The sequence below is a fragment of the Sitophilus oryzae genome, unplaced genomic scaffold (assembly GCF_002938485.1).
Source record: "Sitophilus oryzae breed Bouriz unplaced genomic scaffold, Soryzae_2.0 scaffold_1869_pilon_pilon, whole genome shotgun sequence".
In the NCBI taxonomy this organism is placed as follows: domain Eukaryota; kingdom Metazoa; phylum Arthropoda; class Insecta; order Coleoptera; family Curculionidae; genus Sitophilus; species Sitophilus oryzae.
The window spans coordinates 856,144-1,116,507 of record NW_022146578.1 but is presented as its reverse complement, the minus strand read 5'-3'; the positions used below and the strand labels follow the sequence as shown (position 1 = coordinate 1,116,507).

General features: G+C 32.2%; 10 protein-coding genes across 15 annotated transcripts; 5 read left to right on the top strand and 5 right to left on the bottom strand.

Moving 5' to 3' along the window:
• Positions 1-32,423: 32,423 nt before the first annotated feature.
• Positions 32,424-46,361, top strand: LOC115883301 (nose resistant to fluoxetine protein 6-like). Of its 3 annotated transcripts, none has more exons than XM_030901642.1 (13): positions 32,424-32,836; positions 33,917-34,083; positions 35,831-36,063; positions 37,756-37,832; positions 38,916-39,106; positions 39,497-39,657; positions 40,748-40,916; positions 40,970-41,160; positions 41,221-41,359; positions 44,886-45,072; positions 45,413-45,555; positions 46,010-46,135; positions 46,195-46,361. In XM_030901642.1, the coding sequence occupies exons 1-13, from the start codon at positions 32,620-32,622 to the stop codon at positions 46,249-46,251; spliced, it is 2,058 nt and encodes a 685-aa protein (XP_030757502.1). In that variant the 5' UTR covers positions 32,424-32,619; the 3' UTR covers positions 46,252-46,361. The 3 variants fall into 3 exon arrangements, with proteins under 3 accessions (XP_030757502.1, XP_030757503.1, XP_030757504.1); XM_030901643.1 differs by having other exon boundaries at positions 46,010-46,139; XM_030901644.1 differs by having other exon boundaries at positions 32,738-32,836; positions 33,903-34,083.
• Positions 46,362-48,235: 1,874 nt separating this feature from the next.
• Positions 48,236-63,951, top strand: LOC115883288 (nose resistant to fluoxetine protein 6-like). Its single transcript, XM_030901618.1, has 13 exons — positions 48,236-48,512; positions 50,921-51,087; positions 53,308-53,543; positions 53,972-54,048; positions 55,313-55,503; positions 56,660-56,820; positions 57,920-58,088; positions 58,152-58,342; positions 58,398-58,536; positions 60,256-60,442; positions 62,144-62,286; positions 63,660-63,785; positions 63,845-63,951. The coding sequence occupies exons 1-13, from the start codon at positions 48,296-48,298 to the stop codon at positions 63,881-63,883; spliced, it is 2,043 nt and encodes a 680-aa protein (XP_030757478.1). The 5' UTR covers positions 48,236-48,295; the 3' UTR covers positions 63,884-63,951.
• Positions 63,897-76,948, bottom strand: LOC115883286 (peroxisome biogenesis factor 1). 2 transcript variants are annotated; one of them, XM_030901616.1, is made up of 14 exons: positions 76,738-76,948; positions 76,317-76,647; positions 76,165-76,254; positions 75,265-76,110; positions 74,944-75,202; positions 72,451-72,613; positions 72,247-72,394; positions 71,229-71,413; positions 68,777-68,976; positions 68,641-68,700; positions 67,622-67,808; positions 66,776-66,937; positions 64,176-64,285; positions 63,897-64,121 (listed from the first exon to the last, which is right to left on the bottom strand). In XM_030901616.1, the coding sequence occupies exons 1-14, from the start codon at positions 76,825-76,827 to the stop codon at positions 64,055-64,057; spliced, it is 2,898 nt and encodes a 965-aa protein (XP_030757476.1). In that variant the 5' UTR covers positions 76,828-76,948; the 3' UTR covers positions 63,897-64,054. The 2 variants fall into 2 exon arrangements, with proteins under 2 accessions (XP_030757476.1, XP_030757477.1); XM_030901617.1 differs by having other exon boundaries at positions 76,317-76,658; positions 76,738-76,919.
• A 1,335-nt stretch (positions 76,949-78,283) lies between these two features.
• On the top strand, positions 78,284-86,499 carry LOC115883298 (G2/mitotic-specific cyclin-B3). Of its 2 annotated transcripts, none has more exons than XM_030901636.1 (7): positions 78,284-78,429; positions 79,033-79,293; positions 79,351-79,649; positions 79,713-79,971; positions 80,035-80,421; positions 83,918-84,092; positions 85,674-86,499. In XM_030901636.1, exons 2-7 carry the CDS (start codon positions 79,039-79,041, stop codon positions 85,838-85,840), a joined length of 1,542 nt encoding a protein of 513 aa, XP_030757496.1. In that variant the 5' UTR covers positions 78,284-78,429; positions 79,033-79,038; the 3' UTR covers positions 85,841-86,499. The 2 variants fall into 2 exon arrangements, with proteins under 2 accessions (XP_030757496.1, XP_030757497.1); XM_030901637.1 differs by lacking the exon at positions 78,284-78,429 and adding an exon at positions 78,622-78,908 and having other exon boundaries at positions 85,674-86,053.
• A 4,764-nt stretch (positions 86,500-91,263) lies between these two features.
• LOC115883294 (run domain Beclin-1-interacting and cysteine-rich domain-containing protein) lies at positions 91,264-103,439 on the bottom strand. Its single transcript, XM_030901627.1, has 10 exons — positions 102,941-103,439; positions 101,831-102,758; positions 100,393-100,779; positions 97,969-98,082; positions 96,362-96,509; positions 95,222-95,392; positions 94,981-95,163; positions 94,417-94,599; positions 94,210-94,366; positions 91,264-91,697 (listed from the first exon to the last, which is right to left on the bottom strand). Exons 1-10 carry the CDS (start codon positions 103,106-103,108, stop codon positions 91,500-91,502), a joined length of 2,637 nt encoding a protein of 878 aa, XP_030757487.1. The 5' UTR covers positions 103,109-103,439; the 3' UTR covers positions 91,264-91,499.
• Positions 103,440-104,570: 1,131 nt separating this feature from the next.
• Positions 104,571-105,497, top strand: LOC115883307 (coiled-coil domain-containing protein 28A). 2 transcript variants are annotated; one of them, XM_030901653.1, is made up of 3 exons: positions 104,571-104,782; positions 104,838-104,991; positions 105,153-105,497. In XM_030901653.1, the coding sequence occupies exons 1-3, from the start codon at positions 104,645-104,647 to the stop codon at positions 105,440-105,442; spliced, it is 582 nt and encodes a 193-aa protein (XP_030757513.1). In that variant the 5' UTR covers positions 104,571-104,644; the 3' UTR covers positions 105,443-105,497. The 2 variants fall into 2 exon arrangements, with proteins under 2 accessions (XP_030757513.1, XP_030757512.1); XM_030901652.1 differs by having other exon boundaries at positions 105,105-105,478.
• LOC115883308 (partner of xrn-2 protein 1-like) lies at positions 105,449-106,157 on the bottom strand. The gene is made up of 3 exons (XM_030901654.1): positions 105,849-106,157; positions 105,657-105,787; positions 105,449-105,599 (listed from the first exon to the last, which is right to left on the bottom strand). Exons 1-3 carry the CDS (start codon positions 106,022-106,024, stop codon positions 105,553-105,555), a joined length of 354 nt encoding a protein of 117 aa, XP_030757514.1. The 5' UTR covers positions 106,025-106,157; the 3' UTR covers positions 105,449-105,552.
• Positions 106,158-107,555: 1,398 nt separating this feature from the next.
• On the bottom strand, positions 107,556-109,396 carry LOC115883304 (tRNA-dihydrouridine(20) synthase [NAD(P)+]-like). Its single transcript, XM_030901649.1, has 6 exons — positions 109,093-109,396; positions 108,863-109,001; positions 108,473-108,805; positions 108,131-108,418; positions 107,739-108,071; positions 107,556-107,680 (listed from the first exon to the last, which is right to left on the bottom strand). The coding sequence occupies exons 1-6, from the start codon at positions 109,262-109,264 to the stop codon at positions 107,572-107,574; spliced, it is 1,374 nt and encodes a 457-aa protein (XP_030757509.1). The 5' UTR covers positions 109,265-109,396; the 3' UTR covers positions 107,556-107,571.
• A 5,656-nt stretch (positions 109,397-115,052) lies between these two features.
• LOC115883311 lies at positions 115,053-126,923 on the bottom strand. Its single transcript, XM_030901657.1, has 5 exons — positions 126,616-126,923; positions 124,698-124,838; positions 121,079-121,232; positions 120,873-121,018; positions 115,053-115,471 (listed from the first exon to the last, which is right to left on the bottom strand). The coding sequence occupies exons 1-5, from the start codon at positions 126,815-126,817 to the stop codon at positions 115,422-115,424; spliced, it is 693 nt and encodes a 230-aa protein (XP_030757517.1). The 5' UTR covers positions 126,818-126,923; the 3' UTR covers positions 115,053-115,421.
• Positions 126,924-136,320: 9,397 nt separating this feature from the next.
• LOC115883292 (protein big brother) lies at positions 136,321-240,763 on the top strand. Its single transcript, XM_030901625.1, has 5 exons — positions 136,321-136,594; positions 148,173-148,361; positions 203,790-204,008; positions 230,360-230,451; positions 239,204-240,763. The coding sequence occupies exons 1-5, from the start codon at positions 136,418-136,420 to the stop codon at positions 239,223-239,225; spliced, it is 699 nt and encodes a 232-aa protein (XP_030757485.1). The 5' UTR covers positions 136,321-136,417; the 3' UTR covers positions 239,226-240,763.
• The last annotated feature ends 19,601 nt before the right edge of the window (positions 240,764-260,364 follow it).

Here is a 260,364-nt window from a genome sequence, read left to right as displayed (position 1 = left end):
CTTTACAATTGCACCAGACGCGCGTTTCGCTAACTATATTAGCATCATCAGCATATGATTAAAACTAGTTAGCGTGTACAAAAGTAAAGTGTTTTGGTGTATGGTGGTAAATTAGTGTTTTATTTTACAGCTCCATTTTGTCAATTACATAATAAACTTGTTTTTTTGACTGAACACATAGCTTCCTTAATTATATACCTACAATTTATCTGCATAAGATTTTTTTTATTAAGAAATTACCAGTAGAAAGTTTAAAGAATACGTTAGAATGAAGAATTTTAAATTTTGCAAGGTAATAACCATGCAATTAAGTTATACTTTCAGTCTAGTATAACTATCAAATTAATCTAAATAACTATCCAAATCAAACACCTTTGTCTTTTAACTTTTAAATGATTCTATGTCTATTTTATAGAATATTATGTTTTGAATAGTGCCCAGTATCTTTGTTATTAGAAAAATTTGTTTGTAAGTTAACGTCTACTCAGAAGCTGTTTTCAATGGCAAAGTATGTAGCAATTTACAACATGGCAAAATTTCTGCAAAGTATAGAGTTTGTCATGCATCTCCATCACAAGTACCATGAGAACATGCCCAACGGCAGCAATGGAGATCATTCTGGATCTAAAATCACTGCACATTGTCGTCGGTAGATATGCCAATGCGATAATGATTAGAATGGTCATTGACGGAAACAGTACTAGGAGAATTGTCAGGTCAGGGGCTTGGAACACCCTCAACATGAAAATTCCACTCCTCAAACCCCAGTGGTATGATAAAACTACCATAATGCTTTCAAAACCAAAGCAAAACTAAATACTCCGAACTAATAGGCACCGAAAGATGCGTACAATTTACCTTAGATAGGAACTACCAAAAACACAAAATAGCCATCTTATCAGTTAAGCAGCACTAAAAGCGATCAACTTAGTAACCATCAATTCGAAGTAGATCAAAGAATGCCTAAAGAAGCTGAACAAATTAGGCAAAGAAAGAAGTCCCTCTACTCTGGTTTCCAGCTCACCAAAGTATAGAAAGCAATGAAAAAGCTAACGATCTAGCTAGAAATGGAGCGAATACTCCACTAACTAGAACTGAACATTTCTGCTTTCCAAGATGAAACCAACTTAAAGCGGAACTCAAGTACCTGGAAGACTCCATCCGTAACCTGGACCGTCTCCTAGGCACTGTCTCCACAATAGATTAAAGCTAAAGAAACAACGGTGAATGGAGATTCAGTGGGAAAAACGGGAAGACACCAAAACACCTCATCACTGAGTGCATCGAATTCGTGCCATAATCTTTGGTACGGCTAATATCGGATATGGTAAACTAGCCTCTGTGATACTGGCTTTTGTCAAAGATACTGGCTTTTGTCAAAGCCGTGAGACTGTATGAGTTATAACTGAAGAAAGTGGGACACACAATAGGTCTGTAAGGTCACGGTGATTAACCCCCTCCCAAACATTCTACATTATACCAGGTAGAAATTTTCCAGAAATACCAGTTAAATAGTAAAAAACAATACTTTGAGCATTATTAAAATTCATGATACTTTTAGAAGAAGTAAATTATTCAATAACATTCATCTAAAAACCGGTTTTATAGGGAAAGCGTAGAGTTAATTTCGCCAATTATCTAGTTAATATCTCATCAGGGAAAATAGGAACGGGGAAAACAGAAACGAAAAAAGCCCGTTAAACAAGGTTTGCGGCAAATTTCCGCGGCACCGGAAAAATTGGATAAATTCCAAGTGGAAATAATGATAATGCAATATGGGGTCTCGGCGTCAGCGCTCGCTCGACTGTGAGAAATTACAATCACGGTCGAAAAATAGAAAAAATAAACGTGCCACAACGCCATCAGAATTAGCGAAAATTGCCGGAAAATATACGGAACTTTACTCTTATTTTACAGAGATTGTAATGTATATTTTTCCGTTCAATCTGATACGAAATTGATCAATTTTCGCGATATAGCGTGAAATAGAAAATTTAATAACTATTTATATTCGTAATAGATTAAATAAAGTCTATAAGAAAAGATAAAGATTTTTTTCTGTTCGTGAGATTATTGCACAAGTGACTTTTTATCGATATCGATTCTAGAGTTATTATCCAATAAAACAAAAACACAAATTGACATCCAGGATCCAGGACAGCAGTAAGTGTAGAACAGTTAACAGTAGTAAGTAAATTTAAAGCTACTTTTATAGCGAACAATAATAACATGTTTAGTAATCGAAGTATAGAAATTTCCACAGTATGCAGGTGCATAAAGGCCGCCTATCCGAATACAGGCCGCCTACCCAACTTCCACTCCAGAGTAGACTACCAACAGGTGGAGGTTGTCTACAGGGAGGAGTGTTACCTCTTCTACTTTGGGCAACCTTGGTAGATGACCTCCTCGACAAACTTTCCACACAAGATTTTTATGTCTAGGCTATGCAGACGATATTGTAATACTGGTCAGGGGTAAGCTTGCTGGGATAATATCAGGAAGAATGCAGACAGCCCTAAACAAAATAAACAAGTGGTGTAATCAAGAGAAACTAACAAACAGTGCTCGGAAAAAAAAATATCAACTTTACAAAAAATTTAAAAAAAGATAGCAAAAAAAAATCAACGAACCACTGGTGCCAGGTGAAACAGAGGTTTTATTTTCCAAATAAACAAATCTTGGTGTATTTTTTGATCAAAAGTTTACATGGAATGTGAAGGCAACACAGAAGGCTCAGAAGACTGCCATCTCTTTAGGTAGGTGCAGAAGGATGTGTGAAAAAAACTGGAAACTTAACCTTAAAATGACTCTATAGTTAAATACAAGGGTTGTAAGACATATGATAACCTACGGGTCGGGGATGGGGTGGACAAAGACATTCAAGTGGAAGCGATAGAGCTTTAAAGTTCCACACAAAGGCTTCCTTGCCTGTGTGTAATGGGGGCTATGAAAACCACTCCCACAAATGCGATGGAAGCTTTATTGAACTTACCACTACTTACATCTTCATACAGGGCGAAGCCAGATGGCATGAGCCAGACGCATAGTACTGAATCCAGGAGCTAATCGAGCTTACCGCTAGATGCAACAGCTACAAGGTATAGCTTTAACAACAAATTTAGCATAAATATACCCGAAAGGGAAGACTGTATAAAAGGTGTGCCCAATCTGGTATACAGACAGCTCAAGAACGTCGGAAGGCACAGGTGCTGGTATAATGTAGGGCCAAAACAATGAATATCTTTCCACGGAAGCCTATCTAAGGATGCCACAATTTTCCAGGTGGAAATAACGGTAATCCACTAATGTGTAGAAGAAATAATAAGGCAACACATCATACGGTATTAAGCCAATAATCAACACCATCTTTACAGAAAACCAAGCGGCGCTAAAGGCACGATAATCACAATATTGTATAAAGCAGATGCAATAGTCAAACAAGGTGCACCAATGCCATTCACAGGCACTAAACCCTTCGGCGGCCGGCGTTGCAAAAGTAGTCCCCCCGCAAATGCATGGACATAACCCACCTGCCATAAATTGATCCAAAGTATCAGTTCTGTAGAGGAAACATTGCTAGCCAAAGAGGAAGTTTAATAAATACGTTAGTATGAATGAATTTTAAATTTTGCAAGGTAGCAACCATGCAATTAAGTTGTACCTTCAGTCTAGTATAACTTTCAGATTAGATGAAAACACCTATGTCTTTTAACTTTTAAATGACTCTGTGTCTATTTTATGGAATATTATGTTTTAAATAATGCCCAGTGTCTTTTTTGTTAGGAAAATTTGTTTGTAAGTTAACGTCTACTTAGAAGATGGTTTCAATGACAAAGTATATAGTAATTAAAGCAAGGAAAAATATGTACAAAGTACAGAGACTGTCATGCATCTGCATCACAAGTGGCATGAGAACATGCCCAACAGCACCCCCAAGCGAGCTGCAGGGGTGTCAAAACCTGCTGCCTTAGACAATATGTTTAGTTGTGTTTGGTTTTATGCCAGCCCGTATATATTCTGCACGTCTCATTCAGAAACACATCGAAACAAGCATATTCACCAGCTGAGAAACATAAGGCTTGTGCTGTTATCATTAGAATTATCGGATTGGTTCCCCATCCTAGTTGGATATTAAAGGTTGTTTATACATAGATATTAGCTTTAAAGTTAATGGGACTAGTAGACAAAGCACATTTGGGACTAGTAGACAAAGCACAGTGCGACAGCTTTACAAATATGCTGTCCTTTGTACCTGATCAGTCTTACAGTAAGGCAGTTCAGTTAGACTTTTTAAAGGAGATACGATTGAGGAATGTAATCTAAAGATATCGAGAGGGCTAAAATAAATATGTCAAGTTGGAATAGGCCAGTAGTCCTCTCATAAAATCTAATCTAAAATTGGATATTAACAGTCGTAATAAAGCTGAAAGACGGATTTCAGATCCAAATGTGTAATCTATTAGTTCTCTCATTCATCCACACATCATTTATTTTCAGGACTATTTCACCTCGTTGAAACCTCCATTCACAAATCCAAAATCGAATTAGTCCGATAGAAAAGATCGAAAATCCGTTTATTGAAAAAGAAAAATTAGCAAAAAATCTTGTTAGAGCTCGATTGGACGAGTACAAAGGGCGTGGTCGTTAGGGAATTCGACCGCCGCGAGATCTAAAACTTCTTCAGAAGTAACGAACGTTCGCGTTTAGCGACATCCTCCCAAACTCAATTAACAATCAGGCGCGATTGTGCCGAGACAAAGACGGCAGCCAAGGAGCCGGCCCCAAACACAAAGAGTGGCAAAAACCCCGCACCGATAACATTGTGGCGGCATTGTGAGCGGAGCGACGTAGCGTGGCACGGCGGTGGCGGCGGAGGCGTCGTTATCGGCCAGATTCGTTCATTTCCGGTTGCCGAGCGCTGCGGCGACACTGATAACCAGATATCGCGCGTATTTCGCCACTTTATCTGCAGAAAGAATAAGAAAACGGCGCAGAATGGACCATTATGTTACGTATAGTAAATCCTATTATGCCAGAGGGCGTTATCGCGCGCGGCAAGGCCGTATACTTCATCGCTATCGCTCGCACGTGCGCCGTCGCCATAAATTCGCGCCTCCAGTCGAGATGCTACCGAAATTAGTACCTGCATTCCGGGTGGTCCCGTTTAAACTCTATTCTCCTATATATTGCATTATTTCCCATTTTCTAACTTGTCATGTTTTAATATAGTTCAATGCTATAAAAATCCGGATCAGGGAAAAACGGAATGTCCACTGGAGAAACACACGTCTGACTGTCTTGACAGGCGCACATGCATAGCAAGGTCTTGAATACCTAATTCTAAAACCACAAAGGAACTGCTAATGCTTAGCAGGAATAAAGTACAGATTACAACAGGGTCTTGACAGGACATCTAACTGTCAAGTGCTACCTGAACAAGCTCAACCTGTATCAAGGTACTCAAGGTAGTCTGCTGCAGACTCTGTGTTAAAGATCATGAAACAGCGGAGCACATAATATGTCACTGAGAGGCTCTGGATCGCAAGAGATACATTTTGTTTAGAAAACCAAGGCTAGAACCGGAGCAACTACGCTCCCATCCTATCAAGGACATGCACAAGTTGGCGCAGGGTACAGGGATAAGAGAATGGGTGCAGATATAGAATGGGGACAACCACAATAAGGCGCAGTGCTTTCGACAGAGGACGACGCCTTATAATTGAAAATATTTACCGTAAATTCAAATAAGAAACTATACTTTAGTACTACAAGAGTCAGGATGGTTCTAAAGTTTCACTTCTCAATGCTACCAAAACATGGCAAACCACTAACATCATGTAAACCAATATTTGTTTCCCATCATGATAAGTATATTTGAAAAACTTCTGTTACTTCGCTTAAAGCTACTCCTGCTGCGAAAGTATCTAATTTCAATTTATCAGTTTGGCTTCTGTATTCATCGATCAAGTCTCTAAACTCACTTCGACTTAGTAGAACTTCGACTTAGTAGAGAAGATATGTTGGATAACAAGCCGTAGATACTTAACTGTTATGCAAAATTTTCTCAATGTAGTGCAGGCTTTTGACAAAAAAATAATCATCATCATCATCATTTAGCTTATCCCGTCCACTGCTGATCAAAAGAGTCCCTTAACTCTAGGCTTTCTACTATGTGTAACTTGAATCCAATTTTCAGCCATCGACTAGAAGGTCGTCCTCTGCTTCTATACGCCTCGTGTTCTGGGTAAAAATAAAGTCCTCCTACTCTGGGTGCCTGCTCACCAAGGGATAGAAGGCAACGAAAAACAAATGATTTAGCTAGAAAAGGAGCAAATACTCTACTAACTGGACCAGAACCGTTCTGTTTTCCAAGAGGGAACCTACTGAAAGCGGAACTGAAGAACATGGAAGAATCCATCCCGAATCTGGAATGGGTGTCCAAGACACTCGAAAAAGTTCCTCAGAACTTACGACCGAGAAAAATCAAAGATTTTCCTTGATTTAAGTAAAAAAGAATCTTCGGATTGTCACGGGATTCCTAACAGGACACTGTCTCCTCAACGAACACCTCAGTAGGCTGAAGCTGAGAAATAACGGCGAATGCAGATTCTGTGGGGAAAATGGGCTTACAGCAGAACACCTTATCACTGAGTGCGCCGACACGACGACTGTTCGTGCCGTGAAATTTGGTACGTCTGATGTCGAGGATGGAGAGCTGGTCTCTATGGAGAGCCGTGTGAGATACTGTTTTTTTTAAAGCTGAGAATGTATGATGAATTATAACTCTAGAAAGGGGAACACACAATAGATCAGTAAGGTCGCGGTGATTAACTCCCCTCCTAAACATTCTACATTTTACATAGGCCTCGTGTCTTGGTTTCCATTCCACAAGTCTCTTTGTCCACCGTCCATCTGTCATCCTAACCACAGGATCTGACAGTTTCACTAAGATTTAAGATAGATATCGACACATCCCTTGCTCCTGTTTGATTTCTTACGTCTTCTTATTATTGGGTATTTTATCCCTAAGAGTAGGTCCCAACATGGGCATTTCCATTTTCTGTTGCATGACATGTATTCTATTTATGTTCTTTTTGTCAAAATAAGTATCTCAGTTCCATACGTGACGAAAAGCAAGACACGCTGGTTAAAGACCTTTCTTTTTAAACATATTGGAAGATGAGATCTCATTATATGCTTTTTTTTAGTTTACCGAATGTCGCCCACGACAAAGTTCCTAAAATTCTTAATTCTTCTTTAAGGTTCTTCGTTGAATTTCGTGCACAACCGTTTTGTTCTCGCACCAATAATTGATATATGAACTAAAATAGGTACTACCTATTCAATTTGCTAACTTCTTGAACATACTGAAGTGGTAGAGGAGAATTTCAAAGAAGTTAAAACAGGGATTACTCAAATGTGTGTTATAGTGTCTGTCAAAGTGTATTAGAACCAGTTTTATGTCTACTCAATACTAGAGTGAGTTACTCAAATTCTCCACGTTTTCAATTTGTACACAAGAAAGAAAATACACTTCATTGTTTGCGTACATATTTTTTTGCGACGAAGCCACCCTGTTTGTAGTAAAATTCTCCGCTTTCTTTATAGCTGCCCTAATACAGTAAGTGTCGCCCAATGGGCGTTCTCACTTTATATTTTAAATTTACGGTGACAGTGCTTTTCCTTTTCTTTTCATGTGCGGGGTGGTGCGGCGGTGTCATTTCGCCAAAACAGCGTCGCAGAAAATGGCAATTTGAGAAACGCCGTTACCTTTTGTGACGGGCTTTGTCCCTGGATGACGCTTTATGGGCAATGAAATAAATCTGCCTATGATTTTTTTGTTACTTTATTCTTTAGCATTTTATGGTGTAATGTAAAATAGACATAATTATAAATTGCGGGTAGGAATAAAGAAAATAAAAAATTCTAAGCAGCAAAAACTCTACATCTGGATGGAAATATAGAGATAGGGACATGCAGTAAATACATCTACTTGGATAGATTATACCTGGCGAACAGAGAGCGAGATCGAGGAAAGAATACTAAAAGATAAAAGAGTAATACTGGGGGTGCCTAAATCCAGTATTATGGTCCAAACACATCTCATATGAGAAAAAAAACATGATAATAATACCTCCCGTATGTAGCGGTTAGCGCCTTGGGAGTAGCAAGGTACAGCTTGCCATGCTAGAGCCGTTCGGTATACAAGGAAGGTAATGTGGCTAGCACTACGCTTCAACCGCCTATTATTACCTCAGGATTGTGAATCCCAAGTACTCATTTAAGGCTGAGTCGACCTAGGTACCCAAACAATTTTTATTTTTAATAATATTAAATATATTATATAAAAATCATAATTATAAAAAAATCATTAATAAAGTTTTGTATGGATGTGAAACATAGCCAGCTCGCTAATAGAATGAAATAACGACTATAAGCACTCGAGGTGGACTTCTGGCGAAGATCTGTGGGGATTTCAAGAATGGAAAGAGTACCGAACAAAAAGACAAGGAAGAGTAGCTGGTATGGTATGGGCATGTAGAAAGAATGAGTGAGGACCGAATACCCAAGAAAGTAGATAAAATCATTAGATATGTTTCTGAACATCTGAAATGGAATTATAAGGATATCGTTAGGGTGTCTATTTTTTTATAACGAGAAAACGTCACTAATCGCGATAATTTAAAAACTCAACTTTTTAACACACAACACGCGATAGTCAAGAACACATTTAGATATAGAAACTTTTTTGGAGCTTTTACAAGATGTTTAAATAAGAAAAATTCTTGTTCCTTTTTTCATTCAAAATTAAAAAAAAACATCCATTTACTTTTGGTGCATTGCAATTTTCAGCAATCGTGTAACTTTTTATTTATAAAGATTTTCACATACTGTCTGCGTAGAAAATATAGCAGAAGTAGGTATTAAAAAAGTTTTTGAAAAAAAACTACAATTAATTATTACTAATGGACTTCAAGATATCGGTTTTTGAATTCAGAGTTCTAGTAACGCGACCACTGTCGAACACCAACTCAATTCTACTTTTTTTTACCAAAAGTGCAAGTGTTTCTAACTTGCACTTAAAAATTTACAAGCAATAGAGAAAATTACAACGACTCGTTAATAAATAAACAAATAAAGTATCACAAGACGTAATTAAATCGTGAAGCTTAACGCATGATGTATATTCTTCCCTAGAATTTTAAGTACTGATTGGGTAGACCGGTCGATCGCGACGAATCTGCTATATCCCCTTCCACGTCTCTTAGCAATGTGCACAGTTTCTCGGTTTATTTCATACGTTTGGCAACGTTTTTACTGTTCTCTCTTTGTTCAGAACATTATAAACACATTGTACTCTTCTTACATACGGAAATCTCGACCCAAGACTATCATTTGCCAGCCCTTAGTATAATTTATCCATTTAGTAGACTTTCTTAGACTTCTTTACATTTATAAAACACTGATTTTTAGAATGAACCCCTCGTGACGGTTTAGGATGACACACTTGCCCCATGGATGTCTCACCCCCGCCCCCAACACCTCGGACTTGGGCGCAGGCGAGGGGAACGGTGGCGGATCACGTGCAAATTCGCCTCTTTGTCGCCTGATTGGACCGGCACGTGACCCGAATTGTCGCCGGGTCTACGGCTTTGTACACACAACACTTCCCCATTGATATCATATCTCCTATGTAAATACGGTCTATTCGAGACGAGTCGCCGGGGTGCGCGACAATGGCTCGCTTTATTCCCTCGATTGTGCGTCGCGAGCTGCAGATTTGTTCGGAAAATTGGGTTAGGATTATGCCTTTTTGGCAACATTGCTGATTGGATCGGATGGAACGAACGACGGCGAAGAAAAACGAAGGGGCCGCGGTGGAGAACCGGTGTCATTCAAATGACGCTCTGGAGGTCACCAGGAAGAAATAAATGATATAGCTGATATTATGTAAACATCAAAGTAGTTATTGCATCAAAGTTGTTATTGTAATTAATATTAAGCTTCATTTAGAACCTCGCAATTAGTGGACTAAATTAGTGATTTCAATTAAACTTTATACTACTACTACTACGATCATTCACAATCACAATGTTTAAAAAACAGAATTAAAATTAATTTAATATCCCAGCAACAGCTTGCGTTAGTCAGTTGTATTCATAGAGAAAACCTAATATTTAGCTTATACAGGGTGTCCCAGAAATAAGTGCAAATATTTTAAGGGGTGGTATTTCTCGATAAAAGAAACATATTTTCTGTCTATCGTTTTTCACATAAGTCCAAAATAAAGAGGTTATTTTACTTTGAAAATTTCTAAAAAAAAATGATTTTTTGCAAAAATTTTGAGAACCACTGGATCTTTTCTGGATTTTTTTTCTTGTAAATTTAATCTACTACCTATGTTGCCATATTATAAAGAAATTATGTTTTTTAACTAAAAATTTAAAACATTTCCAAAAAAAAATTCAAAAAATTCGTAATTATCAAAATTTTTTTTTCGCGAAAAAAAACTCATAGGCGTGTTTCTGGGGTTGAACTATACTACCAGTTAAAATATTTGCACTTATTTCTGGGACACCCGTATAATGATTTTTCTGTCGTATTTACCGTTGAAAGAGCCATATAATAATAATAATACCGCGAGTATCTGCGTAACCGTTAAAAATTTTGAAATACTCCAAATACAAAAAAAAAAATTTTAATTCCCAATCTAATAGAAAAATAATATACAGGGTGGGCCATTTAAAAAAAACAAAGAAAAATTATTTTATATTTTACAAAGTTTGGCGTAGAATTTTGAACACCCTATAGGATTTAAGATTACTATACTAATAGCAAAAGTGTAAGTATAGACTGTCTAAAGTAAAGAGCTATAAGATATACTTTTTTATATATGTATGCCCATATGTAGCATGTAGTTAAATATGCACCCCCCTGTAGAATTATTTCTTCTCGAAAAGCATAATAAGCACTTGGGTTGCTCAGATACTTTTTATTTAATTACAGGTTCAGATTTAAACGCCTCAACAAAGACGATCAGCCTGGTTATATGTGGGTCTTACAGACCTAATATAGTTTTGATTTCAGTACAGTTCTAGTATTTGTAATATTTCTTTAAGAAAGGCTGGAAAACATATATTTTTTATTTATTTATTAATATATATGACACTATCGAAATATATTTACTCATATCTTAGGATTATGTAAAGTGATCTGAAAGGAAGCCAAAAATGCAATAATATGCAGGGTGTTTTATTTAAAAAAAATCATCGCGATCCACTCACACTTTTTTGGGCCGCCCTGGAGAAGTTATAATATTTTCATGAATTATGTCCTAGTTCATACTTTAGGTTTGCACTTAAACAAAATTGCCAAAAAAATATTAATTATTAAATTATTACTATTAATTAATTAAAGAGTTTTATTCTATGCGCTATAGATGCCCGACACATTATTGTCGGACCCTGTATGTACAGTATACAGAACTGGGATAAATTAAACAAATGGCAAATATCAATAAAAAACAAACATTAGATACAATACTAAAAGGTAATCTATAAACCAAACAAACCTAAGAGAACCAAAATTAAATTGGAAATGTTCTGATCACAACATCAGATAAAACTACAGCCGATGAACAAAATTACTATACAAACAGTTGAGGAGATCTATGGCCCAAAGATGAACTGAAGAGGGCTAGATACACTAAATATGAACATGTATGTACGTAATTGAATATAGAGAATGAATTTTAATCATGGTTTTAAAAAGCTGTTTTGGATCTGCTCCACGTTGGGCTCCACCAAGACCAGTGAAGGCTCCACCATTCTAGTGAAGGTTCTGAAAAACCTTACACAAAAATTAAGACTTGATATAGTTCTCTTACAAGAATATTACAAAATAATGAATTCATAATTCTAATCGCCCTTTACCCAATATTCTTGTGATCCTGCTTTCTTCGTAGGGAGCCTGCGGGCCGCCTCCGGCCGCTCGCCTGCAAAATGCCGGCTTAAATTTCTATCAACGTCGACAATTTCCAACGTAACCGCGTTACGCCACGGTCGGGCGCGTCCTAATCGTCCCGCCAAAACAATTTCAGCCCCAACGGTCTTGTTTCCTCCGACCGACAGCGCCCAAACCTTTGACGGTGTTAAACATAGACACCAAACATTTCATCGCTAACGTATAATCTGCGTAAATCCGGCGTAATTACGAACTGAAATAAAAAGTCGACGGCAATGAATATGATTTGGTAGTAGCCCGATTTAATTTGGGACTGAAAGGTTGTCAGTCGATAGAAAAAAAGGCAACGTAACTCTTTATAAGCGTTGAGTGACCATAATCGTTGGCTTAGAATTACACAGTTGTATGAACACTAGTTTTATATGTAACATACAAGTCTGTAATTCTAGCCAACAAAATTCTGTTTTTGGCAGAAAAAAATAGTATCCAGGATATGGTGGATATTTTAGAGAACTAAATATATGTTGTAATTTGGTAATGGTCTTGCAAAAGACATCAAAAACTACAATAAAAACCTTAAAAAACTGCAATCAAAAACAGAAAAAGATGAACATTAACACGCAACATCAGAATAACAAACAAAAACAAAATAATAAGCCTGGTAACAAGGTGCAACTTCGACCTATTACCAGAAATCAACAGAAGAATTAAGTTAGCATGGAGTACTTATATAAGAAACTCAATCATATTCAAATCTAGAATGCCACTCTATCTAAAGAAGAAAACATTCAACCAATGTGTACTACCAGTCATGAGCTATGCATACAAAACCTGGACACTTAAAACGGACATCATAAGGAAACTGCAGATCGCACAACGTTCAATGGAACGAAATATGCCGGAAATAACCAAGAGAGACCGTAAAAGAATAGAGTGGATACGACAAAAGACCTAGGTAATAGATCATCCACAGAGTCAAATCCCTCAAATGGCAATGGGCAGGACACCTGGCAAGAAGAACGTATAACAGATGGACCACAAAAATTACAACAAAGTACCCACTAGAGGAATTACGAGACCTAGAAGACTGAACCTGAGATGGGACCATGATATAAGGAAATTAGCAAGGATAAATTGGGCCCGAATAGCCAACAATAGACAACAATGGGCCCAACTACAATGAGACTATGTAAGAGAATCTACACCATAATTGGGAATGGTTGAAAAAGCCGAGAATGAAGATGACATGGTCTAGAAAACTAGCTTCTCATACAAATAGGACTTAATTTAAACACCGTCAGGGTTGAAATTAAAGTTTAAATTAATTACAACTGTTGGTATAAAAATTTGCTTTCTTGAGGGGTAAATTTGAGACAAACGCAAAGGCAATAATGAGATAAAGGTAGAGTCAAAATGATAGGGGTAAATATGAGACCACTTAATAGCATGTATTTTTTTTAATTTTTGTCACAACTAAAAAAATAACAAAAAATAATAATAAAGAAACCAAACAAGTATACAGAAACAGATCTTAAAAAGAAAAAAAAAGTTTCAAAGTTAGTCAGAAGCGCAGCGTCTTTTCATTATTGATAAATCAAAACTATAGTTGCTAAGATAATGTCTCTGTTCTGTATAGAAGGTATCTAGTTAGATTATAATATATGATCCGAATTCATCGTTGTACCACCGCCGGCTCAACGTATCAAACATGGCCCGAAGCAACCCAAAGTGACAATTAAATAGAAAATCTACTATTATGTATTATTATATTTCCTTTTATTTATTAATTTGGGCAATATTCTTTGGTGTTAATTCAAATGGATCCTTATTTTAATGTATTAACTACAAGACACACACTAAGGAATGAATGCAACCACTCTGTCACTTTTGATTAGTACAAAAATGTGATATAAAATTACAGAAATGTTTATCTGGAATGTGATTTTTTTTTACCGAAGCCGGAGCCGGAGCCGGAGCCGAAGCCAAATCCGAAGATATTTTTATGTGAAATGGTAAATTTAAATTAAAAAAAAAATATGTTAAGACAAGATAAAAGAATTTGAAAACTTAAAGCATCCTGCTTTAAATATTATGTATTATATAAAGCAAGATATTTTAAATTATAATAATAAACTTTAGAACTATGCTAAACTGTTTTATTACATAAACTTTCATTTTTAAATATAAAAAATATGATATATTTTTTTAATAACAGCCTAATATTATAATTCAGAAAAAGTAGCTTATCTATATTCCCTCCTAATAAATTAGCTCATCGATCAACACAAAGTTGACCAGCAGAGCTAAATAATTGTTCGCTAGCCACACTCGTTGGTGGAGACGATAAAAACTTATAGGCCTTTAAAGAAATATACGGACTGGAATTCCAATAGTAAAAATGCCACCACTATTTAAAAGAAAATTCATTCTTTTCTCATTTGAGGAGAGTTAGACCTAAAATGAACTTATAATGGGTCAATGAGCGTTTGTTGGAGATGGGAAATATCAATTATTCAATTTTGTTAAGCGCATGAATCTATCTCGCTAAATCTACGAAATATCAATTGCATCTATAGCAGTCATGTAATAAGATGCGTATCAAAACCACATGAGTTATGAGTATTAACATTAAATATTATATCAATATTAATTTAACCTTCAAATGACTTTAATTACTCTTTATTGTTATTCATTGGTTATTCCAAAGTTAAACGTTCTAAAGTAATTTATAAACAAACATATAATGTCTCTTGAAATCTCTCAAACTACGATGTTCACATGGTCTCTTCGTAAACAAGACGCAGTTCCATGATAGGAAGCGAAGAATCGGCAACTTTACGAGTATTTAAGCCGATGTCTTTCCCACGAGCAACAACTCGTACCACAGTTATCATACGTAGTCGTATCGTAGTTCATAATAATTTACTTTTATATTTTGTTAATTTTTTTAGCCGACCATACCAACAAGTATGGTAGGGTATTAAAACTAAAAAACCGCTAAACCGATTTTAACCAAATTTGGCACAAAAATACTTTGGCACCCGAGAATCTGGCCATTAGTTTTTGGTGGGGGTGGGGGTTGGTAAAGGGGGTATGGGAGGGGTTAAAAATTTTAAAATATCGTAACTCCAAAATTACAGTAGCTAGCGAAACGCGGTTTTCAATTTAAGATTAGGAATAATATTTGCAACAAAATTTGTAATAACATCAAAACCAAAGTCGCAGTTTTTGAGATAAAAAAAATATGAAATATTGTTTAACAAATTATAACTCAGAAACAAAACAGCTAGCAAAACGCGGTTTTCACTTTTATGTACGGAAATATATTTTAAACAAAACTTATATTTTAGTATGGGCGGCTATACATGCCTCACGGCGCCAATTTTTAAACTTAATAAAGGGTTTAAAGCATTTTTTAATGTTTTTTTAACGGTAAAAGTGATTAGTAAATTATAACATATATCATAGATACAAACTGTACAGTTCTAAAATCGTTTCGATATTATAAAATACAGTTTTAACGTATTTATTTTTTTTATTTCTACCGCCTATGAAACTATCCCACCATATTCAAAGGAAGAAAAAATAATTTCTAAACACGCCCTTTACAAAACATCACTTCTCTTCAGCGGAAGCACTTTCTCGTTATTAACTCATTATTATTCGACGTCTTAGTTAAGGTTCATTCATCGTTCGCGATTTAAAGTTTTTAAATCGTATCGCATAATAAAGGGCCATTTTTTCGCAAGAAAGAGGCGCGAATTGGTTGCCGAATTAGCCTGCATTGAAAAACCGAGCGGTTTCTCCGGCAACTCCATAAACGTGTAGCTTATAAATTTCCCTAAGAAAAATACTTAGCTTAATTGTTAATTCCGAATCGGCAGTTCTCAAACTGTCTGTGTTGGTTTTGTACGTTACAGGTGTCACAAATAAAGTACGCGTTATATAGAATTTTTTATTGATATACAGTGTCTCAGAGCTAAAATGATGTAGTCGCTATGACAAAACCAAACTGATCTAAAGCTTCATTCATAACCTCGCAATTAGTAGAATAAATTAGTGGTTTCATTTACACTTTATACTTTTTAGTTTAAGGTCATTCGCAATGTAACACAATTAAAATTAATAGAATTTCCTAGCAACAGCTTGCAGTAGTCAGTTGTATCCATAGAGAAAGTCTAACATTTAGCTTATAAAACAATTAACTTTTGATTTTTAACCACAATTTCTCTTGACGGATGATAATTATAATCAAAGGGGAAAATGACATTCCTCACAAATTTTTAAGTATAATTAGTGGAAATGTTAAAAGCGTTTTAACTTTTTCTACTAGTTGTAAATGACTACCACTAATGGCGTTCTGAATACTTACATTGAAATTAAAGGAACAAACTTCTACCGCTAATTGAAACTACTAATTTTGATGCTTTTTAACGGACAAAAAAATGCTTAACGTTTCGGGAAGTATATATCTTCCCGTCGCGTCGTCGAAAGTAAAAGACCACAAAGAAACTATTTAAAATATCTAAATACTATTCACGAACACTTTAGTTTTTTTCAGCAGATACGTCTATAAAAACAGTTGACGTCCCAGTCCCGAAAGACATCCCCAGAAAAACAGTAAAAAGGCATTATATCAAGTTAAACTTCAAATTATTATTATTAATTATTAACAATTACCACGTGATAAAAATTACTTAATGAGGTAAAACCAAAAAGCCGCAAACTTTCTCTATGATTATTTTTTTAATTTGTTTTTTTTATTTTTACTTTTCTTATGTTTATTTATTTTATGTCCATTAAAATTAAAGAAACGGTAGCCATACATACTAACGTTACTTTGAGTGTGGTAGACTATGATTCAGTATTTAAACTAAAAGAGTTTCGGACTTCCATTGTCTTTCTTTATTTTGCTTACACAGAGTTTCGGTCAGACGAATCACTCCCCGGTATCAAGTCTGAACTAAAGTAAATCCTAAAACTACTGAGCTTATATACTAGAGCCGAGTATTCACACGTGAATTTGTTGGATGCAGTCAAGCATGAAGTTTTCCACTAAGAAAACCTGTATCGGAGTGTTTTATGAGTTGTTGCCATATTGTTGAAATTTCTATACTTGGATTGCTAAAGATTTTATTATTGTTAAAAATGAATACGGCCTCTTTAAATTTGTGCTTTTTTCAATGGGGTTTATTTATCTATAAGTTACATTATTTTTTAAATCTATACCGCTATGTCAGCAATATCCGCCATTTTAACTGTAATTGGAACCAGATTAAATAAATCAATTAAATATTAACCAATCGTATTGCAAGTAATTTTTCTCTACAATATGATATAATATCTCCCTATATTCTTTATAATCTAAACAGTCTGCTACTTTCTGCCATGAACTTCAATGTAAACAAATTTAGTTTAAAATTAAAACCTGCGATTCTTCATCAGAAAAATAGCATTTTTGTTGCGTAGACGTTTTAATTCACTGGCTATTTAGTAAAGTCAAATCGTTAAGTCCGTTTTGTGTGAGATTAAAGTATAGTTAGTTGTACTTGAGATTAAAGTACAACTTAGACATGCTTCTTATTTTAGACTTATATAGATAACATTAGAGATTTTTTAGTTTACGCAATTTATTACTTAATAAGAATTCTACAAAATATCAAGATGAGATGTCTGTGGGGTCAGCTAGTTAGCAATATTTAATTATATAAAACTATACTTAATTTTACTAGATTATTTACTAGACCACCAACAGATCTTAATGACACATAAACTGAAAAATTAGAAGATGTCTATGAAGCGTGTCGAACATTAATAAGTATATTATAAGTTGGTCCGAACTGTAATCAGAAAAAAAAATAAGAAAAAAAGTTCTATACAATCATGTCTTAACATGCTTCGTTTTAGAGATATAGTTTGTATTTCGTTTTTTACTAAATAATTTCTGAATTAAAGTTCATGGATGAGAATTGGTATCAGGATGATTTTTGACATGGGAAATTCGTTTACGCAAAAATCTCTAGGAGTAATGGTTCTCAAGATATTTGGAATAGAAATAATCAATACCTGTCATCATTGACAAAAATTAACCGTATTGACTAGATAGTTATTAGAATGAAATAATAAATTTGGAAATGTTTTTGTGCCAAAGGTTCAACATAAACTGTTTTATCATAATTTTTCGAAGAAAAATTTATGATTAATTTAAAAAAATAAAAAGTTCCAAAATTTATCATTTCAATCAAATAACTATCTACTCAATATGTATATTTATTTTTTGTCAATAATACAAAGTAAAAAAAATATACAATATATTTTTTATGTATTGGTTGTCCTTAGTGATTTTTACCAAGAGACATTTTTTACGTAAATAATCACGGAAATATATCCTTTTTCACTCCGTAGTTTTATACAAGTACGGACAAAAAGTTATTACTCTTCAAAACAGGTAAAGACATATAGGTAGGAAGCCCTACGAGTAAGAGTCATATTGAGATCGAAATAAAATTTCTCATATCAAAAAACACTCAGCCACCAATTTTCATCCAGGAATTCAGGAACTATTCGGAAAAAATCAAAACAAAAATGAAATTTTTACACCCTGTATCTCCGAAACAAAGCATTTTGGGACATAAAAAAAGTATATGAACATTTTTATATATATGGCATATTTTTATCTGTAGAATATGCTACCGAAGTTTTCCCAATACACTTCGGACCACCCCGTATATATTACTCTGCCACTTCTCTACACATTTTGAGAACTGCCGAGAGGCTTCGTATTAAAATTTCCGTTCTGAAAAGACATTTTTCTCGAAGCACAAAACTTTTTTGTTAATTTTCCGTCTAATTTTCTCAGCCGCTTGCTTTTTTGCCTAATCGAATTTACCGAGAGAAGAAAGTTTGTAAGCGCTGATGCTCTCGCTATTCCAAAAAAGTGCCATTTGCATTCATTTCGTATCTTTTTTGTCATTTGGTTGCTTGTTAACGTTTGTTGTTCGATGAAAAGCGGCAAAATATTTATAAAGCGATGGAACGTGTACTTACGCACAAAAATGTACTTGGAAATTAGCCGAAAAGAAAATTAGTCTTAGAATTTGCAAACCACTGATTCTTTTGGGTCCTTTAGTTTCTTTGTTTTATACAGGGCATATTCTGCTGATAAAAATTAGTAAAAAAGTTTGTATAAATGTATATCATAAAATGCTTAGTTTCGGAGATACAGGGTGTAGAAGTTTCATTTTTATTTCGGTTTTTTTCCAATAATTTCTGAAGTAACATCAATATTTGGATCAAAATTGGTGTCTGGGAGTTTTTTGATGTCAATATGATTCCTATTTGTACGTGGCGTTACCTACATGTGTTTTAACTGTTTTGAAGAATAATAACTTTTCTCTCTCGTTCATGCCTGTATAAAACTACTGGGTGAAAAAATATACATTTCCGTGACTTTTTACGTAAAAAATGTCTTTCGATAAAATTGCTACGAGCAACCGTTCTCAAGATATTTAGAATGGAAATAGTCAATACATGCCATTATTGACAAAAAATAAACACGTTGAGTAGATACTTATTTGACTGAAATAATAAATTTGTGAAATTGTTATTTTTTCAAGTTAATCATAATTTTTCTACGAAAAATGATGATAAAACAGTTTCTGTTCGCACATGTCTTTATAGCGCAGTGCGTAGAGTTTCCGACCACGAACCGAAGATTCAGAGTTCAAATCCGGGTCAGGTCAAAGACTTTTTTATTTTATTTTCGTTTATATTCTGATAGTAAAGTATTAAATAATTCTGGTAATTAAAAAAAACAAATATTTAATACTTTACTATTAAAATATAAACGAAAATAAAAATAAAAAAGTCTTGGACCTGACCCGGATTTGAACTCTGAATATTCGGTTCGTGGTCGGAAACTCTACGCACTGCGCTATGGAGACATGATCGATTTATATTCAATACTAGAATTTAAAGGACTAATAAAAATATAGGATCTTCTTTCAATGCGCAGAAGGGAACGCAACGTTTACCGGCAGCCAGACGGGCCGCATGCTGTTCTAGAGAGCATAGTAAAAGATGTATCAAAGAGCCAGACGTCTTAAAATACTTGTTTTTCCGACGTTGCTAGCTCTCGTACTATTAGTCAACATGTTTAATTTATGTCAATGATAACAAGTATTGATAATTTCGATTCCAAATATCTTAAAAGACATTTTTAACGTAAAGAACGTCGTATATGTGTATTTCTTACTCAGTAATTTTATACAGATTGGGACGAAAAGTTATTTCTCTTCAAACCAGTTAAAAAGTATGTAGGTGGCGCCCTCTACAAGTAGGAGTAATATTCAATCAAAATCAAATTTCTCGTGTCAAAAAACTCCCTGGCACCAATTTTCATCCAAATATTGACGTTACTTCAAAAATTATTTCGAAAAAATGGAAATAAAAGTGAAAACTTATATCTCTGAAACTAAGCATTTTAGGACATACATTTATACGAACTTTTTTACTTATTTTTTACTTATTTCAGTTCGGACCACCCTGTATAATATAATTATATCAAACAAGAAATAATATAGAATATTCTCAGGAATACGCTCACGATTACTTTTTATTTATCAAGAGAAAAACTACACAGAACTAGGAGAGAGAGGGTCTCAAAATGGTTGTAATAGAATGCCATATTAACTGAATATGTGAGTATAAAAATAGTATTTGAATCCTTCCTTATTGTTTTTATTAAATGGTTAAGATGGAACTTAACCTACTTTAGTTAAGAATCAAGTTCAAGAGGGATCCAAGTGTCATTACACGTCTAGTCACGTTTTTACATCTCATCACACGTTCTCAAGAAGTTTATCAAGAATTGGGAGATACCGAAAATAAAAGTACGTAATAATTGTGATTCAACAAAAACCAAATAAAAGCGTCGTCATGTTTTAAAAAACAGTCTGATCACCTAGAATGATTGAATATATTTATATTTCGTCTTGTCAAGTGTTAAGTCATATTAAAATAAATTCCGTATTTTTGAGATTTTTTTTATTGTTTTACAATTTTAATATAAAATTGCTAATAATTTATCTTAACTAGAAATAAAATAGTTATCTTCATAAGTGAAACTGTTTCAACTAGATTGAATTGGTTTTGTTAGATTCGTCATTTACTTACTAAAAATCAAATTTAATTTTTGTACTAATTTTCTTTTGGAATAAAGATATAGTCCACGAGACAGTGACTTTTTTTGTACTTATTTTCTCGGTGTGTGAATATTGTTTGTTCGGATGGTAACATTAAATGTCCATTTATGATTCTGGCTAAAATTTTCGGATGGGTTCACTATATAAAAAAAATTATGTGTGCACTATGTGCGCATATTTGCAGTAAAACTTCTTCTCACTATCATCTGTCTGTCTATCCGTCTGCCCGTCTGTCCGTCTGAGGACTCCATTCGGGTACCTCTATCCACGTGCCGAGTTTGGTTCCAATCGACCCATAATTAAGAAAAATCCCGATGATTTCGTCCATTTAGAGGCATCGATTCGAAACGTCGAGGGCGTCATCCTATAGTCCGTCCCCAATTATACCAAAATTGACCCACATTTTTCTTAAATATCAAATCGTTAGTCCCACACTGAGGAAAATGTAAACGAAATGTCGTATCAAACTTTGCAGGACCTTGTGCACCGTCGCGTCGCTCACATAGCCTGCCCTCCAAATTTGTTCGCGATCTTGGTCAAGTAGGCTTTGGTCCAATTTATCGACATACCAAATTCCATTTAAATCGTACTCTAACGTACAAATAATTATTTTTGAAATGTTCTTTGAAATGAAATTTATTGCTTTTTTATTAGTTTTAAAAAACTTACAAAAAACTCAACCATACCGGGTACGTTTCAAAAGTGGCTCACCCCTATAACTTTTTTATTTTTTCAGATAAAAAACGATATTTGGTACGTTAGTATGTAACATAATTTAGGGTTGATTGACGTATTCAATTGTTTTTGGTCACTTCCTGTTTCACAAGGAATAACTACAACTTTTGAGTTTTAACCCCTCGGCACCCTCGGTATTGTTTACTTTATTCGATAGAAAATGTCACTCTGAATAGAATGACATATAATATGTCAACTTTTGACATTTTCGCATATGCTTTATTTGAAATTATCACATGCGGTTCATAACGAAAATTTGACTCAAAATACTGTGTAATAAGTGTGTGGTATGAAATTATTCGTAAAAAAATGCCTTTTCCAAATATGCTAATGAGCCACCCTCGTTCCATTTGAAAAAATTGAGATATGATCAAAAATACGAATTTGGCATCTTTTAACCGGCCAGGGCAAGACACTAAAAATATTAGACGATCAAATCTATTTTTCCAAGACGCCTTGATTAAAAATTAGTGTTTTTAACATAGCCATGGCACTGTAAATTGACATTTAAAATAAGATTTTTTATTAAGCGAGAATGTCAAACGTTGACATACGATATGTCATTCTATTCAGATTATCATTTTCTATCGAATAAAGTAAAAAATACCGAGGGTGCCATTTAAAAATCAAAAGTTGTAGTCATTTCCGGTGAAACAGGAAGTGACCAAAAACAATTGAATACGTCAATCAATCCTAATTTAGTAATTACCATACCAAGTCTCGTTTTTATCTGAAAAAATAAAAATGTTATAGGGGTGAGCCACTTTTGAGATGCACCCGGTATATCGTGAGATACGAAAGATAGTGGAAAAAAGTATTTGATTTTTGCCGTTTATCCAAATCTTCGCAACGCTATATGGGACAAACGTAAGGAAAATGTAAAGAAAATGAGCAGGAAATTAAAACAATACACCAAAAAAATATTATAATAAATACCTATATAAAAATATCATAAACGGATCAAGAGATTTTTTAATAATAACCATCCAAAATGTTGTTTTAAAAATAATACCCTCCAGAGAAAATGGAAAGAAATGGACCAATAGCTCTATCTAATTTCCGGTCTGTTCAATGTTATGAAAAGAATCGTTCTTTTGACAAGTCAATACGAGAACGGCTCACAACTAACCGGATCGGGAATGAAGTGTTTGTTTCGAAAATATACCTTTGTAATGAAAAGAAAGCATCTGAAAAAGAATGTTTCGATTAGATATCGTTCGGGAAAAGTCAATAGTGAAGTAAATACTTACTTTAGGTTTGTGAGGTGATAAAAATACAGTGTGATAGTTGCGGATAATAGAATAGATAAAAATTGAAATATATGTATTTTTAAAATATTTTTATACCTCTCCTTTAACATACACGATGGTAATAAAAATACCTTTAAATTGAAAATATATTAGTGTTTACTATTAAAAATTCAATAAAGGTAAGAACACAATTAGATTGAAAAAAGGTGCTTTATTTTTTTATTACAACAACAGTCCTACAACAATATGCTATAACAGTCTCTCTATCATATACGAAAATATATAAGGTGATTCACACACGGCGATGCCGATGGTAGATTAAACGGTTATAGAGGACCGTTGATAGGATTTTTTTGAAAATCTGAATTTGCACTTAAAGGCACCTGCTCCATCTATCTAATTTTAGCATTACAGTGTTACAGGTTCATTTAAAAAGGAGTAACATATTTATTATTTTAAATGAAGCACCCGGTATATTATTATATTGTTACTTTGAATATGGTAAACAATGATTCATTATTGAAACTAAAAAAAATTGGACTTCCATTGTCTTTATTTATTTTGCTTACACAACGTTTCGGTCAGAAGTATATCACTGACCGTTATCCACCATATACCGGATGCGTCTCAAAAGTGGCTCACCCCTATAACTTTTTTATTTTTTTCAGATAAATAAACGAGATTTGGTATGATAGTGACATAAATATGTATGTCTCCAAATACCAAGTGTGTAGTATCAAATTATTCGTAAAAAATGCTTTTTCCAAATATGCTAATGATCCACCCTCGTTCCATTTGAAAAAATTGAGATATGATTAAAAATACGATTTGAGCATTTTCTAACTAGTCAGGACAAGACACTAAAAACATTAGACGATCAAATCTATTTTTTCAAGGCTCCTTGATTAAGAATTAGTGTTTTTAACATAGCTATGGCGCTCTAGATTGAATTTTAAAATACGATTTTTTATTAATCGAGAATGTCAAAAGTTGACATATGATATGTCATTCTATTCAGAATTAGATTTTCTATTGAATAGAGTAAAAAAATACCGAGGGTGCCACTTAAAAATCAAAAGTTGTAGTCATTTCCGGTGAAACAGGAAGTGCCCAAAACAATTGAATACGTCAATCAATCCTAATTTATGTCATACCACTAACATACAAAATCTCGTTTTTTTTTATCTGAAAAAATAAAAAAGTTATAGGCGGTGAGCCACTTTTGAGGGGCACCCGGTATATCCATATGAAATGGTTCAAAACCAATGCCATTAGTACTGTAGTTGTCAAACCCAAAATCTGGCTTCGATATGTTCAAGATACCTTTATAATCTGTAATGGAACCGATAGACAGTAGGATTCTTTTCTCAATCATCTCAATTCACGAAGTAATTCAATCAGATTAAAAAAAAGAAAAACTTCTGTCTACCGTTTCTGGATTTTTTTTATCAGCAGAACGGATGGATCCATTAGCACTGCCGTATATAGAAAACCCACATATACGGGCAATATGTAAATTCTGAGACGAACCATTCCTGAAGCAACCAAAACAAGTATAGTTAAACCATTATGTCATTGAGCAACCACTATAGGCGGTGACCAAGAATCTCTGAATTCTAAACAAAGTAATATTAAAACCGATTTGCTTCAGAATGCAATGCCTCGAATTGCAAGTCTGACACATTGGTGCTCCAGCCTGAGGAGGATGCTCTCCTTCTCCCTTGGCGATTCCATATGTGAAAAGAACATCGGAGGAGACCAGGCGAATAGCCAAGCAGTATAAAATTAAAACTATTTTTGACACCATGCTTTCGTGTTGGTACTGGTAAATTGCTAGAAACTGTTTAGCGGCAGTATTGCGCCCAGTATTGGGAAACCAACCGGAATGGCATGTTGAATAGAATGTCAGTAGCGAGGAGGCGGAGTTAATTATTTTAATTTAATTATTTTTTATTATTTTTTAGAATTATTACAATAATGATACCCTACATTAATAGAATAAATAATATTTTCTCCAAGTTATTTTCTTACTGTTAAAATTGCCTTATATCTATCAAAAATAATAAATAAAATAGTACTTTAACCGCAAGGGTAGATTAAATGATACTTTAACAGCGAGGATAGGTTTGGGATAGGTTAAAAACTTTTTTTCTCCTCGCACGTTTTTAATTGCTTCCATTTTTGAAAATTGTTGTATTCCTTTTCATAAGTTATTCGGGATTTAAATGGAAGTAGTTTGGATATGGCGTTTGTCGCCTCAGCCTCAATATCTATTGATAATTTACTTATTTCGTTTTGAGCCATTTCTGGCTCCAATTCAATCAGCAATCGACACGAAAGAGACTTAAAAAATATTGACTGAAAACTGAAAACTAAAGAGACAGCTTTATTTATTTGTCAAATTACATAGAAACCAACGTCAACCCAGCACAATATTTTTTCTAATTGAATTAATTATAATTAATTATAAGAGTCGTAATAAATTCCTTGAAATAATTTCTGAATATTTTTTTAAAACGTAACTCGCTATGGAAAAAAATATTGTTTTATACACGACGATAAAATTACATTATCGTCTCCCGAAATCTTTTCGGTCGGCGATAAAATGACATTTTATCGTCTTGTATAAAAAATATCTATTAGTCTTTCTATAAATTATAACCCTTATTATAATTTCCAAACCGTCTTCTATTAGAATGTAATTTTGTTTTGATATTAGAAGGTGTCTAACACTAAAAATTAAATAAAGTTTTTAACTGCTAAAATTTACCTTCTAGATGTATTTACAACAAACATTGCAAACCTCGCTTTACCGAACGAATTCTTACAATTAAGTCAACTAACGACAAAGCAATGTAAAATCGCACAACATAATATTGACTAGAACAACGGCAGGAGACTTGTAAGGGGCGACAAAAGCAAAATTTAATTTATTTCACAAAGTATTACTTAAAAGGATTCTTAAAATGGAAACACATCTCAAAGCGATGGTTTTTAAAAGCGCACCTGAATTAGCGGGTTTTAAGAAAAAGGCTTTAATTAACCCACAAACGATATTTGGAGCACAGGACCGGTCTAAAGGAATCGCAGGATTTATACTAAAATTGTTAAAATAAATGGTATGGTAGAATAGATAAGCACATGGTAGTCCAATTTTTAACTACTTGTACTTATAGTGAAACACGCTTGTTTGAATATGGTAGGGAAAGATTCTGTATTGATACTAATAAAATATCTGATTAATTGATACTAATAACCTCGTAATTCTACTGTTTTTATTTATTTTAACATACCTATATATGTATTACTACTAACTACTACCTACTATTTTAATATACCTACAATAGTTTGCCCAACATATTTCTGATTACAATCATTACATGAAATGTGATAAATACCCGACCTTTCTAGTGGAGGTGTTTTATCTTTAGTGTTATTTGATAGTTGTTGTAATGTATTATTAGCACTATATACAAGTTTATAATTGACATTCATAATTTTTTTAGACCACGTGATAACTTTCTATGAAACGGTATTGAAATATATTTAGTATATTTTGAAGTATCTTTCTCCACTTAAAAAGTCGAATTTGCAAAACTCTCAAACTTATACCTACGTTTTATATATATACAGGATGTCCCAGAAATAAGTGCAAGTATTTTCACTGGGAGTATAGTTCAACCCCAGAAACCCGCCTATGAGGTTTCTTTCGTAAAAAAAATTGAAAGTTCGGAATTCTTTGAAATTTTCAGAATCTTTTGAAATTTTTTGTTTTTTTTTAAGATTTTAATTAAAAAACATAATTTCTTGATAATATGGCAATATAGGTAGTAGATTAAATTTACAAGAAAGAAAATCCAGAAAGAATCCAGTGGTTCTCAAAAATTTAGCATTTTTTTTTTAATTTTCAAAGTAAAATAACACAGTTATTTTGGACTTGTTTGAAAAACGATAAAGGGAAAATATGTTTCTTTTATCGAGATCTATCAACCATTAAAATACTTGCACTTATTTCTGGGACATCCTGTATAAGTTTGCGATTTCTGCAAATTCGACTTTTTAAGTTTAAATGGGGAGAGATACGTCAAATATATATTTCAATACCATTTGATAGAGTTAACCCGCGGTTAGAGAAGAAATTTTATCTGTATAGTGCTAATAATAAATTATAAATTAGGTAATCCTAGAGATACAACACCTCCGCTGGAAAGGTCGAGTATTTGTGAGATTTCATGTAAAGATTGTAATCAGAAATATGTTGTGAAACTAGAAGATCAATATCAACTAGATTTAAAGAACATATAGCTCAGATAAGATATGGTAGACCGGACAAAACTTGCGTTGCTCAATATATTGTTTGATAAAGATCATTTTATATGCTAATAATTTTAAATTAATTAAACAAGTCTCAAATTACAGGCAATTAGATGCATGAGAGCATCAAAATTAATAAATGTAAAGATCATATGTATAGAGATAATAGTCCAATTCGTTCCAGTTCCCTGTTCCTATTACTTTAGCTTCGGTAATTAATTAAGCTCGGTTGATTTTGACTCAATTGGTTGGTTTCGCCACGCCTAGTCAGTGCTAACTGAGCGCCTATATTAGTTTAGTTGTAATCATCTGCTGATGATGCCAACATGATTAACTAAACGCTCGTTCAGTGCAAAAGTAAAATGTTTTGGTGTATTGTGGTGAATTAGTGTTTTATTTTGCTGTTGTAACACTAAAGGTTCCAATCCTTAAATGTTTAATGTGTTAGTAATGCATAATAATAATAATAAAGAACTTTATTCACATCTGACAGAAACATTATGTAAATTAAAATAAATAATGATACTGGAAGTCCAGAATTATTTTAGTGTATCAATAATAAACAACTATATCAAAAAAATTATCTAAAACTTAACAACACGTAGTCCAACTCTGTTACATTTAGTAATACTAATTAAATTCTCTCATTCAAAAGAAAATATCACCATTCATTTTCCATAGAACATTTTCAAATTAATTATATCAAAAGGTATTTGAGCCGAAATTGTTCATTTGAAACCAAATAATAAAATTATTCTTGAGAAATTTTAGATCAAAAGCAACCTGGCACATGTATATCACGCTTATTCGATTTAGACTCTCGACAATTAGGAAAATCATTAATTATAACCGTAAATTAAATAGCGACAGGCCAATGACACGATAAAATCAGTAGTTTTGTTCAAATGTTAATTAAATGGATATTTACCATTTTAGATTGTAAGAGAATGGGGAAGTTAATCACCATGACCTTATAGATCTATTGTTTCCCTCTTTCTTGAGTTATAACTCATCATATAGTCTCTGGACTTTGACAAAAGTCAATATCTGAGACGGTTTTACAGAGGTTAGTTCTCCATCTATTCTGGTGTTTCCCCATTTTTCTCACTGAATCTGCATTTGTTGTTGTTTCTTAGCTTCAATCTACTGACTTTGCTGCTGAAGGGTTCATTGAGGAGAGTGTCCTGTTAAAATCTCCGTGATAATCTGAAGATTGTTCTTAGAACAGAATAGCAACCACAAACATTAAAATAGATATTTTATATCAAATAATTCAAAATTAAAAAAGTTAAAGATGGATGTGAAACAGTTATAGCTGGTATAATTGCTGGAGACGGTTGATTTGTTTAACACTTGGCACATAACTGCAGCAAATGCATTATTTGTTAAAATATTTTTATATAATTTTTTATCCTTGATGACCTGTGGGTATAATTGATGGAATAACCTTTTTGTGTAAGTATCGATTGATTTGATGGTTCATAGGTTAATTGAGAATAGAATGCAAACCTATACAAGGTAAAATATAATTAAGATTGATTTACTTAATTCTAATTTACATATATAAATTAAATTAAATTAAATTTCATTATTATATTAACTACAACAAATAGTTTGGCTCCTCTCATCTAAATCTGAATTTTCCCACTTTCTTTAGAAATAGTTTTAAGTACCCCTCATGATATATGAGAAATTTGAGATGGATAAATGCTGGCCATGGTAATTGTAATTTATTTGTTATAAAGCTCAGCTTGGCATTCTGTAACATTTCTTTGTACAAATAATTGGGATAATTTTAACTTTTATGACTTGTACCCGTATTTTATTGTTTTGTTACTTGACTTTGTTTGTTTGACAAATATGTTTCACTTACTTTGATTGTTTTTTTATTTATAATATTTTTAGCTTCCGGGCCTGAAGATGGGATTGTGATTCTCGAAACATGTTGCTTAAATTGTTTAAATAGTAAAAATTTAAAAGACTGTGTTAAAAGACTGTTTTAAAAGACTGAGTTTGAGTCTACTGTCCCTCAGTAGAGGATTTTAACTAATAATTTCTATTAACAAATGAATTTGGAGATGAAGTAAATCAAGTAGGACTTCTTTAGCATTAGACGATGTAAAGTGAGTAGAATCCGCACACATCCAAGCATATTGTACTTGCAATTTCGACCATACGTTTGGACAACTTGTCTCTAAGAAGAATGAAGGTACGATAGCCCTGTTACGTTTATATATTCCTAGGGTTTACATCAAGTGTCTACCACAAATTCTGTGGCATGCCCATAAATACTCATACCCGTAAATTTTCTTCAAGTAAGAATTATAGATAAGATAATAATTATTTTCTCTCGTTTCATCTTAACAATCGTAACATGCAACAGACGAATCATTAATTGAATTCCTTTATTTGTTTATTTTAATATCGTCATTTACTATAGAAGGTATATAGGGACCAACTCCAACACTTCGTTTTATGAATAAACTTCTACTAAACTTGTTTATTTTACTTTATAAATAAGTCTACTCATTTATGGAATAGACGCTCTAAAGTGTAAACATCTTATTATTGTCGATATAGTATCGTTCCTAGAAATTCTATGCATAGTGAATAAATAAATACTTAAAGTGGTTTGAAGAAATTGCATTGAATCATAAAATAGAAGAAATAGCATCAGCAGAATTCTGTAAATTCATTATATTAAATAAGATAAATTTGCTGGTTTTCGTTTTCCTATATGATATTAAGAGGAATGACAAGGTTATGAAACCATTAAAAATAAAGTCCTCCTACTCTGGGTGCCAGATCACCAAGAGATTATAGGTAATGAAAAAGCAAACGATCTAGCTGGAAAAGGAGCAAACACTCCACTAACTGGACCACTATCCGTTCTGCTTCCCAAGTGGATACCAACTTAAAGCGGAACTCAAGAACCTGGAAGACTCCATCCATAACCTGCAGTAGGAATCGTCCAACGGTCTAAGACACTCGAAAAAATTTCTCAGAACTTACGACCGTAGAAAATCAAAGATTTTCATTGAATTAAATAAGAACAATCTTCAGATTATCACGGAGATTTTAACAGGCCACTGTCTCCTCAATGAAACCCTCAGTAGCAAAGTCAGTAGATTGAAGCTAAGAAACAACGACGAATGGAAGTTCTGTGGGGAAATGCGGGGAAACACCAGAACATCTCATGGGTATTTTAAAGGCACTTTACGTAAAAGATATCAGCGTTTACTTAGTTAGAATAATTCGAGCTTATTTATCTAAAAGATTCGTATAAATAGACAAATATGGAAAAATGTTCCGTAAGGTTCTATTTTTGGTCTCGCCTGGCCGTGAACCTGTTCTACGATAATATTCTTCATCTTCACATGGATTATGGATGTTAGCATCTCTTACGCTGACGATCTGAGTAACTACGAGTCAAAGCCAAAGCATTCTAGTAAACAAAAATCATGGTTGGGGCAATGGTAAAGAATCAGCTGCAAGATGGGACTAGAACTGGCAATTAAAAATCAAAAGCTCTAATACTGACTGGCCGTAAGAAAATATCGTAAATAGAAACAGAAATAGATGTACATAGAATAGAAAGCATGCGAGCAATAAAATTTGATAATTATTACACAAGTTAATAAATCACATGAGAGAGATAATCTATATTAATATATATTCTCTGCACAGATAATATTGGAAAAGAATGTTGTGTCGCAGAAGTTGTAAAATACCTAGTAGAAAGTGAACAAGAGTGGCAGAATGCAGTAGGACTTATGAAATATATCATAACGACAAAGATTTCTGAAAGAGATACATAATCTCTACGAACGCTTACTACAATGAAGTAATGCAAAAGCGGACTCCGTTGCAGATGGTTTTTTTGGTGAGGATTTTCTCTATTCTTCTTCTTTCCTAGATGTCTTATGTAAGATTTTTCCTCAGCACCACACAAAAAAAGCTTCAGATTTGAAGTAATACCTTTAGATGGTTCTAAAATTGAAGGCTGTTCTATAAACAGATGGGTTAGAGTTGATAGGAATACTACCTTGATCGTCCAAGACTATCGATTCGAAGTTGGTCAAAGAATGCCTAAAAAAGCTCAACAAATTAGACAAATAAAATAAAGTCCTCCTACTCTGGGTGCCTGCTCACCAAGGGATAGAAGGCAATGAAAAAGCAAATGATCTAGCTAGAAAAGGAGCGAACACTCCAGTAACTAGACTAGAACAGTTCTGTTTTCCAAGCGGGAACCAAGTGAAAGCGGAACTGAGGAATCTGCAAGACTCCATCAGTAACGTGGAATGGGTGTCCTACAACGGTCTAACACACTTGAAAAAGTTCTTCAGAACTTACGACAGAGAAAAATAAAAAAGGTTTTCCTTAATTTGAGTAAAAACAATCTTCGGATTGTCTAACAGGACACTGTCTCCTCAACGAACACCTCAGTAGGCTGAAGCTGAGAAACAACGGCGAATGCAGATTCTTTGGGGAAAATAGAGAACATCAGAACACCTTATCACTGAGTGCGCCGAGACGACGACCATTCGAGCCATGAACTTTTGTACGGCTGATGTCGAGGATGGAGAGCTGGCCTCTGTGGAGCCCTCTCAGTTATTGGCTTTTGTTAAAGCCCTGAGACTCTATGACGAGTTATAACTCGTTATAACTCAAGAAAGGGGAGCACACAATAGAGATCTGTAAGATCGCGGTGATTAACTCCCCTCCTAAACATTCTACATTCTACATAAACAGATGAGTTTTAGTTGATAGGCCTACTAACTTGATTGTCCAACACTATTTTTCCTAGAATATAGAAAATCGCATGTTAAATTTACAAGCAGTGAATAATTCCAGTAATTGATAGTGCCAATCGTTTGTAGTTTGTTAAGTGGTCCCGCACATGCGTGCAATCATGTTGTTTTGGAGTATTTGTCATCAATAACACCTTATCGCTTTTGATTTCATGTTCATTGCTCCTGCTACATATAGTATACTACAAAATAACTATTTACTAGATAATCTATTTAAGATATAACTTTTGAGAACCCCTTAAAAACGTCTGATCAGCTAGATATATAAAACACGGGCTTGATAAATATATCAGTAATTCATATCGAATCTTTGTATTGTTAAATCAATTGCCTAAAGTTAAAATGCTGCTGTTGTCATTAGTTCTATCATTTTTATTGATGTACCAGGGCAATTGTATTTTTTTAGAAAAGTATACCTCAGATCCCGCGAATTTTGTCAAAAGTGTATTAAATAAAGTTAATAGAAGTGAAATAAGTTTAGAATCCGAATGTCTTTCACAGCTCGGCCAATTCGTGGATAACTTACAAAAATTCGATGATGGACTTTGGGCGTTACGAAGTAAGAATTCAAGTTTGCAGAGTTGTATTTCGGTAAATACACAGAGTTGTATTTTGGTTATTATTAAGGGAGTGTTTATTTATTACTGTATAGTATAGAGAGAACATTAAAATTTGTGCAATTTTAGAGTTCTGAAAAAAAATCATCACAGCCTCTATATTTTACATGCTACAGAGTGATATTGAAAATAGTGCAAATTCAGACCTTAATCATGTATCATACGTCTGACAACATCACAATGTGGCAAAAACTTCATGTTTATAAAACTGTTTTAGCACTTTTAATATTTCCTTTTTTAAAATACTACTTTTTTACGACATTCGCAATTATATTGCTACTTATTATAATATAGTATAAAAGCAAAAATCACCAATTTTTATAGTAGACATCTAAAATTTAATAGTAGGCAATGCAAAACAGTAATTTGGATGTAACCGACAATATCCAAACTTGGATATTGTCTATGTAATACGAGTATAACTTTATTCTTTGAGCTTCGTTCAGAACCTTGCAATTAGTGGTTTCAATTAGGGTAGAAGTTTGTTCCTCTAATTTTAATGCAAATTTTGATTTCGAACCACCCTCTTGACGGAATATAATCAAAGGGCAAAATTATATTTCTCGCAAATTTTTAAGTATAATTAGTGGAGAAGTTAAAAGCTTGGTAACTTTTTCTACTAATTGAAAATGTCTACCACAAATTTTGACGTTCTGAATGCATACATTGAAATTAAAGAATTTGCTGACAAATATACAACCTGTTCTACTTAAAGAAACCAGCCATTGTTCAATATTTTCCAAACGAAATATCAAAAAAAAATAACAAAGCCACTGAATAGCACATAAAAAATTCCAAAAGAATCTGTCATTACCTTTTTAAAACATTTAGACCACTGAAATACTAGGACTACCTGAAAATGCTGAACATTTCTATATCATCGTGTACCATGATAGTCACATTAAACTAAATAAAGGAACTGCAATTTCTATTTTTCTATCTTAAATAATACTTAAACTAAGAACATTTGATAGGATAGGAGATATTAAATAATGTTTTTGGTTAAAGCACGAGTGTTTTAGTGATTGACGCCACCGCAAAATGGCCAGCTGGGATAGCTAAAATAAATTGGGCATGGCTTGGAAGCTTTGACGAATGTTTGGAAATCGAAAGTAAAGCAAAAGATGTTCGAGGAAGCTACTGCCTTATATCAATCAGTCTGGAAAAATTAACCACGATGACATTAAGGGTAAAAATTAATCATTTCTTATAACAATCATTAAATGTAAGATTACGAAATGTATGTACTATACTCTCACGGCAACAAACTAGTAAGTGCAAGTAGTGGATTATAAATTTAAGATTATCAATCAGCTTTTGAATCTTTCAGGAATATATTAAAAAAGTTGTACTATAGTTTCAGTATTATATAGAACATAATATGTACTTTCCAGATTTTTTGTTATACTGACACTATAGTATGACTAATATTATGATCACCTTAAGGGAATCATCCAAAGTAACAAGTCGATTTGTTTAAAGTTTAGTTTACTTCACAATCACCAATCGAAATTTGAACAAATAAAGTAATTTGAGTAAATAAACGTAAAAATCATATTTATTTTTCATACCAACATGGGTCCGATTCTGCTTAGTTTCGTAGCTAGAGAATTCGAATGAAATTTTAAGGGTAAAACAGTTACCATACGTGCACCATATTTTAATGCTATAAAAGTGTCGATATATTCACCAGGGACGTACATATAGGTTATCACTGCAATATTTTTCTAAAAAAGACATGTGCGCCTCTGACTTTCTTTTTCCTTGTTGGCAAAATTGTGCAGGCTGTTTAAGGACAATTAAAAGTATCTTGATATTTTGTCGATTTCGATCTCCTTAATGAGATAAACGCAATTTTATTAATTTGCCTTAATCCAAATGATTTTATTAACTAAACAAAGTATTAAATAAGTACTAAGATTCCTCATCAAAAAATATGAAAAAAGTTCCTATAAACATGGGTACGAAAATGCAGAACTTTAAAGTCACAGTTATGTTATAACTTTAAAAAAAAATAGGGTTTTTGTAATTATCTTAAATATCGTACGTTTTCCCTTCTTCGTCGATTTATTAAAGCAATGGCAACAACGGCTTGTGAAAATTGTGAAAGCAGTCAGTCGGACCTTAAAAAAACACGGGGACGAACAGCGCAGACGGTCCACTCCATGTGAAACAGCAATTAACGTGAACAACACTTACCTAAAAAAATTCTAAATCAGTATGAATTACTAAAATAAACTTGATAATTGACTCATTATTATCTAATCTAATTTTGATCCAGTTATGTGATAAAGTATATAGTAATTGTTTAAATGGTTAGATAATGTATGGCATTAAGCAAAGAAAATATCCACTTTCGATTATCTGTTTGTTGACAAACTCTAGAATGAATAAATAAATATTGCACAAAAGTTTAAAAAATTATACAATAATCTATTAATAAAAAGAATATGTTCATGTGTGGACTTTATAAATATGGTTGCAGAGATCTCTGTGTATCTTTCCGTTCTTTCTAACTTAACTGTATAGAGAATTTATTTGATACTATTAATTTGCAAATAAACAAGCATCAAATATTTTCAGATTATCAATAAAACAAACAGTTATTAGATATATTACTCCAACTGATATAATTTTCACACCCAAAAATTGTTTAGAAAGTAATTACCTAAGTCTGTACTGTATATTTTATAAATTTATTTATTTATCATATTTTATCATTAACCTTTGTATGTTTATTATTATGTATCAAAAACAATCACTGTGAGTCATACGATATCATGAGGATCGTTTGTTTTTCAGAGTTGGCTTGGATCGGTGACATCTTATATATCACGATCCAATTCTATGCTGATTGTCATTGATCGTTGTTTCCAAGCCATCTCAGACATTTTTATCATATTTAGGTATATTTATTTAGTAAATGGATATTTTAGGGTGTCGAACGACAACGACTGATCGCTGATCACAAGAGAAAAGGTCGCGAATTTTCCAATACATCAGTAGTTTCCTTTTTGCCTTCCTTTGGTATTTGTGTTCCAAATAAATGTACTAGTGACATAGAGTCAATTATTGATGCGTTTGATGATTTCACTTCCATGCCATTTGATGTGATGTGTCAAACAAAAGATGACAATGTAGAAATAGATATAGGAGCCATAATTACAATGTAAGCTATATATAGTGTAATTAAGTTAGACATAATTGAAACAAAAAAAATATATTATAAAAACCGGTTGATCAAAAAAAATGTGTCAAAGACAGCTGGAAATGACAAACGATACTAATTTTGGCGAGGTCAATCTCTAGACGTCATTTACTAAAAATTGACATCAAACTTAAAAATTAACACTAATATAGAAATATTAAAAAAATAGGACATTTCTAGACACACAAATATATTTCCGAAAAATTATTGTTTTCTCGAACTTTAGACTACATTACAGACCATTTAAAAATATTTTTTACTAAAATAAAAATAAAGTACAACATTCAGGCCAACTGGCTGTAAGAGCCGTTAAAAAATAAAGAAGAGAACGAGCAATAGAAATTACGTCTAGGGCTTGACCTCGCCAAAATTATAACTGATTGTCATTCCCCAGCCGTTTTTAACGCCGTTTTTTATGTATATGTCAAACTCCTACTTACAATTCAGCTATTAGGGCAGACATTATTAGGTTATTTGAGTTTATCTATTATATTATACTTATAGTAGGAGAAATATACAGGTTGATCGATTTTTTGAATATTTTGAAATTTTACACTGTATAATTTAATCTTTATCTAATTTTCTAACCCTTTCTGCCTTGTTGATTTTCGTAAAGCAAAAATTAATAGTTTAATTAAATTATAATTATACCGGGTGCGTCTCAAAAGTGGCTCCCACCTATAACTTTTTTTATTTTTTCAGATAAATAAACTAAAATTGGTATGTTAGTATATGACTAGGATTGATTGACGTATTCGGTTGTTTTCGGTCACTTCCCGTTTCACCGGAAATGAATACAACTTTTGATTTTTAAATGGCGCCTTCGATATTTTTTTACTTTATTCGATAGAAATTCGATTAAAAAATACAAAAAAATCTGAATAGACATATCATATGTCAACTTTTGACATTTTCGCTTAAAGCAAAAATCGTATTTTAAATTTCAATCTGGAGTTTCATGGCTGCGTTAAAAATACTAATTTTTAATCAAGGACCCTTGGAAAAATAGATTTGATCATTTAATGTTTTTAGTGTCTTATCCTGGCCGGTTAAAAGATGCCCAAATCGTATTTTAATAATATCTCAATTTTTTCAAATAGAACGATGATGGCTCATTAGTATATTTGAAAAAAGCATTTTTTTACGAATAATTTGGTACCACACACTTGGTATTTCGAGTCAAATTATCGTTACGAATCGCATATTGCAATTTCAAATAAACGATATTCGAAAATTTCAAAAGTTGACATATCATTCTATTCAGAGTGTCATTTTCTATCGAATACAGTAAAAAAAATACCAAGAGTGCCATTTAAAAATCAAAAGTTGTAGTCATTTCCGGTGAAACAGGAAGTGACCGAAAATAATTGAATATGTCAATCAATCCTAATTTATGTCATATACTAACATACGAAATTTCGATTTTTGATCTGAAAAAATAAAAAAGTTTTAGAGGTGAGCCACTTTTAAAACGCACCCAGAATATAAAAGTGTAAATGAGAAGTATCTTTAAGCATATTGATTTCCTTATTCAGTTAATGATCTTTATTTCTCTGCCATATCTCTCAATTATGACCAATATATGTTTTTTGATTTATGAGCATATAATGAATTTATATATGAATGTAAATAACATTAACGAATATTTTTCAGAGGATTCTTTGGAGCATTTATCGCTCTAATGTTATTATCTACAGCATATGACACATATTACCAATTTCAAAAACAAGGTAAGTTGATGCTTAACATATACTCAAATATCAGAATTATTATAATGAAACAATTAATTAAGAAATAATGTTAAGGTACAATGTAGCCAAGAATAATTATTATGATTGATTAAAACAAAAATTTCTTTTAAGATAAATTTGAAGATAATAAGACCAAGGACAGTCATTGGTCAATCATATTGTAATTATTTTTAAATTGAACCACTCAATTTTTGAGTAGATATTTAGGTCTAGTATAACTATAAGTTTGCCATAATGCCATCTTGAAAATGTTCTTAGCCGACTGGCTACCATCATAATTATTATACTGTAAATGTTTAGAGTTCCAAAGTACGTTTTACTAAGAATTTTCATGTTATTAATACGGACTCGTGTACTTGGCAAACATTTGTTATTGGCAAACAGGGTTCGGCAAAAGTGCTTTGGTCATCTGTAGCTCCTATAATAAACAACTTTTCTACGAGAAATTTTCTATAAGTACAAACCTGAAGTATGTATTAGATACATCCTAATGATATCATGAAAATATTTTAACTTCTACAGGGTGACTCAAAAATGTGTGAGTGGATCGGAATGTTTTTTTTAAATGGAATACATTCTATATTATTATTATTACATTGTTGGCATCCCTCCTGATCACTTTACATGATCCTAAGATATTATTAAATATGTTTTTGTAGTTTCAGAGGTATTAATAAATAAATAAAAAAATATATATTTTTTAGCCATTTTTAAGAAAAATATTAAAAATACAATAAATGCCCTGAAATAAAAACTATATATTACGTACTATACGTTACATACTTTAGATTTGCACTTAATACACATACAAAATTTCTGAGTTGTTTATTACAGTAGCTATATAGGTTAGCTACAGATGTCTAACACACTATCGCCTGACCCTGTATGCCATTAACAAATGTTTGCCAAGTACAGAAGTTGTCAGAGCCTGGTTTGAAGTTGAATACCTGAATAATATTTTTCGACGGAACCACAGTAATTTTAATGCCATCAATGAGAAAAAAATTACATTTATTTTATACCTAGAAGATGCAATAAATAATAAAATTTTTGAAATTTTAGTTAAACCACATCCAATTCTGGCCTCATTTTCTGTATATAGTAACGGAAAAAGCCTTTTCCACATAGCAAAGAAAACAGAATTATCTTGTTTAAACGGAATCAGATTTCTCAGCATGATGTGGGTTGTACAAGGACATGTAGCATCCATGGCGATAGTTAGTCCCTTAGATAATCTGTATGACATTTTTGAGGTAGGTATAATGAAAAAAAATTCATGCATACATGTGGCGGATTCATCTCTCCAAAAAATCCTATATCGGTATTTCGCCACTGCAAGAAAATCTACAAAATAAAATAGTTACTTTTTTTTGTTACTTTTTACTTTGTTTCTGCTGCGTTAATCCAACGGAGACTACTTGTCAGCAGTTAGGTTTACTGAAAAACAAATTTGCCTAACGAACAAAAAAATGCTTAACGTTTCGGAAAGTTTATCTCTTTCCATCGTTGGAAGCAAAAAATACAAAGGATAAAGAAAAAAAACTATTTAAAATATTTAAATGCAACTATTCGAAAAAAAAGGTTTAATTATAATTTAGTTGAAATCACCTCAATTACAAAATAATATTTTGTTTTTTTTTCAGTATCTGCAACAAACCAGAAGTTTATTTTACGTAAGTGGGACCTTGTCGGTTGATTCCTTTTTCTTTTTATCAGGATTTCTTCTAGTGTATGTTTTCATGAAATCGATGAAAGCTGGTACTAAATTCAATATAATATATTTTTATGTTCACCGTTACCTTAGGTTAGTATCCTTACAGTAGTTATTTGAATATAGATCTATTTTAAATAACTTCAAATAGCACACTTAAATATAAAGGACTTAAACATATAATAGGTATCTGTTCTAAACTTAAATTTAGTAAAACTTAATTTTATAATAATGCCTATACAGTAGTAGAAGTGAAATATTTTTGAATTTATCAATATTTAAATTTACATGGTAGACACTTACACCTTTCTTATTTGCGGTTAGACTATCATTAAAAATCTCCCACAAAACAATCTACATTACTTTGACTCTTAAACACGCTCTACACTATTCGGAGAATAGAACGAAATAGGCCACGATCGCGTTTTGTCACCTAACTTCGTCGCGTTTCTGCTTATCTCCGGTTGTCTTGACCAAAACTACTATCTGTACCCGAGGCAAAGGATTTTTTTCATAAATCTCAGTGAAATAAGTAAATCTAGACGTTTCTAAAATATCTGTTGTTACGATGATATTTCGTTAATTACATCTCGTTTTTTGTTGATATATATTCCAAAAGATTAATATTTGAACACGCGTTTATAATATGTAGAGTAGATATTTAAGAACGTTTGTTTACGCGGCCTTAATTGATTAATACAACAGTAGTATTATTTGATGAGTAATACGGGCAACATCATCAGTATATCGAACTGATTGGGAAAATTATTGATTAACCCGATGTTAATAAAAAACACTTTTATATATAATAATAACATGGTTTGATATAAATCCATTCAAAAATAAGAAATAATTAGACGATTTTTTTAAATACCGTGAATTATAACCTATAAAAGACGGACCGCCAGAATAGTTAGTCACTGCCTATAGTGCCTTTTGCCCAGCAGTTTTACAATTTTAAGTTTTGGAATTATATTTTTTTACTATATTGTGTGTTTTTGCAAAATGTTCTACGAAATATTTCCAGAAATATTTCGTAAAACATATCGGGGATAGTGTAGAGGCTGTTTAAGGAAATCTACAAAATAAAATAGTATTTTTTTGTAAACACCAAACATTTAAAATGAAATTTAGTAAACTAAATGTTAATATTCTGATAATTATCTTTAAATGTTAATTTTAGACTGACGATACCTTTTATACCAGTAATACTAGTGTTTACTTTTCTTGCCAAATACTTTGGTTCTGGACCTCTATATCCACAAATAGATGCATCTTTAGGGAACGTTTGCAGGAAAAACTGGTGGAAAAGTATATTGTATATACAAAACTTCTTCGGAGAGTACGTTGCGGTACGAATGCAGAAAAACATAATATTTTTTTAGTACAATTTCAATGGTTTTAGTGTAACGAACAAACCTGGTATTTAAATGTCGACTGGCAACTCTACCTTGTCTCTCCTATAATATTGCTCCTTCTATACAAAATACCATTAATTGGAGTACCTCTCATAGGCATAATTTCGCTGGCTTCGATGATCGGAAATTATATCATAACGACACATTATCAGTTGCCTGCCTTATTAAGCAATTTTAGGTATGCCAATTCATTTCACGCTAACTTTCTTATTCTAAAGAGTTAATATCTAACTTCTAGAAACTTCGAGGACTACTTTTTGAAATTCTACGTGCAACCCTATACGAGAGCACCTCCATATTTGATTGGAACACTAGTAGGATATTATGTAGCACAAATCAAGATTTATAAAACGGTTGATTTCAGAAAAACACCTAGAGTAAGTATGATCCCAATAAAAGTGTTTAATAAGAAATAGTTAAATTTACAAAGGTTGTTCTACAGAAGAAATAGAGAAATGCATTGGTATAGCAAAGAAAGAATGAAAAAGGTTATATTGCTAGATAAACACACACTAGATAATAGAAAGAAACAAAATAATTCATTCTTAATAAATTCTAGCTCTAATCCTAACCTAACCTAACCAAATCATCAAATTACCAATGAAAAATCTGCAATTTGGCTAGCAAGTGTTAAGTATGGTATGTGGAGCAGTTTTTGTTTCTTGCTCGACAGTATAAATATATTTGAAAGTAGTTCCAAAAGAAATTTATTCTTATTTCTTAATTTTATAACATAAAGGAAATAATTATTCACAATTCATTTATCATACAATAAATTTATTAACATGTATTCACATAAATATCTTCTTGGACTTATTGTCTTTAATTTGGTTACTCTGATAAGTCTACTCAGCAAAATTATATAAAATTGTAAAACAGATTTATAGTACACCAGCCTGAGGGAAATGTTATCTTTCTTAATTATTCCATATGTAAAAAAATTAAAAAAAATTTGGGGAGTAGCCAAACAAATATTAGGCGTTTAATTAAAAAAACAAATCTGGAACTACTCTAAGAAGCGTCTTGACAAAAATAAAACCGGAAATATCTAAAAAAAAAGTGCAACCATCAAATATCTTCTAAAGACAGCTAGCCGTTAATTGGAGAAACAAATCGTCGTCTACAACTTATATATACAGGGTGAGTTTTCTACGATGTTCTCTATGGGTATCTCGGAAACTACTACGGAAACTACTGGTCGGAAGAGAGAGAATCGGTTAAATGGGGAAAGAATTGCAGTTTTGTGGGATCATAAATATGCGCCTTTTAGATTTTTTAAAAATTTCATCATGGCTTACTAGATATTTCGAAAAAAAACAAATTTTGGCTATTTTAATAATGGTCCCTAAATCCATTATAATACATTTTAGACAAAAAAATTTCAGGTAAAAGTTGTAGATGATCACATCCTTAATGAGATTCTGTTCTTCGTCTTTTTTTAAAGCCTGTCATTTTTGACATATGACACTAACTTATGTTTTTTTAAATGGAAACCATAGTTGGCCATGACTTCATAAAAAGCGCCATTTTTTAAGCTTTATTTATCGATATAAGCTATAATATGGGTTTTTTCAAAAATTACTGAGTTATAGCCAATTCTTATCATTTTTAAACAATTTCACTTAATAAATTGTACTGAAGCTGTGGTTGGTTCCTTGTGAAACATCGTTGAAATATTAGTATTTTAATAAAGCACGCTTTTAGATGTTTCAAAAAACTTTTAATAAGAGTAACTTTAACTCAACATATATGTTTCGGCTTGTTAGGCCTTTTTCAAGAGTTATATATAACAATATTTTTCAAGAGTTATATATATATACATAACTCTTGAAAAAGGCCTAACAAGCCGAAACATATATGTTGAGTTAAAGTTACTCTTATTAAAAGTTTTTTGAAACATCTAAAAGCGTGCTTTATTAAAATACTAAAATTTCACTTAGTTAGCCATGGAAACAAGTCCAATTGTCTTTGCTCTCAGAAATATCAAACTGTCACATCCAAACTTTGTAAATTAAAATAACCAAAAATTGTATATATAAATTTTTCAAATAAGTAGTAAAGCGGGTAGGATTGGTTCAACTTTTCTTGGCCATACATTTTCGAGGATACGTTACATACGCTTTTTAGAGAACGGTTTTCAAGACATGTTAGAAAAGTTAAATTTAGAGACTCGCGCATCAATGGAGTCGAGGTTCCAACATGTCTTTCATTATAACACTCCGCCCCCCCCCCATAATGAGAAAAATGTTAAAGGTTATTTATATCATAATATCATAATTATTCAAACTCAGGGATAGGAAGAGGTGGACTAATTGCATGGGCCTCCTCGATCAACTGACCTATCCATTTTAGATTTTATGCGGTATATTTTTTGAACATTTTCTAAAATAAATTAAAGTGTAGGTATGTAGTGATATTATTTTCTTAAGTTTTAGTTTGTGTAATGTAAATCATAAAGAACCGTTTAATAAAATATTCTGTCTTTTTGTAAGTTATAAATTATAATAATTAAATAAATAACAGAATAAGAATACCATACAAACTAAGTCAAGAAAAATAAGATTGGCTATAACACAGTAATTTTTCGAAAAAAACATATTATAGCTTATATCGCTAAAAAGCTTAAAAAATGGCGCTTTTTATGAAGCTATGACCAACTATAGTTTCCATTTAAAAAAACATAAGTTTGTGTAATATGTCAAAAATGACAGGCTTTAGAAAAAAACGGAGAGCAAAGTCATATTAAGGATGTGATTATCTACAACTTTTATCTGAAAACTTTTTGTCTAAAATAGATTACAATGGAATTAGGGACCATTCTTAAAATAGCCGAAATTTGTTTTTTTCGAAATATCTAGTAAGCCATGAACTTTTTCAAAAATCTGAAAAGCGCATATTTATGACCCCACAAAACTGCAATTCTTTCCCCATTTAACCGACTCTCTATCTTCAGTAGTTTCCGAGATACCCATAGAGAACATCGTAGAAAACTCACCCTGTATAAAGGGGATCTAGTTTAAGTATTTAATACTCATTTCCAAATACAGCCTATTGCTGCCTTCCCGTTACCCTACGCCACACAACTCGATTTAGAGCGTCATCAGCTTCTAGAATTCCATTGCGTCCTTAACCGTTCCGTTCCAGGATTTTCTAAAAATAAAATAGAAATCAATGATTTCTATTTTATTTTATTTTATATATTCTGAATCAGTACCACATATTCAGTACTATGTAGATTGATCACTCGCTGAAGTATATTAGCTCACTAGCTGTAGGATTTAGATGAATTAAAACTAGTTTTACGAAAATTTAGGACAATACCAGTTCATCCGTTTCTACCACTTTCCAAGAAACATTTATTCACTATTTAACTTTTATATCATTTTTGAAACTTTCAAGTCAAATAATGTACACATCCATAAAAGGTGATACGAACAATGTTACTTTCATCTATTTTTAACAGGTACACGGTAGTTTCTTTGTACTAAATATGAAAATTCTTAATCAATTAAAACTGATTGATTTTTAATTAAAAATTGTTTTTGTCACTTTTCAAAGCTTTCAAATATACGAATTATTGAATTGAAAAAAATACTCTCAAATAGATTTTTAGTAAATGTTATGCTCCACAAGAATCCGCGATGTAATTTTTTTTATCGTAAACCGTTTCAAAGTTATGGTACTTTTAATGGAAAAATATTTTTTTTTACGTGTTATTTAAATGAAAAAGTTTGAATGGTTCACCGACACCCTTTAAAAGTGAGCTAAAAATCCTGTCTTCCGGGGATATTTTTTCTCGGTTATTAGGTTCATTTTAACCCATAAATTCCATAGGTTAGTTTTTAGCTCACCCTAATCTACAACAATATTGATAGCAATAATATTAAAAGACTAATTTTTTAGATCGTCATATATGGCCTTTGGGTTACAATTTTGGCAGTCATGCCCATTTGTGTATTTGCTGGGATGGAACAATTAAATAATGCTGATTACAATGCCGTTGCCAATTCACTACACAATGCCTTGGTAAAACCAACCTGGGCTCTCTGTTTAGGATGGATAGTTATAGCTTGCGCCAACGGATATGGAGGTTAGTAGATTTGAATTCGGTAGAGGCATATACAATAGTAAAAATTATATATTAAATATTTAACTCTCATTAAATGTATAATTAGTGTTTCTATGTCTTAAAATATTTTTGTGAAGCTTCCAGAGTCGTTATGATGGATTTCAAAGATATCCAATTTCCTATATTGAGCTACCCTGTAGAAGTTAAAATATTTTCTTGAAATGCATCCTAATACGTACTTTAGGTTTGCACTTAAACAAATTTCCCAAGTTTTTATTCTAGAAGCTACAGATGCACGACGCACTATTGCCGGATCCTGTATAAAGTTTCTTTCATACCTAATAGTTTTTATTCTTTTTAGGTATAATTGATGGTTTCTTATCACTACCAATTTTCCAAGTTCTTAGTAAATTCACATATGCTATATATCTGCTGCATTACGGATTGGCGAATATTATTATGGCAAATGCAAAAGGTCCAATACATTTTTCGGAGTTCAATTTAGTAAGTTTTTTCTTCCCTATTGTTCTCATGTTCTAGTTTTCAGATTTAAACTTATTACAATAATTATTGTGTTATTAATATATCAATAAATAGATTTTTTTTTCTTAACCATATCCTTATAAGGACATAAGGACACAACGGCATAGACATTTAAATTGTATTATATTAGCAAAATAAAAACATTAATTCTCCATCTCTTTCGCTAACTATATTATCATTATTAGTAGATAATAAAAACTGATGATGCTAACATGGTTAGCGATCTGCTCATCCAGTGTTAGGAGTAAGGTTTTGAGATTTGTGGTGAATTAGTGTTTTTATTTTGCTGTTGTAACATTAAAGGTTTCAACTCCCAAATGAAATCTTTTACTTTACCTAAATATTTTTTCATATTTCAATAACAACAATCATATAACACAATCAAACAATATCTTAATTTTTTATATATTTTCAGCTATATTCCTTTTGGTCTCTGTTTATGCTGTCATTTGGTTTGTCCGTTTTTTGGGTCCTTGCATTTGAATCTCCAATAGTTATATTAGATAAATATTTATCAGGACGTGGTAGATCGAAATCTCATGTAAGTAAACTGTTCAATCAAAATAATAGAAATATACTAAGAAATTTTATTTGTTCTAGAATACCAATAAGGTCGGAGAAGGAAACTTAGGAGAAGTTGAAGTTGGAAAGAATTAAAAATAGGCATAGTTTTTTTTTATTTCCACGTTTCAAACATTTATTAGATCTACTTATTTCATATTTATTTTTATGCAATAAAAAATACACTTTTGTATATTATGTGATAATTAATGTGTATGACTTTTTACCTATTAATTACCATGTCCAATTATACGTTATAAACTCTTTATAACTCAATAGTAGTAATAATAATAAGTCAATTCACACACAAATATCATCCACCACCCATAGTCAAAAATAATAATTTCAAGATATACTGGGATAAAACAATCTTAACAAATAACACCGTTAGAAGTAACAGACTATATGACTATAAATAAGATTTAAAAATCCGTTTGCCAAAAATAAGCTTTTTACGTCAAGCAGTTTAAGCAGAATCGTGGTTAAGAAATTACCCAACTTTTGGGAACACCCTGTATAATTTTTTAAAACATTTCAAAATATGTAAAAAAACCAAATAAATTATGCTTGTCCAAGCGTTTTCCCGAAAGACTAACCGTTTTTTAAATAACAAATATTGTAATATTTGAGGGGCGTTTTACCCGCTTGAAATTTGAGATTCGAGAAACCCCTCCTTATCGAACCTCTACACCCCACAGTCAATCCGTTTGCCAAAAATTAGCTTTAAACGTCAAGCAGTTTAAGCAGAGAATCGTGATTACTCAATGGTCATATTTTATGAAACACCTGTATACATTTATAAAAATCTTAAAATATGTAAAACAACAAAATAAAATATACGTGTTTAGAGTTTTTCCGAAAAACTCACCGGTTTTTAAATGAAAAATATTTTAATATTTGAGGGATAGTTTCACCCCCTTAGAATTCGAGTTTCAAAAAATCTCTTCTTATCGAACCTCTATACCCAAGTCAACCTGTTTTCCAAAAATCAGGTTTATACGTCAAGAGATACATTTTTAAAAATCTTAAAATATGTAAAAAAACAAAATAAAATATACGTGTTTAAGCGTTTTTTCGGAAACTTGACCGTTTTTTAAATAAAAAAATATTGTAATATTTGAGGGGTGGTTTCACCCTCTTGGAACTGGAATTTCGAAAAATCCCTTCTTATCGACCCTCTACACCCTAGAATCAACCTGTATGCCAAAATTGAGCTTCTTCCGTTGAGAGGTTTGAGCAGGATCGTGATTAATCAGTATGTCAGTCACTTAAGGATTTTATATATTAGTATAGATTTATATGGGAAATGTCATTGATGTCAGCCAACTGGACGCCATTTTTTTCGATCATGCGGTATTTTTAATCGTATTGTATTTCAGTTAGATTAATAAAATCCGTATATAAAATCTCACTTTTGTATTTATCTTCCACTTGCTATTCAAGAGACAATACAAATCAAAGGTTATTTAAATTGGGTTTAAACAAATATGTAGGTACATTTCAGTGCAATATTATGAAATTTAATTATTTTTGAATTGTTGCGTGAAAAAATGGAATTTACGCAAGGTATTCAAGACAAATTTTATATTACAGAGTAGCCCACTGTTCTGAAAAATATCTGTTTCGATTTGACATTTTAAACTTTATTTCTTACAGAAAATAAATTAAATTTTAGAGATTTTAACTATCATTACTATATAATAGTGATGGAATGAATTATTAGAACGCTTAGAATTCTTTTTATCTGAAAAAATAAAAACGTTATATGAACCACTTTTGAGACGCACCCAATATAACTACTTACGGTCACAATGTACTGATTTATTATTCTTCAATACGTTTCTAGACATAAAAGAGACTAATATGATCTAATCTACCTCAAAATATCCATTCCGATAAATAAGAACACACGATAGGCATGCTACTGTACTAAAAAAATGTAAGGAGATAAAACAATTGAATAGTAATTGTCTTAAGATAGGACATATTTTAAATGCTCTTGAAACTGATTATTCAGTCATCTGAATATAAAATAAGTAACAAATTAAATCGCTTGGTATTAACACATTTTTTTTATCAATTTACTAACATCTTCTCTTTAAATTCTCCAGTCAAGTTTATACATTTTTGTCCATATAGAATGAAATTTTTACCATTATTTATATTTTTTGTGGTAATATGTTCCGGTAACTGCAGTTTGCTTCAAAATTACACAGCTAATCCTGAACAACTGATCAAAAGTGTGTTAGACAAAGTTAATAGTAATGAATTGGAACTCAGCTTGGACTGTGTTGCTCAACTTTTGGAATTTCTGGGAAATCTCGCAAGTTTCAGCGATGGATTGTGGGCATTGAGAAGTAAGAACCTAATTATTTTATATAAATATAGTAAATGAGTGGAATGACAAATACAGGGTGAGTTTTCTACGATGTTCTCTATAGGTATCTCGGAAACTACGAGAGATAGAGAGTCGGTTAAATGGGGAAAGAATTACAGTTTTGTGGGGTCATAAATATGCGCCTTTCAGATTTTTAAAAAAGTTTATGGCTTACTAGATATTTCGAAAAAAACAAATTTTGGCTATTTTAAAAATCGTCCCTAATTCCAGTATACTCTATTTTAGACAAAAAAATTTCAGATAAAAGTTGTAGATAATCACATTCCTAATGAGTCTGTGTTCTCCGATTTTTTCTAAAGCCTGTCATTTTGGACATATGACACAAACATATGTTTTTTTTTTAAATGGAAACCATAGTGGTAGCTGAAAATAAATTTGGCTAAAAACAAAACCATTACAGTATTTATGAACACATATTTAATTATTTTCTTAGACGAAAAAAAAAGCAATTATATGTATCAATTAATTAGAAAGACAATCCAGTAACTTTTTACATAAAAACCGATATTTTGATTTTAATATGCCGGGTGCGTCTCAAAAGTGGCTCACTCCTATAACTTTTTTATTTTTTTAGATAAAAAAGCGAGATTTGGTATGTTAGTATATGACATAAATTAGGATTGATTGACATATTCAATTGTTTTCGATCCCTTCCGGTTTCACCAGAAATGAAGCAAGTTTTAAATGGCACCCTCGGTATTTTTTAGAATGACATATCATATGTCAACTTTTGACGTTTTCGCATATGGTTTATTTGAAATTGTAACCTGTGGTTCATAACGAATATTTGACTCCAAACCAAGTGTGTGGTATCAAATTGTTCATAAAAAATGTTTTTTTCCAAATATGCTAATGAGCCACCCTCGTTCCATTTGAAAAAATTGAGATATGATTAAAAATACGATTTGGGCATCTTTTAACCGACCAGAACAAGGCATTAAAAACATTAGACGATCAAAACTATTTTTCCAAGGCTCCTTGATTAAAAATGAGTGTCACTGCCATGTTTAACACAGCCATGGCACTCTAGATTGAAATTTAAAATAAAATTTGTTTTTGAGCGAATATGTGAAAAGTTGACATATGATATGTCATTCGATTCAGAGTGTCATTTTCTAACGAATAAAGTAAATAAAAAAACCGAGGGTGCCATTTAAAAATCAAAACTTGTAGTCATTTCAGGTCAAACAGGAAGTGACGGAAAACAATTAAATACGTCAATCAATCCTAATTTATGTCATATACTAACATACCGAATCTCGCTTTTTTATCTGAAAAAATAAAAAAGTTATAGGGGGTGAGCCACTTTTGAGACGCACCCTGTATATTTATTTATTTGCGACAAATAATAAATAGACAAAAAATACTTGTATATAATTTTTTTTATTCTTCTTATTTTTTATGTTTATATTATCGCAATATTCCTTTATTAGAAATAATTTAAATATATTATAAAATATTTAAAATTACAGAATGTCAAGTACTGTTTAATTAAAAATTCTCAGGCATTTATTAAAATACGGTATTTTTATAGTACATAGATTTTATACTATATATATCTATAATTACACATATGCCCCGCACTAAAGATATCAGTTCATATTAAGTTTAAATAAACAAAACAGTACATAAAAGCTACTTATTTCAATGAAAATGGTTTGGTTTGGTGTTAACTTGTTTCTTTGAACTACTTGAAACCATTTTGTGTATTTTATCAAATCGGTGTGAGAAACTATGAAGCTATAAAATGTTTCGGGAGAGTTGAATATCCGGGAAAATTGAGTTATTGAATGTTATTGCACCCAACAACGCTCTAATTACGCTCTCCTTTACGCGTTAACATTTTTTCAGCAATTTTATTAACATTTGAAATTGTCACAACACAACACGACGCCTACTTCGGGTTCTTGTTCATTTATTTTTTACTACCCGAAACAGCGTTACATCACACAAACTCGTATGAGTGTTTTATAGTTTGAATGACTGCACTAGCATAAAACTAAAATACTTAAGTATTGTTACAAAGGCACGATTTCAATATTATTTTAATGCGATCAACATGAACTGTAACCGGGACGGCGTAAAATGCATAGCAAAAATTTCTGATTTCTGCCGTATGGAGCGCTGCGGTCGGAATTTTTTAAAATCAACTGATATGCACCAAACCTATAGTGTTACGTTAAAAACTAATCAAGTAATACCAACTAAAGATACAACACCTGCTAAGGCCTAAAATTTAAGCCAAACATAAAATTTTTAATTAAAAGGTACAGTAAAACTCTAAAGATATTCAGGGAAAAAAGTATTTTAGGATAAAACTTTATTTTAAGGGTGGTAACGAAATAAACTAAATAGAAAATATTTTAGTGATTGATGCTACAGCAAAAGTGCCTGCTGGGATTGCAAAAATAAACTGGGCATGGTTGGGAAACTATGACGAATGTTTGGAAATAAGTAACGGCAATCGGGATGTTCTAGGAAGTTACTGCCTCATATCAATAAATATAGAAGGATATACCACAATGGAAATGAAAGTAAGAATAGAATAAATCAAAACAATCGTTATAATAAAATAAATAAAATTTAATAAAAAGTCTCTCCAACCAGATGTATAAAGACTTTACCCTACTTTACAGTGCTCCGAACTGCAAGGTTCCACTTTTACTTTTTTTATTATCGTATTATTAGGTATTATACAGGGTCCGGAAATAGTGCGTCAGGCATCTGTAGATTGATCCAAGTTCAAAAAGACATTTTAGTATTTTAGTTTTAGATTTAGATGTTTTATGAGTTTAATAGTTAAGTAAAGTAAGTAAATAAATGTAAAATTTGCACATATATTATCGATAATAAACAGAGTCATAATATCACATTCATTATTATCTGCCTTATTATTTATAAGTAATTAACAATAATATCATGTAGTAATTTGTAGATATTTTCCTGAGGAAATGATTTTGACTATAATCCGGTTTATCAGTTCCTTTCTAAAGTAGGTTTTTGTTTATAGATAACAGGTAATTCTATATTACGTAGTTATTTCCTAATCTGATATGGCTATTGAATTTTTTATAGACACAACAAATTTAATCATATCTAGAAAAAAGAATATTTTTTAATTGACTTAATCTTAAGTACTTATTAGTCTTTATATACTCTATAAGAAATATTTAGACATATAATATCATTTAAATGATCTCATTTTTTTTAATGATATAAATAATTCTCGCGTCTATCTCAAGTGTTGTTATAGGAGATACCCAAGAACAGGATATTCAGAAGAAATCAGTACCTACTAGATACCGATACATATTTAAATACTGATAATTTTTTCAAACAACGTACAGGGCATATTGCATGACATGTACGAGTATACAGGGTGCTACAAATTCGAGATACGAGCATTGGTATCTCGGTAGCCGTAATAGATACGAACATGGTTAAATTGGAACAAAGCTGCCCGCTTTGGGATGTTCACCAAGATTCCATCAAAAAAGTTTTTAAAATTTAAAGGATTGCTGAGTTTTTGGAAAGAACGGATTTTTTTGACAATCAATTTTATTTTTTCCTGTCGTTACTTTTTAGAAAATCAAAAAACTAATTGCACAGTCTCATAACCACTTTATTAGGGCTATCTGATAGTAGTTTTATATTTTCAAATTAGATGCTAATTTGTGAGATACGGAGGCCAACTTAATTTTTTTAAATACGGATCTGCATTTTTAATTTCAGGTTTTGAAAGAACTCGGTCTCCTGAGTATAGTGATATGCCACATTTAATACATATTCACTAAAACTTGGGTTAAAAACACTATATCCGAAAAGTGGTTAAAAACTGTAGTGAATTTAATTTTAATTAATACTTAGCTATATTTTCCTAAACACCAAGGATAACAGAATAAAACCGGCTAAAAATATTACATTTTCTTATACAGAGTATTTTTATGGTATCGCCAACATAGAATATTTCAAATGTTATATTACTTTTTTAAATACAACACTCTGTATATTATTTTTCTTTTAGATCAGAATTAAAAAGTGGACATTTTTTATTTACAGTGTTCCTAATTTTTTAACGGTTTGGCAGATATTTGCGATATTATATTACATATGGCATTTCCAACAGTAAATTTTTATCAAAGCCACGTAATAAGATGATCTTTGTCTTGTATTTTACCGTTAAAACCCCCTATGCATTATAATACAGCAATTATCTGTCGATGTCGGTAAAAATTTGGGAAAACTTTAAATGCAAAAAATCATCATTATTTAAGTCTGCATCTAAACGATATACAGGGTGGTCCGAACTGTATTCCGGAAACTTCGACAGCATATTACTATATATAAGTGTTTTTAACCCAAGTTTTAGTAAATAACAAATAGAATGGTAACACCGCATAGTGCTTCAAATAAAAATAGTGAACTACATGCAGAATTTTATGCTGAATTCAATTATCTGCAGAAAAAAATGGGGGCGCAATTTAAAAAATATCACTTTAAAAAAAATACTTTATAACTTAAAAATTATACTTTATCATAAATTATTTTTGTAACACCCTGTATATAACAAAATATTTTTAGGATATGCACCATTATAAATCATGCAACATCATTATAAAACTGTTTTGAATATTTTCGGCAACAACGACGATATTGGATTTCTCGCACTAATGGGCCACATTGTATATTAAGTATTTCAATTTTTTTAAACAAGAATCATATTTGCTTATGCATGATTTTAAATTTTCTTCCAGGCTATGGAACGGCATCGTCTGATTGCTGAGCATAAAAGACTAGGCAAAGAGTTTTCCAATGTGACAGTCGCATCATTTTTACCTGCCTATGGTGTGTGTATTCCAAACAAATGTGCTGGAGAAAATCTACAAGCAATAATAAATATCTTTGACGGATTAACATCAATTCCATTCGACATCATGTGTCAATCAAAGGAAGACAAAGTGGAATTAGATCAAGGTGGAATAATTACAATGTAAGAAAATAGTGTTTTAGTAAAATACCGTATGATCGAAAAAACAGCGTCAAAGACAGCCTGGGAATGACAATCGATGATAATTTGGGCGAGGTCAAGCCCTAGATGTTATTTACTAAAAATTGACATAAAACTTCGTTAAAAATTAGCATTAATTATAGAAAGATTGAAAAAGTATAGAATAACACACAAAAAGCTATTTCCAATTTTTTTTTTAATTTTAAACTACGCCATTTAAAAATCATTTTTACTCAATATAAACATAAATTTCAGCTTTCTTAAGTCCAGCACCAAGTAAATATCGCCTAGGGCTTGGTCTCGCCAAAATCATCATAAATAGTCATTCCTCAGCCGTCTTTGACGCCGTTTTTTTTCTATCGTATGGTACATTAATAAGCATTAAAATAACACCAACTTATAAATTTCAGCGCGTTCTTTGGAGCAATAATTGCTATAATGGTATTATCCACATTATATGATACATATTGCCAATTTCACAAACAAGGTAAGGAAAAATCTGTAAATATTAAATAACTATATATTATATTAATGCACTTTTAATTGACGAACTTGCATGCAAATCTTGCTTCAAAATGGAATAGATGATGATATAAAATATATTCCTAATAAATGTAATAATTAAATTAAATGTTAATCAATATACAATTTTAACCAAGGTAGTAATAAGAGACTTAGAGCCGTATGTAAATTCAGATCTCTTTTGGAAATAACACTTGTGTACTCAAAGAAATAACATCATTTTTCTTTTAAATTGCAAAGGAATCTACAGTGTAGCTCAATCAGAAAACCATCACTAGTAGGCTTAGAAATAGCATTTAAGCTCCAAATTTACGACGAAAACTGTCATTATCACTATGAAAAACTTCAGCGACAGAGATTAGATTATATTGCTAGAGGGCCTGATCCACTGCGACCTTCTCAGATCTATTGTGGTCCTCTTCTGACCATTAGGTTACATTCTCCAGTCCTATCCTTTTCACAAACTTTAGCAACTTGGAGACTGAACCCTCCATGTAGTTCAGTAGTTCACGGCAGAACCTACACATGGCTTGGTCCGTCAACCCCATTAGCTTTAGATGCCTATTTAGCTTACAATGCCCTGTTAGTAGACACACTACAGATTTGACTGTCTTACTGCCCTTGCTTATCAGGACTTCCGTGATTTTTGGTTCTATTATGAACTTTCTCGCCTGTCTCTGCCCTGGTAAATTTCTCCACCATTCTAGAGACTTGTTAGCCACCTATCGTTCCGTGGCCATTCTCGTGACTGCTTTTGCAACGCCGCAGAAGGGTTCTGGGCCTATGAATAGCATTGATAAGCCTTGCTTGGCCCTTTCATCTGCCTTTTCATTAACCTTGTGACCCTCGTGCCCTAGTACCCAGGCCAACGTAACAATGTTCATCTAAAGTATTTAGAACACGCACACCTTCCCACACTAATCTAGAGTTGACCTCCGTGGAACCGAGTGCTTTTAGCGCCGCTTAGCTGTCTATGAAGATGACCACCAAACGATGTGTTCTTTGCTGCCTTACTATTTCTTCTACACAATAGATAGAGATGGTAAAGAAAAATAAAATGGTATTTCTATTCCTACTCTGTAGTTAAATCTCCACTAAAACTGTCATGATCTCTATGAAAACCTTCAGCGATATAGAGTAAAGCAAAATTAAATGGTACTTCTATTCCTACTCTGTCCAACTCCTTATAATATATATTATGAGAATACAGAAAGACTATTGCATTCTAGCTAAACCACATCCAATTCTGGCCTCATTCTCTGTATATACGAATGGTAAAAAGTTGTTCCACGCAACAGAAAAAACCGATTTGTCTTGTTTAAACGGCATAAGGTTTCTCAGCATAATGTGGGTTGTTCTTGGACATATGATGTCACTTACTGCTTCATCTGCACTAGATAACGTATACGACTTGTACGAGGTAATATATTCTTTTTAGTTTTTATATAAGACTTATAAATAAACTCTAAACCCAAAATTAAAATGGATAAAGATATGTAACATGCTAGGACAAAAATCATGCTGTTAACCGACGCATGCAGCAAATGTCAACTCAAAAAGAGCTGACATTACTGCATATATCGGTTTCCATCAAGAAGCACCATCGGAGAAACACCATCGGAGTAGAACATCTAGTAAACAACTAGTAGATATATACAAATACATGGGTTTAAATTGCGATTATACGAAAATTTATTATATACTTATTCTAAAGGTGTTGGAAGTATCATTTGTGAAAATTCTAAAAATAAAAATAAAAAAGTCAATATAATGTATTATTCCAGCTAAAAAAACTTTTTCGATCAGTTCAACTACGGTAGCGAGCATAGTTTTAATCACCGGTTTTACTAGTGGGGTCATAACTGGGGCTATTTCGGCTATAACGAAATTTTTTAAAGGTACATAATTATAATTTTGGAAGATGTTCATAAAACATTTTAATCACTATTGGATTAAAAAAAATTATACCATTAATATTGCCAAATTATATTTTATTCTCTCATAATATAGGGTGTCCCAGAAATAAGTGCACGTATTTTAAGGGGTGGTAGATCTCGATAATAAAAACATATTTTCTCTTTATCGTTTTTTAAATAAGTATAAAATAACTTAGTTGTAACTTAGAGTTATTTTACTTTGAAAATTTCCAAAAAAAATATTTTTTGCTAAAATTTTGAGAACCAACCACTAGACTTTTCTTTCTTGTAAATTTAATCTACTACTTATGTTGCCACATAATTTCTTGATAATAAATTATGTTTTTTAACTAAAAAGTAAAAAAAAATCCAAAATTTTTTTCAAAAAATTTCGAATTTTCAATTTTAATGCGATTAACATGAACTGTAACCGGGACGCGGACGGTGTGAAATACATAGCGAAAATTTCTGATTTCTGCCGTATACAGCGCCGCGGTCGGAATTTTTTGAAATCAACTACACAAAGCCTATAGAATAACAAATTATGCCAAAGTCCAGATAATGTAAAAATATATAGAAAATAACTTGAGATTGACAATTATGTCTCCACATACAACTCAACCCGACAAATTCTAATTAATTTTAGTTCTTTCTTTTTAGTTTGTACAAGGAACGAGAAGTCTATTTTATGTTAACGGAACTCTGTCAGTCGATTCGTTCTTCTTCCTGTCGGGTTTTCTACTAGTATTTGTTTTCATGAAAGCTATGAAATCTGGAACTAAATTTAATATAATTTATTTCTATGTCCACCGCTATATCAGGTAAGTTACAACAAATATTAATGTTTCATAATTTTTAAAATGATGAAAAGTCGAAAATCAGTAACATCCCAGTACTATATCAAATAAATAAAAAAAATGAACTAAATATCATCACTAATGACAAGAATATTGTTTTGCTTATACCATGCTGGCAACTCATAATTTTGGGTCGGTATTTATATGTGTGGAAGTAAATCGCATAGGGATCTTATTAAGTCGGAGTGAGAGAAATGCGACGATGTGCTGTTGCGGCGTTGTCACATTTCTCCGGTACTCCTGTCCCTATTAAGTAAAGTAAAATCACGATTGCAAACCACTTATTTTTATTTTTTTTTCGAAAAGATAACTAGATAAAATCATTACTTAGATATTTTTGAGCATCTGAAATGAAATTATAGAGATCTCGTTAGGGTGTCCATATTTTTTATAACGAGAAAACGTCAGTAATCGCGATAATTTAAAAACGCAACTTTTTAACACATAACACGCGATAACTCAAGAACCACTTTAGATATTGAAACTTTTATTTTATTTCGAAGTTCGGATCTTTTACAAGATCTTTAAATAAGAAAAAATCGATAGGCTTGTTTTTTTCATTCAAAAATTAAAAAAAAACTGTCCATTTACTTTTAGTGCATAGCAATTTTCAGCAATCGTGTAACTTTTTTATTTGTAAAGATTTTCACATACTGTCTGCAAAGAAAATATAGCAGAAATATTACGAAAGATTTTGAAAAAAAAATACAATCAATTATTTTTAATGGATTTCGAGATATGGATTTTTGAGTTCTAATAGCGCGACCACTGTCGAACACCAACTCAATTCCACTTATTTTTACCAAAAGTGCTAAGGTGCTATTGTTTCTAACTTGCACTTAAAAATTTACAAGCAATAGGGAAAATAACAACGACTCGTTAATAAATAAACAAATAAAGTATCACGAGGCGTAATTAAATCGTGAAGCTGAACGCATGATGTACATTCTTCCCTAGAATTTTAAGTACTGATTGGGTCGACGAATCTGCTATGAATGCTCGACCCAAAACTAATCTTTGCCAGCTTTTAGTATTTATATTACGTTAGATTTTCCAATTTCAGGCTCACTGTACCTTTTATACCTGTAATTCTATTTTTTGCTTTTCTGGTAAAATATCTTGGTTCTGGACCTTTGTACCCAGAACTAGACGCATCTTTAGGACACCTATGCAGAAAAAACTGGTGGAAAAGTTTATTGTATATTCAAAATTATTTTGTGCCTTATGAATTGGTAAGAATAAATAATATAATATATATAATAGACGTTACATTTTAATAATATTTCATAATCTAGTGTAATCAACAAACATGGTATTTAAATGTCGACTGGCAACTTTACCTAGTATCCCCTATAATGCTATATTTCCTCTACAAGTTGCCCCTAATTGGGATTCATTTAGTATGCATAACTTCACTGGCTTCGATGGCCGCTTCTTTCTTTATAACTAGACATTACCAGCTACCTGCTTTGCTCTCCAATTTAAGGTATTAATTAAAAAGTAATATTATTTCTACTTGATCCTCTATCAATATCTTTTAGAAACTTGGTGGACTACAATACCAAATACTACATGCAGACATATACCAGAGCAGCTCCATATCTAATTGGTGCAATAGTAGGATACTACATATCAAAAGTCAAAATTTATAAAGAAATTGATTTTAATAAAACTCCAAGAGTAAGTATAATCGTTATTATTTATTTTTATTTCATATTAACTTAGAAAAAAATATTTATTAAGACTGCGACAGTGGTTTATTTTTTTTTCATAAATAAATAATGAAATAAATCAAATGCAACACAGTATCTTTTTTGTCGTTCATCACTTGTTACAAAATTTCTGTAACACAAGGCATTACAACATTAATACCAGGGACGTGCCTTATAGTGCCTCTCCTATTCCACATATTCATGGCAGCGCTCTCCATTATAGTGGACAGCAAACTGCAGGAAAGAGGATTGGGTATTAGATACAGATACGACGAGGCGGCGGCCTGTTCAACATAAAAAGACTCAGGCCAAAAACACGTACAAAATTCATCACAGAACTTCAATACGCTGACGACTGCGCTCTAGTTGCAAACACGATACAACAATTACAAGAAATGTTGGAACACATATACCTGGGCATACGAGGCTTTGGGCTTTAAGCTAAAAAAATCGTGTGTACTCCCCCGGAAGATCACAATGCTTTAAAAATCGGAGAACTATTGCAATATGTAGCGGAATTCAATTACCTCGGCAATTTGATTTCGGAAAAGGCCAATATCGACTATCAAATTCAGCACAGAATTAGCAGCGCCTTAAGAGCATTCTGGAAATTAAAAAACAGGGTTTTCTACAATCATAACTTGAGCACAAAAACGAAACTTGCAGTGTACTGAGCAATAATAATCCCCACCATGTTATATGGTAGCGAAACCTGGGTGCCGTACCGCCGACACATAAACGCATTAAACAAGTTGCAACAGAGACACCTTAGACAAGTCTTAAGAATGAAATGATTCCACCACTTCTCAAACGTATCGGTCCTTGAAAAAGCTACCTGCGAGAGCGTTGACGTCATGATTACAAAATCCCGCTTAAGATAGACTGATGCAGAATGCAAGAAAACCGCCTACAAAAATCTCTGCTTTACGGTGAGCTTGTAGACGGTAAGAAAAAACCGGGTGGGGGCAACTCAAAAAGTACAAGGATATTTTCCACAAAAACTTAAAGGGGATAAACATGCAGAATGAGTTGGAAGAAGCAGCGCACGATAGAACGCAATTCGCGCAAGAATCAACAAACTCAGTTAACAGCGACAAACAAAAAGTAAAGAGAGAACAAAGCAATGAGATTTTTGAATGTCCGGAGTGTGGAAGAGAGATAACATCGTTCAGAAACGCTCATGAAAGAAAACGCCTTGCGTAACCATCTTCTGATGCGTGTCAAATACTCGTCAGCAAGTAATGGCAATATGTATGTATGTACAACATTAATAGGCCAATGCGTTTTATACCATCTATAACTATAAAAATATCTAATTTTATAGCGGTGTGCTCTGGAATGAGAAATCGCATACTATGTTTATTCACTACCATCTAGAGACATTCTTGTATCTCTGACTACACGCTTTGCTACACGTAAACGGTGAAGTAGATGTGAATAAAATCTAGCTTTCTATTAGAATAAGCATAACAGGTGACAAGTGCTCTCTCGAAAATATGCTGAAATATCCAACTGTGTATTGAATAAAACAACTGTTGTTAATTGTTATGCATTTCAACAGAAAACATACCTTCATTGCCAAGAAAAAAAATATATATATTTTAAGTTTTTTTTACCAATAAATTAACTTAATTTAAATATCTCCATAATCATGCAACTCATTACACTTGTCTTTTATGCATTTTAGATCATCATATACAGTATCTGGGTTATAGTCCTTACAGTTATGCCGGTTTGTGTATTTGGTGGAGTAGATCAGTTGAATAATCTTGACTACGATGTCGTCGCCAATTCTCTTTATAACACATTTGTAAGACCGACTTGGGCTGTATGTTTGGGATGGATAGTCATCGCTTGCAGCAACGGATATGGAGGTACGTTTTAAGCTTGATTTTCAATCATCCGTTGTCCGACGATACGATGATACGATATTAATTTTATTGGTTGAATTTAAAGACTTCGGTTGGTTAGAAACGGTTAACCAATCGAAGCCTTTAAATACAGCCAATGAAATTAATATCGTATCAACGTATCGTCGGACAACGGATGCATGAAAATCAAGCTTTTTATTTGTAAATTTGACTATAACACGACCATATCAACTGTGGTTTTTGAAATCTTCTTATACTTGCCTAATCATCTCGAATGCAAAGTAAAATCAAACTGGATATATGTTGGTTAATGTAGATTATAAACAGCAAAACAAAACATACGAGTCTGACAGACGACAGATGACGATGACGTCAAATTATTTTTATTTAGAACAGATCTGCAAATCCGATATACTAGAGTCGGCATTTCTGACCTTGGGTGCCGATTTGCGTGTGTGTGAATAGTACGGTCAATGCGCTCAGTAAAATAAAAAGAAAGAGGGGCAAATATTTTCCCAAGCACATGAAATCTAGCTGGTTAAACTTAAATAGTTATGTAATAAAAAACTTTGCATTTTTGCTCTCTCCGGCTTACTAGATCGCCATAGCGATTTAGTCCTAGACATATAAACACCCACCCAAGGTTTTGCTTGCCAGTATGGTATAGATCGAGTGAAAGAACTTTCTAATACTGTCTTACAACCGGAGATGGCTCAATCTCTAGGCCAGACAATGATATACGAATATTTCTTTTTTGTCGGGTTTTATTCACAATGTTGTCTAGCGACACGGGTACGAAGTCATGCAGTGTCAGATCTACTCAAGACTCAAACAATGTCAAAACTATATTAGACTATAAATAGCTCTGAAAAACAGTAGCTACTGCTACTAGACATCTAAAATAAAGTCTAATATGAATTGCGGATGCGAATAAAGCTAAAAAATATACTGTGACATTTTTTGAAAACGCAACACCCAGTATAACTTATCGCATTTTTATAAAAACTTTAAACATATTTTTTGTTATTACATACGTATCTTTACGCCAACAAAATTTCTGAGATATTCCGAACAGTATTTTCCACCAAGGGCCATATCAATGAGGACCGTTTTTTCGTCAAATAAGATCTTTCTACCGGTGACTCCAGAGCATCAGCGGCAACTATTGGAAAGGAGAATGGAATATGGAATGGAACGAAAATCGTTGTATTCAACAGTGAATCGACGAAATGTGAAAATGTGTTGAAAGACGGAATATCCAATTTTCAATTGAAGGGCACCGTTCAGCGCACTGTAGGTGTTATGGTATGAAGTACCACTGATTACGGCAACAGCTGACGTTTAGTATTCATTCAAGGTAGCATAACCACCCAGCGATACATCAACGAGGTATTCCGTCCACGTTTGCTTCACTTTCTGCAAACGCTCAAAAATTAAGATTTGTTTAAGCTTCCCGTATAAATCTTCTTCAGTAGCCCCTTCTATCTGCATTATCCAAAATTATCCTAGATTCTAATTAAATTGTATTATTAAAAGCTGACCAAAAACCAAGAATAAGTTATTAACCATAATTATACAAAAGAGGGTCAAAGAAGTAAACAACAAATAAATCATAGATCTTATATATAGCTCCATAAAGAAAAAACAGATTACACCATATTACTCTGCTTCTAGTTAATGAACTTATAACTGTTTTTGTTTCAGGCATTATAAACAGTATCTTATCACTACCAATTCTCCAAATTCTTAGTAGATTTACTTATTCAATATATATGCTGCATTTAGGAATAGCTTACATCGTCAATCTAAATGTCAGATCGCCTATTCACTTTACGGAATTTAATATGGTAAGTTTTGGCACTTTTATCAGCACTATACGAAATCATGCAGGGCCACCTAATAAAAAAACTTCAAAAATTTTTATGTTATAGTGTAATAAGTACTCTGTCTTTTTACTATGAAAGCATATATTGCTGCAAATTAATTGGCAGTTAATTAAAAGAATACTAATTGTACACCGAATGCGTCTCAAAAGTGGCTCGCCCCTGTAACTTTTTTATTTGTTCAGGTAAAAAAAAACGAGATTTGGTATGTTAGTATATGACATAAATTAGGATTGATTGACGTATTTAATTGTTTTTGGTCACTTCCTGTTTCACCGAAAATGACTACAACTTTTGATTTATAAATGGCGCCCTCAGTATATTTTTAATCTATTCCATAGAAAATGGCACTCTGAATAGAATGACATACCATATGTCAACTTTTGTCGTTTTGGCATATGATTTATTTGAAATTGTAACATGTTCATTCGGTAACAGTTCATAACGACAATTTGACTCGAAATATCAAGTGTATGGTACCAAATTATTCATAAAAAATGCTTTTTCCAAATATGCTAATGCAAAATCCAGTTTCATTTGAAAAAATTAAGATATGATTAAAATTACAATTTAGGCATCTTTTAACCGACCAGGACAAGACACGAAAAACATTAGACGATCAAATCTATTTTTCCAAGGGTCCTTGATTAAGAAAGTGTTTCTAACAAGCCATGGTACTATAGACTGAAATTTAAAATACGATTTTTTTTAAGCGAAAATGCCAGAGTGTCATTTTCTATCAAATAAAGTAAAAATATACCGAGAGGACAATTTATTGATTATATTAATCAAATGTTATAGTAATTTCCGGTGAAACAGGAAGTGACGAAAAACAATTGAATATACCAATCAATCTTAATTTAGGTCGTATACTAACATACCAAATCTCGTTTTTTTTAATCTGAAAAAATAAAAAGTTGTAGGGGTGAACCACTTTTGAGACGCAACCGGTATTGCTTTTCAAAGAACAGACAAAAATACTGCCACCATAAAATACTTAAAATCTATCTACAAAAATATATTATGTTACCGATATTACATTAATGTTTTTCAAAAATTTAACCAAACTAAAAGTAAAAATGTTTTATTAATATAAAATAAAAATTCTGAATAAATAAAACAGCTTAAAATTAATAACACCTCAACACCTTAGTTGCCCGTGTACAAAAAAAATGTTGAACAATAAATTAACGTATTTTTTTCTTTAATACTAATTACATACCGCAGACATTTTGAAAAATATTCCTAGAGACAAAAACTAAAAAAAAACTAAAAACTAAATTAAAAAAATTATTGAAAAATATGAGTAATAATTGAATTATTATATTTATTTCTAGCTCTACTCGTTTTGGCCTTTATTCATGTTAACTTTTGGACTGTCCATCTTCTGGGTGCTCGCCTTCGAATCTCCTATAGTTGTATTAGATAAATATTTGTCAGGACGCGGTAGATCGAAATCAAACGTAAGTAGTCGCCATAACTTGAATCAAAATTAATAAATCTTTGATTGCTTTTTTTTCAGGATCAACATTTAAAACAAGTTAAAGTTGGAAACAGTTAGAAAAAACATTATATGGTTATAGTTGTTAGTTGATTTCATGACATTATTTATTTATAATCATCCTCAAAATTAAATCTCATTATGTATTTAGATAACTCTAAGAGTCATATTAAAGTATGTATTAAAAACTGATATATTTATTTATAAACAAAAATAAATTATAAAAATTATTTACGCTAAAGTAACCTTTAACCCTTTTATATCTTCCTCTGTACTACCTCCTTGGAATCTTTCATAACTGCAAGGAAAAAAAACATTTAAAGTTCAAAGATATATAAAATTTAAAACGTACATTCTGTTATACTTCTCTCTTTCGCTTTTAATCAAAGACGGTCTAGTTTTAGATAAAGCGTCCAACAAAATGTTTTGAGATATTATCGACTTATCTGCAATTATTTCTTCCTGAAAATATATCAATTAAAGTTGAACCGTTATAAGTTAAGTAGGAGATGAAGTAGCAGTATCGAGAATCGAAAAATAAAATATAAATAATGTATACATTTATTAGTAAGGAATATTAATTAGACACTCTACTAATTATATTAATCAAAGAGCGAATGAGTAAAAATAAAATCAAGCCCAAATTGTGATACAGTGTTGGATGATCTCTCTAGTCAAGACAGTCAATACAAGTGATATACAGACCTGGTCATTCTGTATCTTAGAATTCTAACCTAACTTTACTTTAAAAAAAAATAATTTTAATCCATTATTTGAATAAAGTAGTAAACTAATTCTACTTTGCAGAAAGTTTATGACTTAATATATCTACAAAATACTAAAAATTACCTGTTTGATCTCTTCTAATTTTTGAGAAAAACACACAAATACAAAAAGCTTACAGTTTGTCACAGCAATTGACAGTGACAGTATTTTGCTTTGTTTGGAACTTTGAACTAATTCGTAACAAAAATGGCTGCCCTGACATCACACTTCCGTGGTCCATTCGATGGTCTGTATTTAATGAGTAAGACAAAGGTAAAGGGTGGAATTACGTTACTTATTGGAATATAATGCAAAATATTAAGCAAGGTAATAGAAATGTAGCTAAATTATTAATTAATTATTGACCAATTAATCGCCTAATCCTTCAAGACTATTCAAAACGTCTTCTTGTTTAGTTTTACATTTTTATTGGAAAATCCGCCCATTGAAGAAATGCATAAGCTCACTCTCATCATTATCTTTGACATTAAAATCCCGACCATCAATGATGACCAGGTTTGTATATTTGATTTAATATTATAATCAGAAACACATATGATCGCAATCAATTATATAAAATTGTTATAATTTAATGTTTCACGATAAATATAAAAATACTATATACAGGATGGTCCGAACTGTATTCCGGAAACTTCGGCAGCAAATTCTGCAGATAAAACTAGGTAAAAAAGTTCCTATAAATGTATGCCCTAAAATGCTTAGTTTCGGAGATACAGGGCGTAGAAATTTCATTTTTATTTCGATTTTTTTCAAATAATTTCTGAAGTAACGTCAATATTTAGATGAAAATTGGTGTCTGGGAGGTTTTTGACATGAGAAATTTGATTTTGATGTCAATATGGCTCCTACTGATAGAGGGCGCCACCTACATCTGTTCTAACTGTTTTGAAGCGTAATAACTTTTTGTCCGTACCTGTATAAAACTACCGACGGAAAAAATATACATCTCTGTGATTTTTAACGTAAATAATATATCTTTGTTAAAATCGCTACGAGCAACCGTTCTCAAGATATTTAGAATGGAAATAGTCAATACATACCATTATTGACGAAAAATAAACACGTTTAGTAGATAGTTATTTCACTGAAATAATAAATTTGGGAAATTTTTATTTTTTTTCTGCAAAAAATGATGATAAAACAGTTTTTGTTGAACATTTGGTGCAAAAACATTTCAAATTTATCTCAGTCTAATAACTATTTAGTCAACATGTTTAATTTATGTCAGTAATGAGAGGTATTGATAAATTCGATTCCAAATATCTCGAAAACCATTACTCGTAGCGATTTTTACCAAGAGACCTTTTTTACGTAAAAGGCGTCGCAAATGTATATTTTCTTACTCAGTAGTTTTATACAGGTACGGACGAAAAGTTATTACTCTTCATACCAGTTAAAAAATATGTAGGTGGCGCCCTCTACTAGTAGGAGTCATATTGACATCAAAATCAATTTTCTCACGTCAAAAAACTCCCAGACACCAATTTTAATCCAAATATTGACGTTACTTCAGAAATTATTTGAAAAAAATCGAAATAAAAATGAAACTTCTACACCCTGTATCTCCGAAACTAAGCGTTTTTGGACATATATCTATATGGACATTTTTACTTATTTTTATCTGCAGAATATGCTGCCGAAGTTTCCGGAATACAGTTCGGACCACCCTGTATTTTGTATAGGGAATGTCAAATAAATTTCAAGACGCAAAATTGGAATCTGTTATACATATATGTAGCAGAATAATAAAATATTTTATTTGTTTAAATAAATTTATATCATTGTAAAAATCCTGTACGGTGAAGTTATTTGTATTGCCAAATTTAATTAAGTATAAATATATAAGAGTGTCTCTTAAATAATAAGAGACGCGCATGTTATACGTGCCAAAATTACAATATAAAAAATTGATACCGTCCGATAAAAAAAATTGTTTGATCATGTCAGCTCTGAACACTATAAATATTAAAATCTAAATTCCTACAGAGTGGTCAAATTCCTCTAAGATTCTTCGCATTGAATCCCTTAATGATTTTATTTTTCATAATACGATATGATATGAGATGCACTTCTTTGTATTTCTCGGTCGATTAACGATAATTAAACATTTAAACATAACACTGTGTCTCTGGGCAGGAATATGTAGAGAGACCGCCTCATACTTACATTATTAACAATTTTCAAAGATGATATATGGGCCGTATATAAAAGCGACTGCAAATCAGCTCCCGAGTAACCTTCCGTCTTTATAGCTATCTGAGCTAAATCAGCATCTGGTGCTAGTTCAAGTCTCCTAGACAGGATCCTTAAGATATCCTGACGTTCGTCCTAAAAAATACATCATTGAAGCCCTATTTGTACCTAATGACCCACTTAAAATTATATAAATGCGTTATCACTGATGATTTAATTGTTATGAAAATACTATGTTAACGGTATTGTATGTATGACTATAAACTATGTATGTTAAACGGTAAAGTATAAAATTAAGGCATACTATATAAAACCTAGGTATTCTATAAAATGACTAACGATTTCAGGCAATGTATGAAATTTAAATGTTATTATATTATACTTTATCTAGATATTTTGTGAAATACCTAGGCATTTTATAGAATATTGTTTAATATATATTTCCCAAATTTACTAGCGGTTAAAGCCTGCTATCCTACTCAGATATTCGTACCAGATCTAGTTGTTCCAGTAAAGAAACAAAGAATCACGAAAAAAAGGTTGAGACTAAAACAATGAAAACTGATTCGTGCAACTAATTGTTTTCTCTCGGCTTCTTCCGTTCATTCTTAGCGCGCATCATGAAATTTTGTCGCTATTTTAGTTATTACTATTTACTTTGGTTTCAACCCCTTTTTCGTGATTCTTTGTGTTTTCTCAAAATACGATTTTGCTTTCACGTGAAATGCGCGAGCATTTAATGAGCAATTGTGAAGGAGTACTTGCTCTGAGTAAAACGGTAGACTTCATCCGATATGCTTACATTTCTATCCATATTACCTTATCAGGCATCGGACACATCATTTGTCTGTCCAATCTTCCTGGTCTTAGTAAAGCAGGATCTAGTAAATCAGGTCGTGACGTGGCAGCTAAAACGCACACTCCCGTTAACGACTCTACCCCATCAAGTTGAGTAAGAAGTTGGTTTACCACCCTATCTGTAACTCCTGTATTATCGTGACCGCGTCTAAAAATGAATTAAGAAAAATAAAAAATTATGTTACTTCTTACTAACAGCTATTAAGTTGAAGAATTTGAAGAATATGTATATTTTTATGAATGCTTTTTATAAACTTCGAAAAAAAATAGAGTTAATATAAAACATATTAATTTTTTATTATTTAATTTATATGTTTTTTAATTTTTATTAAAAACCGGTAATTCTCTAGATCTATATCTCTGACTACTACTAACTGCTACTAACCAACAATTTGTTTTGTGTGGTCTGTGGTCCGTTTTTTCAAAGGTTTTTGTTTAAAAGTTTTGTTCGTTGATCATGTTGGGGATTTATTTTTAAATTAATGTTAATAGTTAAGAAACCAGTAAACTAAGGAATGTGTATTTCTTTTGCATATTCAAATTTTCGCTCTAAATTTCACATAACCAAACTGTCACTCTAAATCGCTGACTTTTTTAGACAGATGTCACTTGTCTTGTCATTATTCAATTCATTATTCTAATTCTCAGAATGTTGTTAACAAAAGTTTCATTTTTAAATAAAATTTTAATCAATCACAATTATTTATCTCCATCATTTACCGAATTAATAATACAGAAATTACAGCTCAATTACAAATAATTCATTATTTATAGTGATTTACAGTAATTTTATTAAGTTATACGAATATTCTCGTTGATTATTGGTTTGAAATAAATATGACAATGTGTCCTCCAATGAAAATGCGTCAAAAACGCGCGTAAAGAAGTCTCACTTCAATTATAGGTATATTATATTGTTAGGATAGACCTTTGGGATAGACCTTAAAAAAATATAATCAAAAAAAGCTTCATAGACTTACCTAGGTGCTAAACTGTCAAACTCGTCAAAAAATAAAATGCAAGGTTTAGCACTCTGAGCTCTAAAAATAATTGAAATATAGTAAAAAATATATTTTCGCTCAGATTTATTCAGATATTCTAAGAAAAGTTGTTTACTTTTCAAAAACATCTCTAACTGCTTGTTCACTTGCTCCAATGTATTTGCTGAGTAATTCCGGCCCTTTTACTGATATCAGCCGCAAGCCACATTGCTTAGCTGCAGCCCCTGCTAATAAAGTTTTTCCAGTGCCTGGTGGACCATATAAAAGTAAACCTGTTTGCAATCTAATAGGGGCGTTTTGAAATATACTGGAATACTAAAAAATCTGTAATAATCGTAGACACATTTTCATTGAATAGACTAAGGAAAGGATGTTTCAGCAAAATTAGCGGCATGAAGGGATGCCAATGTGGTTAACTAGAATTCCAGTTTGTCAATGGTGTAAGGTTTTTTAACATGTTAGCATATAACATAAGGTAAATAACTAATTGGCTGGTTTGTTTACACTTGTTGAAAAAATATGAAGAAACAAAAAAATTCTTAGTTATTTAATCCATTATACCCTAAAAAAATATTTTAAAATTAGGCGTCAGATTAAACATTATAGTGCAATATTGCAAGTGAAGTAGCTGTGTAAACACCCTATATATGACATGCCCAAATACAAATTCCACTTCAAAAAATGGAGTTTATTAATGCCATCCATACACGAAATTTCAATTTTCAAATAAATAAGTGATTTTTTGGAAATTCTTCGATAATAATATAATTTTGTGTTACCCTATATAACTAAATAAGTATATCGTAAAATGGCACATCGAAAAATTTTATACAAAAACTTTCCATTATTTTTAACGAGGAAACACCAAATTTTTTTTAGCATGTATTCATTTACACCCTGTATAATAACTGAATTATTTATGAAGCCTCGTTCCAAGATTCAAAATAACCTCACTACAACTCAAGTAAATTCGAGTTTTGTCAAAATGCCTTTCCGGGTATACAGGGTGTCCCAGGTTGAGCGTGCATAAGAAGTTTAAGAGAACTACAATATCTAAACCGGAGATTCTTTGCACATCATTGTTTCACAATGAGATCTATCGATTAAAAATATTTTAAATATGGCTGCACTTCCGGAAATACCGGAAGTGGATAGCAACATTCTTATTTTAAATGGGTACATCCATTTTTTATTATACATATATTTAAATTCTTTACTTAAAATTTTATTTTATTTTTTTTTATTTTTTTTATTCTTTATTTTTTATTTAATTTTTTTTTATTTTTTTTATTTCTCTAATTCTACCACTGACGATTGTCAGCAATGGTTTACTAATTGTAATTGTATAAACGGAGACCAATTAATCTCCGTTGAATTAACGCAGCAGTGTTTAGAAAAAATAACTATTTTATTTTGTAGATTTTCTTACAGTGGCGAAATACCCATAGAACTTTTTTGGAGAGTATTTATAATATACGAAATTCAAATAATTACTTTTTTGACAGAAGGAAATAAACTATCTGATGGTTTGACACTTAATGTCGAAGGAGGCTAGATAAAATCAAGAAAAATTTACACTTTAAAACTAACTCTTAAATAACTTAAAAACAATTTATTTTAGCTATAGGAACATGTATAATCAATAGATAACGAATTGAAAAACCTTTTCTCTAGTGAAATAAAAAAAATGGGTTTCTATTAGAAAAAAACTATTTATGATAATTTTTTAATCTTTCAATTACAGCTACGGCCAAAATACTTTTATGTGACATTCAAACAATTTAATTTTAGAAATACATAGATAGCCACATGTCCTTTCTTTATGTCACAGTGGCTGTGGTAATCACTAAATTTGACGTTTAGACTATACAAATTTTTTTGACAGACAGTTTTTTTTCTCCAAGAATTTTAAATATTTTTTTCCTAACCGGTTAATCAAAATTCATAAAATTTTACAGAGAATTTATATATATAATAAAAAATGGGGGTATCCATTTAAAATAAGAAAGTTGCTATCAACTTCCGGTATTTCCGGAAATGCCGCCATATTGAAAATATTTTTATATTTGATATATCTCATTGTGAAACAATAATGTGCAAAAAATCTCCGAATTAGATCTTGTAGTTAGTTCTCTAGAAACTTCTAATACACGCTCAGCCTGGAACACCCTGTATACATTTTGCATATAAAGCCAATTTATAAAATAAACGATAAATATTTTAAAATAAGCATAGAAAACTACTCCAAACTGATTCAAATATATCAAAAGCTATCCAGAAAAAAATCAGTCAAAACTGACAAAAAAAGTGTAAAATTGTAGTGTTAAAAAGACGGAAGCTACGTCTTTAACGAATTAATATAATATAACTAATAATACTACCGTATGATCGAAAAAAAACGGCGTCTAGTTGGCTAGAGAATGACGATCGATGACATTTCCCGTATAAATTTACATATAAAATGACAACGATCTTCATCGCTGACGCCGTTTTTTTTTGATCATACGGTATATGACCCCTTCCTTAGTCTTTTTATTCAATAATTGAAACATTATATTTCTAGATACCTTGACAGGCCACAAAAAACTTTGTGTTAGAATATTCTTTACTTCAGAAAGGCCGCCGATGTCCTCAAAGCTCTTATCCCCAGCAGAATGAAACTTAACATTTTGCAACGATAAGGAACAAGTTTTCTTTAAGGCAATATCACAATGATTTTGTTCAATTAATGGTTTCTCTTCAATGGGGAATTCTAAAGCAAAAATAAATGTCTGGCTAGTGTAACAAAAAATAACAGTAAAAGAAAAACAGTAAAAGAAAAACAAATAAACGTAAACAAATAAAATACAGCCAGATAAATTTAAGAGTCCATTTCACTAGTCTGAAAAAATAGCAAAATTAGCGTTCAGCACTTAACGTTTTATGTAAAACTGGCTAGGTATTTTTACACAAATGAAGAAGGAAATTAAAGATAAAGGATTAGACTATATCCGTATTGTAGCACATTTGTTGACAACTTCTTTATTTTTAAGATTTTGATGGTCAAACACCAACAAAATATTCCTTATGTTTAGACTAAATTTTCTCGAAAATAAAGACATAATTTAAAATTCCGTTACAATACGGAAATAGATTAAAGTTTTGTGATTACAGTGATATATAAATTATATGGTTTTGTAACAAATTACTCGCTATTTTATGGTAAATGCTGAAGCTCTGCAAACCTTAATCAAAGCACGTGTGTTTGGAATTTTGGGTGTGGCTTAACACAACAGGATCGGGCTAAGCCATAGGCAGATTTCTGAAATATAATATATATTTCTTTCGGCCATACACCCGCTTTACCTGACCCCTGAGAGCAACCCAAACAGTACAGTGTAACAGACTCTTAATGCCATGTGGTCTTGAAAGACATGAATATTTTTAATTAATAGCTAATAGGTAAATCTGTTTTTTTTTCACTTATAACTGAAATTAACATCTATTTTACATTAATATAAAAATGATCTTCTATTTTTAAGATAGACTTTCAGAAATTGCACTTGACTGTGATCCTAAGGTTATAAGATATATCTATAAGATTACCTTTAAAGGATTCAAATAAAGCCTTTTCATAAAAATCTTTAATATCTTGTATCACAAATCCATCACTCTTGTTTGCTAAACTACTATAATCTAAATCTTTGGTCGGTGACTTTTCAAAAAAATACTTCAGTAATGCCACTCTATCAGCCTGGAAATGTTATATCTCAAAATATAAATTTTATAAACAAACAAGTATTTATATACCTTTGTTAAATTATCAATAGAAACAATATTCTTAAACAAATGATTCCCTCTAGATTTATAGATGTGTCTGTTAAGTTTTGCAACTGAGTCAGTACTTGCTACAATAGATATGCCATTTTCTTTTGAAATAGAGTTTAGCAAACTTTGAAGCATTTCACTAACCCTGAAATATAAAGGATTAGACTCACAATCAGAGCTGCAAGAAGTCAGTTTCAAAACGACTTAAATCCGAAGTCATAAGTCATTTATAAAATCAAAATGATTTAAATCATCCATAGATAAAGGAAATAAATTTAAATGCCCGTTAAAATTTTGGGTCTCGAAATTGTTTTGGGTCGCGACCGTTGTACGCGATCTGGCGCTGCTATAGCGGTTGCTAAGAACAACCGCAAACAAAAACAAATAATTTTCTCTTGTCCATATTTCTTGTCAAAGTCAGAATCTTCAAAAAGTATAAAATCTTTCAAAATCTAAACCGCTATCATTGAAAAAATTCCGAAAAGTGTTTAAAGCGTCCATTTTCAAAGTAATTATTGCTATCTTGTGAATTTAATTTAAGTTTTATTTACTCAAACTCGTGATAATTGTGAAAAAGTCGCATTAAAAACTGTGCTGTAAATAGGGATCGGCAAGACAAGAAATCTTGTCTTGACAAGCAATTTCTTGTCTTGTCTTGAAATATTTTCAAGAATAAAAAAAAATCTTGTCTTGACCATTTCTTGAGAGTTGATTTCTTGTCTTGGTTCAAGAAATCTTTAAATTTCTTGATATCTTGACAAAACGGGAACCCCCGTTTAAAATTCGTTTATTAAAGGGGAACCCCCTTGTTTAAAAGTCGCGGTGAGATTGGTTAATGTGATGTTTATGCTTTATGCGTAAAATCGAGGGTCAGGCATCTAATTTACAAAAAAATCAAAAACTTTGGGCTCATTATACTACAGTAGCCAAAATCATCAGATTTGCATAATTTTGTTAATTGTTATTATTATTATCTAACATTAAAATGAGTGATTTGATGGTCCGTTGAGCAGCAAATCTGAGCCATTTGTAATTAAATCTGGTTCAGAATACCTACCACCTCAGACACCTGAACGTAGAAGTAGAAGTTTAATTAGTGACTCTGACAGTAGTGACGGTGATAATACTACTACAGATAAAAACAGTCAAAACAAAATGATAAAAGCTACTCTACTTCAGTGGCGTACATCAAAATGTATTTTTTTTTTATTTTAAAAGTTTTACGTTAATTCAAAAAGTCTGTATGCCACTGAAGTAGACCAGCGTTGCAAAGTTTTTTTTTATTCTAATATCGTAGGCCATAACATATCCAAAAAATTATAAAAAAACATTTAAAAATTAAAAAATTATTAGGCATTAAAAAAGGTTCCAATTTAATTTGGCCCACAGTATGCCAACTTTGGACATCCGACTTTAGACGTATTTATGTCAACTTTGGACATTGGACATCCGACAAAGTACCGCTTCGTACAAATATTTTTTGCTTAATCATTTTTTTATCCATCAATTAATGGATATTCATATAATATACAAATACCTAAGTAAATGAGTAGGTATTTCTTTTTTATTTTATATTTTCAAGAAATTTCAAGATTTTCTTGATTTCTTGTCAAGAAATCTTGAGAAGTAATTTCTTGTGTTGTCTTGAAAACCAAAGATAATTTCTTGTCTTGATCTTGTCTTGAAATCAAGAAGTTGTCAAGAAAATGAAGACCCCTAGCTGTGAACTGCAAAAACCATCGTGGATCGTGGCATAACGTCGGTTTCCAATGTTTCATAGGTATTTCATACATGTCCTTATATAAAATAAAGTTTCTTGTATGCAACACACTGTATTTTATTTATAAAATTGAAAGAAAATAATAAATTTGAATAAACAATATTTGGCGATATAATTCCGGAAAAAGCCGAACCAATTCGAAATTATCAAAAGCTTTGGGTCGCGACCGTTGTGGTCGCGACCAAATAGTGTTTACGTTGTCCTTATGGGCACTTTCCAATCTAAACTTGTTTCATTTATCTATGAGTCAATTTCAAGTCCATCTTATTTCTATGAGTCCATCTTCAAGTCAATTTCAACGTAAAGTTTAAATTATTTAAATCTCAAGTCTCTGACTTTGAGAAATTGGACTTTGACTTGACTGAAATCATTTTCTTTCAAGTCAAGTCATTTTCTTAAAGAATTAAATTAATATAATATAATTTAAGTGCCTATTGTTAATATTAATATAAATTTTCTTATATTACCAATTACCGGTTTCCTTATATTAGATATCTATATATATCATTATTTTTTTGTGATAAAATCATTTATACATAAAAAAATCTAACTTAAGTCTTTTATAAAGCTTTCGAAAAATGACTTAAAATCAAATGACTTATGTCATTAAAATGATTAAAATCAAAAAAAGAAAGTTTTTTGTGAACTTGCAGCTCTGTTCACAATTTTGATTGATTATCAAAAATTATTCTTACCTGTTAAAATTTACAGTATTAGGTGTGTCTTCGCCTTCACAGTTTTCACAAAGAACTTGCAAATCATCTACTATCAATATTGATGGCTGACACAAAATTAATTTAGAAAATATGTCTGTAAAAATTTTGTGAAGCGAGTCAACTGTTTTTCCTTTAATTGCTTTACACTGTACAATCTGCGTATATACAAAATATGGATATTTATTTAGAATCCTAATAGTATGTTTTAAAATAGAACTTTTTCCCATTCCAGTTTTTCCTAAAGATGTTATTTTTAAAACATACAAAATGCATTTTTAAAACTGAATATTTTATATTTACCACAAATAAGTACATTTTCAGATTGAAACGAGTCATTTTTCCAGATACATGCTAAAATATTTTTAAAAACTATTTCGACACATGCCAAACTTTGGAAGAAGTTTTGCTCTTCTGTATCTTTTAGAACATTTTCTAAAGGTTTTATATCTTCAAAACAAAAGGAATAAGAACAATTTCTTAAATTATTTCCATCAAGTACACAAGATGAATTAAAATTAGGTGGAAATTTTAAACAGCAGCAAATGTTCTTCCCAATATTTATAGGGAAATTTGCATTTAAAACTTGTGGTTCGGAATCACTTAAAGCTAAGAATAATTTCAGTTCCTGTAATACATCTTTTGATTCTATATTTTTTCCGTGGTGTACTTCTATCTCAGAAACCTCAAAAGGGTTCTTTAACTGTTTCAAAATTATTCTCGTACCCAATTCACAGTGAAAAAAATTAATTATAGAAATGTCTACATATACATTACTGAAACAATTATTTAACAGATTTAAAGACTCATCATTAACTAAATCGTCTAGAAAACACAGTTCTATTGATATTTCTTTAGAATTGTAAGAATTTTGTAATAAATACATGGTATAGAATCGTCTATTGGTATCACTATGAAATAATTCTTGAAGAGGGCCATTTTTTAAAACATAAACTTTAAAAGGTTGACATATGGTTAATTTACTCTCCAATATTGGTAGCTCAGATAATGGCACTAGTCGATAGACAAGATCTACATCAAATATATTTATTAATTCTTTAGGAATTGTAAATTCAACTCTTTTATTTTTTAAATGTTCTTTAAAATGTTCTAAAAATTTCATTTCATCTTTAAAATTTTCTTTTGATTCTAAAAAATTATAACATTAGTTAATAGGTTCTAATACTTTTGAATTATTTTTACTAGAGTTTTTCTTGATTAAACCTGTTGGAGTTTTAATAACAACTTCAGTTAAGAAATCTAACAAACCAGGATTTAATGGTTGTACTTCATCTAAAAGATTGAATAGTTATTATAAAATACATCCACATTTCCATATTATAATGCAATCTTACTAATAAAAACAGTAATTGAAATATTACTTCCAATCCAAATTACTATTTCTTGTCCAGCGTTTATAACTCGAATTTGATCCAACAAATGTGACTGAACATTTTCTGCTAACAATTCCAATACTTCATAATCACTAATTGTCAATGGCTGTATATTAACACTCCTTACTATCGGGAGTTGCTCAATTTGTAGAATATTTACAAAGTCATTTTCGTTAATTCCAAGAGCCTTTGCATATAAAGAATTTATACCAACACAGTCATCATCAACAATATTTAGAATAGTAGCAGAAAAGTAATATCTCTTTTCTTTATAAATTAATTTTATACAAACCTAAAAATTGACTAACTTCTATCTCCTAATCACTACTCTTCCTCTTGCTATGTAATTTTATATAAAACGGTTTACTAAAAAAGTACTTACCCCCGTTTTTAAGTATGAATGTTTGGGAGACAAATACAAAAAACCATTCTTAAAATTGACATACTTAACGCGCAAAACGTTTTCATACATAATAAGTATCTACTATATAATTTGATATTTACATTTATAACAATTATTTTTTTTCTTTTCAATGCAATCGTAAAAATCTCACAAAAACAAAAACATATAGGTTATGATTATCTTGACAGATAAAGCGGAAAGCCATTGATTAATTCTAAGAGATGGTCCCATGTTGCCAATATTTTTTTTTTCTACGTACAATAAATAAAGTTACATAAAAGTTGTGTGGAAAATATTGGAGTGTAAAACATACCCATGAATGTGTAGCTGAATAGTCCATGTGCAGAAATGGACTTCTCCCATATCAATTCTCTTAGAGATCGTATATAAAATAATGAATGTTCAGCAAAAAGATATATGACATAAACAAGGATATATTATGACATAGAGAAGGATATATTTACCCATTCTTGATATATTAGACAAAGATATATGACAATAGCAGTTGCCTGTCATTTTAGATCATAGTGCGCGTTCAGGGAACACAGCGGCTGACTGGCCGCTGAGACTTTTGCTAAGCGGCTGACTGTTTTTGTGTTTAAAAAGGACCGTTTAGGGAACCGCAAACCGCTTTACTCAGCCGCTGACCGTCCCTGAACGCACCCATAGCTGGATTATTTTTACTGTCATTTTTTTATTGTCGGCTGTCATCTGTTATCTGATATCATATATTATGGTCAGCGGCTGACTTTTTGCCGGCTGATATCATATACTGTCGTTAAAAGTCTTTACATTATACAATATGATCGAATAAAAGTCTGAATCTGAATAAAAGACGCCAGCAAATGGCTATGAAATTAAAATCGTTGTCATTATAAAATTATAGGGAATAGGGGAATGTCATCGATATTTATTTACAATAATTTCCAAGCAACTAAAGAAGCAACTGGACACCATATATTTATCATACGGTACTTATGACCAATGTAAAATGATTTACTTGAGTTTAATATCTACTAAGCTTTTTTAATTACATACTAAATAACTTAGGAACTAAACTAATAATAAAACAACTAAATAAAATAAGGAATCATTATTTATTAAAAACAACCGCTAAAAGCGTTCTATAATTTTTTGAATCAGCATAATCTATAATTTAGTAGTTTGCAATTAGTTTTTAAACAAAATTCTATCAGATACGTTTATTTTTCTATTTTTCTTGCCTATACATTAATCCTACAATCTGCTGATATTCTGCTACAATAAGTTTTGCAAAGCGAAAAAAATTGCTTATATCTGCTTATATGAAAACCCTTTGCGAAAACCAGAGAAAAGAAATCACGGGAACAAAAATGGAGACTCTAGTAAAAATAATAAACTTGTCAATCCTGCAAATTTTAAATAATGATTTGCATATGTCAATCGGAACATCTGTTGAAGTAATTTCCCTAGGTTACCGCTAGGATGTCAAGGTTTTTACCCCTCCCATTCTTTCCACCAATGAAATCGAAGGAAATGCAAATGGACCAATAAAAATCGCTCAAAACAACTGAAACCCAAACGGTCGTCCAGAACGATTAGCTTGTCATGTCATAACGACAATATATTGTTCATTTTTACTTAATTTTTACATAAAGTCAGGTTTATTGGTGTGTATTTTAACTACTATTGGTAAGTACGATTATACTATGTTATTTAATTTAAGTAATAATTTACATTATTTACAATTTCATTCATGAAAGTTTACACAAGCTTGGGCCACCATGTTTGAAGTTTTTTGTTCTTATATTTTTTTATTTTAAATACACCGTACGGCTCATATATTACGTGCTTTCGCTGTCCATTTCTTAAATAAATATATAAGTGTTATATTAATGTGTCCTGAGGTTAATTGCGGGAAAATTAGATACCGTTAAAAAAGGCGGTAAAATGGAGGTGTGTTGTTGACGCCTGGTTGATGCATTTACATCAGTTAGCAGTTACATCTCTCGTTTATTAATTTACACTCGTACATTTAAATAATCTTGCTCTATTTCATTAATACCTAAATTATACCGATATTTGTTTTATTCGTTTGTACTAAAGCAAACCACGTGATAGAAAACTTATAAGGCATTGTTGTTTCATGTCAGGATTATTGATCCCTTCAGGTAACAGAATCTTTATAGAACTCGTAAATCATAGTCCTTCTTTAATAGGATCTAATAAATCTCAATTTTACTGATGTTTCAATTTTTTCATTGCTATTTTGACAATTACATTTATTAATTTAAGAGTAATATGGCACCAAGTAAAACCACCCTGAGGTCTTTGGACGGCGTAAATAAGATTTCCACTAGGAGTCGAGCGGGTCTAGGTCTTCCAGAAAATGTCAACAAAGGTCTTGTCAAAATTGATAAAATCATTAGGGGAAAACGTAAGGCCGAAGGCTCTCCTTCAAAAGAAAAGGCTGTAAAAAGAACAGCCTTGGGTGACGTGACTTGTACATTTAATAGTTATACTAATAATACAGCCCAGAAACCTACCGACGCAAAGGTAATTTTTTTTAATTATTTGATTTCCTTTTTGTAACTCAATATGGAACTATTTAAGATTATTAGAGTGAGGAAAATTACTGTGCAATCATCCAAAGTACTTCAATCGATGAAAACAGTGCAGAAGCCTATACAAAATGAAAATTTGGCACCACCACCTGCACCAGGCGGCAATAAGGTTGTAACCCGAGCAACTATAAAACATATACATATACATTGTCCGAACCAAACTGCTGTAAAACCTAAAGAAGTGCCAAAAGAGAATGTCGTGGGCATCGGTGCAACTACCAAAAAAAGACTGAGCAATGAATTTGAAAAAACCGAAGAATCTCTTTATAGTTCTGCTTTGGAAGAAATGTAAGTTTTATTTACAGATCCACCTTTATATTATGTGTATAATAATGTCTTATAATCTTCTAGCTCTAATGATTCCCCACATTTTGATTCTAAGAAACGTGCAACTAGATTATCAAAAGCATCGGATGACTCGTCTGAGCAACAAAGCAGTTCATCCACGCCAAATCTTTCCTTTGTTGCTGATCAGTTGCAATTGAAGCTTAACTTAGGCAGTCACGAAGTTCCTGAAGGTGTGGTAAACTATGATAAAGAAAATTGGGATGATATTTATCAAGTATCCCATTATGCTATGGACATTTTCAATTATTACAAGGAGAAAGAAGTTAGTTAATAATTAAATAATTATGTAATATTATTTTTTAATTTATCTTTCATTTATTAATAGAAAGATTTTCCAATTGGGGATTATATGGACAGACAAGTTTGTCTAACAAAATGGATGAGGTCACTATTAGTTGATTGGATGGTGGAAATCCAGGAAAGCTTTGAACTTAACCATGAGACATTGTACTTGGGAGTTAAGCTGGTCGATATGTTTTTAGACAGAGTCACTGTCTCGAAGGAAACATTACAGTTAGTAGGTGCAGCAGCAATGTTTGTAGCCAGCAAGTTTGACGAAAGAATACCACCAATGATTGATGATTTCTTGTACATTTGTGATGGAGCATATAATAGAAGAGAAATGATTAGAATGGAAACAAATCTCTTAAAGATTATTGGCTTCAACTTGGGTATCCCAATTAGTTACCGATTTTTACGAAGATATGCAAGAGTAAGTAAAAAAAAATCAATGTGGGTATATATTTTACTACAGCAAACTAAAATAATGTTTAATTGATATCCTTGATTTTAAAATACACAAGAAAGTTATTTTTATATAATTTTAACAGAATTTCTGTAATTTTTTCAAAAAGCCTAGCACCACAATGGTTGTATTATATGTGGATATCAATTTTATTTATATAGATACTTAAAAGTAAAATATGTCTCCTACATTTCAGTCATATTTTATATTAGGTGTACCGGGTGCGTCTCAAAAGTGGCTCGTCCCTATAACGTTTTTATATTTTGAGATAAAAAAAATGGGATTTGGTATGCTAGTATATGACATAAATTAGGATTGATTGACGTATTCAATTGTTCTTGGTTACTTCCTATTTCACCGGAAATGACTACACCTTTTGATTTTAAAATGGCACCATTGCACAGTGGTTCCCCTTAATTAGCTGCGCGGTCATAACTGTTAGATATCTAGATATAGCTTGACTGCACTTTTTTTAATAGTAATTGATAACAAATGCTAAAAAATTGGCGCCGGGAGGCACGTATAGCCGCCCATACTAAAATATGTTAATATCTCGAAAACTGCAACTTTGACTGATTTTGATGTTATTACAAATTTTGTTGCAAATATTATTCCTAATCTTAATTTGAAAACCGCGTTTCGCTAGCTACTGTAATTTTGGAGTTACGTTTTTTTTTTAATTTTTAACCCCCTCCCATACCTCCTTACCAAACCCCACCCCCACCAAAAACTAATGGCCAGATTCTCGGGTGCCACAGTATTTTTGTACCAAATTTAGTTAAAATCGGTTCATGAAAATATTTTGTATTTAGGTCATTTATGACCCAAATAACTAATTTTGAGTGAAATTAAAAAAACTGTTTTTTTTTTGCCGATCTAAATAGCCTACCATACCTATTGGTATGGTCGGCTAATAAATGTATATAAAAAACTTAATGTAATATGTATTAAAAAAATTGGGCCTAGTTTGTGTTCATTTGCATTTTAAGTTCTAACTATTCGGAAAGGTATACAGATTATGTTTGCACATATGTACATGTTTTTTTCATATTGAAGACGTCAAATTTATTTTAAATGTTGAAAAAATAAAAAAGACAGTTGATTCACTTTATAAATACCATTATCAATTGATATACAGTGTGTCCACGAAATAAGTTGACACGAAGAGGAAAAAATAAGTTACTTTTATTTTAAGACAAAAAGTCAAATAACCACCCGGTATAAGATCCGCCGGCAATTCGCGGCAGCCAGTGGCAATTAATTTATATGCAATATACTTTAAGCAACAAGTATTATCATGCCGTTTAAGAGGATTTGAAAGGAAAAGTAATTAAAAGTCTTAAAGAGTGACAAGCAAAAATGTAAGAATTCTATTTTTGTTGCCTTCAAATAAATTGCCATAAACTAATATTACTTAGGTTTAATTAAGTGCAAAAAAGAAAAAACAGTTCTTTTTACCTTCTTTTCCAACGTCCATTACAGGCAACAGCTTTTATCAATTTTAATAAAATAAGTAATTAATTGGCGTTATCTGAAAACTGTTTATAAAACTGCTTGATACCAGTAGCAGAAATGTGACATTTCTAATAAAAAAAGCGCTACACTAGGCTTAATTGATTTTGTTATTTATTATGTATCGTTTACAGGGGAATATAAGAAAAGTATTAGCAACAATTTCATGCAAACATTTTGAAATTAATATTACTAAGTAATGACCTGTCTGGGAACCACTGTGCATTGGTATATATTTTAACTTACTCTGAATAGAAAGACATATCATACGTCAACTTTTGACATTTTCGCATAAAAATTCGTATTTTAAATTGTTTGATATTGTCAAAATTTGAATCTAGTGTAATTTTATTTTGGTGTTCGCGGTACTGCCTCACATTTAGATAGAAGGGTGCATGCCCCATCAGCGGAAGTGTGATAGGACTCTCGCTCATGATCTGTCGAATGAGTAGCACGCTTTGATTTATTCTCTTAAAACCGTGTAATTGTGTGTGATATCAAGGCATCATTGAGGCCGGCCGGCTGGAGGAGAAGCAATCTTTGTGGGGTGAGTCTATTATATCTTGGGTGAGGTGACGCTATTTAATTTCTTGTATAATTGATTGATTGATTTTTATTTTTTGATAATTATGTTAATATAAAACATAAATTGTGTGTCAAAGAGTGTAAGTGCCATGGTTGAGTTAAAAACACTAATTTTTAATCAAGTAACCTTGGAAAAATAGATTTGATTGTCTAATAATTTTAGTGTCTTGTCCTTACCTGTTAAAAGATGACCAAATTGTGTTTTTAATCGTATCTCAATTCAAATGGCCTTTTTTCCATTTGAAGGCATTGGCATATTTGGAAAAAGCATTTTTTACGAATAATTTTGTACACTTGGTATTTCGAGTCAAATTGTCGGTATGCACCGCATGTTACTTTATGTTTTTAACGTATGATATGTCATTCTATTCAGAGTCATTTTCTATTGAATAAAGGAAAAAAATACCGAGGGTGCCATTTAAAAATCAAAAGTTGTAGTAATAATTTCCGGTGAAACAGAAAGTGACCGAAAACAATTGAATACGTCAATCAATCCTAATTTATGTCATATATTTTAACACACCAAATTTCGTTTTTTACTCGTTTTTACTTACTTCATTTCCACTTTTGAGACGCACCCAGTATACAAAATATTTTGTTAAAATAACATTCAAAACATGGCTGACAATCCTTAGTCTAAGCACCAAACTATGTGAGCTGAAAAAAAAAAATTTTGAATTCATAGAAATTAATTTTATTGATGACACTAGATACTCGTACTATCAAACTACATATTATCCCATCAAAGAGTTTTATTATTAAGTATGCTTTGACTTTGACACTGACATTTTAATGTTATTTAAGCTTCATTAATTATATATATTAAGCTTTAAGCTTCATTCAGAACCTCGCAATTCGCAATTAATGGAATAAATTGTGAGTGGTTTCAATTAATGTAGAAGTTTGTTCCTCTAATTTGAATCTCAGCATTCTGAACGTCAAAATTAGTGGTAGGAATTTTCAATTAGTGGAAAAAGATAACAAACTTTTCACTTTTCCACTAATTATACTTCAAAATTTGCGAAGAATGTCATTTTGGCCTTTGCTCATCATCCGTCTAGAGAAAATGTGGTTAGAAATTAAAAGTTTTTTTTCTTTTATAAGCTAAATATTAGATCTTCTCTATGGATACAACTGTCTACCACAAGCTGTTGCTAGGATATTCTATTAATTTTAATTGTATTTTTTAGACATTGTGAATGATCGTAAACTAAAAAGTATATAGTGTAATTGAAACCACTAATTTATTCCACTAATTATGAGGTTGTGAATGAAGTTTAAGAATTCTTTTACTGTCATAAGTTTTTTCGTTCATAAAACTCTTTGGTCATACTGAGAATGTTTTTTTATTTTCAAATGATTTCAGTGTGCCAAAGTGACAATGCCTGTATTGACTCTGGCCAGATATATTCTCGAATTTGCTCTAATGGATTATGACACGATTTCACTGAGAGATTCTCTATTGGCTGCAGCTTCTCTATATATGGCACTTAAAATGAAAAAAATTAGCGACTGGACACCGACTCTAGAATTCTACACTGGTAAGTTTCATACTAAATTATAAATTATCTATACTAATATATAAAAATCCTTAAGTGACTGACATACTGATTAATCACGATCCTGCTCAAACCACTCAACGTAAGAAGCTCAATTTTGGCATACAGGTTGATTCTAGGGTGTAGAGGTTCGATAAGAAGGGATTTTTCGAAATTCCAGTTCCAAGAGTGTGAAACCACCCCTCAAATATTATAATATTTTTTATTTAAAAAACGGTCAAGTTTCCGAAAAAAACGCTTAAACACGTATATTTTATTTTGTTTTTTTAAATATTTTAAGATTTTTTAAGAATGTATACAGGGTGTTTCGAAAAATCTGGTCATTGATTAATCACGATCGAGCTTAAAGCGCTTGACGTAAAAGGCTGATTTTTGGAAAACAGATTGACTTTAGGGTGTAGAGGTTCGATAAGAAGGGATTTTTCGAAACTCGAATTCTAAGGGGGTGAAACCAGGGTTCGGAAGTAGTTAATTAAGACGTAATTTACCTGATTAACTACGTGTAGTTTATCTTCAAAAACTACCTCTTTTCCCGTTCATTAACTACATGAAAAGTACGTTAATAAACTATGTATTGATATTACGAATAATTTTCCTTTGTATGAGGTGTAATAGAGATAATATGATGTAAATATTATATTTAAAGCCATACTTCTGTTTTCTTAAATACATTATATGTTTTTAAAGCTTCAACTTGTTCAACTCACCTCAAACCTTTGCTATTTGAAATTTACATACATAGGTTACATAAACTACACCCTCTACATAAACTACATTAACTACATGTAATGTAGTTTATGTAGTTTTTAAAAGTAACATGTAGTTTTCCGAACCCTGGGTGAAACTATCCCTCAAATATTAAAATATTTTTTATTTAAAAACCGGTGAGTTTTTCGGAAAAACTCTTAAACACGTCTATTTTATTTTGTTGTTTTACATATTTTAAGATTTTTTATAAATTTATACAGGGTGTATCATAAAATATGAGCATTGAGTAATCACGATTCTGCTTAAACTGCTTGACGTTTAAAGCTGATTTTTGGCAAACGGATTGACTGTAGGGTGTAGAGGTTCGATAAGGAGGGGTTTCTCGAATCTCAAATTCCAAGTGGGTGAAAACGCCCCTAAAATATTACAATATTTGTTATTTAAAAAAAGGTTAGTCTTTCGGAAAAACGCTTGGACAAGCATAATTTTTTGGTTTTTTTACATATTTTGAAATTTTTTAAAAAATCATACAGGGTGTTCCAAAAAGTTGGGCAATTTCTTAACCACGATTCTGCTTAAACTGCTTGACGGAAAAAGCTTATTTTTGGCAAACGGATTTTTCGAAAGTCAAATTCCAACGAGATGAAACTATCCCTCAAATATTACCAAATTATATAATAATATCGCCATATTGTTTTTTCTCATGCTGACATAAATGTGAGAAAATTTTAACCAGTTTGTATGTTAATGGAAATTCTTGCTTTGCTTTATCATCACCATTACAAATGATTAATTCGACGCGAACGAAGTCGCTGGTACACGCTAGTATTTCTATAAACACATGATTTTTTTTAGGTTACAAGAAAGAGGAACTGAAAGACACAGTGTTTTTACTGAACCGAGGCATTCACAAACCACCAAAATCACAAATAATGACTATAAGGAATAAGTATTCTCATAGAATATTTTTCGAGGTGGCCAAAACGCCTCTTCTGTCAGACCATCAACTCTTCTCCAGTTAACTTATTAATTCTAAGTTTACCATTTATTTATAACTTTAAAAATTGACAAATTGGCCACAAACATGTTTTTCTTTATTTATATTTTATTATACAATTCAGTGAATTTATTGATATATCTTGAAGGTAATTGGGAACGTTTGTATTTTATCTGTTTTATTTATACAAATTTTATCTTTTGAATCTCTTCAAAATAAATCAATTTGTTTTAATCATCACAATTTTTTTTTAAATGATAAATATACTTAGAAATCTATTTTTATCCAACTTTTTAATCAATTTTTTTTATTAAATTAACACAAAGTGTGTTTCGTAATAGACAACATGTTTGGTTATTCCTTCTGTTGCATTTTTTTTTGTAAATCTAGAATATATAGTACAATCAAATAATATACTCGTTTGTTAGTAATTGCATGAAGGTAGTTTTAAATTTAATATTGCGCTATTATCATTTGTTAAAACTCGAGATATTCAGTGTAGGTAAAGGCTTTATTTAGTATAGCTACAGGTTTACACATTTTATATTAACTTTAATAAATTTAGTAGGACTAATTTTAGGATCAATTTGTAAATACCGTCTTTTTACACGCTTTTGGATATACTGAATGCTCGAGTTATATTTCCTGTTATAACACTTTGTGTTAATAAATTGGTAACACCAATATTATTTGCTTATTTATAGAATCCCTTTTGGTGGCAAAGTCTTTTATACAAACTACTACATTGTTTTATTTGAAAAAAAAACTGTTCAAAAAAAGTAAAAGTAAAGATTTCAGTTGACGTCTCCTTTTTGCTGCCAGGGCTAATCTGGACGGGGCCTACTTTGTTTACGCGGAACCCGAACCGCGGTTCTCGGTCATATCATGTTCAATGTCCTACCGACTTGGCAAGTGATAAATCGACTCTTACTCACGAGATATCCGATCTCATTCGGCCTCGAACCGGCGTGATTGAGCAGTGTGTATCAATAAATTTTACACTTTTGCCTTTTTTGGACAACAGCACGATACAGAGTTGCGAACTGGTCACCCGTCCATCCACTGGTATCGCCTTACGTCGCTTAACTTCGGTGTTCTAATGGGAACCGGTGTTTCGACGTAGCTAGGCCGTTGCCCAAAAAAAATTAAAAATTATTTTTTTCTATAATTCTCTAAGGTAAGGCTCATGTAACTTCTCAATATGACGAAACATGCTTTGACAGACCAATGAAATTTAATAGTTTGATTATAAATATTAAATATTTCAAGAACAGAACCGGCTTTTGGCCAATTAGTTAAAGATGTTTTTAAAAATCTACTTATAAATGACTAGTTCAATTGGTAAAGTAACAAAGGAGGGGAGGCTCTACTATACATATTTCTGTGAAAAAAAACTGAGCTAATAGAATTTTAATCTATTAGCTATTAGCTCAGTAATCCACCAAATGTATTTTAATTTTTATCAATAAATTTGCAGTAGTTCATGAGTTTTAGTAGTATGGTGAGTTTCTTCGAGTCGATACCTTTCCTGCTACTACAACTCCATCTTTAGTTTCATAAAAAAGCAGTACAGTGCATCTTTGTGTCTCTACTCATAAACGAGAAACCCCATTAAACACAACATAATGAAACACACTGTACATATACCTGAAAAATTAAATAGGATCTAAAGTAGACTGACTAATACAAAAAATAACCTGTGGTTATTATATTTTAAATGCGGACCGTAATTCAGCGTCCACCAGAAAACTTGAATACCGGGTGCGTCTCAAAAGTGGCTAACCCCTATAATTTTTTCAAATAAAAAAAACGAGATTTGGTGTGTTAGTATGTTAGTATATGACATAAATTAGGATTCAATTGTTTTTGGTCAATTCCTGTTTCACCGAAAATGACTACAACTTTTGATTTTTAAATAGCACCCTCACTATATTTTTACTTGCTATATCTTTACTCGTTGAGGATGTTTTTCGTGTCTTGTCCTGGCCGGATAAAAGATGCCCAAATCGGTTTTTAATCATATCTCAATTTTTTGAAATGGAACGAGGGTGGCTCCTTAGCATATTTGTTTAGGTTAGGTTAGGCATAGAAAAGCATTTTTTTACGAATAATTTGGTACCACACACTTGGTATTTCGAGTCAAATTGTCGTTATGATCCGCATGTTACAATTACAAATAAACCATTTGCAAAAATGTCAAAAGTTGACATATGATATGTCATTCTATTCAGATTGTCATTTTCTATCGAATAAAGTAAAAAGATACCCAGCGTGCCATTTAAATATCAAAAGCTGTAGTAATTTCCGGTGAAACAGAAAGTGACCAAAACATTTGAATACGTCAATCAATCCTAATTTATTTCATATACAGGGTGGCGCCTCTCATACGCCGCGGAGGCTCCCAGGAGAATGACAGTTTCTATTGAAATGAAATTTTGTGAGCATATGTAGGTTAGTTCAGAGCACATTTTAAAAATATAGAGAGTTCTACAGGGTGTCCCCCAAAAAAGTTACTTATCAAAGTTGTGTTTTTTGTAATTGAACACCAAATATATTAATTTATTTTTGTGATTCTGGGAGAAAAATAACGGTGAGTTTAATAAGAGAAGTATATGACTAAAATGTAAGGCTTTTGACATATTTAACATTTTCTAGAAATAAAGAATAATTTTTAAATTACAATAAAAGCTAACTAAATTGGAATTTACCCGGTATAACCTAATATGTAGTTAAATTAACTATTGTACTTTAAATCAAATTAAAACTTGATCCAAAAAGTTATACAGGGTGAGACAAAATTAATATTGAACATTGGTCACCTTCAAAAGTATTTTACTCTTTTATTTTAAATGGAACACCCAGTATATTATTCCGATATTCAATGGAGAATTCATGTCTCTTCAAAATACTATAAAGGTTGCCTACCCCTAAAATAAGATTTTCTTAGATATTTTCATTTACATGATTTGATCTGAGTAGATCTTTATTATTTAATAAAATCTAGGTGCTGTAATATGTCTGTCGTTACTTCAACATAGCTGTCTAATTAGTCCAACTATAACAACCAGTTATCATTTTATGTCAGTTAAAACAAAAAAATTCTCAGAAATTTGCTGAAAATGCAAACTTATCCTACATAAGAAAGAATTTATATGATTCTATTAATTGGTGAATGCAGTGTGCATTCACCAATTAATAGAATACTTAAATGCTCCTGATTTTATCTAGTCTGGTTTTTTATGGGGATATATTAAAGGCAGTGTTTATAAAACTCGACCAACTATTGTCGACAACATGAGAGAAATTATTGTATCTGCTTTTCGAGATAGAACTCCACATATGCCTTTTAAAATGAAAAGATCCTTTTGAAAAGACAATCATGTTATGCAGTTAACAGGAAAGGGAGAATTTTGAGCATTTGATTTCATCTAGATAATTTTTGTCACATAATTATAGGTTTATTCTAGTTTTAATTATGTAATAATTAAAATATGTTTTAAACGTATATCTTTTTATTACCGTTGAGTATTTTACTCTACAATCTTTCATTTTTGTTAAATTAACAGAATGTTTATCACCAACCACCTAGATTTTTTCAAATAATAAAGATCTACTGCCGCAAAATCATAAAAATTAAAATATCTACGAAAATCTTTGTCTGAGGGGTAGGCAACCTTAATAATATTTTGAAGATAATTAAATTCCCCATTGAACACCGGAATAATATACTGGGTGTTATATTTAAAATAAAGGAGTAACTTGCTTTTAAATGTGACTAATGTTCCATATTAGTTTTGTATCACACTGTATAACTTTTCGGGTCAAATTTCAATTGCGTTTAACATACAATGATTACTGTAATTAAATATCAAGCTATACAAGGTCAACTAAAATTTAGGTAGCTATTATCGAAATTTAAAATTTACTCTTCATTTTCACAAAATATGAAATATGTCTAAATCATTAGATTTTAGGTACCTATATACTTCATTAATAAAACACACCTTTATTTTTTTCCTAGAATACGAAAATAAATTAATATATAGGGTGTTCCATTACAAAAAACACAACTTTGAATTGTAACTTTTTTTGGGGACACCCTGTATCAATCTATATATTTTTATAAAATGCTTTCAGTTAACCTACATATGCTGCCGAAAAAAAAATTTCATTTCGATATAAACTACCGTTCTCCTTGGAGTTTCCGCGGCGTATGAGAGGCGCCACCCTGTACTATTATAAGATACCAAATCTCGTTTTTTTATCTGAAAAAATAAAAAGTTATAGGGACGAGTCACTTTTGAGACGCACCTGATACACCTTTTAGATGTTAGATGCAAGTACTTGCTATACGTACTAGTATCAATTAATTTTACCTGCTCTGAAAAAATATCTATTCATAACAGATTAAGGTACGATACACAATTTTTCATTAAGGGTATGTCTAAAAAGTAATGTAAAACTTGTCTAAAACTGAAGGGCAATGCCGCAAACTTTATTAGTTATTTATACATTTATTTTATACTACTTTAATATTTATACAGGGTGTTCCTTAATGACATGCTAATATTTAAGGGGGTGATTCTCGGACCTATGCTAAGAGAGAAACTTCATATGAATGTATGTCCTAAACATCTTAATTTCTGAGATACAGGGTGGTGGAATATTCTAAAAAAACGTTTTTTTTTTAGAAAACTCTGATTTTATTACAGGGATCTTTATAAAACTTAATACACGTCTTCTATGCAAACAGTTTTATTTATTTCAACCAGTGCCGTCCATATGGGTTTTAGATTTAATATTTTTGCAGAAAAAATTGGTACACCACTGACTTTTCTTAAAATAAAAATTATTTTCAAAATCTCCATTCATTTATAAATAATTTTTAACTCTTGATTTTTTTTTTATTCGAGGTGAATATTATATATATATATATATATATATATATATATATATATATTCATGAGTACATGACGAAGCTACCTCGTGAAACTAACTTCTTCTTAACTAATTTTGCTTCAAGTTTCACTTTTCACTTGTGTTGAAATTAACTAAAATCAGACAAGTGCTGATTATATTATTTTGCCGTGACTGAGCTAGACCTTTCTACAGGGTTTTATATTTTTTCTACAATTACGTATGTTATTACTGTTGCAAGGGTACTTAATTTATTTTTAGGATTTACAAAATATGTTTTTCATATATGCCAGCGAGTATTCTAGATACTACACTAATTAATTCAAGCTCAATATGTGAAAAATAGTTATAAAAGGTACATTACTGAACGTATATTTCGTGTTCTTGGCGTATCCTATAATTTGTTTGAATATAATTTATTTGTCTTTTATATTAAGTGATATTGCTAGTACTACAACTATATAGCTGCGTTTGTATCAACCCCGAGCACACAAAAGTAATCTGTGACAAATGTAAAAACTTTGAACACAAGTTTTCATTAGAATGTGTTTATTTTATCATCTCAAAAATACAAATTTGTCAATATGTGATCTAACATTAAAAATATAAAATATTTTGATTAAATTTGTTATGCTCTATATAAATTACAGTGTCATGTTTTTCTAACATTATATAAATTGGGTCAAAAATAATATGTACCATAATTACTTACTGAAATAAAAACTAAATTTGTATTTAGTTTGTTCAATAACATATTTAAATAAAAGCTATCTACTGGTGCTACTTGTACTCTCTTTTCTCTTAATAATTCTGCTACATTTGGGACATTGTTCTGTAGGCTTCCAGCACTTAGTGTGATAGCAAGTTGAACACTTAATGCACCTAGATACAATTCTCATTTGCCATGGAAAAATAACTTCATCTGATTTACAAACTTCACATATAAAACCTCTTGCAAGACATAACTGTAAATAAATGGCAATTGATAAATTAGGAAAATCTAAAAATACAGCTGTAACCCTCCAGTACTCACGAGGAGTATTTTAAAACCCCTTGTGGTTGTTTTACTTGGATATCTTGGTGAGGCAATGTCAAAATTACATGCAGCCTCTTGTATTCTTTAACAGTAGTATGTAGGTACTAGCAGATGTAGAATGTTTACGAGGGGGGTTAACCGCGACCTTACAGACCCTTTCTTGAGTTATAAAGGATTATAACTCATTATACAGTCTCAGGGCTTTGACAAAAGCCAGTATCTGAGACGGCTCCATAGAGGCCAGCTTTCCATCTTCGACATCAGCCGTACCAAAGTTTATGGCACGGACGGTTGTCATCTTGGCGCACTCAGTGATAAGATGTTCTGGTGTTTCCCTATTTTCTCCACAGAATCTCCATTCGCCGTTGTTTCTCAGCTCCAGTCTACTGAAGTCGTTGAGGAGACAGTGTCCTGTTAGAAACTTCGCGACAATCCCAAGATTATTAGTCGCTAGCAGCTTCAATATTTGTAATTTATAGTGGGCAGCATAATTTTAACTTAGGAACCAACTACACAATAGTTTTATAAAGAAATTATAAGCGACATTACGGAACAACTTTTTAAATGTTTTACAGGAGATGGTATAATCCTATAAGGCACTACTTTGCATGTGCTTTACAGTAATTTTATTCTATAAGCACGGTCACTGTAAAATTATGTTACTTGACACATTCATAAGGCAACATTGGCGCTTATCTTCTAAATGCTACATAATTAAGCTTTAAGAACGTTCTTGCAAGTAACTTATAAAACAATTTCGTGTTTGAAAGCAAAACAGTCTCATATTTATAGGATATTAATGTAATAAATCAGTGTTTTGACATAACTATAAAACAATAAAAGAATATAAAAGCCCTATTACTCTAATTTTATAGAACTACTTTGTTAGCTGGGAGACTTGGAGGATTCCCATTCCCAGTTACGGATGGAGTCCTCCAGGTTCTTCGGTTCCGCTTTAAGTTAAGTCGGTTTCCGCTTGGAAAGCAGAACGGTTCTGGTCCAGTTAGTAGAGTGTTCGCTCCTTTTCTGGCTAGATCGTTTGCTTTTTCATTGCCTTCTGTCCCTGGGTGAGCGGGCACCAAGAGTAGAAGGACTTTATTTTCTTTGCCTAATTTTTTCAGCTTCTCTGTGCATTCTTTAACCAACTTCAAATTGATGATTACTGAGTTGATCGCTTTTAGTGCTGCTTGACTATCGGATAAGATGGCTATTTTCTGTTTTCGATACTTCCTATTTAAGATAAATTGTACGCATCTTTCGATAACGTAGATTTCTGCCTGAAGGATACTGTGGTAGGTGCCCATTGGTTTGGAGTATTTGCTATCTTTATTTATTTATTTTTTTAAATACCTGAGCAAACGTTTCTCTCTTCCAATCCTTTTTATTGCCCAATACTATAGTGAGGTGTTTCTTAAAGTTGTAAATTCTTGGTATATCATCCACTGGGAGTTGGAGGAGTGGAATTTTCATTTTGATGATGTTTCAAGCCCCCGACCTGAAAATTCTGCCAGTATTGTATCTGTCAATGACCATTCAATCATTGTCGCATTGTCATAACTACCGACGACAATGTGCAGTGGTGTTAGGTCTAGGAATTGCAGCTGTTGGTCATGTTCTCATAGCACCTGTGATGCAGATGCATGCCAGTTTCTGTACTTTACACTGGTTTTGTCTTGCTGTGCGTTGCTCTTGTTTTGAGTATCAAGCAACTGCTCCATAGGTAATCATAGGTCTTTCTATCACGGTGTACACCCAGGAAAATGTTAGGGGCGCAGCAACATCTATTTTCCGCAGTCTTCTGCATATCATGAGAGCCTTTGTAGCTTTGTTTTTGCTACATTATTTTTAGTGTTACAAAATGCTCGAGAATGTATTTTGATAATGTTCTTAGTATGCCTGTTCCAGAGAAGTTTACTGTTCAGGGTTATTCCCAGATATTTGACTTCCTGTGACGGCGTGCTAGCAGATAGTCACGTCACTAAAATTTACGAAATACTTCTTTTGGATGTCGAGGAATCAACAAGAACTACTAAAGTACATTAACTCGAAACATTACATGTGCAAAAAAGGTCTAAAACTGGCAAAGGAAAGTGTTATTTTTGTCTATATTCAAGCTATCTTCAATCATGGAATGCCCCAAGTGCACTGAATTGATATGTAATATATCAATAATGGCTTGGGCAAATAAGGCCAAAGCAGTTTCTGAATACGAAAATTGAGGCAATTAATCTTTTACATAATTACTCATATGACATTCAAATTTGTTTTTTCGTGTTGCTCGGAAAAAATTATTGGGGTATTAAATACTCCAGGCGAATACTTATGTAGTAAAAGAAAGTGGGAGTAAAGGAAGGTTAATTTAAAAAGTAATTTTAACCGAATTTGTAATCAGATATATTATTATATTTAGTTTTACGTCTAAAAATATCTTCTAATATTACCTTGCACTCAGACGTGTGTCTGCAACATATATCTACCAAAAATTTTAATTTGGTTTTCAGATCCCCATTCTTTATATTGACTAGATCATCCATGGAGTATTCGTCAAGTTTACTTAAAAAGTACGAAGGTAAATCTTGTTCCAGTCTTTCTTGAATCCTAAAAATCACTCGTATAATCTGATAATGTATTGCTTCATTTATACATACGTTTCAGCAAAACGACAGGTAACAATATATTCCTTCAGATAGCACAATCCTAGTCGGTATTTTCGAATAAAATCGAGATTGCTACATAATTTTGTAATATTCGTATTTAGTTCAAAGATCCTGAACAAAGGATCAAAATACATTTGTTCTAATAGTTTGTAAGAGAACGTAGACACAGGATACCTGAAATTATAATAGTTGTATTACTACTCTCTATTTTTAGTTAGTATTTATTACTTTGTATTTTAATAAAACACGCTTTTAGATGTATCAAAAAAATGTTTTAACAAGAATAACTTTAACTCTACATACCGATTTGGTCATTTTAAAAGTGTGGTCTGGATTTTAACGTGTAAGACAGAGAATAATATAAATGACCGGTTGACAGACAGAGAAAAAAATCATTGGAAAATATACACTTAAAATGAAATTGGTCCCATCTTTTAGCGTGTCACACTGTACACAAGAAAAGGCCCTTAGCATTTATAATGAGGCTATTGTGCTATCAGGCGTTTAAAAATAGAGGATAACCGAAAATCTATTTATAACAATATATGCTCTTACCCTTTGAAGTCCCATTTATATAATACCCTGGCCGGTATCAAGGCAACTTGGTTTTTGTGACATCCAGTGCAGAAATATTTTCCCAAATAGTCACAATAGCGGTATTTAGAAGCGTACTTTTGGGCCACTTTCATACCGCATCCTGCGCACCGATAATTTTGTTTTTCCATCAAAGCTTTCCTTCTATAAAATGAAAACTTAAAGAGTAACAAATAACAGCCACAGAAAATATTTTCCTTACGCTGGCGCAGGATGTAAAGCTAATACAATTTGGGGTCTCGGTGGAGCCCAATCTTTGGTCCCTCTCAGCGGTGTTGTAGGCTTTTCCAAATCAACTGGCCAACTTTTTGGTAACGGCAATAGAGCTTGAGGAGCGTCTTCTTCCGATACTAACCACTCCAAATCAGAGGCTCTACGGAATATAACAAATAGACGATGCAAAACGAACAGAATTATTTAAAGTCGACCATACACTTCGTTTTTTGTTACGCCACTTTACATGGACAGGGTGATTCAACTCTGGACTATTGGCAGGAAAGTGTATTTTTTTACAAGATGTTTAAATAAGAAAAAATCGATAGGATTGTTTTTTTTCATTCAAAATTTTTAAAAAACCCATCCGTTTACTTTTAGTGCATAGCAATTTTCACCAATCATGTAACTTTTTTATTTATATAGGATTTTCACATAGTGTCTCCGAAGAAAATATAGCAGAAATATTAAGAAAGTTTTTGAAAAAACTACAATCAATTGGTTCCAATGGATTTCGAGATATCGATTTTTGAATTGAATTATTTGATTTGAGTTCTATAATAACGCCGACCACTGTCGAACACCAATTCAATTCCACTTATTTTTACCAAAAGTGCAAGTGTTTCTAACTTGCACTTAAAAATTTACAAGCTATAGGGAAAATTACGACTCATTAAGAAATAAACAAATAAACTATCACGAAACGTAATTAAATCGTGACACTGAACGCATGATGTACATCCTTTCCTAAAATTTTACGTACTGAGCATAATGTGAGCATAATGTGGAGCATCAAGTATACCAATATAGGATTACTTTATAGTACTGAGGTACTAATTGGGTCTTGGGTCGACCGCGACGAATCTGCTTATCCCCTTCCACGTCTCTTAGCAATGTGCACTGTTTCTCGATTTATTTCATACGTTCGGCAACGTTTTTACTGTTCTCTCTTTGTTCAGTACATTATAAACGCATTGTACGCTTCTTACATACGGAAATCTCGACCCAAATCTAACGTTTACCAGCCCTTAGTATGACAAGATTTACAGAAAAATAATTAAAGTGTATTGTAAGGTCGACTTAAGAAACTGACTGCATCTAACAAATTATTTTATCAGTCACAACTTACTTGGGTAAATGTTTTTCGTTAAATTTACTAATGAGCGATAGAGCTACACCTTCAGCGCTGAGTATGTCAGATGCTCCATCGGGCACTCCTCTGGGCTTCTTCACAATATCGGCGTCGGAATAGAGAGACGCTAGTGACATAGACAAGCCTATATAGAAATATAACATTATATATAATACATTATATAGTCATTATGTATTGTATTATATAGTCTGTCCGAGGCTTAGATTAAATATACTAAAGATGCGTACAGACCTGACGAGACGAGCGCGAGACAAGAGCGAGATGAGAAAGAGACCATCTGGCATGTCTCGCGCTCGTCTCAAAATTGTTTGATATTTTTAATCTAGAGGTGGGCAAAGATTGAACAAGTCGTTCATCAGAACGAGTATTAAAAATTAATCAAGAGATTCGATTCACCGCTTAGAATACGGTTCGTTCAATTGAATCGTGGCCAACACGGATCCATAAAATTTGAACTAACGAGTCGTAAGAATTGAATCGCCTTTATACTTTGAAAGGACTGGTATAAAGTTTACCAATGATAAATCACAACAAAATGAGAGTAATTTAATGAACGTTTCGTTATATACTTACACTATCTCTATTTATTATTCTTTGTTAAAAAAATATGTTGAAAACCTTTTTCTTTTTCGCAGTCATATTTAATTAATGCTAAAACTCTTTGAATCTAAAGTCTGTCCAAAGAGTCAGGAACGATTTCGACAGACGACATTCAAAAAATGCCTGAAAATATAGTTTACCTACGAATTCAAATAAACAGTCACATTTACTGATAATATATTTTTTATATTATTATACCGCGTTAAAGCAAAGTCTTTTTGTTTGTCACCTTTGATACCAATTAAACTTTTAGTTACGTAATCGAGGGCGCGATTTTTAGATTAATTGTTGTCAACCATGGCAACATATTCGACGCCGAGTTGACTAACAGGAATTTAAATTTCCCGCTGGGGATTCAGGTGCGTAGCTCTGCTGTAAAAAATGTCAAGGTGCCACATGTGTTGTGATATTTTAAGATTATTTTTTTTACTAGCAGACCTCGCAGTTGAACATTGTTCTTTATAGAACCTCTTTTAGTGCGAAGTGTACTAGATAGCTTAATAGCCGTAAAACTCATCGCAACTTTATTAGAATATTTTGAACAGGAAAACGGTAGTAATGGCCCTTTATGTCCGTTAAGCGCTGTTAAAGAGGTGAGTTTTGTTGTTGTAAATAATAACTGTTAATATATTTATAATTAATTTATTTTTGTTAATATTTTGATTAAAAGAAAATATGTAAGTGGGCAACGCTGTGCCGGTCAATCTTAATCACGTGACTAAAAGTTTATTTGATATGAACTATACATGGACTTTTTTTTCTTTAAAACAAAGCAATTTCAAATTCCAACAAGAGTAATTCCTAGAAAAATATGTTTTCATTGCTGTATTAATAATCGTATAAAAATAAAATGTCAATTTGTCGAAAATGTCGAAATTTTTTTTTAGTATACTTTGTTAGGAGATAATTTCTGATCTATTACCATCCAAAGATTCTGAATGTATTTTATACTAAAACAATAGGTTTTAAAACAATAGGTTTACCTTGACTTTCACCTAAGTTTGCAGTGGCTTCATCAATTTCTATATCATCAATATCTTCCGAACTACTAACATATGATGCCGTATCTGGAGGTGTCGATTTAGGACTTACAGTGGCTAAAATGTATGGACAATTTAATTTTTAACTGGTTTATGGAATGTTATTTTATTTATGAAAGAAAAATAATAAATGGCTCTATAAATTGTACAACAAAAAAATATTCTTTATCATTAATTCTTCAGCAAGGACACTCATTGTTTTTGAATAAAAAAAATGACACATAAAATCAGATGAATCCAAAACATTTCGCAAAACACTTCTGGAAATAGTACGACCCGCCGTGATTGGTTGTTTGTTTTTATTGTTAACCCAGATTAACAATAAAAAACAACTAATCACGACGCGTCTCGATCAATTTCAGGAAACGTGGGAACTAATTTTTATAACACGGGAATATTGTAAGGCCGTAAACAAACATATCATATACAATTCTATATACTAATTCATTATATTCATTATAATAAAATTAAATCATAAAAATATTGTAATTATATTCCTGCAGTTTAAGTGAAAAGTTTTGTTCCTAAAATCATAAATATCTACTATACATATAGTAAACGCGTATTCAAATATTAATTCTGTAGAATATATATATATATATATATATATATATATATATATATATATATATATATATATATATATATATATATATATATATATATATATATATATATATATATATATATATATATATATATATATATATATATATATATATATCAATATGTATAACATAAAACGGGAGATGTAATTAACGAAATATCATCGTAACAACAGCTATTTTAGAAACGTCTAGGTTTACTTATTTCACTGAGATTTTTAAAAAAAATCCTTTGCCTTGGATACAGATATCGCCAAAACAGAACAAAATTGAACAACAATAAACGCCAAAAAAAATTCCCCTTGTCCTCCTCACGAGCAGTTTTCAGGCGCTTTTAAGAATCGAAAGTAGGTCGAGGCAATAGTGATGGGAATACCGGTTCCACGTGAGTCGCGTTACAATAGCGACCGTTCCAGAAAAATACCGCGATTTTATAACCGAGGTTCCAACTTCCAAAGTGTTGCGGTCCTCGCTAAAAATATATCTAACTTATCTATATTTCTAGATTAATGTAACTTTTATCCGCCACCCATTTTCCAAATATCGAGTTTATAATTGTGTATAGCCACTCTATCTCATTTTTAGAAAAACGATAACAAGGAATGTCACTTGTTATTTTTTTCTTTATCAATTTTCGTTTAAATAAAATGAACGGCTCATATTTATGTGTATTGCAATATAATATATTTAATGTTAAAATCAAGAAGTCCAAACCACTATCAAAAAAATTGTTTATTGGTCTAACCTAACCTTACAAATAGATATAAACAATAAAACTTTATGAATGTATAAAAGCAAATAAAGTATTTTTATTTTCTTTTATTTGCTTTTGCGTTTCATCTTTCAAACAACACTATTTTATACCATGCCTATGCCTAGTATATACCAAAAATCGCTATTTCGAAAGTAACGTAGCGACGGGAGTACCCACGCCAATAGTAACCGACCAAATCGCGACAGGCAAAACCGAAACCCTAGAAGCGCTCCAGCGACTGCTGGAACGAAGTACGTGGCCGCCCAGGTTGAGCGTCGATAATCAGTTACAGCAGTACTTCTGTTCGCGACAGGCAACTAAAACTCTAGCGGCGCGACGGCTGGAGCGAAGTATGTCGCCGCCGAGGTCGAGCGTCGATGCCCAGTTACAGCAGTTACTTCTTCTGTTTCGCGATAGGGAACTACAACTCTAGGATCGCGACGGCTGGAGCGAACACGTCCTGATTGAGATCGCGCGGCGCTACGGACATACCAATTCCAGATACTACTGTTGGCGACCGACGAAATCGTGACGGCTGCGGCTTGAACTAAACCATCGCTATGGGGTTACTACGGTTCACGCTAACTTCAAGTGCGATTATAAATAATTTATTTGCAAATTATAAATAATTTATAATTTTGTCGTCATTATGATCGTCGTTCTTCAGTAACAGGTTCCCGATTCGTTGTGGAGCGCGACGTTACAAAAAAATACCGCTCCAAAATCGCGTTACTCAAATACCGACACATCACTACGAGGCAAACCGAAGTGGGTGAAGACAACTGGAAATAAATCGAAATGCGTCAAAGTTGGGCGACGAAATGTGATCTTTACATGTTTCGAATTTTTTCTCGCATAGTGTAGACGCTGTTCACCAATAAGCTCATTTAAAGAATAACACATAAGATTTAAAAGAAATAGAATAAAATTAACAATAAAACCTCGTTTAATTTCTAAAAGGACTGTAAATTTTATTCTGAAAAAAATACAAATTAAAAATTTGCTTACTATCTGTTCTCTCGTCACTAATTATATACCCACACCACTGTTTTCCCTTAGTCTCCATATACCTCTGTCGTCTTCTCAATCGAATTCTTTGCTTTAAATCCATAATTTCTGGATCACTATCATCCAGTTGCTCATCGCTTACCAAATTTAAATCTCTATTACATTTGAGCTGTTCCATAGCTGATATTATAGCTTCTGATATACTAAAATGTGCATTTTCCCTGTCTAACTCAGCATTGCTTCTAGCCAATTTACTTGATGTTAGGAAAGATGTTAAACTTTGACCTTTAGTAGGTTTGGGAAAGTATCCCGTTGCCATTGGAAGAATGCTCATTCCACCATCCTCGATGAATCTTTTAGGTCGATGTCTGCTGTAATCTTTTGTACCTGTAACATAAATATCTATTATCAACAATCAATACAAGGTGTCCCAATATTCCGTGGACATATGACTACCAGTGGCGGATACAGAGGGGGGGGGGGCATGGGGCCCGGGCCACCCATAAAAGAGGGCATCAATCAAAAATAAACCATATACGTATTAAAATAATACGTATATGAAATAAACCCAAACCCGAACGTTAATTAATTTAAAAATTATTATTTTTTTTAAGTTTCTTATGAAGCTTATTATCAAATATAATTTGTAACACTAACAAAATTTTCGCCAACTAGATTATTAGAGCATAAAAGATGTTATGCACCTCCATAAATCGATGTGACAAAAAACATGCTGACAAAGTCAGCTTTGGAAAAATTTTTTTTTCCCAAAAAGTATGCATGGTGGCGTTTTTACAAGAGACAAAAAATTGTAGTAAACTCTAGAAGGACCATTTTACGAAAAGACATTTAGCTTTCGGTGGAGTTGGAAAATATTTATACAAACATTTATGTAGGGGTGGGGGGTAGTTTCGGCTCTTCTCGTACTTTTTCTTGATTCTTGTAAGTCAAATGTTAGAGCACTTAGTAGAACATAAATGCTCCAAATCTCATTCTAATTGGAATAACGGTTTTTAAAATATCAAAAAAATATATGTTTATTGTTTTAAAGTTTGATACTAGCAGACAAACGAAGCAGTTTTATATAGAGGTAAATTGTGTCCAATGAACTTATTTTAATCCAAAAATCGTTGTAGTAGTTATATGTCAACAGAATATTGGGACACCCTGTATATCGACAATTAATCTCTCTCTTGTCTTTAGTTGTGATTACTAATGTTAATTGTCTATTGTATTTATTTATTTACTCACAAAGGCAAACGAGCACTGAACACTTTTTCCTAACAACCCTAATTTAATCTCCCCTTTAAAGTACATAAATAAATTCAGAAGGTATTTTTCAACAAAGTACAGATTTTATCCATAGCTCACTTGTCTTGAATTTACAGGAATTCAAAGAGAGACCCTATGTTAATATTAAAAGTAATGTACACCCTACCTTGCATTGGTAAAAAACTATCGACCATGGAAAGTGGACTATGTGATAAAAATCCTTTAAATCTATCATCCCTTTCATATGTACCGGAACTACCCATAGTCTCATCAAACTGAACCCCACCATTCCTTTGATAGGTACTTGAACATGGTGTATGTTCTATTATATTACTAGTATTTATAACAATTCTTCGAATTTTAGTTTCTGGTTCTTTTTCTTTTCTAACTGGTTTCTTCAAAGTTGCCTTATTTGTTCTTGGCTGTAACGCATTATAATCTACTTTTAGTAAGCTGGGAGATATTTTTTTAGTATGAATTGGAGTGTTTGGTGTAGTCCTACTCAGGAAGTATCCTTTATTTCCTTTAATTTTAATTTCACTATCAATTTGCAATGCTGGTAAACTAGACCAAGGTTTCAATTTCCCTAAAATCAGTTTTTCTTTGTCTTCATTTATTGTTCCAGTTGGTAAAGTATTTTGATCTGGTATATCTTTAAGTGAGTTGTTCTTAGTTTTTCCACTAAATTTTAAGTGGCTTTCAGGAAAAGAAAAACACCTCCGATGAGTCTTAACAAACCCTTGTGTATTAGCATTTTTTAAAAACAGACAAGGGTTAATTTCTGAAAGGAACGTTACTTGATTACGTTCTACAGCTTTCAAACATATCAATGTAGCCTCAGCATACTGATTTTGACACAGAAAGGCCCAAGACTCATAACAGGAATGTAGATGAGAAGTTTCTAGCAGTAACCATGAAAGTTTTGTTGATAATGTGTGGGATTCCAAACTTTTATACAACCAAATTAAAGACTTGTCATTTTTTAACAATGCCGGTATTTGGGGGTGGTATTCACAATCAACACTAAAATAATTTTTTGAAGGCTCAGGCTGCAGCCACTCTAAACCTTGAATAAAATTGAAGAATACACCTTCCTACAACAGAATAAAAGCACTAATTTAGTTGGTATGCAGCTATATACATATAACAGAAATTTAGGTCTTTTATTAGTATATTATTTCACTTAAAATGGTTAAAACTATTTCATACAACTTTTTTTAGGAGAAAGTTTAATTTGATAATTGTTTAGATAATAATTGATATAGCATTAAATAACCTGTGATATGCCTTTACACCCATGCTTGAATATTTTCTCCAAACATAAGTACAACCTGTTTAAGCCCCCATATATGGACCAAACATTTGCTACTTGTGTTACTAATAAACTTTCAACGGTACTTTTTAAGCTTTGCAAGTATTGTTGATATACTACTGTATCAACCATATTTGGTAATATATTTATAATATATATCGAACTTATGTATGTTTTATTTATAAATCAATTTTAATTGATCTTATTATTTTTGGTAACTACATGTTAAATATTTTTATTAAATATCCAAATCATAACATCCATTTGTCAAATCACTAATGTCAAAAGTCGAATTGGACAAATTGTCTTCTTCTCTTTGCTATGATGACCCTGGCGTTTTTTAAACCTGACGGAGGGCAGCTACAACCAACTACTATCGAATTCTCGCAGATCGGATATCTCGTGAGTAGAGTCAAATGATAATATCTAAAAGAAGAAAATTTATCTTTTATCTTTTATTCTTTTATCTGTCATCTTGGGATCTTGGCTCTTCATTGTAGAGATGGGCGGTTATTGGTAAAAAACCGGTTATAGGTTAACCGGAATTATCTTTAAAAAATAATAACTTGACAAAATTAACCGACACAAATTAACCGGTTATTCAAATAACCTAACCTAGCAAAACTAAATATTTAATTTTCCTATAGGTTTACTTACCTCTACACTCCATAGGTCTACTTCAAATTTAGATAATAAACTTAGTTAAATCGCATGATTAAATAGAGATTGTAGCAATGTAAGTATGTATATGTACAAAATGAATTTAAATAAAAATGCTAACCTCACTTTTTTGAGTAGACATGGATATGATATTAAAACTAGTAATTACTTAACGTTCAAATAAACCACACAACTCACAAGTTCTACAATCTACAACCAAGTTATTTTAATCAAATACCAAAGAAAAATAAGGAGACTGAATGAATAGATAATGAAAGATTGTCTTCATTCATTACTTGAACTTCAATTTTGTATTCTTTAGTCTAAGCTTCAAGAGAGACTTCAAACTACAAATAAAATATATTTACGGTGAAACGTGGGTGAAACTGGGCGAAACCATGGAAAACTTTTGAAGAACCGTTGAAAATCCGTTAAAGTCGGTTAAAATTTAAATATAGAATTTAGAGAATCTATATGAAGTTAGGTTCGTATCACTTGGCTAGCTGGTGGCTAGTAGTAGTCTATGCCATTAGTACTTTGTTTTACGGCCTAACCTGTCAGGGCCATTCGGCCGTTGTTTTGATTATTATCATCAGGTTTCGCCTGATGCCTGATTTAATTTTGACATTTTATGTTTGATGTCATATATTTTCGTTTTGGGAGCGGGAGCGGGATCTCCCGTTATCTTCGTAATATCTGGAAGATCCGTGCCGTTCGCTTCTTCGAAATTTACGATTCAAACAGCTAATATTTAATTGTTAATTATTTTAAACAAGTACGATTTTTTAAAAAATAACCGGCTATAGGTTATTGAACGTAATGCAAGGTTATTAGGTTAACTGGTGAAAAAAAACTACCTTTAAATAACCGGTTATTTTAGAGGAAAATACCGGTTATTCAAAAAACCGGTTACTTTTGCCCATCTCTACTTCATTGTTATTTTTTATTTATCTTATTTTGGATCTTTGATCTTGTCTATGGTATATTCATTGTTATTTATTAAAAACAATGGAGTCTAGAGGGGAAACTTCAGAATTACAACAATTAGTTTCAAGTGACGCTGAAAACGACGACAGTACAATACAAGATGAGCCAACAGATCATACAGAGAGTAAAATTATTTCACCAATTCGTAGTAGTAAAGTGGTAAATATGAATGTTTATTTTATTTAGCTCAATTTTATATTTTCATTTGGTTTAGTTTTCGTCCTCTGGGAATACAAGTCACAGCTCTGTAACAAAATCTTTGGGTAAGGGGAACATTGGTGGTTCCAAGATTTCATTCATAAATGAGAGAAAATTAGCCAGAGAACCTGCAAAATCAAGCACAGTGAGACCTAGAAATGCTCATAAAGGTATACTAAATTAAAAAAAAAATAAATATGTGTTTATTTTTGTTGTATTAGTTTGCTTCTTATATTTTTGATTTTGTAAATATTTTGTTTTTTTTTGCATTGCATGTGTGTAGAACCTTCTAAACCCGCAGTTATCCACCACCATTCTTTTATCTCTCAAGTGCCTGACGTTCGTCATATGGAAAGAGCGCTCCTAGGACTTTTAGCAGATTTCCATTCGGGTAAGTTAAAAGCTTTTGGCGGTGGATGCACAATGGAACAAATGACAAATATAAGGGAGCAACAAGAAAAACTTGCAAAACTACATTTTGATCTTGCTGGAGCTGCCACAATTCCATCATTAGCAGATGAAAGCTTAAAAACTTCACAGAATACAATGAGTCAACTAATTCAAAGACTAGAGCAACTCAGTATATCAATAGAAGCACTTCATAGTAATTCAACCAAATAGGAGTAATAATTTTGTATTATGTATATTTATTTATATAAAATGTTACAAAAATTAAACATAATTGTCTTTGATTCATTTTCATAATCCATTCACCAAATTAATTCTTAGAATTAACTTTTTTTATTATATGAAGTACCTGGGTCTGACTTTCGTTTTTCTAAAAAAAAATATTTCACATCAAGTAATTATTTAAAAGCTAAGAAAAAATACTAACTTATTTTATTTTCCGCGGCATTACTTGCTGATACAAATGTCCTTTGTAACTTATTCTTTTTTTGTTCTCTGTACTTTTTAGCTACATCTTTTGAAAGTTCTGCAATTTTTGTCATTACGGGAGCAGGATAACTACAATATTTGAATATACAACATTTTTACCTAAATGTACACGAAAATAAGTAATAATTACATGCATCCCATGAATTCAATGTTAGTAAAGGTTCTAGCTAGAGCAACAAGATATTGTTCTGAAAATCTTCCTTTGTGAGCTTCCATGAATGTCCTGCGTAAGTCCCAATGTTCTTCCGGTTCAGTATCATCTCTATATTGATCTACGTCCCAATCTGTAGGATAAGTTTGGGTCATTGCAATTTATACTACTGTTTTGATTTATTTAGATAGGAAATAGGAAACACTAGCAAACACCTGGCAAAACAACAAAACATAAACATGAGATTTTAATAAATGTCCATAGATCTCTGCCATAGAAAAAGAAAAAATAAATAAGCCTAAATAACGACATACCTTTTGTCAATGTCAATAATCTGTTCTGTGGTCAATAAAATTATTTTACCCAAATCATATATACTATTTATATATGATGGGAGATTACTAGAGATATAAGAGCCAAGATTACATTTGCGTCTAGCCATCATCATGGTCTAGCCCTTTTAACGGCGAGAGTGAAGAGGGAAATTAATAAAATTCTTATTTTAATCCTATTTATTTTGTCCCCAACGTGTCCCCTTCTGGTGTCCCCATATACGTATTATGTAAATAATACGTATATGCGTGTTCCATGCACAAGAAAGAGTGAAAGAGAGCGCAATATATGTAGGTATATAGTCAAAGACCAGGTTCGTGCCTCACAAATATTGTAAGACTTTTTATTTTTTACAGCTGCTTTCATTTTTTTATCTATTACTTTACAGCTGTCGGCAACAGCAATCAAAATACGCCGTAGGCGTGTTTTGATTGCGTTGGTTAGTCTCTGGGGTAAGTTTTTTTTTTGTTTAGATTGCATGCGAAATCCCCGAACGATTATCGTTTATGCGCGTGCAGAACTGCGAAATTAAGGGACAAAAAACGGCAATATGGGTATGCGAGTTGACTAGTGGGACGTAGAAGCTAGTTGCACTTTATACGTTTTTGATAGTGTCTACCTATAATAAAAAAGTACAGTATGTCTATACATTCTGAAGCTACAGGGCATCTATAAGGGGTGAAACAGAATTCTCTGTTAAAGAGAAATTCATGAGCGTGCTATAAATATTGTAAATAGCATTACTTAGACAAACATTTCAAAAATATCCAGTTTTAGTTTTTGTCCACGTAAATGAGACATAATCTTAAATAATAAATAACAATTGAAGAGCACATGGGAAAAAAGATGAAAGTCCATTTTTGGCTATTTTGATTTTAATGCATAATATTGTTCATCTTAAAAAGCTACACCTTTTCGTGAAATAAACGGGAATATCGATAGCGGTCACATCAAAACAGGCATTCAAAAATGGTAAAAATGATAAGTCATGCGTAATGAAGCAAATACGTTTGAATTGTCACATGCTTTCCTGAACATTTATCGTTTTTCCCGTGTGCTCTTCAAGTGTCAACCGCCAAGTCATTACTGCTTCATGTTGCTCGTGGAATTTCACAGGAGTCCAGCTGGGTACCCATTTTTGACCACTCGCATCTTCGAATATCACTCACATCTCTGCAAAAGCTATCTAACAATACTTAATGTGTTTTCGTAATGTGTTTATGCAAAGATGCCAATGATGTCCAGAATAACACCACTGGTGAAGCATAATTTCAGATAACTATGCCACCAAGCATACACTGTGTTAATTTATGTTGCCTACTGGCTATTATGGCAATTATTCTAAAATAATAATTTACTTCCATAATCTTTATTCAAGTATACTTCCATTATCTACTAAAGTTTTTTTATCTATCAATCCTAAAAACACACAACAAGCTAGAGCAGCCCCTTGTTCCGCAAATCTCTTATTTTTTTCCCTGTAAAAAACATACATTATTAATATTAAGATATATACCAAGAACTTTAAGTAATTACCAATAGGAAGAAGTATATTTTTTCATATCTAAAGTCACAATTGATCTAAAGAGTTTGTCTTCATTAATAATTTTATATACAGGAAGCTTCAGTTTGTGCTTTGAACAGTATGCAATTAATTTGCTTTTAGGCAGTTCAGGATCTGTGTGAAAATTAACTCTAATAAAGGCACATTTTAATTCTTGTACATCTGACTCTTCATTTTTCTGCAATCTAGGCCTTTTGGGGCAAACATTAAACATATCTGGTGTCACTTCTCTGCGACCGAGTAAGCCTCGGGACTGATATTCTAATTGTTTAGTTCTGCAGTATCCAGCCAAGTTCCAAATTGCACTGAAAAGACAGTCTGATATTACTGATATAATACTCAACATATAATTTTACCACCTTACCATATTTGTTCTAACGTTTGACATTCTAAAAACCTTTTCCCCCTTGGAGTCTCTTGCAACTCTTTTAACATATTTTGTACACAATATTTAGTATTACTTGGTGAATTATCATAGTCCACAGCAAGTTTCAAATAATCCACTATAACATCATCTAATTGTTTTAATCCTTGTTTACAAAAAATTGAACAGTTTTGTTCTGCAGCTCTAGCAATCATTACACTACTTGCCCCACAATTGTTTTTAAATTTAAAGATATCTTTGTAGTTATCAATCTCTCTTGAACCACCACTAAAATAGAAATAAATTATTACAAATCACATAATTTTTTTCACAAATATTTACTTAGAAATTACAGGAATATCTAATTCTTGGGCAATAGCTTGAATTGTGCTGTTCCTATTTAAATGTTGGGGTCTCTCTGATTTAGTTCTTCCATGTACGGCTATAGCAGCAATTCCTGTACTTGCTAATTCTCTTACTAGATTTAATGTATCTTCAACATTTTCAAAAACTCTTATTTTACATGTTACAGGTATTTTTAAATTTTGTACCAACGATAAAAGTATAGCTTTAGCCTTTTCTATCTGGAATAATAAAGCCGCTCCCATGCCCCCTTTCAAAGAGAACTCCTTAGGACATCCCATATTAATATCAATACCTGCCACATCATTTTCTCTAAAATAATTAATTTGGAAAAAAAAATTCAATAAAACAATATCCATGTGTATTTACATCATTTTAGCAACTTTTAAAGCTCTTTTATCATCACAAGTTCCTATCTGAACCACTATTCTATCTTTTTCTTTTATATTTGTTCGGAAAACTACAGTACCATCAGATTTATCTATGTAGTCAATAGTACCAAGCACATCTGAAATTATAAATTTCATGGTAGAGTATAATTAAAATAGACATAGCAACTAGCATAAATCATGTAAATAACTTTACTTCGATAGTCTTACCGTTAACTCTTCTAACAGATTTGAGAAGCTTCCAATCAATTAATTCTTCAGAGTATACAATATCAGCTCCATATTGAAGAGCGAGTAACCTCATAGGCAAGGTCCCTACCCTTACCATGGGAGCTAAAATTATCTTATTTTCATAAGTTAGGCGAGTGGTACTCTTTGTCATAATAAAAATATATGTGTTTATAACAAAAATGAGTAAAAAAACATTGTTTTTAACTTCGAAATATTAAGTAGTTTGACAGCTTAAAAGTAAGGTTAGTTTAGTACTTTTTTCTTCTTCTTGATCTTTATTGGTTTTACGGCCTAAACTTTCAGGACTATACGGCCAGTGGCTAGTAGTAGTGGTAGCAGTAGTTGTTTAAAGCCACAACTTCCAGGGCTATCCGGTCGACTGATCTATCCTGTGAAAAATCTTCCTTTATAAGGTGAAGTTTTAGTGGTATTAGTCTTCTTCTTCTCTCCGATTAACGGCCTTAACTTACCAAAACTATACGGCCAGATACGGCCCTAACGATTAAAGCTTGTTTCATATAGACGCGAATGGCGAATTGCGAAAAGCGATTCGCCAAAAAATATTCGCAAAATTTGGACCTATTTCATAGAGTCGCGAATTTTTAGGGACATTTCATTTTTGCTCCACTGAAAGTTACCAAAAAAAATACTAACCTGAGATAACTTAATTTGTGTTATACATATTTATTCATGTTTACGATATTACGATCTTTATTTTATATTTTATAGCATACAATATGAGTTTAAATTTTTTTAATAATTATGAATATCGATTACGATTGTGGGATTGGAATAGAATAAGGTGCAAAATTGCCATTTACTTATTGTTAAAACGTAGAAGAGAACGGGTTTATAGTTTATAGCACAGGTTTATAGGTCATTTATGGGTCATTTGGGACATGTGAAATATTCAAATTTCGTAAGCAACAAGGTGCTTGTCACAATTTAATTCAAGAAATATGGAAAAAAATGAGAAAAAATTTAGGAATTTCCACAGATTGTCTGTATAGGAGTTTGATAACTTGGTTGAAGTTGAAAAATTGTCACCATATATATCAAAAACATATGCACGAGAACCAAATACGTTTAAATTATTTTAAACGTATTTGACTATGTATTTGACGAGAACCCATTTCACAACCCATTTCAACTGGAAAAATGCTTTCAAGTTACTTTGCGACAGCGTCGTCAAAATAATCGATAACCGGATCACAGCACCATTCTGCGCAAACGCGAACCTTAAAATCGCGCGAATATTCGCAAAAAGTTGAAAACACTTTAACTTTCCCGCCCCTCAAATTTTAAATCCTGCGAATCGCCAAAATCTTAAAATTTCTGACAGCGCCGCCATGATCAGTAAAATTGGACCAATGAGAGCAGTTTCGCAAAATCGCAATTCGCGATTCGCGTCTATATGAAACAAGCTTTATTCGGTTTTAAGACCACAGCTGCCAGGGCTATCCAGCCGGTTAATTTGTGCTTTGTGACGTCACTTCTTCTTCTTTTCCGTATTTCTGGTTAATTCATGGCTAAACTCTCAGAACTTAAAAGAGGAAGATGTCAGAATTGGGTTATTTTTTATTTTTCAAAATTTTAGGAAAAAAACCTGTAAAAAGTCTAAAATATACAAAACTTGTGCTTTTCTTAAATAATAAGCTGGATAAAAACTATTTAAAATTATGTGAGTCCATTTTATCAGCGTAAGAATTTTATTATAATATAAAATGTCGGATATCTTTTTTAGGTGAATTAAACCATTTATAAATGAATAATAATGAATCGAGGATTTTTAACTGACTGTTAATATTTATCAATGGTGTAAAATATATTAAAATGGTTCGATATTCAACTGCTCTGTCTCATATCGTACTTGCAGGCACAAGCTTATATTGCCTTAAAATTCTTCATATTTATAAGCTACATTTTGCTAAATTATCTTATGGTTTGATTGCTCTAAATTCATTATTAGGCATATGGAGATGGGGTGGGTTATTATTATTAATTCATACTTGGTCTTAGTAAAATGTATAAAATTTTAGGAAATCCAACATATGGCTACAAAATCGATAAGCTGTATAACTTTACCTCAAAGATACAAGATTTGTTAGTATTTCCTGGAATAGTCACCACCATTTGGTTGAAATATCACTATTCTTTTGAATTAGCATCTGCTCACATATTTGTATCGTTGATACCGTTACTTATATATTTATATGATAGCAAGAAAAATAAGGTTATAGATTCTTTCCTTGGATCTAATGTCTTCTCATTATTTTATATTTCCCTTATGAAGGAAAATTATTATGGTCTAACAACAGCTTTATCATTTACATTGAATTATTTCTTTATAAAACGTGATATACTTTTATATCTTCCAGTTGAAGTACCTACTCAAGATTTATTTAACTATTCAATGTGCTTTTTCTCAATATTTGCTTTGAAAGCTGTGCAGTATCCAATATATTGAGCTTGACATTATGGAATATAGTTATTTTTGATAAAGATATGGAATGTAGTTATTTTTATAATGACTAAATTATTGAGTTATTCACTATGAGAAAATGGCACATTTACTTTTACAAAAGAAATGATACAATATATTTTGATATTTTTTGTAAACTGCGATTTTTGGATATTACTATTTAAATTGTGCTGTTACTAATAATTCCGAATTTACACATTTTTGCTACTTTTGAACTGACTGATTTACTAATGCTGAAATAAAGAGTAAATGTACTGCTAGATTTAAAAATATAGTAATTCATTTTTATGGTGTTCTTACAAACAACTATTATTGTGTGACTGAAAATGCATTTGATATAACAAATATGCCATAAAATATATTTGGTGCTCTTGCATTTATAAGAAAATACTGAAAAATATCACAGTATTTAAAAATCTCAGGAATGTATATACTTCTCTCTTTATTTTGTTTTAAACTATTAATGTTTGATTTATTGAAGTACCATATGATCGAAAATCTCCATGTTAGAGCTGGCTGGAAAATAAAAATTGCTGTGATTTTACTTATTTGAATGTCGACGATCGTCATTTCTAAGTCAACCTGACGTCGTGTTTTTTATCATACTGTATACCCTGTATATTAAATTGTTGTAAGATTTCTCAATATAAAATGCCACTTAATGATATGGACAATTTTTAACTCTATGATATGGACAAAAGGAAATAAAGAAAAATATATATTTTGCTATGAAGATTGTATATTTTTTAAGTTGTGAACATTTTTCTTGATTTACTTAGATTTGACTGTTATCTCTGTTATGTTTTTGAAGAGCCCAATAAATCTACTTTAGCTGATGAAACTGAATTTCGAGAGAAATTATGTATTGTGTGTATTTAAAATATAATATGCCATATTCCCTATGCTACATGCTTACATCAGTGTGCATATCAAGTAATTTTCATCCGACTTGTCTATTTTTATAAGAAATGTTTAAATATATATATATATATATATATTTTATGTATGTTGTTTAACATTTTTAATAAATTATATTGATATATGAATATGATGTTTTATATTAATTATAACAAATTATTTGCCAATAATTATTAATACTATTATGTTAAGGAAAAACGCCTTAATTACAATTGAGGTACAGAGACACACATATACAGAGAGAGCGTGAGAAACACTTTAAATTGCTTTGTTTTTGGTTACCTAATACAGGCTGAGTCTTAAATAAGTGCAAATATTTTCAGGGCTGGTAGATTCTTATATAAGATCTAAGGGTAGATCTTGATAAAAGAAACATATTTTCTCTTTACCGTTTTTCAAATAAATCCAAGATAACCGAGTTATTTTACTTTGAAAATTAAAAAAATGATTCTTTGCTAAAATTTTGAGAACCACTGGATCATGCAGCGCATACATCAGCATATATGTTGCCATAATATCAATAAATTATGTTTTTTAACTAAAAAAAAAAATCCAAAATATGTTTCAAAAAAATTATTTGCGAAAAAAGCACATAGTCATCGTATTTCTGGGGTTGAAATATACTACCCCTAAAAATATTTACATTTATTTAAGACTCAACCTGTGTAAAAGTTATTTAGAAATATTAACAAGAAAGATCTTAAATTGATTAACGCAACAAATTTCCCTCCCATTTCCCCAAATAGTAAACATTAAACAGTACGAAGCAAATTTATTGTTATATCTACAAGTCCATTGATTTTATATAAAAAAATATTAAAAAATTACGTGTATCTTTACTTTTACCATAAGGAGATTTTTCAATAATAAAATATGGTAAGGAGCTGCCTTCTTTTTCTATCTTGATCGTATGAATATTTTAAAGAATGTTTCACATTATTTGAAGTGAAGGCTACTTAAAATGGTGGTTAGTTATAATTATTGGCATCAACATTCAGAAACAGAATCACCCGTCCTTATAGTGTTCGATATGTCTTTAGATATTATAAAACTTAAGATTTTAAGTTGATCTTAAACGTGGCTAGAAATTCGCAAAAAAAATTGATATTTTTCCATACTGTGTGCTATAAGCGTATACTGTGATAATACTGTGTGCTATAAGCGTAAAACTACATAAACTTGTTATTTTAAGGTGGTGTTTATTGTATTTAATTAATTTGTGTTAAACAGCAGTAAGGTAGCATAGTTTTTGTCTCAAGTGTGAATTGAAATTCGCGTAAATTGATTGATGATGAAATTTTTCCATACTGTGCACTAAATAATACCATTCCATACTGTGTAATAAATAAATCTATAAGCGTAAACTAAAACTATACATAAACTTGTTATATTTTAAGGTGGTGTTTATTGTATTTATTTTTTAAACACCTGTAACATAGCGATAGCCTAGTTTTTCACTCAAACGTAAATAGAAATTCGCGTAAAAAATTGATATGTTTCCATACTCTGTACTAAATAAATAATTAAGCGTTGATTGAAAGAATTGGGAAGATACGCAACCTAAAGCCGCGTCCCAGCGAACAAAACGTTCTCGAACATATATAATTATCACTATATACTCGTAGCAGCAGGTCGTAAACGACGGCACAGCCTATCGCATCGGTCCTGAGGACTGAGATGCGGGGAAGAATGCGACAACCAGTTTACTCTGTAGATCTAGGATGCGTTTAGGTAGTCGCTGTTTTTTCGAGTGCCCGACTTAATGTGAATTGAAAAAATAAATATGGATGATAAGGTGAAAATTGCGGCAGCTGCTTTTATTGTATTGGCCGATGCTTACAAAAAAAGAAACTCTGTAGCAAAACAAAATTGATGCAAAGCTGACAAAACTACAGTGCAAGCATTTTATTAAATAACTTAACCGGTAAAGAGTTTAAGAACTTTTGTCGTTGAAGAATCAATATTTAGCAGGCAGAGGGTACAGGAGTCTTTTGGTAGATTATTCGTTATAGTGTATTTTTAAGACCTGTGTTCATTTTCAGCCGATTCTACCAGATGTTTCTCAAAAGGGGCTCACTTTTTTATTTTTTTTATTTTTTCAGATAATACAACGAAATTTGGTTTGTTAGTATATGACATAAATCGGGATTGATTGACGTATTCAATTACCTTTTTTTTTTACCTAACGCCGTTCTTTGTTTAATCATATAAGTTTATATTAAATTGTTTAATGATAGAAAATCCGTATTATTAACGTACTGTACCCAAAATCCGTAAATCTACGGATTAATCACACTACTCACACACATCACTCACTCTGTCGATTGAAAGCAGAACTAACGGTACAGTATTCTTTATCCGCTGCGCTATAAACATCTATCAGCGCGCAGCGGCGCAGAGCTAAACTAAATATCTTTAGTACACAGTAACGCCAGCTACATCTTGGGCAGGTTTTCTGCCACGAAATCGCCCATAAGGTTGCGCATCTTCTTATTTCTTCAATCAACTATTTAAGCATAAACTAAAACTATACATAAACTTGTTTTTTAATAGTATATTAATAAAAAATATTATTTTAAATATTAAATTATATAAAAAGTTTGTTTAAGGTGGTGTTTACTGTATTTAATTTATGTTAAACACCAATAACAGTTCAAAATTATATTTGAAATTAAAACAACTTTGTCAACTTCTACGGTATACCCACATTTTAAAAGGATTCAGTTAACTTGCACGTGTCCTCCATAATACATATAAAACCGTACCAATCTTTTTCGTAGATTTATATTTAATGTAATTTCCTGTACACATAATTTGAAAAAGGTTGACCTTAATTTTTCTACCCTTTAGAGAAATTAAGGTGAACCTTGTATGTATGTCTAGGTCCTTCCTTGAGTGATCCCAAGATTTATTTATTGAGGCTCCAGGGGCTAGATTCCGATTCACTTGCAAATAATCCTATAACAATAACATTCATTAACAATAAGCAGCAAAAAGAAATAAAAATAAATTAAACTAACTAACCTAACCATTGATAACAGTCAGTGCATAGGCTACTTCTCCATCAATGAATGTGTTTAATTAATAAAATAATTGTTGTGAATCAATAAGTAAATTGTCTGTATTATTATATAATGTAATAACTGTAATAATTATATTATTACCGATTCTGAACCGTCCTAGAACTGTGATAATGTATGTGCTCTTAAGCGTTGTAGAGTTCTAGGACGGTTCAGAATCGGTAATAACAAAAATCCGAACAAAGCCGAAAATATCAGAATATTGCTATTTGACAGTTGTGTAATTTTAATTTAAGGATACTGTTTTTCCGATATTTTGTTTATATTGTCTGTCAAATACTTCCGTTAAACATACTATTCTTTGGTTATGTCATATAGACATTGGTAAGCAACCTGTTAGTACGCTATTTTTTAAGCGATGATTTTTTGATTTTAAAAATTCCGTCCTCAGCGCTCGATACGGCAGAAATTAAAAGTGCCCGACTAAATTATTTCACGCAGTCCCGTTACCGTTCATGTCGATCGCATTGAAATAATATTAGAATCGTGGCTTTGTCATAATATTTAAGTTATTAAGTTTTTACTGGTTTCACTATAGAAAGACCTATATAGTTGTCTAACGACGAACGAAAGAATATATGACAGTGACAAGTGTGATATAGCACTAATTAGATTATGTGTATAAAAGAATTTTGCAAGGAGATGGTAATCATATATATGTATGTTGTGAATATTTGTTGGAGGCCGTGGTTTTAGACATTCAATAGGATCATAATCAAATTCACTATAGAAAGACTTTATACTTGTCCAACGAGCAACGGAAGAATATATGACAGGGACATGTATGATATCGCATTAATTACATTATGTGTATAAAATAATTTTGCAAGGAGATGGTAATCATATAAATGTATGTTGTGAATATTTGGTGGGGTCATGGTTGTAGACATTTAAGTAGGATCATAACCAAGCTCACAATAGAAAGACTTTATAGTTGTCTAACGACCAACGAAATGATATATGACAGTGAGAAGTGTGATATAGCAATAATTAGATTATGTGTATAAAAGAATTTTGCAAGGAGATGGTAATCATATATAAGTATAGTCTGTCCAACGAGAAGACCCTTGACAGTGATAGATGTGTCTGTCATTTTAATTTCAAAGTAGTTTATTTTATTTTACAAAGAAATAAGTTGGTACAACTGGAACGCATAGCAGGAAATATTTAAAATTTGATTGACAAGATGACAAGTGATTACTTCAAAATATTGTGAAAAAAACTGTATAAAACTGAAAAAAATGTAATCGAGTTATTTTATTTAATAAAAACGGTATGTGTAAATACAAAACAAACAAGAACAAGACACTACATACCAAAAAATATAAAAAGAACTATTATTTACTTTCAAGCTTTATGAAACTACCCGCATTTATGATTATATTTATCAATATAACTTATGTACAAATACAAATTTGTAATATTCCACAGGAATAAATAAAACAACATAGGTAAATAAAACAAACTATTTTATTAATAATAACACCTACTAAATTTTATACCTTAAAGGTTGATTAATTAACTTTAATCTTAATTTTTTTAAACCAGTACCTTTTGACATTATTTTTCTGCAGTACTAAAATCCATTATTTACCTATCGTGTGATGTCGATATTTTACAGCTACTCCAGTTTTTAGTATCTGTTTAGTTTGATCCTTCTACCATATACGAGATGCACTTATCTACGACGAAATGGTATACAAACTTTATCGATGGCAACTTCATTGGTGTATAAGACTTTCTGCCTGGGCAGCGAGTATTAACCATAAACTGTGCTCTGGGTCTACAGTTAATTTTCACTCAGTTTTTCCTCCACTTGACTTCAAAAAGACACAAAAACACACGTAATAATACGAATCAAAATGCATCATCTTCCAAAACGCAGGGTATTTAACAAAAGTTGACACAAAATTATAACCTATAATTTGGCAAGACTTTGACAAGCGTCAAAAATGACAAAAATCTAAAGGCGAGTTCATACGCATCGACGTCCGTTTGTCGTTCATCGTTCCGTCAAACCAATAAAATTGAAATACGATCTGTCATTTTTTAAATAAACCAATAAAACTGGTTAAAAACAACAAGACACGACGTATGACGGATTTATATTTAAACCCATCCATAGATAACTTAAAAATTATTAGAAACTTTTTTAGTAAAATAAATAGATTGGTATCGGACGTCATCTGCTTTTCTTCTGTTATCGTCTGTCGAAATCTTACATGAGAAAAAAAAACAGAGTATATGTTGTGAATATTTGGTGGCGGCCATAATTTTATACATTCAAGTAGGATCATAACCAAGCTCACTATAGAAAGACTTTATAGTAACTATAAAGTCTTCTCTTACGACTAACGACACTTACACTTGTCTAACGACCAACGAAAAAATATATGACCGTGACAAGTGTAATATCGCACTAATTAGGTATATGTGTAAAATAATTTTGTAAGGAGATGGCAAACATATATAAGTTTGTTGTGAATATTCGGTGGCGGCTATGGTTTTATACATTCAAGTAGGATCATTACCAAGCTCACTATACAAAGACTTTATAGATGTTTATAACGACCAACGAAAGAATATATGCCCGAGACAAATGTAAGATCGCACTAATTAGATTATGTGTATGAAATAAGTTTGCAAGGAGATGTTAATCATATATAAGGAATTGTGAATATTTGGTGGCGGCCATGGTGGCGGCTACATTCAAGTAGGATCATAACCAAGCCACTATAGAAAGGCTTTATAGTTTTCTAACCACCAACGGCAACGAAAGAATATATGCCCGTGACAAGTGTAATATCGCACTAATTAGATTATATGTATAAAATAAGTTTGCAAGGAGATGGCAATCATATACAGACCGGACCACCGTAGTAGTAACATAGGCAGAACCGGACGAACTAGCGTATACCCGTCCGCCGGATAAAAAGCAGGCGAAAAATGCGATAAAATAAAAATAAGTCGATATGTGATAAGAATGTTTCAGAATTTGTATTTATTGGTGTTTTAATAGCCAAAACGAATACGTCTTCTCGCGACAGTTCTCGTGTAAAATTTATTTTTTAAGTAAAATAATGGATGTTTATGAAGTTCGTGAGAAAATTCTAATTGTAAAATGGTATTTCCAAAATAGGTCTTATCGGGATATACAAATAATTTTTCCACAAACTTTTTTAAACAGGCCAATTCCATCTTTATCTACTATATCAAGAGATAATTTTGAAACACATGGGTGCGTGTCCCCACAAAAACACAAAAAGCCTGATGTGTTGATTAATGAAGAACATGAGTTAAAGCAAGTGTTCGTTTGTGCTACCGCGGATCAAAATCCCACGTTTTCAAGTAATCAAATTGCTGAGGTGGTTGCCCTGCCCACAATGCCCGTATTGTTCAAGAATATTTGAACAAAACTTTTCCCAACCGTTTAATTAGTGGATATGGAACTATTTTGTGGCCCGCTAGATCACCAGATCTTTCTCCCAATGATTTCTTTTTGTGGGGTTATGTAAAATCCAAAGTGTATGGTCATAATAGGGCTAATAATCTGGATGAGCTTCAATTAAAAATACGAGAGGCTTTCCAAAGTATTAGCCCTAATATGTTAGCCAATGTCAAACGGGGATTTTACGACCGCCTAGGCTTCTGTCTAGCACAAGAAGGTGGTCTTTTTGAACAATTGTTATAACTTTTTTTTATTTAGAGTAATATTATAGTTTTTTTGGGTTTAGAAAATTTATTTATTTTTAGTTTTGGCTTGTAAACACACTCAAATAATAAATATCTAAGTATTTTTATTTTAAATGTTACCTTAAGTGAAAGTAAACACTTAAAATGAAAATAATAAATACACGGCACTCCTCGCGTCATATTCCTAGTTTGTCACGATTGCCTGACCCGTACTGCTGACCAGCCGACTAGCCGGAAGTGGCTCGCGAGTACGAACGCAAAACGGGTAAACGTAAATTCGTCCGGCAACTTGCTATATGTTACTAGTAGCCTGGTCTTCTCTGTATAAGGAATTGTGAATATTTGGTGGCGGCCATGGTTTTAAACATTCAAGTAGGATCATCACCAAGCTCACTATAGAAAGACTTTATTGTTGTCCAACGACCAATTATTAACGATCAAAATATTTTGTTTTAAAAATGTGATGTATTTTTCTTTTTCTGTCACAAATTTATATTGTTTGACTAATTTTACTAAATATTATGTTTTTGCTGTGATAGATTGTATTGTTTGTTTTTGGATACTAATTTTTATCAAGTCTTTTGTGATATACAACACAGATTTTTAAACAAAATGAAAACAAAATTCAGCGTTTTCGGAACCTAGCGTCTCAAGAAAATTAATTTAAGAATATTTCAATACAAAGTTCAAGAACTTGAAATTTCTAAGGACTCAAACACATTTATAATATAATACTAATACAGGTGTTTCGCATCGGCTGCATGCCAACATCAAAATTTTATTTGTCAGTTAAAATTATATTTCTTTTTTCCTGGATAATAAAACACTTTTACAATCTGTCCAGCGAGAGAATATATGACAATACAGTTAATATCTATAGTAAACGCCACGAATGTTTGGGAGTGATTGAACTTCTCTGTTCAAGGTCACATAAAACTTAATTCCAGTGCCGTGGTGTTTCAAGTCATATAATAATCAATATATAATCTGTTGTAATTTATTGTTTTAACTGTCAAAGTCTTGTCAAAACATATATTTGGTTATAAATATAAACTGGAATGCCCCATTGGTTGCACTGCAAGCACACCAATGGTCTGACGCACAAAAACGAATTAATCAAAGAAACGCGATATGGTATCGTCTTTGTCAATCACGCTAACATTTTAGAATAAGTAGGAGGAGCGCATGCAGATGATTAGACCGGGCCGTTAAAAACCCACGTCTGCGGTAAAAATTTACGTTTTTAATATGTTTTTAATGTAAAAATGATAGCGCGCGTGGCGATTCTAAGTTCATCAAGCGATCAATCACTCCCAAACATTCGTAGCGTTTACTATAATATTAATTCGAGGGTAAATACCTGTTTCTTTTATTTTTTGGAAGTCATCCCTCAAAATCGTAATATGCTTTCGTTAGACGGACTATAATATTTAGTTATTATAGTATATCTATATCTTATAATGTTAAGTATATAAATCACCGTATATTAATCTTTTAGAGAATTTGTCTACTCTACTATTTTAGTTTTTAAGTAAAAGTCTGTTAGTTAAAATAGTTATATTAATATAATTATTTTCATTATTCACCTTCCGGTATGAGTGATTGAATACTCTCAACGACATTCTGGTCGAAGGATAATACAGATATAATAGCAAACAGGGCCATAATAAAGTTAAATTTATCTTGGGGCGCCAAACAACATTGATCTTCTGAGCGCTTGTACCAGTAATATCTGAAACATTAAACATATACTTTCAATAAGGACATTTTAAAAATAGAATTGTTGCTCTACCCTAAAAAGAAACACAATCCGGCAAGAAATGCTAGTGGATTTTTGGATAAAATTCCGACACCAAAAGTACTAAAACCGTTAGTAAAAATTGCTAGGTCGGTAAGGTCTTGTCTTCTGAACTCAGTTACGACAAACATGGCAGCTGCTAAAAATCCTAAAACAATATTTGTGTAATTTTACCATTATTATATTAATACAATTAAATCAACAATTATTTTAAACAATTAGACAGATTTTCCTCCAAAAGACATATTAACCAGCTTGGTAAAGTATAAGCGATACTAATTAACTTTTAGTTACGTAATTGAGGACGCGATTTTTAAATGCATTGTTGCCAACCATGGATATATTCGGCGCCGGGCTGACTAACTGGAATTTTAATTTCTTTTTTCTCTGCTATAAAAAATGTCAAGTTGCCACATGTGTTGTGATATTTTAAGCTTATTTTTTTTACTAGCAGACCTTCTACTCGAACATTGTTCTTTTTAGAACCTCTTTTAGTGCGAAGTGTACAGGGTGGTCGAAATTGGTCTGTTTTAACAGAGAAAATCTATTTCCTGACTAGATAGAGCAAAACCGACATAGATGTCATGGGCTCGATTTCTGAAACACGTTTAATGACGTAAACCGCCTGTTGATATTTTCACTGCTGACTGAGATACGGGGTCTTTTTTATTTTTTTACCATTTGGAAAATTGCCCATAACTTTTGTATTTCGCGGAATAATAAAATTCTGTAAAAACGTTCTTGGGGCACTTTTTTAAGCACAATCTAGTGGCGTAGTCAGTTTTCTTTATACTTGCTTTTTTTGTCAGAAATAATAAAAAATATAATTTTTTAAATGGAAATCATAGTCGGCTATGAACTTAAAAAAAATGCTGGCGTTTAATCCTTTTTAACGATATAAAGTTAGGTGTATTTATTTCTAAAAATGAGAGAAATATTACGTTTTTTATCTTTGTGTCGAAGCGGGCCTTGATTTTGTGTTGATCTAATGAATCTAATTATTTTTTATCACAATTTAATATTGTATATTATTACTTTTCTGCATAATTAAAGACTTTTGAAAAGGTAAATCAACATTCTATATTAGTATATTACCATTTACAATTAAAAGGCCAGGGTTACAAGTGCACTATTAAATGGAGAATTTAGAGAGAATTGGATTGGAACAAAGAGCCCCATATCTTGGCCCCCATATCTAGGCCTGCTAGGTTCTGTAATTTAACTCCTTTCAACTTTTTTATGGGGGAAATTAAAAGACCTTATCTATAAGGGAAGAATCACTGGGACGAGAAAAGAGTTGCAGAAGGCAACTAGAAAAGCTTTTGGACTTATTACTCTAGTTAGTTCGCCTAATAAATCGTTGTAACTCCGTGCGGAAAAGATGTTTATTGTGTATTCAACAAGGAGGTGCTCAGTTTGAACATCTTTGATGATTTTCTTTAGAAAACTATATTTGCCACACAAAAAATACGTTTTTTTAATCTTGCTCTTTGTTTATTTTATTGAGTTCAATTGTAATTACGAATACTAATATAGTATGTTAATTACCTATCCAAAAGTCTTTAATTATGCAGATAAATAATAATATTGAATATTAAATTGTGATAAAAAATAATTAGGCACATTGGTCAACACAAAATCAAGGCCCGCTTCGATATAAAGATAAAAAACCTAATATTTCTCTCATTCTTAGAAGTAGATACTCCTAACTTTATATCGTTGAAAAGGGTTAAACGCCAGCATTTTTTTAAGTTCATAGCCAACTATGATTTCCATTTAAAAAATTATATTTTTCATTATTTGTGACAAAAATAGCAAGCATAGAAAAAACTGACTACGCCACTGGATTGTGCTTAAAAAAGTGCCTTAAGTATGTTTTTACAGAATTTTATTATTCCGCAAAATAAAAAAGTTATGAGCAATTTTCAAAAGGGTAAAAAATTCAAAAATACCCCGTATCTCAGTTGGCAGTGAAAATATCAACAGACGGTTTACGCCATTAAGCGTGTCTCAGAAATCGAGCCCATGACATCTATGTCGGTTTTGCTCTATCTAGTCAGGAAATAGGTTTTCTCTGTTAAAACAGACCAATTTCGACCACCCTGTACAATATAGCTATTAAGCCATCGCAAAAAACTCATCCCAACCTTAGAATATTTTTAACTGGAAAGCGGTAGTAATTGTTCTTTATGTTCTTATTCTGTTAAGGAGGTGAATTTTGTTGATGTAAATAACTAACTGTTAAAATAAATGATTAATTTATTTTTGCTTCCTAAAATATTTTGATTAAAAGAAAATATGTAAAAGTGGGCAACGCTGTGCCGGCCAAGCTTAATCACGTGACTAAAAGTTTACTTGGTATGAACTATATACGGTTTGGTAAAATGGAATTGTGAAATGGAGATGTTTTAGATGAGAGAGAAATTTCCCTAACGGATTACAAAACTTTTGAACGCGGATTGCTTTATACAAAACAAAATTTTGTTAAATTAAAACTAAAGGTTGGGATGATATAGACCCGGCAGAACTAGAACCTGGATGTAGGTCCATGAAGTAAGTAAGATGTAACTCTGGACCCGATTTTTTTAAAATACCGGATCTACTCATCTCTACACCCTAGATTTGCAGCTTTTAAAAATTTATGGGTCTACAATTAAATCTTGTTTTTCTTTTTGTAATTTTTGGTTTTCCGTGAGATTTTAACATCTTTAAGGTGCCTTACTATTTACCTTTGATATGACATGTAATTTGAACGTAGCAATATACAGAAATATATTACCGTTGATTTGAAAGTATTGGGAAGATAGGCAACCTAATGAGCGAATTCGTGTCAAGGCACACGGCTGATTTGATTTCCCCTCACGTTTCAAGTGCTGTATGGTAGAGCCCCTACTCGTTCTGTGGTCAACGCATAAAAGACTCATTTTCCCTAATTCAGCCAGAGAAGACTGAAGGAACTGAAAGCGACAGTGTTGCCATATTAAATAATAAGGAAGTAATATCTGGTTATACGTTTGATGAAAATATCTTTGGATGAAAAATCCGCGTTTATGTATTGAAAATTTATTCATGTTAAATATAGCATAAACAACAAAAATAAAAATTCTTTTATAGTGCTTTACTATAGTTTCTACTTGAATATTTCGTATGATCGAAAAAAAATCGTTTAGTGGGCTTGGAAATGACGACTATTCACATTTAACCTCGCATTTAACATAATATTTTACATATGAAATAACATTCGATCTTAATTTCCAAACAAACTCTGACGCCGTTATTCGTTTAATCGTATATTATATTAAATTGTTTAATGATAGAAAATCCGTATTATTAACATAAATCCAAAATCTGTAAATCTACGCATTAATCCGTAGTTCTGGCAACACTGTCTCCGGCAACCCCCCACTCTGCCGACTGAAAGCAGAACTATGGTACAGTATTCTTTATTCGTTGAGCTGTAAACGCGCGTAAGTCAGTGCGCATCGACATCGGCGCAGAGCTAAACTAAATCTCGGACATGTAATGGTAACGCCTGTTAAATCTAAATCTTGGACATATTTTGTCCTCGAAATAGCCCATAAAGTTGCGCATCTTCTTCAATTAACGATATTACCTAGCCCAGCATGAACGTAAGCTACCTCGGCAGGTCCCATTTCTGATTTAGTCCACAGTTCCGCGGCGTAACATGGCAGGACCAATACTACTTGACAATAATCCAATAAGTCACGCAATGGACAGAATGAATCTTCATCAACTTGAAATAAAAAAATGAAAAATTCAAATAAAAATAAAATCTGTAAATCAAAAAATATGTGTTTTTTATTCAAATCTAAGGTCATTTCATTAGTTGAGAACCACCGCAAATAATTTCTTACTCCATCTTAGTTTGTAGTATAAATTCACAAGTCAATAACACACGGTAGTAGTAATAAACTGCAACCCCTTGTATATTATTGCATATTTAGGTTCTTCCTTCAATTCTAAGCAAAAATCGAGATACTCAAACCAACCGTTTCCGAGTTATTGATTTTTGAAAATATCACTTAAACAATTATTAGATAATGGAAAATAAATTTCTTGCAGTTTTTAGGTATATAATAAAATTATATAAGAGTTTCTTGCCTTGAACTGCTAATATAGAAATTAATTCCACGCTGTGTTCGACATAATGATGACATGACGCGATGCGGGACTTAATATCTTACCGCTACTTTACAAGACAAGTCGTATTTATACTAAGGGCTGGCAAAGGTTAGTCTTGGGTCGAGATTTCCGTATGTAAGAAGAGTACAATGCGTTTATAATGTACTGAACAAAGACAGAACAGTAAACACGTTGCCAAACGTATGAAATGAATCGAGAAACTGTGCATATTGCTAAGAGACGTGGAAGGGGATAGCAGATTTGTCACAGTTGACCGGTCGAGCCAATCAGTACCTCTGTCATTACTTAAAGTTCTAGGGAAAAGTGTACATCATGTGTTCAGCTTCACGATTTAATTACGTCTCGCGATACTTTATTTTTTGTTTATTTATTAACGAGTCGTTGTAATTTTCTCTATAGCTTGAAAATTTTTAAGTGCAAGCTAGAAACTCTTGCATTTTTGGTAAAAATAAGTGGAATTGAGTTGGTTTTCGATTAGAACTCTGAATTCAAAAATCGATATCTCAAAATCTATTAGAAATAATTGATTGTAGTTTTTTCAAAAAACTTTTCTAATATTTCTGCTGTATTTTCTTCGTAGACAGTAAGTGAAAATCTGTATCAATAAAAAAATTACACGACTGCTGAAAATTGCTATGCTCTAAAAGTAAATAGATGGGTTGTTTGCAATTTTTGAATGGAAAAAAACAACCTTATCGAATTTTTCTTATGTAAACATATTGTAAAAGTCCCTATCTTCAAAATAAAAAAAAGTTTCAATATATATAACAAAAATGACACCTAAAAGATATCATTATAATTCCATTTCAGATGCTCAGAAACATTTCTAACCATTTTATCTAGTTATCTTTTCGAAAAAAGTCTTTTAAAAATAAGCCCTATGCGATTTACTTCCACACATGTGAATACCGACCCAAGAGTAACAGTTGCCAGCACGGTATACTCTGCGCTGTGCTCGACATTTTGTGGAAACGACCCAAGCTCACCTGATGATGGGGTAGGCCCTCAAAACCGGTAGTGAGAGCAGGTTGATCCACATTATGTCGAACACAGCGTGGAATTAATTTCTATATTAGCAGTTCAAGGCAAGAAACTCTTATATAATTTTATTAAACAATTAGCTGATTTAGTTAATTTCGATGTGTTTGGTTTCATTTAACGATGCCATTCTGCGGAAACTGTTATACTTAATAATATTTGACATTAGTTTTCAAGTTAGCATTTATAGATGTATAAAATGAGATTATATGAAATCTGTAAAAAATTACAAAATTTTTGTTTAACATTTCAAAATCAAAACTTCATAATCAGGACATGGTTGAATTTAGGTACATTATGTGTATTACTAAAGCGTGTAAAATACTTACAGAATTCAGTATATCCAGTCAGTCCGTTAGCCAACATGAGCAAATATGCAATCAATGGCCAGTGATTGAATTCATTATTTACAATTTGTGTGTAGTAATATAACAAGCCTCCTGCACTACATAGGGTCAATAAGCTATAAGATAAGGTGGCTATTATGGCGGGGAATTTTGGATTTGATTGGAGCCGCCTCAAAAATTCCATGACCTATGTATGAGGCGCACTTAAAATTTCGATAATTATTGTTTTTACTTAGTTTGCGACCGCCGACGAAAGATACATTTTGGACAATGACGCATGTCAAAATGTTTCAAAAGGTAACACTGAAAGGTATATACTCTGTTTTTTTTCTCAGGTAAGATTTCGACAGACGATGACAGAAGAAAAGCAGATGACGTCCCATACCAATCTATTTATTTTACTAAAAAAAGTTTCTAATAATTTTTAAGTTATCTATGGATGGGTTTAAATATAAATCCGTCATGCGTCGTGTCTTCTTGTTTTTAACCAGTTTTATTGGTTTATTTAAAAAATGACAGATCGTATTTCAATTTTATTGGTTTGACGGAACGATGAACGACAAACGGACGCCGATGCGTATGAACTCGCCTTTAGATTTTTGTCATTTTTGACGCTTGTCAAAGTCTTGCCAAATTATTGGTTATAATTTTGTGTCAACTTTTGTTAAATACCCTGCATTTTGAAAGATGATGCATTTTGATTCGTATTATTACGTGTGTTTTGTGTCTTTTGAAGTCAAGTGGAGGAAAAATCGAGTGAAAATTAACTGTAGGCCCAGAGCACAGTTTATGGTTAATACACGCTGCCCAGGCAGAAAGTCTTATACACCAATGAAGTTGCCATCGATAAAGTTTGTATACCATTTCGTCGTAGATAAGTGCATTTCGTATATAAGGATCAAACTAAACACATACTAAAAACTGGAGTAGCTGTAAAATATCGACATCACACGATAGGTAAATAATGGATTTTAGTACTGGTGCAGAAAAATAATGTCAAAAGGTACTGGTTTAAAAAAATTAAGATTAAAGGTAATTAATCCACCTTTAAGGTATAAAATTTGGTAGGTGTTATTATTAATAAAATAGTTGTTGTATTTACCTATGTTGTTTTATTTATACCTGTGGAATATTACAAATTTGTATTTGTACATAAGTTATATTGATAAATATAATCATAAATGCGGGTAGTTTCATAAAGCTTGAAAGTAAATAATAGTTATTTTTTATATTTTTTTGGTATGTAGTGCCTTGTTCTTGTTTGTTTTGTATTAACACATACCGTTTTTATTAAATAAAATAACTCGATTACATTTTTTCAGTTTTATACAATTTTGAAGTAATCATTTGTCATCTTGTCAATCAAATTTTAAATATATCTATGCGTTCCAGTTGTACCAACTTTGTACATTTCTTTGTAAAATAAAATAAACTACTTTGAAATTAAAGTGACAGACACATCTATCACTGTCAAGGATCTTCTCGTTGGACAGACTATAGATCATTTTTAATGTATTAATTTATTTGTATACCGGGTGGTGCATCGGCGTAGGAAACAAAAGGAAATCCCATGCAAATTTTGAACTGTCCAAATATAGGCTCTCAGTGTATAGGTAGTAGTGGTTGTTGGATAAATAAAATTATTATAGATGCAAATAGAGAAAAAATGTAAAATTGTAATTCATTGCCTCGTCAGCCTATAGTAGTATATTATTCTGAACTGGTTAAAACATTTTGGATTTTCCTACACTTCAAAAATTTGTGAAATAAAAACTGTAATTCCGAGTTATACTTTAATACGTTATTACAGATGCTTGTGAATGAAACAGCAGGGCATATACGCGAAATAATCCCCTTAGAGCGTCAGACACTCCATAGGACGAATCTTTTCAATAAAAACGGGTATGAGGCCTTTTCAAATGTAAATATTCATTGTCGATTGTGACACAGAGATATCAACACGATCCTAATAGAATAAAAGAACACACCCGAACTATATTCCCCTCTTGAAAACGGTCGTCTGTCATTGGACGAAATAAAAAGGGGGTTGATGCCAATAGAACGACGAATAGATTACTGGATAAGATTAGTTTTAGAAAGGGTTTCATCAACGGATTTTTGTATTTCGAAAAAACGGAACGCATTTTGCAAAAGAAGAAAAATGTGTCTTTTCTCTAAGCAGGTACGTTTAAAAAACTAATAAAGTGAAAGTAAACATTTTAACGGATATACCGAGTATTTTTCAGTAGCCGCTGAGCTTGGGCTCACCCCTATAAATTTAGTTTAATGTTTGCAGATTAAAAAAACGAGATTTTCTATGTTAGTTGACATAAATCATAAAACGGGATTGATGAACTTATTCAATTGTTTTTGCTCACTTTCTGTTTCACCGTAAATAACTACAACTTTTGATTTTTAAACGGTACCATCGGAATTTTTTGACTTTATTTAATAGAAAATTCTGATTCTGAATAGAATGACATATCATAATTTTGACGGTTTTAATGAAAAGAATAGCATATTAAATTTCGATCTGCAGTGCCATGGCTATATCTTGCGCGGAGCAAAGGGCTTCAGACACTCGTGAGTGTGGTGTATGTTACCATCAGGTTTCCGCAAAATGTGTCCTATGCATCCGCATTTTTTTTTGCGAATCTCAATGCCTACTTCTCGTTGGTATGTAAGATTAAGCAACTGTTAATTAAATAATCATAAAAATTATAATGACAACAACCTAAAAAAAAGAAAAATAATTACTACTTACATTACTACAATACTCTCACTACTACATTCGAATGGACATACAAATATATATGCATGTTATAAAAATAACAACTCCAAACTTTATTCAATGTCCACAAAGGCGCGAATCGTCGACGTCGCCCACGCCGACGCGACGCCTAGCGCCGCCAACGAACGGTATCTATAATAAAAAGAATATTTTCTTCGGCCCAAGGTGTTGAAATTTTTTATTGAACATCGAGTAAAATATGGTAACAATATAATTGTTATAGTCGTCAATTGTGGCCATAAATTTATATTGATGCCATAAAATAGTAGAAGGTTTGAGGCTTCTCTGAATAACTTTTTAGTTTTTATAGACTTTTTTAAAACTTAAATACAATAAAAAACATTCTTATATTTACCCGTTTAGAATCTCTTCAATCTGTGGGTAAATAGGTATATAGTAGCAAAAATGGTGAGATTATTATTGGGTACCTATTGAGGAGCCCTTGGATATTATAAGACCGTCCAGAGGCGTATAGAGAGGGCAGTTGACCTGTTCATTTTCCCAAATCGGGCATTACCTTTGTATTATAATATATGGAATGCAATTTCATTTGGTTTGATGTTGTAAATTTTAATCAATTGAAGTCATTTTATTATCTATATCTATACTAATATATATATAAAATCACCCACTGATTAATAACGATCCTGCTCAAACCACTCAACGTAAGAAGCTTAATTTTGGCATACAGGTTGATTCTAGGGTGTAGAGGTTCGATAAGAAGGAATTGTTCGAAATTCCAGTTCCAAGGGGGTGAAACCACCCTTCAAATATTACAATATTTTTTATTTAAAAAACGGTCTAGTTTCCGAAAAAACAAACGCTTAAACACGTATATTTTATTTTGTTTATTTACATATTTCAAGATTTTTTAAAAATGTATACAGGGTGTTTCGAAAAATCTGGTCATTGATTAATCACGATCCTGCTTAAAGTGCCTGACGTAAAAAGCTGATTTTTGGAAAACGGATTGACTTTAGGGTGTAGAGGTTCGATAAGAAGGGATTTTTCGAAACTCGAATTCTAAGGGGGTGAAACCACCCCTCAAATATTAGAATATTTTTTATTTAAAAACCGGTGAGTTTTTCGGAAAAACTCTTAAATACGTATATTTTATTTTGTTGTTTTACATATTTTAAGATTTTTTAAAAATTTATACAGGGTGTTTCATAAAATATGACCATTGAGTAATCACGATTCTGCTTAAACTGCTTGACGTTTAAAGCTGATTTTTGGTAAACGGACTGACTGTGGGGTGTAGAGGTTCGATAAAGAGGGGTCTCTCGAATCTCAAATTCCAAGACGGTGAAAACGCTCCTCAAATATTACAATATTTGTTATTTAAAAAATGGTTAGTCTTTCGGGAAAACGCTTGGACACGCATAATTTATTTTGTTTTTTAACATATTTTGATTTTTTTTAAAAAATCATACAGGGTGTTCCAAAAAGTTGGGTAATTGATTAACCACGATTCTGCTTAAACTGCTTGACGGAAAAAGCTTATTTTTGGCAAACGGATTTTTCGAAAGTCAAATTCCAACAAGATGAAATTACCCCTCAAATATTACCAAATTATATAATAATATCGCCATATTGTTTTTTCTCATGCTGATATAAATGTGAGAAAATTTTATCCAGTATGTATGTTAATGGAGATTTATCATCATCATTACAAATGATTAATTCGACGCGAACGAAGTCGCGGGTACACGCTAGTCAAATATAAAACGCTAGAATCATCGCACGGTGCAGAATTTTTCGAGCCGAACGCTCGAAAGAACCAGACATGGATTTGCAAGTATAAATACACGCTTTTTTTAAATTACGACCACTCTTTTGCGGTACTGCTTTGTAGAAAACCGAGGCTTAACTAAACTTAATTTTTTTTATAATTGACATTTTGCGAAAAACGCATTCTTCATAAAAAATTTGCTTGTTCCGTTTATACTATTCCAAATTTCCATACCGTTTTAGAGACAATTAAAAACTTAGTTGAAATTTTGAAGTCCTAACTATGAGTTCTAAAAATCAAAAAGCTATGGTAATATAATTATTTTATTTTCATAATTTGATGGATTGTTATTCATAGTTTTTTTAATTAACGCCACATGTATTTTTTGCCTTTTTAAAAAAAATGTCAAAGAAGCACAAAATTTAATTCGATCAATGCTACGGAAAGGGTGATAATATTTATCAGAAAAGTGTGATTGAAAATGATTGTGAACAATAGCAAAAAATGTGACGTTAAAATCAAAATTAATAATAACCATTTATCAAAGAATGAAATTGAAATTATATCGAAACACCTTTTGATTTTTAGGACTTTGGAAAAATTCAACCATATCTTACGGTATAAAAATTTTGAAAAGTATAAACGGGATTAACCATTTTAGAACAAGTAATTTTTTTTATGAAGAATTATATGTCAATAATAAAAATGTTTTTCCTCTGTTTTTCCTTTGTAAAGACAATCTGTGAACATACTGTTATACTATAATAGATAATAAAAATAATATTTATATATAAGATATAAGAAATAACATATTAAAATTTTAATTCAAACATTTCATTTAAAACATACTTGTTGAGGACGCTGTCAATCCTGAAGGCATCGGTTCAATTTTTAGTCGCTTTCCACTCTTTGCAGCTAAAACGAAAAGATTATCTGATGCATCAACAACTTTGATTTGGACAAATTTTCCATCGTGTATATTTTTTTCGTGTGTATATAGCCTTATAATCTTTGTTAAATTCAGACCCACACTTTAAACACTTAACTTTAAATCTGCCACTATTTTTCTTTTGATCCATAATAAATGAATGAAACAAATTCTGGCAAAATATTATTTTATTTGAATTGTTAGGTTGCCCAGATGACAACAAATATATGAAAACGGTACGATAGATGGATGATGTTATGACAGGGCGAGGGCGACAACCACGCGCTTGGAATTTATGATTTGTGAACTTATTTAGCCACGAAATACAAATCTACAGAAATGCCTTCTAATTAGTTTGATTATCTTTTCTTTTTGTTTTCGTTTAGGCGACGCGACTGCAAAGCGATTTGCCGCAATTCCTCGAACCCATAAAATTTGAAATAAATAAACTGCTTATATCATAGACTTAAAATAAAATAGCTTATATCGCTGCAGATTTATTAAAATACCGGGTAAATTATAGAATGAATAAACCATACATGTAAAATAGCTAAAACCATTAAAGATTTATTTTGAAATAAATATTCTTCCAAATAAGCTAAAGCAACTTTGAAGCACTTTGTCATTTCCCAATTAGGACGCCAATCTCCCAACTCCGCCAATTCAATGAACATAAGGGGGGGGGTAGAGGGGGGGGGTTAGGTTGTAGTTATCTCCCCCCCCTATATATCCCCAAACAACTTCATCAACATTAAACCAAACTTTTTAAAGAACAAATGAGATGGATATACAGGGTGTCCCACTAAGAATAGCTCTCGGCTGTATCTCGGAAAGTATTAGGCGTAGGGCCTACGGAAAAAAATATTTATAATTAAAGGGACTATGAGAAATTGCTGGAAATTATTTTCAAGTTTGTGAAACGGCCGCTAGAGGGCGCAACTGCTATGGAAAATAAGAAAATAGAATTTTTACAGAATTTTGCCTAGATAATGGGTACTATAAATAATAGCTTCATAATCTTCAGTAAATTTTTTTTTGTTAAAACCATTTTTCTCTATCTGCTAAAATAAAGTGGTGGGGGAAGGTTAGATCTATCTTTATTTTAATGTTAATATAACTACGGACTGGATTATCAGAATCCAACAAACAAGGGCTCGTTTAAAAGAGCGTTTCTTGTTCTATATTATATCATAAAAATAATAATAATAAAGTTTCGAACGTAGACGCTAGGGGGCGCTTTCTTACAATTTAACAAACAACGCGCGTTTTTTCAAAAAAATTAAATACGATAGTATATGTAATTTTAGCTGATAGTAAAGAGTAGTAAAAGCTTAAAAAGTGAGCGAAAACTGCATCTTGGTATCTTCTTTTAAACCGAAGCTATTAGCAAAATTATAATAAATACCAAAAAATAAGCCCTTCATTACCTTATTTTTACAACACGGTATCAGTAGCCCTTTTGATTATGCCCATTCTAACAAAAAAAATAAGATAGAAACAGTTTGTTTATTTTAAAATTGACGATATACCAGGATTCCATAATACCAGATGCATTGATATCTAATAATTAAGATATTACCTATAATAAGAGTGAACAAGAAACGATGCCTCAGTGAAGTCTTCGGTTTGAAAGAAGATATCAAGATGCAATTTTCGCTCACTTTTTAAGCTTTTACTACTCTTTACTATCAGCTAAAATTACATATATTATCGTATTTATTTTTTTTTTTTGAAAAAACGCGCGTTGTTTGTTAAATTGTAAGAAAGGTAATGGTATATTGTCAAGACTTAAATATAGGTCAACTTGGGTCGCGACTTATGTCAAGACTTAAATATAGGCCAACTTGGGTTTACATCAAATTGGGAAAAATCATGTAAAATATAATTTTAGTAAACCAATTTGATGTAGATTCAAGGGAATCGTTCGCGTATACGTCGACCTGAATATGTTCTTATAATAAGCATTGTCAATTAAACAATTAAAATCAGGTCGATGTAAGCGTGATGTTTCAGGGCTAGCTCGTACTAAATATCGGTGCTGGAAATATACAAAGGAGATTTTTGAGCACGTACCCGCCGATAATTGGGACGAGCGGAAAAATATAAAATGGTGTGCTGAGGACAGGGGTAGTTAGTTAGTCCATCGATGTGAGTCGTATTATACAGTCAGTAATTCGCGTTATCAGTCCGTTAGTAGAAGACAGCGCAGACTGAAGATGTTCCTGTAAGTACTTAGTTAACTAAACCATTAAGTCTTGGCATTCCCCAAAATTGTATTATACTGTGAACTTTATATTAAATAAATGCACATTTTGTTCAATGGTTGTTTTGATTGAGAGAGAGAACCTCGTATAGCGACCCTAGCAAACAACCCCCAGCTAGGTCGCGACAATATAGAAAATGGTATAATATAGAGTAAGAAACGCTCTTTTAAACGAGCCCTCGTTTGTTTGATTCTGATCATTTACTTCGGAGTTATAAACATTTAAATACAGACAGATCTAACAAAAAAAATCCAAAATTTACTGAAGATTATGAAGCTATTATTTATAGTACCCATTATCTAGACAAAATTCTGTAAAAATTATATTTTCTTATTTTCTATAGCAGTTGCACCCTCTAGCGGCCGTTTAACAAACTTGAAAATAATTTCCAGCAATTTCTCATAGCCCCTTTAGTGATAAATATTTTTTTCCGTAGGCCCTACGGCTAATACTTTCCGAGATACAGCCAAGAGCTATTCTTAGTAGGACACCTTGTACATCGTTGAGTTTGTCGCATATGAGAAACAAAGCGCGTTTAAAGGAATACCATGGACGTAATTTATTGTAGAATGACGAAAAATGCAACTAGGATAAAAACGTACAATAGTAATTAAAAATGTTAAACGATACATCTTACGTGTAATTTTTCAAATTTATTAATATTCAAGAAAGTTGATTTGGCTTTATATATCCCGAAGACCATGTCCTCGACATATGCGTCTTTGTGTTGTATGCAATTGTTGCATTCACGAGGAATGTGTAGGACTATCTAAAGGGGATAACTTTTCATTTATGTGTTTTGAATGTGAATGTTAGTTAACTAACTCGTATTATTGAATTTTTGAAATATATAAGTATTAAGGAGGTTCCACATCTAGTAACATGTTATATAACATTGCTATTTAACAAGCTACATATCACATGTTAAAATACCGGGAGCCGTCCACATTGTAGTTTTCGTAATCATGAATCGTTTTGGCGAGAAAGAGGTTCAGCTCGCAGCAGTGGCGTGCGTAATTATTTTTGAACAAAGAGAAAGAAAGTCGAGAAAAAAGGCGGTTTTGAGTCCACCATAGCCTACCAGCAAGATCTAGATACAGTTGAACTCAATTAGCTTATCTTTTCAATACTTGCCTCGGCTGTTTCTCGTGGTGTGTCTCTGTCTTTTAAAAACATTAATAACTTAAAAGCAAACCATTTTGAATTATCCACTTCATGTAAACCATGCAGTACCTGATTTGCATTTCTTTTGTTCCCTCTGGAACTGGCCTATTAGATAACGCTTTTTTTCTCAACTTTTTCTCTTTCCAAATACATACTATAAAATGAAGATCGCTGTCATTTTGTATGGAAAATTATACTACGACGTTTTGTATGGAAAATTATACTACGACGGTTAAGAGACTACGGCCGTTCAAACTTTAATATGGCGTTAATTGGGTCACTGCCCTTACCAATTTGGCAGATTGTACGTTGATTAATAAAGAAATTATATATACTTACTTTTATAAATGGTGCTCCATCTCTCCTCCCTTTACCCCACATTTAAATTGTGTCCTAAATTCCACCTAATAAAATTGGACCCTTGTAGACTCAAAGATTTATTGTTATTTATAAGCCATCCCACCACCCGACCTTTTGAAGTATCTATTTTCTTCTTCATTGTTCACGTCTCTTTTTATGTGTTTATCTAGAATCTTATGTCCCTAATCCATCGTATAATTATCTGATGCCGCCGCGCGCTCTCTCCGTATCTCATAAAATCGTAAAAAAGAATTTGGAAAAAATCTCCTTTGAAGTCGCCCAAGCATCTGCTTTTAACCTCTCTCCATTCGGTTGCAGTTACGTGAGGCAAGCCCCTTTCGATTGGAGGGATAGAAATAGCTCTGTCATTGGTTGAAACGCTTACCATACGCTCCGCCCTCTGGGTGATCCCGTTTGGAAACGTAGTCCTTTTTCTGTCATCAGTCCTCGTTCGGGAGCTGTTGGGTGATATAGTGTGTGTTGCTAAGACCAGCGAACGGTTGTTTAATACGCGTTTGGAGAATTTAAAAAACAAATAGCGCACAATGTCGATGTTGCAGCATGAATCACTTTTTTCGATGGTACCTTCGTCGTTCGAAGGTATACCGGTGTACGAGCAGCCGCGACCCAGGTTCATCTTTAAAATGCCTCGGGTGGTGCCCGATCAGAAGGGCAAATTCGAATCGGACGAACTGTTTCGAAGATTGAGCCGAGACAGCGAGGTGAGTTATCACTGCTTATCACTGAATTCAAACAATTCTGAAAAATAAACTACGCATAATATTTTAATATACATATACCGAGTGTTTTTTAAAACGTGTTTTTCCCCTGTAACTTCTTCTTTAACTTCTTAGATAAAAAAAACGAAATTTGGTATGTTCGTATACAGGGTGAGTTTTCTACGATGTTCTCTATGGTTATCTCGGAAACTAATGGAGATCGAGAGTCGGTTAAATGGGGAAAGAATTGCAGTTTTGTAGGGTCACAAATACGCGCCTTTTATATTTTTGAAAAAGTTCATGGCTTACTAAATATTTCGAAAAAAAAACACATTTCGGCTATCTTAAGAATGGTCCCTAATTTCATTATAACCTATTTTAGACAAAAAGTTTTCAGATAAAATTTGTAGATATTCACATCCTTAATGAGACTGCGTTTTCCGTTTTTTTTCTAAAGCGTGTCATTTTTGACATATGACACAAACTTATGTTTTTTTTAAATGGAAACCATAGTTGGCCATGACATTAGAGCGATATAAGCTATAATATGATTTTTTCGAAAAATTAATGAGTTATATATAGCCAATTCTTATCTTTCTTGACTAATTTCACTTAGTTGGCATGGTAATCTTATTCTGTTATTTATTTAATTATTATAATTTATAACATATAAAAAGACACAATTACCCATTACAGTTTACATTATTCATACTAAAACTTAAAAAAATAATATCACTACATACACTTTAAGTTATTTTACCTAAGAAATATACCTACCTACCGCATAAAATCTAAAATGGATAGGTCTGGTGATCGAGGAGGCCCATGCAATTAGTCCACCTCTTCCTATCCCTGAGTTTGAATAATTATGATATAAATAATTTTTAACATTTCTTCCATTATGGGGGGAGTGTCATAATGAATAATAATAATGGCAATTTACTTAAAAGGCGTACTTATAAGAAAAGAAGATTTATATCGATAATTGGGGCTACAGAAACTGAAAAATACGACTTATAATAATGAGTTCGATATATCTGCTTATACAAATGAAATTATTGCCAAAAGCAATATCTATACTATATGGATATATCACCACTGCTTTTAATGTTCTAATACATTTTACAGTTTAGTTTTTACATCCTGTACATTACTTCTGATCTGTATAAGGTTCTCAGTTGATCTTTTGCCATATAGAGATTTGATAATTATAGCCCCAATCTCCTCATTTTACCTGTTTTATTTTTTGTTTGCATATATTTTTCATGTGTTTATCTCTTTTCTTTCGTCTTTTAATCTAATGTATTGGGTACCTACCGTGTATTGCATTTATACCTGCCTGGACATAGGAAATCCGAAAATCGAATACCTATAAATTTTAAAAAAGATAAATACAACTTAATCATTATATTTATAGAGATAAATTTGCATGAAACTTTTTAAAGAACCCATTAAATAAAAGCAAATCTAATAGTTTCTACGAATCCCTTTTTTATTTATTAAAAATAAAAGTTAAATTTTTCAATTCAATGTTTATTTTTTAAAGACCGTTAAAGATGAGTGAGACTGGTCTTGATCTTGCACAAAAGCAAGATCAAAACTAGTGTTAAATCTACAAGACCAAGACCGACCAGTTCTAAACCAAGACCTAGCATGCAAGACGCCTGCGGTTGTGATTTTTTTTCACTTTATGCATCTCATTTTTCATTGAAAATTGATACGATTTTTTTAAGAATGTCAAAAGTTGACATATATGATATGTCATTTTATTCAGAGTGACATTTTCTATCGAAAAAAGTAAAAAAATACCGAGGGTGCCTTTTAAAAATTAGTTGACTTAGTTAAATTGTAGTCATTTCCGGTGAAACAGAAAGTTATCGAAAACAATTGAATACGTCAATAAATCCCAATTTATGTCATATACTGACATATCAAATTTTGTTTTTTATCTGAAAAAAATAAAATTAAAAAAGTTATAGGGGTGAGCCCAGGGTTGCCACCCATCCCGATTTTGTCGGGACAGTCCCGATTTTAATTCAAAAGTCCCTCTTCCCACGTAAAGCTCTAATGTCCCGATTTTTATTTGTTTAATAGCCACATTTTTATTAAACAATAAATCTGTAAAATTTATTATTAAAAATACATGTTTATTAAATTTCTTGAATTTAAAAACAGTTCTTTTCCACGAATTAATTAAAATCTTAGATATTTTAGAATTAAAAGAAGTAGATATTGATACTCTGTTTAATGAATGTTCGATAATAAAGATTTGCGTAAAGGAAATTTGCCAAAAAGTATATAAAAATTATAGATAAAAAAATAAAGTATTTTTAAAACTATAAATTATATGCCTTCATTGTTTATGGAATACAGACCGGACCATCGTAGTAGTAACATAGGCAGAACCGGACGAATTAGCGTAAACTCGTCCGCCGGATAAAAAGCAGACGAAAAAATGCGATAAAATAAAAATAGGTAGATATGTGATAAGAATGTTTAAGAATTTGTATTTATTCGTGTTTTAATAGCCAAAACGAATAGATAGATTCTCGCGACAGTTCTCGTGTAAAATTTATTTTTTAAGTACAATAATGGATGTTTACAAAGTTCGTTAGAAAATTCAAATTGTAAAATAGTATTTCCAAGATAGGTCTTATCGGAATATACAAATAATTTTTCCGCAAACTTTTGTAAACAGGCCAATTTCATCTTTACCTACTATATCAAGAGTTATTAATAATTTTGAAATACATTGGTGCGTGTCCGTGTCCCCACAAAAATCCTGATGTGTTGATTAATGAAGAACAGGAGTTAAAGTGTGTTCATTTATGCTACCGCGGATCAAAATCCCACGTTTTCAAGTAATCAAATTGCTGAGGTAACAGATTCTTCACCTAGCACGGTTAAAAGAGTCCTTAAAAAGAATGGATAACCGATCGTATACAGCGCGCAAAACTCAAGAAATTTTCCATATGAAGACCAATTTCGGCGTATGGCGTTTTGTGAATCTGTAATGGAAAAGGCCAATTTAGATGAAAACTTTATTCGGCGTATAGTTTTCATCGGACGAATCAAGTTTTTCTGTATTGAGTCGTCATAACCCTACCCAAGTATGATATTCGTCTCGGGAAAATTTGCACAGATTTTTTTGAGGTACCTACACACTCAATATCCTCAAAAGCTAAATGTTTGGGTTGGTTTTGTAGGGAAGCATATGATTGGTCCATTTTTTATAAAGGGTAATTTAACTGTTGCTAAGTATTTGGACTTGTTACAGCAGCAGATTGTCCCTAGAATTTGTGAGTTATTGGGAGAAAGATTCCATAATGTCTGGTTTCAACAAGATGGTTGCCCTGCCCACAATGCCCGTATTGTTCAAGAATATTTTTTTTATTAAAACAATACTTTTCCCAACCGTTTAATTAGTGGATATGGAACTATTTTGTGGCCCGCTAGATCACCAGATCTTTCTCCCAGTAAAAATACGAGAGGCTTTCCAAACTATTAGCCATAATATGTTAGCCAATGTCGGACGGGGATTTTACGACCGCCTAGGCTTCTGTCTAGCACAAGAAGGTGGCCTTTTTGAACACTTGTTATAACTTTTTTTTATTTAGAGTAATATTTTAGTTTTTTTGGGGTTTAGAGAATTTATTTATTATTAGGTTTGGCTTGTAAACACACTCAAGTAATAAATATTTAAGTATTTTTATTTTAAATGTTACCTTAAGTGAAGGTAAACACTTAAAATGAAAATAATTAATACTCGGCACTCCTCGCGTCGTATTCCTAGTCTGTCACGACCGACCCGTCCAAGCACAACTGCAACTGCGTACTGCCTGACCAGCCGACTAGCCGGCAGTGAATCTCGAGTACGAACGCAAATCGGGTAAACGTAAATTCGTCCGGCAACTTGCTATGTTACTAGTAGCACAGCTAGTAGCCTGGTCTTCTCTGTATATAGTTATTTATATATTTTCACGTATGATGTTGAAGTAGACAGACGCTAGAAATAAGATATTCGGTTAAGCTCATTAGAACGGAATTTCAAATCTCATTTAATTTTAATATATCGCATATATGAATTTTTGGATTTTATTAAAAATGACAACGCTCTTATTACTAAAGCAACAGAAGAAATAAAAAATATTCAATACATTTGGGGGTTGGAACCTTTGGTGTTACAACAGCAAAATAAAACACTAATTCACCTTAGTGCCTCAAACACTTTGCTTTTAACACTAGATGCTCGTTTTGCTAACCATAAATTTGAAGCTAACCGTCAGTTTTCATCATTTGCTGATGATGCTGGTGAACGAAATGCTCGTCCACCAGTGTTAAAAGTAAAGTGTTTAATGCAAATTAGCGCACTTGTAGGAGTTAAGGCCTTTTTATGCTTTTGTATATTAAGTATGTTATATTTTAAAGTGTTTTGGTGTATTGTGAGGAATTAGTGTTTTATTTTGCCAAAAAAATGTTTAATTTAAAAATAATTAAATAAACTAAAAGCCAATTATACGGATTATACAGCTGAAACTTTTGATTTTGTTTAGGTTTTGGTCTAGTTGTTTTAGATTTAATTGATTGTTTACTAATTCTGTTTTCAACTTTTCATTTTTCATTTTTTATTTTTACATATTTTTTTTATAAATATCGAATAGTATTTTTTAAGTTCAAAAAAAAGTTTCGTTTCAAAATTCGATGGGCACATAAAATTTTACATTTTTTTTAAGAAAAAAGCTTGCACCACTGCTGTCCCGATTTAAAATTTAATTTTAAATACAAAAGGTGGCAACCCTGGGTGAGCCATTTTCGAGAAACACCCGGTATAACGAAAAAAATAGAAATAGATTGATAATATATCCACAACGTTTATTTATTGCACTGAGAAAAAATAATATTTGGATTATTAATTAAGTTTAATTATTAATTCCATAAAAATATTTTTATACATACATAAAATATCTCGGTATTATTTTAAACAGGCGCGAGGCGTTTAGAATAATGTGGCTATAAATTTTAAAGTAAAATCAACATCAGTTTATTAGGCAATAAACTAAAATGGCAAATTGTTACCTGTTAATATTTTTTTACATAAATAAAATAAATCAATTAAAAAGTTCGTTATGTTGTTCAAAACAGATTATTTCTAAAGCCATTAAAAAATATTTTTGAACAGATAGATGTTATTTATTTATATGTACCTATGTAGATGTATCCGCTGTCTAGGGTTTTCCCATAGTTATTCCAAATTAGAAATATATCTCGTTAATATTCATGGCAGGCAATCGAAGAGTGGTACCTACTGTTTTTACGTTCTAGGATGATATTATGTGAACTAACTAGAATTGGATGACGCTGTATAATATTGTATATTAATAGCACGTGCTGTTGCTATAAATAAGGATATTTTATTAGATTTGTTACTTATCTATACTAATATATAAAATCCTTAAGTGACATACTGATTAATCACGATCCTGCTCAAACCACTCAACGTAAGAAGCTCAATTTTGGCATACAGGTTGATTCTAGGGTGTAGAGGGTCGATATGAAGGGATTTTTCGAAATTCCAGTTCTAAGAGGTTTTTTATTTAAAAAACGGTCAAGTTTCCGAAAAAAACGCTTAAACACGCATATTTTATTTTGTTTTTTACATATTTCAAGATTTTTTAAAAATGTATACAGGGTGTTTCGAAAAATCTGGTCATTGATTAATTACGATCCTGCTTAAAGCGCTTGACGTAAAAAGCTAATTTTTGGAAAACAGATTGACTTTAGGGTGTAGAGGTTCGATAAGAAGGGATTTTTCGAAACTCGAATTCTAAGGGGGTGAAACTATCCCTCAAATATTAAAATATTTTTTATTTAAAACCGGTGAGTTTTTCGGAAAAACTCTTAAAAACGTATATTTTATTTTGTTTTTTTACATATTTTAAGATTTTTTAAAAATGTATACAAGGTCTTTCGAAAAATCTGGTCATTGATTAATCACGATCTTGCTTAAAGCGCTTGACGTAAAAAGCTGATTTTTGGAAAACAGATTGACTTTAGGGTGTAGAGTGTTAATTGTAATAAGTAGATAAGAAGGGATTTTTCGAAACTCGAATTCTAAGGGGGTGAAACTATCCCTCAAATATTAAAATGTTTTTTATTTAAAAACCGGTGAGTTTTTCGGAAAAACTCTTAAACACGTATATTTTATTTTGTTGTTTTACATATTTTAAGATTTTTTATAAATTTATACAGGGTGTTTTATAAAATATGACCATTGAGTAATCACGATTCTGCTTAAACTGCTTGACTTAAAGCTGATTTTTGGCAAACGGATTGACTCTGGGATGTAGTAGTTCGATAAGGAGGGGTTTCTCGAATCTCAAATTCCAAGAGGGTGAAAACGCCTCTCAAATATTACAATATTTATTATTTAAAAAACGGTTGGTCTTTCGGGATAACGCTTGGACAAGCATAATTTATTTGTTTTTTTTACATATTTTGAAATTTTTTAAAAAATCATACAGGTTGTTCCAAAAAGTTGGGTAGTTTCTTAACCACGATTTTCTGCTTAAACTGCTTGACGTAAAAGCTTATTTTTGGCAAACGGATTTTTCGAAGGTCCAATTCCAACGAGATGAAACTACCCTTCAAATATTACCAAGTTATAGATATAATAAAATCGCCATATTGTTTTTTCTCCTGCTGACATAAATGTGAGAAAATTTTATCCAGTTTTTATGTTAATGGAAATTCTTGCTTTGCTTTATCATATCATCACCATTACAAATGATTAATTCGACGCGAACGAAGTCGCTGGTACACGCTAGTATATTTAAATTTCTTTACAAATAGGCTTATATGGATTCGTACTACCCAAGAATGGTTTAATAAAACCAATATTTAAAATTCAAAACCAATGATTTTGTCTTCATTTTTGTGTTTTTTTTTAAGTTTTGTCGGGATTTTACTTTTTGTTTCTTCTTTTTCTCTCAGCGTGTTACCTTGTATTTGCTTTGTCTATTTTTGTTTTTTTAAGTTTTTTTAAATTAATTCTGTATTTTTTTTAAGTTTTATGTTGTTTGTAGGTACAATATTATACTAAATGCCATTACATATTTAACAGTGCCTTAGTATATGTTTTCTAACTGATACAGCAAACTAAAATAAATATATTATGTTATTCTTAACTGCCAGTGATTTTATAATCTAGTCGTATTAAAATGAATAAAACAAAATCCCCCAAGGTGGGCCTCAACAATGGGTCACCCTGTAACACCCTATAAAAGTATGACGACTTATTTGTTTATGACAAATCATAAATATTTATCATTTAGTAAAATCCAGTAATAAGCATTGGCTTTTCCCATAACGACATTATTTTAATATTTTATTGTAATATTAATAGCAGTGCATCGGGATCTGAACATTTATTTTTTACTCATATTTTTAGACCGATAATAAATCGTATACAATATGAGATAATTAATTACTTTTAAGATTTTATTTTTTAAATTTAGATTATTATTGTTTTATATATTTTTGATTATATTTAGATCACCATAGTTTAGTATTTTGCTAGAATTTCAATTAGCAGCATCAGTATTGCAAGGAATATTAAAATTTTAGATTTTCCGATGTATGCCGGTTAAACAATTTTATCGGCAATATTATTGCGAATAATATAGATCAATGCTCGAAAATACACAGATTCTAAATAGACACTGAACATTCGAGAATTGGATCTAGAGATAGATAGTCTGTTTTAATCTAATAAGAATTCGAACTATAAACTGCGCCATTCACTGCACAATTCGATTAACTGCACTTCATGAAAGACTTTAAATTTAAGTATAAAACCACTTATTACAGTTGACGGTTGGAACCTTTGGTGTTACACAGCAAAATAAATAGAATAAACAGAATACGGAAGGAAAACATTAATAACCAACATAATACAAACAAATAACAAAATAATGAAAGAACAGAAACAGATCGGTTGAGGCAATAAACAGACTAAAACCGAGTAGATGTCAAAATTTCAGAAGAAACAATTTGTAAAAAAAATAATAACTTTTATATTTAACATTTTTCCAAACATTAGAGAATGGTAACCTCTGATGTTTGGAAAAATGTTAAAATAATAAAAAACATAAAACGTTATAAATATAACAAGTGGTTTTATCAAAATAAAAACACTAAATCACCACAATACACCAAAACACTTTTTACTTTTACACTGGACGCGCGTTTCGCTAACCATGTTAGCATCATCAGCAGATGATTATAACTTTGATCAGTTTATAATCATCTGCTGATGATGCTAACATGGTTAGCGAAACGCGCGTCCAGTGTAAAAGTAAAAAGTGTTTTGGTGTATTGTGGTGATTTAGTGTTTTTATTTTGATAAAACCACTTGTTATATTTATAACGTTTTATGTTTTTTATTATTTTAACATTTTTCCAAACATCAGAGGTTACCATTCTCTAATGTTTGGAAAAATGTTAAATATAAAAGTTATTATTTTTTTTACAAATTGTTTCTTCTGAAATTTTGACATCTACTCGGTTTTAGTCTGTTTATTGCCTCAACCGATCTGTTTCTGTTCTTTCATTATTTTGTTATTTGTTTGTATTATGTTGGTTATTAATGTTTTCCTTCCGTATTCAGTTTTATAGTATTTTGCCTTGTATGCTTCATAGAATTCATAATTCCAATTATGGTGTAGCCTCCCTCCCATATTTATATAGGTACTCTATTATTTGTAGTTGGTCCCATTGTTATCTATTGTTGCCTATGCGGACCCATGTTATCCCTGCTAATGTCCTAATATCATAGTCTCATCTCAGGTTGGGTCTTCTACTAGGTCTCTTAATTCCTCGTGAGTACCATGCTGTAATTTTTGTGGTCCGTCTGTTGTCCGTTCTTCTTGCCAGATGTCCTGCCCATTGCCACTTGAGGGATTTGTTGATGATCTATTACCTGGGTCTTTTATCATATCCACTTTATTCTTTATGGTCTTTCTTGGTTATTCCCATCGTATTTCGTACCATTGAGCGTTGTGCGACCTGCAGTTTCCTTATAATGACCGTTTTAAGTGTCCAGGTTTGACATCCTAAATCCCAAGTAAGTGCATATAGATATAGTAGTTTTTGAAACTCTTAAAAAACAATATGTGTTACTTGGGATGCATAGGTCATGACTGGTAGTACACATTGGTGGAAGAGTCTGTAAATCTATACATAGTCTATAGTCTATAGTATGTATAATTCCGAAGAAAAATAAATTGTTGTAGGCAAACTATAGTTGTAAATGTGTGTAAAAGATTAAGTACTGTTACATTAGAGTTAATATAGAGTATAAGATTCTTTAAACTGTGGTATAAGTATAATAACGCTGAAGTTGGAACTTTTGGCGTTATAATAGAAAAATGAAACAGCCAGTTCATTACAATACAACAAAACATTTGATTTTGAATATTGGATGCTCAATTTGCTAAGCATGTTAGCATCATCAGCTGAATACTGAAACTCCGAAAACCTATTTTTTTGGTGGTTAACTAATGTTTAATTTTGACATTTACCAACGTCTAATTTTATAATCACAGAATGATTTGGAAGACAAATACAAAGTGTAAAAAGAACAAAATTTTATAAAAAAAATAATGGGTACGTTTCTATATTTTTAATTAGAAATGTAAAATTTGACAGGTAAACCAAGTTGCACAACTACCACGGTGTATTCATTTTTATTTTTTTTAGTCAAGAAAAAAAATGTAATGTTGTGGACACTATTTTGAACTTAAATAATTATTTTTTATTTTCAATTAGGTTATTATCAACAACGACAATGAAATGAAGATGATAGGTACCTTTAAAGTGTTTACATTGATTGAAGCTGTTAAGAAATTTTTTATTGCAAAGTTGTCATGTTGGTAATCGTTGCCATGAAATAATAGTTATAAATTAACAGATCATTAACTAGCGATCTTCTCAGGCAGGTAAATATTAATAAATATGTATTTTTCTAGCGAGTGGCCAGAGTGACGGCCAGATCTAAGCACGTCGTCGCAAGAGAAATATCTCGGGCATGTCCGGTTAGTCATGCCCGGACTTTTTGCCGTTTCTCGGCATTTGTTTCTTTCGGCTTTCCGAATAGAAATGGGCACAGCAAACTCTTGTACAAGGTCGGTGTCGGAACTGCTGCGATTTCAACGAATTAGTCGTTTGTTTGAGGATTTATTTAAAATTTAGTCGGTGGCGGTGGCAAGAAAAAGAATCAAAGCAACCGTGGAATAGAATTACCATTAATTGCGAAGTTGTTTGAAATCGCAGTATACGGTGTGTGTGCGTAAATAAATGTTTGGAAAAATAGTATGTAGAGAATTGTTTTTCGAAAAATATGTATGTGTATAAATATCCACCTTATTTCAGAAATTATTTGGAAAAAATCGAAAAAAAAAATTAATTTCTACACCCTGTATCTCCGAAACTAAGCATTTAGGACATCAATTTAAACGACTTTTTTTACGTATTTTTATCTGCAGAATATGCTGCCGAAGTTTTCCGATTAGAATTCGGACCACCCTGTATATTATCTAATTGATTTTCAGATTCTTGGAAAAAAATAAATGTAAGTTTATTAGGGAAGCATATGACTAAAATGTAAGCTTTCTGGCATATCTGACATATTCTAAACACGAAGAATAAATTTTAATTTGCAATAAAAGCTACCTAAGTTAGAATTTACCCGGTATATCCTAATGAGGCGGTTAAAATTAAAATAACCATTGTACTTTGAATCAAATGTAAACTTGGCCCGAAAAGTTATATCTACAGGGTGAGACAAAATTAATATTGAATAGTGATACACTTTTAAAAGCATGTTACTCATTTATTTCTAATGGAACACCCAGTATATTATTCCGATATTCAATGGAGAATTGATCTTTCTTGAAAATACTATTGAAGTTACCTACCCCTCAGACAAAGATTTTCTTAGATATTTTTTTTATTTAGTGTCAGAAGAACTCTATTATTTTATAGAAGCTAGGTAGCTGTGATATGCCTGACGTTACATCAAAATATCTGTCAAACGGGAATTTATATATGATTCTATTAATTGGTAAAAGGCAGTGCGGTGCATTTACCAATTATTAAAATACTTAAATTCTTCTGATTTTTCTAGTCTGAGCTTTTTTTATGGAGGTATATTAAAGACAATGTTTACAAAACTCCACCAACTATTGTCGACAACATGAAGGAATGAATTGTGGCTACTTTTCAGTACAACTCCACATATTATGTCTCTTAATGTATAAAGATCATTTGAAAAGAAAATGTTATATACAGTGAGCAAGAAGCATTTTGATCATTTGATGTCTTCTAACTAATTTTTGTCATTACAGTTGGAGGTTGGAGCCTTTGGTGATACAACAGCCTGTAGAGAGATGATAAAACACTAATTAATTCACTACAGTACACCAAAACACTTTACTTTAAACACTGGTCGACACTTTCTCTATCCATGTTAGCATCATCAGTAGATGATTAAAACTGATAATAGTTGTTTCTTTCTTATTTCCAGGTTCGGTACACTGGTCACAGAGAACGACCTCAAGAAGAAAGAATGAAAAGATTCATAAATGCGTGCCAGGAGGGCCATACAGAAATTGCATTCACGGCCACTGGCACCAATTTGCAATTGATTTTCGATTCCCAAAACCTACCATATGCGACACAAAGCCAATGTGAGTTCCAGAAAGAACAAAACAAGGTATGTAACATATTTTGTACCGTTATCTTTTAAATTGTTGTATTATAAAGACAGTGTTCAAGAAAAATCTTTGAATAAACAGATTAAAGAGTCTATTACGCTGTACTGTTTGGGTCACTCTCAGGGGTCGTATAAAGCGGATGTGCGGCCTAAGGAAATATACAGGGTGGCGCACCTCATTCGCCTCGGTTGATTATACGAAAACGGAAAGATGTAGAAACAAAATTTTTTATGGGTATATGTAGAGAGGCAATGTGCATAATTTAAAATGATTTTCAAATGTACAGGGTGTGTCAGAACTAAGATCCATACCAAAGTTATATTTTTTCTTATTGAACACCCGGTATTTTATTTCATTTTTGGATTCTTGGGCATAACATAAGGCATTTATTATAAGGCTTCAATATGTTTAAATCCTTTGGTTTTTTAAATATTTAAAGATATTTAAACATGCATGCTATAATAAAAAATATTGTCAACACTTTGTACATCGCTTTTCAGAATTAATTCTTGTGCTGACTTTGAAGCCAGAGAAATATACTCTACTAAAATATTATTGCTTCCTTAAATGTATACAGGGGTATCGCAAATTGCTGGTCTATTTTAAATTTTTATTTTACATAAAAACTTGGTTATTTCAAATACAACACTATGTATTTTTTAAAATAAGTCGAACAGATTTAAATGCTCTTTCGAACTAAATTAAATATTATAAAATAAAATAAAACAATTAATATTAAATTTAATAAAATAAAACAGCAAATTATTGAGCCTACCCTTCATTATATTTTGGAAGTTCTGAATAAAATTAGAACGGCACTGATAAACTGGAATTTAAGTCGGCCGTTTTAGGTCCCCATCGCGCTTCACCGAAGTTTTTTGATATACTCCTTCCTTAATCTTTTTCCTCAAAGAGAAAAACTGATAAAAATATACAGTATGTCCTCGGATTGTCTTTACAAGAAGAAAAACTTTTTATTGTTGACATTTTCAGACAACTGTATTCTCCATAAAAAAAATTCTTTGTTCTAAAATGGTTAATCCCGTTTATACTTTTCCAAATTTCCATGCTGTTTTAGAGAAAATTCATTTTATCAAAGAATGAAAACGAAGTTATATTACCATAGAAACGCGTTTTGATTTTTGGGACTTTAGAAATTCAACAATATTTTCATGATTTTCTTAATTTTCTCTAAAACGATATGGAAATTTGGAAAACTATAAACGGGATTAACCATTTTAGAACAAGCAAAATTTTTTATGGAGAATGCATTTTTTCCTCTTGTAATTTTTTCCTCTTGACATACTGTAATCAGGAAATCTGCAATTTTAAATTATTAAAGTTTAGTTATAGACTAATTTTATATTTTGTGCGCCACTGAGCGCCACTGGTTGCGAGGTCCGTTTCAAAATGGCGAAATTCGACGCTCTTTTTCGGCAACCAATCGCGCACCGACGCCAGTATTGATCCGTCCCGGCGCCATACTGTTCTACGCCGATACAGTTTCACCGCCAAACCTTGGCGTCGGTCGGCGTCGGTTCATTTGATTTAGGTGAAATATGAGTTAAATAGCGCAAACTAGTTCTGAAAAATATTTTAAATCCAACATTAAAAATTGGCGTTTTTACTAAACAGAAAAAAGTTGACATTTTCTAAAAATCCATTATTCTATCATATTGTATATAGCGGTATTTTAGGAATTATTATTGTTTGGCTTATAGTTATTCACATGCTTATTTGCCTATCGTGATGGATATACAGTGTGTCCCAGGCTGAGCGTGCATTAGAAGTTTTTAGAGAACTACAATATCTAGATTGGAGATTTTTTGCACATCTTTGTTTTACAACGAGATCTATCGATTGAAAATAATTTTGATATGGCGGCACTTCCGGAATTACCGGAAGTTGACAGCCACTTTCTAAAGTTTCCATTTGAAAAAAAACTATTTATGATAATTTTATAACCGATCAATTCCATGACAGTTGCGGCCACTATTTATATGACATTCGAACAATTTAATTCTTGAAATAGATAGCAACATGTCTTCTCTTTATGTCACAGTGGCTGTGGTAATCACTAAATTTGACGTTTAGACTATACGCATTTTTTTGACAGGCGGTTTTTTTCGCCCAAGAATTCTTAATATATTTTTTTTTTCTCAAAAACGGTGAATGTTAGGTAGAGAGTGTTTATCATCAATATTCGCATAATTTTACAGAGAATTTAAGCATGTAATAAACAATGGGGGCGCCTATTTAAAATAAGTTAGTTGCTGACAACTTTCGGTATTTCCGGAAGTGCCGCCATATTGAAAATATTTTTAATCAATAGATCTCGTTGTGAAACAATGATCTGCAAAAAAATCTTTGATAATAATAATAATAAGTCTTTATTGAAGAAGATGTGTAACATTAAATATATTACACATCATGCAACAAGGGTGGCGAAATTTAATAATAATAATATGAGCAAATGCAAGACCAAGACCAAGACTCCCTTGGTGTTGTTGCAAGACACTTGCAAGTCCTGCATCTTTTAACAAATTTTTACTAGAGGCACTTTTTTATAGAAAATCTTTTTTTAGTATTTTTAGTAATTTAACGCAAATCAAATTTTAAAGAAAGAATCAAGAATAGGTAGTAACGAAAAGGTTCTGCTGGCATATTTTGAACATCTTTCAAAACATAAGACATAAGTAACTCGTTTTTTGTTGGAAGCTTGATAAAACTTATTTCCTGACAAAAGTTTCATTGATAGTGGGACTTGTGGGAGCCTGCCGGCGTATCGAGTTGACAAATCTGCAGTTGCAAAATGTTAAAGATGAAGGACAATGCATTCATGTCATTATTCCATTTACGAAAACAAAGATATCACGAGATTTTTTTATAACGAAAGGGAATGTTGAAGGAATAAATATGGTGGAAATGGTTCGAAGATATATATATATATATATATATATATATAGCTATGCGGCCAAGCAACACAGAGCATACTCGATTTTTTGTGGGGTACAGAAATGGAAAATATATTAAGCAACCCGTTGGCATTAATACTTTAGGGAAAATGCCGTATAAAATAGCATTGTTCCCAAATCTTCCAAATCCACAACAATACACTGGACATTGTTTCCGTAGATCGTCTGCGTCGTTGCTTGCAGATTCAGGAGTTTATTTTTATTAACTGTTAAAAGACATGGTGGCAGAGAGCTATATAGAAAATTCAAAACAAAATAAGAAAAAAGTGTCATGTAATATTTTAGGTAACATTTCTGGCAATGATGGATCTTCAACAAGTTCAAGCACTCAGGAAATAAATTTACTTTTCAAAAATTCAACTCACCTGTCATCGTCTGGAATTGATTTAACCAATTGTACTGATATTATAATTAATGTTTACAATAAAGAAACGTATTTAGGTACCTTTTTTTGCTTGTTTCTTATTTTAAAATTTGCGTGTTATTATGAATTCATAATAGCACTAGTGCTATTATGAAAGCCATAATGACATCCAAATAACAATGTTAAATGTGTCATAATGATATTGTATATTAATTAAATTTAATACCTACCTACGTGATCTAATAGAGTGACTTTTTTTCACGATATTCACAATAATGTAATGATATGAATAAAGACGCATGTTTATTAGGTTTAACTTTAACCTCCAGATTTGTGAGAAAATACAAATGCAAATATAAACCGATATGTAAACAGTAAAAAATCCTGTACTCTTTTGCCGTAAAAGGCAGCAAAATGTCTTTCTGCCGATGTGCCGAAACAACTAAAAACACCAATAAAAGACGCATCTCAAACCAAGACAATAAACAAAGTCGTTCCGACCGGTGCGGCCAATAAAATTTTAATAGCAACCCTCGAAAGCAACATTTTACTGACAATTTACGAGACAAGAGCTCGGAATTGACAGAAATTGCACTTTACTGTCATAACGATGGGCCTGCGACAATGGCAGAATTTTGTTACGGATATAAACACATTTTTTTATTGTCGTCGCTTCGTAGACTTGTATTGCAGCAGAGAACTGACCCAGGAAAAAGTTTCTAAAATTTTTATTTTATACCGTCAATGGTAAACTGTAAGTTTAAAATTGGATCGTACAGTTAAATGTTTTTATTAGTTTATTGCAGGCCCAAATCTCAGGCAAAATGTTACATTATTATTTTTTTTTAGCTGAGTTAGAAACTTTTCAAAAGGTAACAAAGAAGGTTCAAAGCATAGGTTCAAAGCAATAAAATTTTGGTACTCTTTAGTTTCTCTAAAACGAACTAAGAAAATTTATAGTTATGCTTTTTAAGTTCCATTTTAAACATAATTTAAACATAGAGTTTATTAAGTAAAAATTTAAACAATACAGGGTGTTTCAAAAAATGTGCCATCTCTCGTGGGTAGATTCCTCACATAAAAATAAGATTTATTTTTCATATCAATATATTAGTCATAGGTCCGATTCTGCTTTATTTCGTAGCTACAGGGTGTTAAAGTCTTAATATTCTTTCGATTTATTATAATTTTTTTCCAAGTACTTTTAGTAATTTTAATGAAATTCTGAGGGTAAAAGTTACTAAAAGTGCTACATATTTTAATGCTAAAAAAGTGGAGATAAATTCATCAGGGACGTGCATATGGAATATTTATCAAAAAAAAACATGTACGCCACTGACTTTTTTCTTTTAATATCAAAATTGTGTACACCGTTTGATGCCGATTAAAAGTGATCTCTTTAATCGGTTATTTCGGTTATTATCTCTTTTAATCGGTTTAAGTTATTTCTTTTTAATAAAATTAAAGTAAAAATAAAATTAATAAATTATATATTTACTTAATTTATTATTAAATATTATTGCCATTAGTTATAATTACTTTTAGTCCAATCTACAGTAATTTAAAATAAAAAATAATGGTATATAAGATAATTATAAAAAACCTAATTTTAAAAATTTTAACATCCTGTAACTCTAAAACTATGCATTTCCATAGCATGTTTATAGGAACTTTTTTTCATATTTTTTGATGAGGAATCAATGAGTGCGTAAAAATTTCTTTTAAAGGTTGCTATTAGACTTAATCAAGGCAAATAAAATAAAAGCAAAGGATAATAAAATTACGTTTATCTCAATAAGGAGGCTGAAATCGACAAAATATCAAGAGACAACTTTTAATCGGCATTAAATTCTTTACAATATTTCACTAACAAGAGAAAAGAAGTTAGTGGAGTCCATGCTTTTTTTAGAAAAATATTCCAGTGATAACTCATACGCACGTCCCTGGTGAATATATCGACATTTTTAAGCATTAAAATATGTCGTATTTATAGTAACTTTTACCCTCAAAATTTCATTCGAAACGCTACTTGGAAGAAAATTATAATAAATCGAAAAAAATATTAAAACTTTAACACCCTGTAGCTACGAAACAAAGCAGAATCGGACCTATGTTGATATGAAAAATCTTATTTTTACGAGGAATCTCCCCACGAGAGATGGGACATGTTTATTGAGACACCCTGTATATTTCGACTTAACTTTTCATTGGATAGATTAAGAAGCAATGTTTTAGGGAATTTACTTGGACATGCATTTCCATAATGAATAGAAATACTTAATGTTTCAAGATATGTTTTTCTCATAGCCAAACAAAAATCCAATAAGGCAATATAATGCTTTTTTTCGGAGATACAGGGTGTAGAAATTTCATTTTAATTTCAATTTTTTTCTAATAATTTCTGAACCAAATCCGGTATTTGGATGAGAATTAGTATCTGGAGGTTGTTTAACATGGATAAATAAATTTGTATTGTAAATTTAATATAGAATATAGGACTAAAAAACATTTAGTTAAAGACTAATTACATATCTGTTGGCGTTACTATTCCGCGTATTCAAAAGAACCTTCACAAACACAATTGGATACAATAACTCAAAATTAATCTTTTTTCCTAACAAACAGAACATCGGCGTTCGACATAAGGAAGCTATTCTCGGCGATCGAATACCGTCCATCTGTTCTCGAGAAAAGGGATCATCCGAGGGTTCAAACAAGCGGAAGGACCGCCTAAGCCCTTGTAATCCTATTTGGCAATTTTTCGCTCTATATAAGAACTTATGAAATATGTAAACATCTTAAGAATGCCACACACAGAGAAATAAGATAGTTCGGGCGATATTAAATGGATGTTCAGGTGCACAAGTACGCCCGAATTCATTGTTCCGCACTGAAGATAGGATTATTTTTATTGTTATCGCAGGTAGTTCTAACACAATGATGGAACGCAAGGAAAGTATATAAATATATATTTTAATAGGTACTTTGCGAAAATATATGAAAAAAGCATAATAATATCTAATAATGGGATTTGACCAAGGATAATCCCAACACAGTAATCTAAACGTGTGTGTTAAGTATAAAGTTAAAGAAAAGATTGTACTGAAGGGTTAATTACAGACGGATTAAAATGGAAAAAAGCAGGTTGTGGATAATATACTATCAGAAACTTCAAGATATCTTCAATCGCCCTTTCGATCCTCTATCACCCTTGACCGCCAGGACCAGTGATAAGGACGCTAGTATGTATCCTAGATCGAAAAATCTTTGATTTTTCTCGGCCGTAAGTCATGAGAAATTTCTTGGAGTGCCTTAGACCGTTAGAGGATTCTCATTCCAGGTTACGGATGGAGTCTTCCAGGTTCTTGAGTTCAGCTTTAAGTTGGTTTCTACTTGAGAAGCATTTATAGAACGGTTCCGATCCAGTTAGTGGAGTGTTTACTCCTTCTCTAGTTAGATCGTTTGTTTCTTCATTACCTTCTATCCCTTGGTGGGCTGGCGCATAGAGTAGGAGGACTTTATTTTGTTTGCCTAATTTGTTCAGCTTCTCTAAGCACTCTTTGATCAACTTCGAATTGATGGTTACTGAGTTGATAGCTTTTAATGCTGCTTGACTATCGGAAAAGATGGATTTTTCTTGTTTCCGATATTTCCTATTTATGATATTTGTACGCATTTTTCGATAGCGTAGATTACTGCTTGAAGGATGCTGGGGTGGGCAGATAGGTGCCTATTGGTTCGGAATATTTAATTTCGTGGTATCAAGATTAAATTAGATTAGATTTTTGAAAAACATTTTTTTTTAAATTTGGATTTTTAAAAAAAAATTGTTTTTTTATTTTCAATTAAAAAAAAACATCTTGACAATGTCACAGTATAGGTAGTAGATTAAACTTAAAAAAAAATGCTTCACACAAGAAATAAGTAATACTAACATATTACACAAGTAATAAAAAACACGTTTCTGTATAGCAAATCGAATTAAACAGTGAAAAATATGTTTTAATTATTATAGTTGCCCATCCAAGTAACTCGACAAAATTAAGTAATTTTCAGAGTGTGTAAAAACAGCGAAATTATAAATAAAAAATATACAAAACGCTGGGGTGCTGGTTATATATGTTTTTATATTAACGTATACCTATAAATAACAGGTAGACTAAATAATGCAAACATGCTATGAACTGCTATGAACTCAGAACCAATAATTTCTTCATCCTGACGATCCTAGTAATGATATTAAAACAAACTTACCAACTTATTTTATTGTCACGTCTTACACCGAGTTTTACACATACAGGTGAAGAGTGAAACTAATGAAGAATATTTATTGCGTCAAATAAAGCTTATTTATTGCGTCAAAAATAAATGTCCAATTTACAGGCATGGAGAATGTAAATCGTAGATTGTATATTGTATGGGAGGAGGGAAGTAAATCACTACGGCCTATAGATAGATCTATAGGTATGTGTCCAGTACATGTGTCCCCCTTACAAAGAATAGATGTGTCCCCCTTTCTTGAGTTATAACTATTCATACATTGAACCATACACTCTGAGGTCTTTGTCAAAAGCCAGTATCTGAGACGGTTTTACAGAGATTAGTTTTCCATCTGACATATCAGTCGTACCAAAGATTATGGCACGAATGGTTGCTGTCTCGACGCACTCAATGTTGAGGTGTTCTTGTATTTCCCAAGTTTCCCCACAGAATCTGCATTCGCCGTTGTTTCTTAGCTACATTCTACTGAAGTCTTCATTTAGGAGACAGTGTCATGTAACAATCCGAAGATTGTTTGTACTTAAATAACAAGAAAAAAATACAGGCTTACAGGCTAGAAGACGGCATTACACAGTGCTGACGTTTAATTGAAATGTTACAAGGTTACGTTCAAGCGCAACATTTGAATTGAATCGCTCATTAGTAATTCAACATACCTCCTGTTTTAGCAAAACTCCACGACTGCACCCAATTAAAACTAATGAACGGACAAACGAGAAACAAAAGAACACAAGGTCCATTATGTCATTAGAGTAGAACAAAAGAGGAAGCTTTTTGTTTTGCCACCCCCGCGGTGTCCAAATCGCGCGCTAGTTAGCGCTGCTGTTGACGACTTCTTCTGTTCCGTGACGTCAATTAACAAACGCCGCGGCATCCGTCACAGGCGACGCTTTGTTGCGATGTGACGGACGGATGTTGGAAGAAGGGACACGCGTCGGGACGCCAGATTTGCCCGTGCTGGCTTGGAAATGGGAATTCTCTAATAATGAAGCCGATTTTTAATAAGTTATTCTAGTGTAGTTACTTATTCTGTGCTCTTATATTTAATGGAATCCTGGATCCTGAAAATTACTACAATGATGACGACGAAGCTTTTGAAATGTGCTTATTTCATTGGATGCTGAAGATACCTTGGACGGAGCACATGTCAAATGACTCCTTATTACATCGCATAAACGAAGACAGAGACCTCGAGAGGTATAATAAAGAAAAGAAAAGGAAATATATCTACTATATCTTAATATCAAAGATAAAATTGAAGGGAAGCAAGGTCCAGGCATAACAAAGATGTCGTGAATGAGAAACATAAGGGATTGGACAGGAATAAATATTCAAATGCGCGTCAGAACAGCAAAAACACGAGAATTCGCTGTGTTATGTGGTGTTATCGTCAATCTTCACTGAGATGAGGCACCTGAAGGGAAGTCGATTTATTCTTAAATATGATTACTAGTTGTATTAAATTAAATTTTTGGCGTAGCTATAGGCCTATTATTCTACAGAGACCTTTTCAGATATATTATAATTGTGGTTCTCTTCTGATATACAGGGTGGTCCGAACTGTATTCCGGAAACTTCGACAGCATATGCTGCAGATAAAAATAAATAAAAAAGTTCGTATGTCCTAAAATGCTTAGTTTCGAAGATACAGATATTTTTTCCTAATAATTTCTCAAACTGGAGGTTGTTTAACATGAAAATTTGAATTTGATGTCAATATGACTCCTACTTGTAGTGGCGCCACCTACATATTTTTTAACTGGTTTGAAGAGTAATAACTTTTCGTCCGTACCTGTATAAAACTGCTGAGTAAAAAATATACATTTATTGTTTGCGGATGGGGGAGGATATGCCAAAGTCTCTTAATTTGTACGATATCTATGCCACTCGTAGAAGCTTTTTCAAATGATTATTAGAGATTTGAAAAGATATCAAGCAATTTTTGAAAAAATGAGCGTTTTAAGATCCAATTACAAAAGGAAAAGACACGCGTAAATGCCCATCCCTAATTAAAATTATCGGGGATTTTTCATTCCATTATTATGGACCATGCCAGTGTATGTTTCCTTAATTTCCATCACGTTTTTGATTCTCAATGACTGGAAGTTAATTCATGATTTGAAAAATATTTAAAAATAACGTTATTTGGACACAGTGTGAACTTCGCCGAGAATGAACTCACTGATGACATGCTGAACTACCTCGTCTTTGTGTTTATATCCCCTGCAACGTGATGAATCACTTCAGCCTCATTTTGTAAAGATATCTATTGAGTTATCAAGGCCCGGTTAGTACAGCAACTAGAATGACATAAATGAGGATTGTCTGACGTATGCAAATAGTTTTCTTTACTTCCTCTTTCACCGGAAATGCCTTTTTACAATGGTAGGTAGCTTTGGTATATTTTCTACTTTATTTGATAGAAAATGATCTTCTGAATAGAATGACATATCATATGTCAACTTCTGAAATTTTCAATTAAAAACAATTGCATTTTAAATTTCAATCTAGAGTGCCATGACCATAAATGTAACGACAATTTGAGTCGAGATACCAAGTACCAAATTCTCCGTAAAAAAAATAGAAAAAAATAATTGCTCGTTCCATGTGAAAAAATTGAGTTTATTAAAAATTTATTTAAAATACGATTTGGGTATCTTTTAACAGGCCAGGACACGACCAGGAATCAACTGATCAAATCTCTTTTTCCAAAGCTCCTTGATTGAAAATTAATGGTTTTAACACAGAAATATTTCATTTTTTTTATCTGAAAAAATAAAAAAGTTTTCTGGCTGAGCTACTTTTAAAAAACACCAGGTATATACAAAAGATTTGCAGAGGTCCAAGTGAAATATGACAAAAAACATAAATCTCGTCACGGATCTAAAGTTAATTATCAGAAACTGTAATTGTCGACATTAAATGTCGTTTTTCATAAGGACAGTCCATATGAAACTGACTAAGATTTATTCTCATCGTGCTGACGCTTCGTTTTATTAAATCTTAACCCTTCAGAAAAAAAAAACGAGTGTCGATTAGAAACAGCAGGGCATCACCTGGTAGTACAAAGGGTGGGATGGGCTTTAATATCACGGTGATTTGTCATACAACGTAATATACTGGGGTGAGAGACAGTCAGTTAACAATCTTGCTAGACGCTTTATTGATCTACCGATGGTAATAGACCTTTTCCCCTTTTTTTCATGTATTATTTAATATTTATCAGTTAATTATTTTTCATTATCATAGACTGTTCTTTCACAAAAATGTATAACATCTTGAAAAACATCCTTGTTTAAATTATACGAGCTTCTTTAACAAGAAAAGTTTGATAATCTACTCTATACTAATATATAAAATCAAGTGACTGACTCACTGACTAATCACGATCCTGCTCAAACCACTCAACGTAAGAAGCTCAATTTTGGTATACAGGTTGATTCTAAGGTGTAGAGGTTCGATAAGAAAGGATTTCTCGAAATTCCAGTTCCAAGGGGGTGAACCCACCCCTCAAATATTACAATATTTTTTATTTAAAAGACGGCCAAGTTTCCGAAAAAACGCTTGAACACGTATATTTTATTTTGTTTTTTGTTTTGTTACATATTTTAAGATTTTTTAAAAATGTATACAGGGTGTTTCGAAAAATCTGGTCATTGATTAATCACGATCCTGCTTAAAGCGCTTGACGTAAAAAGCTGATTTTTGGAAAACGGATTGTCTTTAGAGGGTGTAGAGGTTCGATAAGAAGGGATTTTTCGAAACTCGAATTCTAAAGGGGTGAAACCACACCTCAAATATTAGAATATTTTTTATTTAAAAACCGGTGAGTTTTTCGGAAAAAGTCTTAAACACATATATTTTATTTTGTTGTTTTACATATTTTAAAATTTTTTAAAAATTTATACAGGGTTTTTCATAAAATATGACCATCGAGTTATCACGATTCTGCTTAAACTACTCGCGTTTAAAGCTGATTTTTGGCAAACCGATTGACTGCGGGGTGTAGAGGTTCGATAAGGAGGAGTTTCTCGAATCTCAAATACCAAGAGGGTGAAAACGCCCCTCAAATATTACAATATTATATTTGATATTTAAAAAACGGTTAGTTGTTCGGGAAAACGCTTGGACTCGCATAATTTATTTTGTTTTTTTACATATTTTGAATTTTTTTAAAAAATCATACAGGGTTGTGATTCTGCTTAAACTGCTTGACGTAAAAAGCTTATTTTTGGCAAACGGATTTTTCGAAAGTCAAATTCCAACGAGATGAATCTACCCCTCAAATATTACTAAGTTATATAATAATATCGCCATATTGTTTTTCTCATGCTGACATAAATGTGAGAAAATTTAACCAGTTTTTATGTTAATGGAATTTAAGCTTTATCATCACCATTACAAATGGTTTTAATGGATTAATTCGACGCGAACGAAGTCGCGAGTACACGCTAGTATAAAAATAAAACTACAGTAAAAGCAAATAATTAGAGTAAAACATACATATCATATAAGAAGAATCCCAATTAATGTAAACAGAGAAAATTATAAAGGAGTCTAGTTGTCGGGCTATCACATATCAAAGTCGCGCCAACGATATAAAACTCATCACATAAAACCGTCTATTGTTAGGATTAACCACTGATTATTTACGAAAAAGACAAATTAAACAAACCAGGGAGGCATCCAGATCTTTTTCATTAAATATCGAGTTATAAAATACTTAATACCCGATTTTAGTATAATAATTTTAAAGATTTTTTAAGCTATATCTAAATGAATTAATATGACTTGTAATAGCTGTTGATAAAGCTAGAATTTGGCTTATTTTTATAGGATAATTCGAATTTTGATTGGGCATAATGGAGAGATGGAGTTCGGTCCTGGTGATCAAAACCAAGTCGGAAAATTAAGGCGCCTGCTTAGCCATAAAACCGTTTACAGTTATTTACAAAGGCATAGGGTATGGCGGAGTTACAATAAACATAGTTTTATAGTCCAGGTTTCGTCTCTTTGAAATACCTCCGCCAAGAGTTGGGTTCGGCTCCTCGTTTTCTGCCTCCAGTAGTAAAATTAATTTCGTTTTTGATCCCATTTACCGTTTATCTCTCGTTATTTTGGGGTTTACTTCCTTTGTTTGATTTTGGCGAGAATTTTTTGTCCTTTTTATGGGGTTTTAAAGACCGGCGGTTTTTAAATGTCTTGTCTTCTGACAAAATGATTTTGCTCTAGGATGTTTATAAGTAATGATTTAATATAAAACTATACTACGGTGTTCCATTCAATTAGTATTTAGTAATTTATTAGAGAAGGAAGACAAGAAGACATCTCTCTAGACATCCTCAATATATATTTAAAAATGTATTATTAATGTTTTATTTTTTCAAACTCTGTATACAGAACATGATAAAATTAATTAAAAAAATATATATGACGGCGTCCATTTGGCTTGGAAATGAGGGCCGATGATATTCCCCATATAATTTTACATATTAAATGACAGCGATCTTCATTTCATAGCCATCTCTGACGCCGTTTTATTTCCATCATATTGCATACTTTATAAGAATCTTATCTGGGTCAAGCAGCATTAAAAGATCAACTTAATTACCATCAATTTGAAGTTGGTTAAAGAACGCCTAGCGTAGCTGAATAAATTAGGCAAAAAAATTAAGTCCTCCTACTCTGGGTGCCAGTCCACCATAATATAGAAGTCATGAAAAAGCAAACGATCTAACTTGAAAAGGAGCGAACACTCTACTAACTGGACCAGAACCGTTCTGCTTTCCGAGTGGAAACCAACTTAAAGCGGAACTCAAGAACCTGGACGACTCCATCCGTAATTTGGAATGGGAATCCCAGTCTAGGACACTCGAAGATATTTCTCCGAGAAAAATCAAAGATTTTCCTTGATTTAAGTAAGAAAAATCTTCGAATCGTCAAAGGGTTCTTAACAGGACACTGTCTCCTCAGTCAAAATCTCAGCAGATTGAAGCTAAGAAACAGTAGCGAATGCAGATTCTGTGGGGAAAATGGAAAATCACCAGAATACCAGTGGCGGACTAAGGGGGGGGGGCGGAAGGGGCGGTCCGCCCCGGGCCCCGTCTTTTAGGGGGCCTCCGAATCTAATAAGTAATTTTTTATTCAACTGGCAAACAAGGCCAATATTGTGTTCAGTAGTTATAAAGCAGTTTGTAAACTGTATAAATGGAAGCAGATATTTACTTAATTATTAATTATCAAGCTCCAATAATTGTGAATGGCATTTTCTATTTAGGAAATTAAATCAAGGGGTAATTTTCTTTGTTTAAAATATCGAATAATTATTTTTTTTATATATTTTGAGACTGAATTTATTTATTTTAGCTTTTAAGTTATTGTTCAATGGTTTCATTATTTATTTTTACTGAATAAATATTTTAAATTACAACCAATGCACAGCATAACTTGTATTCTAGCTTCATTTTCCTTTAGTATAACGGGGGCCACGGGTGTGAAACAGCGAAGGGGCCCTTCGGATCTTGGAGGACTTACAAAATCGCGATATTATGTCGTTGTATTTCCCTGGATGCATTTTTAAGAAAAAAATATTTAAAATTTTTGGACGAAAAAAACTACCTGTCAAAATAATTTGTACAGCCTAAAAGTCAAATTTAGTGATTATCACAGCCACTGTGACATAAAGAAAAGACATGTGGCTATCTATTTTAAAAATTAAATTGTTCAAATGTCATATAATAATGGCGGTAGTTGCCATGGAATTGAGCGATTAAAAAATTATCATAAATAATTTTTTTTCAAATGGAAACCCACTTTTTTTTATTTCACTCGTGAAAAGGTTTTCCAATTCGTTACGTTTTAACTAGACATATCCCTATACCTAAAATAAATCGTTTTTAAGTTATTTAAGATTTAGTTTGAAGACGTATATATTTTTCTTGATTTTATCTAGCTTCCTTTGACATTAAGTGTCAAACAGTCAGACAATTTATTTCCATCTGTCATTTCGTTCCCTACGATCGAAAAAAAAACAGCGCCAACTTAGCTTGAAAATGATGATCGATAATATACTGTTATAGGCATAAGTATAGTCAAAATGTAACAAATTTTAAAAACGAAAGTAAAGAAAACCTTTTTAGGAGTGAAATAAAAAAAGTGGATTTCCATTTGAAAAAAAAATGATTTATGATAATTTTTTAATCGCTCAATTCCATGACAGCTGCGGCCATTATTATATGACATTCGGACAATTTAATTTTTGACATAGATAGCCACATGTCTTCTTTTTATGGTACAGTGGCTGTGGCAATCACTAAATTTGACGTTTAAGCTATACGAGTATACGTATTTTTGACAGGCGGTTTTTTTCCTCCAAAAATTATAAATATTTTTTTTTCTCAAAAACGGTTAACGTTAGGTATAGAGTGTTTAATATCAAAATTCATAAAATTTTACAGAGAATTTAAGTATGTAATAAAAAATGGGGTCACCCATTTAAAATAAGAAAATTGCTATCAACTTCCGGTACTTCCGAAAGTGTCGCCATATTGAAAATGCTTTTAATCGATAGATCTCATTGTGAAACAATGATATCCATAAAATCTCATATCTAGATATTGTAGTTCTCTAGAAACTTCTAACGCAGGCTCAGCCTGAGACACCCTGTATAAATACTTGAATTTTGTCAACCATTATACATATGTCATTCAATGTTTACAAAATATGCATTAGAAGTATATCATTATCTAAACAGACTGGGGGCCACATTTAGCTTCGCCGCCCCGGGCCCCCGACAGGCTTAGTCCGCCACTGCAGAATACTTCTTCACAAAGCGCACCGGTCGTGCCATACACTTTGATGTAACTCTGTAACCTCTTTATCTTATGTCAATATCATCCTGGTATTTTATCATTAAAATATAATTTTTTATATATAATAATATGTAATAAAAACGCGAATATTTGCGAAACCATTAAAACCAACCAAACCAAACACATACTTTAGGTTGGCACTTATACAAAATTCCTAAGTTCTTTATTATAGGAGCTACAAATGCCCGACGCACTGTTGCCCGGCCCTGTAAAGTATTAGGAACGACTTTGAACCGTTGCAACCCCTATTTGCGTCAACTTTTTGATAGGCACCCTTATAATATCATGCACAGAATAAAAATAGCTTTAATTTGAGATATAAACGATCTATTTTATGAATGTAATGTCTTCTCCAAAATCAGTTATTATTATTATTAAATAAATATAGTTGCGGCAATTTTGTTTATTTGAGCGTAATAATCTTACTCGCAAATTTTGAAGTTAACTTTTTCCACTATTTGAAAATTCCTGCCACTAATTTTGACGTTCTGAACGTTTACATTGAAATTAGAGGAACAAACTTCTACACCAATTGAAACCAATATATAATAATTTATTCTACGAGGTTCTGAATGAAGCTTAATGCAAAATATCAATGCAGTGACTCAAAAACTCCCTTTGCCTCAAAATACGTCACCTAATTATTCATACTTTATTATTCTTGTTCTCCTTAGCTTCGAAATTTAAAGCTTAATTTAACATCGACCAAACAACGAACTAATAATATAAATTTCATCCCGCATTAACTGAACAGGAGAAGGATTTTACGACGTTTTTAGGTAGTTTTCCGAGGAGAAATATGCGACGTAAACGCTTTGGAAATGTCCCGTCAAATCCCTTTTAATCTCGTCTCGGATAACTGTCGTACGACCCGATATAAATCGACAGACAGTCGCTTCTGTGCGCATCTCGTTCGCCTTTAAAGTTACGGTAATGATGGCCGTGTTTTGACATTCAGAATGGCCGTTACAAGTCTGATACGTGCCTCGGAATCAACTTCAACTCGATTGCCAGAGGAAAAATGTTAATTTAAAACGACATATCCAATAATGGACTCGCTTATGGTAGCTATTATTATTATTATTATAGCTTGTTTAACGTTTTGTAGCATAACCTTTGTTTCTAGGTTTATGGATGCTCAAGTCAACGAGCATGGAAGAAAAACTTTCTAATGAGGAATAAAAAAATGGTCAAAATTTGTTATCCATGAACCTTTGGTTTCTTCAAAAAAGTCCTATGGGTATTTCGCCACTGTAAGAGAATCTATAAAATAAAATATAGTTATTTTTTGTAAACACTACTGCCTTAATCCAACAGAGACTAATTGTCAACAGTGGTTTACTAATAAACAAATTTGCCTAACGGACAAAAAAATGTTTAACGTTTTGGAAAGTATATCTCTTCCCGTCGTCGGAAGCAAAAAACTTAAAGAACAAAGAAAAAAACTATTTAAAATATCTAAATACAACTATTCGAGAACACTTTAGTTTTTTTCAAAGCAGATACGTCTATAAAAACCGTTGACGTTCCGTTAAAATGACATATCAAGTTAAACTTTAAAATTAATAATTACTACCTGATAACAATTATAGTTAATGAGGTAAAACCAAAAAGCCTCAAACTTTCTGTATTATTATTTTTTAATTTGTCTTTAATTTTTACTTATGTTATGTTTATTTATGTTATTCAAAAATATATGTTTTTTTAAAACCAAAGAAACGATTGCCATACATTATTAACCTCTTCAGATGCATGAGCAATACATTTATTTTTATTAGAGTGTAATTTTTCTACTTAAGTCTACTCTGTGCCCTGTATCCCATGAATGCTGACAAATCTTAGGTTTGTGAAAATCGCCTACTCTTAAATAATCTTTTTGTTCTTTAATTCGAATATTTAAGGGTCTAGATGTTTCACCAATATAAATTTTATCACATTCACATGGTATTTTGTATATATATTACATTTTTTGTTTGTTGTCCGGTGTTCATTGGTTTAGTGTGGGTTAAAATGGATCTAAGTGTATTTTGGGTTTTGAGAAAAAAACTTTGGTTGTCACCTTCACTTAACTGTGATATTCTTAATCGCTTGGATAAAAAGACATTTTTAATAAACACTAAAAAGGGAAATTATGCAGTTAAAAAGGAAGTTATTAAAATATTTTGAAGATAAGAAGACAACAAGATTTCCCGTATATTTTTTCAAATTCCGGCGTTGTAAAGGGTAATAGTTATACTTTATACTCATCTAGGGAATCAAATACTTTGCGATCTGAAAAAAAAAGTATGAGGGTAGGTTTTGAAGAAGTTTTTTATAATCATATTAAAAAAATACACTATGTATAACACTTATCAGATTAGAAATAGAACTTAGTTTAAATACAGAAAATAGTTGGTATACAAAATTAAGACCAAAAATTCGATACACGATATGTCTAAAAAAGTTGATAAACTTGACCTGGTCGGTATAACCGTTAATAAAATACAATCCATTTATACAGGAAGCCCTAAAACCGAAAGTGTAAGTATGTCCGACGTAAAACAACGATGTAAAATAATCTCTTTGAGAAAGATATGGTCAAAGTATAACGTTACACCCAGTATCATCTACACGAATGATACAGTAAAAAACTTCATTAAAAATAAACCTGTATTTTTATAATTTCTTTCTTTCAGAGAATCCAAATTTAGTTGCGGTTCGAGCGACACTCGGCGTTATTTTTTCCAGCAATCTGCAACTGTTCCAAATAAAAGCATAAAATAAGGGTATTAGATATCGAGTCTGCGGTTGGCTTGTCCGTGGAATATCACATTTTCAGTGGTTTTCCGTTTCCTCTTCATTGCTCACTGACTTGTTTATAATTAGTATTAATATCGGTGTGTGCGTATCGGCTTTCGGTAAAAATAATCGGACACGCCAGTCCTGGTGGTTTAATATCGATTTATTAATCCAACCGAACGATGATAAAATTTCAGCTAAAAATATGTTTTCATTACAAATATAAATTAGGTGATTGTAGGAGGTTTTAATCAGTTGTGAGATACTTATATACTTGAATATTTATAATATGTATTTGTATTTCGTTCCTTTAACCATCCAGTAGATACTTGCGCGGTGCATTTTAGCTATGATGTAGGCGGGGCTTATCGAATAACTCGGCATTTTGCAAAAAGACTGGGCATATTATAAAATACTGGCGTATCTATAGTTATTTTTTATACAGGACGATAAAATGGTATTTTATCGTCGACCGAAAAGATTAATTCACGAGCGATAAAATCGCGAGTGAATTGATTTCGGTAGGTAGTAAGTTTATCGTCGTGTATAAAATAATATTTTTTTCCATAGCGAGTTACGTTTTAAAAAATATTCAGAAATTATTATTTCAAGGAATTTATTATGAGTAGAAAAAAATATTGTGCTGGGTGGGCGTTGGTTTCTATGTAATTTGACAAATAAATAAAGCTGTCTCTTTAGTTGTCAGTTTTGAGTCAATATTTTTTAATTCTTTTTCGTGTCGATTACTGATTGAATTGGAGCCAGAAATGACTCAAAACGAAATAAGTAAATTACCAACAGATATTCAGGCTGCGGCGACAAACGCCATATCCGAACTACTTCCATTTATCCCGAATAACTTATGAAAAGGAATACAAATATTATTTATATAAACAATTTTTTAATCTGCCTAGCCACGATTTGGCATTTTGTTAAACGACTGAAAACAGGCACTCTTTTGTGTACAGAAAATATCGTCATTGTTTAATATGCCTAATTCTAATTAGGCTTTTTGCAAAGTGACTGAAAATAGATAGGCTTTTTCAAAGGAGGAAATATCAAAGTTACATGCCGGGGGCCTCTTGTATTCTTTAACTAAAGTGTGAAGGTGTGTGTGCTAGCAGATAGTCGTAATCATGTTACTAAAATTTAAAAAATACTTCTATTGGATGTCGAAAAACTAACAAGATCTACTAAAGTACATTATCTTGAAACATTACATGCACAAAAAAGATCCAAAATTGGCTAAGGAAGGTGTTATTTTGTCTCAGAAATCATGAATCATGGAATGCCCCAAATAAAGTGCACTGAATGGATATGTGAACACTCATCAACAATGGATTAGCAAATAAGGCTAGAGGAGTTTCTGAATTCGAAAATTCAGATAATATCTAGTTACAATTTACAAGTTTGTCAATGTCTACAATTCTTAAAATTTAGAATAAATGGTATTTGTTACATAATTACTCATACAGCATTCAAATTATTATTTTTTCTCATGTTTCTCATCAAAAACTAATTGGGGTATTACTTACGTAGAGTACTTACGTAGAAAATGGAGGCGCGGGTAACGGAAAGTTAAAACCCACCCGTTTTTCTTAGAAATGTTTTTCTTAGACTTATTTCTTTTTTGGACACTCCTATGTCATGTCGCTCACGAACTTCTAAGATTCCTGCTGCTGGTAAAAAAGTGTTCTCAAGAAATTGCTGCAATTAATATCAAAATCATTTGTTGTTACGTTTTTCACAAGCAAATTTCTAAATCCGAATCTGCCGTAACACAAAACTACGGAATGACATCACAAGGTCCTGTGCTTAAAAGAAATTCTTAACGCCCAATTAGTTTCAAAGCGTAATTTTGTAAAAAATTAACGACATAAAACCATAAAATGAAAAGCAAACCAATTTGAAATACAGTTCATAACAAATAAACTTTTAGTCACGTGATTAAGCTTGACCGGCACAGCGTTGCCCACTTTTGTATATTTTCTTTTAATCAAAATATTTTAGGAAACAAAAATAAATTATTTATAAATGTATAAACAGTTATTATTTACATCAACAAAACTGACCTTCTTAAGAGCATTTAAGGGACATAAAGGGCCATTACTACTGCTTTCCCGTTCTAAATATTCTAATAAAGTTGCGATGAGTTTTTTACGGCTATTAAGCTATCTTGTACACTTCGCACTAAAAGGGGTTAAGCTTAAATTATCACAACACTATTTATGTAAACCAAAAAACTCGTAATACGGAGTGTCAAAACGAATGACAATGTCAGGAAATAAATACAGCAGAGCTACCACTGAACTCCCAGCGCGAAATTTAAATTCCAGTTAGTCAGCACGGCGCCGAATATGTCCATGGTTGATATTAAATATACAATTGATATTTAATATCAATTGTATATTTAATATCAATTGTATATTTAATATCAATTGTATATTTAATATCAACCATGGACATATTCGGCGCCGTGCTGACTAACTGGAATTTAAATTTCGCGCTGGGAGTTCAGTGGTAGCTCTGCTGTATTTATTATATACAATTTGAATCTATATTAATTGTTATCCAATTGAAATACAATGTGTTACTACTTTCTTATATCTAGTCGCAATCCTTCCACTATTTCTTCTGTTTGGTTTTAATTTTTCATTTTTTGTAAACAGTATTTCCTTTAAAAACTGGATGAAAGAAATTTAGTAAATTTTTCGTCCCAAAAAATAAACCGTATCCCATTTTTTACTTTAATGGTTAGAAAAAATCTTGTTAACCCTTCCTTAGCTCGGGAGCTTTATCATTCAAATGGCAAAAACAAACAAGATCTCTAACCGTCCGAAAACAAAGCGTGACAAATGGACAACAAGTTTTATAATAGTTTTAAACGGGACCAGTCATTAATATCTCCCGAAAGGCGTCACCAAAAAATGACCCTTTGTTAATAAGGGTATGTCGCGCCCTATAATATTTTAATCCGGCAACATTTATAACCGGCAAAGAACGGGCCCTAAACAATAGCGACTGGCGTTAATTCGTGGACATGGGCTTTTTTGCGCCCAGTGTAGAAAGGTCCATTTTTTTTCTTGCACTGCGTTTGTCGAGTCGACTCCGCTACCTTCCAATGCACCACTATTGTTGGTTTAATTTATTATCTTTCTTTGATGTAGTATGGTATATTCCAACAAGGGGGTATATCTGTAACTATACAAGGTGTCCCAGAAATATATCGATTATTTTGGAGTTATTTAAAAAACGACAAAGAGAAAATATGTTTCTTTTATCGAGATTTATAATACCAGCCCTGAAAATATTTGCACTTATTTAAGACACACCCTGTATACAGGGTGTCCCAGAAATAAGTGCAAGTATTCTAACTGGTAGTAGTTCAACCCCAGAAACACGCCTATGAGATTTTTTTCGCGAAAAATTTTTTTTGGAAAAAATAACGGAAAGTTAAAACGGAAATTTTTTTTGGAAAAAATTTTTGGATTTTTTTGAGTTTTTAGCTAAAAAACGTAATTTCTTGATAATATGGCAACATAGGTAGTAGATCAAATTTAAAAGAAAGAAAATCCAGAAATGATCCAGTGATTCTCAAAATTTGAGCAAAAAATCATTTTTTTTTTGAAAATCTTTAAAGTAAAACAACTCGGTTATTTTGGACTTATTTGAAAAACGATAACAAGAAAATATGTTTCTTTTATCGAGATCTACCACCCATTAAAATACTTGCATTTATTTCTGGGACACCCTGTATAAATCGTATAGAGTTGTTGCATTTACTGTGTATTTTATACAGTGTATATCTCCGTAAATCTTTATTTATTTTTGTTTCTGCCAAACTGAAACAAACTTCCGGAATTTTATTATTGCATCTGTGTGTGTACATTATTAACTTTTCATTTTTCTGACATTATTTTTTGTGCTGGAATCTTCATTACAAAATAAAACACCTAATTTTACTCATTTTTACATTTTTCTTTAAAACCACCGTGTAAATGGAAACCGCGTATATGGAAGCAAACTTTTATTACATAAACTATACAGAGCGTGTCTTGAATAAGTGCAAATAATTTAGTGATGGTTTGTTTCGAACGAAATTTTCGGGAAGAAAATTTTGATTTTCTGGAAAGTATTTTTGGCAAATGGTGAATGAATTTAAAAAAATAATGATATCTTGATAATATGGCGACATAGATAGTAGATTAAATTTAGAAGAAGGAAATAACAGAAACAAGGAGTGGGTTTCAAAATTTAAACAATTTTTTTTTCCAAATTTTCGAAGTAAACTGAGTCGGCTATTTTGGACTTCAATAGAAAATATATTTATTTAATCGAGTTCTACCAGCCCTGAAAATATTTGCACTTACTTAAGACTCACCCTGTATAGTAAATAAGTATTATTTTGTATTATGAAGAATATTTTTAGAACCTCCTATATATATGAACATTACACAATATGATCGAAAACAAAAAGGCATCAGCGATGGCCATGAAATGAGGATAGCTGTCATTTTATATGTAAAATTATATGGGGAATGTCATCGATCGTCATTTGCAAGCCAACTGGACGCCGTTTTTTTTCAATCATACTGTACCTACCAATTATAAAAACATGTATGTATGAACATAAATGTATGACGACAGTAACATCATAAGGACCTCTTCGAGAACCTCTCGTTTAATATTTTAACTTCTTTTTTCAGTTTTCAAAGATCGTGTGCTGTGGTAAGACATTTGTGTAGAGCTTTCGCTAGTTTTGTTCACTAGTTTTCTTCATTTATTTCTTCAGTTTGATTTTTATGCTTCAATTCTTTGAGTTATTCTTCAGTAAGTTCGGCAATATGTGATTCATGTAGGACATTTAACATCTTCATGGTGGAAATCATTAGATTCCTCTAAAGCCTTTTCTAAATCAGCAATTTTTTAAGTTAGGTGCGTGTGGTGCAATCTATAGCTACATGTATCCAATATCTATTTTGCCATTTCGTATATGTTACCGCACTACATGTCTAATTTAAAATCAACAAACATATTAATATTTATGTAGTTTTTTGTCAAATTTCGGTAGAACTATTATAAAGAAAGGGAATGTATGATATATTTTTGGAAATCGGATACGGAATAATATTCTAAGCAAATTGCTTTGTAGTAAAATGTTAAATCAAATAAGGCTCTAATGAAAAATCCGACTTATTCTTTTTTGTCATAACATCATTATTTAACAAGATTTTCACTTAATGAATAAAGAGTACTGACATAAAACTATTGTAAAATGTGTGAGTACCTATGTATTGGGTTACTGTTGTAATAGCTGAAGATAAAGACACAAATGCGTCAAGTTACAAAACCCGCCTTATCCATTATTTTAAAAATGGCCTAATGACATATAGTGGACCCTGAATAATCCCAAACTGCAGTAAAAGTCGCCTATTCCTATAAAATTATCCATTTATATTTGCTTTTTATTGTCATTATTGTTACAAATCCCGCATTTTTTCATAAGCTTTTTACACAAGTATATATTACTACTGACGTCTTTTCAAATCCTTACTTAATTTTAATAAAATAGTATACCTATTTAATAAATCAAGTTAGAATGCAAATACCGCATGATCGAAAAAAAACAACGTCCAGTTGGCTAGAAAATGATGATCGATGTCATTTCTCATATAAATTTAGATATAAAATGACAGCGTTCTTCATAGCTAATATGTATCATACTGCAACAAAACCCGCCTTATACGAATTATTTTTGTGTTTTTTTTCTGTTTAAAAATGAAATATTAATTTTTTTTTCTAGTAAAACAAGATACAAAACAATGATTCCAACTCAATGGACAATCATTTATCTCGAAACGACGTTTGTGGGATAAGCCGGGTTTTGCAACTTGACGTCTCAAAAAGAATAATACGTCTCATAAAGAATGTATACGAAGATTTGTGTAAACAAAACTCAAAAGGAAATTAAAAACTAACATCGAATTAATATTTTTATAAAGCTTCAAAAATGATGAACGAAATGCCTTTATTACCCAACTATACTCCATTTAAATCGAAATTATACGGTTTGTATGTTTCCGCTTGATCCCAAATTAAAAGCCGATCTAAACAAAACCGGTAATAATCCTCTTTTAAGTTCAAATACCGTAAAGGGACAACTAAAAGGTGCCCTTTTTTACCGCCAAACCCCGCACCCCTCTACACCAATTCCAACCGTCCCGCGGTATAATTATGGCCCCACGCCTTATGTTCAACGAGTCGACGCCCGTCGAAATCCGTTTTCGTGGATGATCGCCTTAATGAAGGGCAAATTAGGCCCACGAAGGAAACCAGAACGAGAAAACAGCCCCGAGTAAAGCGGTTCTCGCCCATATGGTGCCTCGCGTGGCAATTCCTACCCAAGGAACGCACGCGATCTGAACGTTTTTTATATTTCGAAAATATAGTTCCGCTTATTTTTTGCTGTTCTTTTTCTGGGCTTTTTTGAGCTCTTTTTATTATTCTTTTAATATGTTGAAGAAATAGACTTGATTGTAATTGAAGGTAATTGAAAAAAATCATCTCCTTATATCCCGGTTGACCTGGTACTAAGGTACATGCTTGGATGACAACTTGGACTAAGTAACTTGTACAAGTACAGGGTGGACCATTTTCGTTGTTTCTATAGGGTATCTAGGAAACCGTGAGAAATATTCAAATTTTGATACTGCAGTCTCGGGTTCTTTTTTTGAAAAAATTACAATGGCGCAAACGGATCGTGGCTATCTTGATCGGTTTCGAAGCTACAGGGGTATTCTCAAATTTTGTACTTTTTGAAGATGTTCGATAGTTTGTTTATTTCAGCAACCACGGAAAAATGAATTATACATTATAAAGGCACTTTTCTGTGTAGAATGCAGTGGCGTAGTCAGACTTTTATCGAAAAAAATATTTTTTGAGATATTAACTATACTTATGTTTTTTAAAAAGATACCCAAATCGTTTATTTAATCATATCTCAATTTTTTCAAATGGAAAGAAGGTGGCTCCTTGGCATATTTAAAAAAATCATTTTTTACGCAGGTGTGAGGGGTGAGCCATCTTAAAAGAAATTATTTTAGATTTTTTAAGAATTGGGTAAAGAATTAGATAATTGAAAACTGTAAAAAAGAGTAGGTATATGTAGTTGCAACAGTTGCAGCATATATAAAGTTTTAATACCTATAATGTGTTGCACATGTTAAAAAAACTTAAAAACTAAATTACTGATTATTATTAATTCTTTTGAACTGTTAAGCTATACAGATTGTTAACTGGACGGTTACTTATTGGGGAACAGAATGGCAACACTGCATCCAATTCCAAATGAGTACTAAGCTAAGCTGCCGACTCGTCCCGTCGCGTTGTCTCTCGACGAGTGGGCCGATGTTACCATATTTCAACCTTAAAGCTTTTGCCGCGAGTAATAAACAAATTAGCAACCTGTATCTACATACACAGACAATTATATACCTAGTACACTATAAATACGATTACTAAATCGCAATCGCAATTTCAATTGACTTTCTTGATAGTTTCAATGATAATCGTTTCATCAGTTATTAATGGAACTTCATGTTAAACATTAATATTTAGGAAATGGAATAGATGATATGTTTGAAGTTTGAATAATAACAATTATTATCAGTAAATTCTAGCATAAACAGTTAAAAAACGTATCCCTACTGTATCTTTTTTTACCTCTGCATCTCTACTGCCTCCCCTTGTTTGATCCGTGTTTGACTGTTCTTTTGACAAGCGCCCGTAACAACGTCAACTTATGTATGAAGATGTAAATTGACGCATTAACTAAGTACCTACAACTGAACGGCGGGAGAAGGAGATGAGCTCCGATATCTATGACTAGGGGAAGGAAGAGGCACAATGGAACGAGGGCAGGGGTCTCCGGGGTGGGCTCCTTTTCGGCACAAACCGGGTGTAGTACACGATGCCGCTTGTCAATACCGATCATTACGCTAGAATGCCTGCAGCAAGGGGAGAGATTTAGAATTTTACGCTGTGATGCTTTTGGCAGGCTAATAGAGAATGTTATATATTTAAGAAAAAAGTTCTCATTAAGATATTAAATAAAAAATATTTTTTCCATAGCAACTGTTAAAATTGCCTTATATCTAACAAAAATAGTAGATAAAATAGTACTTTAACCCCAAGGGTAGATTAAATGATACTTTAACAGCGAGGATAGGTTAAAAACTTTATTTCTTCTCGAACGTTTTTTAATTGCTTCCATTTTTGAAAATGTTTGTATTCTTTTTCATAAGTTATTCGGGATTTAAATGGAAGTAGCTTGGATATGGCGTTTGTCGCCTCAGCCTGAATATCTGTTGGTAATATACTTATTTCGTTTTGAATCATTTCTGGCTCCAATTCAATCAGCAATCGACACGAAAGAGAATTATAAAATATTGGCTCAAAACTGACAACTAAATAGACAGCTTTATTTATTTGTCAAATTACAAAACGTAACTCGCTATGGAAAAAATATTGTTTTATACACGACGATAAAATTGCATTATCGTTGACCGAAAAGATTAATTCACGAGCGATGAAATCGCGAGTCTTGTATAAAAAATAACTATTAACACATATTTTTGATGCTTTTAAACAGTGTATATAGGGTAGGGCGATCCACTGTTTGGAAACACCTTTATATTATCCTTCATGTTAGAATTTATAGTACCTACTAATGAAAAGTCTCAAATCTCAAATCCACTATAAAATAGACATGTGGAGTTATACGATAAACTACGGTGACACCTAAAGGTTTATTAATATTGTGCTGACTAAGATCATTAGCTGATAGCAGTATGTATTTTTTAAAAATTTTAAATGAAGACAAGGTATTATTTAGAAAGAAAAAAACTCTATATATTTCATGTACATTCATTTGTATATGTACTAAAATTGAAGGCTAATTATTTTTATGCATTTTGTTTATATCCTACTAAATCTTTTTTTTTTCTTTTCAGGTGAGTGACGTATTACTTAAATTAAAAAATCCTTTTTGGTAAGTAGATAGATAGGAACTTGACAGGAATCGTATTTTATTGAAGCTACGCTAAAAATATATTTTAATGCAACTAAACCGTATCCTAGCAATTTTTTAGATAAAATTTGTCTAATAAAACATACATTGTTTTTTGAAATTCTACCTTTTAATTAAAATATCTATTATTCATAATTATTGTTTTAATTGTCTCGTTGTAAATTTTTGTCAAAGTCCTTTTTAAACACTTTACTGCGATTTTTTCTCACTTTCTCTACAAAATATTCAGTCGGTATTTTTTACGTGAAAAATCTATTAAGACGGAGCATAAAATCGGTGGAAAAGAAATCAATCCGAGCCGGAAATTGAAGTTGCCGTATCACGGAACCTCATTTGAGACGTGATCTCATTTGAAACGCGCCGATATTAGGGATGTCGTATTTCAAAAAGTATCGATATTTAAAATTACTGCAATGTATACTCTGTTTTTTTTTCTCAGATAAGATTTCGACAGACGATGACAGAAAAAAAGCAGATGACGTTCATACCAATCAATTTATTTAATTAAAAAAAAAATTCTAATGTTTCTTAAGTTAACTATGGATGGGTTTATATACAGGGTGGCCCATCGAAAACGTTCCGCAAGGCATAACAGCCAGGGTATTATTTTTTCCATAAAATCCAAGAACACGTCAATTTTGTTTGTGAGGGGGACAATTTTTACCCCAAAAATGATTGCAAAATCTTTAACCCTCTGAGCGGGGGTGTCATCCCCCAACTTTTTTCAAATGGGAAGGGGGGTCAAGTGGCGCCGCAATGAAAAGAGCTTTCTATTCTCTATATTTCCCCGCCTCGTTTTTGAAAATCGGTCGAGGCATTGAGAAAATATGAAGGATTGCAATTTGAAAAGTTTATTTAAACATTTATCAGAGTAAATGATAAGGATAAATTCCTTCGACCAATTTGAGTTTTTTCTTATTATTTCTAGATGTTTACGCATTTTTTCACTTCCCACAAGCTTGAACGATCAGGTGCGGTAGTTGCTAGATAGCTGTTCTGTGACTTGAGCGTTGAAGTTCTTCTCAATATCGTTAAACTGACCCACAATAGAATTTCCAAAAATACCAGCCCACACGTTCAATTTCTGAGGGTTTTGTGTGTTCACCTCGTGAAAAACCCTGCGGTTGTCCTCAGCCCAGTACCGACAGTTGTGCCGATTAACTACATCGTTCAAAAAGAAAGTACACTCATCCGAAAAACACACATTAAATAGGAAATTATTATCATTCGCCACTCGTTCACTCATAGTTTCACAAAATTGCAAGCGACGATCAAAATTGTCTTCGTTGAGTTCTTGTACCACCTGAATTTTGTACGGGTGGAACTTGTGTTTTTTTAATATCCTTTGGACATTTGTACGATTCACGCCGGTCTCATTGGCTAATTTTCTTGTACTCAGCGTACTATCCATGGCAACTTGGCCCAATACGAATACCTCCATAGCTTCATTTATTACAGGATTTTCCCTCTACCTTTTTTTATTCATAACAAAACCAGTTTCTCGAAATTTTGCTACTAACTCGCGTACAATTTTGCCATAAAGGTGTTCAGGATGGCGTTCATTCAAAATCTGCGTAAACCGATTGCCACATTCATTATTTTTAAAATAATGTTCGATTATTTCCACTTTTTCTGCAAGTGAGTACACCATAATAATTGTTAAAAAGTTAAACTATATTGAGAAGAACTTCAACTCATAAGTCACAGAACAGCTATCTAGCAACTACCTCACCTGATCGTTCAACCTTGTGGCAAGTGAAAAAATGCGTAAACATCCAAAAATAATTAGAAAAAACAGCAAATTGGTCGAAGGAATTTACCCTTATCATTTACTCTGATAAATGTTTAAATAAACTTTTCAAATTTCAATCCTTCATATTTTCTAAATGACTCGACCGATTTTCAAAAACGAACCCGGAAAGTATAGAGAATAGAAAGCCTTTTTCATTGCGGTATCACGTGACCCCCCTTTCCATTTGAAAAAAATTGGTGGATGACACCCCCGCTTAGAGGGTTGAAGATTTTGCAATTATTTTTGGGGCAAAAGTTGTCCCACTCACAAACAAAATTGACGTGTTTTTGAATTTTCTGAAAAAAAATTACCCTGGCCTTGCGGAACGTTTTCGATGGGCCACCCTGTATAAATCCATCATGCGTCATCAGAAATGATAAATATTTTGCATTTTGCATTTTGGACCGTGTTATTACGTGTGTTTCGTGTTTTTTAAAATTAAGTGGAGGAAAATTAAGTGTTGACCCAGACCATAGCTTACAGTTAATATTCGGTGCCCAGAGATCGCCAGAGACAGTTAAGCTTGAGCTTGAGCTTGAAACACGATTTGAAAGCAGGAAATATTTTTTATATCTTTTTTTGGTATGTGGTGTTTTTTAAAATACATCCTTGCTTGTTTAGTATTAACACATACTGTAATTATTTTGAATAAAATAACTCGATTAGATTTTTTTCAATTTTCTGATTTTATACAGTTTCTTTTCACAATATTTTGAAGTAATCGCTGTCACTCAAATTTTAAATACCTATATTTAATTTTCTGCTATGCGTTCCAATTGTACCAACTTATTTCTTTGTTAAATAAAATATACTACTTTGAAAATAAAATGACAGACACATCTATTACAGTCAAGGATCTTGTCGTTGGACAGACTATACCAGTTTGATAAGCTTTGAAAATTATCGACTTTTCATATTTTGTATTTTCTTAACAAAATATTCTTGAAATTTTATAATTTTCATTTAGTTAGAACTGTTATGATTTATTTCATAACTTTTTTTTAAAGTGTATATTATTTTTTATACTGCAAATTGCTTTCTGTTATCTGTTCTGTTCGGTGGAGTAAGAAAAATCCAAATGGAGCACATAGGTCATTGTATTGCATTATTGGACACTTTGTACAGGCTGGACCATTTTTATGTGTTTTATAGGGTTTCTCGTTTATGAGTAGAAATACAAAGATGCAGTTTTTACATTACTATGGTATTTTTTTTATAAATCTAAAGTGGCTGCTCAGATTTGTCCTAGCCTTCTTAGTTCATGCAATACCAGGGCGAAAAAAAGGATTATTCGACATAAATATATCGGTATAAAAATATGGTAAAAGACTCTCGATAACTTTAAACAAAACTATCGATATGTGCGTACATCTCCAGTGGATCGGTGCTTAATGCTTCGTCGATCCTTTCCGAAGAAAATATCGATTATAAGTCGAAACGATTCGGTAGTCTTTTTAGTAAAGAACATAATTGACAATAACAGATTATTTATTTCTTGTTGTGGGATCATAATATTTTCTTTTTTTTATGGGATAAAATACATTATAAAATTCGGTGCAGTAAAATTTCTTAAAAACGGTTCATAATTTTTTTATGGAAAGAAGTTTTTGAATATAACAAAAAAAATAGTGACTATTTCTTTTAACATTCTTACAATATATTGGTATATGTTAAACAGATATTATCTAATTGGTCCTAGGATTAAATGTCTGTGAAGTATAATCTCATTTATTTGATAAATTTTATTGCTTCAGAATAAATTAATAAAACTCTTCATTATTAAAATAGCTACAAAATTGTGTTAGAAAGTTCTTTTACTATTTTAGATTTATTTAGGCCCTTTTAGCCGATCAACGTAGCTCACACCACTGGTGATGGATGGTAGACAGTGAGAAAGAAATCGCATTAAAGCCAATAATTCAATTATTCGCTAGGAGACGCCCTCACAGCGTGAGCCCCGGCAAAAGGGGGCCCGTGTGGAACAAAAAGTTATGTCTCGCTGGGCCTAACTTGTCGCCATGGGGCCATCAACCCCTTTAATCGTGTTGTAACTTTATTTTGCAACATTTTATACCGGGGAGCTACTAAAATTATTTTTTCGGATGTACTTTTCTTATACATATTTGAATATGGAATAATGCAAATTGTAACTTTGTATTATTTAAATAGAATTGACATCAGATTAAATGACGTCCTATACCTATTTCCAATCGAAATCTGAAAATCTGAATAATGCCTCTTTTATTTAAGAGGTATTAAGGTTGGTTCTCACTTCTTCCATATCAGCTCCCTTCCGTTTACATAAAATATTATATCATGTAAATGAATAGGACAATGCACACTATCCGTTCCGTTTCCCTTCCGTTCCATGTCCCTTCCTTCCATACATTTTTTTGACGGACGGACTGAAGCGTATCGGAAACAGCGTTGTCAATTTCTTACATTTGTACCAGCTCTGTTAGCATTTTGCTGATATTTATATATTCTTTCACCTCTTAATTAAATCTATTACCTACCTTTTTCAAAAGAGACAAATTTTTAAAATAAAACTTTCGTAATGATATAAATTGTACAATAAAAAGTATGGAACTGATACGGAACGGAAGCTTACGTATAGCGTCAATACAATAAAAATACGGAACGAATATGGAATAAATATGGAATGAAAACGGAAGGTTTAGTGAGAATCAACCTTTATTCAAATTTTCAAAGTTTTTGAAAATTGGAGAGCGATTTAAAAAAAATACCCAATATTTATATATTTTCAGTAACAGGTGTGTTCAGTTGTTTTGATTAACTCATTCAAATTGTCCTGATGATGGGAATAAATTTCTCGAAAGCTTGACAAATTAAAAAGTAGTTTTATTAGCTTATGTGGTGCTTATCGACTGCATCCTCACTAAAATTAGCAGTATTTTGTATTACATAATATATATACTAATATTTTATGTGATTCTAATATAAATTTAAATGAAATATATTTTTTTTATTTTGGAAATTCGTAAAATTCTTTTTATACTAAACTATCTTTCCCATTATTTTATATTTACCATTAGTAAATCATGTGCTTAACATATGCAAGTTAACAATTTACCAAAGCATCTTGCTTTTTAAATGTTATATCTACATTACACTATTCAATAAATTGATTTTTATATTAAATATAAAATAAAATGAATTATTGTAGAATAGTATAATATTGTAGAATACTTAAGACTATTTGTAAGTAATTAAAAATTAACAGCTCATATAATGAAATGACTTCTAAATAAAAAAAAACACTAAAATGCTAGAGAAATACTTCCAAAGACATTTCACTTTATATTTGATGTAACAAGTTATTTGGCTCTGGCTCTAAATTGGAAGTGGTGTCAACATGTCAAAATATTCTAGTTTAAAAGCATCAAAATGTGTCTTGACACGAAGAACTTTAAAAATGTATATTTAGCCTTATTTTATTATGTGTAAGACAGTGATGTAGACAGTTTAATGAAAAATCAAATGTATTAAAAAAGGTTAGCGAGATTGTGAAATCAAATGTATTAAAAAGAGATAAAGTTGGGTTGATACATTTCTTCTATGCGATCTTGCCTGATTTTGCATTAAAATTTCAAACCGCACAATTAGCTACTACTTAGCTTAGATATAGTATCTGCATTTCAGTAGTATACATGAGAGTTTTTAAAATAGTTTATGTTTTTCTACAGACATTTTCTCGCACACGTAAAAACCGGCAACACTGTATGGCCGCTTTTTATTTTTCTCTCTATCTGTCAACCGGTCATTTATATTTATCTCTGTCGCATACATTAAAATATAGACCATGCAGATGAAGTGCCCAGCAACATAGTAAGTTTAATTTGTTCTTTTAAGGTACTAGTTATCCAAATCGCTTAGACACACATTTATTTAGTCGATTTCAGTCCGGAAATAAATAAGTTTTTACAGCATATCGAGTAATTTTTTTTTGCCCGGCTGAAAATTTCGGTTCACTCAGTATCTCAGTAAATAGAGTTCGTAGGTAGCCTCTTTAGATTATGCTACACTACTTAATATAGCGGGTTTACAGTATATAGTTTCAATCTCAAAAATTCAGAAATATCTATAAAGAAGTTATAAAAATTATCAAAATTTCTATTCTATTATACAGATTTAAAGTTATTTATAAATATTATTTAATAATTTTATTATGTCTCTATAAGTAATTACTTTTGTTTGTTATTTGTTGGGTTTGTTTGAACCTGTTTGAACAGTGCTTTCCATAAAATCAATAAAATGAAAAATACAAAATAATATGCATGTACTGATTTCTTTCGAAAATCGACAACTATGAAACTATGAACTCTTCCTGGAGACAAACGGTACATTGTGTGACAGAAAATTATAGAGAGAAACAAGGCCCTATAACATAAGATACAACATTTTAATGAACAGTGCTTTCCATAAAATCAATAAAATGAAAAATATACGAAATAATATGCATGTACTGATTTCTTTCGAAAATCGACAACTATGAAACTATGAACTCTTCCTGGACACAAACGGTACATTGTGAGACAGAAAATTGTAGAGAGAAAGAAGCCCTATAACATAGGATACAACATTTTAATGAACAGTGCTTTCCATAAAATCAATAAAATGAAAAATATACGAAATAATATACATGTACTGATTTCTTTCGAAAATCGACAACTATGAAACTATGAACTCTTCCTGGACACAAACGGTACATTGTGAGACAGAAAATTGTAGAGAGAAAGAAGCCCTATAACATAGGATACAACATTTTAATGAACAGTGCTTTCCATAAAATGAATAAAATGAAAAATATACGAAATAATATACATGTACTGATTTCTTTCGAAAATCGACAACTATGAAACTATGAACTCTTCCTGGACACAAACGGTACATTGTGAGACAGAAAATTGTAGAGAGAAAGAAGCCCTATAACATAAGATACAACATTTTAATGAACAGTGCTTTCCATAAAATCAATAAAATGAAAAATATACGAAATAATATGCATGTACTGATTTCTTTCGAAAATCGACAACTATGAAACTATGAACTCTTCCTGGACACAAACGGTACATTGTAAGACAGAAAATTGTGGAGAGAAACAAGCCCTATAACATAGGATACAACATTTTAATGAACAGTGCTTTCCATAAAATCAATAAAATGAAAAATATACGAAATAATATACATGTACTGATTTCTTTCGAAAATCGACAACTATGAAACTATGAACTCTTCCTGGACACAAACGGTACATTGTGAGACAGAAAATTGTAGAGAGAAAGAAGCCCTATAACATAGGATACAACATTTTAATGAACAGTGCTTTCCATAAAATCAATAAAATGAAAAATATACAAAATAATATGCATGTACTGATTTCTTTCGAAAATCGACAGCTATGAAACTATGAACTCTTCCTGGACACAAACGGTACATTGTGAGACAGAAAATTGTAGAGAGAGACATGGGATACAACATAGGATACAACATTTTAATGAACAGTGCTTTCCATAAAATCAATAAAATGAAAAATATACGAAATAATATGCATGTACTGATTTCTTTCGAAAATCGACAACTATGAAACTATGAACTCTTCCTGGACACAAACGGTACATTGTGAGACAGAAAATTGTAGAGAGAAACAAGCCTATAACATAGGATACAACATTTTCATGAACAGTGCTTTCCATAAAATCAATAAAATGAAAAATATACGAAATAATATGCATGTACTGATTTCTTTCGAAAATCGACAACTATGAAACTATGAATTCTTGCTGGACACAAACGGTACATTGTGAGACAGAAAATTATAGAGAGAAACAAGCCTATAACATAGGATACAACATTTTCATGAACAGTACTTTCCATAAAATCAATAAAATGAAAAATTTACGAAATAATATGCATGTACTGATTTCTTTCGAAAATCGACAACTATGAAACTATGAACTCTTCCTGGACACAAGTGGTACATTGTGAGACAGAAAATTTGTTTGGGCTAGTTTATAATCATCTGCTGATGATGCTAACATGGTTAGCGAAACGCGCGTCCAGTGTAAAAGTAAAAGTGTTTTGGTGTATTGTGGTAATTTAGTGATTTATTTTGATTTGTTGGGGGTCAATAAAATGCAATCATACTGGATTTATTTTTATCAGAAAAATATTTTGTTTAATATCTATTATTCTGTAATAAAATAACAAGAATGTAAACTAATTGATAATTTAAACACACGCACTGGCCCCATGTTTGTTTTACTAAATTACAATATTTACAAAATACAATACTCGGAAATAATTTTAGAGTAATTTCTAAAATTGAAATTCTTTGAATACCAAATCAAATACTTAACCTAAACTAATGAACTTTTTGACCGAATATAATCTACGCCACGATACAAATTTTTTAACAAGTCCCGGTATAGTGCGTGCGAAAAATAATACATTAACAAGTTTTGTAACGCCATCTGGATGGGGACGAACAGTAAATGGAACTGTGGGGGGCCCCCTTAACACCTTTCATTTGTATTTGTTATTATTTGATCTGTCGATATTAATAAACTGAAAAGAATTGATTTCGGAATAAAATAGTGCATTTAGTCGACACTATTGTACAGTCTGGATCACACATTTTATTACTTTTAATGATGGGGTATGAAATAATGAACAATTTATTTTGAGCAAAGAACTAAGTTTGCGTGAATAATATTTTTTTAATAACTTATTTTACCATATTACTAGATACATTGTACAGGGTTATTAGATATATTAAGTGTGATAAATGCAGGCTTACTTATTTACTTATTGGAGATAGAGACTATTATTTATATAGTCTCCAATGTACACTATGCATTTTGTGCGGTAGCGGTTGCATTAATTTAGGGTTACCAGATGAAAATTTATCCACTCCGGGCAAGCCTTCCGAAAAATCCGGACAAAACCCGGACGTCACAATTTTTTAACGATATAAGAGCAAAACTAGTATATTGTTTTATTAGGAGTAAAAATGATACTTTTTGTGGCAAGGCTGTGGAGTGGAAGTTTGGCATACAGACGAGCCACAAAAAATAATTTTTACTCCGAATACGCCACAAGTAATTTTTTACAGAATTTCAAACGTTCCAAATTATATAAAAAGATTTAAAAGTAATACTGGTAATACCTTGTAAGTACTTATACGTATATCGAGAAACTATGGTTACGTTCGTTGAATTTGACACTATGTCAGTTTTAATATATTTCATACTTTTGTGCTTAGGCGTAAAAGCTTTGCGTAAAAGTGATTTAGTTTTATGCCTAGGCGTTATAATTACTTTTTATGTTGTCAATTACGTCCCAAAAATTAATACTTTTGTGACGTTTGAAAAAAATACATTTACAACTTTCAAAACTTAAAACTTTCGAAGTAAAACAATGAATTTACACTGCTGAATTTATCGACGATTTTTTAAGTAACTAAATTTATTAAAACTAATATATCATTTTGCATTATTGTGGTATTTCTCTATGGAACATTAAAATCCGGACGCTTATGAAAAATCCGCCCGGACTCAACCGGACGTAGTGAAAACCCGGACATGTCCGAATTAATCCGGACATCTGGTAACCCTACATTAATTAAACCAAAATAATTCAAAACGGTACACGTAAATTTAGACAAACTTGTATATCTGAAGTATAATGATTTTCTCAAAAACTTAAGTGGTATTCTATGACGTTTATATCACAATTTATTTAAGTTAAGAAGGGTATTGGATAATGATACGAACCATGTACCCATTTAAATTGTTTGTAAAAAAGTTGGTAATATTTTTTTGAACCCTAAACGTCAGATTGGAAAATTAAACTTGTCGTTTTGTAGAGGAAAATATGACGGAGTGGAAATTATTTTCATTTTTTATTTCAATTGACCCTAAAACTGTAGAGAGACTAAAAACACTGGATTTTTATTCAGTTTTTGCTGATATAGTTTTGAGTGAGTTTTGCTGATATAGTTTTTGCTGAGTTTTTTTATTATAGACGGTTTGAGGTAAAGTGCATTCTACATAAAAAATTTTCTTGTTCTAAAATGGTTAATCCCGTTTATACCATTTCCAATTTTACTTTTTCCATACGCTTTTAGAGAAAATTAAAAAAAAACATGAAAATATGGTTGAATTTTTCCTAAAAGTCCTTAAAATTAAAAAGCGTTTCTATGGTAATATAATTCCGATTTTATTCTTTGATAGATGGTTAGTATCAAGTTATTTTTAAATCATTATTTAAATAATTATTAATTCAGATATTCCTGATTTGTCAGAAAGTTCGGTGATTTGTAGTTTTTGTTTTTATTAGTCTGTGGCATTTTGGTATTTACAGTCGATCATCATTTTCGTGTTAGATACTAAACTTTTTTATAACCAACCCAAAGACATTTTGATATTTTAGAAATACCAAATTTATGAACCCATTGATTCATCTATACTAATATATAAAATCCTTAAGTGACTGACATACTGATTAATCACGATCCTGCTCAAACCACTCAACGTAAGAAGCTCAATTTTGGCATACAGGTTGATTCTAGGGTGTAGAGGTTCGATAAGATGGGAATTTTTCGAAATTCCAGTTCTAAGAGGGCGAAACCACCCCTCAAATATTACAATATTTTTTATTTAAAAAACGGTCAAGTTTCCAAAAAAAACGCTTAAATACGTATATTTTATTTTGTCTTTTTACATATTTTAAGATTTTTTAAAAATGTATACAGGGTGTTTTGAAAAATCTGGTCATTGATTAATCACGATCCTGCTTAAAGCGCTTGACGTAAAAAGCTGATTTTTGGAAAACAGATTGGCTTTAGGGTGTAGAGGTTCGATAAGTAGGGATTTTTCGAAACTCGAATTCTAAGGGGGTGAAACTATCCCTCAAATATTAAAATATTTTTTATTTAAAAACCGGTGAGTTTTCCGGAAAAACTCTTAAACACGTATATTTTATTTTGTTGTTTTACATATTTTAAGATTTTTTATAAATTTATACAGGGTGTTTCATAAAATATGACCATTGAGTAATCACGATTCTGCTTAAACTGCTTGACGTTTAAAGCTGATTTTTGGCAAACGGATTGACTGTGGAGTGTAGAGGTTCGATAAGGAGGGGTTTCTCGAATTTCAAATTCCCCAAAAAAATCCCAAATTCTCAAAAAAAGAGGGTGAAAACGCGGTTATTTAAAAAACGGTTAGTCTTTCGGGAAAACGCTTGGACAAGCATAATTTATTTGTTTTTTATACATATTTTGAAATTTTTTAAAAAATCATACATACATACACCGGGTGTTGCATAGTCAGACGGGACATAGGAAATCCCATGTAAATTTTAATGGGGTCAATTATTGGCTTCCCTAATTAGTTTAGAGAATAATTCTATTTAGGTTTATTGAAAAGCACTAAAACCCACATTCAAGAGAATAACTTTAGATATTTTTGATTAGCTCGTTTACGAGTTATCGCCGATTTCTTTTTAAATATTTCTCCTTTCTTATGGCCCTGTATTTACTTATGAGCACCAGTCAAGGTAAAAGATAACTGTCAAATGAAGATGTCATTTCAGAAATTTACCTATTTAGTGCTTTATTATTATTGAAAACTCATTCCTACATCGGAAATCTTTAAGATGTATTTATAAAGACAAATTAATATGAGTTAAAGTAAAATAAAGTAATCAATTACAAAGTTAATTATAGTATTATTACAACATTCAATAACTTATTAATTTAGGTACTATTAAATGACAACTTCATTTGATAGTTATCTTTTACCTTGATTGGTGCTCATAAGTAAATACAGCGCCATAAAAAAGAAGAAATATTTAAAAAGAAATCGGCGATAACTCGTAAACGAGCTAATCAAAAATATCTAAAGTTATTCTTTTGAATGTGGGTTTTAGTGCTCTTCAATAAACCTAAATAGAATTATTCTCTAAAATAATTAGGGAAGCCAATAATTGACTCCATTATATGTATAAACAAGTCTTATTAAAACCTAGTTTACATAACTGCAAAATCCACCGAAATACAAGACCCAAAAAATACACGATAAAACGAGGGGCCCGAGGGCGAAACCAAAACCGTCCGCAGCACAAAAACAATAAAATGACAAGCGAAGATTTACGAAAGCCCTCCAGTTAAATGGGCCTTGTTCTCGCCTGGCAACTGACGACAAAGGCCCAGCTCTAGGACATAAATTAGAGCGAAGCCTCGGATCGCCCTGTGTGGCGCAGCTCCGCGCCTAAGAAGGCTCCGGTTAAGACTAGTCGTTAATTTCAGCCCCCTCCGGGTGATTCGGGGCTAATTTCCGGACTTAATGAGGTAGTTTCGTTAATTTGTAAATGGAATATGTTTATAGCCTTGTTTGTTAAATTAAGTTGAATTATCTTAAATTAATGCATTAGTTAGTTTCTGTTAGAAACATTAAAAAATATACAGGTTGGTTCGAACTGTATTCCGGAAACTTCGGCAGCATATTTTGCAGATAAAAGTAAGTAAAAAAGTTCATGCATGCATATAAATGTATGTCCTAAATGCTTAGTTTCGGAGATACAGGGTGTAGAATTTTCATTTTTATTTCGATTTTTTCCAAATAATTTCTGAAGTAACGTATATATATACGCAATATTTGGATGAAAATTGGTGTATGGGAGTTTTTTGACATGAGAAATTTGATTTTGATATCAATATGACTCCCATTTGTAGGTGGCGCCACCTACATGTGTTTTAACTGTTTTGAAGAGTAATAACTTTTCGTCCGTGCCTGTATATAAGTACTGAGTGAAAAATTATACATTTCTGTGACTTTTTACGTAAAAAATGTCTCTTGGTAAAAATCGTTACTGGTAACCGTTCTCAAGATATTTAGAATGGAAATAGTCAATACATGTCATTATTGCAAAAAATAAACAAGTTGAGCAGATATTTGACTGAAATAATAAATTCGGGCAATTTTTATTTTTTTAAATTAATCCAAAATTTTTCTACGATAAAACAGTTTCTGTTGCACTTTTGGCACAAAAACATTTCAAATTTATGATTTCAGTCTAATAATTATTTAGTCAACATGTTTATGTTTATGTCAATGATGACAGTTATTTTTAATTTCGATTCCAAATATCTCGAGAACCATTAGTCGTAGCGATTTTTTCCAAGGGACCTTTTTACGTAAAAAATGTCGTAAATGTGTACTTTTTTTACTCAGTAGTTTTATACAGGTACGGACGAAAAGTTATTACTCTTCAAACCAGTTAAAAAATATGTAGGTAGCGCCCTCTACAAGTAGGAGTCATATTGACAGCAAAATCAAATTTCTCATGTGAAAAAACTCCCAGACACCAATTTTTATCCAAATGTTTACCTTACTTCAGAAATTATTTGGAGAAAATCGAAATAAAAATGAAACTTCGACGAATCAAAGCCGTTTTAGGACATATATTTATACGAACATTTTTACTTATTTTTATGTGCAGAATATGCTGCTGAAGTTTCCGGAATACAGTTCGGACCACCCTGTATAATTGCAGTTTTTTATTATTAATTTACACATTTTCTGCATGTTATTTATGTAGATTTTGTAATTTAGATTTGAAATAGATCGTTTTGCTTTTTAATGTCTCAGTTCTTTATTAATCTATCTTATCTTGTCATATTAAGACTTTCTTCGGAGAAGTATATGAGTAGAGGTTAAATAGTTATCTATTGGTCTAAAATTTTACTACTGCGTTTGACTATATTATAACCTTGTTGACTAGGGAACGTTTTTTTGAAAAATATTTTATTAAGAAATGTATTCGTATTCTTAGTATGTGTATTTTTGTTATTAATAATTTAAATGTGTGTTCTATACTTGAATTTTATCCTTTCAGTTTCTTTACTTTTTCTTCTTTCCTTTTTCTTTTTTTTTATATTTTTTACGACAGTGGCAAATATACGCCTTGTTCTACACTCACCTGATTTAACACAGACACGACTTAATAATGTTCTAATGACATCATGTAATGTCCAGTTTAAATTAAATCAAATTACCGTATCAAGGTACCGTATGATCGAAAAAAAAACTGCGTCAGCGATGGCTATGAAACGAAGATCGTTCTCATTTTATATGTAAAATTGTATGGGGATGTAATCGATGTTCATTTCCAAGCCAACTGGACGCCGTTTTTTTTCTGTCATTCGATATAATAGGGTCAGGAACATGCGATGTAATTTATTTTGATGTATGTTTAAGGCATATGCTAGTCTAGTTTGATCTAGTAATCTAGTCTACTTTTTTTTTTAGTACAACTAAAATTCAAGTAAAGCATCTTACTCATGGATCACTCGTGTATATTATATAAATTAAAATGTCCGTAAAGTTCAGGTTGATATTCAATAGCGTCTACTCTATTATTTAAAATATGTAAAATAGCATCTTATTTCCGCTCCATTTATATCTGCAAGAACAGCGCAGCTTCCTGTACTTTTTTCATTTTTCATAAGTAAAGAGAATGTTGGACAAGAAATCAAGAATATGCCGGAAATGTGAACATAAACAATGAGAATCTTAAGTTAGATCAATGACATTATAACGTTAGCGGATAGATTTACGATATATTCAGAGAAATCTAATTTATCCCTCAAAATACCGTATTTACTTAACGTTAGAAACTTTCTATTCTATTATATATATGCTCACTGGCATAACAACCAAAACTGTTATTTCGGTCTTTCCGATATTCCGGTTCATCCGGTCTTCCGGTCCTACCGGTCTTTCGGTCCAACCGGTATACCGGTACAGTATCGGTTCCAGCGATCTAATTGTTCAAATCAGTATACCGGTTGTAGGCCGATACTTCGTGGTACTGAATTCCGGTACTGAAATCTTATAGGACCGAAAATCCCTACCCAAGTCTAAAAACAACTTTAAAAAACAGAATTCATCAAGAAATATGAAAAAAGTTCCTATAAATATGGATATGAAAATGCGTATAGTTTTAAAGTTACAGGATGTAAAAACTTTTTAAAATTAGGTTTTTTTGTAATTATCTTAAATACCATTAATTTTTATTTGAAATTGCTGTAGGTTGGACTAATAATAATTTTTTTTTAATTTTATTTTTATTTTTATTTTATTAATTGGTGATTAATAAAATTGCGTTTATCTTATCAAGGAGGCCGAAATCGACAAACATTAAGAGATAACTTTTAATTGTCATTAAACGGCCTATCCAATTTTGATAATTAAAGAAAAAAAGTCAGTGCGCACATGTTTTTTTTTTTAAATATTTCAGTGATAACCCATATTCACGTCCCTGATTTCCAGTGATAACCCATATCCTCTTTTTTAGCATTAAAATATGTAGCACTTATAGTAACTTTTCCCCCAAAATTTCATTCGAATCACTAAAAGTACTTGAAAGAAAGTTAAAATAAATCGAAGGATTATTAAAACTTTAACATCCTGTAGCTACGATACAAAGCAGAATCGGACCTCTGTTGATATGAAAAATAAATCTTATTTTTACGTGAGGAATCTCCCCACGAGAGATGGCACATCTTTTTGAAACACCCTGTATAAGTGCATGACCCCGATATGATACTGACACTTTGGCAGAAAAACTTATCGAAAATTAATATACGAGTATAAATGGAAAATGCAAAGAAATGTGTTTTTTAAATTTTTATGTAATTTTTTAACATATACGATTCCCATCAACAGAAATTATCATGACTTCTCATATCAAAGCCACAGTCAAAGCTATAAAAAATATGCTCAAAATATTTTATGAGTGCTTTTCTTCTCTAATAAGTATTCCTAAATTTTATTTCGAAAAACTCTATGATAAAAATGTTTTAAAAGTACAAAGATTCATTAGTGGAACTTAAATCATTTTTTTTCATTTTAGCATGTCATTGTTTATTGTCCCTTATACAGCTCTGATGAACAATAAAAAATTTCAATAATCTCAACGATTTATTTATTGTATATTCTTAAGACCTGTCCAAAGTGTGTCACAGCACTTCTTCGAAAATCTTTAAGGATCGCTTTTCGAGTGAAACTACCCGAACTGTAACAACAATACAAAAACAGCTTCTGTTGCTCTTCCATTCTTTTTATTATATCAAAGGCGGCTTTATCGGAAAGTAGGCCATTGGTCAGGCGGAAAACAATTGCCATTGTCCGCTATTGAGGCGAAATAAGCCCGGCACGCCCATGACGATTCATCGCAAACGGGTCTTTTTGCATAATAATGCCCGGAATAGGCCTTATGGCATGTCTATATGGGCAGGACCAAAGGGTGAAAATAGCCAGCGGTCCACGGGCTGACCCTGTTTCTCGTTCCCCTGGGTCACTTTCTTTTTTCTGGACGTATTTGGTAGGGCTACGGGCTACAGAAAGATTCTATATGTATATAAAATGGTAATTTAGGTCTGACACTGCAGTTAATAATTAATTTGTTTTTTTCCATAGTAACTATTAAAATTGCCTTATATCTATCAAAAATAGTAGATAAAATAGTACTTTAACCGCAAGGGTAGATTAAATGATACTTTAACAGCGAGGATAGGATAAGAACTTTATTTCTTCTCGCACGTTTTTTAATTGCTTCCTTTTTTGAAAATGTTTGTATTCCTTTTCATAAGCTATTCGGGATTTAAATGGAAGTAGTTTGGGTATGGCGTTTGTCGCCTCAGCCTGAATATCTGTTGGTAATTTACTTAGTTCGTTTTGAGTCATTTCTGGCTCCAATTCAATCAGCAATCGACACGAAAGACAACTAAAAAATATTGACTCAAAACTGACAACTAAAGAGACAGCTTTATTTATTTGTCAAATTACATAGAAACCAACGCCAACCCAGCACAATATTTTTTCTACTGGTAATAAATTTCTTGAAATAATAATTTCCGAATATTTTTTAAAACGTAACTCACTATGGAAAAAAAATATTGTTTTATTCTCTTTTGTCTCTCGAAATTAATTCACTCGCGATTTCATCGCTTGTGAATTAATCTTTTCGGTCGACGACAAAATACCATTTTATCGTCTTGTATAAAAAAATAACTATTTCCAAATAGGAAATGTGAATTAGTAACTCACAACAAGAAAGAAAACAAGTTTTATTTTGGCTTAAATTAAGAAATACGGAAATATTCCCGTTTGTGATTCTTTTCCTGTCGTTTTTGGAACCGAAAGAAATCTACCTGTTTCCAATACCGACTTTGCCGAAATACAGAATAGGAGGGAACGCTATTATTAGTTTGTCAACAGTTGCAATTTATCTAAAAGTCATTCTGTCGGCCTGTCACTCTCCCAACAATCGTCTCGGGCCGGTCAGATTTCGTGTAAGTGTCTCGCCATTGATATATTCTTTCCGCTATTGACTTTTGTCAGGCGCATTCTTTGACCTGATTTCAAAGTTTATTCTTTTCTTTAAAAAAAGGTATTTTTATGGGAAAAGTTTGTTGGCTAGCTGAAATATATAGATGACTACAGAGTGAATCAATTTTTATTACTGTTATTTTAGATATGTTACGGAGAAAGATGTAAAGTTGGCTTTCAAGTGTAATAACCGATCAATGTTTTATATGCCCATTTAGGTTGGACGGCATTACAGGAGCTATGACAACCTGTCCCACAGCAGCAATCGAGCCCATTCTAGATCTAACACCACTGTACATTGACATCGGTAGGCATTTATACATTCCGTACATGTATACGGCACCTAGCAATCCCATTGGTCAGATTTGAATTTTAAACCAATTAAACTACGAGTGCCATACGCGAGTATGGAATGTAAGACAGTGCCATATGCACTTACGGAATGTACCTTAGACATCACACATCACTATTAACGCTTTGTTATAGAGCATTCCAACCAAAACCAAATCAACTCCACCAAATAGCTAACCTAATCAACGTAATCAACTCCACCAAATAACCATCTTAACCAACGCAACTAACTCCACCAAATAATCAATCTAACCCCACCAAAAAGAGTGAAACCAACGCAATCCGTATTTTGATTGCTATTAAATATTTACAGCTTTTTTAAAAAATAAAAACAGTTGTAAAAAAATAAAAAAGTTATGGTCCGGCGTGAGATTTGGACCACGGACCTCTCGTTGCGCGACTGTTGCAAGATTAGCTATAGCCAGGGGTTACTTTCTGCTGCAAGCATAATTACCAGGTACATTCCGTAAGTGCGCATGGCACTATCTTACATTCCATACTCGCGTATGGTACTCGGAGTTTAATTGGTTTAAAATTCAAATCTGACCAATGGGATTGTGCTAGGTGCCGTATACATGTACGGAATGTATAAATGGCATCGGTAGATATGTCAATGCGACAATATTTCGAATGGTCACTAACGGAATCAGTTCTGGGAGAATTGTCAGATCAGGGGCTTGGAACACCCTCAAAAAGGAAATACCACTCCTCCAATTCCAATTCCAATTCTTCCTCCCAGTGGATGACATATCAAGAATGTACAAGTTTGAGAAACACCTCAATGTAGTATTGAGCAATAAAAAGAATTGGAAGAGAGAAACGTTTGTCCAGCAGTTAAAAGGCCATACCATAACTTCGTATACTGATGCTTTCAAAACCAATGCCAATCTTCGGATTGTCACGGGCTTTTTATCTAGACACTGTCTCCTCAGTGAACACCTCAGTAGATTTTGAAGCTAAGAAAAAACGGCGAATGCAGATTCTGTGGGGAAAATGGGGAAACACCAGAACACCTCATCACTGAGTGCGCCGGGACGAAAACCATTCGTGCCATAAATTTTGGTACGACTGATACTGGAGATGGAGAAATAACCTCTGTAAAACCGTCTTAGATACTGGCTTTTGTCAAAGCGCTGGGACTGTATGATGAGTTATAACTCAAGAAAGGGGACACAATAGATCTGTAAGGTCTCGGTGATTAACCCCCCTCCACCTTGTTGTTACTGACAGGTTATTAACAAGATTAATAATTAACGCTCATTAACCTGAAAACCAAGATTGCAGCGAAAATATGAAATAAGAACATATATATGAAGCTTCTCCCGAGCATATACTGGGCCATCCTGTACATAAATAAATATTTAACGTTACATAGCCGCATGGATTAATTAAAAATTGTCATCTTTTATAATTCTTCTTAATAACACGAACATGACTCACCTTATGTATACTCGGAAAAGTATCGACAATATTGTTTTAAATTAATTAATTTTTAACTCACTGACGTATATTAACTTCCCATTCATCGAGACTACACCGTCACTGAACTGGATCGATTTCATTTGGTTAGTGCTACAAAAGTGCTTGTCATCGCATCTGTCACTAAACTCTTTTTTAAGTACCTCTTCCTTTTTAGAGTTGGTGATAATGATTTTTAAAATACTACAGAAGAGATTTATTTCGAAAATTATTTATTGTTATACTTTGATCGAGCTTAATTATGCGATTAAATAAAAATTTAAATGAATATAAATATATTTACTCTCGAAACTATTTATTTACCATTTTTCAGTGTCACATATGAAATATACATTATACAGGGTGAGTCTTAAATAAGTGCAAATATTTTTAGGGGTAATATCTTTCGACCCCAGAAAGACGTCTATGAGTTTTTTTCGCGAAAAAAAAATTGAAAATTGGAATTTTTTGAAAAATTCTTTGGATTTTTTTTAATTTTTACTTAAAAAAAAATATCATATATCTTCATAATATGGCAACATAGGTAGGTAGTAGATTAAATTTACAAGAATGAAAATCCAGAAAAGATCCAATGGTTCTCAAAATTTAAGCGAAACATTTTTAATTTTCAAAGTATAATATTTCGATTATTTTGGAGTTGTTTAAAAAACGGAAAAGAGAAAATATGTTTCTTTTATCGAGATTTATAATACCAGCCCTGAAAATATTTGCACTTATTTAAGACACACCTTGTATACAGGGTGTCCCAGCAATAAGTGCAAGTATTTGAACTGGTAGTATAGTTCAACCTCAGAAACACGCCTATCAGGTTTTTTTTTTGCGAAAAAAAATTTGAAAGTTCGGAATTTTCTGAAAAAATTTTTGGAATTTTTTTTAGTTTTTAGTCAAAAAACATAATTTCTTGATAATATGGCAACATAGGTATTGGATTAAATTTACAAGAAAGAAAGTCCAGAAAAGATCCAGTGGTTCTCAAAATTTTAGCAAAAAATCATTTTTTTGGAAATTTTCAAAGTAAAATAACTCCGTTATTTTGGACTTTTTTAAAAACGGTAAAGAGAAAATATGTTTCTTTTATCGAGATCTACCACCCCTTAAAATACTTGCACTTATTTCTGGGACACCTTGTATATAATATAACATTTACGAATTTTTTTTATAATACGTAACATTCCTGAAAAGAAAATTTTGTGAAATATCATTTATTATCCTGTGTTATATTTGGTATTATATTAAAGTATTTCTCTATGGTGTATTTATTTCGTTATTTTATATGAAAGATCTTTAAGAAAATATCCAGTTGGGGGGTATTTCGTATTGATCATAATATGCCCATTCTCTTTTATAATAAAATATTATTCTCCGCATATAACTTTAGCCCGTTTTTTTCCCGTACTTTTTTGATTTTTGTGAAAGTCGAATGTTAAAGCACTTAGCAAAACATAAGCACACCAAATCTCATTCAAATCGGAATAACGGTTCTTAAAATATCCTAAAAATGTGTATATTTTTTTAAAGTTGATGCCCTCTAACGGACAAATGAAGCAGTTTTGTTTAGAGGTAAATTGTGTCCAATAAACTTATTTTGATTTCAAAAATACGTAGTAGGAATGTCCACGGAATATTCGGACACCCTGTGTAGCAAGTAATGGTATTTTTTAGCTAATTGGAGTGTATTGAACCAAACTGCTACCGAATTGATACATCCTGTCCATAAAATATTTAAAACGTAGATAATTTTAACATAATAATGTCTCATTTAAGTATCAATTAACTACAACCAAATGTAGACACCGAAATTTTCAATTATTTTTGTTGCTAATGCAAATGAATATGTCTCGAATGAAACTTCTGATCGGAATATATCTGCTATAGAGAAAAGACAAATCGGTGAATCACAAGTACATTCACGTCTTTACATTAATATTAGCATGAATAATTGTTTAAAAGAACTGACTAATATATACGGTATAAATATTACATGGGAGAATAAATTATTTTGTTTCCCAGGAACAAAACTATTTTTTTTAATATTTTATTAAGTTTAATTTACAAAGTACTTAAAATGTTACAAAGTGTTGATTTTCTGCCTACCTCTTCTTTGTTGGCAAATTATCAAAAAATCGATTGTGTGTAAATTTTTATTAAGTTTTACTTTTTTGTCACTGATTCAAGACAAAATAAATTAATACCAATTAAAACAAGAATTAAATAGATTTTATAACAGGTGAATATTAGATGTAACAAGGCCTGGGTTCATTTTAATAGTTTCATAAAAATATTTTACAAGTGTAGATGTCCGTATATTCATTCATCATTCTCGGGAATAATTTTTTAATTATTTCATACACTAATCTCGCATAATTAATTAACATTTCATTTTTTTTTCAGAGAATATTTGAACTTTGCGGGTTTTACTGATAAGAACATTTAGAAAGATAAACCTTATGTTAATAACAAATACAAACATTGTATATGATATGTTTTATTTATTTTTCTACGCTACGTTTTCGATGTTTCTATTTTGATTTTCGGTTTTTAAAATTTTTCTTCGAAATTTTCTTGGAAACTTCGAAGCGTTACAAGAAAGGTTTACAAAACATAAACTTTGCCCCCAGCAAGCATTTTGTTTGTTTTGCTGCACTTGTTTCATCGGCGCATTGGTACGCTTGTACTTTGTGTTTGATTAAGTCGGTTCCACACGATGAGGCAAACACAGAAACACACCTTCCAACGTCGGACACACAGACATTTACCACATCGTGTGGGTGTTCATCGTTGGACACATGACACATACCACGTTCGGCCCTTTAGCAGTAAATTTCACCCTTGTCAAAGGTGCTCCCAACGTTGGAAGCATCGTAACAACGTTGGAACCAAAATTGGACGCATCGTGTAGGACCGGCTTTACTAGAAAGTTTATTTTTTAGAACATAATATTGCTTAATAGTTTGTGAATAAGAAGATTTTATCACTTTGAAAACTTGGCTACGTTCATCAATGGTACAAGACTGATATGTTCGATTTGCATAGTCATACAGAAGTTAAGTTAAACTTTGACAATGTAATAAACAAATTTACTTTTGCTAAAACCGGTCTTCCCCTTTATTAGTAATCATATATTTATTAAGATCACGTTTAAACCGAAACCAAACTATATTTGATACTCTTAACTTAGAGTGTTATTAAATTTTGTAGGTACAACAACTTTTTTTAAACGAAGTAATTCTAATGTATATAAAAATGTAACATTACATTGCAATGGTTCTAAAAAGTAGACACATTAAATATAAATACAGCCAATTCATTACCAGCCGGCCGTCTTACAGTCACTTGCATGCGGAAGTCAGTGTGTATCTACCTAGATATTCGATTATTTAATATGTTGTAACAAGATCAATTCTGAGGTACAATGAAGCTTCGTTAAAAAAATACGAGACAGGTCTTATGACTGCTGGTATGTGTACAAAAGGCTTGGTAGGGCACACTACAACAATGACTAAAGAATACTAAGGACTAAGGACTAAGACTAACACCCGAGACTAAATTGTTATCATAGGTATCTCCAAACAGTGCTGTGGCACATATTTTTCTTAACATAGCTTGAAGAGATACTGACATTTTTGATAAATGTTTAGACTACGCCGATGGTGTATGCGGTGTTATCATACTAATTAATTACGTAAAAAAAAGTATTAAAATTTCTTATATTATTATTTTTCTTATCGCTGCGGCTTTGAAACACTTGAAAGCTGAACAACTAATCATCATTGTAATATAGTTTATACAAAGTTTACCACACACAAACTATTAAAAATCGCTAAAATTGTCACTGATGGCCAGATGATGACTCATTCGTTACAACCAAAAAAAATGGCGTCTAACATCACAAATTCGGCTGCAGCCCGTTATATGGGCGTTACGTATTCTTGTATTCTTTAGTCATTGACATATAATATAACACAAACAAAGATATGGAAATTACGAATTATTTAACTAACTGAAATTCAGTAAATCATATACCTATTAATGCTAATTATATTATAATTTGCGTTACTCTAATTAGGTTTCTTGCAATTGTAATCATAAATAAAATTAAAAATAATTATTGTTCATGTTAAATAGTAATTTCTGAATTTCACCTGTAGCAATATATTAATTAAAATACACGACAACACATGTATGAAAAAGGTGACCTACAGAAAGTACATTGTCAGGGTCATAACCATACATCTTATATCAATGAATAATAAGTTTTTTATAGTCATGTTATTACACAGGGAAATCCCGCCTGTTTTCTAACGAAAAACACTGCTAGATAACTAATAGGATTTTTTAACAGAATTTTTTTCGAGAAAAAAGAATAAAAATATGTTTTGTTAACAATTAAATGCAAATTATGTTGCAAGAAATATTACCTTTTAATTTTATGTATAACTTTTAGTACGTTTTTGTTACCTTTAAAGAGTATGTTATTTTTTAACATTTGTACAGGGTGTCATTGAAATGGTGTAAAAAAAATCGGGGGGTGATAGTACTCCTAAAAATAGTAAGTTTGTTATTTTTAGGAGTACTATCACCCCCCGATTTTTTTTACACCATTTCAATGACACCCTGTACAGTTAAATTTAATGACGATCTACCGTGAACTTTTAGTGGTAAAATTAGTAGGTAAAAATAAGAGTTATTTCTTATATGTTACTTAATTTAAATTCTTAATTTTTTTATTGACTAATTTTTTTAGTGACATATTTCAAAAATGCTAAAAAATGTCTACAGATTGGCCAGGGACGTGCATATGGGTTAATACTGGAATATTTTTATACAGGGTGTTTCAAAAAACATCTGCGATCTCTCGTGGGGAGATTCCTCAGGTAAAAATAAGTTTTATTTTTCATAACAACGTAGGTCCCATTCTGCTTCATTTCGTAGCTACATGGTGTTAAAATCTTAATAATCTTTCGATTTATTATAATTTTCTTCCAAGTATTTTTAGTGATTCCAGTGAAATTTGGAGGGTAAAGGTTACTATAAGTGCTACATACTTTAATGTTAGAAAAGTGTCGATAAATTTGTCGGGAACGTGCGTGACGAATTATAATAAATCGAAAAAATATTAAGACATTACCACCCTGTAGCTACGAAACAAAGCGGAATCGGACCTATGTTGCTATGAGAAATTAATCTTATTTTTACGTAAGGAATCTCCCCACGAGAGATGACACACAGAGTTTTTTGAAACACCCTGTATATTAAAAAAAAATGTGCGCCGCTGTGCGCCAATGTGCGCCAAAATTAACTACCCGTTTTTGAGAAAAAACTTATTTAAAATTTTTATCAATATTTTTACGTGTGGAATCTCCCCGCGAGAGATGGCACATGTTTTTTGAGACACCCTGTATATTAGCATTCTAACATAACGTGAAATTGATTAAATTATGACTCGAATTCCATATTATTAGTCCAGCCCAGAAGCACATTTAAAATTTAAATTTCGATTCTATTGATAACATTTCCGTAACAATAACAAAAATCTAGCACACTTTCCCATTAGGTAACCCATATTTGTATCTAGCCATTGAAATAGAGCGCAAATCTTCCGAATCGGTCCATTATCACGTATCTTCGTGCCCGGCTCACAAAAGTGCCTTTTATTGCACAAATTGAGCGTCGAAAATGGCCCAAACGGTCACTTCCGGTTGTCATTAGTAATGTTTAAATAGGTCATCGGGCAGGACTGTAACAGCCCATGGCTAATTGTTCGTTTTTCTGTGAAAATTAGTCGTTTTGGAGGGTTGTTGGGTCCATAAAATTAGAAAGGAAGGTTTAGGGATGGATGGATTGATGGCGGGTGGTGGCAGTAAAATGTGTCCCAGTTGGCGTTGAATGAGACGTGAAATTTAGTTTCTGTTGTTTATGTAAATAGCGTTCCATTTATTTCGGAGGAGTGTCAAGAAGGCCAAATTTATGTAATTTGATATAATATGACAAAATTTATAATTATATTGTGTTTCGGCTTCGGCTGAGCTTGCATTAAAATTTTCTAATGCACTAAAATTTCTAGATTCGAGCATTTTCTCTCTCGATTAAAAATCTTTGCAATTTGACGGCACATCATTCAGGGGTATTATAAAATTTAATCTTTTAGAGACCTACAAAGAGTTTGTTTTATTTTTTTCTCGGAAACAGTTCAGGGGCGCTATTCTGTAAAACCGTCGGTATCGGTAAGTTACGACAGCTCTCGATACGTATTTGTATATAGTAAAAATGTGTTAATTGTTGTTGTCATAGTTACCGATCGGTCCTATGGCAGATATCGCAAATCTGTACCGACGAAAATCGGTATCTCTACCGTGCCCTTGTGAACCTCACGGTAGAGATACCGAGAGTCGTCGGTACAAATTTGCGATATCTGTCATAGGGCCGATCGGTAACTATGACAACAACAATCAACACGACGCTCATTGGCCGTATGTACCGATAGTTGACGGTAACTTGCCGATACCGACGATTGTACAGAATAGCGCCCCAGGAAGGGAACTCAGTGGCGTACATATTTTCGCAATTAGTTTCTTTAAGTTGTCTTCTGGGACGCCACTGAAGTTAATAATTTAATTTTAATTAAGCCAAAATTAGGCTAATAATTTTAGAAATAACTCTGATAGTTTCGAAAAGGTCGAACAGGAAAAAAAATAAAGATTAACATCCTGCATCTTGAAAATTATGCACATCCGTACCCATGTTTATAAGAAATTTCTTTTCTATTTTCCCCTAAAATATTACCGTGTATTTTTCGAACACCCTGTAGAGGGTGAGTCTTAAAGAACTATATTAGGTATTTAATTTAGATGGTCTATACTTAACTTTGCTATAAATATCGTAATCTTAAATCATACAGGGTGTTAAAAATTTTACGCCAAACTCTAAAATATGAAATAATTTTTCTTCTTTTTTTTTAAATGGAACACCCTGTATATTATTATTTTATTAGATGAAGAAAGCGGCTATGAACAGTTTGGGTTTAAGAGTGGATTGGGAACACGAGAGGCCTTATTCTGTTTACAATTGATGGCGCAGAAGTGTACAGACCAACAAAAACCAATGTATGTGTGTTTCGTAGATTTCGAAAAAGCATTCGATAGAGTCAAACATACGAGACTTATCGAAATGTTGTATAAGTTGGGAGTTGACAGCAAAGATGTAGCACTTCTGAAAAATATATATTGGCAGCCAACAGCACACATGAAAATTGAAAATGACAATTCCAATCCAGTCAATATACAGAGAGGAGTAAGACAGGGATGTGTGCTGTCTCCTTCGTTATTTAATGTTTATTCTGAGGCGATTTTTCGGGAAGCTTTCTCTTCAACAGATTGCGGTATTAAAGTCAACGGCGAAGTCATTAACAGCATTAGATTTGCCGATGACACAGTTCTTATTGCCGATTCTGATACTGGTCTCCAGAGTTTAGTGGAACGACTTGAAGGCTCCTGTAAGTAATACGGGATAGGATATTTGGAAAGAACCAAAATGTACCTATTCCTATTAAAATAGAGGGCAATGCCTTAGAACAGGTCTACAAGCTCAAATCTTTGGGGTCCTGGATAGTTAACACCTTGAACAACGACGTGGAAATAAAAACCAGAATAGAACAAGCGAGAAATGCATTTTTAAAAATGAAGAACGTCTTCCAGAACCCCAGATTGGACCTAGAGTTGAGAACTAGGCTCGTTAAGTGTTATGTTTGGTCAATCCTATTATACGGAGCAGAAACATGGACACTGAAAGTTCAAGAGATGAATCGCCTCGAATCGTTCGAAACATGGATATATCGAAGAATGCTTAAAATTCCATGGACAGCCCATGTCACAAATACCGAAGTCTACAACAGAATAGGCAGAGAGAGAGAATTGCTCAATATAATAAAAATAAGAAAAACATCATACTTAGGGCATATATTGAGAAATGAAAAATACAACGTCTTACAATTGATAGTTAAAGGTAAGATTGAAGGAAAGAGAGGTCTCGGCAGGAAGAAACTATCTTGGTTGAGAAACATCAGAAACTGGACTCGGCTAACTTTTGAAGAACTTATAAGGAAAGCCGAGAATCGTGAAGATTTTGCCAATGTGATCGCCAACCTCCACGAAAGAGACGGCACGTAAAGAAGAAGATGGAGAGTTAACAAATGAATATTTTTTGTATTTAAATTATTTCAAAATTTTTAATGGTTTTGCAGATACACACAGTATTATTTCATATGGCTCTTTCAACGGCAAAATACGAGCGAAAAATCATTGGATGGCTTTGATAAAAATTTAGTGTTTTTTGGTTTAATGTTTTTTAATTTAGTGGAAAATGCCATTTAAAATATAAAACGGCGAATATCTGCGAAACCGTTAAAAATTTCGAAATACTGTGAATACAAAAATGCTTCATTTTTTAATTTACCATCTACTGAAAAAATTATATACAGGGTGTTCCTTTTAAAATAACGAAGAAAAATTATTTTATATTTTAGGAAGTTTGGCGTAGAATTTTGAACATCCTCTATGATTTACAATTACCATATTTATAGCAAAGTAAGTACAGACCATCTAAAACAAATGCCTAATATAGTTTTGATTTCAGGACAGTTCTTGTATTTTTAATAATCTTTTTAAGAAAGGCTAAAAAATATATATATATTTTCTATTTATTTATTAATATCTCGGAAACTATCGAAATATATTTACTCATATTTTAATATTATGTAAAGTGATCTGAAAGGAAGCCAAAGAAAGCCAAAAATACATCCTCGTACACACTTTAGGTACGCATTTAAACAAAATTCCTAATTTTTTTATTCTAGGAGCTACAGATGCCCGACGCATTATTGTCGGGCCCTGTATAATTAGCCGTTTTTGAGAAAAAAAACTTATTAAAAATTTTAGACCTAAAAAGGTGCTTCATGTTTTTTATTCAAATCTATTTTGCCGTCAATATTTCCTTCTTTAACCAAACTAACCGTTGCTTCTCTTCCTTTTCAGGTTAACATCAAATCCTCGTTTATTATGAACGGCGTCTGCGTGAGATGGCGCGGCTGGATCGATCTGGATCGTCTGGATGGGGTGGGCTGTCTCGAGTTTGACGAAGAGGCCGCCCTGAACGAGGACCGTTTGCTCCGGCAACAGATGGAGCGGTATTCGCAACGACTGCGCGACTTCGAGGACAGCAAGGTGCCCAGGAGGCCGGACAATCTGGAAGAGGTAGGCCCGCATATGCCAGGACCTAGTACTTCGGGCATGGTTATGCCCAGGCCGTACAGGCTCTACCCAAATACATGTGCGTAGCACGCGCTGTAGTAATAGTATACTATATGCCAAATAGTAAAGTTAAGTAGCGAGTAAGGGATAATATGTGAGCGGGTGAGATCAAGACGATATATTACGATAAGCGGAAAATAAAATAACAATAGTGTTTTTCACACGATATGTTGGGTATTTTTTTATTTAAATACAAATCTGGGAATGTTTTAGGTTGGGGGTGTACTTTTTAAAAAATATTTTTCATTTCCTACCATTTCCATTTTTGGTTAACCTGGAAGTGAATACTAATTACTATTTTAAATAAAACCATTGATTAATATATTCTATTCTGTTCCATACAAAATATATTATCTGTTCCATACTTATGTATACGCATAATGTTACTACAGTAGAACTTCGGTAGTTCGGACAAATATCAGAACAGCAACCGACGAATTGTTGGAATGTATTTATAATGTTATTGTTTCCAACCTAAACTCAAAATTTAAACATATTTTTATTTAAACCAAAACGTTTTATAAAGCATATTACAACTTCTTTTTGTTCTCATAAATTGTTCTTATTGTACTTCATGTAGACACATAAGACAACTCAGTTAGTACTTACTACAATATTCATGTTAAGTAACTAAGCACCTTAATACACGTTAAATACTTGTCATAAAAATGTCAAGAGATTAATTGATTGATTTGAATTAATTGGTTCTTAAAAAATGAATCGATTTTATCTGCATACATACTTATCGATTTTGCTACCTCAACGGCCTTCTCTTTTGAACGGCCTTCTCTTTCAAAAGCAAAATATCTTTCGTAGAAACATCATTTTCTTCTACCCAGTAAATATCTTTTGATAAGGATTTTACAGCATTGCTAAGTTTCATTTTCAACCCAGTATTGATATCCTTTGTTTCACTTAAGTCGTCATTTGTTTCCTTTGTTTCCAATGCCCAGTATCTTTATACATACAGGTTTAATTTTTTTCTTAGTAGATATGATTTTTCTTGTTCTTGGTATGTCTGATTTTCTTATTCCTTTATATGAAATATTAAACGTCGGAACAGCAAAAAATGGAATGTTACGTATCCTTCCCTCCTTATCAATTCAATCCAATCTTGCATTTATTCAGCAAGATTTGTTTATATAGTTGGCTCTACTTTTTAGCAATATACAATACTCCTGACTCATGTTCTATAAAAAAACGCACGTTATATACCGATACTAGACTACACACTGCATCTAACCATCCACCGTCAAAGAAAAATGCGGACTTTCTTTCATTTGACTTTGAATTTTGAGCCGCCGGCGCCGAACTACTGGAGTGTCCAATTTGTCTGAATTAGTGAAGTTCTACTGTACGTTTTATCTTTTTTAAAACATTATGAATTTTATGTCAAACATTAAATTTGTAGAGTAGAAATGAATGATACATTTTTAGACATTGATACACATATTTTAAGTTTATGTTGTCTATCTTTTACTATGCTTTTTTTTAAATATCATAGTTTAAAAATAAGATGAAAATATTTCGAAAACTGTTTTAGGTATAGAAAACAAAATTGAAAATATTTCAAAAACGATTAAATTTAGACATAAAAAATATTATGCGCAAAATGTGTTAATGCAGAATCCAAAAGACAAAATATAGAATTACGATTAGTTGCAATATCTAGTTAAATTGGAAGTGCCAGAAAGTGGAAACTGTTTTAAAAAGTACACCTCCAAATATTCTTAACCTAAATGATTCAGATTTGTGTTTATGTTAGATCTAAAAATACTTTTAATAAACGCCTTGGATGAAAAATTTTTATAATTAAAAGAGTATCACATACAGATAAATTATGGGAAATATTAACCTCCTCAAATTAGAAGTTTCTGAATTTTTAGATGAGAAGGTAACTTGCTTTACAATTTGGTTATGTTTTTATTATAAATAAAAATGTTGTAGTCTTGTTACCTCAGACGCCAATATTTTATTCTCCACAGTTTACTACAACAAAATAACACTAATTTACCACAATACACCAAATTAATTTCTATTTAGTCGGACGTCCATTGTATTTCTGTTCATGTTTTAACTTACAGACCAAACACATTAAAAGCGCTTTGTAAAAAATATTGTCTACCTGCTTTAAAAAGACTTCAAATATTTTTTTCAAGCTTTCTTCAGGTATGGCTTAGAAAGGAAGATTGCCACCAAATTGAGACATTAATTTTCGCAAAACAACATTAATTTTCGCAAAAAGATATCAAAACAATGAGTCATGATGATGACTAAAATAAATTTTGAATTATCTGCTAACACAAATTGCAATTACGTTAGTTGGTAGTTGGTATTCTGTCTATGTCAAAAAGAATCAATATTCTAATAGACGCTTTTTAATAGTATTATCATTTCTCACTTGAAAAAAGAAACATTTTAATTTATTAAATGAAAATCCTTGATAATTCGATGTATTTGTTATGAGTGGAAAATTAATTTTATTAATTATGAAAAAATTTGATTCAAATGTGACGATATACTCTGTAGTATTTAAATAGGAATATGAATGTGTTGACTATATTAATATAATAATTTCTCAACCTATAACTTCAAATTATCTTGAAAGTAATTAGAACACTACTCAAACATCAGTATATATAATTTAGAGCTATATGATACGAAAGTTATATTTTTATTGTTTCTTAAAAAATACGTTTTTGTGCCGCTTATTTGCTATTTCCTTATTGTTTATTTCTGTATGTTTTTATGTAGTTTGTATATAAGTTTATGATTATGTTTGTTTTATTTTAGTCTTAAGTTGTGATGTAAATACTGATGCAATATTATGTACATATACGGTTAATTAAATGGGATTTAAATATTATTTATTGTTGTTTTATTTTTATTTTTTATTTTAATTGCTGCTTTGTCTGAAGTCCATAGTAAACCATAAGTATGATAAAAAAATCGGTGTTAAGTTGGTTTGAAAATGACGATCGATGACATTAACCACATGAAAAATTATATTACATATAAATTCACCAGTGTCATTTTCAGTTCCAAGCTAAGTTTGACGCAATTTTTTTTATCGTTTGGTATTCGCAGTGCAAATAGTTCTTTAATAAGTAACTTTTGCTATTGCATGAATTGTTGGTGCAAAACTTTTTCTATTAGTTTGTTTCTTTAGTATTCCACTTTGATGCTCAATATAATTTTCTCACTACACTAATACGAAAACGTAAATACAAAGTGTCAAATCTGTTCAATATATACAAGGTGTAAAAGGTCTAAAATTAGTTTCTTCTCTATTGGCATCTTTATGTTCCTTGTAAATGTCATCTATATTTTGAAAGACAGTCACAGGATATATGCCATTTTGCAATAATTCAGGTTTATATCATACTTTTTTACACTTATAAAGAGATAGAATATAGAGAGAAATAACTGTTTCAAGTGTTTTATTTGAAGATAATGTCTATATCTTTGCGTTGCAAATGAGAATATTTTGTCACAGAACTAGAAAACTAAAAATATTTTTTCTTGCACGATGCCATTCGTCTTCGGTTATACGGATTCTCATTTTTTTACTGGTTTTTATGTTTTTTACTTTTATTATGTTTCAGCTGGTGCATGTATCATTAGAAAATATCAAAAATTAATTAAAACATCTAAATCTAACAAAAATGAAAAGATTTAAAAGTATTTCTTTATCGATTTATACATTTTAAAGAGTTTTTTGAAGAACTATGAAGATAAAACTTCAGCTTGAATTCGGCGATAAAGTAGGTCCCACGTGCTTGTCAAAATCTGATTACATACATTATAAGTATATGAGAGAGATTACCTACGCTCTGTACAGGAGCATGGTTACTATATACATAAATACATAAAAAATATATAAAAATATACATACATACAAACATACATATACATCATTAAAACGTTAGGATATGGTATGTATATAATCCATCATAATCTATTGTCTACGACTTCTAACCAAATATTTTTATTTGTTAAGGAAGTTTTTTATACTGGGTGTTTTTCAAAAGTGGCTAACGGCCTATATTTTTTTTATATTTTCAGAAAGAGATTTGGTATGTTAATATATGACATAAATCGGGATTGATTGACGTATTCAATTACTTTTGGTCACTTCCTGCTTAACCGGAAATGACTATAACTTTTGATTTTTAAATGGTACCCGCGGTAGTTTTTTTCACTTGAGAGAAAATTATATTCTGAATAGAATGACATATCATATGTCAATTATTTACATTTTCAATTTAGAGTGTCATGGTTGTGTTAAAACCATTAATGTTTAAGTAGCCTTGGAAAGGTAGATTTGATCGTCCAATGTTTTTCGTGTCTTATCCTGGCCGGTTAAAAGATGTGCAAATCATATGTTTAATCATAACTCATTTTTTCAAATGAACGAGGGCGGCTTATTAGCATATTTGGAAATATTTATCTAAACTTATTCTACTAATTCTGAATTCTGATTCGGAAAATTAAACATAACAAAAACGGAAATGTATTCAAAATCAAAGCATAACATGATGACATAATACACTTCAGAATAAAAAAAAAATATATAAGTGTAGGGATTTAATAAGAATTCAGTGCTCAAATTACACCAATATTTACCGAATCCTGCTACTGCGACCCCTCCTACACTTGCACAAGCACAAATTAGTGCCGGATCACGATCGCAGGATTTTCGACTGATCCTTTAAAAAACAATCGGCATCAGAAACGAGATCCCCTTTCGCACAAACCGGAGGGCAGCCGTTTTATCCCTGCTAATGAATTCCAAACAATCTGTCTCTACGATGCCCCCGAGCGCCCTACGGAGTAGATTTAGAGCTCCGGCCCCGGCTTTAAACTAGAGCTTATTGCGCATACGATAAATGTAGAAAGGGTGCGAGTAATTTTAATCAAACGGCTGTAGCTACCGTTGTGCTGGAATGTTTTATTGATCGTTATGTGTCGTTTTAAGCGAAAATCCTCTTTAGTTTATATCCTGTCCTGTGTTTAGACGTTTTAGATAATAATGGTATCTTATGGCAGGATAATGATTAAATGTGTAAAAACATTTAGTATCGTTTATTTATTACGATTATTATCAAGCGGGTTTTAACTTAGTTTGCATTTTAGTTTGCACTTAAACAAAATTCCTAACTTTTTTTATTATAGGAGCTACAGATGCCCGACGCACTATTGCCGAACCCTATACAGGGTGGCGCCTCTCATACGCCGCGAAATCTCTAACGAGAGCGGTAGTTTCTATCGAATTGAAATTTTGGCGGCATATGTAGGTTAACTGAAAGCATTTTATAAAAATATATAGAATTATACAGGGTGTCCCGCAAAAAAGTTACACATTAAAGTTGTGTTTTTTTTTCTAACCGAACACCCTATACAGGGTGGCGCATCTCATTCGCCTCGGTTGATTATACGAAAACGGAAAGATGTAGAAACAAAATATTTTAGGGATATATGTGGGGAGACAATGTGTACAATTTAAAATTATTTTGAAATATACAGGGTGTTTCAGAACTAAGATCCATACCAAAGTTATATTTTTTCTAATGGAACATCCGGTATTTTATTTCATTTTTGGATTCTTGGGCCCAAAAAAAGGCATTTACTATAAGGGTTAAATATGTCTAAAATCTTTAGTTTTTGAGATATTTAAAGATATTTAAATTTGCATGCTACAATAGAATAGACTATTAACACCCTGTACATTACTTTTCGGAATTAATTCTTATGCTGAGTTTAAAGGTAGAGAAATAAACTTTACTGAAAAATGGTATTGGTTCCTTCAATTTATACAGGCCTATCAAAAGTTGCTGATCTATTTTAAGGATATATTTTATATTTGCACAAGAACTAATTCTGAAAAGTAATGTACAGGGTGTTAAAAATCTATTCTATTGTAGCATGCAAATTTAAATATCTTTCAATATCTCAAAAAAGCAAAGATTTTAAACATATTTAACCCTTATAATAAATACCTTTTTTTGGGCCCAAGAATCCAAAAATGAAATAAAATACCGGGTGTTCCATAAGAAAAAATATAACTTTGGTATGGATCTTTGTTCTGAAACACCCTGTACATTTCAAAATAATTTTAAATTGTGCACATTACCTCCCCACATATACCCATAAAATATTTTGTTTCTACATCTTCCCGTTTTCGTATAATCAACCGAGGCGAATGAGATGCGCCACCCTGTATATTAATTGATTTTCGGATTCTAGGAAAATCTTTCTAAAGGTGAGTTTTATTAAAGAAGCATATACCTAAAATCTAAGGATTTTTGACATATCTCACATTTTGTGAAAATGAACAGAAAATTTTAAATTTCAATAACGGCTACCTAAATTTTAGTTGACCTTGTATAGCCTGATATTTAATTACAGTAACCATTGTATGTTAAACCATATTTAAATTTGACCAGAAAAGTTATACAGAGTGAGACAAAATTAATATGGAACATTAGTCACTTTTAAAAGCAAGTTACTCCTTTATTTTAAATGGAACACCCAGTATATTATTCCGGTGTTCAATGGGGAATTTATATATCTTCAAAATATTATTTAGGTTGCCTACCCATCAGAAAAAGATTTTCCTAGATATTTTAATTTTTATGACTTTGCGTCAGTAGATCTTTGTTATTTGAAAACATCTAGGGGGTGGCTGTGATATACCTCTTGTTAATTTAACAAAATTAAAGGTTGAAGAGTAAATACTGAACGGTAATAAAAAGATACACGTTTAAAACATATTTTAATTATTACACAATTAAAACTAGATAGAAACCTATAATTATGTGACAAAGATTAGCTAGATGAAATCAAATGCTCAAAATGTTCCCTTTCCTGTTAACTGCATAAAATGATTGTATTTTCAAAAGGATCTTTTCATTTTAAAAGGCATATGTGGAGTTCTACATCGAAAAGCAGCTACAATAATTTCTCTTAATTCTTAGGGAAACCCTGTAGAGCTCTATATTTTTAAAAAGTGCTCTGAATTAATCTACATATGCTCACAAAATTTCATTTCAATTCAAACTGCCGTTGATCTTAGAGCCTCCGCGGCGTATGAGAGGCGCCACTCTGTATAACCAAGTAATTTTATAGAAAAATCCCAAATCCTAAATTGATATAAATAGATACCAATTATCTTTGAAACAGCAATTACTTTTTAATTTTTTGGCTGTTATTAATTTACACCCTGAATAGCTTCTACACAAAGACGTTCCTAAAGCCCAAAAGTAATTTCGTTCCGTATAGCACCTGAATCTCCAAATATTTGACAACCAAAATTTATCAGCGCAAATATCTTTACCTGTTGGATATTTGCAAACATTTTCTCGATACACACAAAAGCCGAAGAAATTGGACCGGCTATCTACCTGCTTCGGCGCTTCTCATAATGGTAACGATCGGTCAATTTCGTAAAGCACCTGTACCTCGCGCTGCCCGAATTTGCGCAAAAGGTGTCATTAAGAGATTTGAGTTGCACTTTAAGCCGACGCATACAGCGAAACGATCCGCTTTTATTGTTGCAGCAAAACGTTTTTCGGCTTTTCTGAACATCGGTCACGGATCTCGATCTTTATCGTGGGAATGGTCGACTACCATTCGCTTTTTTTCGTCTTTTTTTCCAGGAAGGAAACGAAGATCTCAGATATTAATATTTTTTTCTTAGTCCTTTTTACAAACCGCTGGTAAAAATTACTCAAGATTCAATGTGTAATTTACCACTGTTTATAATTCACGCACTCAAACTTTAAACATCTTTGCTGGCTTTTTACATAGCGGGTGTTTTTCAAAAACCGCTCTCAGTTTGAGGATTGATGGGACTGATTAACGTATTCAATTGGTATCGTTCACTTCCTGTTTCACCGGAAATGACTACAACTTTTGATTATTAAATGGTATTAGCGTAGAGGTTTGTTCGAAGTTTGTTCCTCTAATTTCAACGTAACTATTCAGAATGCCAAAATTAGTAGTAGTAATTTTCAATTAGTAGGAGAAAAGTTAACAACTTTTACAATTAACTTTACTTCAAAATTTGCAAGTAATGTCATTTGGTCTTTGATTATCACCCGTCAACAGAAATTGCGGTTAGAAATAAAAAGTTTATTGTTTTATAAACTAATTATTAGGCTTTCTCTATGGATACAGCTGAACACCGTCAAGCTGTGGCTAGGATATTCTATTAATTTTAATTGTATTTTTTAGACATTATGAATCATCGTAAACTCTTAAGTATAATTAAGTATAATTGAAACTATCAATGTATTTCACTAATTTCGAGGTAATTCGAGGTTCTGAATGAAGCTTTACTTCGATACATTCCTTTTCATTGATATACAGGTTCAGTCACGTACGTTTAAAAAACGAACCAGTGTGCGGCGATACGCGGACGCTAGACGTTGCTAGGAAATCGTACCTTTAGTTCTCGTTATTTCTAATTAAACTTAAAAACGATTAAAGGGGTATGTTTTATACTGAAATAGATAAATTAATCATAATGGTGTAACTAGTATCTCTGCACTTTATCATATATGGTATTTTGTTCCCAACTTTTCTGAATTTTCACCCTCTTTCAGCAATTGTTTACTTGTTAGTGGCATTTTCTCGTATGAATAATTAGAAATATAGGTCATGTAGGAAGTGACAATATTGCATCCCTTTTAGAGCCGTAACCATGTTAAATATCAGAGATTAAAAAATTACACCGTGGGAAAATTTCCGGTGATCAGGCAGTTGTAAAAAGTTTTCGTAAAATATACAGGGAATTTTAAAAGAAAATGCATGTTTTTCAACATCTTTTGTTTGCGAAAAAAACTCATAGATGTGTTCCTGGTGTCGAAACCCCTGAAAATATTTGCACATATTTAAAACTCACCCTGTATATTTTATTCAATGAACTTGTTTAAAGTACCTACATATTTTACTTTATTAACCAGTAGTATTATATCGATTTTTTTTAATTTTCTACTCTTAAATCCCTTTTCACAACAAAAGGCCAACTATTTTAAGAACTTTAAAACTAGGGGGAGGTCTTTTTATTTATTATCGTCTCGGAGATATTTTGATTTCAATTAAATGGTTTTATTGAATCGCAACCCTCCGGAATGCTATTATCAGTCCCCTGGACTCTATTCTCTCTAGCTCCCCCTAAAGGGGTGCCGGAAGGGATCCTACTACCCTGAACGCGAGGGATGCACGTTGCAAATCTAGTTCTGTTTTTTAATTTTACACTCGCAGAGTTCAAAGGAGGCAGATACTCGACAGAGACATATTGAAATTCCATGCAGAATATTTAGAAAATTAGAATTTATTTGACTATACCTATCTATCAAAAGCCCCTATCACTTTTTTTATTTTTTCAGGTAATAAATGAGATTGGTATGTTATTATATGACATAAATGAGGATTGACTGACTATATGATATATTCAGTTAGTTTCGTTAACTTGCCTGCTTTACCGGAAATTACTACAACTTTTGATTTTTGAGAAAATTACATTTTGAATAGAATGACATACCATAAACTTTTGACATTTTAGCTTAAAAAATAGTATTTTAATTATCTGTCACGTGACTGCAATGACCATAAATGTAACGATAATTTGATTCGAAATACCAACTATGTGGAACCAAATTTATCAAATTAATCAATTATTCGTAAAAAATATTGTTCCCAAATATGCTAATGAGCCACCTTCGTTCCATTTGAAAAAAAAATGAGTTGTGATTAAAAATACGATTTGAGATTGATCATCTTTTAACCGATCAGAAAAAGACACGAAAAACATTAGACGATCAAATCTGTTCCTTGCTCATCTATTCCTGCATCAACCTTCATTAAAAACTAAAGGTTTTAATACAGTTATGGCCCTCTAGATTAAAATTTAAAATGCTTTTGTTTAAAATTGATGTCTATGACAAATCATATAAAGTAAAAAAATACCGGGGGTACCGTTTAAAAATCAAACGTTGTAGTCATTTCCGGTGAAACAAGATGTGCCCAAAAATAATTGAATTTGGCAATCAAGCGCGATACCAAAAAGTCGCGAACATACCAAATCTCATCAAAAATCGGTTTCTTCAAAAAACAGTTTATACAGGGTGGTCCGAACTGTATTCTGGAACCTTCGGAAGTTTATTCTGCAGATAAAAATAAGTAAAAAAGTTCGTATAAATGTATGTCCTAAAATGCTTAGTTTCGGGTGTAGAAGTTTCAATTTTATTTCGATTTTTTTCCAATAATTTCTGAAGTAACGTTAATATTTAGATGAGTGTTTGGGAATTTTTTGACATGAGCAATTTAATTATGATCTCAATATGACTCCTATCTGTAGGGGGCGCCCCCTACAGGTTTTAACTGTTTTGAAGAGTAGCTTTTCGTGTTTTGAATAGTAGCTTTAGTGAAGCTTTTCGTCCGAACCTGTATAAAACCTACTGGGTGAAAAAATATACATTTCCGTGATTTCTAACGCAAAAAATGTCTGTTGTCAAAAATCGGTACGAGCAACCGTTCTCAACATATTTAAAATTGAAAATAGTCAATACATATTTTTATTGACAAAATTATGTTGAGTAGATACATATTTAACTGAAATGGTAAATTCGGGAACTTTTTATTTTTTTAAATTAATCATAAATTTTTCTACGAAAAAAATGATGATAAAACAGTTTCTGTTGAACTTTTGACACAAAAATATTTCAAATTTATGATTTCAGTCTAATAAGTATTTAGCCAACATGTTTAATTTATGTCAATGACGACAGGTATTGATAATTTCGATTCCAAATATCTCGAGAACCATAGCTCGTAGCCATTTTTACCAAGAGACCTTTTTTACATAAAGAAGGCCGTAAATGTGTATTTTTTACTCAGTTGTTTTATACAGGTACGGACGAAAAGTTATTACTCTTCAAACCGGTTAAAAAATATATAGGTGGCGCCCTCTACAAGTAGGAGTCATAGAGACATTAAAATCAAATTTATCATGTCAAAAACTCCCAGACTCCAATTTTCATCTAAATATTGAAGTTCCTTCAGAAATTATTTGGAAAAAATCGAAATAAAAATGAAACTCCTACACCCTGTATCTCCGAAACATTTTAGGACATATATTTATACGAACTTTTTACTTATTTTTATCTGCAGCATATGCTGCCGAAGTTTCCGGAATACAGTTTGGACCACCCTGTATAGGACCATTGTAGGGCTCTATTAGTTCTATCCATAGAGAGTAAACGGTTATTTAAAATATGTACGCTACTACAGAGAGCGAAAAATTGCTCCTAAAAATCTTATATTCTGATCTAAGGAAAAAACCAAAGCTAGCCATACAGGAAATGCATGGACGATTCGAGGTGTCAGTAGCAAAGAAAAAAACTAGTATTTATTAAACAGCTATACTCCGCTTTGTTAAATTTTTCGAATACATGACCGGATTTTTTAATCTCTATTTAACAAAAAGTATTAAAATGTATCTACCTCTACGTAAATCTTTCCCACACATACATATGCAAAGAACCTTCTAACTTCTTCTTATTGACACACTTTGTACCTTCTGGCTCCTAGCCCTTTCTGCGCGACGAAGCGACATCCAAAAGTTCCCAGTTCCTATACACCCGTTGCATCCCCCAAATGCGTCCCTTTAATTTCCGAAAATCTATTTACACATCCCGCGTCTCCCACGCAGATATTCCGAGACGTTTCGCCTGGAGGGCGGTAGAGCGCACTTCGATATGGCCCCATTTGCCCTCTTTAATCGGATTAACTAATGGCCGATACATGTCGAAACTATTCGATTAAGACAGCACCTGTTGGATGTTCCGAAGGATTTTTTCCACAGTGTGTGTGTATTCAAGGGATATCTATATACAGATTTTCATCACAAACTTTCGAGATTAACATTATTTTACATAATAATAAATTTATTTGCATTTTTCATTCTACTAGCTGATTTTGGGAGCATTTGTTCACATTTAAAAAAAACGCACATATTTATTTATTTATTTCTCTCAACCTACATGTCAATGTAGTGGTACAATTGCTTAATAAGGGTAGATTAGAATATAACAAGATTACAAATAATACAATAAAATGACAATATACATAATTAGAAAATTATATCACAATTAAAAAATTGGTGTTGGAAATATTTTGACATGAGAAATTTGATTTTGATGTCAATATGACTTCTACTTATATGGGGCGCCAACTATATATTTTTAACTAGTTTGAAGAGTAATAACTTTTCGTTTGTTCCTGTGTAAACCTCCTGAATAAAATATATAAAATGAATAGTATATATTTACGATGTTTTTTACGTAAAAAAAGTAACTTCTTAAAAAAACGAGTAATGGTTCTCGACATAATTGAAATCTAAATTATAAATACCATCATTGACATAAATTAAATATGTTGACTAAATAGTTATTAGACCGAAATCATAAACTTGAAATGTTTTTGTGCCAAAAGTTCAACAGAAACTGTTTTATCTCATTTTTTCGAAGAAAAATTTATGATTAATTTAAAAAAAAAATCCTAAATTAATAATTTCAGTCAAATAACTATACCTACTCAATATGTATATTTTTTGTCAATAATGACATGTATTGACTATTTCCATTTTAAATATCTTGAAAACGGTTGCTCGTAGAGATTTTTACCAAGCGACATTTTTTAAGTAAAAAATTACGGAAATGTATATTTTTTCACTCAGTAGTTTTATACAGGTACGGACGAAAAATTATTACTCTTCAAAACAGTTAAAACACATGTAAGTGGCATCCCCTACAAATAGGAGTGATATTAACATCAAAATTAAATTTCTCATGTTAAAAAACTTCCAGACACTAATTTTCATCCAAATATTGACAGTTATTTCAAAAATTATTTGGAAAAAATTGAAACAAATATGAAACTTTTTCTCCGAAACTAAGCATTTTAGAACATACATTTATACGAAGTTTTTTACTTATTTTTGTCTGCAGAACATGCTACCGAAGTTTCCGGAATACAGTTCGGACCACCCTGTATACTGAAGGTCATTATAGGCAGTAATGACCCAATCTTCGTCACTGGTGACGATAATACTGCACTGTCCGTTTCAACATGTCCCAAATACCTAAGCAGATATAATAGAAACCCTCTTACACTGATAATTATATTTAGACCGTAGTCTACTAAATTACATTATTTTGAAACAAAATCAAAAAGACTGATGTTGCTCTATACCAGCCCACTCACTTAGTGTCATATTTTTTCAATAATTTTTTTCATCTCGAATTAATCCGCTTAAATACAAACGTCAATTTCACTGTCCGCTTCTGTCAGATGTCAATTCTCGATCCGGCCCCACCTCATCACCTCGGCACCCCGCCGCGCTCGCAGGGGGTTAACTGGAACTCCCCTTTTAATAAAACGCGCCTCTGTGAGAGCGTTGAGAGCACCATTGACGATTCAAAGGTGCCGAAGTGGGAAATTCACTAAACGGAGCCCCACTGCCGTGTTTACCGTGACCCCCACGTAGTTGGAAGTTTTGTTACAGTATTCGGGACCCGGGGCAACTAGTCGAGTGGCGGATTTGTATGTAATTAATAAGCTTAAAAGGTCTGGCCCTTTTTTTCCCAATGACTGTTGAGATTCGTACTGAGAGATAATCAATGCAATTTAAATTTCGAAATTATTTTAAAAGAATTTGAAAAAACACGCTAAACATATTAGTATCACCGAAGGATTAAGAGTTACATTTAATCATACACTGACGATATGCTGATTAGTGTTTTATTTTGCAGTTTTAACACAAAAGGTCTCAACCCCAACTGTACAGGGTGGACCAAATTCGACGCTTTTAAAGGGAAACATCCTTTTCTATAGGAGATAGACGGAAACTAATATAGGTACCTGGAGCTCAATTTTTATCAAAAACATGATGGTAAAAACCGCACTTCGATATCTGTTACCGTTTCGGAGTTACGGGGTGTTTTTCAAAAATGTGCATTTTTAACAAATCGTTGCAACTTTTTTGCTATGGAAAATTTTGTATTTTTATGAAAACTTAATGGTTTAAGTATAATTTTTTTAAAATTAATAATTTAAGCATTATCAACAGAATATTATATTTTAATATGGGACACCCTGTATATTTTTAATTCATTGAAAATAATTTAAAATTACTTTTCCAAAAGTATAGCATACTTGATATTTTGCTGGATTCCTTATCGAGATATAGAGGTTTTAAAAATTCGCCCACTTGGCTTTTAATGCAAAATATTTTTTTTTATGCAAAATATCTAGTAAGCCATGAACTTTTTCACAAATATGAAATGCGCATATTTATGACCCCACAAAACTGCAATTCTTTCTCCATATCTCCAATAGTTTCCGAGATGAGAGATGAGAACTTATCCAAAGAATGCGTCCTACTTCCAAAAAAAAGCATCTATCGCTTTAGAAAGCGTGTTTTATTTATTTTCAAGACGAGCGAACATTCCCATCGATCCGTCTCGTTTTCGAAAACGAAAAAAAGGCACAAAAGTGTTCCGGGTCCGTTCATTCATCCATCCCCCTGCTCCCTTTTCAGCCTACTTAACTCCTGTGCCGAATTCAAATCGGGTCCAATAAGGGCATTGTTGGCGAAACTGACCGATGCTAGAGGGCCCTTTGTCCGTCCCTTCGCATCGGCATTAATATCAATGACGTACCAATTTCGACAGATGATTTATTATCAAGAGCAGACCCTCGATTGGTATCGGGCATTGAGCATGGAGAGGCGCAGCAATATTTAGACGTTTTCCGTATATTTATAACCGGCAAACGCGCTGATGTGTTAATTTGGAGATGGTGCCCGGCAGGGAGCTTGGTAATGTATGTTTTGAAATGATTGTAGGGAAGGCACAAACAAAGATTGATTTATGATGCAAGTATACAAAATGAAACTTTTATAGGATCAAAAAGTTTTTTAATCAAGAAGTTTTTGAAAAAATGTGTTCAGGAAAGGCATCAATAAAGATTGATTTACATTGAAAACAAATAAAGTTAAATTTTTTAGATAAAAAAACATTTATTTGTTTTTCTAAGGACTTTCAACAACTTTTTAATTTGAAATATTAAGGATTATCCTTTTATTTTTTAAATAGATAATAAAAAAATAATACTTTGTTGCAGTTAATAAAATTATTATTACTATCAATATTATTATTTCTAAATATATAAAAACACACGGATTTTGGTAGCTCGACTGGACGATTTGCTCTTTCACAACCATGTTTGTTTTGCTGGATCACTAAGTTCAACAATAAATGGCCAAATTTGTTTTCATAAAGTCATAGAATCCTGGAAGGAACAAGATTGCTGCCACACGTACGCTTCCAGTCCCCTTTCCTACTTATTCTTTTGGGCTGATAAAGTGGAGAAAGCACATGTTATGTGATTTTAGTACTGCTATTGGCAAGGCTGTAATTCTACATTTTCGTTCTTCAGTCTAGCACATTTATTTCTTATATTGACCAGAGGCTCGAGATTTTTGGTTCTGGAGTATGGGCTTGGAATATGATCAAATAGTGACAGATATACAGCCTTGCAAAGTTCAACACAGTCGACATTCTACATCAGATTTGATGCCCAAAAATGGACCAAATGGATGACAATGGACCAAACATCTTCAAGGCAGAAACAGAAAGCAGAGCCTTTGAAGAAACAGGTTTTATAGATTTTCTGTTAACGACAATAAGACTCAATATACATACAATAAAAATACAACTAAAAAAGCAAATCATAGCAACTTTTGGAAAGGCATGTCAACAAGTAACAATACGGTTTTAATTAATAAAAATATCCAATCATTAGACTGCTATGTTACTAGTAGCCTGGTCTTCTCTGTATAAACAAAGTACAACATATGACGTATCATATATCAACTTTTGATATTTGCGCATATCTATGGTTTATTTGAAATTGTGACGTGCGGTTCATAACGATAATTTGACTTGAAATGCCAAGTGTACGGTAACAAATTATTCGCAAAAAAAATGTTTTTTCCAAATATGCTAATGAACCACCCTCGTTCCATTTGAAAAAATTGAGATGATATGATTAAAAATACGATTTGGGCATCTTTTAACCGACCAGGACAAAATACGAAAAACATTAGACTATCAAATCCATTTCTCCAAGGCTTCTTGATTAAAAATTAATGTTTTTAAGATGGCCATGGCACTCTAGATTGAAATTTAAAATACGATGTTTTTAAGCAATAATTTCAAAAATTGACATTATTGTATGCCATTCCATTCAGAATGTTATTTTCTATCTATCTAGGAATAAAGTAAAAAAATACCGAAGGTGCCATTTAACTCTTTGAGGGGCACCGGTATAAAAATTGTACCCGGAAAATATATGTATTAGTGGGGCACCGGTCTAAAAAATGTACCACCCCTTCAAACATTTTTAGCTAGTTGTGCAATGGAGCATTTTCTCGACCAACGTAATATTGGTCGCACTCTGACGGCTGTTTGTTGATTTAAACTGTTGCACGTGGCAGTTTCGGTTCTGCGATCAGTTTTATTGATAAAATCATAGCGTTAAGGTGGTTGCAAGTGAAAGTCTGCTGAATATACAGAAAAGTAAGTGAAATATAATAAAATATAGGTGCCTTTCCTGTAATAATAATATATTTGATCATTTATAACAATAATATTATTTGGTACAAGAAAAAAATATTTTTTTTTGTTTTATTTTGGTAGTTTGTTGTGGTACTATAAGTGTACCGTTGCACGCTTAGGCAAATATTCTATCCTGATTATGCCACATTATTTTTTAGATATTCAAGATATGGATTCGTTACCATTTAAGCTAAAAGGTTGGAGTTATGATGACCTGCAAGATGAATTGAATAATATATATAACGACGCGGAGCCAATACCTTCCGAGCCGGAGTCTGTATTTAGTGAGTCGGAAGATGAAGATGACCAAATACTGTTGGACCAAACTACACCTGCTTTGAATTTTACTGATTCTGATACTGATCCAGAAGATAACGTGCCATTATCTATTTTAGCAACTAATCTGCTTCCTGTACCACCCGTAAACTCTAACGACTGGTCTAAGCTTGTTGAACCAGTACCCCCCTCAAACTTTACGTCAGAGTCCGGAATTAAACCTGTTGTGAGAGAAATGGTTGATCCTACTCCGTACAAACTTTTCAAGTTATTTTTTAATGATGGTCTGCTTGACCACATAGTATTCCAGACAAATTTGTACGCACAGCAGTCTTTCAGCAAACAAAAACTTACCGAAATCTCAGAAATAAAAACCTTTCTAGGCATAAATTTATTAATGGGAATTAAACGATTACCGAGCTATAGGGACTACTGGAGTACTTCTCCTGATATAAATGATGCTTACATAAGTGGATTGATGCCTGTGAAGCGCTTTAGTTGGCTCCTTTCGAACTTCCATCTCAATAATAACGTGCTAATGCCTAAAAAGGGAGAAGCCCACTACGATAAATTGTACAAAGTGCGACCATTATTGATTGCGTTAGCTGAGAATTTTGAAAGGTGTATGGCTCCAAGTAGGGAACTTGTAATAGACGAGTCAATGATAAAATTCAAAGGGAGAAGCTCGCTCAAACAGTACATGCCCAAAAAACCTATTAAACGAGGATACAAGGTATGGATTTTAGCGAATAAAAATGGCTACTGTCAAAAATTTGATATATATATGCCAGAGTTATTAAACAAATGCTCAATGGATTGGAAAATAAAGAGCACATTGTCTATTTCGACAACTTCTTCAATAGTACCGAACTTCTGGAAGACCTGAAGAAAAAACTAATTCATGCCTGTGGTACCGTAAATCCATCGAGAAAAACTTTGCCGGTGTTTAAACCGGATCGAAAATTGAAGAGGGGGGAATTTGAAGTTTTTAGCAATCCATCAAGAATTGTAGCTTTTAAATGGAGAGATAAGCGTAGTGTCTATTTACTGTCAAATTTTCATTCTCCTTTTGGAACCACTGAGGTCAATAGGAAAGAAAAGAATGGTACTACAACCAAAGTTCGTTGTCCGCAAGCGCTGTCAGATTATAACGCCAACATGAATTTTGTTGATAAATTTGATCAAAATCTGAATTTGTACAAAATAAACAGGAAATCAAAAAAATGGTGGCACAGGATATTCTTCTACTTTCTCGATGCAGCAGTAGTAAACGCTTTCGTTTTATATAAAGAACTTCATTCGCCAAAAATATCCATGAAAGAGTTTAGAAGAAGCGTATCACAAGGACTAGTTGCAGACCTGGTTATAAAAAACAAAAGGAAAGCTTATAGCTGTGGAGAAACAGTTGCTAAAAAACAGTTTATGCCATTCATTCCCCTAGAAATTAGGCACAACCAAAGTTCCCATCAACCGGAAAGAGATTCTCGGCGGCGATGTGCAAAATGCTGTACATCAAAACAGCAAGTTCGTACCAACTGGATATGTTCGGTTAGTCGAGTTCCTCTCTGTCTGGGGGCAAACAAGACATGCTTCCAGGACTTCCACACTTTCGAGTAAAATTATACTGGGGCAATGGTACTGTATATGTACCACGGAATGACGTCATTATTAATATATAAAAAATTGTTTTTCATAGTTTTAGAGTTTATTTTGAATATTTGTTCTTAGTTCTGTTAAATATTTTTATTAAAAAGTAATGAAAAAAATCATGCCCCTCTAGCACTTTTATTTACTGACAAATGTTGCCCTTCAAAGAGTTAAAAATCAAAAGTTTTAGTCATTTCCGGTGAAACAGGAAATGATCAAAAACAATTGAATACATCAACCAATCCTAATTTATGTCATATACTAACATATCAAATCTTGTTTTTTATCTAAAGAAATAAAAAAGTTCTGGGGGCGAGCCACTTTTGAGACGCACCCGGTATATGATATCTCTCTTATATCATTACATTTTTTATTTATTATGGGATGAAGTTGGTTTATTTATACATTTATCGGCCTATGCAGATGAAAAATAGTGTATGCTAACTCTAGAGGTGCTGAAAGTTTATTTTGAAAAAGAAAAAAGGATGAAAAACTGAAAATTAAAAAAAAATGCAGACTGATTAACGCTCTCCATTTAAGAGTTTTCACTTCCGAATACAGATTCTAAATCTAGAAAAACATAAAAGCATCAGCCCTTTATCTTCCCCTATTCTATCATCTCGACAACGAGACGGCGACGGAAAAGACGGCAAGATTGGTGCTCGGCATCCGTAGCGGACGGTCCTAATAAAGGGCTGGCTGGGGTGGAGGAGAGGTCGCCCTCTAATTTGCGAGGGTCGCGCCCTTCTTCCGACGCCACCCTCGACGCTCGTCATAGAAACAACGGCGGGCGGCGCGAGGGTATGCTGCGTCGTTCCGTGTTCCGTTTGTCGCAGGATAACAAAAAAACAACGACCGTTCCGTAGCTTGTGCTATGCATAAAATTTGCTTCGAAACGAGCCTATTTGGGTCTCTTTTTTTCGAGATGTATCTTAGCGTTTGTTTTGTTCGGGGCCGATAATGATGTCGAATATTTTTGTTGGTTTAGAGATCCAATAGCTGTTTGTTAATGGATGGAAATTATATGACTCCTACTAGTAGAGGGCGCCACCTACATATTTTTTAACTGGTTTTAAGAGTAATAACTTTTCGTCCGTGCCTGTATAAAACTACTGGGTAAAAGAATATACATTTACAACGTTTTTTACGCAAAAAAGGTCTCTTGGTAAAAATTCCTACTAGTATTGGTTCTCGCAATATTTGAAATCTAAATTTCAATCGATCCTAATTAAAATCTATCAATACCTGTCATCATTGACATAAATTAAACATGTTGGCTAAATAGTTATTAGACTGAAATCATAAATTTGAAATGTTTTTGTGCCAAAAATTCAACAGAAACCCGTCATTCTTCGTCATTTTTTACGAAGAAAAATTTTGGATTAATTTAAAAAAAATAAAAGTTCCCCAATTTATCATTTCAGTCAAATAACCTATTCAACATGTTTATTTTTTATCAATAATGACATGTATTTGACCATTACCATTCTAAATATCTTCAGAACGGTTGCTCGTAGCGATTTTTACTAAAAAACATTTTTTACGTAAAAATCAGAGAAATATATATTTTTCACTCAGTAGTTTTATACAGGTACGGACGAAAAGTTATTACTCTTCAAAGCAGTTAAAACACATTTAGGTGGCGCCCCCTACAAATAGGAGTCATATTGACATCAAAATCAAATTTATCATGTCAAAACTATTGGATCTCCAAACACATTAACAAAGTCATTTTTAGATAAATTTATATTTGAAGTATTAAAGATTAGCCTTGTATTTTGTAAAAAAATAATACAGGGATCCAAATAGCATTCGGGAAACTTTGACAGCATATTCTACAGATAAAATCCAGTAAAAAAACTTCGTGTGAATTTATGTCCAAAAATGCTTCGTTTCGGAGATACAGGGTGTAGAAGTTTCATTTTTATTCCGATTTTTTCCAAATAATTTCTGAACTAATGTGGATATTTGGATGAAAAGTGGTGTCTGGGTGTTTTTTGATCGATTACATTACTTGATTAAAACTAAACTAATATCTATAAATTGAGCGTAGGCGCTATGTTGGCACAGACCGCGCGTGGCAAAACTAGCCAAGCGCGTAAAAACTAACCGAGCGTAACAATTAATTATCTAGACTACAGTAATAAGAGAGAACTGAAAGGAATTGGACATTATTTCTGTTTATATTATCTTTACATTTATTAATTTTGACGTTCTCATATGCATCTAATTGCCTGTAATTTGAGACTTCTTTGTCAAGAATATGTTGAGCAATGTAAACGATAAGAGCAGACTTTTGAACGAAAGTAAGGGTCTGTAATTTTCTATTATTACTCCAAAGGGTTTCAACCATTTTAAATAGTCTTTCAATTCTGCCTATGCCAATCCAGTTTTCTGATTTTTTTTATTTATAATTTTTCCTATTCCCATTTTATGTACTCTTATACAGTGTTAAACATAAAGTTCCGACTATAAGAGATTTTTTATTAATTGAGTAAGTAAAGTATTTTAAGTTAACATCTCCTTTTTGCTGCTATTGCTAATCTGGACGGGGCCTACTTTGTTTACGCGGAATCCGAACCGCGGTACTCGGCTATATCATTGCCATTGGCTTACTGACTTGGCGAGTGTCTAAATGTCTAAATCTACGCTTCCTCACGAAATATCCGATCTCATCCGGCCTCGAATCAGCGTGTATGAGCAGTGTATGTATAGATTTACACTCTTGCCATGGAATCAGTTTGAACCAGAAGTTTTCAGACGGTCACTCGTCCATCCACTTGTATCGTCTAATGTCGTTTAACTTCGGTGATTTGATGTAGCTGGGCCGTTGCTGTTTATTAATTGAATAAGAGAGTAGACCTTTATGACAACAATTCTTGTGTAGAATGTAGAATGTTTAGGAGGGGAGTAATGAGTGAGTAATCACCGCGATCTTACAGATCTATTGTGTGTTCCCATTTCTTGAGTTATAACGAGTCATAATTCATCATACAGTCTCAGGGCTTTAACAAAAGTCAGTATCTGAGACGGCTCCACAAAGGCCAACTCTCCATCCTCGACATTAGCCGTACATGGTGCCGTTCATGGCACGAATGGTCGTCGTCGTCTCGGTGCACTCAGTGATAAGGTGTTCTGGTGTCTTTTTTATGTAATTCCTGTAATTCTTGTGTAACAAGAAGTCAAAATTACTTGCTTCCAAAAATGTGGCTTACTTTCAAAAACCAATATCTCATAAACTAACAGTACGATTAAACATTTTGCTATTATACTGTAATAACAAACGAGCTTTTCAAAAATATATCACACAAGATTTGGTTTGTATTAAAATTAGTTGGCTACCCTTTAAGGGATGAATAAAAGAGTCGTTCTCAGGGGTCGGGTAATGCGAAAGAAATATATATTATATTTCAGAAATCTGCTTAGCTCGATCCTCTCGTGTTAAGCCACACCTAAAATTCCAAACATACGTGCTTGGATTAAGGCTTGATTAATATTTGCAGAGCTTCAGCATTTGCCATAAAATAGCGAGCAATTTGTTACAAAACCATATAAATTATATATCACTGTAATCACAAAACATCAATCTATTTCCGTATTGCAACGGAATTTTAAATTATATCTCTATTTTCCAGAAAATTTAGTCCAATCATAAGGAATATTTTGTTGATGTTTGACCATCAAAATCTTAGAGATAAAGTAGTTGTCTAAAAATGTGGTACAATACGGATGTAGTATAATCCTTTATCTTTAATTTCCTTTTTCATTTGTGTAAAAACACCTAGCCAGTTTTACATAAAACGTCAAATGCCGAAGGCTTATTTTGTTACTTTTTCGGACTAGTGAAATGGACTCTTAAAATGTACCTCATTTCTCTTCAAATACCCCCGACATGTATTTCAGATCTGCCTGAGTATTTTTTGTCTACAAGACATATTTCCAATTGCTATTATGTGTTCAAATTGTCACCCTGTATATTTCCGACGAATGGATAATCCATCGAATCATTCGACTAAAACCTTCTATAGCCCAATTATTTTTGTTCGAAGAGAAATCTCTTCCGTGAAAAGGGATTTGTCTCATAATCCTCCCCCTGGCGCTTCGCTTGTTGTTTCTTAAGTTTTTTAGAGAGTCGTCGGCGTTTTTTAGAGATTAAAGGGCTTTGCTGTGACGGAGCTGTTTATTCTTATAAATAAAGGAAGGAAATTTTACACGCCTCTGAAAATCGATCGCCTGTTTCATGCCATAAAAACAAGTTAATAGCTTAGTTTCTTTTTGTTCGCCAGGTAGATAGATTTTTTCGGCGATGGTGATCTACTCTTTTGATTTTTTTAGCATTTTGGGTAATCCGGAGAGGCTATGTTTTGAAGGAAAAGCGTTGTGTTTTGTAGTTTTTAGGGATTTAATTTAGTTATTTATGTGAATAAATAATAAACATTTATTTACCTAGGTGTATCCATTATTGGTGTATTGATTATTAGATTATCAGATACAAAACAGTGATTTATAAAGATAGATGTATGAAAATAATATATTCCATATAGAGCTGCAGAAAACTTAAGTATTTTTGAAGTGAAACTTCTTTGTGTGAAACTTCTTCGTGTCACACGGCCTTGAACGACAGACGCGAGGTGCATGGCCGTGACGCACGAGCTAGCTAGAGGAAAAGTGATAACGGCAGTGTTGCCACAACTAACCCATTCAGGGTAGATCTACCCCTTTGTAAAACAATTTAACCCTATTATCTCGTAATAATCTACTCCGATGAAAAATAATCTTGTGGCAACACTTGGTAACGATCTGTGCCATACGCGGCTAAGAAAATCACTACAATAAACTTGAAACTGTACCAACCTTGATTTCAAGAATATTATCATCGATAGGTTTGTAGCTTCTGAATAATAATAATAATAAAAAGGTTTGTAGCTTCTGAATAACGGTCTAGGCTTTGGTCTAGGTAAAGCATCTAGCTCATTTGCCAGCTCAGAATTATACAAACGATTTCTGCGAACTAGCATTAAATCATTAAACGGCATCATATATGGATATGCCGATGATACATATTTAGTATATTCAGGAACAGATCAGAACATCCTTGAAACAAGCATCAACAAAGACCTGCAAAAAGTGCAAACATGGTGCTACAACAATCTCCTAACCATAAACGAGCTAAAAACAGAATATATGACATTTACAACCACAAAACAAAAATTAAACTTACAAATAAAACTACAAAACCATATTCTACGAGAAACATCAACAATCAACTATTTAGGGTTAAAAATACAAAATAATTTGAAATGGGATGCTCATGTAGTAGAGCTGAAAAATGAAAATATATGCACAATTGCAGCTTTAATAAAAATTCAAAAATTGATACCAAATAACATGAGGAAACTTTATATCACGCACTGTTTACCTTCTTCCGATAAAAGAATTTAAACGCATTGCAACGTCAACAAAATAAAATTTTAAAATTAATATATAAATTACACAAAAGAACACCAACACACATATTATTTGATACACTGCAAGAACTAGATATAAAAGCATTAATACTTTTTAATAGCTTGCTAAATATTAAATTAAATACAAACAAGGAAGTTCAAAATTACCAAACAAGGAAAAAGTCACATATTAGATGCCAGAAAGTAAAAATTTAACACAGATTTTTTTCATTAACACAGAGACTAACAGCAAAAACAATTCAAACATTCAATAGTTTAGCAGAGAAGGTATAAAAATTGAAATTTATACAATTCAAAAAGAGGATTAAATGGTTAATATTAAATAGAACCATACACTAAATCCAGAAATCGACGACAGAAATAATTAAGAAAAGAATGCCTTCGATACCATCTGGCCAGGATCTGGTACCAACAGGTCACTGATGCCATAGATGAAGAAGGACGACACCCATATCTTCTATGATATGTATATGCTGTACATTATTTATGTGTTGTATATATGTTTTATATGAGGGAATAACTAAATTGGTTAAAAAAACACAAAACACGTTAATACACAAAGAAAGGCAGTTGATGAAACAGAAATCTCAAATGGATACCCTCCTGACAGATATGTATGAGAGTAAGCATTTGAAGAGTTTTTAGTTATCTAGCCGATAGCAAAAATTCTTTAAATCGCTCTCAAATGGATACTCTCTTTGGAGTGACTATCACTCGCACGAATTACTCTCAAATGGATACTTACCTTTAGAATTTAGAGTTAGTAACTCGCATTTTCATTGGAGGACACGGTTATATTTATTTCAAACCAATAATCAACGAGAATATTCCCATAATTTAATAAAATTACTGTAAATCACTATAAATAATGAATTGTTTGCAATTGAGCTGTAATTGGCTGTATTATTAATCCGGTAAATGATGGAGATAAGCAATTGTGATTGATTGAAATTTTATTTTAAGATGAAACTTTTATTAACAACATTCTTAGAATTCGAATGACAAGACTAGTGACATCTGTCTAAAAAAGACAGCGATTTAGAGTGACAATTTAGTTATGTAAAATTTAGAACGACAATTTTGATTATGCAAAAGAAATACATATTCTATGAGTTTACTGGCTGCCTAACGATTAACATTAATTTAAAAATAAATCCCCAACATGAATAACGAACAAAACATTTAAACAAAAACAGACCACAGACTATGGCATCTTGGTGAACATCTCAAAGCGCAACTTTGCTCCAATTTAACCATCTTCGTATCTATTACGGTTTCCGAGATACCAATACTCGTACCTCGAATTTGTAGCACCCTGTATAGAAGAATTACAGTATTATCATAGATACCCTGCGATAAGATTAAAATGATAAAAAAGGAGAGTTAATCCTTATAGAATACAACTTTAGTACCTTTGGCAGAAAACGTCGTGATGCGTAACATGAAAAAGAGACGTTCTAAAAAGATACTTTAAGCTTTTAAGAATTTATCAAGCGGCTAATGTGAAAATAACAGAGAGCAAAGCGATGTGTGCATGTAAAGAAGATTAGGATAAATTCTGGATGCTTTTTTACTTACTGATTTCAACCGGATGTAAAAAAAAACTATAAAGCCTCATTCAAAATCTCGAAATTAGTGGAATAAATTAGTAGTTTGAATTATACTTTAAACTTAAATATTTATTTACAAACGTCTAAAAATACATAATTTTATTTTTAACACAATAATATCTTAGCAACAATTTCTCTTGATGGATGATAATCAAGGTCAAAATGAGATTAAGTACATGCAAATTTTGAAGTATAATTAGTGGATTAAAGCTTCATTCAGAACCTCGCAATTAGTGGAGTAAATCAGTGGTTTCTATTACACTTTATACTTTTAGTTTACGACCATTCACAATGTTGAAAAAACATAATTAAAATTAATAAAATATCCTATCAACAACTTGTGCTAGTCAGTTGTATCCATAGAGAAAGCCTAATATTTAACTTACAAAACAATGAACTTTTGATTTCTAACTATAAATATAATATAATTATTGAGCCGTTTACTCTTGCCCACCTGTTCACACTTGCCCCCTCTCCCCTACATTTAAATTAGAGGAACAAACTTCTACGCTAATTGAAAACACTAATTTATTCGATTAATTTTGAGGTTCTGAATGAATATATCTTTAGATATTTTTTATAATATATCTCAATGATTTTTGTTACAGTTAAGAATGGCCAACAATCTCGCAGCAGCACACGGACATCATAGTCATCTCGCACCTGTAGCAGCAACCAGTCGTTGCCATGGTCCACAGAGGTAAATATTATTAAATAATCAGAATATTATTTTAATTATTTAATATATAATTCTTTAAACTGTGATTTGGTGTTATAATGGTAAAACAAAACATTAATTCACCCCATTACAGAAAAGTACCCCCCCTTTTTATATACACAATACACATGTCAAATTTAAACAATTTTGAACAAGCCGTTTTTACTTGACTATTTTAGAAAAACTGCATTTATTTTGAAATTAAAACTGAACAGGTAACAATTAACAATGTAAAACCAGGCAAATATCAACATACCTTAAGTTGTCAACTTATAGTTTAATGATTTAATGCTATTTGTTATGCTGTCTATTACGTTATAGTACCTACCTAGTATACCTTAGTGTCCGAAATGTATTTTCATAATTTAAAGCTTGTTCAAATTAGACAAAAGCCTTTAAGGTTTAAGAAATATAATTTGATACTGACAAAATTATATGTTGAGAACTTAAGGTATGATGGCATTCACCTGGTTTTGCATTGTCACCTGTTTAGTTTTAATTTACGCTTATAGTTGCATTTTCTCTTCAATTAGTTAAAAACCGACTCAAAATTGTTCAAATTTGGTATGTGTTATCAGCATACCCGGTCCTTTAAAAACTCTAGTTACAGCTTAGCTATCACATCAATAGGTGTGCCAATATTTGGACAGTTCAAAATTTGTATGCAATTTCCTGCCCGGTATATAAAATTTATATTTTTTTTTGCTAAAAAATGCTTAAAGCAAATCAAAGCATATTAGTTGAATAAGGAGGATTTTCAAACGGTTATTTTAACAAGTCACTCAAATAAAAGAACCATAAATTCTAACTAAACAAACTGTAACGTTCCACGCTTGCCCTCTACCTGTCTACGATTTTGCTTATTTGTCGCGTAATCGACGACTCTATACAGACACCCTAGGCCCTACGGATCGACCCTTGTCAACACGGACCTACTCCAGGTAAAATCACCCGATTTCCTAGCGTAATCACCCCCCGGTGTCGCTACTGTACGCTTTCTAAGTAGTGACACTCGTACAAAGGGCCAAAACAATTTTTTGAAAGTCCCTTACAGCGGACCATATAAAATATCGGCTCTAGTTTTAAACTAGTCATGGAGAAGGAACGACTGAGCGGACGTTTTTGAAACTGATATGTTTAAAGTTGTCTAGATGTTACAAAGGACTTTTAGTTTACGTCATGATATTATAGGCCGACAAAAGGGCATTTTCCATTGTCCGCCGGAAATATAAACATCTAAATTGACACTTGAATTTTTTCTTTATCGCAAATTTAGATGGAGGTCAAATAGTAACTTTTTATATTGTACTCTCTCTATTTTGAGAAAAATATGCTAATAAAATAAGAAGGTTTAGATTCTGAAAACATGTTTGCTAACATAAACTTTGCAAACGAGGCTAATACACTTTTAAAATTACCAGAGGTGATTTTAGAATCATCGTAGAAGTAGTTAAAAAACAAGATTCACACATTCCTAAAATTGACCAAACAATTTGGTTAATTTTATGTAACCTCGTTTGCAATGTTTATGTTGATTTAGTAGACACTTTAGACACACTTGAAAACCCGACCAAACATTTTTTGGACTTAGTCTTAAGGCGGACTCTCACGACTCGTGTACTTGTACAAACACTTGTCATTGGCATATACTGCCATGTCGCGTGAGCGCTTTCGTTGTGCAATCATTTGTCACTGGTCGCGCCGCGTGATCGCCATGCTTGTTGCAAAAAAATGTTGTTTACAAAGATAGTATACTTGCCAAGTACGCAAATATTGGCGTACTTACCAAGTACAAAAGTCGTCAGAATCCGCCTTTAGTTTTTGTTTTATATTTGCTGAAAATACTAAAGGCGGATTCTGACGACTCGTGTACTTGTACAAACATTTGTTAATAGCGTATACTTGCCATATCGCATGAGCGATTTTATTGTGCAATTATTTGTCACTCGTCGCGCCGCGCGAACGCCATGCTTGTTGAAAAAAAATGTTATTTACAAAGATAGTACCTATACTTGCCAAGTACGCAAATATTGGCGTACTTGCCAAGTACAAAAGTCGTCAGAATCCGCCTTTAGTTTTTGTTTTACATTTGCTCAAAATACTAAAGGCGGATTCTGACGACTCGCGTACTTGTACAAACATTTGTTACTAGCATATACTTGCCATGTCGCGTGAACGATTTCATTGGTCAATCATTTGTCACTCGTCGCGCCGCGCGAACGCCATGCTTGTTGCAAAAAAATGTTGTTTACTAAGATAGTATACTTGCCAAGTACGCAAATATTGGCGTACTTGCCAAGTACAAAAGTCGTCAGAATCCGCCTTTAGTTTTTGTTTTACATTTGCTCTGTTAAGTTCTGTTTCCTCTGTTTTTGTTTTACATTTACGCTGCTAAGATAACTTGTGTTTAGAAATGAAAAGTGGATTGTTTTATAAGCTAATTATTATGCTTTTTCTATGGACACAACTTACTATCGCAAACGGTCGCTAGGACATTCTATTAGTAGCATTTTACATATATCTAATAGTATTTAATAGTATTTTTTGAGATTGTGAATGGTCGTGTAAACTTATGAAGAATAAAACATCATTCTGAACCTCGAAATTAGTGGATTAAATTAGTGGTTTCAATTAGCGCAGAAGTTTGTTCCTCTAATATCAAAGTAAGCATTCACAACATCAAAATTAGTGGTAGTAATCTTCAATTAGTGGAAAAAGTTAAGCTTCATTCAGAACCTCGTGATTAGTGGAATAAATTAGTGGTTTCAATTACACTTTATACTTTTTAGTTTACTATCATTCACAATATTTAAAAAACACAATTAAAATGCAATTCTTGCGTTAGTCAGTTTTATTCATAAGAAAGCTTAATATTTAGCTTCTAAAACAATCAATTTTTGATTTCTAACCACAATTTCTCTTGACGGAAGATAATTAAAGGGCAAAATGACATTTCTCACAAATTTTGAAGTATAATTAGTGGAAAAGTTAAAAGTTTGATAACTTTTTCTTATACTTTTTCTTTTACTTATTTGAGATCTGTCGATCTGTTAATTTTAAGGTTGCCTCTGTAGGAATTCTTTGTAGATGGACTACCAACTGTCTTTCCATCTTTTTGGAGGTCTTCCCGGCTGTCTCTTACCCCTGGGTTTCCCTTCAAGGGCTATGCGTGGTAGCCTGTTTTCTTCCATGCGTTTTACGTGTGCGAACCATTGTCGTACAATTGAAAATGTCTACCACTAATTTTAACATTCTGAATACTTACATTGAAATTAAAGCAACAAACTTCTACGCTAATTGAAACCACTAAATTTTTCCACTAATTGCGAAGGTCTGAATGAAGAATTGTCTTTAACAAACTCTTAACTTTTTCACTAATTATGCTTCAAAATTTTCGAGGAATGTCATTTTGGCCTTTCATTATCCATCAATGGAAATTGTGGTTAGAAATCAGAAGTTTATTATTTTGTGCTTATAAATTATTAGCTTTAGTTTTTTTATTATTAGCTTTAGCTTTAAATATTAGGCTTTCTCTATGGATACAACTGGCTACCGTAATCCGTTGTTAGGATATTCAATTAATTTTAATTGTGTTTTTAAGACATTGTGAATGATTGTAAACGAAAAGTATAAAGTGTAATTGAAACCACTAATTTATTCCACTAATTACGAGGTTTTAAATAAAGCTTAATTGATACTACTAATTTATTTTACTGATTTCGAGGTTCTGAATGAGGCTTTATAATTAACACCACAAGTTTTTGAAATATATTTTATTCTGTCGTTTAAAAGCAAATACAAAAAGAAACAAAATATATAACCTGGTTAAATTGAAAATATATAGCAAAATAAAACACTAATTCAACACAATGCACCAAACACTTTACTTTTAACTGGACTCGCGTTTCGCTAACCATGTTAGTATTATCAGCAGATGATTTAAAGTGATAGTAGAAATATGTAGTTTAATTAATGTTTTAGAGAAAAACAAGTAGCCTGGTGTAATCAAAATCCATTTTGCTTGTGATCAGATGACATTTTACAATATAAATGGCTTCAAATTACGTTCTTGCTCTGTCACCCCACAAAATCAGAACAATCGGCAACATAAATTCCACATCCAGCGGAATAATTGTTTGTCACCAGGGAGCTGCTTTGACAAGTGTCCCGGCGACAAACAAGCAAACACCGCCGCCTCGCCGTGTCTGGCAAATATTTACTCAGTCCTCTGAGGTGTAAATCTGGAAATGATTTGAGGCAAACGTCGAACACGAGCACGTGGCGTTGACGTTCGGACGGACGTTATAATTCCTTTCTAATTGATTTTTTGATGGTTTGTGGATACTAAATATATATGAATTATCGAATACACATCTATATACAGTATGTCCCGGATTGTCTTTACAAGATTAAAACCTTTTTTGTTATTGACATTTTGAGAAAAATGTAGTATTCTTGAAAAAAAAAATTCTTGTTCTAAAATGGTTAATCCCGTTTATATTTGTCCAAATTTCCATACCGTTTTAGAGAAAATTAAAGAAAACATAAAATTATTGTTGAATTTTTAGTCCCAATCCTAATCCTAATTTACTCCTAATTTTATAATCCTAAAGTCCTAAATCCGCGTTTATCATCAAAACGCATTTCTATGGTAATATAATTTTGTTGTAATTATTTGATAGATTTTTATTGACAAAATTTTAATTAACGTCATAGAGAAGAACGTTGGAGAAATATCCATTCTTGATAAAAATTTTTGCTTTTTCTGAAATGGTTAATCCCATTTTTATTTTCCAAATTTCCATACCGTTTTAGAAAAATTTAAAAAAAACATGAAAATATGATTGAATTTTTTCGGTCCTAAAAATTAAGACGCGTTTCTATGGTAATATAGATTCGATTTCATTCTTTGATAGATGGTTATTGATATTATGTTAATTAACGTCATATTTGTTGCTATATTAGAATGTTAAAAAAACACAAACTTTATTTAATCTAGTGCTACGGAAAGGGTAATAATAGTTATCAGAAAATGCGATACTTGATACTTTAACAACAGCAAAAACTATGAGGTTGATCAAAATTGATAATAACTATTTATATGGCACCGTCACTTACATAGCCTACCTACTAAATTAGGTCGCGATCGGGCGACATAAACTTTTGACGTTTCTTACGTCAAAACTGTCACAGTGACGCGTGTCTTACACGGTCAAGTTCGCCTTCGTCCAATCTATCGACATACCAAATTTCATTTATATCGGACGATTTTTTGATTTGATTCATTCCCATTATCAATGAATCAAATCAAAAAATCGTCCGATATAAATGAAATTTGGTATGTCGATAGATAGTATGTCGATAGATAGTTTCGTAGTGCATGAAATGTCGTCAGAATATCATGAAATTAGCTTAAAAATATCATGATCTTCGAGCCCCATTTATATTCCTAGTTTCAGCCCCCTAGCTCACAAAGGGCCTGAGTTACGACGATCGTTACCACTTTTCCTTCCGTGTCTTGTGTGCCACGGCCGTCCCGGCTCTGTCACGCCCATCAATTTTTACTACCATCGCGCGTAAAGATGTTTCACTTCCAGAATTGCTCTGGGATATCCATAAAATTTGAGATTTAAAGATATAAATGAAATGAAAACAAAAACTAACGCACAAGAAAATTTGGTGTGAGTTAGTTAAGGAAATAATCTCATATGGTGTGGACTCTATCTGTGGTACTGAATTTTTGTCTAAGAACGCATTCGTATGAAACATGACGCATTGAAAAACACAGTACATACAATAGTAATTGATCTAATTAATATATACTTTTATGGTAATTGTCTGAAAAGGTGAAAATTTGCGAAACCGGTTTCGAAAAATTCAAATCAAAAAATATTCATTGTTTAATTCTCCATCTAACAAAGTCAATTTTAAAAAAAACGAAGAATAATGATATTATATTTTAGAAAGTTTGAAACTCGAAATTGAACACCCTCTATAGTTTAAGATTACGATATTTATAGCAAAGTTTAGTACAGACCATCTAAAGTTAATACCTAATATAATTTTGATTTGAGAACATTTCTTGTAAATTAAAAAATGGGCATTCTTCATAAAAATTTTTGCTTATTCTGAAATGGTTAATCTCGTTTAGATTTTTCCAAATTTCCAAGCCGTTTTTGTGAAAATTAGAAAAAAATATGAAAATATGGTTGTGAAAATTTCCAAAACAAAATGATTTTTTGCTAAAATTTTGAGAACCACTGGATCTTTTCTGGATTTCTTTCTTGTAAATTTAATCTAATACCTATTTTGCCATATTATTAAAAAATTATGTTTTTTAACAAAAAACTAAAAAAAATTCTAAAAAGTTTATCAAAAAATTTCGAATTTTCAATTTTTTTTTTCGCGAAAAAAAACTCATAGGCGTGTTTCTGGGGTTGAACTATACTACCAGTTAAAATATTTGTACTTATTTCTGGGACACCCTGTATAGAATTTTAATTAACGTCATACTTTTTGCTGTTTTAAAATGTTAAAGAAGCATAAAATTTATTTAGTTCGATGCTACGGAAAGGGTGATAGTAGTTATCGGAAAATGTGATACTTTAAACAATAGCAAAAAATATGACGTTAATTAAAATTAATAATAACCATCTATCAAAGAATGAAATCATAATTATATTACCATAGAAACGCCTTTTTATTTTTAGGACTTGTTGCATTGTTGTCGGGCTCGTAGAAACGTGGCAACCCCTAGTTACTGCAAGTTTTTGATAGGCACCTTGTGAAAAGAGTATTCTCCTATTCATAAATATACGTAAAAATTAAGTTTTCATTAAAAACATGATGAGCGTAATAATCATACCAGCCGAATTCTGTACTGTATAATGAAAAAATCTTCTGATATATTTATTCATCTTGGGTTTATACGGTTACGCAAATAAATTAAAATGTAGGTCTGGACGTTACCGGGTTGTCAAACCTGCCCGACTCCTCGTATGATTTATTCGAGTAATAACGCAGCAGTTTAGTGTCACCGAAAAAACTATACCGTAAAATCGAAACAATTTGCGACATCTGTTTACAAGTTAATATCGAAGGGTTTGATCCCGTTAAAAAGCACATCGAATTGCTCTATGCAAATGAGTCGAACCCTTTACGGTCTGCTGAAGGGATGATGGTCGCACATTTGTTTCAAATGACCTACAGAACAATACTTTGAATATTCTAACGCCCCAAGTTGTTCCGACTATTAAAATATTAATGTGAGAGTAACAAAATATGAAATTATGAAAAAAATAGACTCCGTCGATACCTTTGTGCAGCTAAATCTCTCTTTTCATTTAGGCCCATTATCATTGAGTCCGATTTTCGTGTGTTTTATAGAGTTTTTCGTTTATGAATGGAGATACAAAGATGCGGTTTTCACATCATTATGCTACTTTTTTATGAAACTCTACTGATTTGGTCATTTTAGAAGTGTGGTCTGGATTTTAATGTATAAGACAATGATGTAGGCAGCTTAATGGAAAATCAAATGTATTAAAAAGAGATAAAAGTTAGGTTGATACATTTCTTCTATGCAGTATTGCCGGATTTTACATCAATAGTTCAAACCGTACAAGTAGGCGTTTATGGAAAATGTTGCATCTAAGGTTGGAACCTTATTTTTCACAATTAGTTACTCATTTTATTACAGATGTACTAGATTACATTTATTGAATATATATATATATATATCATATATATATATATATATATATATATATATATATATATATATATATATATATATATATATATATATATATATATATATATATATATATATATATATATATATATATATATATATATATATATATAATATATATATATATATATATATATATATATATATATATATATATATATATATATATATATATATATATATATTATCTTCAATTCAGTGGTATACATGAAAGTTTTTAAAACAGTTTTTTTTCTACACAAATTTTCCTACAAACTTAAAAACCGGCAACACTGTATGCCGCTTTTGATTTTGTCTCTGTGTCTGTCAATCGGTCATTTATATTATTCTCTGTCTTACACGTTAAAATCCAGACCACACTGTTAAAATGAAATCGGTAGATGTTACTCATAGATTTCTTCTAGCCTTCTCAGCTTCTGAAATACAGGGCGAATTTGAAATTGCTGCATTTTCCGACCCTCTTCATATCTTGGTTGTCTTATAATTTATCGAAAAGGTGAAAAGTGAGTCCTGTTGAGTTTTTACGCAGATTTCAGTGACGTAACTGATTATTTGTTGGGAGCTGTTATTTTCAAAGTATAACTTAAAATTATATTTTTATGTCTGTATCTTTCTAGCTCTGTATATTATTTTTTATTTTAATTGCCTTCTTATGAGCTTTCTAAAAATATAATATACTCTATATTTATTTTCACAAATAAGGCAAAGAATGCATTATTTATCGTTACATAAATCACCATAGTTTAAAATAATATTATTATTTTATTTAACTTAATTTAACCAGATAATTTTGCTTTCCATCATGATATTTTAATAAACTGCACTGAAAATGAACATTTGGATAATATGCTTTCAATCAAAGTTATTGATACTTTTGATGCACTTGTGCAATCATTTCACACACAGAAACTAGGTGGAATAGCCAATAATCAAAATTTGTATTATAAATTGCTAACTTATTGTTATTGTATTTTTTTTCAGGACAGACCGCCGAATGACTTAAAGTCATCAACGATGGAATATATATACAGAAATTCTTCAATGTCGCTCTCCTGAACGTAGAAAGTATTATATAAGTTTATAGTATGTGTGTATAGTCATATCTAAGATTTTATTTTTTTTTCGTACAGTATTGAATCAATAGCTTAGTTGCCATGTATAAATAAGTAGTAGATCTTCAGAGAAACATTAACATGTTTAAATATTCATTGTTATAATTTATATTGAATTTAATATTCATTTATTAACAAATTTTGTAGATTCGAGTATATTAGTACGACTAGTAGAAGCAGTAATTTTGTTTTGCAGCTTGTACGAAAAATATCAATGTATTTGTGAACTTGGTAGATTCACTATTATTAACCAAACTATTGCTTCAATACTTTATGAGTAAGTTTTTCGTATACTTACATATTCAAAGCTGGACTATTTTCTGTAGATATTAATAACTGTTAATTTGCACAAGTTGTTTTATCTACTCAATAAGATAAGCGTTATTAATTTTAATTTTAGATTACTTGTATGATTAATGATTATAAAATAAAGTCTGTTCAACGAGACAGGGAAGCTTTCGATAAACGAGATTAAAAAAAAATAGAGAAAATACAATTTACTTTTGAATAAAAATGACAGACACGACTGTCACTGCTCAACTGTATGGTCCTCTTTGCTCCAAAAAAGGAAACAAATGCAGGCAAAATGCAGTTTACCTGTGAAATAAATTGACAGGAAACTATCGCTGTCATGTATCATTATAATACCTAGTGATGAGTGAAACTGGCCTTGGTTTTGCACAAAAAGGATCAAGACCAAGACCAAAAACGACTAGTAGAGAACTTAAGCAAGACCAAGAACAAGTTCCAGCATGATAGACTCTTGAGATCTTGCCTTTTTGACGTTTTTTATTTCAGTTTATTTCATCACTTTTTTCACAAAAAATACTTAAAAAAATAACGAAATTTTTATTTAATTAATACTCTATGATTTGTTAAATAAAAACAGTAAAAAAATTGCATTAAATTTTATGACACAACTATACTTTTTTTTTACTAAATATAGAAGTTTAATTATTTAAAAGATTATTATTTTATTTAGATATTTTCTATATAGAAAGTTTCATAAATAGTAAAAATTTTATTAAAAAATCGCAAGGATTGATCAAATCTTGCAGCAGAACTAGACTCTGCAAGACCAAGACTAGATATTTTTTAGACTGCAAGACCAAAACCAAAGAAGTCTTGGTCTTTCATTTGCTCATCACTGATTATATCGTTGGACAAACGTGATTTACAATCTCTTCTATTACTTATTTGTCAATGTGATATTGTTTTTGTTATACATTATATGTTATGTAAAAATATTTACTCATTAATAATAAATGTATTTAAAGTGGTGGACATGCGGTCTAATTCAAACTTTATTTCGTTTTCTAAAAAGGTATATTAATCTTGTCCAATATCCGATCCAATTATTGCTCCTTTTATACACTTTTTTTATATGTTACAAAAACAAAATAAAACAAAATTATACTGTAATCATAATTTCATATACAGTATATCCCCGGATTGTCATTACAAAAAGAAAAACTGTATTATTATTAGTATTTTGAAAAAAATGCATTTTTCATAAAAAAAATTGCTTGATACTATAGAATATAATCATAGTTGAAGTTTTATTTGTTTGATGTATTAAATAGATAAAAGAATACCAAAATAATTTGTGAGGAATTTTCTAAAAATTAGTTTTATTTTCGCTGATTGTTACGCTCCATTTTTTAAATATTTTCATTTTCAATTCAACACAGCCTGAACAATCGGCATTTTGCTGCTAAGTAATTTATACGAATCTGATTTCACCACACCAAAACCCCCACAATCTCAAGAAAATTAGATTCGAGTTTACCCCCGACTAAACCGGCACGCCTATAACTTTTTATCGCTAAAAATCAGGAAAAATTTGATACGGCCGGTGCGTTCGGCCCAACCCTTTGTCCCCGCGAAATCGTCCCGCTCTGGCACAAAGAAACTGTTACGCCCTTTCCCCAAAATCGGTAAAATTGCCGGCCATGTGTCGTGAATTACGACGTTTCAGATAAAGTGCCCAACGGGACCAAAGAGTTATGGGCTCTGTTTTTATTTTCGCGCAATACGAGACACGTGTATCAGGCGATTTATGACCTTTCATTCTTTGATATTGCTTTGAGATTTTTATCAAGCTTGTATATGGATTTAGAAGCTTTTATTCTCGTTTTTATTTTTATAAAAGAAGTAAAGACAATAAAGTCTTTTAGAAAATCTACAGTATCTCCAAAAAAATCCTATATTTTAGAAATATAATGTAATGACTGAACGTATCGGGCAAACATTACAGTTCCTAATAATTTAAAAGTTAAACATTTAAGTAACGGTTTGTACCTGTACTGAGTACGACTTCAGCCATAGACATGCAAATAAATTTCGTGTATGTTAACAATTCTATGTAGAATGTAGAATGTTTAGGAGGGGAGTTAATCACCGCGACCTTACATATCTATTGTGTATTCTCTTTTCTTGAGTAATAATTCATCATACAGTCGCAGGGCTTTAACAAAAGCCAGTATCTGAGACGGCTCCACAGAGACCAGCTCTGCATCCTCGACATCAGCCCTACCAAAGTTCATGGCACTAACGGTCGTCGTCTCGGCACACTTAGTGATAAGGTGTTCTGGTGTTTCCCCATTTTCCCCACAGAATCTGCATTCGCCGTTGTTTCTCAGCTTCAGCCTACTGAGGTGTTCGTTGAGGAGACAGTGTCCTGTTTTTACTTAAACCAAAGAAAATCTTTTTCTCGATCGTATTTCTGAGGAACTTTTTCGAGTGTCTTAGACCGTTGGAGGACTCCTAACCATTTCAGAGGTTACGGATGTCTTCCAGATTCTTCAGTTCCGTTTTTAACTGGTTTCGGCTTGGAAAACAAAACGGTTCTGGTCCAGTTAGTGGAGTGTTCGCTCCTTTCCTAGCTAGATCATTTGCTTTTTCATTGCCTTCTATCCCTTGGTGAGCGGGCACCTATAGTAGGAGAACTTTATTTTCTTTGCCTAATTTGTCTATGCCAAAGCATTCGATGTTACCTATGTTTAAAGCAGTTTGCCGAATGATATATTTGTGGCCTTACTGAATTAAAGAATTAACGTTAATTTTTTAATTCGTTAAATTACCTTAATTTGTTAATCTTGCATGCACGCATCTGTTAATGACAGCCTGGGAAATTGTAAGGCGTTGACAAAAAAATTATGTGGTTGTCTTAAGTAAAGTTAAATTTTCTGCTTCTGCAAAGAACTTACTATTCGTGTTAGGCTATAAAAGACAATCTTATGAACGACAATCAAATCATTGTCATTTTTCAGAATGTTTTTGAAACGTTTGATTTGTGAATGTTTCAGAATATTTTAGAACCCCTTTATTAATTATGTTATACAAACAATCTTAACGCCCCGATCATTTTCAAAGAGAAACTACGTCCTAAAAAATGCGTTCGTTAAATTCCATCTAATCGGTGTTTTCCAAACAAGTCGACGTCCTCCCATTTTTCATCGACTCCGCCGGTAATAAATCGACGCTGCCCGCTAATTTTCACCTCTTCGCTCGCCCGTTAAAAGCCTCTTAAATTTCGGCTCTTCCGATCAAACGGGAGCTCTTATTTTTAGCCGAATCCTACCCGGATCGCTGTCGCTGTTTTGACGTGTTTCTCCTGGGATCCGCGTCAAACGTAAATCTCACACTAATGGCCGGGCGGAAACTGATAATTTCTGTTGAACTTGAGAGCGGTTATCATTCTTCCGATGTTGATAATAAGTTTTCGCCTGGCGAGGAAGAAATGGGTTGCAGTCAGTGGCGGTACCTCGTTTTACCGGCAATACTAATTTAAAAGAAATACCTACTTTACGTTTATTAGATTGCAATCATACATGTAGATTGTATGAAAAGGGGGAAGTTAATCACTGCGATCTTATACAGGGTGCGTCTCAAAAGTGGCACCCGGAAATGACTACAGCTTTGGAGTTTTAGATCCCATCCTTGGTATTTTTTACTTTATTTAATAGAAAATGACACTCTGAATAGAATGACATATCATATGTCAACTTTTGATATTCCCGGTTAAAAACAATGTATTTTAAATTTCAATCTAGGCTGTATTAAAAACACTAATTTTTAATCAAGGAACCTTGGAAAAATAGATTTGTTCCTCTAATGTTTTTAGTGTGTTGTCCTGGCCGGTTAAAAGATGCCCAAACCGTATTTTTAATCATATCTCAATTTTTTAAAATGGAACGAGGGTGGCCAATTGGCTCATTCGCATATTTCAAAAAAGCATTTTTTTACGAATACCACATGCTTGGTATTTCGAATCAAATTGTCGTTATAAACCGCATGTTACAATTTCACATAAACCATATGCCAAAAAGTTAAAAGTTGACATATGATGTGTCATTCTATTCAGAGTGTCATTTTCTATCAAATAAAGTAAAAAAATACCGAGGGTGGCATTTAAAAATCAAGAGCTGTAGTCATTTCCGGTGAAACAGGAAGTGACCGAAATCAATCCTAATTTATGTCATATACTAACATACAAATCTAATTTTTTTATTTAAAAAAAATACACTTTTGAGACGTACCCGGTAGAGGTAGAAAAAAAAACAATAGACAAATTTTAAACATTATTGTTTTTCGAAGTGTTTTCCCTGAAGAGAAATGCATTTTTGCATTTGTTGGAACCAATTCTGAATGCAGTTATTTCACTCGCTTAATAACTTCAAAATTGCATTTTTGAAGGCGCTGACCGCAAATTCGCCTGGTTTTTTATCGAGTATGTCACATTAAAATCGGATTTCAATTTATTTCATTCTATGATCGCTTGCGTTTGCCGCTCGTAACTCGTCACTTGCATCGCTCGTTCATAATCGAGCGAAGTCGATTATTTAAATAATCGAGTACACTTGAGCGAATGTTCGCTCGAGTTATCCCATCACTACTGAAAATACTGAAAAATCTCTTACAAAGTGTTGATTTAAAAAACTTCGTGTTGTTAAAACTTCTTCTTCTTTCTCTGCTTATCCATTAATGGATGTTTACGACCACATTTTCCATGGCTTCCCTATCTCTGGCTGTGTGGATCAAAGTCTGTATGTTACTAATGCCTGTCCACTGTCTTTTGTCGACATTTTTTTCCGTCCCAAACCTCTTCTGCCCTCGATCTTGCCCTCGATAATCAACTGGAGACATGTGTATTTATGGTTACGCATGACGTGACCCAGGTATGCGGTCTTTCTTTTTTTATAGTGTTAAAGAGTTCACGTTCTCTATTAACACGTCTTAGTACATCCTCGTTTCTTATCTTGGCCGTCCATGGTATCTTAAGGATTCTGCGGTATATCCACATTTCGAAAGCTTCCAGTCTGTTTATGGCACTTGCTTTTAGTGTCCAACTCTCCACACCGTAGAGGAGTACCGACCAGACGTAGCATTCCACAAATCTCAACCGGAGCTCAAGGTCGAAATCGCTACAGGTGAAGACTTTTTTAAATTTCAGGAATGCGCCCCGGGCTTGCTCGATTCTGCACTTAATGTCCCTGTCAGATGGCCAGTCCTCGTGAAGCCCAGCTCCCTGGTACTTGAATTTTTCGACTCGTTCTATGAATTTTCCGTATGTTAAGCTGACGTCTCTAAACTCATCCACCTCTCTCGTGACAACCATGAATTTTATTTTCTTTGTGTTAATGGCAAGTCCCATTCTTTGACTACATTCTCCTACCATACTAACCAACTGTTGTAAATCATCCATGTTATCCGCGTTTGTTAAAACTAGCATATTATAAATTAACATATAACAATATATCACTGCAGTCGCAATTTTCAATAAGTTCATTTTATTGAATTGCTTTTACAATCCTATAAATCGGTGCCACCACGCTTAATATTTGAGACGTATCGAATTTTTGGGAAATCGACCAGTGTGCGACTTGTCGAAGCGATTCGATTATATATTCATGCGACCCACCCTCCCGGCCTCTCGTCACGTGGCCACCCATGTAGACACGTGCAAAATACAGGCACCGACCTAATCCCGGGTTAATTGGGCGCCCATCAATGTCCGAAATCCCTTTCTGTCGCGCAAGACGTTAATGGAATCGGCGACGCGTGTTTTTATCATTAAACGTGCCCGATAACGGGATCTAGCTTTTTTTAATCCCGGTTTTGTTGTAAATAAACGAACCTCCGCTTAGGTCGTGCAACGTGATCAGCCAGGAGGAGGGCTAAGGCAATTTACCACTGCTCTAAAATATTAAACATATTAATAATATTTCATCAACTGCTAATCAAATGCGACTGAATAAGGTTGTAGATTGTATGAGAGGGTGGATGTTAATCACCGCAACCTTGTAGATCTATTGTGTCCCCCTTTCTTGAGTTATACAATCTCAGGGCTTTGACAATCCTTTACTATTTTCTGTATATGAAACGGTTTTATAGAGGTTAGTTATCCATTTCTGATAGCAGTCGTACCAAAGTTTATAGCACCAGTGATGTCGTCTCAGCGCAGTCAGTGATGAGATGTTCTGGTGATTCCCCATTTTCTTCACAGAATCTGCATTCGCAGTTGTTTCTTAGCTCCAATCTACTGAGGTGTTCATTGATGAAACAGTATCTTGATCCCCGTGACAATTCGAAGATTCATCATTACGTTAATGATGATTAACCAGCCACTAAAGTCTACTGCTGGACGTAGACCTCCCTCGTTTGCTTCTAAGAACCTAGGTAAAAAATATCTACTAAAATACGGTCTAGCAAGCCTAGCTAGAGCTGCGGTGGCTCATGCAATATTTTATAATGATGTGATTTAGAGGACAAAAATAACATATATTTTTGAGAGCAAGGAATCAGCAATTGGGACTTTTATCTTTGACGATTAAGTGCGGTTACTTAGCAGAGCCTGTCATTTTCAACAAATATATAAGAAATTAACTATAGTCGATAAGAAATAACAATATCTTTAATAATATTTTTGGATCGGTATGATAAACATTTTTTTTAATAAAAAACAACCTACATATACAGGGTGAGTCTTAAATAAGTGCAAATATTTTTAGGGGTAGTATATTTCAACCCCCCAGAAACACGAAAATAAATTGAAATTTTCTAGGTAGTATATTAAATTTATAAGAAAAAAAAACAGAAAAAATTCAGTGGTTCACAAGTTGTAGAAAAAAAAATGTTTTTGAAAATTTTCAAAATAAAATAACTAGGTTATTTTGGACTTATTTGAAAAACAGTAAAGAGATGCTTCAATGTTTATTTTATGGAGATCTACCAGCCCTGAAAATATTTGCACCTGTTTAGGAATCACTCTGTAAAATAACAAAAGCAAAACCTATAGATATTTCAAAAACGAATTAATTGTGTATCAGATAAATACATACAAAATTATGACACAATTTTAAATATTCGCTCTTTAAATAATAAATTTGTCATTTTTATAGGGACTTTTTGTAGAGTAATCTCATAGAGCGAACTGATAACAATAATGTAGTATAATATTTTTTGTAATAATATTACCAAACCAAACACATAAACCGTATGATCCAGAAAAAAAGGTGTCAAAGACGACTGGGGAATGACAATCGACCATAATTTTGGCAAGATCAATCTCTAGACGTCATTTACTAAAAATTGACATAAAAACCTGTCAAAAATTAGCAATAATTATAGAAAAATAAAAAAAAGATAGAACATTTCCAGACACATAAATCTAATTCCAAAAAGTTATTTTTTCTTAAATTTTAAACTATGTACATCATTTAAAAATGAACCTTCTTAAGATCAACTGGCAGCTAAAAGATAAAGAAAGGTATATACCTAGTATATTTCGTACGTATTATATAATAACATTAAACAATTATAATGACAATTAAAATACCAAAAAATATATTTTAAATAATATTAGTGTTCCTATCATCTCGCTTAATGAATATGTACATGTAATGCATATGTTTCATATACCTGCTAATTTAATCATTTTGGTATTATTAAATATTTTGAAAAAATATAATAAGCTATAGCAAATTTTAAATCACTGAATAATACACAAAAGCTTTCTAAAAAATAATTCGTTTCAAAACCTGTATGAAGAAAGGTTCTATAAGGTTACGCCTTTTTTATTTGACACTTAAAAAACTACAACAATAGTTATACGAAACTGACGCCTCGTATTTTTGTGATACGGAGCATATGTTTGACAACACTGGTTCTAACTTTTAATTTCTAAAGGGCTAATAGAAGCCCGGGACGAAAAACATCCGGGATTATAATCACGGCAAATCCAGCCATAATAGGCGTCAAATATCGAGCGAAAGAACGCAGTTGTCACGAAATAATGCTCCAGTTAGAAACGCTGACATCCTGGAGGATAATCTCGAAATTGTATGGGGGCGCAGGCCACGCATTCATTCATAAATTTATATTAGTTTAATAACTATATTTATACGAACGTAGGACTATATGTTGTGTCGCCCTGGCACCTCTTCCTATGCGAATTGGCTTTGTTCCTTCATGGATTTTAATTGTTGTTGTTGCTTCGCTATATATGTTGGCTATTAAGTCTGCGTATCTGTAGTTTATCGTGTCCCTATTTATTAAAGAAGATTTTACTGTTCAGTGCTCAATACTAAAGCTTTATCATTAAAATTATTATTATTGGCTCGTTCTATTAGTATTTTCATAATTAATAAGTGGTCAACTGTACTGTAGCCTTTTCTGAAGCCTGCTTCTTCTTTTGCTTGTTATCCGTCAAATTTTGTTGTTAGTCTATCGGTTAATACTCTCGTGAAGAGCTTATAAATTACGTTAGGGAGTGTTATAGTTTTCTGGATAATCTGCCCTATCACTTTTTTTAGGTAGGATAATGGTTATGGATTCCTTCCAGTCTTTTGAGATTATTTTTTCTATTAGAATTTTATTCAGGAGACTATAAAGAGGATTAACTACAGCTTTTCCGCCGTACTTTAGCATTTCTGTTGTTATTCCGTCTTTTCCAGGTGATTTGTTGTTTTTCATTTTCTTCAATGCTCTCTTTATTTCCGATTTGCTTATTTCAGGTTGTAGTTCTGAGTTCTAAGCTTACGCTTCTTATATTTGTTTGGAGTTTCTTCACGGTGTCTTCCGGCAGTTCCCGTTTTGTTTCATATAGTTCTGCATAGAATAACTGTGTGATTTTTATAATGTCCTCTTTAATGTTAGTTTCTATGCCGTTCCTTTCCTTTATTTTATTTATTTCGAATCTACCTAGAGTGGGTTTGGTATACTTCTTTTCTATTGCTCTCTCAATTTGTATTTCTTGGTACTTTCTTTTATTTTCGTTTATCATTTTTCTAATAATTTTATTTATCTCTGTGTATTCCATCGATGTCTTTTTCCTTGTTCAGGTTCCCCATTTATCCATGAGATTCTTAATATCTTCTGAGATGCAATTTTCTTTCTTTTTGCTTTTTTGTGCGACTTATTTTCCTACTTTTTTCATCGCTCTTGTGAGTGTATCATTTATGTCGTCTACAGTTCCATTTTCCCTTCTTGAGGTTTGTTCTAGCTGTTCCTTAAGCCTTTCTTTGTAAGTGGCTTTATTCTCTGCAAGTTTATTCATGCCCAGTTGTTCGTGGTTGCTATTATTTTCCTCTTCATTTAGAAATTACTATCAACAGATATTTTTGCTCTGACCATCCTGTGATCATTGCCTGTTGCAAAGCTGTTTAGGACCGTTATATCTCTAATGATCTTTATCTCAGGAGTTCGTATACAATCAATTTCGTTTCTCGTTGCTCTATTAGGGCTGAGCCATGGTTACGGAGCTATCTTCTTCAGTTCATTGCGTATAGGTGTTTTTCCTGTAGGTAATCCATTAAGGTCGTGCCTCTATTATTCCATTCTCCATATCCAAAGTCCGCTATTTTAGTTTTTTCTATGTGAATTTTCTTACCTAATTTGGCATTGAAATCTCCCATTACTAACGTAAGGCGAGTTTTAGATTCTTCCATAATCTTTGAAATATATTTATAGAATACATCGATGAGCTCGTCATCGTAGGTAGAAGAACGTCGTCATCGTTCGTAGTATTATTACATTTACGAAACTTATAATATATAATAAAACAATAATATATGTTCTTACAAAAAGCAATAGATACATAATTCAATTTAAGCAAAGATGCGTAAAACTTTTCAGAACGATTCCATTTAAAAAAGGGTTAGAATCGTTCGATATAATAGATTTCTCATGCCCACAATCCTTTCCCATTTTTACAATTGAATTTTTTCCAGTTTGTTGCCCTTGCTTCCGCGCCACTGATTTTAAAACGGCGGCGTTTAGCCGAAAAGAGCGGCCACCCTTTTTCCACCATTCACTCCGTTTAATGTTTCGGAAAAATCACACCAAATTAATTATGTTGCAACAAATACAATGACGAAAACTGTCGGCCTCCCAGGCGGTCTTATATCTCCAATTTTAAAAGGGTGTCTAGCCTACTTATAAAGAGAAATAGCATAGTACCCCGTAGTATAATAATAAAATATAAAAACTAGATATTTAAAGCAATAGTTTTATTTCTAAAATTTAATTACGTTTTTCAATTTGTGGGTCGCGACTGAAAGAAAAAGTCGAGGTTCTTACACAACAAAAACAAAAACACAATATTAGTGAGAAGGATGTGTTTGTTTATTTTTCAAAAGTTTATCAAATTGTAGTGGTATTTTTGAAACGTTAAGAGTCAAATCGTTTTCTAGTTGCAGTCTATTTATCTTTTTAGTTTTAATGTCTACCATTGAAGAAAATGCCAGTTCACACAAGTATGAAGTGGCGAATGACACTAATAATTTAAGAGCTTCCCTTGCCAGCTCTGGATATTCGTGTTTTCTTTTTATCCAAAATACGTCGACACTTTGTGAATAAAATTCCATTTTAAGCATGCCATCAGCGGCTAAATCTAAAAGACATTCTTTCATTTTTGTGGTGACATCAGCCAGATCTATTGATTTGTCCAAAAAAAGCGTTTAAAATCCATCTACGCCCATTGTGTCAGCTTCAGAGTACAAGTCTGGAAAGTATGCCAAAAGTTTCTCTTGCAAATTATGCAAGCTCTGTATCATGCAAGGAGTGTGAGCTGATACTGCAAAACTTTGGTCTATTGATTGAAGATAATGCAATAGCATTATCTTCAATAATCTTCTGAACACATGGAAAAGATTCGAACATTTTGTTTTGCAGAGAGGTTGACCACAAACGAAGTTTTGCGTGAAATGCTTTTAATTTATTTTTCGTTGTTAAAATATTTTCTTCTCTTCCTTGAAGGTTCTTGTTTAAAGTGATAAGGTGGCTAAAAATATCTGCCAAAAATGCTAATTTCAAGAGCCAAATAGAGTCAGAGAAACGAGAAGCATATTCTCCTCTCAATTCCAGAACTCTTGTCAATATCTTTCCTTCGGATAGCCATCTGACCTCTGTGTGATAAAGGAGATTTTAATCAAGCGAGCCTATATCTTCACAAATGATTCTGAATAGCCGGGTTTGCAAAGCTTTACCTTTGATAGAATTCACAATTTTTATTACCTCCTTGAGCACGTCATTTAAATCAGAAGGTACTACCTTAGAAGCTAGAGCCTGTCGATGAAGAAAACAATGTGTTCAGGATATGTTTGACAAAATCGATTTTAACTTTGCAATAAGTCCGCTCTTTTTGCCATTCATAGCTTTAGCGCCATCGCTACAAATAGCAATACATTTTTTATATCGTAGTCGCAAGTACTTTCAAAAATATATTGTATAAACACTGGCCAATAGTGTTTGGAGGAAGTACTTTGCAAAATAAAATTTCTTTAATTTTTTTTTCGTTTAGCGAAAATTCGCTCGAGTACTCGATTATTGAAATAACCGACATCGCTCGATTATGAACGAGCGATGCAAGTGATGAGTTACAAGCGACGGACGCAAGCGATCCTAGAATGAAATAAATTGAAATCCGATTTTAATATGATATATTCAATAAAAAGCCGAGCGAATTTTCTACAAGCTACTTCTTGCAGGTAGCAAATTTATACGACGTTATCAGTTGCGTATTTGAGTGACAAAATTTTACAACCGACATCGTCCCAATGCTTTGAAATAAACTAAATCAAGCGAATCGCTCGTCGCTTGCTACTTGCCATTCATCACTGAAAGAATATGTGCTCTGCGCTTACTTACTGCTTGGCGTTCCGAATACAAGCGACGGGCGAAAAGCCGTATTTTTAAATACGAGCGATACTTTGCTCGAGTAATCGCTCGATTATTGAAATCGCTTGACACTAAACTCGACTACTCGATTATTGAAATTAATCGGTTTTTCCCATCACTAATTACAGTACAAACTGTCCTCCTTGGAGCCTTTGCGTACTATGAGAGGCGTCACCCTGTATAAATAATATACAATACATAGATACAAAAATTCAAGTAATTAAGCAACAAACAATTATTAATTAAAATATCTTGTTCATCCGTGTGAAGTCCACAGCACAGATACTTTATCCCTGCTAACGTCGCTTATTGTGAATTCTTGCAGGATCAGGTGTGGTCTTCTGCCAATCAGCGGATTATATTACGCCCTGCTAGCCCTACGTTGCTTGGCATGGACGAATGATTCGATCCGAAGAGGACCGATCATTGTTTCACGCTCAGCTACCTCTGATTATTAGGGAGTAAACGACGACTTCTAACGTATTATTACGAGACTCGGGCTCCTTTATGGCTTTTTGATACTTTGATCAACGAATTTCCAGAGTTAGATTATTTTTTAAATGGGCTTTAACCTTATAACTGTATTTCTAATATAAGTATCTTAAAGTTATACCTATACCCTAGCCTAAGGTACTAAGGATTTACTACTAGAAGTGTAGAGTTAAGTTTTAAAAGTAAGTTAAGTGGAAAAGCCAAACGTTTGTTAACTTTTTCTACTAATTGAAAACGACTACCACTAATTTAGACGTTCTGAATGCTTCCATTAAAATTAAAGGAACAAACTTCTACTCGAAGTGAAACCAATAATTTATTCCACTAATTTAGGGCTTATGATCAAGAAAAATCACAGATCTTCCTGGGTCTGAGTAAGAACAATCTTCGGATTGTCACGGGGTTTTTAACAGGACACTGTCTCCTTAATGAACACCTCAGTAGATTGAAACTAAGAAGAATCGGCGAATGCAGATTCTGTGGGGAAGATGGTGAAACACCAGTACACCTCATTACTGAGTGCGCCGAGACGACAACCATTCGTGCCATGAATTTTGGTACGACTGATATTGGAGATGGAGAACTACCCTCTATAAAACCGTCCCAGATACTGGCTTTTGTCAAAGCCCTGGGACTGTATGATGAGTTATGATTCAAGAAAGGGAGACACAATGGATCTGTAAGGTCGAAGTGATTAACCCCCCTCCCACTCATTCTAAATTCTAAAAAAAAATTCCACTAATTGCGAGGTTTTGAATGAAGCTTTAGTCCGTTGGAGGATTCGGTCTTCTAGGTTCTTGAGTTCTGCCTTAAGTTCGTTTCCACTTGGAAAGCAGAAAGGTTCTGATACAGTTAGTGCAGTGTTCGCTCCTTTTCTAGCTAGATCGTTTGCTTTTTCATTACCTTCTATCCCTTGGTGTTATAGTAGTGAGTATTTGGTGTGAGTAGGACCCAGAGTAGGTGGACTTTATTTTCTTTGTCCAATTTATTTCGCTGGATAGACTAATATATACATACAATTTAATTATACATGTATTCAAAAAACATAGAACAACTTCTACATACTAGGAACTCTTTGGTTAAGACGATCGAACAGCCTTGTCCGTTCCGTATGGTTTTCAATTTCGAGCAGGATCCTTATTGATTTTAAATTGCTTGGCAGGCTTCGCACGCAGAAAAAACGGAAAAGAACGAAAAAAAAAGGTTGTTGGTTCTCTTTGATGCTGCCTGTTTAATGTAGTTTTTATGCCTGTAATGACCAGATCTGCGTTTCTCATTATATACGATGGACAAAAAACGGGGGACAATGTTCCGTGAATAAGGTCCACTTTTTTAATTATCTGGGGTAGGAACTGGTTAAGATACAAAAACTTAAATCTTACAAAAAGCAGAGTGTTTTTTGTATTTTATAAAAAATTTTGTACAAATTTATTACAAAAAATATAAATATACCGAGTGCGTCTCAAAAGTGCCCTACCCCTAACTATTTTATTTTTTAAGATAAAACAACGAAATTTGGTATGCTACTATAAGACATAAATTGGCATTGATTGTTCTTCAGTTCTTTTCGGTCACTCCTGTTTCACTGGAAATGACTACAACTTTTGATTTTTAAATGGCACCCTCGGCATTTTTCACTTTATTCCATAGGAAATGACACTCTGTGGGGTGTGTTAAAAACACAATTTTTTTTTAATTACGAAACCTTGGAAAAATAAATTTGATCGTCTAGCGTTTTTAGTGTCTCCTGACCGGTTAAAAGAAGCCCAAATCCTATTTTTAATCATATCTCCATTTTTTCAAATGGAACGAGGGTGAGGGTGGCTTATAGGGTGGAGTATACAGGGTGGGCCACTGAAAACTTACAATGGCTATAATTTTTAAACCAAAAAAGATATCAAAAAAATAAAAAAGACCGTTTCTATAATATCGAGGGGGAATACATATGACGTATTTTTTGAACCACCCCGACCTACCCCTAAGGCGGCACCACTACCCACTTGAAAATCTTAAATGGCAACACCCCACTTGTGGCGTTTTTTTGGAGTGCTCATGAAAAATTCTAAATGATAATCATAAAGTTTTTAGGGTAAAATTGAAAAACTACCCTTACACGAACAATTAGGTGGACATTAATGAAAAAGATTATTTTTTCAGCATAAGTTACAAATTGAGACCCAGTTAAATGACGCAAATGAAGTATTTTTCAAACCACCCCAACCCACCCCTAGGTGGCACCTCCTGACTTCTAATCTCAAGATAGCGATACCCCACTTGTGACACTTTTTTGGAAAGCTAATTGAAATTGCTAAACGATGGTTATACAGACTTCAACTTAATTACTGATTGGTGACAAGAAATGTAGGTGTGACAATTTGAAAGAAATTTAACATGATAATTTATTTTAATAATTGCTCAAAATGAGAGCCGTTTTGTTCCATACAAAAATACAAACGATTTTCAAATTCTTCTCTCAGTTCTCTCTCCTCTGCCGCAATTCTTGCAACGAACCTGGTTTTTTCTTGTAGACTATGGATTTAGTGTAACCCCACAAGGAAAAGTCTAAAGGAGTGAGATCAGGTGACCTTGGCGGCCACTCGATTATACTCCTTCTGCCAATCCATTGCCTTGGATAATATTTATCCAACCACCGCCTTGTGACAATAGAATAATGCGAAGGGGCTCCATCTTGCTGAAAGTGTATGAGGTCTTCATTAAGAGTTATACCAGTTTTTATTTCTCGGATACAAAAATAATTCATTCTATTGATTTTGACACGTTTTGACATTTTTGTTTTATTTTTAGGCTCTATTTTTTTTCGTTCTTTTTTATGACAGTCGTTCAGCATTTTTTATACGCTTTCCGAAGAGGTGTCACAAGTGGGGTATCGCTATCTTGAGGTTAGAAGTGAGGGGGGTAGTATGGAAAAAACCTCATTTAGCTGGGTCCCAATTTATAACTTATGCTGAAAAAATCACTTTTCTCATTAATGTCCACCTAATTTTTCGTGTAAGGGGTAGTTTTTCAATTTCACCCTAAAAACTTTATGATCATCGTTTAGCATTTTTCATGGGCTTTCCAAAAAGGCGCCACAAGTGGGGTGTTGCCATTTAAGATTTTCAAGTAAGTAGTGGTGCCGCCTTAGGGGTAGGTCGGGGTGGTTCAAAAAATACGTCATATGTATTCCCCCTCGATATTATAGAAACGGTATTTGTTATTTTTTTTATATCTTTTTTGGTTTAAAAATTATAGCCATTGTAAGTTTTCAGTGGCCCACCCTGTATTTGAAAAAGGCATTTTTTACGAATAATTTGGTACTACATACTTCGTATTATTGGAAATATATGCTGTTCTTACCACATTTTATTGTTTCCATGCCTACTCTTTACAAACGCCATTATGCATATGGAAAATTCCAATGTTCAGTTCATTTAAAATAATTACTCGAAATACCAAGTATGTGGATATGGTACCAAATTATTAGTAAAAAAATGATTTTCCCAGTATGCTAATGAGCCACTCTCGTTCCATTTGAACAAATTGAAATATGATTAAAAATACGATTTGGGCATCCGGCCAGGACAAGACAAGAAAAACATTAGACCATCAATCTATTTTTCCAAGATTCCTTGATTTAAAATTAGTGTTTTTAACATGAAAACTTAAAATACGCTTTTTTAAGCAAGTATGTCAAAAGTTGACATACAGTGTGTTAATTTTAAAACTTCCCACCCTTAATATCTTTCTTGCAGTTAAAAATATGAAAAATTGGAAAGACACGTCAATTTTATTTGTAAGGGGGACACTTAAAATGAATATTTTTGGCCTTTTTCTTTCAACCCCTTAGGAGGGGTAGAGATGTCACCTTTACAATCTTAAATGGGAATGGGGGTCAAGTAGCACACCGTTTTAAAGGGCGTTTAATTCTCTTTTCAGTGGTATCCTACTTTATTGCTTTTTATCGAGAGGTTTCCGAATAATCGGGTTTCAAATGTGCAGAAACAATTAAACGTGCCAGATTTTGGTTTTCAGGTTAGTGTTTACACAAAAGTTATTGCAATGATCTCCTTGTAGTACAAATGATTAGAAGATTAGGTTCCACCACTTACGCCCTATTTTATAAGTTGTTCAAAATGTTGTCCATTTTCCCGTAAACAGTAATAAAGTCAGTCAAACACCTCCCTAACATTTCGGAAAATTTCACCGGGAGTTGACTGGCATTCTGCTGTAATTCGCCTTTTAAGATCATCAATATCAGTAGATTGTGTTGTGTTTTATAAACAATGGATTTAAGATGTCCCCCCCCCCCCAAAAAGTCTAAGTGATCTTGAAAGCCATTCAATTGGTCTCCTTCTGCCAATCCATGTACCTGCAAATCTCTCGTTTAACCACTGTCGGACCGGAAAAAAATTATGAGCTGGAGCACCGTCCCGCTCGAATATTAACAATTCCTCCTGTGAAACTGATTAGAGGTTGCCACTCATTCGAATTTGAGAAAGACAATGTTAATGTTTATGATGTTTTCTGTTTATTAGTATTTCGAATTTCGACCCTCTAGAAAAATGTAATGGCTACGTCCATGTTGCCACCTAACCTTCTAATCATTTGTACTACAAGGAGATCCACTGCAATAATTTTTGTGTAAACACTAGCCTGAATACCAAAATCTCAATGCAGGCATGTTTAATTGTTTCTGCATCTTTGAAACGCGATTATTAGAAAATCTCTGGACAAAAAGCAACAAAGTAGGATACCGCTGAAAAGAGAATTAAATGTCCTTTAAAACGATGTGCCACTTGACCCCCATTCCCATTTAAGATTGTAAGGGTGACATCTACCCCTCCCAAGCGGTGTCCCAAGGGGTTGAAAGAAAAAAGCCAAAAATATTAATTTAAAGTGTCCCCCTTACTAATAAAATTGACGTGTCTTTCCAATTTTTCATATTTTTAACTGCAAGAAAGATATTAAGGGTGGGAAGTTTTAAAATTGACACACTGTGTATGTCCGAGAGGCATTTTCAATCGAATAAAGTAAAAAAAATACCGAAGGTGACATATAAAAATTAAAAGATGGTAGTCATTCCCGGTCAAGCAAAAAGTGACTGAAAACAATAATTGAATATGTCAGTCAAGCCTAATTTATGTCTAATACTAACATACCAAATCTCGTTTGATTAAGTCTCTATTCATAAACGAGAAACCCCATAAAATACACAAAAATGGGACACCCTGTATTTGGCTTTTTTTTCCAAAAGCACAGTTATGAAAGAATAACTTGAAATACATTTCAATTTGGGATACTTGTTTGTCCAGAAAAAACAATAAAAGATAACCTTATTCCAAAAGCCGAGTTATAAAAGAATAGCTTAAAATAAGCTTAAAAATAATCCCGTTGGAAATCCTGCCACCGTTCACGTGCAGCAGGAGGGACGGCGCGGGATCATTACCCAGCTGCTCGATATGCAAACTACACTTGTCGCTAAATCTAGATAATGAAATCGGGCGTGACGTGTTAATTTCAGTTCTACATTGTCGATTTGCATAAATTTTAATAATTGCTTTGTATAATATTTATTCGGAACGGGGACGCCCCGGCATTTTTTACGGATTTACCTTCTTAATCGACGAGAAATCAGTCAGCTGATATTAATATTATGCATTCGGCTTGTGTTTTTTCCAATAGTAATTGTTATAAAAATATTGTTTTTTCAATTATATTATTTATTTACTTATATTTTTTTTGGGCCAGTCAAATATTTTTGTACCGTCTCTTAACGGAGGTTGGCTATCGTACTTAACAACACCACTAGCCTTTTGTATTTAACAACACCACCATTGACGTCGTAAAATCTGTAAAATTCTTAGGGCTTGTTGTGGACAATTCTCTGAAATGGGACATACATATCGAAGCTTTGTCGAAAAAATTGAGCTCTGCCTGTTTTGCATTAAGGTCTGTTTCTAAGGAGCTTAACTTGTCAGTGGCTAGAACTGTTTATTATTCACTTTTTGAGTCGCACCTCAGGTATGCCCTTCCATTCTGGGGTACGTGTTGTGCGACTCAATTTGACCGCATTTTCAAGCTCCAGAAGAGAGCTGTTCGATATGCACTGGGACTAAACAGCAGAACGCATTGCCGGGACTTTTTTAAAGAATTAAAAATGTTGACTCTTCCTTCCTTATTTATATTTGAATCCGTTTGCCTAATACGTAAACATGTATCAGCGTCTCAAGAAAAGCCATCTCACACTTATCCACTCAGGAACGAGGAGGATCTTTATCTACCTACCCCACGCTCAGAGTTAGTTAAAAGTTCAATATTATACAACTCGAAAAAAATGTTCGAAATCACCAAATCCATAACATCATTTTTTTCATTTCGCAAAGCATTGAACTCTTATTTACTAGACAAGGCTTTCTACGCCGTAAATGAATTATATTTTGAAAATCGAATTTGATCTTGTAAATACTGGTCTAATGTTTGCTATTGCTATATTTACTAATGACATCGAAATGAATATATTTAGAGGTCATTGATATTTTACTATAAACTAGCTAAATATTTTTGAATATTATTTTAATTTTTTTGTTCTTTGACATTGTAAACATTTATAAATGTTTATTTTAACAATAAAACTGACAATATTATTTGTATAATGTTTTGTATTATCTTTTGTTTGTTTGTTTGTGTACCTTGTTTTTTTTACTTTGTTTGTTAGTTTACCTTTGTCTACAAATTGAAAAATTTTTTGACAATAAAGGCATTTATTTATTTATTTATTTATCATCATGGCTATTTTGATTTTATTTGCGGCTGCTCTAAATAATCCATTCGACGTCATTCCATACCATTCTCTGAGGTTCTTCAGCCAGGATATTCGTCTTCTTCCCCGACTACGTCCTCCTTGGATTTTCCTTCTGTAATATTCTGGAGCAATTAGTATTTAGGACCTCTTATAACATGTGCAAAATATTCTAATTTTTTCCTCTTAAGGGTTTTATGTATATCTTCTTCCTTGTTCATACGGCGTAACACCTATTATATTTGTTCCTCTATAGACCTAAGAAATCCGTAACATGCGACGATAACACCACCTTTCGAATGCCACCAGTTTGTTAATTTCAGCTGTTTTAAGGGTCCACGCTTCGGCATCATACAATAAGGTCGCAAACACGTAGCATCGGAGCATTTTTATTCTTAAATCTAAGTTTATATCTCTACTGCAAATAAATTTCTTTAATTTTAAAAAAATAATTTGTGGCTATCTCAATCTTGGAGTTTATTTCTCGCAATTGTTCGGCAGTTTCATTTATTATTGTGCCCAAGTATTTGTAGTGTTGGACTTTCAACTTGTGACTTGGAAAAAAGTGTTGGAAAGCTAACTATTGTTTTGATTGGCCCATATATGAAGAAGCAGTATCCCAGGTTTGCACAAAATCGACTGCCGCTCGAATGAGGAGGCATTTTTTTTAGATTTTCGCCTATACAGGGTGTCCCAGAAATAAGTGCAAGTATTTTAACTGGTAGTACAGTTCAACCCCATAAATAAGCCTATGAGGTTTTTCTCGCGAAAAAAAAATTTGAAAATTCAAAATTTTCTGATTTTTAGTTTTTAGTTAAAAAACATAATTTCTTGATAGTATGGCAACATAGGTATTAGATTAAATTTACAAGAAAAAAATCCAGAAAAGATCCAGTGGTACTCAAAATTTTAGGAAAAAATATTTTTTTTGGAAATTTTTAAAGTAAAATAACTCGTTATTTTGGACTCCGTTATTTTATCGAGATCTATCACCACTTAAAATACTTGCACTTATTTCTGGGACACCTCCCAACGGTCTAAAATACTCGAAAAAGTTCCTTAGAACTTATGACCAAAAAAAATCAAAGAGTTTCCTTGATTTAAGAAAATCAATCTTCGGATTGTCACGGTGTTTCTAACAGGACTCTGTCTCCTCAACGAACACCTCAGATTTGAAGCTAAGAAACAGTGGCGAATGGCGAATGCAGATGCAATATAGTGCCAACCCAGAAAACATCTCTTTCACCTCAAATGAAACAATTAAAACAATAATTAGATTTCAATGACTTTTTTCCAATATACCTCTCTAATTTGATTGGCCTATTCCATTTATTTAGAGAAATAAAAACGCATTTCTATAATCATTGTTTCATGAAGTATTAGATCAAAAATAAAATAAGAAAAATCTTATATTTTTTAAAAATACTTATAAAAAGTCAAATACGACCAAATAAGCATAATTGCAAGTGTTTTTGCAAAGCAGATTTTGAGTGTTGAGAAGTTGAAGAATGTAAACGCTGGGATGAAGGTGACGACGTTCTTCAACATTGTGTTGGATT

Coding starts and splice junctions, on each gene's coding strand:
- LOC115883301 (XM_030901642.1), top strand. CDS start 32,620: ATGCTGCTGTTGTCATTAGTTCTATCATTTTTATTGATGTACCAGGGC. Junction 36,064..37,755: donor ATAGGAGCCATAATTACAAT/GTAAGCTATATA, acceptor AATATTTTTCAG/AGGATTCTTTGGAGCATTTA. Junction 40,917..40,969: donor TCTTCGGAGAGTACGTTGCG/GTACGAATGCAG, acceptor CAATGGTTTTAG/TGTAACGAACAAACCTGGTA.
- LOC115883288 (XM_030901618.1), top strand. CDS start 48,296: ATGAAATTTTTACCATTATTTATATTTTTTGTGGTAATATGTTCCGGT. Junction 51,088..53,307: donor ATACCACAATGGAAATGAAA/GTAAGAATAGAA, acceptor ATTTTCTTCCAG/GCTATGGAACGGCATCGTCT. Junction 54,049..55,312: donor TTGCCAATTTCACAAACAAG/GTAAGGAAAAAT, acceptor ATTGCATTCTAG/CTAAACCACATCCAATTCTG.
- LOC115883286 (XM_030901616.1), bottom strand. CDS start 76,827: ATGTATGAAAACGTTTTGCGCGTTAAGTATGTCAATTTTAAGAATGGT. Junction 76,648..76,737: donor ATTCATACTTAAAAACGGGG/GTAAGTACTTTT, acceptor GTCAATTTTTAG/GTTTGTATAAAATTAATTTA. Junction 71,414..72,246: donor TTTATTTGAATCCTTTAAAG/GTAATCTTATAG, acceptor TTTTTGCTTTAG/AATTCCCCATTGAAGAGAAA.
- LOC115883298 (XM_030901636.1), top strand. CDS start 79,039: ATGGCACCAAGTAAAACCACCCTGAGGTCTTTGGACGGCGTAAATAAG. Junction 79,972..80,034: donor ATTATTACAAGGAGAAAGAA/GTTAGTTAATAA, acceptor ATTTATTAATAG/AAAGATTTTCCAATTGGGGA. Junction 84,093..85,673: donor GACTCTAGAATTCTACACTG/GTAAGTTTCATA, acceptor GATTTTTTTTAG/GTTACAAGAAAGAGGAACTG.
- LOC115883294 (XM_030901627.1), bottom strand. CDS start 103,108: ATGGTTGATACAGTAGTATATCAACAATACTTGCAAAGCTTAAAAAGT. Junction 95,393..96,361: donor AACGAAAAACATTTACCCAA/GTAAGTTGTGAC, acceptor TATATTCCGTAG/AGCCTCTGATTTGGAGTGGT. Junction 95,164..95,221: donor GCTTTACATCCTGCGCCAGC/GTAAGGAAAATA, acceptor TTCATTTTATAG/AAGGAAAGCTTTGATGGAAA.
- LOC115883307 (XM_030901652.1), top strand. CDS start 104,645: ATGGAGTCTAGAGGGGAAACTTCAGAATTACAACAATTAGTTTCAAGT. Junction 104,783..104,837: donor CAATTCGTAGTAGTAAAGTG/GTAAATATGAAT, acceptor CATTTGGTTTAG/TTTTCGTCCTCTGGGAATAC. Junction 104,992..105,104: donor ACCTAGAAATGCTCATAAAG/GTATACTAAATT, acceptor GCATGTGTGTAG/AACCTTCTAAACCCGCAGTT.
- LOC115883308 (XM_030901654.1), bottom strand. CDS start 106,024: ATGACCCAAACTTATCCTACAGATTGGGACGTAGATCAATATAGAGAT. Junction 105,788..105,848: donor ATTGAATTCATGGGATGCAT/GTAATTATTACT, acceptor CAAATATTGTAG/TTATCCTGCTCCCGTAATGA. Junction 105,600..105,656: donor TGCCGCGGAAAATAAAATAA/GTTAGTATTTTT, acceptor ATTTTTTTTTAG/AAAAACGAAAGTCAGACCCA.
- LOC115883304 (XM_030901649.1), bottom strand. CDS start 109,264: ATGACAAAGAGTACCACTCGCCTAACTTATGAAAATAAGATAATTTTA. Junction 108,072..108,130: donor CAAACGTTAGAACAAATATG/GTAAGGTGGTAA, acceptor CTGTCTTTTCAG/TGCAATTTGGAACTTGGCTG. Junction 107,681..107,738: donor AAATATACTTCTTCCTATTG/GTAATTACTTAA, acceptor TGTTTTTTACAG/GGAAAAAAATAAGAGATTTG.
- LOC115883311 (XM_030901657.1), bottom strand. CDS start 126,817: ATGGAATTTTTGAGGCGGCTCCAATCAAATCCAAAATTCCCCGCCATA. Junction 121,233..124,697: donor TTACGTTCATGCTGGGCTAG/GTAATATCGTTA, acceptor ATATTGTTTTAG/GATTTTTAGCAGCTGCCATG. Junction 121,019..121,078: donor GGATTGTGTTTCTTTTTAGG/GTAGAGCAACAA, acceptor TTAATGTTTCAG/ATATTACTGGTACAAGCGCT.
- LOC115883292 (XM_030901625.1), top strand. CDS start 136,418: ATGTCGATGTTGCAGCATGAATCACTTTTTTCGATGGTACCTTCGTCG. Junction 136,595..148,172: donor GATTGAGCCGAGACAGCGAG/GTGAGTTATCAC, acceptor TCTTATTTCCAG/GTTCGGTACACTGGTCACAG. Junction 230,452..239,203: donor CGTTGCCATGGTCCACAGAG/GTAAATATTATT, acceptor ATTTTTTTTCAG/GACAGACCGCCGAATGACTT.